Source organism: Prionailurus bengalensis, chromosome D4 (assembly GCF_016509475.1).
Source record: "Prionailurus bengalensis isolate Pbe53 chromosome D4, Fcat_Pben_1.1_paternal_pri, whole genome shotgun sequence".
NCBI lineage: Eukaryota > Metazoa > Chordata > Mammalia > Carnivora > Felidae > Prionailurus > Prionailurus bengalensis.
The window spans coordinates 38,390,312-38,678,669 of NC_057359.1; the positions used below are offsets into that span (position 1 = coordinate 38,390,312).

The 288,358-nt window shown below is 38.9% G+C and overlaps 1 protein-coding gene and 1 long non-coding RNA gene across 21 annotated transcripts; one reads left to right on the forward strand and one right to left on the reverse strand.

Moving 5' to 3' along the window:
- Nucleotides 1-47,762: 47,762 nt before the first annotated feature.
- On the reverse strand, nucleotides 47,763-210,367 carry MPDZ (multiple PDZ domain crumbs cell polarity complex component). Of its 20 annotated transcripts, none has more exons than XM_043566164.1 (48): nucleotides 210,026-210,239; nucleotides 181,795-181,871; nucleotides 178,796-178,962; nucleotides 157,760-157,969; nucleotides 156,992-157,131; nucleotides 156,150-156,363; nucleotides 155,299-155,427; nucleotides 152,733-152,939; nucleotides 150,220-150,334; nucleotides 149,796-149,884; nucleotides 140,522-140,705; nucleotides 139,681-139,752; nucleotides 137,640-137,749; nucleotides 135,056-135,202; nucleotides 134,040-134,204; nucleotides 132,639-132,824; nucleotides 131,283-131,492; nucleotides 129,511-129,627; nucleotides 126,834-127,001; nucleotides 118,662-118,943; nucleotides 118,266-118,389; nucleotides 108,883-109,081; nucleotides 102,956-103,060; nucleotides 99,144-99,236; nucleotides 91,566-91,743; nucleotides 87,871-87,981; nucleotides 83,251-83,349; nucleotides 82,437-82,508; nucleotides 80,046-80,208; nucleotides 78,041-78,237; nucleotides 76,817-76,908; nucleotides 76,506-76,596; nucleotides 74,050-74,130; nucleotides 65,825-65,917; nucleotides 65,666-65,740; nucleotides 64,762-64,933; nucleotides 62,188-62,333; nucleotides 61,169-61,252; nucleotides 60,803-60,996; nucleotides 58,375-58,522; nucleotides 57,429-57,515; nucleotides 56,506-56,596; nucleotides 55,564-55,607; nucleotides 54,342-54,464; nucleotides 52,997-53,101; nucleotides 52,325-52,437; nucleotides 50,959-51,082; nucleotides 47,763-49,171 (listed from the first exon to the last, which is right to left on the reverse strand). In XM_043566164.1, the coding sequence occupies exons 2-48, from the start codon at nucleotides 181,808-181,810 to the stop codon at nucleotides 49,025-49,027; spliced, it is 6,279 nt and encodes a 2,092-aa protein (XP_043422099.1). In that variant the 5' UTR covers nucleotides 181,811-181,871; nucleotides 210,026-210,239; the 3' UTR covers nucleotides 47,763-49,024. The 20 variants fall into 20 exon arrangements, with proteins under 20 accessions (XP_043422099.1, XP_043422097.1, XP_043422105.1 ...); XM_043566162.1 differs by having other exon boundaries at nucleotides 139,663-139,752; XM_043566170.1 differs by lacking the exon at nucleotides 129,511-129,627 and having other exon boundaries at nucleotides 210,026-210,341.
- Nucleotides 210,368-278,225: 67,858 nt separating this feature from the next.
- Nucleotides 278,226-284,266, forward strand: LOC122475003. Its single transcript, XR_006295068.1, has 2 exons — nucleotides 278,226-278,288; nucleotides 284,188-284,266. It is a non-coding gene; the product is annotated as an uncharacterized LOC122475003 (long non-coding RNA).
- Nucleotides 284,267-288,358: the final 4,092 nt, after the last annotated feature.

A 288,358-nucleotide genomic window follows, 5' to 3' on the forward strand; every position in this document is an offset into this window, starting at 1 on the left:
TGTGTCTGGACCGTCCCATTCCTTTGCGTGACACGCACAAATGAAGGCCTGTATGCTTTACTGGTGGAAAAGAAGCACCTTTCTTTAATTCGTGTCTCTAGGAGAAAGCCTACTCAATATTTAATTTTAATCTCACATGTCACATTTTTTCCCATGCCAAGAAATCGCCCTCCAGTTATGCATAATTCATTGGAGTGGACAAGACCTACATCAGTTTTAGACGAAATGCTTTTAGGAAGTGTGGTGTAGCGGCTAGTATAGTTGCCTTCCATCTGGATTAAGGCATTTTAATTGATCAACATAGATTGTTTATATACAGGCAGGAATTACTTGAAGGGAGAAAGAAAAACACCGAAATGGAGTAAAGACATGTTGGATTTTGAATATACACTATACAAGAAGCATAAATAAGGGCAGCACAGAGCTGCACATAGACATAGACAGCCCTTCTTTATTTTAGAGAGAGAGAGAGAGAGCAGGGGAGGGGCAGAGAGAGAGGGAGACAGAGGATCTGAAGCGGGCTCTGTGCTGACAACAGAGAGCCCGATGTGGGGCTCGAACTCACAAACTGTGAGATCATGCCCTGAGTCACTTAACCGACTGAGCCACCCAGGCCCCCCAGACAACCCTTCCATACTGCAGACTCTTCATCAGGGCCAATGGCCCTTCTTTCGTAACGTGTGAAATGGCTTTTAGAACAATCAAGGAGAAAGAAACAGGACTACATATATTTATTTCCAAGATCCTCAAGTATTGTTGCCTTAACTTTTGCAAATATTTTATCTTCAGTAGTCGTTCATTCAATCAATATTCTCCTCCCTTAAATCTAATCTCGTTCCTCTTTTGGGAAAGACTCATGCGCTACTTTGCTAATACAAATAGGAAACAAGGGGCGAGCGATGAATACCTATAGAAGTTTTAAGTCATGTACTTAGGCTAATAGCATCTTGCAGGTAAACAGAGATTATTTATAAAGGCCAGGTTAACATATAATATTATTAAAATACTGCCATTCCCTCAAGCTGTTCCGCCGCACCACCAATCTGACACATTAACATACTGCATAGTGAAAAGGCTGTACTTGCTACATTTTTCCCAGATTTTGTTTCATTTAAAATATTGTGTACAAAAAAAAAAAAAGTCATCTTTGAGATACTGCTTATCCACAACATCCCTGAAGTGCTTTGACAGCTAAGAGATTTTTTTTTTTAAGTAACTGAGCCATGTATACATGCATTTGTTCCCCTTAATGTTTTTTTGGGTTTTGTGGGGTTTGGGGGTTTGGTTTGGTTTTCTTTGCTTTTAGTATCACTTACCAGCATTTAATTTCACTTTTCTTTATGGTTAGTTCTTAAATCGTGAGTTGTTGTTGTTTTTTTGTTTTGTTTTGTTTGGATTTTTTTTTTTCTGCATGGATATTTCCAAGTGGATATTGCAGACTGGACATTACCACATCTTACCTGTATCTTATAATATCTGACTGGCCTTCTTGGCCCATGTTTCCCCCCACCCCCACTAACATAAAGAAGGAAAAAGAAGGCAGACAGGAAGGCAAGAAGGGAGGGAGAGGTGGGGAGGGGAGGAAAGAGGGAGAGAAAGAAAGAAACCCATGGATATTTTCCCTCCAATTTCTCATTTTCTTCAATTCCAAGATGTGCAATTCTCAAGAATATTATGTTCCCCGGGCTGATCAGTATTCTCTTTCAATAAAACCGCAGGACATAGCTGTTGGGCACAGAAACTAAATGTCATGAATTCAGTGCCCTGCTACTTGGCAGGAAACTCTGGCTGCATGCTTTTTATGTAATGTTTTTTTCACCTTCACTCCCTTATTGTGCTTTTTTTCAACAAAAGTTAGACAGTAATAACTAGTACATTTACACACTGCAGTTAATGATTGTAATAGTATAAGGTAAGAGGATAAATACTTATTAACACAAAAAAAGTACAGTATAACCCTACGATGAATAGAAAAAATTATTTCAGCAGTTAATGAAAACATGGATACATTCGACAGTATTACTTAGGGGAGGAAAATCACTTGCATGCCTCCCGGGGGCAAATTAACTGGGTGTGTATGTGTTTAATCCTTTCAAGACTGTAAAGTATAATTGTTATAAACTGCCACCCTCCTTGCCTCCTACCCAAGTCTGAGTAGGCACCCCCCCAGTCCTATCTTACCTTTTGGTAACTAATTTGAGTTTCTCTTCCCAAGATGCACCACAATGTCTGCAGGAAAACAGGCCAATAATGCCTTCCTAGGAAATTCTAGATTCTGTTCCCTGGGGTTAATTGTTGATCGAATAATGGCCAATCAGAGCAGTAGCCATTTGGATGAAGAGGGAGGAGGTGGGGCGCGGGGGGGCGGTATGGATAGAACAAGGAATAAAAGGAGACTTTTAGAATACATTCCATAGATTATCTTAATTCATTTTTCATTATTAATTAACACTTTTATGTCTTTTGATATGGCACTATATATTAACTTGCTGGTGTGGCCTAATTAAATAAAATATATATAAATGGGCTTTCCACGACTGTCTTGTTCCTTGCTAATCTAGCTATCAACAAAGAACCTTCCTTGGGATATATGAAATATGTACGGTCCAGGAGAAGGCACTCATCACATTTAGGGGACGAATCTATCAAATCCCAGAGGAGTAAAATAATCTTAGTTAAAGGCATTAGGAAGTAATTTAATAAGATTAGTAAATGAGCAGTGTAGAGAGAGCTAAGATCTGACACTTTCTGATTAGAAATGTCATGAAAGTGAAGACATTCTCTTGAGACAATTACCCTATGAAGCAAATAAATTTTATATTGTATATATACATTCTTGCAATTTGAGATGAATCACTTAACTATTCTGGCCCTCAGCTCTATCATAGCATTATTAAAAGAAAACAAATAAACAAAAACAAACAAACAAACAACAAAAAAACCCCACGGGGTTAGGTAAGGTGGCTACAAACTCTAGAATAATTTGATTAGGTCACATTTTAAATGTGTAATTATTGGGGCACCTGGGTGGCTCAGTCTGTTAAGCGTCTGACTTCGGCTCAGGTCATGACCTCCTGGTTCGGTTCATGGTCTCGAGCCTTCAGCCGGGCTCTGTGCTGACCGTTCAGAGCCTGGAGCTTGCTTCGAATTCTGTGTCTTCCTCTCTCTCTGCCCCTCCCCCACTCATACTCTGTCTCTCTCAAAAATAAATAAACATTTAAAAAAAATTTTTTTAAATTAAAAAATAAAAATAAAATTTGTAACCATTACCCAAAAAAGGACAAAAGACTTCAGAAAATGAGAACCTAGATATATCACGTAGATATATGAGAATCTTAGAGTTCTTGATAATATAGACTTTCGAAAAGCAGATTTCAGTAGAAATGTGGGTTTCTACTGCCGGAGAACCTAACAACCCCCCAAGCAAGGATGGGATACACTAAAATTTTCAAGCAATCACAGAGAGGAAGAAAAGGGAAATGATTTAAGAAACTGTGTCCCTGGGAAGCAAACATGAAAACAGAATTTGGAGAGCAAGAGAAGGGGTAGTGATGCCCAAGGAAGAGAAAAGGAGAAGGAAGCTGGTTGGATGAGAGAAGCCATTAAATCAGTCAGTGCATATGTAAGGAAGGCAGGGAGGGGCAGAACTGGGGAAGGGAGTTTGGACAAACTTGGCCAATCCAACAGGAAGGGCAATAGAAGACTGCTAGATTAGACATGTCCTACCAACATGGCCAAGTCCTAGAATCCCCTCCATACTCAGACATGGCTGGGGACTTTCCAGAAATTTTATGTCCCTGGCCCAAAGCTAAGGTGGTGATATCTCACTGTAGTTTTGACTGCATTTCCCTGATGATTAGTGATGCTGAGCACCATTTTATGTACCCGTTGTCCATTTATATTTCTTCTTTGGAGAGAGATAGCTATTATCAAAAAACCCAAAGACAACAAATATTGATGGATGTGGAAAAAGACAAAACTTATACAATGCTGAGAGGAATGTAACTTGGAAACTATTTTTTCCAAGGAGAAGGAGGTTCTCCCGGAAATCAAAAACAGAACTACCTTATCCAGCAATCCCACTTCTGGTAATGTACGCAAGGAAATTGAAATCAGGATCTTTTTTTTTTTTTTTAAGTTTAGTTATTTATTTTTGAGAGAGAAAGAGAGAGAGCAGGGGAGTAACAGAGAGAGACTGGGAGAGAGAGAATCCCAAGCAGGCGCTGCACTGTCAGCACAGAACCAGACACAGGGCTCAAGCTCGCAAACCATGAGGTCATGACCGGAGTCAAAACCAAGAGTCAGACGCTTAACCCGTGAGCCACCCAGGCACCCCAAGCCCCCTTTCAAAGAACTCTTTTTTAACTAAAACACTATCTAAAGTTTCCAACTTCAGATTATCATGGGGCAGTTTATTTTATGGATATTTCACTATTGAATACCTTGACCTAAGGAGAAAAAGTAAAGAAATATTTTTAATTATTTCTAGAAAGGACTGATTATGATTTGCACCAAAATGTTGTTTAAATTTATTGAGTTAAAGCATCCGTTTCAAATTGAAAAGAAAGCATTTTTGTGTGTGTGTTATAAAACACTGTATGCCGTTTAGCAATGGTTTGCTGAGGAGTCTTAGGTATGAGGGCTTTTCTAGTAGATAAGAAAGTCTTAGGCCTCTGTGATCCAGGAGATTCTAAAACAGGTCTCTGCCTTGGAAACAGGATCCTGAAGAGACATTTTCACTCCCAGGTTCATCAAAGCATTATTCACAAAAGTCATGAAAACAATCAAAATGTGCATCAGTTTTTTAATCTAATACAATTTTAGTCCTTCCACCTTTCTCTGTTGCATCTTGTAATATATCGTATTGCACTATGTGAGAAGCTTCTTTTCCAGTATCTTACAGAATAAACATATCACTGATCTAGGCCGTGCCAATGGATTAATTCAGTTCAACTGTGGCTTGTTTTCTACGCACCAATGCAACATGATAATGTGTTTACTTCAACATCTTAAGAAAAATACCATAGGTTATGATATCTAGGTAAGTTTAACTGGTAACTCAATGGAAATGAATGATTTTACAATGATATTATTAACTTATTTTTCTAGTTGAGCAAAGCATGGAAAGAATTTTATAATTTAAAATAAAGACATGTGAGGGGAGATAATGAAGTAAGTATTATGACCGGAGCAATAAAGGAAAAAAAAAAAAAAAGGAATACGGTTTGTCACAAATACATAAAATGGAAACTGAAATTTGTCAGGGAAAAACAAAATAAAATAGCAGTTTGTTGTATAATGTTTCTATTAAAAAAATTTTTTTAATGTTTATTTTTGAGAGGGGGGGTGCAGGGGAGGGGCAGAGAGAGAGGGAGGCACAGAATCCAAAGCAGGCTCCAGGCTCTGAGCTGTCAGCACAGAGCCCGACGCGGGGCTTGAACTCAGGAAACCGCAAGATCATGACCTGAGCCAAAGTTGGACGCTTAACTGACTGAGCCGCCCAGGTGCCCCTGTATAAAACTTTTAAAAATTAAATATGACTATGAACTGTGAATGTTCTTGTGAATGGGTCTCAGATAATAGTAACATTTTAATCAATGCACTTGAGTAAAGCATATCGCCTTCCAAAATGCCAGTGGTCCTCATTCCATCAGGTAAAGCCTGAATAAAACAAAAGACTGACCTCCTTAAGCAGGAAGAAATTTTCTAACGTTTGATCTTTGGACTTGAACCACAACACAGTCTCTTTCCTGGGCCTCCAGCTTGCCAACTCAGCCTGCAGATTTTGAACTTGCTTCCCTCCATTATCATGTGAGCTAATTCCATAAATAAATCTCTCTACATGTATACATTCTATTGGTTCTGTTTCTCTGGATAACCCTGATTAATGCACACTGCACCTCACATCACCACCAAATAGGTAAACCCCTTGTGCAGCTAGCTCCATCATTCTTAAGTTCCTAAAGATGGGCAGAGCGGGGAATCCGAGAACGTTCCAGAATTTCCTAATTTCTTTCCTTTGGATCTCACTTCTGAAGGCTCTGTTTCGGAGAAGGACCTATGCTAGAAACAGACCTCCTCAGATTATGGACCTGGGTCTTCACAGAAAGAAAAGCGTAAGGTCAACCCTTGGAAAGCAAAGTCTAATGGGCAGAACCTTCCTGTTAATGTCCTACCTTTGATCTTCTTCCTGGATCTGTGTGGATGCTGCGAGACAAGAAAGAATGAGAGTCTGGGACTTAATCCTCACTCTTCTCTCTAAACAAGCTGCAGGCATTCATTATTCATGAATAATATGCTTTTCTTCATTGAATTAATTAAGACTGTTTCTTTTCCCTATTTTTTTTTAAGTTTATTTATCTATTTTGAGAGAGAGACAGAGAGACAGAGAGAGAGAGAGAGAGAGAGATCCCAAGCAGTGTCTGTTCTGTCTGTGCCGAGCCCCTCTTGGGGCTCCATCTCACGAACCAGGAGATCGTGACCTGAGCTGAAATCAAGAGTCAAAAGCTTCACCTACTGAGTCCCCCAGGCGCCCATCCTGTTATTCGTTTTTAAAGTGGATAAAACAATGACCCACGGTTTCGTCTTTGAGAAACACAAGTAACCAATGTTTCCTGCCTGAGGTCCTCAGCTGATATTCCCACCGGCAGTTTCTTACGAAAGGACACAGTTCCTCATACCTTTAGAAACATCTAGTTCAATTCAGCAGGACTCTGTTCTCTGAGCACAGGTGGGCTAGCATCCGATCAGAGTCTTCTAGAGACCCATTGCTCTCCACGTCAGCCCAAACACAAGGGGAAGAATTGGTGCAAGGACACACGCCATGAAAGATAGCTCATAAACGATGTTAAGAAACTGTTCCTCTCAAGTGCCCTGAAATACCTTGAAAAGTCAAATAACCACCCATAAGCACTAGTAGTTGGAATTTATCCTAGGAATCTCTACCACACCCAGGCAGACGGTCTGCCAATTCTGCCTGAAGTCCCAGTCCCCGCTCTCACTTCTGTCCCATCCCACTGGTTCCCCTCAAAAGATGGGTTCTATTGCCTCCTGAGCGTTTTCATTTCAAGTGTCTCTCTGCTCCCACATGAGTTAGAAAAGTGAGCAGAATAGGAAAAATAAGACTCAACTTCTTCCAGGGGGCTAGGTCTAGAGTTCCCTTATCTGATTTCGATCTCTTTCCCCAATACTGATAAAAACAGAAAGAGGAGCCGCAGCCCCCAAGCAACATAGGCAATCAAATCAAAATTCCCCAGGGAGTAGAACTTGAGCTCACTCCTAGGACAGAAAATGTCCACAGAAGAAAAAGAGCTCATTCTGCATTATCTGATGTGCTCTGAATCCACAGGTAACTAGGTACTTGAGGAAGGTACACTCCAGAGTGGGGTTCTAGGCCTGCATCACGTGGCTCTGTACCTTTCACAGAGGCCTCCTAAGGGTGTGGGAGGAGCCGAGAGAGGAAATGCGCACCCACTCTCTGGGTCACTAGATTCCCCTATCCTTCTCTGGACCTTACCATTTTCCACTCCACCCTTTTATCATGTCATATATATATATATATACACATTAGCATAGTTTCCTATTTATTCCACATATCACAAAGACGCAGCTGGGTCCACCTTTTACCCCTGGAGATCTTGGCTTTGAACCTATAAATTCTCTGGCAGCCTTGAAAGTCAAGGGTTTACTCTAGAATTTCTGCAAATTCCCTGGAATTTACACTCTTGAAATCTCCGTTCTTTTTTTTTTTTTTTTTTTTTTTAGTGTTTACTTATTTATTTTTGAGGTGGGGGTGGGGGAAGAGAGAGGGAAAAAAAGAGAGAATCCCAGGCAGGACCCATGTGGTCAGCAACAGAGCCCAACATGGGGCCCGAACTCACAAACTGTGAGATCATGACCTGAGTCAAAATTGGACGCTTAACGGACTGAGCCCCTGAGCGCCCCTCTCTTCCATTCGTCACGCCAGTTTCTCCACATAATCTATTTTGGCCTTGAATCAACCCAGACACCTTCCTCAGCCTCCCCTTCAAGCATCCCCAAAGGAAGCCACTTTCACAAAAAAAGCCTAAGTGAGCAAAATAGTCTTTACTAAAGATTCTGTATGGGTAATAAAGGGTGGATAACCCATCCCACTGCAAATAATATACATTCTTCTCTTCAAAATGGTTTTCCATCCAAAGTGCTTTTTGGACTTTTATGCCCCTCAGGCCCTCAGCTCCCCCAACCCCCCACACACCTGAGCAGTGCCCTGCCCTTCTGGTTCTATCCTCGTTCCCAGATCCCCACACCAGAACCACAATATTTCAGTCTCCCTTTTTTGTACAGAGTAGGTATGTCTGTTTGCTTTGAATCACATCTATAGGTTGATTCTTTTATAAAAGTTTTCCTAATTTTCCCATCTACTTGCTAACTCTTCACCAAAATCCCTACTAGTCTCCACACATCCTAGTGTCTTACACTGATTCAAAACAAGCGATGGTGGTTACCAGGGGCTGGAGGGTAGGGGGAAATGGGGAGGTGTTCAACAGGTGAAATGGTTCAGTTACACAAGATGAGTAAGTTCTAGAGCTCTGAGGGACCACACGGTGCCTGCAGTTAACAATAACGTATTGTCCTCTGAGAGTTGCGTTAAGAGGGTAGATTTCCAGTTGCGTTCTTACCACAAACCACCACCACCACAACAAAAACCAAATGGGCAAGAGGCAACTTTGGGGGGTGATGGATTTGTTTACTACCTTGATCAGACTGATGACTTCGCAAATGCTGACATACATTCACACCTATCAGACTGTACACATGAAGTATGTGCAGTTAGGTGGATATCAATTACCCTTTCATAAAGTTGTTAAAAGTAGTTGATATCATGGTGTCTATATGGCTGTTTTATCTACTCACATTAGCCATACATTCAAGAGATTTACTCTACCTATGGCCTCACTCTTAAGATGTTACACTGGAGAATTTAAGCACTGTATCATTTCCTTACTTTGATTTCTTCAGTTCTGGTTGCTAATGCTCATGGGTCACTTTGTACAGAATTCCCAAACGTCTCCCATCCAGGGGATGTGGCTTCACCTCAGGTGGCAGCTCCTCGATTTCCATTTCCTTCTGCATCAGTAGTTTCTCCACAGTCACCTACCCACAAAAGGCTTACATTTCAAGCTCTTCCCTACCCTTACCTACTTCAGTAAAAAATTCATTTTTGCTCAGAAAAGTCCCTCCACACATCCTAGTGTCTCTGACATTGTCATTTGTGGCCTAACTCTATCCCTCATTGATCTCAAAGGTGAAAGGACTCCCATATTTATAGGCATCCTTTCAAGGCTGAGCAAAAGCAAGCTCTAAGAAAACTATTTCCAGGTCAAAGAATGGGCTGTAAAAATGGCCCACCGACTGCATTCTTAAAAAATGTCAAAGTCACAAAAGACAAATCTGGAGAGTTGTTCCAAATGAAAGGAGACTAAAGGATCACAATAAGTAAGTATGATGAGTGGTCCTTAACTGGATCCTGAACTGGAGGAAAAAACAAAACAAAACAAAACAAAAAAAAAACTGCAAAGGACATAAAAATCCAGTGTTCATGCTAAATTACTCGAGTTGATAAGTATACTGTGGATGTGTAAGGAAAGGCTCTTTTTCTTAGGAAATACACAGCAGAGCATTTAGAACTAAAGGGTCATGATGTATGCCATCGCATTTCAAAAGTCTGAGACAAAGAATAATGTTTATAGAGAGAAAAAGACAGCAAGTAGGACAAATTATAAACCAATAAGTAAATCTAAAGGGTATTGTGGCATTCTTACAACTTTTCCATAAGTGTCAAATTGTTTCCTAACAAATAATTTTAAGAAATGGCCCAGGGATGCCTGCTGACTCCAACTTTTATTTCGGCTCAGGTCATGATCTCAGGATCATGAGTTTGAGCCCCAAATCAGGCTCTGTGCTGGCAGCGTGGAGCCTGCTTGGGATTCTCTCTCTCTCTCTCTCTCTCTCTCTCTCTCTCTCCCTCTCCCTCTTTCTCTGCCCCTCCCCACTCACACACATGCTCTCTATCTCTTTCAAAATAAATAAACTTAAAAAAAAAAAAGAAAGAAAAGAAAAAGGCATGGCCCATTGGTCAGTCCCACTGGGTTTTAACTCCCCTTGAGATGAACAGACTGATGTCCACAGCCATCACCATTAAACCCAACTCCTGAAATTGAGGAATACTAAATTTTAAAAAGTTTTATTAGGTTCTATCTTGGGCACAAATATTGGGATCGTCTTATTACAACTATGGTTCCAACACTGTCAACATGCGTTTTAAAAAAATATTGGAGGGGCGCCTGGGTGGCTCAGTTGGTTAAGCGTCCAACTTCGGCTCAGGTCATGATCTCACAGTCCGTGAGTTCAAGCCTTGCATCGGGCTCTGTGCTGACAGCTCAGAGCCTGGAGCCTGCTTCAGATTCTGTGTCTCCCTCTCTCGGACCCTTCCCTGTTCATGCTCTCTCTCTGTCTCAAAAATAAATAAACATTAAAAAAATTTTTTTTAAGTATATATTGGAAAAAAGGCAAATGGAATAATAATACAACTACATATAAGGACAAAAATAATCCCATTAATATCATGGTTTCAAGCCCTTGCCCTGTAACCTACTAGCTCAATGACTTGGGAAAGGCCATTTTAAATCTTTCTTTTTCAATTTCTTTATCTGGAAAGTCCAGATACAAACCCTTGATCACATGATAAGTAGGAGCTATGAGTAAGAACACTAACTGAATCAGTAGGAGATAACCACACCTGAAATCTCTTTATTCAGAAGACCCCAATTTTTTGAGTGCATCTGGCACAACTCGCAGCTCAATAATCCATGGGCCAGGGTCCTACAAGCCCATAGATTGATTCTCCTTGCCAAGATGGAGTGCTCCCTTGTCTTATTTTTGCGTGTTGATATCACTGCCCTCAAATGGGAAATGCTGATCTACTGAGGACCCGTCCCAGGCCAGATTGGGCACATTTCAGCCTGCTCAAGGCAGACACTTCTTACCTCAGGGTTTTCTCTTCCTATAGGCCCCCTCCCAGTGATTGGTTAAGCAGATGTCACTTAAATTCTACTTCCCTTCAAAGCTTTTCTACACTGGGATAGATCTGCCCCATGTTTGCTTTACCATGTCTCATTTTTCAGTACTTCCCTCTTATTCTTCACTTGCTCTCTTAAAATCAACTTAGAGTTGTCATTTTCTACTAACAGATACGTTTGTTGCCAGTCTCCTACACAACAGAAACAAATATTCAGGGACAGGCTTCCACTACTCCTTTGCACATACATCAGCGTCCTTACCTAGAAAGAAATCCATAGCTGCACAGAGAGTATGACCTGAATTTGGAAATTACAAACCAACCACCATATCTGGGGATGAAGGTGTGCTTCACCAGGGTCTTGATTAAGACAATGAGGGGGCTCCTGGGTGGCTCGTTGAGCTTCTGACTTCGGCTCAGGTCATGATCTCCCGGTCTGTGGGTTCAAGCCCCGCGTCCGGCTCTGTGCTGAGAGCTCGGAGCCTGGAGCCTGCTTCGGATTCTGTGCCTCCCTCTCTCTCTGCACCGACCCACTCCCATTCTGTCTCTGTCTTTCTCAAAAATAAATAAACATTAAAAAAAAAAAAAAGACAATGAAAACTCCCAATCTGAAAGCTTGAGACAATAAAACATAAGGCTCTACCATGTAGCCCAGTGCTCAATAATACTGAATGATTTTTGTTAAAAAGGAAAGAATACAAAGGTTTTGGCACATGGCTTATGCAGTTGCAAATCCATACCAAAATACAGATATGGTTTAGAGATGAGTCTTTTAATTTTTTTTTTTTTTTTTGGTCTCAAATACATTTGTTTTCCAAGTGTTGGCTTTAGGAAAGCCTATGTAGACTTAGCATTTTAGGGTTTCATATAATAAAATCATACGAGAAATAAGGAAAACTTTTCAAATCATAAAGAACTGGAATACTGTATGATAAGCGGTATTTCCGTGCTCTGTTTTCCTTCCCCCAAAGAGAAAGTAATTAATCACCTTTTTTTTCCCAGGGAGTTAGAGAAGAGATTTCAACAGCGGAACACAGGATTGTGAAAATGCACACCAGACCCAGGTAAGGATCTAAGAGGTAAATCAGTTTAGCTCTCTATTCCGTATAATATGAAACTGAGGCTCCCGGGAGGTTTGCCCAGGACGGCTCAGCTACAGACAGCACATCCGGGTCTCCATTAGTCTCCTTGCTCCTGCCGCTGGCGTTGTCTTGCTTCGTGGGCCTGCACGTGGCAACCATTCCTCAGCCTCCTCTCCGATACCCCTCCCCTCCCTGTCAAGGCCTCTCCAGGGCTTTCTAGACAGGTTGCTTCAGAATAACATCTTGAAGTACTTATTTCCATCCTAGTTTTCCTTCTGTGATACTAAGATTGAACGGTAATGGAAAAATCCCGTTCTTGTTGACTTGAGGGTAATTTGATAGCATTTGTATCCAGGAATCCTTTCTCATCCCCTTCCTTTTACCTCCATTTATCCAACCTGATTGAACGACTGCGGAATGAGAGGAACTGTGATAAATGCTGAGGGTATAGAGAAGAGTAAGACAAAGCTCCTGCCGGAAAGAACCCAGAGAGTTCTTGGAGTTATTTCCACTGTCATTACGGTCACTATTTCTACACCATTATTGAAGGTGTAATCCGTCTGCCAGCTTGCAGTCCTCTTAGTTCTTCTTGCTTGTTTCTGTTGGACATGACATGGCCTAGCTAATGGTGGCTGTCATTTGTTTACATGAATGCTAATATTGTCTTCCCATCTATCCATTAGTCTATTCTTAATCTGTCTCTCCATCAACTTACTCCGTCAGCTGAAGATACCATTCTGTTGCCCAGGACACTGAATTGCCCAGTTTCTTAGTGGGCCTAGCACAGGCATGTTTCATTGCAATTACCTATTTCTCATAATGAATGGTCTTTTGTCCATGGGGTAAATAGTTTTGAGTTATGTAAAATGAAAATCTGGCATATGGTGATTTTTGCTCCTGTCCCCTTAGGGATGATCATTTTCAGGTGCTTCCTCCGCCATTTTTTTTTTTTAAAGCTATGAAATGACATTTAAAAATAGTACCATGTAATCAAATGTTCTCAAAATACCAGAAAAGATCAGTAAATGTATAGAAATTTGAGTCCTCATGTTCTTAATGGCTAGTCTCTTAATTAACAGCTTGGAGATCCCACCTGTTGCCAAGATAATTGTGCCACTTTTTCCTTAGTGTTCATATGATCCCCCAAAGACCCCCAGTTTGTTTGTTTGTTTGTTTTCCTTCTTGGAGATGTGCTTGATTTCCCCCTTCACGTTTCTCATAAAGTGTTTCAATACACATTCTAACTCAGGGAAAAATTGAAAAGAAGGACCTCTTTCTTTTCTAAAATACAAGAGCCTTCTTGACAGGGAGGGGCTCTGAAATAAAGGAAGAAGCCTTGTTAAAACTTTGAGCTGTGTTCGAACACATCCTAAAATGATTAAATTGTCTGTTCCGGTTATAAATTATAAGCTGGGTACTTTAAAGCCAACTCCCATTGACTAATAAAATGGAAAATATTGGGGTAGGCCAATACTAGTTTTCTGTGAACTGCTTCTTTGTGAATCGCGATGCAAAATGTTCAGCAGAAGTGACAGTAAACAAAAGTTGGATTGAAAAGAAAATGCCTGGAGGATATGTGAGTCACAAGAATTATGGAATCTGTTTCTGCTTCCAGATAAAGACTCCTAATAAATTATAAGCACATCCAGTGTAGCTGCTGAGACAGTAATAAATATTGATGTAAAACAAAACTCATATCACCTTCTTTTGCAGCCTGAATCTTGCAGTCCAGTCTGGCAGCTCTCTGCTACTTAGGCTTTAATGAAGGGAAAAGTCTTTATCTATTATTGTTTTTTGTTTTTTCAGAAGAAACTATAACAATGGAAAGCTCTATGTCTCTCTAGTAAGAAGGCATTACAGTCCACATGGGAGGAATGGATTCTTGGGGAGACAAGAGTTTATGTGATGCTAAGTCCCCCAAAAGGTCAAATAATTGGTTGCGTCTAAGGTAACTAGCACGTAACAGCAATAACTGCTGGGCTTAGAGGCTTGCCTTCGTGGTGTTTCATGTAAAACCATACGATTAAAGAGTCTACTCTGACTTCGCTCTACAAATTAAGAATCTCGAATATTTGATTTCTGAGTAATTATTTGCGTTTCCGCCCTTAGCTTTCCTCCCCAGAATGCTCCCATTTTGAAAACTTTGATGACAAATCTGACTTTCTGTGATTGGCCCTGATTTTTACTACATGCTGAAAATCTGGAACATGGTATAGAATAAAAAGATGCCTAGTTTGGAAACTGGAAATTCTGGACACTGGTTTAGTATCTGCCTTGAGTTTGCTGTGAGGCCATGGGGAATTCATTCGGTATCTCTGTACCTCTATGATTTTATTTATGACATGAGAATGTTGGCCTGGATGACCCCTCTTCACTGTAAATTATGACTTTGTCAGCTCTAGCTTTGTACCCCCAAGGCTCATTAAAATTACCTCAAGAATGTAAAAACAAGAGAGAGAGAGAGATCCAAATCCTATCCCCAGATTTTCTAATCTAATCGAGCTAGGGTGGCACCTGGCCATGACTATTTTTAAAAGGTTCCCTGAAGTTTCTAATGGGGGCAGCCAGAGTTGACCACGGCTTCATGAAACCTTCTCAAGGCTTCTCATGTCTCAGCGCTTGCTTGCTCAATATCGCTGAAACCCTGCACAATAGTCTGCATCCTCCAATGCAGCATTTCTTTTTTACTGCTAGCTTCAGTTTTCCTCACCAGATTGTAAATGTCTTTTTGCTATGTTGTCTACCACTGCTCATGGCAGGTTCTAGATAAATGTTTGATGGCTGAGCCATTTTCACTTACTGTACATATTCTTGAACTGCAAACAGTGATAGCTTTCGATTTTCCAAACCCTAAATGAGGTTCAGCTCGCGGTGTCTACCTGTCTTAAGACCATCACCCTTTATGGTAGCGAGTCTGTTAATGAGCGACTTCTGTGCTGGACTGTAAACTCCATGAGAGCAGGCGCCATGAGTATTGACCCCTGTATTTACCACCTCGTTTCCGGTTAACCACACAGAAGCATTGAATACATCACTGTTGGATGAATAGTTCAATGAAAAAATAAGCACCTGAAGGGATGCCTTGAAAGTCATGCCAGCGCATTATCTTGTCCGTGGAGAACGAACTCACGGTCAGCATTAACTGGAAGAGGTAGGTGTATGTGTGCACGTGTGTGCACGTGTGTCTGTGTGTGTGTCCCGGTTGTGGGTTATAGATGCACAATCACTGTGAGCATCCTTAGGAGGATCCAAAAGCTGCTGAGTATTCCAAAAGATCCCTCAGCACCTCTTGGTTCTGCACAGCTGGTGGCTCTGACCTCCATAGCTATAGTCCTGGGAAATACGGTTTTAACACCGAGTGAACAGATGGTGGAGGGTGTGTTACTTAAGACAGTTTTGCCAGGAGGTAAATGTATGCTTTATAAATGTACTTCAAAACTATGCTATTTGATTTAATCACTTAATGCAAAGACAGCTGCATACTATATTTGCCTTAACTGCAGTTATATGGGTTATCTGCCAATCTGTTAATTATAGTATTTTGAAAGGCTTCAGGAAAAAAACAGTAATTATACAGATGGGGGGGGGGGGGGGAGGGGGGGAGAAAGGGACATTTTTGAAGCCTAAATTCAGACATTCATTCCCAGCTAACACAAACTTATTGAAGATTGAGAAAGCCTGTTAGGAAAGTGGGAGTGGATGGGATGGTCTCCCTTTGAAAGGGACATGTGTGTGCGCGTGCGCATGTTCTCCGTCGTCGGCATTAGTTACCATGGGTAACCGCCAGGGAGCTAGGAATGCAGCACTGTGCAACCGGACAGAGCTCCAGCCCACTCCCTAAGGTCTTTGAGCAACTGTTCAATTCCATAGAATTTTGAAGACCATGGGGGAGGGGAAGGGGAGGAAACAAAAAAAAAGTTACAGAGAGGGAAGGAGGCAAACCATGAGAGGCTCTTAAAAACTGAGAATAAACTGAGGGTTGATGGGGGGTGAGAGGGAGGGGAGGGTGGGTGATGGGCATTGAGGAGGGCACCTGTTGGGAGGAGCACTGGGTGTTGTATGGAAACCAACTTGACAGTAAATTTCAGATTAAAAAAAATAATAAAAAAATAAAAAGGAGGAGGAAGATGAAGAGGCGGAGGCTATACTTTCATTATAAACATCATTCTGCCCTTGACTTTCTCATACTCTCCCAGAACCTTCTCGCTCCCGAAGCTCTCTGTACCTACGTTTTCTCTGCTAAGCAGTTGCAGTAGTGATTAAGCAGGTTAAATTAACACTGTATCAGGGAAGAGGAATATTTTAAGCTTAGTCCGACAGCTTCCTTTTCTTGCCAGGGACTAGATGCCACATACTTGTAGGAGAAGTCTGGCCCATTTTCCTGTCCCCTGGGAATTATGTTCAATGCATTTCATTGTCATTTTGAGAACATTTCCTCTCTGTGTGCAACTCTACCACAATAAAAGGTTTGCATGGGACCCAGGCTATAAATCAAAGAATTCTGGAAAGGGTGTTACAGATTATCTGGTCCAACTCTCTCTTTTCACAGGTGAGGAAACTGGGGACCCAAATCTTTAACTGACTGGCCTTCCCATATTAGTTAAGGAAAAATGGGAATTTTGACCTGTGTCAGGGAGGGGAAATTAAGGCAGTTCATGCATGGGAGGCCAGCATTCCAAAACAGGAGACATTTCTTTCTGGTGTATACGGAAAGGCTCATGGGACAAGGTTGAGTGTGAGATGGTGAGTGTGTGTGTGTGTGTGTGTGTGTGTGTGTAAAATAGCTTCCAGAAAAGCTCTGTCACTAGCCCAATTACTCACTTCTGTTGTTCCAAAGAAGCCATTGTTCCTAGGAGGTATGTCAACCTGGGAGAAATTCCAGTTGTTTCGAGATTCACAGCCCCACACAAAATCTAGGTGTCTCCTGGCATCCTTACTTAACCAGCAGTATATTGGCAATCCTTTTCTTAGACACTGTGATTTAGAATTAAAAAAACATCTCCTACTGTCATCAAAGTGAAAAGCTGTGTCTGTGTATGCCATTATTCTTGTTGCTTGGAGTCATTTCTGAAACAAGGGAACAAAACCAACTTTATTCAATCATCTACCAAATTCAAATGAAAACCCTCTCCTTATAGATCACTTAGGTTTTTCTTATTTATTTTTCTTTCTATCTAATAAGCTTTATTTTTAAAATAGAGAAAAAACGCCAGACCTGCTCAAATATAGCCAACTAATCTTTGTGGGAAAAAAAAAAAGGCAATTTAATTATAATAATAAAAAAAAAAAACATGGGTTTTTCAACAAATGAGCCTGGGACAACTGTACATTCATATGCAAAACTATAAATCTAGATACTCTAGACATAGGCCTTATATCTTTCACAGAAATAACTCAAGTGGATCATAATCCCAAATGTAAAGTGCATAACTGTAAAACTTCTATGAGATAACATATGAGGACTTCTAGCGGACTTTGAGTTTGGCAAGGAGGTTGTTTTGTTTTGTTTTGTTTTCTCATTAAAAAATGTTTATTTTTAGAGGGAGAGGACACTCACATGAGCAGGGAAGGGGCAAAGAGAGAGGGATACAGAGAATCCCAAGCAGGTTCTGTGCTGTTAGTGCAGAGCCCAATGAGGGGCTCTATCTCACAAACCAGGAGATCATGACCCGAGCCAAAATCAAGAGCCAGATGCTTAACTGACTGAGCTAGGTAGGTGCCCTGGCAATGAGTTTTTAGATATGACACCAAAGTTCTGAGAAAATACAAGAAAAAAAATTGATCATTGGACTGACTTAAAATAAAAAAATCTCTGCTGTGTGGAAGACATTGTTAAGAGAACGAAAGACAAGGTGCAGACTGGGAGAAAATATTTGCAAAACGTATCTAATAAGTGACTTGTATCCAAAATGGACAAAGAACCCTTAAAACTCGACAATAAGAAAACAACCCAATTTAAAAATGGGCAAAAGATCTGAACAGACATCTCAGCAAACAAGATATGTAGATGGAAAATAAATATGACATAGGTCATAAGGAAAATTGCAAATTAGAACGAGATCCCACCACACACCTAACTGAATGGCTAAAATGTAAAACACTGACAACACCAAACGCCGGTGGAGAAATAAAGCAACAGGAATTCTCATTCATTGGCGGTGGTACAAAATGGCACAGCCAGTCGGGAAGAAAGTTTGGCAGTTTCTTACAAAAATGAAACTAACTCTTTCTGCATGACCCAACGTTCACGCTCCTAGGTATTTACTCAATTGAGTTGGCAGCTTATGTCCACACAAAAGCCTGCACATGAGGGTTAGGCAGCTTTACTCATATTTGTCAAAATTTGGAAGAAACCAAGATGCCCCTCAGCAAGTGAATGGTTACCCAAACCGTGGTACATTCACATACTGGAATGTCATTCAGAGGTGAAAGAATGGAAAAGAACCAAAGTCATGGAGGAATTTTAAATGTCTATGGCTAAGTGGAAGGAGCCAGTCTAAAAAGGCCACATGCTATATAATTCCAAGTGCCTGACATTTTGGACAAGGAAAAACCATAGAGGCAGCAAAAAGATCAGTGGTTGCTAGGGGCAAGGGGGAGAGATTAATAGGTACTCCTCGAGATGATGACACTACTTTTTATGATGCCGTAATGGTGGATAAAGGCATCATGCATTTGTCAAAACCCATAGAACTGTCTACCCTAAAGAGTAAACTTTAATTTAAACTATGGACCTTGGTTATAACAATGTGTCAGCACTGGCTCATTAATTATAGCAAATGCACCAAGCACAACAATGCAATATAATAACAGGGACAACCATGTGAAGGCCAGCGGGGGCGCATAGATGGAAACTCCATACTATCTACTGAAATAAACAGTATTTTTAAAACATCACATTTATTTTGAGCATCCACAGCTTTGGGTAATGATGCTATCAAAATGAAGATCTTTGGGAAATTCTTCTTCAGGCTACCTTAAGAGGCTGTGATGCATCTTTTTGAACATCTTCGAGGCTCGCAAGCATTATTTTTTCTTTGAGTTTCTGAAATAACCTAACGTTGTTAACAGGTAACATAAGTGGAAACTTTTGTTGATAAGTCTGGGAAATAATTTTTTTGTTTCAAAAAATAGGAGTAAATATGTTTATGACAAAACGGGCCTGTGAAAGATGGATTCTTAAAAAGACTATGAACATGGGGCGCCTGGGTGGCTCAGTCAGTCGGGTGTCCAAATTCAGCTCAGGTCATGATCTCACGGCTCCTGAGTTCGGGCCCCGTGTTGGGCTCTGTGCTGACAGCTTGGACCTTGGAGCCTGCTTTGGATTCTGTGTCTCCTTCTTTCTCTGCCCTTCTCCCGCTCATGCTCTGTGTCTCTCTCTGTCAAAAATAAACAAACATTAAAAAAAATTAAAAATAAAAAAGACTATGAACAATGACACTGTTCTTACCATATTGCATAGTTTCCCGAGATAACTGTTGTGGAAGACTGCCTTCATTTGGATGCTCAACTACTGATTTTAATAAAATCCATCAGAAATATTAACCCAGTCCCTCCTGCACATGCATAAGGAGGAGGAAAGAATGGAAAACAGAGATGAGGGAGTCAAGACTCAGGAACTTGACGTTAGAGATAAGGTGGCAAGAGAAGAAATGCATGGGACAATAGAGGAAATAAGAAAAAGGGAAATAATACCTGTTTATTCATAAGGGATTTTACTCACTCATTTTACCGGTGAAATAAATAATGTTGGAAATAGGTTAAAATTAAATATGTAATAGATAGGCTAACATTATTTCCTTACAGAATACAGAAGATACCCAGTTAATTATAGGAATGTAAGTTACACATATAAAACAACTTTGGGGTGATCATCCCTATTGCTTAGTATAGCCTGAGGGACAAGCTTACATGTCCTTTGTTCACAAAACTCTTCTTTCTCATAGATTCTGCTCACATAGAGCCACACCTTCTGTACTTTAAGTTGCCCTAGAGTGCCTCTTAAGTCTTCATACAGAAAGACTTTAGATAAGTGATTTAGAAATGGATTAACCCAACAAAGGGTGTTACCCGGTGCATGCCTGTGGCTGTCGGAAGCACAAGCTAGGACAGAGAGTTCAGGATGCAGCTTCTGTCTGAGAAAGCAGTCTCTCTTTGCCCAGGAATAGTAGAAAGAATGTCACCATCCCTGAGAAGAACAACAATCTTTTGAAGAAGAACGGCAGTCAGCCGTGGTGGACTTGGGGCATCATGACTTGTATTGCTTAGGGTACCAAGAAACTGCCTTGACACAACTGAATTCCATTGGATTCTTGTGAATATGATGTATATTAATAATTTGGAGTTCCCTACAAACTACAGAGACCAAGATATACTACTGACATTACCATTCATTTGCCACTACCTGCTATTTTTTGGTTATATTTGGCTGGGTTTTTTTACTGACTTCCTCAACTAAAGACTCTATTTTTTAAAGTCAAGAAATATTATGTCTGCTTTTTGGCTCATCACGCCACACCGCCTTGAACATAGTATATGCTGAAAAAAATAAAAATTTGTTAAAAGTTTCACTTAGATTGTATTTAAATGTACGTAGACATTCAAAAGCATATGGGGCAGGTTGTAAATTCGTTGTGCTTCTCTTTTTCCTTCTTGAATGTGTTATTCTTTTCTTTTTTTAAAAAACGATATCTTAAACATATTTCCTTTCTCTTTTCACTTTCACCAAGATGACTACAAATACTATCACATTAATGTCATATGCTTCTTGTTGCATACTTTACCTACATGCTCAAGACATGTGTGGAGATGGCTATTATAACAAAACTGTGGAATTTTTAGAATTTCTATATACTCTGTTTGAACACTTAGGTTCAGACAGAGTGAGAGGGAGATGGGCAGAGAGAGAGAGGGAGACACAGAATCTGAAGCAGGCTCCAGGCTCTGAGCCGTCAGCCCAGAGCCCAACGCGGGGCTCGAACTCACGGACCACGAGATCATGACCTGAGCCAAAGTCGGACGCTAAACCGACTGAGCCACCCAGGTGGCTCTAGGTTCATTTTCAATTTCAGCACTGGTTTGTATTTTGACCTATGTGTAAATGTATTTAGAGATGAAATATGAAATTTGACAATGATATAAAAAAGACCTTTTATAAAACTGTTACATTTCCACAATATAACTTACACATAACCTTTAAAAATTAAATCCCTGTTGTAGACTTTCAGTTTCTGGCCACATTTAAGTAACTTCTGTGGCACCTACCATCCTGCTATTAAAGAAAAAAAATAGTATAAAATTTGACAAAATATGAGATAGTTATATTCAGATGGTGGGAACAGGCAGAGCAGGACTGTGATCCAGGAGGAAAAAGTCTAATTCAGATCATTCCTACACTCTCCCTGATGACTATAGCATTAAGATATTGTTCTGGACCATAGTGCAGGATAGCACTACTCAAGCAGAGCACAGACAACACAAATCAGAGTCTGGGGAGACTAGAACAACTGAAGTCTTCAGGAAGATTACAAGAGAGAGAGTAGCGTTGCAGAAAATACCTCCAAGAGTTTGAATAGGATTCCTGTTGAATCTGTTGCTAAATGTTACATTGCACATATATAGGATGAAACTTCACAGGGGAGCCACTGAAGCCCTGTAAAATATAGAGTTCCCAGAATTCACACAGAGCTGAGAAACAAATGAGTCTGCCAAAGAAAGTGTAGAATCCTTGTGGAAAAACCAGGGCATTCAGCGTTGACCCTAAAAAAAAAAAAAAGTTGCCTTAGTAATAGAGTTAAACTAGCTCTAGAGTAAAAGCTGTGCTAGGCCAGCCCTAAAAGTGCTTAAAAGCAAGACTTAAAAAATGAGGCTGATATGTAAATTACCATATCAGAAACATATCCACCACTGTTTTTTTTTTTAATGTTTTGATTTAATTGAGAGAGAGAGACAGCACGAGAGGGGGAGGGTGGAGGGGTGGGACAGAGAGAGAAGGAGACAGAGAACACAAAGCAGGTTTCAAGCTCCAAGCTGTCAGCACAGTGCCCGATGTGGGCTCGAACTCACGACTGCTAGATCATGATCTGAGCCGAAGTCAGATGCTTAACTGACTGAGCCACTCAGGTGTCCCCCATATCCACCACTGTTTAAAGAAAGACAACAGAATCAAACAATTATATGCATAAACAATCTACAGCAAACTTCTAGAAATAAAAACCAGAGATGTCTAGCATATAATGAAAATTTATTAAACATGTCAAGAAGCAAAACAATATAGCCATGAATAAGGAAAAAAACCCAAAATCAGTAAATAGAAGCATGCAGAAATCCAAATAGTGGTAGGATTAGCAGACTTTAAATGAATTATTACACATCTGCTCCAGATTTAAAAGAAAATCTGACATCAAAAAAAAAAAAAAGAAAAGAAACAAATAAATATTTCTAGAACTAAAAGATATCTGAAATTTTAAAAATTCGTTGGACATGGTTAATGACAGACACTACAGAAGAGCACTAAAATTAAAGATATAGGAATAGAGAATGACAGACTGAAGCACACAAAGAGAAGAAACTGGGCAAATGAATGCTGACTGAGAAAATATTAAGTGGGTTAATGTACATATAATTGGAGTCCCAGAAAAAAAGGATGATGACAAAAATATTTCAGTGATAATGACCATTTATTCCAAATTTGACAAAAATCTATAACTTAACACATGACAGAAGATAGAGTATTATAACTTAAAGATGAATACCATAAATCACTAAAATAGCAAAATAAAGAGCTATAGTGTATAACTAATGGCAGGTAACATGTAACTATAAAAATATTTGACTAGTGCAAAAGAATATATAAACAAGGAAAATGGAATAAAGACCAGATGAGGCAAAGAAAAGACAAACAGCAAGATGATGGGTTTAAAACTAACCATATGATTTTCATATTAAATATCAATGGTCTGACTATCCCAATTAAAAAAACAACAACAAGGGATTTTCAGATAGATAAGTAAGACCCAACTATATGCTGCCTATAAGAAATTTAGCTCACATGAAATAAACAATTCAGAAACAGGATAAGGAAAGATACAATAGTGCTAATGAATAGAAATATGAAGTAGCTATATTAATATCAGACATAGATTTCCAAGCAAAGCATATTATTAGAGCTTAATAATTTCATTTAGAAATGACAAAGGGATTAGTTCATCAAGAAGACATAGCAATTTTAAATGTTCTTGCAACTAATAATTTGATTTCAAAATACATGAATACAAAAGAAACAGAACTACAAAGAAAAAATAGACAAACCTACAATTTCAGTAAGAGATTGCAATATCCCTATCTGAACTACATTTTCAATCCATTTGATCCATTTATGGACCACTCCACCCAACAAAAGTGGATTGCACATTAATTTGTAGTTGAAAGTCTTTCCACAAAGGAAACACTAGACCCAGATGGCTTCACTAATAAATTCTACCATTTAAAGAAGAAATAATACCAATTCTATATAAACTCTTCCAAAAAATTAAAAAGAATATTCCTCAATTTAGTTGATGAAGACCATGTTATTCTGATAACAAAATACAAAGACATACAAGAAAACCATAGACTGATACTACCCATGAACATACTTGTAAAATTTCTAAACAAAATATAGCAAGTTTAATTGAACAATATATAAAAACATAATACATTATAATCAAAGTTAGATTTATCACAGGAATTCAAGGTTGGTTGAACATTTGAAAATAAATAAATTAAGGTACTTCAACATATGAATATGCTTAAAAAAATTTCAACTCAAAAGACACAGAAGAATCACTGAACAAAATCTAAGATACTGATTAAAACTCCCACCAAACTAGGAAAAGAGGGAACATCCTAAACCTGATAAAGGGAATAGACAAAAAAACCTACAGCTATATCATGCCAAATAGCAAAAAGAAAGAAAGAAAGAAAGAAAGAAAGAAAGAAAGAAAGAACAAAAGAAAGAAAGAAAGAAATTAAACAGGACAAGGAAATGAGTGAACTCTCACCACTTCTATTCAATATTACACTGGACCTTACAGCTAATGCAATAAGACATGAAAAATAAATTAAAATTATCCATACTAGAAAGGTAAAAATAAAACTGTTTTTATTCACAGATGATATGATTGCCTATATAGAAATGAAATGAAATCTGCAAAGAAGCTACTAGAAATAGTAAGAGATTTAGTAAGTTTGAATGCTACAAGATCAATATATAAAATTGCATGGCTACATAGTAGCCGAAAAGAACCAGAAATTGAAATTTAGAAAACAATACCCATTAAAATAGCATCAAAAATATAAAACACTGAGGAGAGATAAACCTCACAAAAGATGTGAAAGACTTGAACTCCAGAAACTATAAAAGGTGTCTTAGATATTTAAATAAAGAAGAAATAGGAGTGCCCGGGGGGCTCAGTCAGTTGAGTGTCCAACTTCGGCTCAGGTCATGATCTCACAGCTTGTGAGTTGGAGCCCTGCATCAGGCTTTGTGCTGACAAAAGGCTTTGTGTGTCTCCCTCTTTTTCTGCTTCTCCCCTTTTCACATTCTCCCCCCACTCCTCTCAAAAATAAATAAACTTAAAAAAAAGGAAGAAGAAGAAACAGACTTTGCTCATGAGTCAAAAGACTCGATGTTGTTAAAGTGTCACTTCACCTCAAGTTGATTTATATATTCATAATAATCCATTCAAAATCATCAAAGGGTTATTTGTAGAAATTGAAAATTTGATTCTAAAACTGCTATGGAAATGAAAAGTGCTCAGAATAGCCAAAAGCACTTTGAAAATTAAAAACGAAGGGGGAGGATTCATACTACTATATTTCAATGCTTCTTTTAAAGCTAGAATAGTGAATACTTTTGTATGTATGTAAAAATAGTGAAATAATCGGACAGAAATAGACTGGCACATAAATGAACAGCTGATCTTCCCCAGTGGTGCAAAGATAATTCAGAGGAGAAAGGACAGTCCTTTCCACCAATGGTGCTACAACAACTGAACATCCACACGTTAAAAATGAACTTGGATACATACCTCACACCACATATGAAAATTAAATCAAAATGGATCGCAGAACTAAATGCCAAACTTAAAACTATTATACATTTATGAAAAAAGATATGAGAAAATCATTGTGACTTTGAGTTAGACAAAGTTTTTGAGATGCATGATGTATACAAGAACAAATTAATAATTGGGCTTTATTGAAATCATACTTCTTGCTCTCTGAAAGATAGTGGTGAGAGAATGAAGAGAAAACTAGACAAAGATGAAAAAATATATGTATATATATATATATACATATACATATACATATATATGTATATATGTACATATATGTATATGTGTATATGTATATATGTATATATATGTATATATATGTGTATATATACATACGTATATATACACATATATATATAAAACAAAGGACTTGCATCAAATATATATATTTGCATCAAATATATATATGCGTACATATATATGTATATATGTATATATGTATGTATATATATACGTATATGTATACGTATATATATACGTATGTATGTATATATATGTATATGTATATACATGTGTATATGTATATGTATATATGTATATATACGTATGTATATATGTATGTATATATACGTATGTGTATATATATGTACGTATATATATATATATACACATATATATATATATATAAAACAAAGGACTTGCATCAAATATATATACAGAACTCTCAAAACTCAATATTAGAAAAACAAGGGCGCCTGGGTGGCTCAGTCAGTTAAGTGTCCGACTTTGGCTCAGGTCATGATCTCGCGGTTCGTGAGTTCAAGCCCTGTGTGGGGCTCTGTGCTGAGAGTTCAAAGCCTGGAGCCTGCTTCGGATTCTGTGTCTCTCCCTCTCTCTCTGCCCCTCTCCTGCTTGCACTGTGTCTTTCTCTCTCAAAAATAAATAAACATTAAAAATAAATTTTAAAGAAAAACAAGCCATAATTTTTGAATGTGCAAGACAGATATGAATACTTCACCCGAGAAGATCTATAGAGTTAATAAGCACATGGAAAGTTACCCAACATCATTATTCATGAGGGAAATGCAAATTAAGACTGCAGTGTAAAACTGCTACATGCCTATTGGAACAACCACAATTAAAATGCCTAACCATACCAAGTATTGGCAAGGATATCAAGAAACTAAACGTCTCATACTTGGCTGTGGGAACATAAAGTGGTACAGCTTAGAAGTTCCCTATAAAATTTTACACACACACACACACACACACACTTTTCTCTTGACCCAGCAATTCTACTTGTAGGTTTTATTGAAGAAATACAAATGTTATATCAACACAAAAGCTTTTTCATGAATCATCATAGAGTCTTCATTTATCATAGCTGAAAACTTAAATGTCAACCACAGTGGTACGAATAAATAGACTGTAGCTACCCCAGCAGTGAAATACCACTGAGAAACGTACTCCTGATACATACCATATAGACGATCTCAAAAACAAGCTGAGCAGTAGAAGCCAATACAAAGAGAATACATATGATTTCATCCATATGAAATTCTTTGATTTCTTCATTTTTTTTCATTTATTTTATTCATTTTGAGAGAGAAAAAGAGAGAGCATGAGCAAGGGAGGGGCAGAGGGAGAGGGAGAGAGAGAATCCCAAGCATGCTCTGTGCTGTCATGACCTGAGCCAAACTCAAGAATCGACGCTTAACTGATTGAGCCACCCAGATGCCCACATATGAAATTCTAATAAAGAAAAACTAGGGGCACCTGGGTGGCTCAGTCCTTTAAGCGTCTGACTTCAGCTCAGGTCATGATCTCACAGTTCATGGGTTCGAGCCCAGCGATGGGTTCTATGCTGACAGCTCAGAGCCTAGAGCCTGCTTCGGATTCTGTGTGTCTCCCTCTCTCTCTCTGCTTCTCTGTCTCAAAAACGAATAAACGTTAAAAAATTAAAGAAAAACTAATCTGTAGTGACAGAGAACAGGTCAGTGGTTGCCTGTGATGGGATGTACTCACTGCGGAGGAAGGATACTTGACTGAAAACGGACACAATCAAATTTGGGGGGATACTGGAAGTGATTGGCGTGCAGATTTATCAAAATTCATTCAGATCGACGGTTAAACCTGGTACATTTTACTGAATATAAATATGCCTTGTTAACAGTGATTTTAGCTCCAGTTTGTCTAACTCCACAAAACATCTTGACCAGGGCATCCGTTCAATGGTGAGATCTACATCATTCTCTATGCTCACTGTACCTCAATTTGTTCTTTACTTCAAAAAAAAAGAATTAATGGGCATTAAAGGGAGAAAAAAAAATCCTTCTAGAGATGTGCCAGCTTGCTTTCAAAACAATCATTTATATAACTGAGATTAAAATGTAACTGGGCTTTTCAGCCGAAGCCGATAAAGATCTGGGTTGCTGAAACTTGTTTTGCTGCTCTATAAAATAGCGGCAGAATCACTGGCACTTATTAGGCATGAATCGTGGCGCAACCTTCCTGTTTAAAGACTTGAGCGGAACAGTTGCATTCCGAGCTGTAATGAGGTGGTTGAGGGCAGGATAGGGTCTGTGGGTGCAAGAAGGCTTGTTGGGGGTTTATGCAACTGTTCCCATTTAGTAACGATGACCCTTGAACCTGGCTTGTGCTTTCAAATCCTGTTTTAGTCCGGTTCATACCATTTTTTGCCTCCAGGAATGTAGCTACGGCTACACTTCTGGCAAAAACCAGAGTGGAAATGAAGTCAAAAGATGTGGCTTTGATTCCTATTCTGCCTCTTTTTAACCTGTGTGACCTCAGACCAATTATTCAACTACCTGATCTTTATTTTCCTCATATGTAAAATGGAGATCATGGCCCTCATCACATGAGTGTTTTTAGCATTCCATTTTATAACATATCTGAGTGAACTGAGTCATCTTAAGCCCCGAGTAAATAATGGTTGAATAGGAAACCGGAGTTTTGGGCAAAAAGCTAACGCGTTGGAGGCCACCAAGAACTAATGCAGCAGATAACGGAGGATGGTTGACTATTACACTGTGCCCCACTAGAAGAGGATTAATCGACTGTTACTCTCTGGGGCAGGCTGGCCCCCAGAGTCAACCGACAGAAGCTCTGCAAAGTTGGACAAATTGGAATGCTCGTTGAACTGGATTCCACATTGGGCTGAGGTTATCCCTTCCAGCTGAATGTTTTCAAGCAACTCATTTGAGCAATCATCTTATCCATAGGGAGGAAAAGGATTCTTTCACAGACCTCTCTCCCCTATAAAAAAAAAAAAAAAAACCTCCTCGGGAAAAGTTGCCAAATGAAATATCTCATTCAAATTGGGCGATATTCATGAGATAAACAGTCCTGACAGGCTTCCAATTCCAGAAAAGTCATTGCACAAATGCAGGTCTTCATACCTGAAATACCAATGCTCTGCTCCAAGGTCTAATCTGTTCTGAGGAGATAAAGGTAATATATTGGAGGTTAACTTGTATTTTTTTAAAGACAGAAATGTCAGGATCCACTGTGGCTATCTCCCAGGGAGTCCCCTTTAAAATTATCAGTAGATTGCCTTGATACGAGCACACTGTCTCCTTGCGATCACATCCTTGTAGTTTCCTAAGAAGGACCAACGTAAAACAACAGTGCCTGGGTAATAACAGACTTATACACGAAGGAGATAGTTAGACTGAGCCAGGAGGATTTTCGTCTCAACAGCTCTCCTTGCAAAGCCTTTCCAGGAAGTTATTTGTCAAGCCCTAGGTCACATCCAGAATTAAATCCGTTGCAAATCTCCGAAGTGAATTTATGCAGAAGGGGCAGAACACAGCACTATGGAATTATAAAAGCAATGGTTTTTGGTTATAACATACAGGAATTTTGGAGCAGATTCATCACCAAAGCCAGTAACTGACAGCACTGTCTTTGAGACACTATAGTTTGTTTGCAATAATCTCACCGTCTGTTTAAAGCTTCTCCGCTAAAATAATTCACTTCTCTTTAGTTGGAGAAACATACGTGGCAGAGAGCACGTTTGTGTGCAGAGTGGAAACTTTAACATTAGCAAATACAGGTGTTAAAATTAATTTGGCGTAGAGTTATCAATGTCAAACATTTATTAATCTAGAGACTTTAGCTCCTATAAGGAAGAATAAGAGTGTCCAGCATAATGTTTAGAATTCAGATATACTTAATGTGCTAATTTCTGTTGGACACACGGACCATGTGCTCTATGCCCAGCCCTGCTCTTGGGAATAAATAGTTATTCAAAAGTATAGGTCAGGGAGCCTGGGTGGCTCAGTCAGTTGAGCGTCCGACTTCGGCTCAGGTCATGATCTCACAGTCTGTGACTTCGAGCCCCGCGTCTGGCTCTGTGGTGACAGCTCGGAGCCTGGAGCCTGGTTCGGATTCTGGGTCTCCTCCTCTCTCTGCCCCTCCCATGCTCATGCTCTGTCTCTCTCTGTCTCTCAATAATAAATAAATGTTAAAAAAATTTTTTTTTAAAGTATAAGTCTAACCACGTCTACAGTTTTCTAAGGAAATCCCGTATTTGTTCAAAATGTTTCTCCATGGCATTCCATTTCTCAAATGGTAAAATTACCATTTCTGTAAGTATGCTTGTAGAAAAATTTACTTCTCAGTGTTCCAAGGCCAAAGATACTAGCTGCGTATTTTTTTTATCCTTCAGAGAAAAGTTTATGTACAAAATGCTGAAGCCTACAGTGACAATCCCTTATAGAGCTGAAAGCAGAACCTAGAAAAATGATTGGATTTTTATCAGTGACATATTACAACATAATCTTTATTGGGTAAAATACAAAATAAACACTTATGAAATCTGTCGAAAACAAGTCAAAGAAAAATTGCAACCAAATCTTTCTTTTTAGCAGAAGTGAAAATCTTCCTTTTGTTAGGAGAGAAAGAGAAAGGCGATGGAAAACGATGATTTTAAAAAACCACTTTTCTCTTTTAAATTCTAGCCGTGGCATGCGATAATAGCATCAGTGAAAAGCCAGGCTTCTAAGTATCAGGTATTTCATGAGGCTATTGTTGTAATGCTCTTCATATAGAATTTCTTATTCAGATTACAAAGAGCTTGGCGTTATCACCTATATTTTCTGATCCTAAGGTAAATTTTCAGGAATGGAAGATTTTCTTAAGAACTGACTGAACAATTGGGGGCGCCTGGGTGACTCAGTCGGTTAAGTGTCCAACTCTTGATTTCAGCTCAGGTCATGATCTCAGGGTTCATGAGTTCAAGCCCCACATCGGGCTCTGCATTGATGAGTTGATGGTGCAGAGCCTGCTTAGGATTCTGTCTCTCCCTCTCTCTGCCCCTTCCCACTTGTGCACTTGCTCTCTCTCTCTCTCCCTCTCTCAAGATAAAGAAATAAACTTAAAAAAAAAAAAAAAAAGGACTGAACACTTAATTGATCTAGTGCTTAGTAATTTTTCGATAACACAGAAAAGCCTAAATGTACTCTTCTTTTTGCCCTAAGCATTTACTTCAAAAGGAGCTAATAGAAAGAATATAATCAAACTCTCAAATTTGGAAAGGGGTATCTATCACATTCTACTCTGCTTTGTGTCTTAGGTATGAATCTGAGGAAATACAATGTTCCTGTATTTAGAAATGAGAAAAACAAAACAAAACAAAACAAAAACCTTTCCTGAAGAATCCATTTAGCTACTCAGAAGAAGGCTTGGCTGGGGATGGAGAAGAGGTTGGGGGTGGGAATTCAGGGGTAGGGAGGGTAATGGAGACAACCCAAAGAGCATGGACTCTACTGCCCTCTAGTGGGCCTGGACTCCAGAAAATATTAAACCGTTTCATGGATTTCCTTTATTCTCTAGCAGCTTTTTTTTTCCATTGAGAATTTAAACTAAATGGAAAGGTCTTTAACCAATTAACGTTTCCTGAAGTCTCCGGACCGGCCATATTTTACTGCATCAGTCATAGTTATCATCTGGTCCCTTATTTTTTCAGGTCACTAAGGAAGCATACCAAGCACAGAATCAGCACCATAAAAGCATCACAGGAAAGTGCTTCCCTCCCCCCTCTCCCCCCTACCCCCACCCAACCCAATAGCGCAGTTTCAGAAATGTAGGCACATTTTCCTCAAGTGTCTCCACTTGTCCTAAACATCTAGCTTTCTTTTTACACTCTGGAGCTCAGGAATGAAGATAAATCTGGCCCGGTGGTGTCACTGTTGTACTGCATGCGCACACCTGAACCCGCATACTGAAACCTAAATGGTGATGCTCCTGGGGTAAGCCATAGATTTTAATGTGGGCGCAAGTTTATTTCATCTTTTACACTTATTTATTGTGTCTCTGAAAACCGTAGGCTAATCCTTAATTCCCTTATTCCTAAATTTTCCCTTCAAATAGGACTTGCACTTTTTAGAAACTTACACTAAAACATCTTAATAATGTTCCTTGCTAATCTATATTGATCAATTTCTAATGCGTTTCCATGTACTGAGTGTACTCTGTAATCACATATAATCCAACTGATACTATGTACAGATGCTTTTTCAACTGCACAACATATTAAATTACCAAAAAATGGCTCTATTTTATATTCTGATATTTTAATCCCTATTATACAAACCTAGACATTTAATCAAGGTTATGTAGGGAATCTGTGCCAATAATAACCACAATAGTAATCAAAGTATCATTTAGCTTAGTTTTGCTTTTGTGTAACTGTCCCAAGGCTTAGTTGTTGGCATGATAAGAAACTGATGGGGGCATTTGCCTTATATTACCTTGGGTAGGGCAGATAAAAGTTAAATGAACTCCAAATCACAGATACCGTTTAGGAAACCATGATCTTTATTTAATACTTTTTGAGCAAGTTAGTCATATGTAGCTTCCTCATCTGTCAAAGAAAGACTTGAATTGAAAAGATCTTTCAAGTAACTTCCTGCTGGAAATTTCTATATATTGATGGCAATGAATTCCAGTGGCTTAACGTCTGAACTTTGGGGAGGACGGTTCAATATGTTAATGATAACAATCAGCTATTACTTATTCATCTTCTTTAGCCCAACTGCAAATGAACAAGATAACCCAAGATGCATCTGGATCATTTTCCTTGAATTAAGCTAATATGGTACGATACTATTATTAGAAATTATTTAAATGAACTCTTTTAAAAACATCATTTTCATATACGTGCGGTAAATTAAGAGAGCCACTGACTGTCAGAAAAGTTGCAACTTTTAGTCCCAGTTTTACCACAGATTACTGGTAATTTTGAAGATTACTCGTGTAGAACATTATTGCGTTGAACTGCATTCTTTCCCAATTTAAAATCTTTAATCTTATTGAAAATCAGAAATTTCCAGGCATGTTGTTTAGTCATATTAATAACACCGTGCCAGGCCCATAGAATATGATCCATGTTTGGGCCAAATTCGACAAGCTAAAGAGATGGTAGCTAATTGGAGTATGAAAATATACCCAAGCACAGGAACTTACCAAGTAAGAACAGCCAACTTGCAAACATATTTTACCATTAAAGGACTGGCTTGTATTCTACACCTAATCCTCCAATATCAACTAAATTATTTTGCTGCAACTTAATGGTTATGCCAACAGCTAACCCAATGTTTCCCTCTCCAGTTCCATGTTTGCTGCAGGTTAGACCATGCACAGAGGGTTTCCTTTTCACCACTCACAACTCAGTTAATTCCTCAAAAATAAAAGCACAACCCCTATCCAGCTCCTTTAGGAAAAAAAAAAAAAAATCTTTCTCAGGAAGAAAAAAAGAATGTATTATGTCCTGTTTCACTCTGTGGGTTAAAAAAACTGAAGGAGACCCAATCCTTCTGCCCCAAAGCTCAAAATCTGTTGGGGAAGAGAATATACAGCTGAATTACTCTGTCAAATCAAAGGCTAGTGTGGGAGAGGTGTGAACCCGAAAAGGTATTCCTTAGAACTTGAGCCTCACTAGATATTTTTGGCCAAGTGGGTTTGGAAAATGGTATTCCACAGTCAGTGGCGATTTACAATATATTGCTATATTTGACATTCTGATAAATCAGACGCAAAACAGATCACTTTAACCGTGTTTTACCAATGTTTCAGCCATTTATCTTTGGACCGTGGATGGTTTGTGAATATATCACATTTGAAAAATACTGTGCCAGAGATACAATTTTATAGGCACAAGAAGAAAGACGAATTCTGATTAATAATAGTTCCTATTTTCTGAGCGTTCATTATATTCTAAGTACACCATCCATGAGAAGCACTGTAATGTATATTAACCCATTAAATAGAAAACTTTGTGAAAAATAAAAAAAAAAAAATTTTTTTTTGAGCTAGAACTTAAAGAATGAATAACCCCGGGGGCATGTTTGAGGATAAGGTCATTCCAGAACAAAGCCAAGTATAAATACGAATGTAAAGGCCAGCCTATGTCAATCTCGTTTGGAAAATTATAAAGAGAACAATAGGCCTAGGTCTCCATCAGAATGAAACTCGTGAGTTAGATGGGAAACTTGGGGCCAGGTTGTAGATGCCTCAAATACTGAGCAAAGCACGGACTTGTTTTTCTAACCAGTGGAAAGCCTGAGACGCATGTGGACAGCAAGTGGTAGTTTTGAACAACTGGTCCAAGCACTGTGATACATGTAGATCAAAGACAACAGAAGCCACGCATTTGAAAGTCGAAATCAGGACTCAGAAAGAGCCAGTACTTTCTTCACTTTAGAGCTCTTGCATGGCAAGAGGTTTTCTGCAAAATCTCTGCAAAAGTGTTTTACTCCTCAGTGAAGCCTACTTTTCTTCAAACATTAGCTTCTGACACATCCCCAACACTAGCTTTTCTAGGCAATTGATTTCAACTATTAACCGAATACAGCATTAGTAGTGTTTGTTTATTTATTTATTTGGTTAAAAACTGCAAACGTGCTGATCCACTTTGTGAGTTAAATATTTGGAGGTGAGGGAACCCATCTTATAAAGCAGCAGAGAGGAGTGGCCGGACACACGGCAGGAGGACCCATCCATTCAGAACGATGGGCCAACCCTGCAAGTGCAAAGGGCAGGTTTGGGTCAGCGGACAAACATGTGGCATTAGGGCAACCTGGGCTCCCAACCCAGATAAGGAGAGAGCAAGAAAGGACAGACACTAAGGTAAGCCGGAGGTGCATCTCTATCTCATTCAAAGCATGGGCAGATGACAACAATGACAAATGCATGCCATATTTGAAACTGGAGACAGACCTCTGCCAGGGCCCAGGGGAGGAGGGCACTACTGAATTATCTTTGCAGTTCTAGGAAGGAAGGTTTTTCCCTTAACAAGCCAGTCTGGGTACAGGGGGGTCTAACCATTGGCTAGAGCAGTGGTAAAATACGCCCTAAGGCCTATCTTCAACCAGTACCTTCTTCATCCCCAACTATCCCCAGCTAAAATGGTGAAACAGCAGCCAGTTGGAAGCTGGAGATGGCCTTTGTGCATCGGGACTCAGAAATTTGCATTGTGGGAAACAGAAGTTCCATAAGCCTTGTTGCCCTACCCCTTAGAGAATTTCCTACCTGGTAATGAAATACACCCATGTCCTTGGGGCGCCTGGGTGGCGCAGTCGGTTAAGCGTCCGACTTCAGCCAGGTCACAATCTCGCGGTCCGTGAGTTCGAGCCCCACGTCGGGCTCTGGGCTGATGGCTCAGAGCTGGGAGCCTGTTTCCAATTCTGTGTCTCCCTCTCTCTCTGCCCTCCCCCGTTCATGCTCTGTCTCTCTCTGTCCCAAAAATAAATAAACGTTGAAAAAAAAATTAAAAAAAAGAAATACGCCCATGTCCTTAATGAAAGGCAGGAAGAATTGTTGTTTTTTGTTTTTTTTTCCTTCCATGTCACCAAACTCACCCAAGCCATCCAGTGCCTCCTCTTTCAGTTGGGGGACTTACCAAGACTGTTTCTGTCACATGGTGCATTGTCCACAGGTGATGGGGTGGGGAGGAGGGATACAGTGGGTGCACTGTTGGCCACCCGCATGTGAGCTGGCGACCAGGGATCATCACTCAAGGACAATGGGTCACTTAGTCTCTACCCCCAGCCTCCTGGTCCTTATGCTGAGGACTCTTCCCCACCTCCTCACTTCAGGCCTCTCATGCCTTTATTCTTTCCCCCTCACAAGCCTCATTCTGATGGAGCTCTGTGGAGTGAAAAATTATGCGTTAGGCACCCAGACATTTTGCTTTAACATTTCTGCCATCAACCACTCTGAGACTCTGCTTATAGTTCAGTGTGGTCTGGGGCAGGGGAAAATGGCTTTTTGATTAGGAGAGAGAGAAAGAGAGAGAGGGGATGCGTGGAAAGGGGGGCAAGGGGAAAAAGATAAGAAATACATAGAAGACACACTTATTTACAATTTCCAAATATAATCCCCCCCACACGCCTGTGCACTGCTCTCTACATAACTCACATATCCTGGTTTGCCTTCCCTATACAATCCCCCAAGCTTTTTATTTTTGCTCGCTATCACTTATTTACGTGCTGAAACCAGGTAATGGGATGATTTTTACCGAGAAAAGTTGTCAGAGTTAGAGATTCAATGTATTTCCTAGGGGTTACTCTGTGCTACCCTCCGTGACAGTCAAGGAGTACATGGAACTTCTGGGTTGTCCAGCAGTCCCAGGTCAACTTGCCATGCCTGGCAGGCACAAGTGGTCATTCCGGCTTGAAGGTGGAAGAAAGAAATGGGGCAGCACATAGGGAGAGGAAAGTATCAGAGAATGCGTAGGGGAGGCGATGTCAGTTTTAATCATTTCTTTGCGAGTAGAGGATTAAGAGAAGATATAGGCCAACAAAGAATTTGAAGATTTAATGAGCATAGCATTTAAGATTTCATAAAGGAAATAAATATTTAGACTCCTTTTAGTTTTATTATTCGGTTGCCAGACTGTGGCGCTTCTTGGACTATGGCCCATTTATATTTGTACTACATATAAATGGGGGTTTACCTATTGATCATGCCTTTATGAAAATCCACCATAGAGTTCAAATCTACCATAAAATTTGTATTTGGAAATCTGGAGGGGGCCCACAAGAAAGCCAAAGAGGGTGGAAAGTTGATAAATAAGCTATGGGTAGAAAAGGCATAGTCTTCAGGGATGTCATGTTTCATGATGGAAAACTAGGGGAAAATAAGACTTCACGAAACTATTCAACTCACTTAACTCTCGTGGATTCTGTTTGCTTTATATTTGTCAAGAAGGGGTTGCAAGTACCTCTTCTGGATGAAATGTTAATAAAATCATGGGAGTGAGCTGTGGGCTTCAGTCTTTGTGGCCAAACAATAGATTGGAAGCGAAGGCTTCCCTTGACTGTTAGAATCAGATTGTCCTTTCCCTCTCAGCCTAGTGTTACGCAATGGTCTCTCAGTCCACTCGCCTTAACTAGGATACTTCATGCTGTGATCCTTCTTACGGAAAGGCTTGCCAGCATCGCCCTTTTCCACTTGTATGATCCAAACTAAAGACCACGCCCTTTCGTTTCCAGGAACTTGGCACCTACTTGTTTCTCTGAGAGAGGCAAAGAATCATTCTTCCTACAGTCCTAAACAAAAGCAATGATAATCATGTGGACGGGAAGCATGTCAGTGCTGCAAGGGACGCGCTACATTGGGGTGTGAAGAATGCACGAATATCCTTCACTAGAGGGAGAGTTGCTTGGTGTGGGGAGAAGGCAAGGCTGGGCAAGATCCCACAGAGGATGTCTTTGCAGTCACCGAGCCTCTCCCAATCATCTACTTCTAGTAAACATTCACTGTCTAGACACTTCATGCAGAATATAGGTAAGAAAATACCTATATCCTGGCCCAAAGACTATTCTGGTTATCAACGCTCAGCTTATTTATCAAATATCTAATCCATAGCCCTGTGTGTTCAGTTTTTTGTTAGTACTTTATTTTGATTATACCTCTAGCCAAATCTATCCTAAGAGAACTATCTGGGAGACTGGGACACTTACTGAGTGATTTAATCCAGAAAACTAATTTCATCTGAAATATCTAGATTTTTGGCTTTACTTCATTTCTTCTCTCAGCCCATCTGTCGTGATGCTTCTCAGAGGACTTTGGATGGTTCACAGGCTGAAGGGCAGAGGAAATAATATTTTCCTTGCATGGTACCAAGCACCATTGGAATGGACTATTCTGATTATCATTACTATTTCCTAAGATAAAAGTCAAGGAGATTGAGAAGGCCCAGGTGCTAAGTTTTATAAAGATTTATTGTTTGTCCAGAAGATAGGGCACTCATTTTGATATGCTGTATAAAGTGGGTTTGATTCAAGGAGGAGATACACGTATTTTCTTTTTTATGATAAAGACTATCTTGGTGAACAACTCCAATTAAGAAGAATTCAAATTCCAGAAAGGTTTAAACCATACTGCCAGAATCTACCTGGATACCATCCGTTCCCCCTGGAAAGCATCCGTTGGACTTAAGTTTTGGCAATGTCTGCAGAAATAAGCAACAATGACAATCTGCCCTTCGTGCCTTTGACTGTGAGCAATTTTTTCTATTTCCTCAGAGTGAAAAATAGCCATGACTTACCATCGTTCTCTTAGTCTCATTTTCCCAAAGTTAAACAAAATGTTTAAAAAGAAGGGAAAGAGAAGATACAAGCCAGCAATTCCCCCCATTGGCGTAATTCTTGGTTTGTTTTTTTCTTGATCTATCTTAGTCTGTCCCAAAATGATTTTACCATCCATTTATCTTTAGTCACTAAACACTTATGGAGCCCTTGGTAATTGTATGCAATATGTGAGGTTTTGTAAGTTCCTTTTGTCCTCAAATTCAAATTAGAATTGACCTCGCCCTTTTGTTTTCCATGGGCTCTGAGGAAGCCTCTATTTAACCTTCACATATAATGGTAGACATTTTATCAGAATAGGCTTGGAGCCAATGATCTTCCCCTTTCCTCTAAGCTAACTTTTTCCCTTTAAAAAATAAATAAAATAAAATAAAATACCTTTTTCCTTCTTCCTTCCATCCTTCTTCTTTTTCTCCCTCACCCCTCTTACCATTGCTAAGCAAAACTCCTGAGCTAATATTATGTTCAGTATAGTAATAAAGCCCATAATGTAGATAAAATAAAGCAACAAAGTACAATCATTTCCAATAAAACATGTATATCCAAGACACAGCAAAGATAAAAACAATGGAAATAGCATACTTGGGAATGGATGTGGGTTTGTTCTTCAATGGATCTATTGTGAATATATTTTTATAATTATATATATATATATATATATACACACACACACACACACACACACGTTACATATATATGTATATATGTATATATGTATTTTTAAAATTATATGTTACTATATAATATATATAACATATGTTTTATATATAAAAATATATTTTTTAAGTTACATATATATTTTACATATATGTATATATGTATATGCATATATATGTATATATGTATATGTATATATGTATATATGTATATGTATATATGTATATATGTATTTTTTAAAATTGTATATATGTTACTATATAATATATATAACATGTTTTTATATATATAAAATATATATTTTTAAAATTATATATATGTTACATATATATGTATATATATGTATATATGTGTTTATGTATATACATATATGTATATATGTATATGTATATGTGTGTATATGCATGTATATGTATATATGTGCATGTATATATATGCGTGTGTGTATGTATACATATACATATATATATACACAAACATATACATATTGCAAAATAAGAATTATATACCACCTCATACACTGAAAAAAATGGGATATATGTGATTCATTAATAAAGCACTGCATCAGTAAGGATGTTTCATTTCTAGGGCTATATAACAGGAAAATGACAGCATATATAGACAGTGTTGGTTAATGTGATAACTTTTAATCAAAATAGCTATAAATGTGTGGTTTAGCTAATATGCAACAATGAGCTAGGCTTTTAAACTTTAAAAAAGTGTTTTGACTTTAAAAAACCTGGGTAGAAGGTGTTATTCCCATGAATACATTTAGGGAAACTATCTGGCCCTAGTAAAGATTAATGAATCCAATCCCATTTTTTTACTCCTTTGAATTTTAGAACATTTTCCACAATCCCATTCAAATTCTTTAGTAACTAAATTTCTATTCTCTCCAGTATTCAGAGTCCCCATATGGAAAGCCAAGTTAATTTTAATTATCTTTTTCTTGTTTTTCACGTGGAAGGTGAAAAATAGATAAGCTCTCTTTCTAGTATTAACATCATGGTAAATAATGTCACAAAAAAACATGATGCACGGTCACAGAGGAAAGTTCACCAAAGACTTGCACACTTTAGGACTTGCTATCACAACTTAATTTTACTTACTTACTTTATTTATTTATAAGTTGATTTGCTTATTTTGAGAGAGCGAGAGAGAGAGAGCGCACATGAACCCATGCACACGTTGGGGAGGGGGCAAAGAGAGAGAATCCCAAGCGAGCTCCATGCTATTAGCACTAACTGGACTCTGGGCTTCTGGATGTGGCGTTAACTCCAGGTTCCATCTCACAAATGATGAGATAATGAACTGAGCCAAAATCAAGAGTTGGCTGTTTAACCAACTGAGCCACCTAGGCGCCCCTGCCATCACAACTTCTCACGGGCACATCTATCTACCAGGTGGTTAAACACACTGTATTCTCTGGGATCGCAATTCTTTAAATGTTTAAGGGTGATTCTTGACCCTTCGCTAGAGTCTAATATTTAGATAATCGAAAAACATCGTTTCTTTTATAAAGATCCATAAACTATTTTATTAGCATATGGAGATTGAGAATGTTTTAGAAGCTTACCCTATTCAATGTACAAACCTATAAATCGGTCTGCTCTCCAGTTCAGAAAAACACTACCCTTCATCACACCCAAAGAAAAGTGTGCAGTATCCCAAATAGAAGCTTCTATTTTCTGGAGCACCTGGGGGGCTCAGTCGGTTGAGCAGCTGACTCATGATTTCAGCTCAGGTCACGATCCCTGGGTCTTGGGATCCAGCCCTGCGTTGAGTCCCATGCTGAGTGTGGAGCCTGCTTGGGATTCTCCCTCTCTCCCTCTGTCCCTCCCCTGTTCATGCTCCCTGACTCTCTCTCTTTCTCTTGAAAAGAAAAGAAAAGAAAAGAAAAGGAAAGGAAAGGAAAGGAAAGGAAAGGAAAGAAAAGAAAAGAAAAGAAAAGAAAAGAAAAGAAAAGAAAAGAAAAGAAAAAGAGGAGAGGAGAGGAGAGGAGAGGAGAGGAGAGGAGAGAAGAGAAGAGAAGAGAAGAGAAGAGAAGAGAAGAGAAGAGAAGAGAAGAGAAGAGAAGAGAAGAGAAGAGAAGAGAAGAGAAAAAAAGAAAATAAAAGTTTCTACTTTCCCAACCCTCACCTAAATCTTAAATGGTATGAACTTACACAGACCTTGGAGCTTATTTATTGTGAAATGTGATCATCACTTGGGAGAAGTTCTGTTTAAATGTAAATCCCCAGGATGCCTGGGTGGCTCAGGGGGTTAAGCAGTGAAGCATCTGACTTCAGCTCAGGTCATGACCTCACAGTTCGTGAGCTCAAGCCCCACAGAGGGCTCTCTGCTGACAGCTTAGAGCGTGGAGCCTGCTTCAGATTCTGTGTCTCCCTCTCTCTCTGCCCCTCCTTGCTCATGTTCTGTCTGTTTCTCTCTCAAAAATGAATAAACACTAAAAAAAGAAAAGTAAATCCCCTTTCCTTGAATCCTTAGAAACTCAAAAATTAAAAATTAAAAAAAAAAAATTAACCATTAGTACTACATGTAACTTCCACCTTACATTTCCCCATCCAGTTTAGTATCAGTCGCTTAAGAAATATGATTTAATATGAAAGAAAGGAATACCTGGAACACATTCAGACTTACCAACTTCCTTCTAGAAGACTGTTTAGTCTACCAAACTAGTTTCTTCTTTGTTCTCTCCCTTCTGAGACGGGATTGTGCATGAAAAGGAGGATGAACATAAAATCTATCCCAATTTAACACAGAGGACTAAGGAAGATAGATTATGTGAGTGATGGATATTGTACAATTTCCCATTTATTTTTAAAACTAGATACTTATGGATTATGCTAGTGATGTGGCTAGATTGATGATAAAAACTCCCACCGGGTTTAAATAATTCCCATCCCAAATACATCTTATTTACAATATTAAGGAGTGGCACATGCATTTCACCAACCAACGAGACTCTGCAGCTCTCACTTCTCCTGGAATTGTTTTTGCTTTTGTTTCCTATTCTAGCAGAAATTATAAGGAAATTACTAGAGTGAGAAAGTAAGGGGCACTTTACAAGGTTATTTTTAAAGTCAAAATATAAACCAATACTAGTGACAGCATACTCCATATGGCCCCCACAATTCTACGTGCATCGTCATAGCCCTTGAGTTCATGGACTTTACCATTTTTCAAGTGCCATCATGTGGAGACACTTCATATCATTTGATAGGAACAGAACTTCGAAGAAGATGCTATTATTCCCATTTTACAGTCAAGAAGGCAGAGGCTCAGAGAGAGAGGTCAGCCACTTGCCCTGTGGCAGCCAAGCCAGGGTATGAATCCAGGGGTTAGGAGATGAAGGCTCATGCTCTTCACACTTTATTTCAGAGAAATCTAGAATTCCTTCAGCAGAAGACACTGATCACCTATGACTTACATTCATGCAAGACAGTCAAAGTGGGTGTTGAGAGTTTGACGACTTCATTACATAAATACCTGTAACATACAGAGAGGAAAAACTAAAAAAAAAGCATCAACTACTGAATAGAAGGAAAACTAGCCAGGTCCCTTGCAATAAATGTAGATGAATGGGGTGGAAATAATTCACGTCGTTTGTTATCCAAATGCCAATAAAAATTACAAATATAGATTTTAAATGTACAATTCCTTTATTTATTAATCCTGAGATTAAAAGATGAAGAAATTATATGCTCCTTGGCCTAAAAAACCCTCCACTCTTTTTCTGTTCTTTCCCCCGACTTTTTTTAAAGGTGGGCCAGGGTCCTTTATCATACAGTGAATGGCACCAGATCTCCTGTTTCGGTGGAAACAACGTCTGAAGAAGGGTAGATTGTCCTTTTATTTTTAGAATGTAAGTAACAAATACATATCTGATCGTAAGGGAAATAATAGGTATGTATACAAATTTCATAAAGGCGTTTAAAAAACCACTGTGAAGCTAAAACTAGAAGATGCTGGGTGTCCTTTTAACTGCATAGGTATCCACTGGCCACAAAAGAAAGCTCATGAAAATTCACATTCCTTAAATGCAGAGAACTCACAGTTAAGTTTTAAAAAGTTCAGGGGCGCCTGGGTGGCTCAGTCGGTTAAGCGTCCGACTTCAACTCAGGTCACGATCTCGCAGTCCGGGAGTTCGAGCCCTGACCCCGCGTCTGGCTCTGGGCTGATGGCTCGGAGCCTGGAGCCTGCTCCCGATTCTGTGTCTCCCTCTCTCTCTGCCCCTCCCCCGTTCGTGCTCTGTCTCTCTCTGTCTCAAAAATAAACGTTAAAAAAATAAAAAAAAAAAATTAAAAAGTTCAGTGACGTCTCTGAAATACCCATAGCAAAACATATTGTCTATATACTTCATCATACTGACATATTTTCAAGAGTAGCTAGCTACTTCTTAAAATGTTGAACGTTTATTAATATCTGAGCGATGACTGGCCGATCAAGTAAACCTATTAAATATTCAATTAGTAAATTTATCTTTTGAACGAACGTGTAGCCAGTAAAATGTAAACTTAAGTACCGCCTTGCTGGTTTGAGAGCAATCCTTTCTTATGGGACATATATTTTTATATTCACAGAAAGGAAAAAGATCATGACTGTGAGGAAGGACTTATTTTTTAAATTAGGTAAATATTTCACTATTTCATTTCACTTACAGAATCGCCTTTTTTCCTTAAAAAAGAAGGATGTCAGGTTGCGTTGCCTCACTCCAAACTTGTCTGGTGCCAGTGAAGGAACATATTTTATACTCAGTTGAGAGATTTTTTTATCAGTGCACTTAAAGGCAGCGGGGTGCGTCATTAGGTATGCCTGCCATCTGCATAGCCCTCCAGGTGCAAGAGGCATTAGCCTTATTTAATATTACCACAGCATTAATTTTACTTCATTAATTTATGTCATTTGCCCTTTATTTCAAACTCGGATTGCCAAAATAAAAGCACTGGAGGTGATGACCCAACCCCAGTGTTAGAGCCTTATAAAGAAAATTTTAACCTCGTTAACAAGAATACTCTTAAGAACAGGAATTGACTGGCTTGCTTTCACATTTTAAAAAAGGAGCCTATAGACAAAGACACCTATGGGGTAGGTGGCGCTGATGAGGCTCTAGAAAATACTGAATTACATAATGAAAAACATTTTCTTTCAGTTCCTTTAAGAAAAGAGTTTCCACTGAATTATTACTACCATTCCGACATTTGCCATTCTCCCTTTCTAGCAAAGCGAGCAGGCCTTCCGACCTTAGGTAGGCAAGAGTATCTTGACAGAATTTATTAATGTAGTTTTTGCTTGTAGTTACTTTATATTGATGGCAAATGATAACAGTTTTCTGTTTAAAGTACTGACACGTGGGGCGCTTGGGTGGTTCAGTCGACTGAGCGTCCAAACGTTGATTTTGGCTCAGGTCATGATCTCAGGGTTGTGGGATTCAGCCCTTCGTCAGGCTCAGCATGGGCTCTCTCTCTCCCTCTGCCCCTCTCCCCCGCTCAGGCTCTCTCTCTAAAAATAAATAAATAAACAAACAAAGTGCTGAGATGCATTTAAGTTAAAAATTGGTCTATATTTAAAAAAGAATATTTAGTAATTAACAGGAGAGTTATATGAGGATATGGAAATTATGGGTTGTATGACAACTGAAATTTCAGCGTAAGTTGATTTGCACCCAACTTTAGAAGAAAAAGACAAGATTACACAAAAATGAAAACTGAAGGCTATTTAGGAAAGTTTTTTAATTTTTTTTTTTTAACATTTATTTATTTTTGAGAGAGAGAGACAGAGCATGAACGGGGGAGGGGCAGAGAGAGAGGGAGACACAGAATCGGAAGCAGGCTCCAGGCTCTGAGCCATCAGCCCAGAGCCTGACGCGGGGCTCAAACTCACAGACCACGAGATCCTGACCTGAGCCGAAGTCAGACGCTCAACCGACTGAGCCACCCAGGCGCCCCAGAAAGTTTTTAAATTTATATTGCTCTGTGTCTACCAGGATATAACACACATGTACAACTATCACCATTTCTTGAGAGATTATCCCGTGGACAGTGTCGATGCTTTATATACAGTTATCTCTTTGAATTTTCCAAAGCAAGGTCAATCTTGTTCCTTTGGGGTAATGAAGTTTGGGGGAGTGGAACTCTGAATGTCAAATATTTCAGGGTAGACTCAGGTGAAAAAGAAATATTATGATTTCCAGTACATCAATAAGAAAAGAAATGAGAGAAAAAGTATGTTTTCCAAGGGTAAGTGTGCTTGTTCCTGAAACTATGTCCACAAGTAAAGAGGAGGAGGGTGGGGGAGGGAAGGAGAAGGGATCACAAAGTATTCCCAAAGGACACACCCTCTGAAAAAATGCCCAGTGTCAAAGGAACAAGTTGAAGCTCCCCCCAGAAGCTGCCTAAAGCAGTCTTTCCACGGTGGTACTTGTAGAAACTTCTAGAAACATTTTTAGTGAGAAAATCCTGAGATCATTCCCACAGATATGCCTCCTTTTGGACAGAATTCTTTTTTTTAAGGGCCTATGATTAAATTTTCAGTACTTCACCGCTAAGCGCAATTCTGAGACAAATAATGCAATTTTTTTTTCTAATTGACACCAAAATGAGCTATGTGGACTACCTACCTGTATTTTGAAAGGGAAAAGCAACAGCAATAACACAAAAGTCACTTTTAAAACATTTGCTCTGCCTAGTTTTCATGCACTTTCATTTAGAAAATTTCTTGCCGCTGATCATTTTTTTTTTTCCTCTTGAGGTAACAGAGGCCAATCCCGCCTTACAAATAACTCTCTTTAGAAAGGGGCAATGTTAAACGTTAGTTCCCCGTAGACAAAGCTGAGGACCGTCCTTGCACAAATCGAATGCATTCCAGAATACCTGTCACTGACATGAAACAACACACCGGGGCTGCTGAAAGCAGGTGATGATAGTTCTGACATTCCCACACCTAGGCCAAAAAAAAGGGCTATTTACTCCTGTCTCCCTGCAGGCGTCCTTTCAACTCCTCTATTCACTGGCCTGAGATAAGAACAAAGGCACTAAATCACACATGCCACGCCATTCTCAGACGACAGGCTCCCTGGCCAGATACAAGACAACCTCTACAGTTACACCTCCAGCAAGGAAGGGCTCCAGTTGCCTCGCCAAACCAATCAAAATCTGCTTTACCAAGATTCCCAGAAACATAACAAGAACGTGTCCTCTTACGTTTCGTGGCTTGTAAGGTTGGTTTTCATGCTTCCAACTTGATCACCGTTCTGATGTATGGAGCCCACGGACGTGCCACACCACATTGCTACTCCTGCCGCTACATACCGTTGGTGCCGAAATTAAACACATCGTTGTTATTACTCTTGTCACGGTTATAGTTATTGTTATCGCCGCCATCATCATCCTGTTGGGGGGGGGGTCACGAAGAACACCAGGAATGTGTGGTGTTCTCCCGTGTGACTTAATCACGCAAGCGATTATATTGCACCTACGATGGGCTATCTGCCATCTTGAGTGTAGGTAACATCAATACTGTAACGTTCAAGTCCTCAGACTCTTTGTTCACTTTGTTCCTTCACTACAGAGAACTCTTGCTCTTAGATCTACAGAAAATAATAGAGGAAGCATAAGCCTTTTCACTTTTCTCCAGTGCTGATGAATCTATATTCCCCTCGGTCTTTCTCTTCCTCCTCCCCTCTTCCTCCCTCCCTCCTCTTTCATGTGCTGACTCTGTTAATTAGTAGGTTTCAGGAGGGGTGTTTTTCCTCAGTGTTTATATATCCCTACAGTGGCATACCCCGTTTCTTCTTCTTCTTTTTTTTTTTAGTATTTTGTTTTTGAGAGAGAGAGAGAGAGAGAGAGAGAGAGTATGAGTGGGGTGGAGAGAAGAGAGAGAGGGGGACAGAAGATCCCAAGCACTGACACTGACAACAGGGAATCTGATGTGGGGCTCAAACTCAGGAATGGAACCCCGAGATCATGACCTGAGCCAAAGTAAAGAAGCTCAACCAACTGAGCCACGCAGCCTCCCTCCACTTTCTTTTTTTGCATCTAGCCTGTAAAACAGTATTAATACTGTGAAATGAGTCATCACCTATGATTTAATCATGCGTGTGCTCAACCAACAGGTGCAGTGCACCTCCTGTTCCCAGGTCCAGTGACAGCAGCCATGAATGTAAAAACATCGAAGACACTCATTATTAGTGCCCGAGGGCCTCCATGGCAAAGTACCACAAACTGGGTGGATTAGAACAACAGAAATTTATTCCTCCACAGACCTGGAGGCCAGAAGTCTGGATTCAAGGTGTCAATAGGGCACCGCTTCCCTCTGAAGACCTCAGGAATGCATCCTTCCTTGCCTCTTCCAGCTTCTGGTAGCCCCCAAGGTGGTCTCTGGCTTGTTTCTTGTTCCATCTTTACATGGCCTTCCTCCCCTATGTCTGTGTGTCTCTCTATGGCAGTAAGGATTTAGGGCCCGCTGTAATTCAGCACGGTCTCAACTAGCTGTATCTGCAAAGACCCTATTTCCAAATGAGATCATGTTCTGGGGCTCCTTGTAGCCACGAATTGTGGGGAGACACAACTCAGGCAAGTACAGACACATACCAGGGACTGTTCTCCTTGGGGTGCCCCACATATTTACTCAAATGTTCATGTGGTTGGTTAAGTTGCTCCCCTAGAGTCTAGCGTGAAGTGTGGGAGAAGAATACCTCCTGGATTGCTGGTGGTGTGTGTGGCTTCGTCCATCCTGTGTAAGAACCACGGAATTCTTACATGTTAGCACTAGATGCACGCTTTGAGATAAGATAACCCATCATTTTACAGATAAGGTGAGTCAGACAGAATGCACACGTTCATTAGCTAATTGGGGACAGAACTAGCAGAACAGGCGTTCCTCAATTCCTTCCTCAGTGTTCAACCAGACTTTTCATGTCTATTAATATAAATAACTTCCATTAGGACTTTTTCCATCTGAACTCACTTTAGCTCGTGACTACCCCAAGAACAATTTATAGTCTTACCACATTAATACAGCACCTCAGAAAAAATACAGAGGCAGGACACGTCTCTTTCCACCATGCTGTCTGTCTTCCACCACTCCGGGAGGAGTCTATGGATCTGCAGTATTAGTAAAAATTCTGGATGTAAAAAACATGGGGCTTTTCATAATGATGTTGTCCAAACTTCCTCTGATTGTAACTATGGACACCATATGTTCAGTTAGACAGGATAAAAACCCATTTTAAATTGTAAATCTTGAACAATATAATGAAGCTTTTTCCCAGTAAAAAGAACAGACAAAAACTACGCCTGTTTCTTTCTTCGTGCACCATGAAACTTCTTATTTATTCACTCCAATTCTGCATTTACACAAAAGTGCTGTAATAAAATATCTGTACACTACTTCTGTTACAAATATAGATAATATTTAAAGTGACTTCATATATTCTAATGTAGGAGTTTCACGCTCTAAAATGGGAATGAACACATGATAATTCCTCACCAGTTGTCTCAATAAACAGCTCCATCTGTTTCCCTTAGTCTTAAACTATTGTATTATAAGATGTTAATATAAGGCAATGAAATGAAGTTATGTTAATCCCCTTAATTTTTCTATCAATTTACTAATGGCACACAACCAAAATAATTACTAACACATTGCTTTTTTCTCTGTCATTAAGATTAATAGTAATTGAAAACCAATTGCACAGTGCGCTAACACATTTTTAGCGTTGCATCGGTTACAACCAGCATTAAAGATTCTGAGAGACGTCTATGTTCCTCCGTGGTCAGCTTGGCCGCGTTCTAGAGAAACTACAGTCAATAGTGGGTGGCATCACCACTGTACTTACAGAAACATGAAAATATTTTATCACAGGTCAAAAATAAAAATGAACATCAAGATTTGCATCAAACATTTTCTTTACAAACTTAGGGGCACTGCTTCATTTAACTGCTATTTACTCAATCTTAGAAACCCATTTTAGGATAAAATGTATATGTGTATTTTAAAGGTGAGGAGATGCAATTTTTCTATAATATTCAATATTGTAACTACTGAGAGTATTTTTAAAGATTTTCCAATGGAAAAACTGTTTAATTTCCTTTTTTATTTAGCAATGGGGAGAGGAGTTGGACTGACAAAATGAGGCATTTTTTATCACACTTGAGATTTCTTCTTTATTTTATATTTTCATTCTTACCCTAATTTATTAAAGCCATTTCTCTTAGGTTAGCTTTAGACTATTTTTTTCTCTACTAACCAGTTCAGCGTATCGCATTTTCTGCACATGTGATGACAAGTCGTCAGACATCTTTACAAAGAAAGGCTGGATTTACCTATGCACACAGTCCTTCTCTTTAAGTGTACGTTCACAAGATCCAAGGAGAAAGGCAAAATGACACTAGGTGGTAAGAGAATCATTTCCACACGAGAAAAACAAATTTAGATGGTTGGTACTTCCCCCAACCAGAGTTTTGAAGAGCCTGCTGAAGACCGCATGGGGAAAGGCGTCCACAAGACCCATTCTCTCCACGGTGTGGGAGGTGAGTGAGGGGTTGGTTGAGTTGGCTCAACTCTGCAGTACAGTCAGGAGAGAACCATCAAGGTGACAGTTCCTTTTGTCCGCTTAAGGATGGCAACAGCTTCTTCATGGGTCACCCCTTCCAGACTCTGCCCATTGACAGCAATGATCTGATCACCCCTTTTGAGACGCCCATCTTCCGACGCTGCTCCCTGCAATTATAAAGCAGACTTGTTTGCTTCTCAAAAAATGCTGCCTCGCAGCTACACAACAGAAAAAGATCTAAACAAGAATGTAAATTGCTCTGCATGTACACACACATTGCTCTCGAAGCTCCATGGGCGCTCCACAGCCATTAAGCAATGATGAACATACACAAAGGAGGTCTTGCTCCTGCATGGTTTTAACACTGAGATTCCAATTTTAGAGAGAATTTAGCAGTCAACAGATTAGTTGGATGGTTTTTGGCTGTTCAGCACAGCAGTTGGTGGGAAATCAAATTAATAAAGAATATTTGGGAATCTGCCTGGCAGCAATGATTTCATAGAATCCAGGATTTTTCATCCTGTCAAGAAGGCCTACAGAAGACGACAAAGGATTAGATACGAACAAAAGCAGCTTTACAGGACAAGGGCATCAGGCCACGGAGCCCAAAGGTCTACAGGAGCAGAAAGCCCGTATGCATGTTGACAAGGACTAGGCAGGATGCAAGTCCTACTAATTCTAAATGTAATTCTTTCTGGGGCTTTGAATAGGCCGCTCAAGCTGCTGGTTCTTTACTTCCTGAGGGTATGTGCAGTCTTCGCATTTCTTATGGGCCTTAAATGATTAAGATGAAACACAGACACTGCCGTTTGAAAAAGAATCCCATCTTAAGGCATGCTTACAGTAGGCAATTATGCAATTAAATATAAGATTAAAAATATGGAAAAGTTAATGAGGAATCCATAATGATGAAATTCTTAAAATATGTTCTAACTAGCATGCCTTAAATAAATTGTTCCCAGGCTGAGGAAAAGGACTGCATGAGTCTTCTATTCACTGACAAATGCTGTTTGTATTTTTGGACATACCAATGGCTTTTAAAAAAATCTCGTAAATTAAGCCTATAACTAGGTTGCTGTAGATACAGCGCTTTAAATTGGTTAAAAATAATAATTCTTTTTCAAAATAATGGAATAAAACCTCCACATGTAGGCACTTTAAAGGACTATAGCGCTAACCTAAAGCAGCATCAAACTGTTCGATAGGTTGCCCATAAGGATTGCTCCTTTGCACTGTAAAATCTTGAGATTCCAGATTTTCTCCGTAGGAAATTGTGTCCAATTTTGTAGCTCCTGAAGAAAATGTCTCAAGATCGAATTAATAATAATTATGTGGGTTTGGATTATTTTAAACAGCACCAACGTTGTGATAAACTTATTCTCAACATCCTTAAATCAGAACACTTACTGTATATACAACTATATACACTTTTTTAAGAAATCGAATCCCCGGGCTACAAATAGCTGATTTACTGTAGGTGTAGCTACAGTAACAGGTTAGATATTATTGAATCTGTGTAGCTATTTTATGTACTTTCCTGTGTCTATTTAGTATTTCACAACAACAAAAAAAGTGCAAAGAAAAATAAATGCCAGCCCTCTACAGCATACATATTTAAAATGTCCCATTTTCAAAAGACATTCAATCATAGGCGACCTGTTTTTCAAAGGACAAAAAAATCAGGTCTTACTGTCTAAAGTTCATTAATATTTTTATTGCATGTTGTCAAGAGTTCCCATGGAATTTCAATTTGAGCCTCTTTTCCTTTAAACATAACTAAGCCTCAAATTGGACAAAAATATTTAATGACCTGTTCCTGAAGGGAGTTCCAAAAGAAAATGATCAACTGTTAACCATTTGGCGTTACCTCAGGCCATAAACTAATAAGCCAGCTGCTGACCACTATTAATGAATGTTTAGGGGGGAAGGGGGAGGTTGACATTCGCAAGCTTACCTTCGCAAACACGGTTTTAACATAAATGGGTAAGTCTCCATGAGGGCTGCCATATCCTCCTACTATACTGAAGCCTAAGCCATCTGGTCCTCGGTCTAGTGTAATAGATTTACACTGAGGAGGCCTACAGCACATGGAAGGAAAAAAAAGGGTTTTCTGATTTTCAAAATCAAATCTGTAAGTTATGGATTATGTGACATCCACCTAGAACCAGGAAAATTCTCTGTGCTACTGACAACGAGTATATTGCGGGTATTTTGGGGATGCTTAAACTGTCAGTGCATGCCGGTCTCAGTATTTTAAATTTACATAATCTGCCAAAATCCTACTTAACACACCCTAATTCTATTACTCATCTAAAGTTCCCTTATACTAACATGTTCATGACATGATCCCCCTGCATGCATGCACATTCTTTTTCCCATTTATCTAAAGGGAGATGGCTTAAAGTACAGAGGACTATCGTGGAAAAGGCATAAACATCAGTATTCCCAAGCTCAGAGAAAAAAATCGATTTCTAACAATGTAGAGGCTGCATCAAATTATTTAAAAGACTTTAAGATGTTCCTCTCTCCCCCCTCTCTTGTTTTTTTTTTTTTTAATTTTTGACTTTAATGTTTATTTATTTATGAGACAGAGACAGAGCGCAAGCAGGGGAGGGACAGAAGGAGAGAAAGGCACAGAATCCGAAGCAGGCTCCAGGCTCCGAGCTGTCTGCACAGAGCCCAATGCGGGGCTCAAACTCACAAACTGTGAGATCATGAACTGAGCTGAGGTCAGACACTCAGCTGACTGAGCCACCCAGGCACCCCTCTTCCCCTCTCTTTATGTTCTAATTCTTTTGTACTACATGTTGGGGGAAGTGTGAGTTTTTTTTTAAGTTTATTTATTTTTGAGAGACAGAGATAGAGCATGAGCAGGCAAGGGGCAGAGAGAGAGGGAGACAAAGAATCCGAAGCAGGCTCCAGGCTCCAAGCTGTCAGCACAGAGCCCTACGTGGGGTTCAAACCCATGAACCATGAGATCATGAATCGAGCTGAAGTCGGACGCTCAACTGACTGAGCCACCCAGTTCTGGAGCCCCGGAACTGTGAATTTTTTAATCAAAATGATCATTTATTAAATGAGTTGGCAATACTGGAATTTAAAAGGGATAGCTTTGATCGGTTCCATATCACACAGGGTAGTGACATCAAGAATAAAATGCGCCCCCCCCAAAAAGAAAACTCAGGGCAGTGGCATGCTATGTACCTATGCTTGATAAACTGAATCCATGCCATAATTACCTGACAGTTTAAAAAACTCATCTCCTATTTTTTCACCTTGAGGTGAGTGGTAGGGACATAGAAACCATAACATGAGCTCACCCTAAATCATCCTGAAATATACCGCTTGACGTGAGCCCCGTGAAAGGGATACTGGAACCAGCAGGCTCCTGCTGGTGACTCGTGACCACACTCACGTCTCCTCCAGCAACTACCTGTACGCAGGAGAAAGAGACAGAAACACACCTTCAGGTGGCCAGGGCCACATCAGTGATTTTTCTTCAAAAATAACTTTTGGATTAAAACATGTACTTTAATGTCCACTTAATCATTTCTGTTAACTTCATATTCAACCGAAAAGAAAGAAATTCCACAAGGTCCAGAGGCCTCTTCAGCTGACAGTAAAAATACTTTAGTAATTCAATTCTACAAAGTTTTTTTTTTTTGATGTTTTTCAAAGGTGGTCTCATATGCAGTTATTTTTTAAAGATCTTCAGACTACAAAGCCACTCACACCACTTAAAATTCTAGCAATTAACTGTTTAGTAAGGCCTTGCATATATCCCTTTAGATATAAAATATGAAGCAATAAACGCATCAGGATAAAATGTTTCTTACATGCTTTCTTGGAACGCTCGATGTAATCATCTGTGTTCAAGGGAAATATTAAATACAATAGCATCAGGAGATATAGGCAGTTTTACCGCCTTACTGTGAAAGCTCATGTGTCAAGCTAACCACACTGTGAAGAGTGGTCAGGATGCCAACTCTTACCTGCATTTCAATGGAGCCAGAGGCATTTTTCAGTAAGTTAACTGCTTGGGTATGAGTCATCCCCTCAGTGGGTGTGCCACAGATAGTGACGATCCTGTCCCCAACCTGCAAGGGAGAAAAGCAAATAGACATCTGCGAAGGCAGCCATGGAGAGTGGGACCCTGAGACCTAAACAGTCATTTCCTTCTCTGCCTTGAACATCACACACACAGTGCTCCCAGCAACTGAAACACAATCAAGGAAACCCAATCATTTCAAGAAGCAGTGATGATAAAAAGAAGCTGTACATAATGACTGAGTTCTAGAAGTCTCTGGGGGAAGGGGGAAAATCACTCATCCCTTGTCTTCATTTCTCCTCAGGAGGCACTGCTTCCTATTATAGAATAAAATATCTGCTATCAATTAAAAAAATTTCTTTGGACATTATTATTTACACATTAGCTGTGTCTCTAAGTCGGGAGTTGGCAAACAATGGCCCGTGGGCCATGTGTGGCCCACTGCTCGTTGTGGTGGACAAAGTCTGGGTGGAAGACAGCCATGCTTACTCAGTTGTCTGCACAGGGTAGAGATGAGTGGCTGCAACAGAGACCATCTGTCCCACAAAGACAAAAGTATTCACTTCCGGCCCTGCACAGCAAAGTTTTCCACTGGGTGCAACCATCAATTTTAAAGTGTCAGTCACAAATGTAGTTATCAAAATAGACTCCATCATTTCTAGTTTAGAGACTATTTAAACTAAGACGTGGCTATGTCTTGAGACCCTTTTTGACACGAGGCCACACAGATTTTACTGGAATATCCACGTAATTTTGGGGCTGGACATTTAGTGTAAATTTCATCACAGTGTTCTATGCTAGCATAATCCCTCAACTTTGAAGCAAGTTTTGTACGGTTTTACAACGTAGGTCACATTTATAGTAAACTTCTGCAAAACTGAAGATCAACCACAACCTACGTGATAGTTTTCAATTTAATAAAGTTAAATTGGCATTTGAGCCAGTGACACGTGTAAGGAAAAACTTCACTTCATACTGGTATTCTGAAAACACTTTGTTTTCTTTTAACTTCTTTCACAGACCTTCAAACAAGTAAAAAAAAAAAATATTAAGAAACGATGGTAAATCTTCCCAGCTCATTTACTTATCAATTTGCATACAGCGGGAAATTCTCCTCTCTTACTTCTCTTCACCTTTTACTCCAAGCAAGCCCTCCTGTGCCTGGACTAGCGGATTTAAAAGCAGAATCAGACATTTAAAACTGCCTGCCACAGCTGGGAGGATTCAAAGGGTTTATAAAAACTTCTGCCAGCTCTGTGAGGGCCGCCAGGGTTATTAGTAGAACTTACTCTGAGTTTCTGGGTCTGAGCTGCAACTCCATTTGGGTGCATCATTGCAATAAATATAGGAACATCACCAAGAGGGCTGCCCACTCCTCCAGCAATGCTGATTCCCAGGGAGTCAGCAGGCCCCTGCCATGGAAGAGATTAAAATATTTTTTTGGTCAATGTGGTATTTTAAATTGATGTTTGGTTTCTTTGGCACAATATCATACAGTTCACTTAGGTCTTTGAGGTGTGAGGAAAATGAAGCTCAAGAAAGCTGCATTATTTCATGTGACACGGGCCCTTAGCAGGACTTAGGAAAATGAGCATCCTTCCAGGACATGAAAGAAATTAAAACACATTAAATGAAAATCATATCATTATGGGGTGACGGAAAGAAAGCAGGTAAACTGGTGAACTGAAGGACCCCAGTTTTGGAATCAGAAAGGTCTGCATTCAAAGCCAGGAATCCACACTTACAAATATTGGGCCCTGATGAAGTTCAGCCCTCTTAATGAGTAACTAGGCCATCACCGATGAAATGGAGATTAGAGCACCCCTCAGAAAGGGCTGCAGAAAATATGAAATGAGATGGTGACAGCATGATGTGTCTATGAGAATTTTCAGCATATAGAAAAGGCTCAGTAAATTGTAGCTGGTTTTATGTTCTCTCTGTGGATGGCGGTCAGGGAAATCTGTTTCATGAGAATAAGAAATAGCTGTTGAAAGCCAAGGCTCACTTATGAGAAGCGAGAGATAGAGTGATCATTTGTGTAGGACTCAGTGGATGCCAGTTTGGGTAATACAGGATATGCCAACAAAGATTGTCAAACAAGGTCCTGTGACCAGGAAATTTAGTGAAGACTGAATTGTGCTACTTTCCACTGTATTTTGGACATAATTTTTCAGATGGCATGGTAAAATAATAAGATTGCTAATAGGAAAGTATATATGCAGATGCCTCTAAAGTTTCAACAGAATTTATATTGTTTTCTCTTCCCAAAGTTACCCTTTTCATTTCTTTAAAAAAATTTTTTTTAATGTTTATGTATGTTTTGAGAGACAGAGACAGAGCGTGAGTGGGGGAGGGGCAGAGAGAGAGGGAGACACAGAATCCGAAGCAGGCTCCAGGCTCCAAGCTGTTGGCACAGAACCCGACGCGGGACTCAAACCCACGAACTGCAAGATCATGACCTGAGCAGAATTCAGACACTTAACAGACTGAGTCACCCAGGCACCCCATTACCTTTTTTATTTCAACTGTCCTTAATCCCTGTATTTCAGATGCCACTGTAAAGGTAAAAAAAGAATAGGGTTATTAAATTATTTTATGTTCAACTAAATTTTAGTCAATGCCTGAAGCTGGATGCGACTAAATGAGACACGCTATTTTTTTTTTTTTGAAAGGGGGGGTATTCAAAGTTGCCAGTACACATGACTTAATCCATCTCACATAGGGACTCTTTATTTTTCCAGTTGGAAAAATATGCACACCATCCCATTTCTTCCTTCTTATTTTAATCATTGATTATATAACTGCATAATCCACCTTGAATGAGTCAAGGACAGAATAAGCTTTGGACAGAAAGACACATGTGCACAGCTGAGAAAAATAAAGTCATGGATACATTAAAAGGAATTCATGGACCTAAGTGGCTAAATTTCTAGAATATTAGTCACATTGCAAACAGAGACTGCCATATGGTTAGTTCTTCAATTTGAACAACTTTCAACCAATGCTCCAAGCCAAAAAACCCTCTGCATCATGGTTTCATGTAATTAAAACACAGGAGGATCATACTAATTTTCTCAATCAAAATTTTGCGGTCTTCATGGAAAAGAAGGCTTCACTTAATGGTATCTTCTGAATTATTGGTGTTAAACAGAAAAAGGAAATGAAAATCAAGTGCACCAGTCTTCTTAGTAAGAAAAAAATTACAGAATCCTGATTTTAATGTTTAGCATAGCTCATAGAAAAAACAACAAATGGAAAAGCTGCCAAAGAACAAAGGCACAGCTTCACGTTCAGATTTTTTGTCGACGCACACCTTGGCACCTGTATTAATGTACAGAATGATTTAGGGAAAGAGAGCTCAAAGGTAAATTGAGACAGGGGAAAAAAAACAACAGTGTTGGTTACCAAAATTCAAACCAGTAAATCATGTTTAAAGTATCAAACCGATCTTACATGCATTCTTCTTCAAACTACTTTCCAGTGACTCCGATGTACTGGATCCAGAAAGTGGAAAAGTGAATGATGACAGGCTGCCTTCACTCATCTACAAATACACAATAATTATTCTAGAAAGTTTTGGAAGTAATTATACTGCATAAATACCACTTATTTAGGAATTCAATTCTTTTTTAATGCATCTAGAGAGAAATACCTCTTAAACAACAGTGGCATTTGATAATTAGAAGGGCACTTTAAATAGTTTCTATTAATTTTTTCCATATTACAGAAGAATTTTCCTAGTGGCATAAAAAACGAAAGCTAAAAGAATAGATGAGGCAGATTCCAACCCAACTAAAATTTTAGTGGATTTTCATAATCTCATTCAAGCGAACCCTCTCTAGGTGGAAACGGATGTTGTACATAGACTGGGGCTTGTGCAAACTGTAAAATCAGGGCCAGTCAATTGGAGATGAATGGTAGTCCTGAGGAGGTGAAGAAGGGGCCTTTCTGGACCGGTGATGGAAGTGGGCTTCTGTCGTCAGAAGACAGGAGAGTCATGAACAAACGTGGTTTGTTCAACTTAAATGGGAGTTTTTCCGCTGAATATTGATAAATGTTTGTTATATACTTTAAAAATGTGTCACCTTGGTAGGCTTTACATCCACTAATTGGTTAACGTATGTAATTATGGGAACAGAAAAGCAGAATTGTTGACATCAAGTTCCTTAGAATGACTTACAAACTACTCAACAGCCACACCTTGTTTACCTGTCCCTCTCAGCAGGTGCCCCTCCCTCAGACTCTCCACCTCACTCCTGGGGCCAGAGGGCCAGGCCTGGGTATGCCCCCCCTGGGCAGCCCCACGTTCGGGGCCATCGCCAAGTCCCTTTTGGCATGCAGACCACATCACCCTGATGAATCCCACAGCTACCCACCTGGCTGCTTTGAGAAGGCCTCCTCTCCGAATGGAATGGACCTGCTTTGATTCTTCCGACTTCCAAGGTTACCGTGCCCAGGGAACACTAGGGGAGTGATTGTTTTATGAAAAAGTTCAATTAAAAAGCTCCATTTATCGTCAGCAGTACATAATATTCTTTAAGGTTAGGTTTTTGAAAGGCACCCTCGTTGTGGGGTTTCCACAGTCAAGGATGCCTCCAATGCTTTGTGGAAAGAGACTTTCCTAAAACACAAAACTAGTAACAGCAAGCAGCAGCAACACCCAGTGTCTGCCTCACGACCTCATGATTTACATGGAGACTGTTTCTGCTGAGGAAGAGAGAAACGGAGAATCAAGCCATCAACGCAGGAAACCTACTGGTTCAGATAGGCCAAGTGTACTAACTAACCAGGGCTTAACAAACAAAACAGAAACAACAGAACAACCGTGTCCTTAATCGATAACTGGGCAAACTCTTTACTGCCACACTGGACCTGAACAGACCTATGACACAACACTGAAATAAGCCACACTGCTATAAACACAAAATAAGAATGAAGACAACTTCCCTGTGACCTTTGCCAAATAAATCATAGGCGTGCAAAAGACACCAGGTAGTCTAATGTGAAAGCACAATGAGGTGTCTGAGATCCTGGGCTTCTGGAGGTAGACGCACTGGTTTAAATCCTACTGTGATTCACTAGCTCTGTGACCTTAATGGATGTCAACCTTGACAAGGCTTTTCTGTGACATTTAATAACAGAAAAGACATTATATAATAAAGCACTATTACAGATTATTCAGAAATTGCCACTAAGAATGTGTCTCATTTGAGACAACATTTTAAATAAAGAGAATTCAGTGCTTATTTGACCGTGGTAGCCCAATTAGTTCGCCCTCCTTCCCCCATGCCCCGCATACTCACTGTTGGCCTCTAGGTTTACCTTCAGCAAAGCAGCCACAGCTTCCTGGGTGGCATCACGGACATCTTCTCCATTCACTGTTAAAATCTGGTCCCCCTGCACCAGTCTCCCGTCAGCGTCTGCAATCCCTCCTTTGACAATGTCGGATACAAATACTCCACTATCACTTCTGCAAACATAATTTTGAATTTGAACATGACTGTTTTTCTGCCACTGGAATGTACTGCTTACTTTTTGAAAAGAGAACATTTTTTAACTAAAAACTTGACTTTTAGTTTGATGACTTTAAAAGTTTGCTTTCAGCAACACAGGGGCAACATTATTAGAATTATTTTCTATGATAGTAATAGCTTATGTCTTATAGTATTTCATGGATTAAACGTATGTTTCATAAGCATATTTATTCTTCAACAATTATATAGTGTGAGGTGAAGTGGCTACTATTATTTTCTCATTTTATAGGTCACAGTTACTAAATAGCAAGAATGGGACTTTAGAGTTAGTTCTTGGGTGCTAAGTCTATTGCTCTTTCTACACCATAATGAAGTCCTGAATGAATATTGAGCTGTGACAGCATAAATATGTTGGTATTATCATCAACATCATTAACATTATTGAAAATAAATAGCGGGGCACCTGGATGGCTCAGTCGGTTAAGCGGCCGACTTTGGCTCAGGTCATGATCTCACAGTCTGTGAGTTCAAGCCCAGCGTCGGGCTCTGTGCTGACAGCTCAGAGCCTGGAGCCTGCTTCGGATTCTGTGTCTCCCTCTCTCTCTGCCCCTCCCCTGCTCACACGCTGTCTCTCTCAAAAATACATAAAGATTAAAAAAAAAATTAAAAAAGAATCACCTTTTGGCAAACATCATAGGAATAATTAATTCAGGCAAGAAAACATTCATGGACAATGAAACTCATGGGCAAAAGCAGGATGAAAAACTGGATAATCCTAAAGTCTCAAAACAGCTCCACAAAGAATATTTACTGATGACAAAGGGAAAGGAGAACTTACTAGTGGAGAGGAACATAGCACCTTAGCCAAGAGATCAAAATCAACATCCCCAGTGCAGAAAGACACCATGTGCCCCCTGGTGGGATGCCGTGAGAGGGGCAACGCTCTGCGCCTGTGATATTCCTGCCAAGGATGACTGACCTACCCTCACATGAGCAACCGCAGGCAAACCGGCAGATCCAAACAGCCGAGTGTTCTATAAAATAACTGGCTGCTGGGGCACCTGGCGGCTCAGTCGTTTAAGCAGCCGACTTCCACTGCTTAAGGTCCGCTTATGAGGTCACGATCTCATAGTTCATGAGTTCGACCCCCACGTCAGGCTCTGTGCTGACAGCTCAGAGCCTGGAGCCTGCTTCGGAGTCTGTGTCTCCCTCTCTCTCTGCCCCTCCCCTACTCGCACCCTGTCTCTCTCTCAAAAATAAAATGGAAACATAAAAAAAGAAAATAAATAGTGAATGTGTACCTTAAACTGAAACCATTTGTTTAAGTATCACTCCTGTGATGTCTTTTATTTTAAATGGATTATTCTTACAAGCTAACTTTCGTGCAAGATGGATTTATGCAAAATGAACTAATACTAATCTTATTCCAACCTTCCTTCCATTCATAAAACTACAACACTACCAGCATTTTCTTGCTGACATAAAACATAAGCGTAAGTAGAAATGTGCAGTGCAAGTGCAGTCACATAACTTCTTGTCAAGGTCAGAACCTCAAATGCACCATTTCCCCATCTGATCCTGTGGCTTTGCTATCTTTAGCATAAAGGTGTTGGAATTTACTGGATTATGAATTGGTTGATACTTATCTATAAATATTTAAATAAATGAGGTACTGAATTCACCAATTTACCACCTGGTCTCTTACTTTCTGTTCCCTTCTGATGGCAAGCTTCTGCTCAAGCCAGTCCTCCCTAGAATATCCTCCACTCGCTGCCCACAGACTATCACTCATCACTTTCAGCCTCAGCTCCGGCACCTCTTTTCTGAGCAGTTTCTCTAATCTGCTTCCTCAAATAGAGTCATTGTCCCTTTATGGCGCCACAGCTCCCCCACCATATGGTTTGGTCACTCATCAATGGAATCCTTCTTTGCAGGAACATATTTAACTCTCATTTACCAAACTGTGAGTTTTTTGAGACCAGGAACCATATCTTATTTAACCTTGTTCCCCAGAACCTAATGTCTTCCCTGGCACACAGCAGGTACTCAAGAAATACCAAACATCTTTTTGTCTAGTACCTTCAAAATCCCCCAAAGTACTAACTTAAAAAGTTCAAAAGGGAGGTTGTTTGGTGCTCCGTTACTGAATGGGCTGATAGCAGCTGCCTACGGAACACCAGCGCCTGGGAGACAGTCTACTACTGTTAATATTCTTTAAAAGAAGTGACATTCAATCATTTCCGAAAGGTCACTGGGTTTGCCCTCGTCGGTCATACCTTTTCCCAACAATACTTAATCCCAGGCCTTTCCCCGGCTTCTTGTGTAGCTCAATAGTGAGGGTATCACACACATGCTCCTCCTTGTAGGGGGCCTCATCTCTATACAGCGTCAGGCGTACTCTGTGTGGCGTCTGTCTCAGGACATTTATTGCTTCATCATGTGTGGCCTTTCTCAAGTCAATTCCATTCACCTGGACAGACACAGGACACTGTGAGGACCCGGGTGAGTCAAATAAAGAAAAAGCAAGAATGGGGGGGCTGATGAGGGGGAGACGAGAGGAGGAGGAAAGAGGAAGTGAAAGAAACAGAGACCACCCTCCCCAGAATAGCTCTTTCTTTGTTAATTATAAAGGTATTCTGTACCTCTAAAATCTGATCTCCAGCCCAGAGTCTCCCGTCTTTACATGCTGCTCCTTCTTCATAAACTTCATGGATAATAATGGCACCCTAAGGGCCCAAACAAAATATGCTTTATCCCATTCTCCCTAGGACTGATGAGCAAAAATAAAAGGAAAACACACTGTACTTTCAAAGATAATGCTAAGGGTTCTATACTCACTGGATCCAGAGTGAGTCATATCAAATTTCAAAGAAACGTGTAATGCGATTTTCAAGAAGTTTATATTTATATATTTTTTCCAATGATAGGGAGGTTTAAGGAAAAAAAATTATGGGGGCGCCTGGGTGACTCAGCTGGTTAAGTGTCCAACTTCGGCTCAGGTCATGATCTCATAGTTCGTGGGTTTGAGCCCCATGTCAGGCTCTGGGCTGACAGACCAGAGCCTGGAGCCTGCTTCAAATTCTGTGTCTCCCTCTCTCCCTGCCCCTCCCCTGCTCTTACTCTGTCTCTCAAAAGTAAATAAACATTTAAAAAAAATGATGACACATATAAATCATACATATGTATATATAATAGATAGATATCACCTTTCTTATCTGCAAATGAAAATGATAGATATACATCATCTTTCCTATCCACAAATGCAATTACTAGATTTTAGAAGATTTTTGACCTTTAGAAAATGTTGTTCATGACTTTTCAAACTCCTCAGTATGGGACTGACCCAACCATATCCCATCAGTAATAAAGGAAATTAAAATATGGCAAAGACTGGAAAACTGATGGACCTATTTTGACCTAAAAGTCACGATCGCGAGTGTAACTATCTTAGTGAGTCGGTATTCACTTCCTCAAATACAAATCCCAGTACTAAATTTCTGGTATTTGCTCTACAAATGAAAACAACAGTGAATGATGCATTTTTCTAAGCCTTTATATTTCATTTAATAGAACTGATAAAAACCTCCCGGACAGTGATCTCTCAGGGGCACTGAGGTTGCCTGAGTAACTGAAGAATCTCTGTGTATCTGAGTGTCCTCACCAGCAGAGTGTCGGACCCTCCAACAATGCTCAGGCCCAGCCCTGTTCGCCCTTTGGAAATCTCAATTGTTGTTTCACAGCCTGGGATAATGGGGCAGGTTGCAGGATCAGAAGCAAAGATTGCTGGTGTTGACGATCTGCTTGTACCTAAAAATAAATTAAACATGAAATGAAATAGGATACAAATTGATTAGGTGGTATAAACAGCAAACTCACCACACTGGTTGCCTTTGGGGGATGGAAAAGAAAAAGGGCCCAAGATTTGGGACAGCAAAACATCAAATTTATCTTAATCTTTTAGTTATATTTAAAAAAAAAATCGAACAAAATAATTACATCATCATTAATTAGGGTGGTGGGTGCCAAGTTACTTTCTGCACTATTGTGTATTTTCTAAATCGCCCGAGATAATATGTATAAAAGCCCAAGGACAAAGAGTTGAACTGAACCTCTAGTGTCATGTTGACAGTCGACATTTCACTAGAGCCAAAAAACCTTCTCATGAAATTATGATTTGTAAAACTCAGAACTGTGATATGTGGCAGTAAACTAAAAACACATTCTGAGAAGACCAGAAAACACAAAAAGCACATCAATAATTCTAATCATGGTGCCCGCATTTCAGGGCTTTTTATGCTTTTGTTTTGGTTTTCCTTTTCTTCGTCTCCTAGAGCATCTCTTCTTATGTAATCAGATCTGTGTCTACATGCCCCAGGATTTACTATCTGAGTTTATAAAACGGCAGGGGACCCCCACCCCCACAAGCAGTTTCGTTCTTTGTGTGTCTCGTGTGATATTTTACAAACTCAGATATTAAATCCTAGTGCATATATGCTCAGGACTAAAGACATAAGAACAGATCAGGAGAAAACAAGGAGAATATAATTTCACACCTTGTTTTATGATAGTCTCCATAGCATATGTTTTATGATATCCCAAAGAGCATACAGCAAATGTGATGTTTTGAAGAAGTCAAGAGGGGTGCCTGGGTGGCTCAGTCAGTTAAGCATCTGACTTTGGCTCAGGTCACAATCTCATGGTTCATGAGTTCGAGCCCCACGTCAGGCTCTGTGGTGACAACTCAGAGCCTGGAGCCTGCTTTGGAATCTGCGACTCCCTCTCTCTGCCTCTCCCCCACTCTTGCTCTGTCTCTGTACCTCAAAAAATAAATAAATGTTAAAAAAATTTTTTTAATAAAATTTAAAAAATGAAAAAGTTAAGATACTCAATGAGTAGTTTAAGACAAGAGGCTCTTTTTAGAAATCGGAAACACACTAATTCTTGCTCCTGAAATGGTAAGAGTAGGTGTAAGATGTTTTCTTTTATGTTACATTTTCATTTAGCATTTCATATTTTTATAGACAGTGCTACTTACAGATTGACATAAAATTGAAAAATGAGAAAATTTTTGTAAAACCTTTTAACATTACAGTGAATTACCCAGTCTTTCTAAATAAAGGATTACCTTCATCACATATGTATTACTTTAAGATTTTTTTTATCTAACTATATTACATATGTTTTAAAAATTGCTGTTTCCCTAATTACCTGTCAAAGGAAGTTAATGTTTCAGACTGGAGGCCAAAAGATTTTTTCTCCCATCACAGAAAACGCCTACGTGGGGGTGCCTGGGTGGCTCAGTCAGTTAAGCGTCCGACTTTGGCTCAGGTCATGATCTCGCAGTTTGTGGGTTCGAGCCCCGCATCGGGCTCTGTGCTGACAGCTCAGAGCCTGGAGCCTGCTTTGGATTCTGTGTCTCCCTCTCTCTCTGCCCCATGCCCCCTTGCATGCTCTCTCTCTCTCTCAAAAACAAATTAAAAAATAAATTAAAAAAAAAAGAAAATGCCTATGTGTTTAAGTACTTTTTTCAATGTTGCAAAGCTTGAAATTTACGGTCTTACTTAAAAGTTAGTGAACTGTTGTCAAAAAGCAACTTAAAGGAAGGATTTGCCTCAATATGCCACATTGGTATTTTAATGGCACACACCAGTCTCATTCCACAGTCCACATACAACCACTTCATTTATTTTGACAGGATCAATTACACCCAAATGACAGAACTCAAATCAATTATGCTTACCATAGCAATAACTAGCACTTTTAAGAGTTTCTGGAAATGCCAGGCATTGTTGATTCCACAGGTAAAGAGATACCACTGTATTCATTTTACAGATTAGATCACTGAGGCATTAGAGAAGTTAAATTATTTGCTCAATATAAAAAGGGGATATTCCAAATGTTGTTTACTTCATTAGTCAAACACCCAGAATCACAGGTACCTTCAGCAAAAGATCCTTGGAGAGCAAAGAGTGTCATTGCCTTGCTTTAGAGAGGAAGCAGCTGAGGCTCAGAGTGGCTGGATGGGTTTCCCAAGCCCATATGTCTGGTTAGCGTACAGCCCACAGACTCCCTGCCTGGAAGTCCAGCACTCTTTCTTCAGGAGCTCCTCTCTTTATACCACCTTGTCACCAAAGTGTTCCCTGTCTACAGCCTTTCAAACAGTGAGTTACACACAGGCAGGTGGCTCCCAAGTAGGAACCAGCTCTGAGGTTAAGTGCACCATACAAGCCCTTACTTCGGATGGACTCCGGTTCCGGGGAGCCAGAAGCTGGGGGCATCGGAGACAAGGAGCTGCTCTTTTCTCCACTGGCTGTACCAGCTGCTGAAGCAACAGCCTGGGAGTCTGGATTCTCAGCACGAATGGTAAGTTTCACTGTTGTCTTTGCTGTTTTCAAAAGGCTAATGAACTGGCGGGGTGTCGGTATGGCAGGGAAACAAAATTCAAAAGCAAATTAGTAGACATACCAGTAAGTCACTATTATAGTTGGAATCTCTTTCCTTGTCAGAACTTGACGAGTCAAGAAAGAATGGTTGTAGTTTCAGAGTAAGGAAAACGATGCAACCAAAGAATCAAGCCAAAGGGAAAGTGAGAATACAGACGCATGGGTTAAAGGGTCCAACCTTAGACAATTATTAAAACTGAATTTAAAAAATGATTTAAGCTTCTTGCTGGCCAATGTAGAAACAAAAACATTTGCACACCAAATCTCACAAGAAACACAGCTTTTTTTCTAGCACTTATATATGAAAGGCCTAAGTGAGTCTACTAGTAAGTACAGACATAGGGAATATTTATTGGAGCAAATATTCATAAAAATTCCTTTGATCTTAACACTAAGTTGATCTTTATTTAGAAATGCAAGTTTTTCTAAGGGAAAATGGAAATGATATTTATCAAAAACATCCACTGAACACTGGACTTACTAGGCAAGAGAAAATATCTTAACATCATTCCATCGGAAAATAGAAAACAGAAATTGGAGGATTTCCAAATAATCTCTTTTCTTCCTTAACGACATCGGTCTAACATAGCTACATGGTCCCAATTCCCTATGATCACATACACACAGACACACACAAACACTGGCCACGCCCATGGACGGGTTTACAGCATTATTTGCTTTCTTTTGGAAAAGTACCTTTTCAACAGGATAGCCAACAACAACTTCATCATCTACAGCCAATATCTGATCTCCAACTTTCAGCCGTCCATCCTGAATGGAAACATGTAAGATTTGGGGCGATCTTATAGAAGTAATTCCCTTCTCCACCACTTTATGACCGTGAGAAAGCCTCACCTTGGCTGCCGCCCCATGTTCTGTCAGACTCTTTATGATGACTCCGCTGAGCGTATCTTCTTCACTGATAGCAATGCCCAAACCCCCTTGATCCTAGAGAAATAGGAACAACTTAGAAGACTTGAAACAGATTAAATTTATCGAAAGGAAAGCTATGTGGCCATTACTTCTAAACATTATCTTCCACCCAAGGGCTAGAAAACTGATTAGAGCCATTCTAAAGTTCATTAATAAAAATCTCTTCTTAAGCAAACTTTCAAGTTTTTTAATGGGAAGGAATTCTCTTCCATCAACTATTCAAATGTATTCATTCCCCCATATGTACACTGTTTCTAGTATATTTAGCATATATATCCAGTTACACATCTCCAGTAACTTTAGAAAAATATCCAGGGAACAAAATGCATTCAATAACTCAATAAACATACAACATTTGCCAATGTAGTTCTGTGTAACTGGCTGACGGCATAAGTCATTTAAAACCAAATCAAAGTATCCTGCTTCCTCTTTGTGGCCTACAACTTAGAAATAACAACCCAAACTGGCCCCTTCATCCTGCCCTTCTTCCTGGAGCAGACAGACTGCAATTACTTCTGCGTGCTCTGTCCTTTCTGGGGCTGAATGCCCAGCGTTGTTTCCCCAGACACTTGTGTTTTGATTTGGTGCAGAGTGAAAACACTCTCAACCCTGAGCCCAAAGACGTGCACTGAAAACCTGCCAAGCCTAGAGAGCCATCCATGTTTTGTCTATATTTTCCACATTTTCTTCTATCAAGACCAAATGTTCAATAGTATTGGCTTTTACATTTCTTTAATGTTTACATTAATAAAATTAAAATAGGGTTTTGGATATTTTCATTCTGGTTAGAGCTAGCAACCTTTTTCATTGTAGTTTCTACCCAGAAATGTAAAATGTAAAGCAAATGTAAAGCAAAAGAGGGAAAGGGAAATCTTGCCGTGATTTCTACGAAATGTACACATGAGAGCCAACCAAGCCATTGGGCCTCTGGGACCATGACCATGACACCAGGTAAGGTCGCACCGCCATTTGAAAGACTATCAACACTGTGGCTTTTCTGAGGTAGACTATTCATCATAGACTTTCAGACTGTCACTGGGCATCTCTCTCTACCACTGCTCTCTTTCCAGACAATCAGTCACATGCATAAGGCAGAGAAAATTGCACTTTTGGGGTGAGAAGAGCTCAGTTCTAATTTACTTTCTGCCTACCTGCAGGAGTTTGGATAAGCCACATAACATGTCTGAACCTCAGTTTTCTTATCTGAATAAAGGAGTAATGATGCAGGTGACCCTTGAACAACATGGGGGCTGGGGTGCTGATCCCCCTCTGCACAGGTGCAAACCCATGCATAACTGCTGACTCCTCCAAAGCTGAACTACCAACAGCCTACCACAGAATGGAAGTCTTATTATTGATAACATAAATGGCTGAGTAACGCATTTTGCATGTTATATCATTGTATACTGTGTCTTCCGATGAAGTAAGCTAGAGAAAAGAAAATGTTAAGAAAATCATAAGGAAGAGAAAATAAACTGCAGTGCTATCCTTTATTATCAAAAATGCCCACATATAAATGGACCCACACAGTTCAAACCCATGCTGTTCTTGCCCAACCATGACATTGCTCTGAGGATCGGATGTGATAAGAAAGGGATCGGAAACTTGATGCGCTATATACAGTATACGTTCCTTCTGCTTGTTACTCTACAGAATGTAACTGGATTTACTCCAGATAAATTCTCTCAACTTGCCAGGATTTTGAGACCTGAATCCTGATTTAGTGGTAAAAGAATCAGGATTAATGAGTAGGAAGGTGAATGTGCTACCAAAAAGATAAAATCCCAATGCCAATGCCAAGTGCATCTAATATAGTTAAACATTCTATTTGGGATTTTCTACACCAATGGTCTTTCCTATTACCACAAAGAAATATTTGTTTGAGTATTACTCTGTATCTACAATGATTGTATGTACTCAACTCTGGGATTTGATTCTATTATTGCCTATTCACTTACCTGCAGTCAGGAAAGTATTTTACTAGTACAGTGAGCATTTGCTGGTTGTTTGCTTAATGCCCATTCTCATCTTACTCTTTTGTATAAGCTCATACATTTGTTTTCAAGAATATCCAGCCCCATTCCCCCTGCTGCCTCAAATAACATACAGGAGCTCGCTCTCTCTCTCTCTCTCTCTCTCTCTCTCTCTCTCGCTGGCTCTCTTCCTCTCTGCCTACGTGTTGGGTGGTGGTTTTAAAATATATATACAGGGGTGTCTGGGTGGCTCAGTAGGTTAAGCATCTGACTTCGGCTGAGGTCCTGATCTCATGGTTTGTGTGTTCAAGCCCTGCGTCAGGCTCTATGCTGACAGCTCAGAGCCTGGAGCCTGCCTCAGATTCCGTGTCTCCCTCTCTCTCTGCTCCTCCCCCACTCACATACACGCATGTGCAGGCTCTCTCTCACAAATAAACATTAAAAAAATTAAGAAATAAATAAAAAAGATAAATAAAATATGTATACAAACTCTTCACCATTCCTCCCTTCAAGAAGGAGATGCTGAAATGTGGGCTGGATTTGGTTGCCTGATTATAAAATACAGAACAGAAAGAATGGTGTGTAATTTCACAACTATGTCAAAAGGCCCTGGGGCTTCTCCTTACTCTCCCTCTTAGATGACCTGCTCTGAGGGAAGCCGGTTCCCTGTCATGAGGACATGAAAGCAGCACCTCAGAGAGGCAATGGGAACCTCCTGCCAACAGTCATTTAAGCAAACCAGCCCGGATGCGGATCCTGTAGCCTCCGTCAAGCCTTCAGATGCCTGCAGCCCTTAGCTGGCCGTTCGTTGGCAAAATGTACAACAGAGTCTCACCAGACCACCCAGTTGAACTGCTCCCCAATTCCTGATCCACAGAAACAGAGATAATAAATGTCTATTGTTTTAAGCTCCTAAATTTTGTGGTGAGTCATTATGTAACAGTGGATAAATGACCCCAAGGATGGAGCGTGAATGAGTGAAGTCCATAGTACAATTCCAGTCCCCTGGCCACAGTCCCTATAGCTCAAGAGCAGGCATATGATCTGAACTGGCTTAACAGCACGGGTCTCAGGACTTGTGCTCCGCATTTTGGGACAGCCACTCTGCCCCCACCCTGCATGTGGAAGAAGTGGCACATGACCCCAACTGTGGTTGGCAGCCGTTGTAAAACTGAGAGAAGACCAGCCCGGGGATACCGCTGACCCTTCACGGCTGTGCAGGGAGGAGAAGAACTGGTTCTTGACAACACGACAGAGCCACAGGATCAACTATCCCTGAGGATCGCTGCCCAGTAACCGGAGCCCATAAATCCCCTTCTTTGACTAAGCCTGTCGGAGGAAGTTGGTTTTTCTTGTTGTTGTTTTTGTTATTGGCAACAGGCAGAGTCCTAAAAGGAACAATAAGGCGCACACCTGCAAATGCGAAATGTTCCAATTCCACCTGGAGTCCTATAAAAATAAGCATGTGTATACATATATACAGACGTTACTGGTATCAGAAGAACAGGATAAAACACGGGTAAAGGATAACAGGGCATGAGAGCAATGTCTTAGCTAACTGCTTAGCTCTCCACCTCACTTCTGCCACAGTACATACAGTACTTAACAGAAAAAGAGCTGAGAAGCACTGTTCTGAGCCAGTTATTAAAACACCACCATACAGAGAAGGTGAAACAAATTAAGGGACCAAATTATTTATGGAGCAACAGTTGTATAATTAAACAGCTAGAAAAGAGTGAACAAGAATTAAAAGTGCAACAAAGCTAAACTCCTATTATTGTCAGGAGAGCTATTTTGAAGTTGGAACATTCCCCCCAAAATTCTCAATGCTATTTGAAGACTTTTAGCCTATAAAACTGTGTGGACACGAAACCTATCTCTGACAACCATGTAAGGTTGTCACCTGCTTTGATGTATAGGTACTTTCCTAGGACAATGTGTACTAAAAAATCAATCTTTCTTTAATCAAAAATATTTCGTCTGATAAACTGAACTGGCATTTCAGTCAACACTAAGGGTTCAGATTATATACATTATAAACTTTGTTTATACTTCTATTTTCTCACTTCAAAAGGGGGGGGGTTAAAAAGAAAAAAAAGATGATCAACCTGTCTCAAGTGTTTAAGAAGTCAAAACAGAACTAGAAATGACCTGTTACTACAATTTCTGTTTTGGAACAATAACAAAAACTATTCTCCCCTCCTTGTACTCTTCAAGTACACTTGACATCTTTCCTTTGTGCACACGTGGCATGTAAGCATCCGTGCATTCCTCCTTCTTGCATACTTGGCATGAACTATGGTACCCCATACTATATAACCCCCCACTTGTGATGGGATTAAAAGTATGGCAGTTTCTTCCTTTTTAACGTGTTTGCAATATAGACGTACAGAAAATTTACCCACATGAATGTTCACTGCAAGAGACATGCTCTTGAGCTATGATTCGTTAAATGACAAATAAATGAAGATATTACTAGTAAGCATTACATAGGCCAGAATGTTGAAGGGGTATGAAAAAATAAACAGGCATTAGATTAAACTAGGTCTTGAGTTATCCAGGGTGTAGATAAGCTAAAAGAAAGCAGAAGGGCATCCCAAGTGCAGAGGCAAGGAGGGATGAATTCTCAAAATAAATCTCCATGGGCTCTTGATACAAGTCAGTCTGAATGAAGTAGAAGACTCATAAGACACAGGTCTTTTGGAAAGGTGAATGGGCCCTGGTGCAAGTTGAAACAAGGAATGGCAAATGTAAGACTAGAGTTTAAGTTCTAGCGGTAGGTACCATTTTGAGTTATGGGAACTGTTACAAGTGGGAAAAGCCAAACCAATCGCACAGGGTTGCTGAGAAGTATAGAACACAGTGCACGTGTGACTTTACCTTTAATTTTTTTCAAATAAACGTAATTTTTCAAAATACTGGGAGTATAAAGGACACAGACCTGCAGATGACGTATGAATGCTAGAAGATTGGTTAATTCTCCCTTCTTTGCTTTCTTGCATTTTCTTTCCAGAGTCGACTAATAATGGGGTTCAGAGTGGACAGGCTTATACCATATGCAATCTCTTAACATGTCATTTTTAGCAAGGGCTTCCTCCAAGGCTACATTCTGTGGAGCATTCAGAACCTCATGGTTAAAATATTAACTTGCAAATAATAACTCAAACTGTGCCAAGTGTAAAGGCTGCTTTAGGCAAATAGGCTTGGGTGACGGAATGTAGAAAGAGCCCACAGCGACCCCCTGGCTGAATACAGGCAGGCTCATCAGGTGACCCCCCCCCCCTCAAAATATCCACAGGCCCTAACTAACCAATAGGCTACTTATAACCAGGCACAGTTACCCAAACAGGGAAAATTCCATTTGTTGCCTTACCTCCTCACCTTCTCACTTTAACTATAGCCCCCAGTCCCTCCCTGGTTGCAGACAGCCTCTCCTTTGCTGTCCTGCCTACTGCTCCCCTGCGGCATGTTCAGTAAATTTCTATCTTCCTTGTTCTACTACAAGTAAATGCTTTTACCACCTGTGCCATTGGCTTCCACCAGATCGTCACCCCACATGTGGGGGCCCCCATATGATCAGGAGACACATCACATTTACACACCACGCTAAGTGCTTTATACAAATTCTTTCGTTTAATCTTTACAAAAATACTTCCAATATAAAGGTATTATTATTTCCCTATACTGTAGGTAAGGAAACTGAGGCCCAGAAAAGCCAAGTGGCTCCAAAAGCCCACATTTTAAGTCATAGTTGATTGCTTCTTCTGTCAGCTGATCTTAAAAGATCCTTGAATATTCCCCTTTATTCACTTTGGCTTTCATCAATAAACACATTTCAGTTACCGAGCTTCAGATGTGTTTGAAATCGACATATAATCAGAAGCTTTCTGTGGGCAATAAAATCTGACATTCTTCCAAGTTCTTAGGTTTCCCCCACAGCAACTATTTCAGAAAGGGAAGTGTACATGTTAGACAACTGCTGAATAAATCAGCAGTAGGCTAAAGACAGAGAATAGCTCTTAAGCTGCTATAGAATGAGGGCAGCTTGTCCATTAGCTTGAAGAATCTCAGAAGTAACCCCTGAAACAAGCAGCCCCATCTACAGAAGAGGAGAGCGGGGACCAGTGATATCAAGCTTCCAAGTGATTTATGGGAGATCACTCAGAAGGGCTTCTGACAAAGCAGGCCTCTGTCCACCCCACTGCTGAATGCCAGGTCAAGAGACTTTATCTGTCTGGGAATGGAAGTCCTTGAAAGATTCTGAACAGGGGATCAGGACGATTAAACATCTAAAGAACACCTTCATCAGGCAGCCTGAGGCAGGAGGAGAAAGCATCACAAAAAAACAGTGTCAACAAGCAGTTAGACATCTCCCTCTCTGCCAGCTTATTCCTTCCTAATAATAAAAACAACAACAACAACAACAACAACAACAACAACAAAAACAGGCAGTGTTGATGTATGTGTGCAAGGTTCTAGACTCTTCACACAACATAATTTCATTCCCAGTACAACTCTATGAGGCGAGCACTACTATCATCTCCATTTGGTAGAGGGGAAGTTTTCCAGATTAAGAACCCTATCCAAGGTCCCAGCCTGTAAGAGGCAAAAGAGGGCTCCGACTCGGAAGGTTTGGCTCTAAATCTGCCTGTTCAGCTGCTACTGGGTTCTGTTCCTTATTCATCTGTTTAGCTGGGTCATTCCACCAACACTTCCTGGGTACTCATATTCTAAACCCTCGGTAAATAAATTAAATCAGTGCCATGAAAGGTACTTGTAAAAAATATGTATTATTTTGGGCTTTTCTAAAGATACGATAAACCTGTATTTTAAAAAAAGCACACAGTATAATGAATCCAGCCTACATTTAAATGCTTCATAATTAACAAATTGTAGGAAAAAAAAACTGCACTGTTAAATACTATAAATTCTGACACTTCAGGATTTAGGAGGAAAAGGAAACTCAATCTGAAACCAGCAGGAGAGAAAGAAAGGTATCCTCTCTCTTACATGGCAACAGAGCAAGGGGTTCCTGAAGTGTATGAACTTCTCAGTAGAAAAGGCAAAAACTTTAATGACTTGATGTACTTCTCCTTCTACCAGGAGACAAATTGTGCATAATAATGACTTCTCCTACGTGTACTGTAAATGACAGGACCAGGGCAATCCATTTTGCTCATGGTTATTTATTGAAAAAAAGAAACAAAATCAAGAGCCACAGCCTTCCTCCACCCCACCCCTCGCAAATACTTAACAGAGACTGGCTGTGTGCCAGGCATTATGCCAACTCCTTACACACAACTTATTTAACCTCTAAAACTAGGTCAAAGGTGATAGTATCATCTCCAATTTACTGGTGAGAAAACGGAGGCAAAGGAAGATCGCGTAATGTGTCAGGTGTGTACCTGACGAAGCAAGGATCGAAGGTGGACAGACAGACTCTGGAGCCTAGGCGGTAAGCATCACACTGCCCTGCCTCATCGCTGAAGACTGGCGTATGGACCACTTCTCTTCTTTCCGCCCATGGCGAATATCCCACCGCCCCGCCGCCTTCCCCTTCTCCCTGAGCACCCCAGGGCTCTGTGTTCTCCTTCACCTACTGCCTGCCTGTATTCCAGCATGAGCCCGCAGCACCTGAGAGCATTTCTAGGTTTCTGTTCAGGAAACCACTTCTTTGAAGTGGTCATTTGAACCGAAGGTTCAGATCTTTTCAAAAGTAAGTACTTCGCTGATGTTTATCAGTGAAACTTCTAGTAATGGGAGCTTTCGGTTTTATGAAGCACAAAGACTATAACTTGTTTCTTTATTCTTTTTATTTCCTCCACAGCAGGTCTTTGGTGAATGTATCAGAGCAAAGACTGCTAACCGTCATGCTGGGAGATAATCCTAAAGGCAGGAAAAGCTTAGTCCCTGCTAAAGTATCAATTAACACGGTAATTCTCAAACTTCCGTGTGCGCCAGAATCGCCAAGAAGGCTTATAAAAATCCAAACCGCGGTCCACCCCCAGGGTTTCTCATTCCATAGGTGTGGGCGGGCCCAAGCGGCCGTATTTCTAACAAGATCCCAGGTGATGCTGATGCTGCTGCTTGACAGCACACTTCTGAGGGCCAGTAAATTAGACCACTGGTGTGAAGGTGCTCACACCTTTTCATTCCAACGCAAAGCAGACTTACCTTGGGAAGCTCCAGATGCTGCACGTTTGTGAATGAACAGAGGTCCACAGGTGCCTCAGAAGTAGTCACACTTGGTTCGGCCTGACACAGGGAAAGAACGGCAAAATAGACAACCGAGTGTTGTGTATTTTTGCTTAATAAGGGCCACTTCATCAAAATTGTTTCACGTATTAGAGTTCGTTATTATTCTAACATTTCATGACGTTTATGAACATTAGACTCTCTTCAAAATACTAAGAAGGCGTGATTAGACAGCAATTGTTTTTTTTTTTTTTTTAATTTTTTTTTTTCAACGTTTATTTATTTTTGGGACAGAGAGAGACAGAGCATGAACGGGGGAGGGGCAGAGAGAGAGAGGGAGACACAGAATCGAAACGGGCTCCAGGCTCCGAGCCATCGGCCCAGAGCCCGACGCGGGGCTCGAACTCACGGACCGCGAGATCGTGACCTGGCTGAAGTCGGACGCTTAACCGACTGCGCCACCCAGGCGCCCCTTTTTTTTTTTTTTTAATTTTTTTTTTCAACGTTTATTTATTTTTGGGACAGAGAGAGACAGAGCATGAACGGGGGAGGGGCAGAGAGAGAGAGGGAGACACAGAATCGAAACGGGGCGACAGCAATTGTTTTAGACCACAAATTGTTTTAGGCACAAAGCGGCTCTCAAGACTGCCTGCGTTTCCTCTCAGTGAAATCTAACAGCAACCCAGCTACCAAGTGGCGAAACTCGCTTTTTAAACACAGAACACGAGCAGAGGTCCCATTCACTCTTTTCACTCTGTTAGTCATCAAGCGAATTTGGGAGCTATTAAACGTTTTACTTGAAAATTATTAAAACATTCCATTTTCCTAAGGGATATATGCAGCACCATTCACATGAAAATAAAATTTTCTCCTTTCTAATCTTGAGAAATCACTCGCTCGGTGCACCACTGTGAATGACTGCCCAGTTCACCAGAACGAGCGGCCTGCATCGTGTACCAACGTGCCCAGTGTTTGTATGCTCCTTTACGGGACAGTGTTTCCGTATCTGCACCTTCTTCCACCACGATCATCACGGCTTCTCTCATTTTATGCTCTTCATTCTCTATGCCTCCTTTCACTCATCCTAAACAAGTATTGGAAGCTTTACCACATCAGAACTCCCACCAAAAACTCCAAATTCTAGACTCACCATCTGGCCACTGCCTTCTCTGTCCTAATTTTTTAGCCACCATTTGCTCTCTCAAAAAACACCAGTAATCACCTGGCTACCAGGTCCAATGGACTCTCTTTAGTCATCTCCTCATTTGACCTCTTTGCCACACTCAAGACTGGAGAATGTACCCTTTGGCTGCTATGCAACATGCCCGCTGGTCCTTCCTCATTACCTCTGAGCACTCTTTGTTAGGCTTCCTCCTTATTGCTATTAAATAATTCTGACCTTGGCCTTCTTCTTCTTTCTAAGTGTTTTCTGTACATAAGAGCCTCAGCTCCTGTGGCCAACAAATGACAAATCTGCATCTAAGGGAATTCCTCTCTAAACTCTAGACCCAGTGTCCCCATGTACACTTCTCCCGGGCTCTTCAACAGGCACTTCGTTCTCAAGCAGCCTCAAATAGAATGTTTTCCACTTTTACAGCTATCTGCTTTTTAATATTCTTTTTGGTAAAAGTCAGCCATCCACCAAGTCACCAAGTGAGCCAACCCAAACCTTGCTACATCTTGTCTGTGTCCTTCACCAGCCCATTTCCAGCCCCCAAAGCAGCACCAGACACAAGGCAGATACTCAGCAAGTGCTTGTTGGACAAACAGATCGTCAAACACTCACTGTTCCTCACTGAGTACATTTAGTCAGGGATAAGGTGACACTAAGGTGGATCCTAAATTTCTGAAACTTCTGACATAACCATTTCTTTCTTCTTCTTCTTCTTCCTCCCCCTCCCTTCCCCCCTCCTCCTCCTCTTCAGTTTATCATCTCTTCCCTGCAACCTCTGATTTTTCTCTGTGCCATTTCCAAAGAAGTATTTCAAAATACAATTCTTACTGAGGTCCCCAAGGCCTCAAAGACAAAGTTTCCATCGTGAGTCCCATGGTCTGACCCTATCTCCTCTCTCTCAGCGACCCTTTCCTCACCAGGAACCCACTCCCCCGCTCCCACTATTCAGTGATGCCCTGTGATTTACATTCCTTGCATCAGCCAGAGTCCACACGCCATTCCTCAGTGCATGCCCTCAGTTTGGAGGGTTTCTGCCCCCCCCACATCTTCTACTTCCGACATACACTTCATGTGTCACTTCCCCTAGGGGGTCATTGTCTCTCTCCAGAAGGAGACTTGACAACTTTTTCTACTTTCGTTATTCCCCATGCAGACGCCCACTAGTGGCCTCCACATAAGCAGTGTGCCTATTTACAGGAGTGTTTCTTGTACTAGGCTATAAACTCCTTGGGGGCCAATACCCAATACAGAAAATACATACCTCCTTATTCTGAGAATTCTCTGAGGTAGAAGGCAAAGGTTCTACTGTATTTCCAGGACATACAGCCATCTGACTTACCGCATCTTTATTTCTAAAAGAAAGAGTATTGACCTATCATAGCATAATGATTCATATTATATTCATTCTTTTACTTGAGGACTCAGAAGGATTATTAGAGAAAATTCTGCAACCTCAAAGACTTTGGACTATAACACTCATACATTTATAAATGTCTTATTTTCATTCAAAAGAACTCTGAATTGAAAGCCTAATCAAAAATACTTAGTAAACCAGAAAAAGAAAGTGCTTACCTGATAAAAATTATTTTTACTTTAGAAGGGGCACATTTAATGATTGAAGAAGCATTCTGATGACTTCTTCCATATAAAATTTGACCATTGATCTATGAGAAACAAATAGCATTAATTGAGCCTGAAATTTTAATTTTGCTCATTTCTTATCACCTTATCTAGCTAATATACAGGTCATTTTTTTTCTTCCTATAAAATATTGTATGTATGTCTCTTCCAAGAACATGAACCTAACTCTGAAGGAGAGTAAAGAAAAGCTCATGTTTGAAGCTGACGTTACGATGACGTGTGTGTAGTGTGATCCCCATAGACAACAGAGGCAGCACTTGGACTGTAAAAAAAAAGCACAGCAAGCTTCCTGGAGGGCACTGGGGTTCCAGCATGTTCTGTCAAAGCAAGGGCTCTCCTGGAAGCACTAGTGACCTCCGCAGATCATCAAGGGAAGTCCCTGTGGTCGCAGATCTTAGTTAGTCTCAAGAATCAGGCCCTGGGATTGGCCGCTGGGAGAAGCACTCCAGCAGACCAGGGATTTGGGAAGCAGAACGTGCCCAAGCAGAACAGTACCTAATGGAAACTTCCCGTCATCTAGTCACTTAGCCCCTGCTGACTGAGCCTTCCTGGCCAAGGGAGAAGCACACAGGAGTGCAAGGAAGAGTATTAAGGCAATATAAAGACACGTGGATCCCAGCCTCCAGGAGGCAAGGACAAACAAAACAAGCACATGTGATTCTAAACACTATAAAGTCTGGTCCAGAAATTTATTTGGTTTGGAGGGCTGAGTTATTGTTTTTGTTATTTAGCCTTAACCTTGACCCCACCTCACCCGACCCCTATCGCTTCTACCACTAGGAATTCAACTTCCAGAACGTCCAGTGGGTCAATCTCATTACTAAGGAGTGATTGGTCGTTTGGCTTTTCAAAAGCTCCTAATAAAAATGCAGCACACAAAAAAATGTTTTTGAAGTGTGATCTTTATTACCGTCTTGGGGCAAAAATTGTTTCTGGTGCGACACAGTCACAACCTTTTAATGGAAGTTAATGGGAACATGGACTCTACTTAGCAGAGATTTGGTTTAGAGCCAAACTTGCTGCAGCACATCTATTTTATTAGGCAAGCAACAGTTTTCTCAGTCACCATATGAGGCCCGGGTGGATTTTCTGGAAACTGATGACTCCAGTGCACCAATTCAGCAATGAATTCAGCATTTTCCATTAAGAATTTACCTCTAGAAGCTCGTCTGCAATCTGCAGTCGACCATCTTTCCCAGCTGCTCCATTTGGATCGATCCCCACTATAAAGACACTCATCCTGGATCGGTCTTTGTTTCCAGCAAGACTTAGACCCAAACCACTACGACCTTTCTCCAGTTCAATCATATGGAGCTCTCCTGTTAGGGTTCCATAACGCTCTCTGATATTTTCTACGCACAACAAAACAACAACAACAACAAATTATAGGTTAATTCACAGCCAGATGTTTTACTATGGAGGGTCATCTGGCTTCAAAAGAGCATTACTTGGACCAAAATGTAAATCCTTGGCAGTTAAGGAAAGCTAAGAAAAATCTGGTCCCCTAGGCGTCAAGACTGGGTTCCTGGAGTACCCAAACTCTGAGGAATTTCTTTGCATCTAGTGTGCAGACAGTATCCTGTCTAATTAATCAGCTCATCTGGGTGATCAGGCCCAAGAGATTCATTATTAACCAACTCTCAAAAGACTCTGATTAAAACAAAGCACTAGTTTATCATTCACAGAGAAGAGAACATTCTTCTCAGTGAAGGATTTATCTTCACTGATCAGTGGAGACATCTCTCCCATAGAAAAACTGACCTATGTGTGTCACACCATGTTGGGCAGCTGCTTGGTACATACACCCAGAATAAAGAGGATGCATTGTCTTATTGCACAGAGCCATTAGGCCAGGACAAATCAATGTACCCGTCTCAGATTTAGGACCCATGTCTTCAGTAGATGAGACCATTCAACTCTCCCATCCCACATGTTCAAGAGGTACAATTTATTCTTGAATCTGAGAGGGCAAGGCTACATGGAGGTGCCCTAGGCCACAGGCCCAGATGAACAACCAGCCAGGAGCCAACACAGATTTCTAGCCATGCGAGTGAGCTACCCTTAAGGCCCAATCCAGCTGAGCCCAGTCGACCACAACACCACAACACAGTAATAACTGTTTCCTTAAGCCCCTAAGTATTGGGGTAGCTTGTGACATGATATTCCCTTTCATGTTTTCTTCAGAGTATATTCTGGCCACCTTAATGGATTAGCAATATACTCTTATTTTATTGAAAACAGACTTAGAAAACTGCAAACTTTACAAATCTTCTCTTAGAAAATGTTACTACACGGCTGATGTCTTGCATTCCATATTGATTCTTACCTGCGCCAACTTCATAAACTGCCATTTCCTGATTGCTTCTAGAATCCAGCGGCACAAAAGCATATACCTGTGCTTCCTAAAAGCATATACCACGGCTTTCTTAAAGGAATTATATTTTTTTAAAACAGAACTTCTTAAAGCACTGATACATGAGTAACTTTTCACTAAATGTTTAATATTTCCTTATAAAAAGGCTTCTTTCATTAGAAAAACAGACACCCCAATGATCCTAAGAATAGCTGCCTTTGAATGCTTCCTGTGCTTCAGACATTGTGGTTTGCACTCCTCAGACATTATCAAATTTGATGTTAGCAACCTGAGGTGAGGACTGAATTTTCAAAAGAGATCTAGCCACTGGGCAAAAACTTAGAGGCAGTTAAACAACTTGCCAAAGGCCCCAAGTTTTTATCTCAACACATACTATGCTACCACCCTAGGCAAGACAATACCAGAGTTCAAGGCAAAATATGAACAGCAACCAAACTTTACAATGAGGAATGTGAGGTCTGGAGAGGGGCAATGACTTGTTCAAGACCACAAGGTGGCGGATTCTGTACTAGGTTCTGAGAGAGTGCCCTGCCCTCTTTAATGTTCATGCAAATGGCAAAATGGGCTTAGCAGGAACGTTGAGTTAGAGGAAAGGAGAATATGATTTCATGCTTTGGGAATGTGGGCTGTATCCAGGCAAAACAAACAGTATTTTTTCCAAACAAAATTGCAGTATATATAACTAAAGCTGAAACATACTTATCCACCCAGGGCATAAGCCTTGAGAAACCCAGAGCTACTTTAATGTCGCTATTATAACTGAATGCATCACAAAAGACAACTTACTCCAGCTGTAACCAAACTCATCCTCTTTGTCCACATCTTCTGAGACTTTGCTTGTGGATGACTGTGTATGATCGCTGCTCATTTCTTTAGACGCTGAAGAAGGGGGTGGAGGCACATTGCACAATGGAGCCTTTTCCGGCTCTGATTCTGACTGACTGGGTGCCTGCGGGAACAAGAAGAATACAGTGGGTATGTGCAGTCTAAGGAAGACCAACGTAAGTAAAAGAAATAAAAGTATAATGTCAAAAACGGGCTTTAAAACACATATATAATCAAAAAATGTATATACAATGGTAGACAGGATTCAGGTAAAGTTTAAATATAGTAAAAAATAGCATAATATATAATAAAAAAGTATAATTCATTAAACTATTATTTGGTATTTTAGGCCAATGATTTTTTTTCAATTTGAAGGCTTAAATGACAAGATAGAAAAAAACTGTGCAAACTTCCCCCTTTGGAAAAAAATTCTCATTCAAAAGTTTTCATAAATATGCAGGGGTCTAGGCGAGATTTTGTGTGTCTAGAAAAGTCTTCCAAGAAATTGGAAAAAAAAATGAACAAATAAGTTAATCAAACAATGAAAGGCATTCAAAGGCTGGCAGTCAGACTATATATAAAGAATTCTTCATCGCTACCTGAATCCTCTCTCCAAATGACTCTCTTAACAAACCCATGAAAATGAGCATTACACGTGCAGGCTCATCTACCAGGGGAGCTGGTTTGTTAGCACAGAGCGCACAGACTCAGATCTGAGGAGCAGGTTTTAAGGGACGGCCCCATCATTCCCTTGCCAAGGGAGTTCACAAGGTAAGTGAGAAAACACAAGAGACCACTTCACACAAACCCAGAGTACGCCATACTTGCTGTCACTTGGGGCTATCGGTCCTACTTCAAAAAAAGGGCTTGGTATCAAGCTCTTATATTGCAGATTATCAAATAGAATATTAGAGTTGGAAAGGCCCATAAGTCACTGAGCTCATTTTATTCATTTTGCAGATGAAAGACCTGAGGCCATGAGATGATGTTGTTCAAAATCACACCGGTACTAGATTTCTTTTAGTTCTTAATCCAATGCGCTTTCCATTATGCCATGCTGTCTCCTCCAACTTCCATAGCTAGTACCTAATCCAACGCTCAGAGATACCCACTTAAAGTTCTAACCATGGTATGAAGCTGTCCCTGATGCCTTGAATCAACATTTTTCCTATTCTTCTTATTTTACCTTTTTTTCATACAAAAATCCCTCTGATATACCTCATTTTATATGTGTGGATCTGGAAAAAGATTTTGATGAAAAAAAAAAACTTCCTATAGAACACATCAGATGATAAGCATGCACAAATAGTTAGACATTGTTAACTCGTGTCAAGAACCAGAATACCACAAAATACACCTAATACTACAACTATATAGCACTGAAGGTGATCTTTCTTTGTTGATTCAGAAACCACGTTAGGATGCTAAGCTGCCCCAAAATGAACCTAATAAATATCAATTACTATTTTTCTGGCAAAGTAACAGAGAGCTCATTGGTAGAGACTTATAGGCAATAGATTTTCAAGTGACAGAATCTACTGTGTTCAAATGTTTGGTTTACACACAGCTGGCCACCCAGACAAAAACTACCACTGCAAACAAAACCCTTGTTATCTTCCCAAATACTGTGCCATAAAACCCTCAAATCAACAACGTACAAATAAAAATGTCCAGCAAACAATCAAGGTTCATTTAACATACTAAGGTAGGGGCGGCGGGGGAGGCAGGGAGTGGGGGAGGGGGGAGTATGGAATTTACTTTTTTTCTGGTTAAAATAAAAACAACTTCTCTATAACAAGAGAGAATATTAGCAAGTATAGGTTAAGCCCATTTGGTTTTTAAAAAGGGGGACAAAATCTGATTTAAACCTCCCATAATTTTAATAAATTTATGGATGCAAACGTTATAGATCTTGCTGCATATCTTTCCTGAGCTGTTAGTTTACTTAAAAATAACAAAATCTGCCTAAAAAACTGTTTAGGAACTGACTTAGGCACACCATTTTCATACCGTGAGTAAACTAAAACGGTGGGTCCTCACATTACTGACTCATCATAAAGGGAATACAAGCCTGTTATTTATATTTACTAAAGGGGCAAGCGATTAGGTGTTCTATTTTACTACTCCCGAAAACCCTCCTTCTGAATGAGATCATGTAATTAGCTTGTGGTTGACACTTAAGATTTATTAACGAAAATACAATTCCTTAACAGAGATTGTTTAGCCTCCATTGGCAAAAAATGCAAAGTGCACTTGAGATCACTCCATGCCATGTATGCACACAAGTGTAACACACACATAGCACACGGTAACACACCTACTTACTCATGGAAATTTCACACTGAGACAAACCTTAAATGGTGTGGGAGCAAAAGGGTTAGTTGGGGAACAACGGAAGATAACTCTACTTGAATTCTGTAATTCCTATAGTAACAGAAAACATATTCCTTCAGATACAACATCTTTGGTTATCCATATTACAATAACATGAAAACCCAATGAATATTCATAAAATGCTTCCTGAAACTGTTGAGAGCTTTCTTCCTTATCATGATCAAATTATCATATAGAGATTCTTGTAAGTAAGTTTTTGTTTCAATTCTGGGTTGATAATTTCATCGGAATATGAGGCTATCCAAGTATAGGTTTACAAGCATTGAAACAGGGGCATGTTTCCTCATTCAGGCATTTATATGGACACACTTTATGAATATTCAACATACTCCTGCATACACACAATTATTTGTGGAGTGATTAACTTACAGAAGGGCTTTTTTAGGACCACCTTGTAGAAGTCTGAGAAGGATTTAAATCAATACAAGGCTTTAAATAAATTATGTGTGAAAGTACTTCATACATTTGGCAACTAACAAAAATTCAAATATCAGGAAATTTAACTCACACCAAAATATAGGAAAGGCACTGGACTCACGATTCTCCCTTACTGTTCAGAAGGGCCATCTAATTTCAGCTATAAAAATGAATATGCTCTGGCAAAAAAAAATGTGCTTATGAAAGGATCTGCATGCCCACTCCAAACACACAGTTTTGCTTTTTTTTTTTTTCCCTGCCCCAATTTAGTAAACAGTGAACTAGGACAAAGGCACAACAAAGAACGAAACATTTGCAAAAGGCAACGAATGGCAAGACAATGGCATTATCCAACCTTGTCAGCGTTGAACTGAAGAGAATCAGCAAATGGGTTAGTGCTGCTGAAGTTGTACTTAGGGTAAAGGTTGTGCGGCAAGGAAGACAAAGGGGATTTCTAAAAGGAAACATAAGAGGCGCTGAGCGCAAAAGAAATATATTTAAAACAACTCAAGTTTTAAGAACAAAGTACTGATTTAAATAACAGTGTGAAATTACTAGATCCAGTCAGATCTAGTCATTAAGAGCAACATCCTATTAAACAGTCTAGAACTAAAGGTTAACCTCTAGCGATCTGGATCTAGACCTCGACCTAAATCTGGCCACGAACTACGTAGGATATGAGTTGGTGAAACTGATACCACATTTCTTTTATTTTCACTGTCACAGACAGAGGCATATACACGTTGCCCAATCTATATATTCATGTATGTCCCATGCATATCAGTAAACAGGTTTCAAGACGAAAACCATAAATGTTTTTTTGTTTACGTTTAAAAGCAAAGTATGCTTCTATTGTAAAACAAAAAAGAAACAGTCTATCTGCTGCAGAATGCAAATTAAACATTTGTCTGCTAGTTCACTGGTAACCTTCATGATTCTTTTATCTTGTTTCCCAGGAAGGAAAATTTTCAAACTTAGATTGGATATTAAGGTTACATCAGGTCAATAGGATTTTTCCCTTTAAAAAGGGAAATCAACAATTTTAAATAAATGAACCACCCTACAGTGGTGTTCTTTATTTCTGCCCTGTTCTTTTTTTTTTGTGGAGGTAGAAACATTGATTTTTAAAGTTTCCTATAAAAGTTCCCATATGAGAGGGAATTTATGAGGCTATGCATATACTGAAGTCCTGCTTTAGAGTGTTTCTCACAGATTTTGTGGCTTGCTTGAGATACTCCCTGAGCTAGGACTACTGGAGTTGAATATATGTATTAAAGGCAGGACGACTGCCAGATAGAATTTAGCATTTTCATAGTTTAAAAAAAAATGAAAGTAATTTCCTTAGCACAATAAATTCTTCTCCTTCTTTTCATACCCGCTATCTTCTTCTTTTATTGACTGTATCTTTCAGGGGAAATTGCAGACATTTAAAATTCATTTTGGCTCCAATTAAATGTTTGTGTTACTTCTGTCTATAAAAAAGCCCTACTGGCAAGCATCAAGAGTAGGGAGAGGTTGTCATGTGACGCCACCCTGTACGGGAGAATACTCTGGAAAGGCTCTATCCTCAGTACGCCTGTACTAAAGCTTATGCCACGTTACCCTTTCAATCTGCTCTTCCTGCAATGTTTTTCCTACAGAGGGAAGATGGGAAAAAGAAATGGGCACAATGACATTTCTGCTCATCTCAACTTTCTCTCTGCTTTTCAGTTTAAATGTCAACTCCTGCTTTACAAAAGAAAAGATCACGAATGCCAAGGAACGCGACCGTTTATTAAGGGTGGGAGAAATGACTAGGCAGAGATTAAAATCATATTCTAAGCAAAATAATTCCATGCTATGGAAGGTGGAAATTATTTCTGATCCTCATACATGAAATTTTTGGGTTTTAAAGTTCCTTTATAATTCTAGAGAATAATTAAAAAAAACATACTGGTAAGAAATGGAATATTTAATGAGAGCTCTCCTTTCCTGTTTTGCTTTTTTTTTTTTTTTTTTAATTTGCAGCTCCTACATAGGATTAGAATTTGGCCCTGATAGCAGAGTATAAAGTACAGCATGAGTACAGCAAATGGAGTGGTAGACCTATTACTATGAAGAGATTTATAGGAACAGGCCATATTCTTTATTAAAAAATCAATGATGAAACTTCTACTTATAGTTCGAAGGGCTGATAAAAACGAAAATGTCATTAACTAAGCCAAAGCATAGGAAAGACAAAACCATTCTCTAGTCCATATTAATAGGGTCTGTCCACCCTTTGGTATGGCCATGTGGTCCAACGGATGGAACTGTCAGTAATAATAAGTACAGAATATATTATTAATTAGCATGAGGATTATTATCATCATTCTCAGTTCTGGGAAATTCTGATTCTTGAATAGTCTAGGTGCCAAAGAGATTGACTATCTTTTCATCCTATGTACAGGATTTTTTTTTGAAGTTTTATTGTATCTACAAAGAAAACATTTTCCATTAAGAGAGTCTTCTGTATTGGTGATTTTTTTTCCCTTTAGATTACTGGAAACATGATTATTTCCACAAGGAAGTAAACCACTGAAAATAGACCTCATTTTAAATGCAAAAGTGATTCTGATTTCCCAAAGCTGAATGCGTATGAAGAGGAGGAAAAATATCTTTCCCCTATTCATCTGAAGTTCTCAGCTCGATCTCTGTAGTAAAAAATGGGATTAACAAGAGAAAAGTACTTATGTTGATTTAATGTTAACTTTCACATGACACAGAGCCTTCATCAGATAATGAAGAACTGAAGCAATAGTTAGACTTGAGGTTTTTTACAGGAGGTTTGCTTAAGAGTGGGAAGTCATGGAAAATATGATGGGACAAAAGAGTATGAACACAGTAGGGAAACTGAGGAAAACTTAGGAAGGTCTCTTCGTTCAGATTCTTCCCAGTGTCCCTCTGTCTTTGGAGGCAGGGATGTTCCTTTCCTCCAGGTATGGGGAGGGCGCCTCTCAGAGGAAGGTTTTACGACCTGCATCAGGGGAGAAGGGGGAGGTCTGAGTCCCTCCAGCACCTGCCTTTTCCTAAATTCCTTTGGCTTAAAATATTCAGTATTCTCTATTTTGGGGTAGCATACTCTGAATCCTGTCACACATAACTTGACTAAACATGTCACTCTAAGAAAGATTTATCCTGGAGTAATTGCTATAAAATCAAGAGTCATTATACCTCAGATAATAAAATAGCGGTATTTTCCAGGTGTATGAGAAAACATCTTCCCAGCTCATTAGAAACTGTGACCAGCATTGAAAGAAATGTCTGCAGTTTAAGTTTTTAAAACTAATATGAAGAATCCTATTCAGCAGTTTACAGTACTGTCCTGCATGATATGCAACTTGGAAATTAAAAATAAAACAAAGGAATAAAACCTACCCACGTACAAAAAAAAATGGTTTTAACTTAAACAGCCATTTGCCAACATCATCATTCTGTATCTACATTGGACACGACAAATGGAAACAAATGTGGAAAGATTTGTAGTTATTTAAACAAACTGAATACCATCTGAAGAGAATTGCAGCATGGTGCAGCCCTACCATTTGGCAGATTTTCTCATCTGAATGGGCAATTATTACCTAACAATAAACAACGGAATGATTAAAAACTGCAGATGTGAAGATAACTGCTCACATGAGGAATGACTAAATTCATTTCTTACAGTAAACCCAGACCAGAGCTACACCTGTCTTGACAACAGAAGGACCGACAGGATAAATCTGGTCACTTCGAATTCCACTGCACAGAATACTGGCGAGTCACTTTTGCTGACCTCATCTACGGAGCTGCCTGCTACTCTCTTTCCATCATTTGAGCACTGGTTGCTTGTATTCTTGTTTTTAAAGTTATAAAATAATTACCTATTTTAAGTTTTAGGAGGTTCTTTTAACTTCCCTCACATATGTTGACATTTTTCTTTTAAATAAAGCTAATTAATGAGCAGGTATTTGAAAGACAACCAGTATGGCAGGGTCTTTTTGTGTTTTGTTTTCTTTTTACTAAAATCCAGAAGTTAGAACCTCTGTGAACTTCAGAACATTTAGGAAGCTCCTGAAATGAGACGCAAACTTTTCAGTGAATGTGTATGGCTCTGAAGAACTTTCCAAGGGGTATGGTTAAGAACTGCTGCACGTGAAAATAAGCGTTTTCAGTGAGACCTAAAGAAGGAATAGCTAAAAAAAAAAACAGTTGTAAACTCTTGGCATCGTTTTCCTCTTCGGAATCGTTAGGGCATATCAAATCCACAAAGCCTTGCTTCGTCTCTTCTCCATCAACGACATTCATTAAATTCATTCATCCTACTTTCTCGAATATTTCTTCAAGCCATTTTACCTGTCAGGACTGATGGTAAAATGGGTCAGTAGGTTTTTGTCTGCCAGGGATGAAGACCTTTACAGTGACTGTGGCTGGGAAGCTTCAGTTATGAAATCACTAGTGTATAAACACACAGCTTAAATTTCCACTGTGTAGAATGTTCAGTGGGACAAATACACTCAAGATGATTCACAGGTGATCACGGGACTGCATCAGCTAGAAATTCTGTCTAGAAAGTAAGTGTAGAAAGAAAATGTAATCTCTCAGGCTTCTCAGGGACTCCACCAGAGGTCACACACTATTAAGTTAAACGATTGTATCACGTTCCTCTTAACAACTTATATATTTTGTGACTATGGTGAATACTAACAATTATCCATCTAGACACCGATGGCCATCAATGAATCCTACTTCTCTGTGTCTTCAATGGGCTTCCAGTGTTTATTAAACATGGCAGAAGGGATTTCCAAGATAACTCAATTAAAAAAAAAAACAAAAACAAAACAATATAAATTTTAACAAGTCTCCTGAGATTTCAACACTGGCTATCTGCTCTTAGAGACAACTTGGCCCTTGTTACATTAGCTTCCAAGTTGAACACTGTTTGGGTTTGCCTACCTTGCCCTTTTTGTTTGCTTACCCTTGGTCTGTTTATAATGCTCTGTACCATAAAGACTACGGGGTTGCCTGCTTTCCGAATGGCTTCCACAGCTTGTTCATGGCTTGCATCTCTGAGGTCCATTCCATCCACCTGCAATGGAAGGCCTCAGCTTAACATTTCAAGAAGCTATAGAACAACAGAACAATTTGTGGATCTGGAATTTTGAGGATCCTGGGTGAGGCTCCTGGAAACTCTGTTTCAGAATCAAAAATAACGGTGACTACTTTTGAGGCTCCAGAACTCTTAATTTGTCCAGGAGACTTGTGGTCCCTTTTTTTGGACACAGATTTCTGTCTCCAATAATCAACTAAAATCATAATCAGTTGAAATGAAGGCTCTGCTTCTGCTTTCCTTACACTATCAGCTGTTCCCTTAAATTAGGAAATCAACATCATTAAAGAAATCATATGAGGGATCTGTCCCGCAGCACTGTCTTCATCAGGAAAATCACCGTACACATTTGCTTCCGATTCATTATAGATTAGTTTGGGAAATGGGTGGGCGATGCTTTGTGTGTTTCTCACTGTATACAGACGGTTGAAGTTAAAAACAAAAGTCTGATGTTCGGAAAAATCAGGTTATGACAAGATTAGTTTTGCAAAAGAATCTTTGTAGTAGATGTGACAGGAGCTGGAAGCCAAGAAATTGTGCTTGTTAGTAATTCTTATATAAATAGCTTGAAAATGAAAGTTATTTTGTAACCCTTTTTTGACCATGGAATGCCTGGAGGATGATCAGGTCAGCTTAGGCACTGAATAGGAAGGAGAATAGTTCGAAAGGCCAAATGCTAATCCTGCCAGGTTAAAACTATAGGATACTGTTATCATTTTATCATTTCCAATTACCACAATATGGTATAAGCAACAAAATAGCAAAATTGGAGTAGGCACAATTCTGGAAAAGAAAATTAATTATTCGATCTCTGCATAGGACATTATCACCTTTAAAAGAAGTACATGCATTTAATTGAAAACCTCCCTCAGGTTGATACTTAGATAATGTATTACATCTTTCAGTGCGTATTAAAAACGGCTTTCATTTTTGTAGAATAAAAGTTAGTGTTCATATCCACTAAATATTCCATCTGTGGATGTTTACCAGGACGTTACAGATCTTTGCTCAAGTCCAAAGAACTCTATACTTAGAATGGAATAGTGTGCAGGTCTCTACTCGTCTAGCCTAAATACATTTTTAGACACTAGGCAGAGACATGTTTTAGAATCTCCAGGATCCCAGAGGCCTAAGGCTTTCTTACTTACTAGAAAAGCCCCTGTACATAAGAGCCTTCAACAAACTAGTGCTAAAACACATATAGTATTTTACCACACACAGAAACATACTTTCTTTTCAATTTGAAAGGGATGCTTTAACTCCCTCAATACATTTAAACAACATTTTGGGGGGCGCCTGGGTGGCGCAGTCGGTTAAGCGTCCGCCTTCAGCCAGGTCACGATCTCGCGGTCCGGGAGTTCAAGCCCCGCGTCAGGCTCTGGGCTGATGGCTCGGAGCCTGGAGCCTGTTTCCGATTCTGTGTCTCCCTCTCTCTCTGCCCCTCCCCCATTCATGCTCTGTCTCTCTCTGTCCCAAAAATAAATAAACGTTGAAAAAAAAATTAAAAAAAAAATAAACAACATTTTGGTACAAACCATAATCAGTCCTTTCTAGAAATAATTATAAATGTTTCCTTACTTTTTAGCCTTAGGTCAAAGGTATTTAATAGTGAATTATCCATAAAATAAACTGCCCTGTGATAATCTGAAATTGGGAACTTTAGATAGTGTTCTAGCTAAAAAAGAGTTCTTTAAAAAGGTGCTCTGGGCCTGCCTGGGTGGCTCAGTCTGTTAAATGTCCAACTCTTGATTTTGGCTAAGGTCATGATCTCACGGTTCATGAGTTTGAGCCTGCACTGGGCTCTGTGCTGACAGCACGGAGCCTGCTTGGGATTCTTTCTTTCCCTCTCTCTCTGCCCCTCCCCTCATTCATGCATGTGCACTCTCTCTCAAAACAAATAAGTAAACATTTCTTTTAAAAAGGGGCTAAGGGGGGGGCGCCTGGGTGGCGCAGTCGGTTAAGCGTCTGACTTCAGCCAGGTCACGATCTCGCGGTCTGGGAGTTCGAGCCCCGCATCGGGCTCTGGGCTGATGGCTCAGAGCCTGGAGCCTGTTTCCGATTCTGTGTCTCCCTCTCTCTCTCTGCCTCTCGCCCGTTCATGCTCTGTCTCTCTCTGTCCCAAAAATAAATAAACGTTGAAAAAAAAATTTTTTTTTAAATAATAAAAAAAAATAAATAAAAAGGGGCTAAGATATCACCTAATGAAAGGCAAGGATGCAGGAAGAAAGAAAAAGCCCATTATTGTTCCTTATAAATGGTTGGAAGAAAAAAACAAAACAAAACAAAAAAGACATGACCCTTGTCCTCCCATGTCTCAATCTTCCTCCCTCTTTAGCTCTCACAGACAATCAACCAGTAAAGGACTAAATAAATAAATCCTGAAACTGTTCATTTTAAAGTTGTGGTTAATATGTTATCATCTTTTTCTACACAATTAATGCATTTTAATGCATTATTAATTATTAATTAATTAGTTATATGGATTTAGAAAATGAGAGACAATCACTTGCATAAAGTAAATATAATGGTCCTTATAATAATAAAGTGATTGGTTTCTACTGGGAAGTTGTCTCTTATTCTACTCTATAAATCCTGACAATTTAGCAAATCTGGGTCAGGTACCCTCCCTCCACCCTCTTAACTAAAACTACACTTACCCTGATCAAGTAATTTATCACACTGTTCTGAAGTGACTTGATTACTTGTTAAGTCTGTCACACTTGACAGGCAGGCATGGTGCCTTGTTTACTGCAGAATGCCCAGAGCCTGTCGTAGCATCTGGAATGCAACAGCTGTTCCAGGAATATTTGCTGAGTAAATAAGTAGTGACCAAGGAAGAAAAGTCTATTTAACATATTATACTTTGTTTTGAATTAAGAGATTAGCAACAATTTGACCAAATACTTCTCTTGTTCATAACAAAGTTACACATACGTGAGTGTGTAAATACACACACACACACACACACACACACACACACACACACCCCTCAGTGATAAATGGGCACAGCACTGAGAAGTAGGAGGAAAATCTGAGCCTGGATTGTGGGGGTGGGGCATTTATATAAAAGGTTACCAGGGTGATTAGCATAAAAGATTTACCAAAAAGACTCACTTGGAAAACAATCTTATCCAACGAAGTTAATCTACAATGGAATGATCGTGACAAAGCATTTCTTGAAATAAAATCTCACTGGAGAGCTTAGTTATGATGTACACATTCTGTACATGTATACATAATTTCAAACAATTCAATTTTTCCCCAAGAAATTTGCTTTGTTCTTTCAAACAGAACTTCATTATTTTAATTCAGGGCCAATGTTTTTAAAAATAGTTGATGATACCTCCAAACACCAGTGTCTGAATCAAGATATATAATCTGTCACCATGCTCTAAAGAGAAAAATTATAGATGAAATGGGACATATGAGAGAGAGACGCCTCCACCACAAGCACATCTGACTTTCATGTTGGGTCGAGTGAGCAGTGTAAAGACAACGATTCCCTTAGTAAAAAGGATGGAAGAGGGAGGGAACTTTGGCACAGAAAGCTCACTAGAGGATACCTCTACTATTCTATCTCCGGGTTTCAAGGTTCCATTTGTGCCAGCTGGACTATCTTCAAGAACATGTTTGATGAAAATGCCCCTCATCACTTCACCGTTGCTTAGACGACTCCCCATGCCTCGTCCACCAACAATGCTGATGCCCAAGGATTTGCTTGGTTCTCTCCAAAGTTCAACCCTATAAAGATAAATAAAATTGTAAACCCTTATAAGAAAGCTTAGAGAGAGAAGTCTCACAACACTGGGCTTTGCAATGATTTTTGGATATGACTCCAAAGTCCCAAGCAACAAACGACAAGACAGACAAACTGGACTTCAAAAAAATAAAACAAAACAACTTGTGTTAATCAAAAAATACTACCAATAAAGTAAAAAGGAAACACACAGTTTGGGAGAAAATACTTGCAAATCACTCTTTAGATAGGGATTGATATCTAGAATTCTTAGAGAACACCAAAACATAACAACAAAAAATTAAGCCATCGGGTTAGTTAAGCATCAGGTCATGATCTCCAGCTGGTGAATTCAAGCCCTGTGTCCAGCTCTCTGTTGACAGCTCAGAGCCTGGAGCCTGCTTCTCATTCTGTTTCTTCCTCTCTCTCTCTGCCCTTCCCCCACTCACACTCTCGCTTTCTCTCTCTCTCTCTCTCTCTCAAAAATAAATAAGCATTAAAATAAAAAAATTAAAAAATTGAGCCGTCTGATTAAAAAATGGACAAAGGAATTAAACAGACTTTTCCCCAAAAATGATAAACAAATGGCCCAAAAGCTCATGAAAGATGCTCAACATCACTGATCATTAGGGAAATGCAAATCAAAACCACAGTGTGATACCACCTCACACCCACTGGGATGGCTATTATCAAGAAACAAACAAACAAACAAACAAACAAAGAGAGAAAGGAAGTGTTGGCAAGGAGAAATTGGATCCTTCTGTGCTGTTGGTAGAATGTAAAATGTTGCAGTCACTATGGAAAACAGTATGGAAGGATCAAAGGATGAAAGCTTTTCCTCTAAGATCAGGACAAGACAAAGGTGTCCACTTTCACTACACCTGTTCAACATATTGCTGGAAACCCCAGCTAGCGCAATCAGGCAAGAAAAATATTCAGAAGGTATCAGAATTGAAAAGGAAGAATTAAAATCGTCTCTATGGGGGCGCCTGGGTGGCGCAGTCGGCTAAGCGTCCGACTTCAGCCAGGTCACGATCTCGCGGTCCGTGAGTTCGAGCCCCGCGTCGGGCTCTGGGCTGATGGCTCGGACCCTGGAGCCTGTTTCCGATTCTGTGTCTCCCTCTCTCTCTGCCTCTCCCCCGTTCATGCTCTGTCTCTCTCTGTCCCCCCCCAAAAAATAAATAAAAAACGTTGAAAAAAAAATTAAAAAAAAAATCGTCTCTATGGAGATGACATAATTTTCTATACACAAATCAAAAATAATCAAAACACTGTTAAATCTAATCAGTGAATTCAGTAAAGTTGTGGGATACAAAATTAACATACAGAAATAAGTAACATCTCTATATACTGACAACAAAATTTCTGGAAAAAAAATAATTGATCTCATTTACAGTAGCACCAAAAATAATAAAATAGTAATACATTTAAGGACTTGACATTTCTCTACTCTGAAAACAACAAGACATTCACAAAATAAACCAAAGAAGACACAGATAAATGGAAAGGTATCCTGTGTTCATGGGTTGGAAGAATATTGCTAAAATGTGAATACTAACAAAAAACATCTATAGATTCAATGCAATTCCTATCAAGATTCCAATGGCATTTTTTACAGAAATAGAAAAAAAAAAACTCCTCTAGAATTTATATGGAATCACAAAAGACTCCATCTAAATAGTCAATGAAAGCCTGAGGAAAAAAGAACAAAGCAGGAGGCGTCACACTTCCTGATTTCAAGCTGTACTTATAAAGTTACAGTCATTCAAAACAGTATAGTTCTGGCATAAAAACAGTCACATAGACCAGTGAAACAGAATCAAGAGCCCAGAAATAAACACAAGAATATATAATAAGGTCAACTAATATTTGACAAGGGAGGCAAGAATACTCAATGGAGAAAAGAAAGTCTCTTCAATAAATGGTGCCAGGATAATGGAATATTTACATGTAAAAGAATTGAAAGGGATTCGTATTTTATACCACACACAAAAATTAACTTGAAATGGATCAAGGATTTAAACGTAAGGCTTGAAACCTATTGTGATAATCTTTCGAGGACACATATAAAATCAAGCCATCATGCTATTTGCCTTAAACTTATACAGTGATGTATGTTCAATTACTTCTCAGTAAGACTGGGGGAAAAGAAACAAGAATGGTGATTGCTAGCAAATGGGGGTAGGCAGAAATGGGGAGTTATTTAACAGGTACAAATTTTCAGTTTTGTAAGACGATTTCAGTTCTGGAGATAGATGGTAGTGATGGCTATGCAGCAATGGGAATGTTCTTAATGCCAGTGATTTGCACACTTAAAAAATGGTTCATATGGTCAAAAATTGTAACAAAATTTTTAAAAACTCAATGTAATGTAAGTTAATGTAATGTAATTTTAAAAACTCAATGTAATGTAATGTAAGTTAATTTTTGCCAATTTATGAAATTTTGCCAATTTAAGGTTTTACCGGTAGTGAAACAAAACCATTTTATTAAACACTTTCTCAATTATATGTTTTATAGGGTCTGATAAACACTAATGCCATTCATTCTGAAGCTGATTTGGTACAAGTAAATGCTGGACTCACACTCCTGGCTGGGACACAGACCAATGTAAAAGTACCATTTTCCAGGAGCTCTAATACTGCAGACATTAAGAAACCAAGGAATTCAGCTACCCCTGAACAGATGGTAGCTTCTACACTTGGCAATCAAATCAAGGAAAAGAACATTCCTGCACACTCTATGTCAGAAGCTTATCTCTGTAGAAATCCTCCTTGCCAGGGTAGACCTGGTACCTAACAGTCCGGGCACGAAAAGCAGTGGCTGACAATATCCTACGTGATTTGATGCCACACCGCCGCCCTAAATTCCTCTCCCACAATTGTGCTTTCCTCTCTATACTCCAGCTACCCCAGCATCTTCTTGTTGTTCCTTAAGTAGGTCAGGCATGCTCTCTGCTCTGGGGCCTTGGTGCTTGCCACCTCCCCTGCTTGAGTGCACTTCCCCTACCCCTATATATAGGGGTATAATAAACACAGGAACTCGTACTTAGTGACTGCATATAGCTCTAAGAGCTATGAATGCACTAAATTTATGTCTTAAGAAAAGGCTGGGGGATAAGAACAAGGTGATTTGCAGTGAGGTAGGTGTCTGGCTGGGAGGAGGAACAAGCAGCTCAGGGTGTTGGAAAAAAAGCAGAGAAACCTAGCAGAGAGCTCTGAGATAACGCAGTCTGCTCCGTGCTACAGGATGGGAGACAACGTTGGGCATTAAATAGGAAAACAAAGCATGGTCCAAACATGGCCTCAATTTGAGGAGCTTTGAGGAGTGTCCAGAGGAGAGGAAAGACTGGAGCGTGGACTCCCGTGTAGTGAGGGAGGTCCCAGTAAGAAAAGGCTGGGTATAAAGGAGTACCATGGGTGGAGGGAGAGGACGGCTCCTGGCCAGATGAAGGCAGATGAAGTCAGCATTTTTTTTTTATTATTAGAAATCTATAATCCTAGAGACCTAACTATTTAGTTCGAAAGGATGTTATCAGGTTCCTGAATCTTAATAATATTTGTATAAATAGTTTAAACTGGTTAAAATCCTAGTCCTCATATTCTTTCACTGTGGGAATTCTGTGAAAGACAAGAACCAAAACTCTTTCTTGTTTCTTAAAGCAATTCCTAAGATAAAACGGCAAAGTAAAGATGTCAGTAAATTTAGCCATTTGTAGGGAGACATTTAAGAATTCAGAATACGTATGTAGGACTCCTTAACCCTTCTCTTAAAAAGGAAAAAAATAAAGCAAAGAAAGAAAATGTCTCCTAGGGTTCTTTGTAGTTAGTGTGAATTGGGGAGACCGATTCTTATAATTTCTCAAACAATAAAAATAGCAGCAGGAAACACTTATTAAGAGCTTATCATGTGCTCAGCATTATTCTCTAGATGAGTTTGTTTACTTTCATTCATTTCACAAAGGGAAGAGGCTCAGAGAAGTTAAACAACCTTTGGAAAATAGCACTGTATGTCCACATAGGGTCTGGCAGATAGTAAAGTGTTTTCAAATACAACATATTTGCTAGGAGAAAGGCTGTAACTCCTTAAAACACTGGGGAAGATAACAAGGACCGAGCTGCCGAATGACCAGAGCAAGGAACCAGACTCGTTATTCACTGAACAGGACATGGTAAAATATTCCGTGGACAGAAAAAAGGAGATGTGTAAAAGAAAAATGTTACAGAACATGTTCAGACTCAGTTGAACAGAATAATGGCAGCCTTCCTTGAGACCAATACACAGGTTTGCAGAGAATGAAATTCAGAAAAGCAAAGGTAAAAGAGCTCCGAGGCCAGGCTGCCTGAGCTCTGAACCGACTCCCTCTTTTCAAGTCCCAATTTTTTGCTCCTTAACAGTTGTGTGACCCTCTGCAACTTATTTAGTCCCTCTTTTACCCTTCCTCAGCCGGGAAATGGATCCAGTGAGTCTATGTCAATTACTGTGAGGACCAGATTAATGAAGGTATGCAAAATGCAAAACAAAGCTTTGGCACAGAGCAAGCAATCAATAAATCTTTTATTACTCTTATTATGAAGATTGAGATTATGATCACTGCAGCAAGGTAAGAAAGATATAAAATTCAATCCAGATGACAGATGAGAAAATGTGTACCCCACCACCTTACTCCTGTTATACCTATACGTTGCTTATTAACACAAGATACCATTTTCTAACCATCAGATTGACCAAAAAAATGTGTTTTTTTAAATGATCCTATGATGTGGTCACAAGGACATGGGGAAAAGGAAACTCTCATATATTAGAACTGCCTGATTTAAAAGTTGGTACAGCCACCTTAAAAAGCAATTTGACAACTTCTAATAAAATAAATAATACATTTAAATCTATGAGCCAGCAATTCCTCTTTTGGAAACATACCTAGATAAATTCTCACACATACGTGTAAGGAAATAGATATATTTATTGCACACAATTATTGTAGTTGTGGATAAATGTTAACTACTCAAGTAGCAATCTGGGAATAAATGGTGGTGTATTCATGTGCTGAAATGCCCTGCAACAACTAAACTGAATGAATTTGAGTATCAACATGATAGATCTCCAAATCACTGGATTGAGAGAAAATAAGCAAGCTAGAAAATGGTACATAGAGTATGATACCAATTCTGTACATGAAAATCACATGCAAAATAAGAGTAACAGCTTATTTGCATTCTTAAAATTTATACTTTGCTAACAAATATCCTCTATTGCCACACAAAGTAAACTTCTTTAGATTGCATAAATGAATGTCCCATCATATTTCCCGTGTTGTAATGCATATTCATGACACTTGCTCCTCGTTTACTAAAAGCTCTGGTTAGTTCGATAAGCTCCCTCATGCTATTCTGTGAACTGTTCCCAAAAAATACCTTAGCACAGGGTACCTTGTTTAAGATTTCTGGAAGCTCCGAACATATTCTCTCTGTAAAGTAGCTATCACCTTTAGAGATGTGAAGACTAAAACTCAGGCTAGAAGTATAAAAATCTTCCACTTCTGAAGTTACACCCAATTCTTTCTCATAATAAAATATCAGATGATTCCTGTGTTCAACATTTTTTATTTGCTTAGTTATTAGTCATGGCAGTGATTACTGACCAGGCCAACCACTGACTGCTTATTCTGCACGAGGCACTGTGCTAAAAATTTTACGTGCATTATCACACTGAATTCTCCAAATCTAAAAGATGTGATTATTAACCTCATTTTACAGATGAAGAAACAAACCTAGCAGAGATTAAGAAATTTACCTTAAAAAGTGTCAAACTTAGAATTCTAACATGGCTCTTAGGGACTCCAAACTTTTTGCATATTGTCTCCTAAAATCTACTTTTTCTCCAACAATTTATTAAAAGCTGATAAATCTATCTTAAAAGTTAGACTTGTGATTTCTGTCCTCCAACAAAATTCAAGTTTATCACTAGGATCACCAGCTACAAAATAATTTCATCTAACTTACTTTTGCCTTTATCTTCATATAAACAAGAAACACCATAATCTATTTTCTGCCACAGATCTAGCATTTATATTTTGGTCTGAGTGTGAGAATGATTCAGAAAGACCTTGATTTCTTTAAGCAGCCTAAATAGCTTTACAAGAATTCCAATCAAAAAGTTATTTTATTTTTTTTAGTGTTTATTTTTGAGACAGAGAGGGAGAGAAAGAGACAGAGAGAGAGACAGAGACACAGCATGAAGGGGGAGGGGCAGAGAGAGGGGGAGACACAGAATCCAAAGCAGGCTCCAGGCCCCCAGCTGTCAGGACAGAGCCTGAGGCGGGGCTCAAACCCATGAACGATGAGATCATGACCTGAGCTGAAATTGGATGCTTAACCAACTGAGCCACCCAGGAGCCTCTCAAAAAGTCATTTTAAATGGCTAGAAATGCTTACTGATTTTTGTGAAAGCAATATAAAATGTTTCCTACATTTTGAATATGACTCAACCAGAAATGTTTAAATGTAAGCAAGGAAAATCATCAAACTGTATTACATCCCTGAATAGTAGAAATTTTTCTCTTCAGAGTATTTTATTTATTCAGTGTAGAATAAATATTAAGTGTTTACTAAATAAGTGCAAGAAACCATTATGATGGTCACTTGTAGATCTGTTTATAGGGACGATCCATGACTACTTCTATTTTATACTTAATGCAAAATACCTTACATTTTTTTCCTTAATTATTTTGTGTGTCTCTATATCTTGTCTATCCAAGTATATTATACTTCCTTGAAGGTAGGATTTCTGTCTTATACTTCCCTGTTATTTACAAAAACATGTGCATCCATAATCAGAGCTCAATAAATTCCTATGAAACTGAATTTGATTTTACTCAGCATGAATACAAAAATATGCCTTAGTGATGCATAGGGATATATAAGAACATACTTAGGAAAGTTATCTTTTCTATATATGAAATTGGCTCCAGACAGAGCATGGGTTAAAATAACTACAGCCTGTGATAACAAGATGCTTACACACACGCGCGCGCGCGCACACACACACACACACACACGTTTTGAATATATATGCTATAAATGCTAAAGAAAATTTAAATTAACATTTGGTGGTATACCTAAGATCAAACTCTATAGAAAATATTATGCATTCTATCTACCTGTGCATAATTTTCTCTAGTCAACCACATTTTACCCCTACTACGTGCCAAACCTTTGTATACATGTTAGTTTCAACCCCGTGGAGTAACGCATTATCTTCTCCACTGCACACATGAAGAAACGGAGGGTAAGGGATATTAAAACACCTTGCTTGATGTCACAGCAGCAAGTTGTAATCCAGTACTTGAAACCACACCTCCCTATCTTTAAACACTGAGTAGGCAGAAGACAGAAATAGTCCTTACCGTCTGGGCTGATTCCAATTACTGTATGCTGCATTTTGAAGCTCACTTTCTTCTCCCTCTCCTTCTTCTCGCTCTGGTAGTTCTGGAATGTCTCTGTTAAAAATTTACATAGTGAGTACTCCCAAATCCTAGTAAAACTATGCAAGTTTGTCTTATATATACCGTATTATTTATTTGGCTAAAAATGCAGAGCTACCTTGTATTTTTACATACTTGGCCAATTTTACATTAAGGGGAAAAGAAAAACCTAATGAAACAAAATGAAAACCTTATATTAGAATCAATCTACCACAACTTAGTCTGGAGATATAGCTGAACACTAAGATTCTTAGCTAGTCTGTCTCTTTCCCAAGGAAATATGGGAAAGGAACAAGAAAGGGATAAATGCAAGAACTTTAAAGAAAAACATTCAACAAGTATTTCTCTTTTTTAAATTTTTTTTCATGTTTATTTATTTGGGGGGGGGAGTGGGGGAGGGGCAAAGAGAGAGGGAAGCAAGCTCTAGGCTCCCGTCTGTCAGCACAGAGACTGATGCGGGGCTCAAAGCCACAGACTGTGAGATCATGACCTGAGCTGAAGTTGGAAGCTTAACTGACTGAGTCACCCAGGCGCCCCTCAACAAATATTTCTTAAACTAAAGATATAAGAGATAGAAGCACCATGTGGGTTATAAACTTGTATGGTCCTGATTGATTCCGTTCTTGAAAGAACTTATCCACAAGACAGAAAATTAGCATCTCCGCCTCCTAAGGACAGACCAAAGCTTTCCCTTCAAGGAAGACAGAAGAGGCTTTAGGTCCAGCTTCAGCCCACCCAGAGGGGTCATGCACAGAATACTCCTCACAGAAAGCAGTGTACAATGTACCTGTATTCAAGGCCACTTTTCAATTTCTTTAGGAATTCAGATTTTGCCAAATGCCAGGCACATAAAAAAATGTGTTCCAACTGTTAACTAATTTTAAATTAAACTGTAAATAAACCATATCGATACATACTTTGTTTTTCGAAAGGTATACTTTGCATCAATACATTGTAAGAGCAAGAGAGAATGATTAAATCGATTATAGTGTGTCCTTACACTGTTAGTAAAAATTGGATTTCTAAAGACATATGTGAACACATTCTTTTGAAAGCAGAGAAGGCTATAAAAATTCTAATTTAATAAATGTTTCCAGTTGACTTTTATAGAAGCTGAATAATCTAAAGAAAGTGCATGCACAAATTATGTCTATTCTCCAGTGATATGAATACTCAACTCTGTCAAAATGTATAACCTTTAGACTCTGAGATCAGAAGTCATATAACCCAAACCCAATAATCCATCTGTGTTTGAATCTGTTTCACAACATCTTTGGAAAGCAACTGTCCAAGCTCTCCTTGAATGTCTCATTCTTCCTTTGACCTAAATGTTAGATTTTTGTTTTCATGTGAAGAGGAAATCTGCCTATCTGTCCTACCCATTGTCGTATGTTTGAATTCCCTTCCTGTGCAAATTGAGGTAACAAGGTTCTGAATGAGGCTGGGACCCAGGAGCCTAAGCTTGACAGTGGGACAAGACTGATGGGAATGGGTCCAAAAAGGGGATTTAAGAAGGATGTTTGAGAAGCAGACTGAGGACTAGAGAGACTGAGGGAAACCGTACTCCTGAAGATACAGGGTAGACAGGTGAAAACTAGGCTAACCCTCAGGAAATACAGCTGGAGGGAAGATGGCAGAGAAGCCGGTATGGAACGCAGACAATAATAAGAACTTAAAATGAGTTACTGAAATATTCAGTGACAGCCATGGGGATGGGAGAAGTTCTTACCCATCAAGCCCAAGCTCAGGGAGCTACACAGACACCCTCTCAAATACACTAACCTCATGTTCCTACCTTTTTAGCTGTAAGACTAATATCCCGAATCCTCTGATACAAAAACTCCATTTTCTTCAAATGATTCTATAATCCTAGAATCCTTTCATCAACCCAGATAAGCTCCTATAAATGTGCTGTTCATTCATTCCTTATCCATCTTAGAATGTGGTTTACAGGAATCAAGTGCCGTGTGCTCCAGAGAACAGAATGGACCAGTTCTCTTCTCCTGAACTCACTTGGCTAAGAATGAATTAGACTTCTTTGCACCTGTGTTTGGCCACTACCAATGACATTTCTATCAAGTATAACAACTCTTTGTACATCTGCATTCAGATTTGGGAAATTGGCACAAGGTCACACAGTAAAGTAACAGAGGTAAGGTATGAACTGAGGCCATCTTATTATAAAACCTGAGCTCTAACCTCCATGCTATACTGCCCCATATTTTTATACTGGGCTTGTGCAATTCTCTCTTCGAGTCCAACAGTTAAGAACATAGGGCCTGACTGTTGATATTCTAATCTTGGCTCTGCCAATTAGTAGCTACGGAACTTGGACAAGTTACTTATCCTCTCTGGTGCAGATTCCTTTTCTACAAAATGCAGGCTGTTTTGTTTTGAGGGCCCTTGTACTAACAGCAAATATACTCTCTCTGCAATGAAGCAAGTAGTCACAGCACTGGACAATCCAGGTCAATGTGCTGGGAGGGAGCACACAGCGCTGAAAGTGGCTGTTTCTCTAATGACTTTTGAGAGCTTGTGAGGCCTCAGAACTTAATAGGAATATGATGTTACCTTGGCATAGTCTTTAAACTATTCGAAATAATATTTTAGGGGGATACTGGAATTATTGCTTTACCATTTTGACAGGAAGCTATAATCAATTAATGCCATTAACCATGAGACAAATTCTAGAGAGGGGTATGGCTGAACTGTGCACAGGGTGGAGTGAATACTCCTTTTCCCATAAAATTCATGAGGCCCCAAGGCCTATGACATTCCGCCTCCTCATTAGCTCATAAAATACCTTTCCCTTCCCTAATGCTTTCTGTAGTACTCCAGTCGTGAGCACGTCGCAGAGGAAACCGTGATGCCGTATCAAGATACCTGCACGGTCACTGGACACCCGGGTGTTCCGGGATGTTCTGACATCCTCTATGGAATGGCAGAACTCTTGTGAGAACACTCCAGGATGTTTGCAGAGCCATCACTTCTCTGCCATACTTAAAGGGAAATCTGGTACTCAGTTGTTAACGCAACTGAAAAAACAGGCCTGGGGTTGAGAGTGTAAAATGGTTCATTCTTCATGGAAAAGCAATTTGACAACATTTCTCTTCCTGTGTTGAACTCAGTCAGCAGCAGCAGCAAAATTTACTTTCTGACATTCTTAGGGGAGATAAAAAAACCTTTCTCTGTGTTAAAGGTTCTTAATAAATTACATGTCAAAAGCCTTCAAAAAGCCATACACTGTTGCCTAACATGCATATATACAAAGATGTTCAGTTCACAACACTCCAAAAGAGTAAGAAATAATCATTAAAAATGTTTCTGAATTGGTATGTATGTTAATAAAAAACTAAGTATAATTTCTGAATGTGTTTGAAAACATTTATGAAAGAGGAAAAACCATGATACAATACCATACGAACTGTAGGCTCCAGGGAATCAGTGAAATAATACTGAAATCTGGGGTAAATTCCCAAAACCCAGTCTGTTAAAAGCACCATACTGAGTGGTGCAACTAAAGACGATTTTAATTTCTCGATTTGAACTGTCATATATTTTCCACACTATATGATAATTTCTTAAGTAATGGGGGCTGAGTATTTTTAAAATCTTAGAAGAGAGAAAAGGAATCCATTCTTTTTCACTGCTAGTCCTCCCTGACTCTGGCTCCTAAAGTCTTTCTAGCTTTCTGTATCAGTCACTCATTGCAGCCAACTTACAGCTTCACTCACCTGCCAGTATATGAAGAAAATATATCCAGTGCCATTATTCCTCCAGATTGTTGCCCCAAATTTATTTTGAACTCTTCCAAATGTTCTGCAGGCACATAAGTAATTCTGAAACAGAACACAATCCAGGGGGAAAAAAAAGGAAGCAAAGTTTTTTGCCTAACAGGCAAAGTTTCCGAAATATAGAAATAAAATTATATTGTCCCTTCATCCCTATTTTTTCACGTTTTCATTTAACAGCTTATTCAGCAGAGAATCCAAACTTGGAAAAGATAAAGCATCCTATAAGCAAAAATAACAGGTTAAGGTTTACATTTTTGTTTTTTTAGAGAGAGAAAGAGAGAGAGAGAGACAGAGACAGAGAAAGAGAGAGAGCATCTCATGCAGGTTCCACACTCAGTGGGGCTCGATCTCAGGATATGAGACCATAACCTGAGCCTGAGCCGAAATCAAGAGTTGAACAATTAACTGACTCAGCTACCCAGCTGCACCTAAAGTTTCCTTTTTTTTTTTTTACTTTAAATGTCAAGCGACAATTAAACTTTAAACTGCTGATAAACTATATGCTTACTAATAATTATGTGAGGGAGGAAAGCAGCGCTATTTTCATTTCTGAATGAGAAGAGTAACAGCAATTTTTAGAAAGATCTACTAATCCTTAGAAACATAACTAACAGCAATAACACTGATTTCATCCAAAGATTTCTGGGTTCCTTAGCAGACAAAAATCAGGCATGCTCTACTAAAACACTACTTACCCCAAATTATTTTATATTCATCCATAATATATAATTAATTTTAGGCACTGATAAGCATTATAATAATTATATGTTAGCTCTATTAAGTTATGAACCCGAAAGTCTGAAGTTAAACTATCACAAATTTATGGGAAGATTCTCTTCCTAATTTGTAGCAACTCCCTAATAAGCTATTTTGGTTTTAGAGAAAAGCCTGATATTTGCCCTTGAATGGTCACTTACTAATTCAACAAATACTGGCTGACTGCCTACAATATGGAGGGCATGAAGCAAGATGCTGACTACAGCTATAATGTTTAGAAACTGATATTTAGAAGTTCAAGTTTACTGCTACCCTATAAGGCTACAGAACTGACTGATACAAAGGCTACAGAACTGATTGTTCAAGGAGGTAGTCCCGAGATCTTCAAATTAAGGAACAGTTAGGTAAGAGAAACACTCAATTTGAAGTTGGTTCAGCACCTTGTGCAACTAAAAGAAGAAGTATGTATCAAAATTGCACAATATAAAAATCATGAAGACTATTAAGCCAGCTATCCATAACTTACCCATGAAGACAATAAGTACATAAAACCTTAGCAATGGAGGGCAAGGATAAAAGGACTGTCTTTTATGCCATAATAAAATAAGAATTATACCACTGGCATAATTTACTGAGTGAGGAGGATATGTAATTCCAGACATATTGGTTATTCCATAAAAAGCATTCACTCTTGTGAGGTCACTTAAATTTGGAGTCAGAAGACACAGCTCTGTTGCTCATCAAGAGTGTAATGGGAGGGTAAATCACCACCACCAAATCCCTATATCCTCAATCACGAAAAGGACGTCACTTTTTATGAGGCTGTTGTAACCCGAGAAGCATAAAACAAATGTAACGCAGTGCTGTACCAGGGCATCAGCTAGCCTGGTCGCACCTGATCGCTCTGGCCGACTCCGTGGACCCTTGGGAGTCTCCTCATGACACTTTTACCGCAAGGATCAAAAAATGAAGCAGCACAGTTGAGAGGGTTCAGGAGTACACTGGGAGACAGAGTCACATTCTAATTCTGGCTCTAGCTAATTTATTCATCTATAAAAACACCTTCTCCATGGTGTTAAAAATATATGGAATAATAAACTTGAATTTATCCCTTCAAAAATAATGAGTAAAAAATGTGTAACACATTATGTCAGGAAGATTGATTCTATTTTACACGAAGACAAGTAAAGACAAACCTAAAACTAAAAAGCCCATTCAAGAAAACTGGCATTATTTCTGAAGACTCAGTAAAGGTAAAACATATAAATAAAAGTCAGGTAAAACATATAAATAAAAACATAAAAATAAAAGATAAAACACATAAAAAGACTTTTATAAATAAATAAAAGTCAGGAGTTGAGGGGGGAGCTGGAACACAATAGCAAAAATAATAATAATCAGTTCAAAATATTGATTTTTTTAAAATGTTTCGAGAAGGAAAAAAGGTTTCTACCCCTAACAACGCTGAAAATGAATTTTCCTCCGTGTTCGTCCCAAATGGTTTTTTTCTTTTACCAAGGCTAGGGGACAGGGAGTTTTACAAATATTTTTCTGATACGTTAGATGGCAGTGAGAAATGGAAAAGAAGTCAGTTTTCATAAGTAGTTAGCCCACAGACAGCAAGGACACCAGAACAAGAGGCCCACAATGCAACAGCACATGCAAAGCAATTCTAACACATGCCTGGTCATACAGCACACAAAACCTCCAAATCGCCAGAGCACCAAAAATAAACACACCGCAACAGCTTATTTGACAGTTGTATTAAAAATTCTTAAATGTAAACTAATCTTTGGTTACAAATGGGGTGGAAGAAAAAAGAATAGCATTAGGAACGCCGAAATGTGATACGGCTATTAATCCCGAGACCGCGTCTGCACATGCAGACATTCCCTGACAAAGAGCCTGGTAGCTTAGTAGTTGGAAAATGTGATTTTCAAATGAGTTCACAATCAGCAGTGCAATGTGAAAATGTAACAATCTCATAGTTCTTTTGGGATTTATGTTCTGAAATAAATGGGGGGGGTGCAAAATGTATACACTGAATCTATTATCTGGATGTATCCCTGCACTGGGAAGTTATAAAAGCATGAAATGGTTTTCACAGACAAGTTGTAACACACAGCCATAATGAGCTTTTGAATCACCGATACTCACACATAAAAGGGGGCTCGATCATCAGCAGGTGCTGTAGAAAATCTAGAATGTGAAGCATACGCCGCGGCATCTTTTTACAATGGTGTTAACAAATGTCAATGTCTTGTGCTGAATGTGAGATGCATACATATGTAGTTAAAAGTGGGTGCTCCTGGTTGTTTTTTTTTCCCCTTTCCACCTCCCTCCCCATCTACACCTCCCCCAGAAAAGCATCTGCTCTTCACTGGTGTCTATAGCAGTGATTATTAACAAGCATGGAAAAATATAACTGCAATCAATCTTTTATTCCTTGATCAGGAATTCATCCCACACTTTGGGTTAAGGCAGGTGAATTCTGATTCAGCTCGGTAATTATCTGGCAGATGTTAGAAGCAGCTGCTGCTAAGCACAAAACCCTGGCTATTATTATAGAAATATAAGAGCTCCTGGCAAGGTGGAGTGAGAAGTGAAACAGTGCATTCTGGTGAGGCTTCACATCTGGTTTTCCATAGAAAATAATGAAACCTGGAACTTAAACTGGCTGTTCTTGAACTCTTGAAACTCACATTATCTACCCAGGCACGCATGAACGCACACACACCAAGTTCCCAGCTATCTATCGTAAACAGCAAAAAAGAAATTCGGTACATTATCTTCAATAAGCAATGATTTTCCTAAAACCCGGCAGTTATGTAACTGAACCATTTAGAGCCTCTTATTTTCTAAGTCCCCCCAGTACACTCCCTCCACTCCTATCCCACATCAAGCTAGGCTCATAACCAGAAATAAAGAGGAAGAGACGTGGATGGAACCTACATCGAGCAATGACAGCAAAGCTTAACTGGCCAGGGGCAACGTTATGGTTCCATTCAGAGTAGTGGAAGGACTAGACTTTCTTTTTAGGAGGATTATTCACAGAGCTTTTAAGGTAATTCTAAACCGTTGCTTCATAAAAGCAAGTGATAAGAAGGGGACGGGGCCAAAACACTTCACGCAAAATGCACGGAACACGTTGCTCAGCCCTGGTCAATCTAAATGGCTATTTGTGTTGATCATTTAACACGCTTTTTCTGAAAAAGGATTATGTGATTCTAATTTCTTTCTACCATTTACCCAGTGAGTCAAATCAAACCCATCTGAATCACAGCCTTACCAGGACACTTGAGAAGAAATCAATGTGTTTCGCGTGTTTCTGCCTGTGTACATCCCCACACACCTGACCATGTGAGAAAGAAATGGATTGACTGGGCTTCAGAGGAGGGGAAGATGCAGGACTTTTCTTATTCTTTACGATATGTTCTGACTCCTGGGATCCTAAAGCAGTAATTCATGAGGCTCTCTCTTTAGATATCTTCAAGGCCCTCATGAAGCTGCTGTCAGCATGAATGGGTCCATTCTGGTGCTGAATCAGAAGGTGGGAGAACAAACAAAGCAAAGGACAGTAGCAACAGAAATGAGGAAAAGAGAAAAAATGACTTTGGGAGCTTGAAAAAGTACCCTGAGACTTTTCTAGAGTGGCCTAGATGCCTAAGTTAGGCCAAAACAGTGTCACAATCGTCTTATTTTTCGGCCACTTTGTAAGTTTTGCGGGACATCTGAACTGAGGGGGAAGACTAGACACAGGCACCGTTTCCGGGCCTCAGTGCCAAAAACCGGGCAGGGGACTTGCATTGGTGCCTAGAGCATAAGACGTGCGTATCACACAATAAATCAAATGATCAGTTACCAGGCCATGTGTGTTTTATACTCCATCTAAACCATGTAAGCTAAAAGCCTTGCAAAAAAGGGTCTCCATGTGGGTCTATGTCATTCATCTTTGAAGCTAGATGAATGGGCACTGGTCTATAAGTGGTGAAGAAAGCTCTTAAAGTTTCTCTTTTTTCTTAGAGGCACTGACATTTTTAATGTATTCTCTTGGACTCACATTATTCAGATAATTAAGGAACTGTCACATGATGAGATGATCCATTCCATTACAAAAGTCAAAAGGGCATGCAAATTTACAAAGTCCATCACTGAAATTCTGCCTAAAAGTAATACTTCTTTTGTGTAAGATAGTAGAATCCACTTCAGACAGTATACATTTTTCTGCTATTTGCTGATGGCAGAATGAAAAACAGATTGTAAATACAGTTTTCTTACCAAAGCTCTAGCAGTATATACTTTGCACAAGAATAATAGAGAATGCAGTCAGTAAAATAACATTAATACAGCAAAGTTTCCCATACTGGTAATCATTACTTCAATGTAAGCTAAACCATCTTTCCCTGTGCTCTTATTTTACTATTTTATCCCTTATACATTAAATACAAATATTCAGTAGTTGATGCGAGAGAAGAAAAGCCAAGCTATTACACTGATGAGGTGTGTCAGAGTCATAAACTGATTTTTATGTTCGCTCAAGAAATGTTTTGTCACTTAAAAACCAAGCGACATATATGATGTGCTTTTAGCACAATATGGGATTATGGGATAGTTTTAAGCACTTCCTGACAAAATGGCCTACATGACCTACAATCAGACTATACCAACAGATTGGTGAATTCTCTTGGATCACGAGGTAGTTGACCAAAGGGTGAATTATGGGTCAGACTGACACTGTTCTATATAGTCTCTTCCATGACCGACCACTGAAAAACTAGCTTAGTTCTAGGATTCGCATAGGTCAATTAGGTAGTACACACACAGTTCCTTATACTGATCCTAAGTGGACATCCTGTTCTATGAGAGATGGCTCATATCACGGAGACCTAAGGTTCTTGCAGAATTATTAGAGTAAAATTAAACACAGCAGGCAATTTTTTTCAAATATTTAAACACTGTATCATCTTAAAGAAACTATATCTACAATCAAGAACTATTCAGGAATAGTCAAATTTCTGAGTGATTTATTTTTAATAAATGTGTGATCATTTTAGCATATTAAACAGAAGTACATACTGAAAAAAAAAAATGATCCGTGAATTGAACTTCCTGAATTTCCCAAGCCAAACTGGAGTCCAAATGATACTTACTTAATGTCAGGCCCGATGAGAGAGTGTCTTCTCAACATTGCTCGCGCTTGGGCATTGGTTAAACTGATAGTAGATTCTTCATTAATAGACAAGATGCAGTCCCCAACGGCAATCCGGCCATCTCGACTAATGGAACCTCCGTGAATGATACTTCGAACGATCATCCCCAAGCCATCTTTATTAGCACTTACTGTCATCCCTATGGTAAAGGGGAAGCACAGATTTATATCACATACTTGACCTTCAAATTCATTTTAAGTTGAATTTAATATACCCTATGGATTCACAGATAAAAGGAGTAACTTTTTTATCCAATAAAACACAATCAAAAGGAAAGAAAAAAAATGTTAACACAAAATTTACTTTTTGAAATGGTTGTGAAATTATATCCAGAAAATGATACTTTATGTTAGACATATCAGAGATGAAATAGGTCTACGTTGTGGAGTGACTACAACTCAGGTTATTGATGTGTTGCCCCTGAAATAGAAAACGCTCCTGAGGAAAATATTTTGACAGAAACAAATCAATTTTATAGCAGTTCGTTTCTTAGACATATAAGAGAACAGATAACAAGACTACAAAGGGAAAATCAGTTGTGTAAATTAAGAAACTCTGTGCTATTATTTATTATTATTATTTCTAGTTCATTTATTCATTCAGTATATATTTACTACATGCCTACTATGTGCCAAGTGCTATGCTGATTTCTTGAGATTAAAAAAAAGGATAGCTAACACCAAGAAGCTTTTCTTCAAGTCTTATCCTCACTGACTGATGTACAGTGGTCTGTTTAACTGAAGTGATGTGGACTTAATCCTAATCTCTTCCCATTTTATCTCTAAGTCTGAAGTGCTATGAGCTCCAGATTTGGGTATTTAATTGCCGTCCGGACATGTTCCCTGGATGGCTAACAGCAGACACAACCTTGGGATATACAAAACTGAACTTCCAAGTTTCCACTTCCCGTATTTCTTCCCATTTTTGACAATGGCACCAGTACCCTACTCTCCATTTCTCAAAGCAGAAATGTTGGAGTTGTTCTCGATTCCTACCCCTCTCTCTCAGCTCTTGTATTTAATCCCTCACCACGTCCTGTCATCGCTGTCTCCAAAATGTATCGCAAATCCATTCACCCTTCTCCGCTTCCAGGCCAACCCCACGCCAAGCTGGCACTTCTTGCCCCACCTTTTGAAAGAGCTTCTCAACTGGTCATCCCATTGCACTCTTGTCACAGCAGACACAGCGACCGTTCAAACAAGACAAATCACATCACAATCCTTCACCAGCGTCCTGTCGTGCAGGACACACCTACAACACACTTAAGTGGCACAACCCATAGGGAACTGCTGGCCTGGCCCTCCCGACGTGCGCCCTTCTTCAGCACCATGCCCTGGGCTCCGTCTCCTCCCACTATGTTGACTGCCTTCAGAAATACGCCTAGTCTCTCCCCACTTCCGTGTTGGCCTGACACCTTCTTCCCGAAGCTCCCGTACGGCTAATTCCTTCTTGCTCGTCAACACCACTTCCTCCAAAAGGGTTTCTCAACAAACGCCCTCTGGATTTATGTTCCCTTCTCACCCTACCCTTTCTCCAAAAATATAAAACTTTTTGAAATTATGTTTAAAACTTTACATAAAATAATGTAAATTCACTTAAAACCAAGTGCTAGAAGTTCCTTCCAAACAAGATCATATAATTAAATAATATAAGGAGAGGTACAACTCTATAAGGGTAGTTTGCAAAAACCTGCTTTGAGAGAAGTCACAAATTCCTCTTTAGGTTTCGTTTTTAATATAAAAATAAAGAAATTCTTCTAAATACTAACTTTTTTTTAAATTTTTTTTTCAACGTTTAATTATTTGTGGGACAGAGAGAGACAGAGCATGAACGGGGGAGGGGCAGAGAGAGAGGGAGGCACAGAATCGGAAACAGGCTCCAGGCTCTGAGCCATCAGCCCAGAGCCTGACGCGGGGCTCGAACCCACGGACTGCGAGATCGTGACCTGGCTGAAGTCGGACGCTTAACCGACTGTGCCACCCAGGCGCCCCTAAATACTAACATTTTTAAAAAAAATTTTTGATGTTTATTTTTGAGAGAGACAGAGTGAGAGCAGGCGAAGGGCAGAGAGAGAGGGAGACACAGAATCCGAAGCAGTCTCCAGGCTCTGAGCTGTCAGCACAGAGCCTGATGCAGGGCTTGAACTCACGAACCGCGAGACCATGACCTGAGCCAAAGTTGGAAGCTTAACTAACTGAGCCATCCAGGCACCCCTAAATATTAACTTTAATAATACCAAACTAGATTTCTGAGAATACCTTTCTGAGAATAATCCTGACTATAATGTTTCCAACTTGATATTTCATACCTGGATATGGGACATCTGAGCTCTAGTTACAGTTTTCTGATAGAAATGAACTATTATCAAATGTATTTAAAATATTGTTAAGACTTACACTGATGATTTCTAAATGTATTGTTGTCAAGGAAACACCCCTGCTTCCCATAAAGCAACAAGTTTGGATGCTGTTTCACCCCTAGTGGGTTTCTTACAAGCAAACGGGGTGGGTCTGGAATGTTTCAATAGGTACTCTAGCTACTCATAACTACTATGGTAAAATTAAAATTAAAAGGCAAGAGTATGAAACAAAATTTAGCTCAGTGGTACAGACCAGGACTCTAACCCATCATCTTGTTCTCACTGCCACCATGTGCGGTATAAATAAAGCAAGTCACTGGGTCACCTGGGTGGCTCGGTCGGTTAAGCATCTGACTTTGGCTCAGGTCATGATCTCACGACTTGTGGGTTTGAGCCCGTGTTGGGCTCTGTGCTGACAGCTTGGAGCCTGGAGCCTGCTTCGGACTCTGTGTGTGTCTCTCTCTCTGCCCCTCCCCCACTCACACTCGGTCTCTCTCTCTCTCTCTCTCTCTCTCTCAAAAATAAACATTAAAGAAATTAAAAAAAAATAAAGCAAGTCACAGACATTGGACAAATCATGAGCTACAGTCAATATGACCTCTGAATTCACTTTTAATGGTACATTTAACACACGATTCCACCAGCTACTAGCTATTAAGGTTTCCCAGTCACATCAACTACATAAACCAAGAAGTTGGCACCGATTTGCTCAGCTTATACTTTCCTTTCACTAGATGATAATTTTGGGGGTTCAAGAAATTCTGTATAATATAATATCCACTAATGAGATTTTGCTTGTAACTTCTAAGATCTCTCAATGTTTTTCCTGCAAGAAATATAATAGAACAGCCCAAATCACGCACTGTAGAACCAGAGAACTGATTCCAAATCTGAGTTTCACCACTTCTAATCAGTATGGCCTTGCGCTGACTTAACATCACACTTGGCCTCATTTTACTCATCTGTAAAATGGGAATAATATCTCCTTTTAGAGTTGTTTAAAGAATTATATGAGAAGAACATGGGGAGTACCTTTCAAAGTGCCTGGCACAAAGTTCTCAAAAAAGTACAAAAGAAAAGCAAAAGAAAACTCACAAAAATGTATTGTAAATGCATCTCTAGCCCAATCTAAAGCTATATTGCTCTCTAAAGGCTAAATGCAAATCTCAGCTTTATGTATTAATTTTTTTAACATTTATTTATTTTTTGAGAGACAGAGAAAGACAGAGCTTGAGTGGGGGAAGGGCAGAGAGAGAGAGACAGAGAGAGAGAGACAGAATCGGAAGCAGGCTCCAGGCTCTGAGCTGACAGCATAGAACCTGACGTGGGGCTCAAACTCACAAACCTGGAGATCATGAGATCATGACCTGAGCTGAAGTCAGACACTTAACTTGACTGAGCCACCCAGGTGCCCCTTAATTCAGCTTTAAAGTAAAGCATATTCTAGTCATCTTGATGTAGCCTTGGGCAACGCAAGCACTAAAGTGTGATGTATGGTACGTGAAAACCAGAGACAGACTAAGGTTTGAGTACTGGCTCCACCTTCCAACTGCTGAATACTTTTCAGAGAAATTTCTGAGTCTGCCTATGTTTCTGTTCCTAATCAGTGAAAAGAAGGTAATACCTTTCTTTCCATCTGACCCTTTGACCTTTTCTTTTTACCTTCAAGTCCTAATACAATGTAATTAGCCAATGGACCACAACCTTATCAAAAATCATCAAGATTAGATTTTTCAAAGATATTATGTGCATGTGTATGTATCTGAATATAACATTTCTCCCTTAAATTTAACAAAGTTAAAAAAGAAGTGATTCATGACATCAAAGCAAACAGAATGTGGCAGCTTTTATGGAAGTCTGTCATTTATTAACAATTTCTTTTGGTTATCACTAGAGAAAGAAACAAATTATCCAGAAGGCTGAAAGTGCAAACAACCTTACACAGTTAATTAAGGGGAGACTATGAATCTAAGAAAATGTGTTCAGTGATAGACCCTTTCAGAGCATACTCTCCTATCAGCACAAAGCCAGCCTCTCTATTTAGGTTTTTTAAAACATAAACACACTTTTTTGTTAATTTACATTGTAAAGGCAACACTTTTTAAAAGCTTAAATGAATGATTTAATTATTTTAGTGTTTTACACAGATTTTAAATAGTCCTTTTTTTGTGATCCCTTTGCATTTCTTTACTATAAATGCTATAAAAATCTGAATGTCCAACATCTGTCAAATGAGGTAATGGATAAATGTTCTTTCTTTGGCATACTGAAGTTGAACCCCAAAATGCTAGAGGAACCTCAATGGGTTCCAGGAAGTGTAACATCCAGGAACAAAGCCCTGAAAACATTTTGCATACATAAATTATTTGAAATGATGTCAATGAACTGGAGAAATAAAACTACAAGTTACTTATACTTTTATATTACAAATTAGTTGGCAAACTAATGGTGCTATAATTTCCCACTTACAAGTAAGTGGTTTAGTCTCAAAAGCAAATGAAATGGCTCCCTTATGCTTTTATTTAACCTTATTTTCTTTTACTTTAAGAAAAAGCCCCAAATCAATGCAGCTTTTATTGCCTCTTTAAAATATCACAAGGAAGGCTGAAAAATCAGAAAAATCATGTGGCATCTTGCTGTTTCTGTAGCTGAACGACTTAGATCTTATTCATCAGCGTGCTGGACTGTTCCTTTTTCAGAAACATAGATGCCATCCCAAAATTTTCCAATACCCTTGTTTTTAGCTGTTGCGGCTTGCTGAGTCAAAGCAGCTGAGTTTGATACAAATTCAACATCATTTCCTTCAAGAATTAACTCATCTTTCTGGGTTTGAGATACTGAACAAGCAACACCCGGCCTCACCCAACCCTGTGGATGTATTTTTCACCCAAGAAATTTCAGATTTCAACAGGAGAAGGCTTCTCCTGAATAACAACATTGAAGGGGAAATGAGCATACACAGACCTCATCTTATAATAAGCCCAGCGTAACGCCCTTGACCACGTTCTGCACATGACTACAGATAGTACAAATGGTAGCCAGTTCATTTCTATTTCCCCACCATTTGTCAACTCAGAGCCTCTTCTTTTTCCTTCCAAGAGACTGACTTCCATATTGATGTGACTGAAGTCCTTCCACACAGTTCCTCCGGGGACCTCCACTGTACCGGTGCATCTCTTCAGAATGATGTCAACATTCTCTGCGCTGTCGACGGTCTAATTACTGACAAGGGTCTTCATTCTCACAGTAGATGCAGCAAAGAGCTCTTACGATTTAATTTTAAAGTCAACTGAGGTTTAATGGGATTTCCTGGGACGCCTGGGTGGCTCAGTCGGTGAAGCGTCCGACTTCGGCTCAGGTCATGCATGATCCTGTGGTCCATGAGTTCGAGCCCCGCGTGGGGCTCTGTGCTGACAGCTCAGAGTCTGGAGCCTGCTTTGCATTCTGTGTCCCAGCCTCTCTCTGCCTATCCCCCACTCGTGTTCTGTCTAGCTCCCTCAAAAATAAATAACTGTAGGGGCGCCTGGGTGGCGCAGTCAGTTAAGCGTCCGACTTCAGCCAGGTCACGATCTCGCGGTCCGGGAGTTCGAGCCCCGCGTCAGGCTCTGGGCTGATGGCTCAGAGCCTGGAGCCTGTTTCCATATCTGTGTCTCCCTCTCTCTCTCTGCCCCTCCCCTGTTCATGCTGTGTCTCTCTCTGTCCCAAAAATAAATAAATGTTGAAAAAAAAAATTTTAAAAAATAAATAAATAAATAAATAACTGTGAAAAAAAATGTTTTTAAAGGGATTTCCCGATATGGTAGAACGCAAGGATAGTTCACCTTTCACTGCTTTTTTCCCCAAGAGCTTCATCATCTTAGTGTATTTCTTACATCTAAACTTAAAAGTCAAGGTGGAAGCAACCCAAGTGTCCAACAATAAATGAAGGTGGTGCTTATATATAAAATGGCATTATTACTTAGTCTTAAGAAGGGAGGAAATCCTAAAAAACCTAATAAAAGAAATTCTGACATGTGATTTGAATGAATGAATCTTGAAGACCTTATGCTAAGAGAAGTAAGCCAGTCACAAAGGGACAAATACTGTATGATTCCATCTACATGAGGTTCTTAGGACAGTCAATATATATATAGACACAGACAGCGGAATGGGTGCCAGGGGACAGGGAGAATGGGTATTTATTATTTAATGAGTACACAGTTTCAGTTTGAGAAGATGAAAAACTACTGGAGATGGCTGGTAGTGACAAGCTGTGCAACTATGTGAATGGACTTATTGTTACAGAAATACGCACTTAAAAATATTTAAAACGGTCAATTCTGTATATCCTGTATGACGCTAAAAAATGATATGGCCTGACATACTAAAATAGAGCAAGCAAAAAATCCACATGATTGTCTCAACAGATGAAGAAAAATATTTGACAAAAGTCAACATCCTCTCAGCAAACTAAAAATAGGCAAGCAATCCAAGGGGTCAGTTTGTAAAATCAGGTATACTCACACCATGGTTCTTACAAGAGTCTCCCAACTACTTCCAATATAATCTACCAGCCTGTGCCAGAATGATCTTGAAACGCAATCAGATCATGTCCCTCATGCCCTTAGCAACCACCTCTGGTAGGAACCTAAAGCAGGAGGGTGTTAGGACAGACGTCCTGTGTCCCGCACAGGAACCCCTCCAGCAACCATATCCCACCTATCATTTCTTCAGCTCAATTCTCACTCTGCCCACTGTCACACCCCACCTCATCCACCCCACAGAAACCAGTCATGTTTCACATCACTCTGCCTCAGCTCTAGCAGCTTCCGATTTTTCCCCATCCCTCAGTTATGTGATAAAAATCTCCCCTTTGAAATCTTTCTAAACTCCTCGACACTCAGAGTAGGCATCAGTTATTCCTGTTAAGCTTTCAAATGTTCTTTATATGAGTATCTATCATAGCGTGTAGAGTATTTTAATGCATTTAGGATTCTATATGTTGATTTTCTTACTCTCTAAAACTCATGTTCCTTGAAGAAAGTGATTAAATCATGCTATCTATGCATGGTGGTGAGAATACAGAAGACAATAAGTGTTTGATAGTTGAATAAATAAATACACTAGAATAGGGGTTTTCACATGGGCTTTGTAAAACCTCTGCCTTACAAGCTAGTCAAAAAAACGGGTTCTGTGGCCAATGAAATGTGAGAAATGCTGCATTCTATAACCTCTTCTTAGAGATCCACAGTGCACATCTGAGTGCCGAAGATTCCAAGAAGTATTTTTTGCAAACAAAAATCTGTCTCCTTACGTGTATCACATTCCAGACCTCTAAACTTGTAGCCCATTTACACTCCTATGAACATCCCACAGAACTAGTATTCAAAGTAACATGCTTTCCTTCCAGGGGCGTCTGGGCGGCTCACTCATTTAAGCATTGTACTTCGGCTCAGGTCATGATTCCAGGGTTCACGAGTTTGAGCCCCACATTGTGGGTTCTCTGCTGTCCATGTGGAGCCTGCTTCAGATCCTCTGTCTCCCTCTCTCTGTGCCCCTCCCTGCTAGCTCTCTCTCTCTCTCAAAAAAAAAAAAAAAATTAATGGGGGGCGGTGCGCCTGGGTGGCTCAGTCAGTTAAGTGTCCAACCCTTGATTTCAGCTCAGGTCATGATTTCACAGTTTGTTAATTTGAGCCCCGTGTGGGGCTCCATGCTGATAGTTCGGAGCCTCCTTGGGATTCTCTCTCTCTGCCTCTCTCTCTCAACTCAAAATAAATAAGTAATAAAAATTAAAATAAAATAAAATTAAAAAACATAAAAAAAAACCCAAAGTAACATGCTTTCAGAAACCCTGTATTACCAGATGTAATATTTCTGACACGTTTAAATACCCGTAATATCTGTCTCATAATTAACACATTAATAAGAAGCTCTGTAGCTTAAGTTCTATGTTACTCTACCAAATACAATATATAAGAAATATTGTAACTACGGAGAAATTCTCTGCTATAACTCTCCATTTAGCTGCTGTTAGCAGTACCTGGCTGCCACCGAATGGAACAACATCCTGGAGACAGAGACTGGAATCCCGCTCAGCAAGTAAGCACTGTTTGGCTTCTCCACCAAGTCTCAGATTTAACAAGGAAACAATACTCCTCCGTAAGATACCAATGCAGAGGAGACTGTCTGGTCCCATGACAGAAGAACATCACCTCTGATGTGGAGCTAAACAGAGTGTCTCGGCCACGACTGGGCATCCAGAGCAACTAATTTATGATCCTATTTATCAGCACCAAGCGCTAGGGACAGAGCTGAGTCATCAACTCAAAAGCCTGTGCTCTGCCTGCATACGGTTTTAGCTACTGTAATTGGGACCGCATGTCTACAGGAAATCTTCTTTGTCCGATTCAGAAAGTTTTATGACTGTTCACCAAATGCAACCCTTTATGGGTAAAAGAGGACGCGAAAACCCTGCCACCTGGGAAGAAATACTGAATAACTTGCATTTATAGTTTGGTGCTGGCACACCTGGCTGTCTTTTTAGTCTTTATTTCAGTGAATGAGAGAAATTAAACACAAACTGACTTATGCATAACTGGTAACATTCAAAGAAACTAATAATTTACTTTTTCAAAGAATTTGAAATTCCAAATTGCTGACTTTTCATTTTCTAAGAATTCCTTTTCTGATTTGCTGTTTCATACACAAACAGTTCGTATATCTGTTCTTGAAAGTAAATGATGCTCGTGAATACTCTTAAATAATTAAGAGAGTGAGGGATTTACGCTAGTCTGAAGTAAACAAACCTATTAACCATTTCAGGAAAAATAAAGAGTACATAAAAAGAGAAACCATAAAAACTATAGGAAAATTTGTAACACTTTTTTTATCACCTGCAGCCAACAATGCTGAAACCATGTTTGATATTTCATCTTTGGCAAGAGGGTTGAAGAGGCAAGATATATGTGGAAAGGAAGGGACTTACCTAGGCTAGAATTGCCTTTTGCTATAGTAATAGTCCTCTCAAAAGATTCGCTGGTTATATTTTGGAGCATGACGCACTCAGCAGTTGAGGTCAGGGAGTTCTGCTGAATTAAGAACTCGGAGCCCTGACAGGAAAAAAAATAAATAAATAAATAAATAAGTCACATGGAAAGGAAAACAAGACTTTGGAGTATGATTTCAACATCACCCATATTCTCTAACTGGCTGTGATTTCTTCAGCAGGAAGCTATAACCAAAACAAGTTCATAGGTTGGATTCTGAAAATCTCAGCGTCAAGAGAGCACTTGCTCCAAATGCAGAGACCAGCCCGAATCCTCGACCACTTCACTGCTTCCAACCTCATCATAATATACGATACATATCTTTACAACGTTACCTTTCCAGCTGAATCAGGAAGCACAGAAGTAAGCTCTGCACTGGATGTAATTTCAGTTGGCAGGTGAGATTCAGTCCATGCTCTTGAGTTCTCACATTCGTATTGCTGTTCAATAGCATTTGCAGGTGTATAATCATTTACGGTAAAGCCAGAGGCAGGTCCCATGGTCAAGTCCACTGAAGGTGGACTCTCGTCCTGTCTTTGCAGGAGATTCTGGGTGTACAGTTCCTCCAAGGACATGTGCAGATCAAGTACTGGATCTGAAGAATTTTCAGTAACATCCTGATGATGAAAGAACAAAAGATAAAAAATCATGGCCAGAGACATCAATGTATTTTTGTAAGACCATTTCTTAATGAATAACTATCTGGTAGAAAACAAAACACAATTATTCATTACCCAAAAAGTATTAGCAAACATACAAATTCTTCACTTAGCTAACATTCTGTAGATGTTTATTTTTATAATGCTTTTGAATACATTTCCTACAAATCATAGATGTTATGTTCAACTGAGTTATTCTTGTATACTGTACATGAGATCACTGAAATACAATATTATATTCTATTCACAAATAAAATTATTTTTAGTTCAATCCACAAAGGAAGGCAAGTAATTTGTATTTTCTTTTTTTCTTTTTTTTTTTTTTTTTTTTTTTAAGTATTTTTTTCAACGTTTATTTATTTTTGGGACAGAGAGAGACAGAGCATGAACAGGGGAGGGGCAGAGAGAGAGGGAGACACAGAATCGGAAACAGGCTCCAGGCTCTGAGCCATCAGCCCAGAGCCCGACGCGGGGCTCGAACTCCCGGACCGCGAGATCGTGACCTGGCTGAAGTCGGACGCTTAACCGACTGCGCCACCCAGGCGCCCCTGTATTTTCAAATCCTATTTAACAGCAGTTCATTTTCAATCAGTACGAAGTTCCTATTTAATATCAAGAGAATATTGATTCTGATTTACAAGAATCTCCATGAAAAAATTATTTTGATAGTCACTTGTAGGTATTTATGGAGAACAGAAAGCTATGTTATTCAAATTATTATAGGGAAAATTTTCATAAATATTCTGCAAGATATACACAGGAAATATTAAGAAGGTATATAATAAGGTATAGGTTCTAAAGTAGGCTCTCTTATTAACAATCTATATACATCATCGCAGAACCTCTCTTGGCTTTATACTTTACTTAATTTCTAAAATTCCCTGAAACTTTAAAATTCGGTACTTCGACATAAATGCAGGCATGTACTTACAACAGACATACTGTATCACTTGTGTGCTTTGGGCAAGCCATTGCTACACGAACTACTAGTGAACAAACATCAATTTTCCCTACAATCCTCATATTAATATTTTTAAAGTATAAGAGTAGCATATGAATACATTATCATCAGCAAAGATTCAAGCCGTGCAGATATATACATGTGTGCTTACAGAGTACAATCTGAAAGCTTTTCCTTATGGCTCCTACTCCCATTATTTTCCCTGGTAGAAATGGCTGGAGTCAGTTGGATGTCTGTCAGAAGTTTGTATTTATTTGCATAATAAACAGATACACACACATGTGCATACTCACACTTACTACATGCACTTGTACATTTTTAAAACCTCACTGAAACCATTAGTTAAGTGGAATGTTTTCACTTTCTTTATTGAAGTACCTAATATCTGGGCAGGAGAGATTTCCATGTCCGTAAATAAAAATCGACTTCGATCTTGTGACCACAAAACTATTTCTAAGTATGAAAGGCACTGGAGCACAGACTCTGGAGCACAGGCTCAGATGCTCACTGCATCACTAGTTATACTCTGTGTCGTGGTCCCCTCATCTATTAATTGGGGAAAATAAAAGGACATATTTCAGGACTGTTGGGAGGACAGAGAGAGTTAATACCACAAAGTACTGGGACACCTGGGTGGCTCAGTTGGTTGGGTTAAGCGTCTGTCTCCCAGTCAGGTCACGATCTCGCGGTTTGTGAGTTCAAGCCCTGCGTTGGCTCTGTGCTGACAGGTCGGAGCCTGGAGTCTGCTTCAGATTGTGTGTCTCCCTCTCGCTCTCTGCCCCTCCCCCACTTGTGCTCTCTCTCTCTTACTCTCTCTCTCTCTCTCTCAAAAATAAACATTAAAAAAATTTAAAATAATACTATAAAGTACTAATAAGATATCTGACTTAAGAGAAAATGCCCAATGATTATTAGCCATTGCTGTTATCTTTATTACACATCTTTGTGCATATGAGAAAATTTATTTAGTATAAACTAGAATTATGGGCCGAATAACATGCACACTTAGATGCTGGTATATATTGCCAAAGAGTCTTCCAATTTTTGCTCACAAAAATATGGGAATACCTATTAACTGACCTTGCCAACCCTAAATTAGTTTGCTAATTTGAGCTGAAAGAAATATATTCTAAATAAATATAAAATTTAGAGTTTACTATACATGTCCCTGACAATTAGTGAGAATGTGACAATTGTATATCTCCTGTCAATACTCCCTTCGCATATTTAATCCAACTTTTCATAAGTTTCATCAGGGTTTCCACTTGTTCCTGTCATTGATACACTGTATATGAAAAGTCTGTGATATATACCACAAATATTTCTGAGTCTTTACTTATCTTCTCAGCCTGTACATGTTATATTATATAGATATACATGCAGAAATTAAATTCTTTATGTAATCAAGAATTCTTTATGGAAAGAAATTCTTTTTTATTTTTTTTTTATTAAAAAAAATTTTTTTAACATTTATTTATTCTTGAGACAGACAGAGACAGAGCATGAACGGGGGAGGGGCAGAGAGAGAGAGGGAGACACAGAATCGGAAGCAGGCTCCAGGCTCTGAGCCATCAGCCCAGAGCCCGACGCGGGGCTCGAACTCACGGACTGTGAGATCGTGACCTGAGTGAGCTGAAGTCGGAGGCTTAACCGACTGAGCCACCCAGGCGCCCCTTTATGGAAAGAAATTCTTGATGCAATCAAAGTGTCAAATTATTTTTGTGCTTCTGGGTTTTGTAAGTTGCGTAATAAATCCTTCCACACAAAGTAAATGAAATGCTTTCTAGTATTTTTCTTATTTATAAATGCTTTCTTTTCAGATTCAGTTTTAATCCTTCTAGAATTGATTTCAGGGTGTGGCAAGAGATATGGGTCCCTTTCTGTTTTTCATAAAAGGGTAATCAATTTTTCCAATACAGTCCATTACATTCCTCTTCTTCAGTGTAAGTTATCATCTCTCTGGAATTATCAAATATTCTTGGTACAAAGAACTGAGGCAAGTGGGAGCATCACACAAGCAAGTAACACCTTTAGACTCTTCGGGAACAATGACAGGAAACCATCATCCTCCACACAGTTGGAGTCTAACCAATAATCTGTTGGCCCATTCACCCAACTTTGGTGATTTTGTTCTAATGAAAAACAACAATGCACTTACTACAGAATTAGCTTCTGTATTACTATATTAATTATAATATTTAGCAGTAAATCATCTTCCTCAGGCCTCAAATAAAGGTTACAATTAAAAACCACTTTTCATCACAAAAAGAGGTCAAGCCACCCTTGTTAGCTGGGGTTTACTATAAATCGTGTAACAGAAATTTCCATGCATTATTCATAAAGGAGTTAACACAGACACACAGAAAAGAAAGAGCTAATCAACACAGCAGACAACATACGCCTACTTCAGAAACGTTTCTGGTTGCTGAACAACCAACTGAGTTTTATTTTTAAAAAGTCTTATGGATCTAAAAGAAAAGCAGCTCTTCCCCTGTAAGATGTTCAAAAATAATTCTATAATTTCCCAGTGCAACTTGGTATTTAAACCGAAATCTTGCAAAAAATCCACATTAATATGTGCCTCTACTTGATACGGCCTTGTTCTCACGGAAACAAAATGAGAGGTTAAATAAAAATGTCAAGGACACTTGTAAACCGCCGTTTAAAGGTGATGAATAAGTGAGGGTAATACCTGGGCACATTATTTACTCAGATGATTTATTTATATAGACTAAGTAAATACTGAAACATTTACTGGACACAACCTAATATTCTCAATGAGCACTCTACCACAAAAGCCTTTTCATAGTCTTTTCATGTGGGAAAATATACTACAAGCACAGCTGCCCCAACTTCCCATCATTCTCCCACCCTTTCTGAGATAAGGTATAGTGCTTCCTTTATTGTTCGTACACTGACCCGACTGAGCAAAAGAAGCGACTGTCGGAAGTGAGAGCCTGTCGGTTTGTCACTAAGACTTCCACAATCACTCTCAGCATTCTGACTGGAGTGCTTTAATTAGTTTTTCATACTAACCCCTGCTCCAAAGAAAGAAACAAACATTTTAAACATGGGTGTGAAGGCAGCAACATTTAATACTACAGAATGACTCTAAATGGAGATCTATAGGAATAGGCAGATTTTTATTTTTTGCTAATTGTTTTTTTTTTTTTTGAGAGAGAGAGAGAGCACAAGCAGGGAAGAGGGGCAAAGGGACACACGTAGAGAGAGAAAGAGAGACAGAGAGAGAAAGAGAGAGAAAGAGAGAAACAGATGAGAGAGAGAGAGAGAGAGAGAGAGAGAGAGAGAGAGAGAGAAGCCCAAGCAGGCTCCACACTCAGCACGGAGCCCAACACGGGCTTGATCTCGGGACCTACTGTGGGATCGTGATCTGAGCCAAAATCAAGAGTCAGATGCTCAACTGACTGAGCCACCCAGTTGCCTCAGATTTTGCTTTATGTTTTTAAATCATGGAATCCATTAGCTGTGTTTTATGTGCATGGTGCAAGAAGGGGCTTCTCTCTGGACAAACACCAAGTTTCCCTTGCACTAGAATCAACAGCATTTCCCAGTGGGACCAATATGAAGAATGAAGGGCATGCACAAAACTGGTAATCATTTCATCCCCGGGGTGAGAGCCAGCGTGGATGTAAAACAAAGGGCGGGGCATGGGAATGTGGATAAGGAGTAGAAAGGAAGACTCCTCTCTATATAAGTATTCTGTAAGTATATGTAAGTACGTATGTATTCTTATATAAGTATTTGATCTTTATTGGGTGTATTTAAAAATCCAAAACAGGAAAAAATAAATGAAAGCATCCTCTTCCCAAAACCATGTTGAGCTTTTAAACAAAAGTCTAGAAGCACTTAAGTTTGTAAAACAATTATTTCTGCATTTTGTTATGTCTGTGAAGGTGACAAGGAAAAGGGGATAAAAAGAAAAAAAAAATTCAAACCTATAACAATGAGAAAATCCACTGGGTTCTGGCCACTCAAATTCACACTTCAATGACCTTCCTCTGTTAGTCCAGATGCCATAGAAGTAGCTGGACAGTATTTTTCAGATTCCTGAGTAATGGTTATTTTCCTTGAACTGTTACATGATAATCAAATTAAGCAAACACCACTCCTTCAAAAATAAAAATCAGAATGGGCTCCCAGATGGGAGAATTTGGGGCAAAGGAGCTCCAAGGTGTGCCTCCAGGCCTTGGTATCCAAACTGCTGGCCAGGCCCACACAATGCTTGTAGGAGTCAGGCCTTCCCCTAAGAGGACTCCCCGCTCTGGATGATTAGTTCTTACAGCTCCTGGCAGTATACATGACCACGGTCAAAGACTTCTCTCTCATCAAGGTAAGAGGAAAGGTGAAACTATTTGTGCATTTCCAACGACCAAGATTATTACATAGCTAATAAAGTAAAGTCAAAACTGTGAGCAATCACTGAGATCCTCACACTCTATTTTATACTTCTTTCAAATCGGTATGGAGGCTCTGCTGTCTTAAATATCATATACTGTATGATTTTATCTTATCAATTAAAGGATTCCAAAGTGAACTCGCTTTTAAGAAAAATGGCCAGTTCTAAATTCCATGTCCAATCGCCATGCTGTCTTTTTTTTTTTTTAATGTTTATTTATTTTTGAGACAGAGAGAGACAGAGCATGAACGGGGGAGGGGCAGAGAGAGAGAGGGAGACACAGAATCTGAAACAGGCTCCAGGCTCTGAGCTGTCAGCACAGAGCCCGACGTGGGGCTCGAACTCACGAACCGCGAGATCATGACCTGAGCCGAAGTCGGATGCTTAACCGACTGAGCCACCCAGGCACCCCAACCATGCTGTCTTTTTAAAATAAATTTAGTGCAAAGAAACAGGAAGATGGATGCATCATCTGGTTTTTTATTTATGTACAATTTTCTAGTAAATACCTTGGTACTATGAAGATGCCATAAAACAAAAACAAAAATAAAAAACAATGCTGCAGTGATTTACCACGATGCAGAAACAGTCCTACTTGCTAAGAAAAACTGAAAGCACACAGGAGTTTCTCAATGTGTTTTAAAACACCCTCATTAATGTCTTCTTTGTTGTTTTGTAGTTTAAATATTTCAGTTGATAGGCCAGCTTGCCAAAATTTGCTTCAACAAAAGAGTAAACTGCTTAGGGAGGAAAAAAAAAAAAAGGAGGCAAATAGACTTCAGTAAGCCAATATGGTGTGCTGCATACAGCCAGCATTTGCCCTGTAAAATATATGCTTCTCAGTATGCAGATTGTGTAATCCCTTTAAGTAACAATTACTAAGTTAAACAATGCAATCTGTCCCGCTGGCAAGAAGAAGTGTGCTATGCTGTGGATTAGGAGAGTCCATTAGGAGATGAACTCAGCTTCCAGCCCCGAGGCCAGTAAAGACTGAACGCGTTCCAGACGGGACGTGGTCACACAGACCGTCTCAGGTGTGGTGAGAGAGGAGCAGCTGCTCCATTCAAGATTATACCTTGCAAACCAATTCAAGGAGATTTCCCAGCATCATTTGCAAGGGTAACAGGTGCACCTTGAACGTGAAAGAAAATGCTTTGAAAATGTTCTGGCCAAAAAATTACTTGTTAATCAGGAAAGGAGGAAAAGTGTGCTAGACTCGCAGAAATTCTGCTCTCCATCTTGTTCAAAAATACAGATCTCCTTCCCACTGAATTTATGTGGAAAACAGATGTTTCCTATATTTAAGTAAGTTATTGTCCAGTCTTTTTATCTTCGTTTTTAATGTTTATTTATGGTACATTTCCAACATAGAAGAATAAAGAAAATATATCCATATATGAACTCTTGGCCCGGATTTAACCGAGGTTAACATTTTGCCATATTTTCTTCAATCTCTCTTTCCTTTTAAAAGGATATAATTCATTACAGATACAGCTGAACTCCTACGCTTCCTTCTTTCTCAAAGAATAAATTGTTTCCTGAAGTTAAAAAATGTCATTTCCCACACACACTCACACACAATCCTCATAAAATACACTGTATTGTTTTGTCTCTCGGTTTCTAGAAAATATTTTTAAAAACCCAACGAATCAATAGAAAGATAGGCAACACAATATAAAATTGTCAAAAGATATTAAGAGGCCATGGATAGGAGTGAAAACCAAATGGCCAATATATGAAATGGTGTTCAACCCCACTAGAAATCAGAACTCCAAATCCAAAGAGTAAGATACCATTTCACATCCAGAAGATTGGACAGGTTTTAAAATATTACTTATTAAACCTTATAAAGTACCTCACCAAGAAAATGAATGGAGTTGGGGCACTCGTGCCAATACTCTATTTCTAAAATATACTTGGCACAGATATGTCAAATAATAACTAAATTCTTCATCCAGTGACGTTTAAACATACTTTGCCATTCACTGTGATTTCTACATAAAGTATTTTTGGCATCATTTTACATAAAAACATATAACAGCATTAAATTTAACTTGCTGGTAAATATTGATGCAAGAAACATTTACCATCCAACTCTGCATGAAAATCAATTTTAAAACCATTAAGAAAATAAAGTTATACTTGTGATTTTTCTAAAGTAGACACAGCTAAAAACACAATTTGAGAAATACATTGACTTTTTTCTTTCTAACATGCAAATCCTAATCAAAGCTTTGAATCCTTGGGTCTATCATTCTGTAAAACCGAACATTTAGGTAGTACTTAGTAGTCTAGTAAAAGATGCTCAATCAGCACTACCTGAATGAAACTGCGCTTTAGTCTGAATGAATCCATGACTGGAGAAACACAGTGCCTCTAACACGCTACTCCCACAATTCCCCATAAACACTGACCTCTGGAAAATTACACGGAAGGCTCTCCCATAAATAAAATGACAAACTCTTTGTACCTTGGGAGGAGAAGATGGAAGGGAGGGACCATAGTTCAGGCCATCGCTACAAGCACTGCCATGAAGTGATAAAATAGAGGCTTGAGTGGAGTAGATACTGTCATTATCAGGAGAGTACTGAGACTCAAATGTAGATTCATCTGCTAAGTCAGCCTCATTTGTGTCCACCTAGGAACAAAAATGATAGCATCGGTTGGAAATTCTGTTCTGTTACATAGATGACAAGTCTCTACTTGAGACTAAAAAGCATCCCGGCATTCATTCTATCTCCTACATGACCCCTTCACACTCTACGACACATCAGAGACCGACTAACGCAAGAGAGTAAGGACAAATCAGGGCTGGCATCAGTTATTTATTCCAACAATAAAAGGGCAAAGGTAACAATTAACAAATGGCCTGGATCAATTCTAAGTTTAAAAAGTTCCATAAATTAAGGAAAATATTTACTTTTTCCAGTCACACTATTTTAAAAAATACCTGCCCGACTCCTAGAACTGTCTAATAAAATGAATGAGGTCAACACCTTCCCTATTCAACTAACATAAACTCAACAAGTTTATTAGACTTTATTAAATTTATTAAAGTTTATTAGATTTTATTTATGTAAGTTGAATTAAATTTCAGCAAGGCATCCAGGCAAATACCTATTTAGAAAACTCACTAAAACAATACATTTTAAATTATTTTTAACTAGATTTTAAAACCATTCAAATTGCAAACTCAGAACCTGATGGTGATCATCAGAAACCAGAAAGAGTATCTGTGGTTTCATGCCGAAATTATACTAACAAGGGGCCTGATTATGGCTGTGGGGAAGCTATAAAGTTATAAACTCCTATTGTTGGAAAACTCATAGAAAGTAGAGAATTTGACTGTATATTAACTCCTGTTACTATTGGGGCACCTGGGTGGCTCAGTTGTTTAAGCATCCGACTCTTGAATTTTGGGTCAGGTCATGATTTCAGGGTTCGTGGCACTGAGCCCCACATCAGACTCTGTGCTGACAGTGCTGTGCTGACTCTCTCTCTCTCTCTCTCTCTCTCTCTCTCTCTCTCTCTGTCCCTTCCTTGCTTGTGCTCTTTCTCAAAATAAACTTAAAAAACAAAACAAAACAAAAAACCCCAACTCCTATTACTATCTTCTGTAGCAGAACGAAGTGAAACAATCAACTCATGATGAGTCTGAAGCTCCATTTACAATTCACTTACAGTTACACCTTAGAATACATAGAACGAACATAAATACTACTCTTCTCCAATATTACCAGTATTTTCTGTCTTGATGGCAAAATCCCTGGTGTTCTACTTCTTTGTGCTTTCAACTTACATGTGTTTTGCCAAGAGAAGAATTATAACATTATACCAGGTCACATTCTTACAAAAACATGGTAAGAACACAGGCCATTTCCAAGTGACCCTCTTTCTAATAATACATTTTAAATATATGTTCAAAATTCATTAGTTAACTGCTTTGTTGAGTTTTACTCTTCACAAATACACATCATATAGAACAATCTAGATAATAAATAACACTGCTATCTAGATAGATGGTATTAACTAAGCTTTGTGCAATGGATTATTAATATTGTAATGTGATACTGTTGCATTTAATATACACCAAAACTTTCCAAAAGGCAATTTTAGGAGCTGGTTAATATAAAAATATTAACAAGGAGAACTGTCTCCCCAGAATTAGAATTATCAAAATCAAATAATTCATACTTTGTTTTAAAGCAAGATATGCACAATTGGTTATAAGTACATAATGGAGAATGTCATGGGTTTTAAACCTCGCTCTAGTCTGATGCCCTGAAACAAGAATTTAAAAAGTTGGGCATATTCCTTTGTAGTCACACAGGGCAATGTCTGCCCAAAAGAAAAGTTAGGTCAGGAACCTGGCTTTAATAGAAGTAATGCAATAGGATATACAATCTGTTATATTTATGTTGTATAAATGCCACAAGTTTATTTATATCTAGTATTTACCTTTATATTTTAATTATTGCTATAGTATTGCCTCCTCTACCAGACTGTAAAGTTCTTAGGAGCAAGGTTCATGTGTTTACTCGTCAATGTGACCCCCAGTGGTCCACAAATACATTTATTCCAACAAATAATTTTTACATAGATCAAGTAAAAATAAAATTTTAATTAAAAAATTTCTAGCAAATCAGTGATGTTTACATTCTGTAATTTGAGAAAACATGGATTTTGACTATTTTGGAAACTTTTGTGTTCTTAATAACTGCACCAATTGATATATTTTCACATTATTTAAATATCAAGTGGAAAAAATACACTTGTTAACCTTGTTAACAGGTAGCCAAAACACCTGATTAATGACTGAATACTAAAAACAGTTACATAAATGCCTAGAAATGGCCCAAGTATGAAATTAAAACAATCGGGTGTTTCAACAACTTTTGGTATGATGTGAAGATTAATTCTACCAGTTGTCAGAATGCATTGCCAACTGAATTTCCTCCCCAAATCCAACAAATGGTTTTCACACATGATTTCTGAACTATGAGAACCACTGCAGTTGAAATTAAACTGTTTACTTTTCCAAAACATAATGAATAATGAGTAGAGTAAGATTTTAGACTATTTTGAAAGGCAAAATATAAGACTCATAAGATTTCTGAAAGAAAGCTTGATAAGTTGTGGCCACTAACCAGAGCCAAGTCAGCCCTGAAGAGGGCTTTGTCAGCCAACCCTTCCTCCTTGCAGGAGTGTGGCGAGTAGAGAAAGGAATCTTCCTTAGCAGAAACATAACCTTCTTCTGGTGAAAGCTGCAGGGAGAATGAGGCTCAGTGTTTGAGGATGAGGATGAGAGAGAACAGCAAGGAGGAAGAAGGAAAGCAGGGGAGGGGGATAGGAGAAGAACAGTCAGAAGAGAAGAGGAAAAAAAATGGGAAAGTTTTCAAATGATAAATATTCATATTTAAAGTTTTGATTTGTTAAATACAACAAGGATATTCTAATACCAACACATCAACTGTTAAATGAGAATCCCTTCTAACTTTTTCATTCTTCTTATAAAAGATCATCCAAATCAATAATTTTTTATATTATAGTAATCTTCTGGCCATTTTTATCTGCCAAATATTCTGGCTACACAATGACTTCTTAATATAAAAATAAGTAAGGCACTTTTTAGGTGTTAAGATATAAAGGAAGCTGCATGAAAAAAAAAAAAAGAACATTAAAAAGAAGGATCAACTTCTAGCTGTCATCCTTTACTAGAACATGATTATAAAGCATGTGATTTACTTGACAAGGAATGTGAGTGACCTCTACAGTGAAGCCTCTCAATTGAGCATGGTTTAAAAAAACACACAAAAATTCTCTCTGTAGACAATCTGCTTATATTATAGACCCAATATAAGGATATTGTAACTGATCACACTGACAGAAAACCTAACATTTTTATTTCAATCTCAAATAAAATAGGCTAAAATCTTCAGATTGCCTTGCCCACATCACCCTGTATTAATAACATATGCAGAACTTGCCTCCTTTTCTCTGTTTTCATAAATATATTTTCATAGGCTACCAAAGTTCACTTTGTAATACAAAGTGAGGCATGAAAAATTTAATTAACATTGCAAATATATTAATAAAGCTTACTATTTGAACAAATGCTTTCATAAAGTCAGCAAATTGTTATTTGATGTTTAGGCAAATACACCTCTGTGTTTGTGTTTTAAGAAAGGTGTATTTGCCCTTTCACTTAAAATAGATTTATACACTGAAAAAGCCCTCCAAATATTGAGAATGTCTCTAATATTTATTTGCAATTCAGTGATAAGTGCTATGTTGTAATCATTATACCTAATAAACATACTGACATTATGTAGTATGAACTGATTAGTTGTTTTTAATACTGTACTAATTAATAACAGGAGGGCTATTTCCTCCCAGGAGGAGAGCCAGAAGCTGATGAACCTACTGTGAAAAGTTCAATTTCTTGCTCTGCAGTAATTAGACAAGAAATGTGTTGAAATCAACAGAATGCAGGACCTTAAACCACACTGACAGAGATTCTACTTTATTCCACTATAATTAAAGATTCCACTGTCAGTTGTTAATGCTATTAATTTCTCTAATACCCCACTACATTGGTATAGATGTTTTAAGGCATATTTCTTTGAAAATACTCATTTGATACTCATCGTGACCTTACTACCCAATAAAAAAAAGATCAAAAGTGAACTACAAAACTATAATTTTAAAGTTACAAATTTATTTCTGAATTGTCAGTTTTCTTCACTTTTTAAAAAAATATTACTCAAAATTAAATCTATACTCATAGAGCCAATAACCATCTTGGTCAAAATTACCAAATGTCATGATTCATTCACGAGAACACCTTCCGAAGCTAACAGTAGGCCTGAAAGCCATTTTGTTTACAAATTTAAAAAATCAGTAAAACATGAATTCTTACGGGTAAAGGCTTGGCTACTCCAATTCTCACAGTTCCTGAGGGCGCACCCTTCAGCGCCTGCACAGCTTCCTCAAGACTGCTGTTTTCCAAGTTAACATCATTGACAAACATGAGTCGATCTCCAGGAAGAAGTCGACCATCCTTTTCGGCAATGCCCCCAGGCACCAAAGAACGAATTACAATCACAGTGCTTGCTGGATCAATGGGATCCTGACAAAACGAGGGGAAAAAAAAAATAAGGTAGCTCCTTTTTACATGGGGGGAGGGTGGTGGTGGTGGTGGTGTGGGAGTTTTTATAGATTGGTCACTCTGAATTGTAATGGATGGGTACTCATTTCAAATGTCTCAAAAAAGAATTTCAAGCACCACTTCTGAGGAATGAGTGGGGCAAAGGCTGTCTCCGTTTTGCAGAGTGCAGAAGGAGTTCCCCCTGAAGGACGGCATCCTCAAGTACCAAGCTGTTCCCGAGGAGACCTCATCACTGTACAGATCCCTTTAAACTTGTAATTTGAATTTTCGATAAGCTGCCCAATTTTATAACAGGCTTTTGAGGCCAGACATCAGATACAGGATTATTAACAGCGTTTGTTAAGTAGGATGCTACTGCTGTGGAGTGTACTGAATGACGGTCAGGCCTGCCTTCTTGAAATGAAGACATCTAGAAAGAGTCCGTACAGTAGTATGTGACGATGCAGCGTTCAGATACACAGCAACAAGGCTCTGCAATCAAGCCCCATGAAGAACACAACTCCCATGAGTCCTCAGAGATGGCTCTCCGGGTTCAGTATTAATTAATGAGAAGCAACAGCTGTGCTCTTGCACCCGGCATAAGCATTTCCTCAGTTACTCAGCACAGAACACAATGCAGGGTAAGGGTGGAGGCCACACTTGACCAATGTAAGCTTATTCGTAAATTTAGTCATTTAGTCAAATGACAGGAATCCATATCCAGTTAGAACTCAGTCATTCACTACAGACAAAAGAAATAAGTATTTAACACTTTCAGTCTTACCACTAAAGTATGAACTATCAATTATGAGCAAGGGAATAAGAATAATTTAGACATACTCCCCAAATAACAAAAAAAAAAAACCTCTATTTCTAGGATATTCCTAAAATGTATTTGTAAGCTCTTCAAATTCTCAAGGCTGAAATCTAGAAGAGCTCCATGAATTCAATGTTAAAAGAACCCTTCATGATAAATGAATCCTATATATCATCATTTGGAAAGATTTGCTAGAAACAAGGAAATGTCTTTGAAAACTAAAATATTAACTGATTTTTCTATTATCCACAATATACCTTTAGTATTGTATCATTTTTTTTAAAAAATTGTTAAAAACAGGATATATTTACCTGATAATCTAAGATGCTAAACCCAAGTCCTTTGTTTCCTTTCTCCAGCTCGATATGCTGAACATCAGCCTCCCACATGGCCAAAGGTCCTTGAACCTCCGCCGCATTCTGACCCACGTCGGTCATCACCAGCGCAGGATCCTCTGTCTCCGAGGACCCGGTGAACTCGCCCAGATCTACGTGCGGCTGCGTAACAGACCGGGCAGCTCTTATTTCAGAGGCACTAGTTTAGCAGACACATACCAACACTACAAGGGAAAGGGAGAGGCCCTGCATCTGTCCAGAATAAAACACCCACAAATAACGGTAGCAACAGCTTACCATGAAACCTTTGCAAATTAAGGCAGTCATTATTGAAAGTTGTTACAGAGGAAGAAATACCTAACTTGGAACAGGCATTAAAAATGTATGGTTCAAAGATCACCTATAAAAATACACAATGGTTACATCTCAGCAGCAGGACTGTGGGCGGTTTTCACTTTTTTTTCATCAAGTGTCTGAATCACCTCTACAGTCAGAAACAAAATGTAGATCTATTTTGATATTAAAGAAAAGGAATTCTTATGATAAATAACAACAATTGGAAAGGAAACGGCTATACGTAAAAGTTTTGTACTCTCGGCAAACAAAGGTTCTAAAATGTTGTGACTTGTGCATGTGATTATTTCATGAATAAATTAGCACGCACAATAAGACAAGATGTGAAGTCAGACTGGCCTGGGCTTAAAGATGGGGTCTATGATTTCTTACTGTGTTGCCTTGAGCAATATTCTTAAGCTGGACTTCAGAGTTACCCATTTGATAAAAGTTTTGTGGATTAGAGGAGGTAACATTTATAAAGCATTTGGCACAGAAATAGGAATACAGAATGTTAGCTTCTTTCAGTAAAAATATATTAAAGTGAACCTAAATTAATTCAATTTTGTTTATCTGTATGAACATAACAAATTCAGGAAAGGCATGTTTTTGATGATGAAATTCTAGTTGATATGCTACCTTTGCTGTTAATTACTGCATATGCTAGGACCATGGATGCAAATCTGCCTACCTGCTTTATTGTAATAATCCCCTTTATACCACATTAAAATGTATACGGATATGCATGGTGCCAGACTGGTGTCTCTACAATTCAGAATTATGTTCCTTATTTACCCTGTTCTACTCATATGAATATTACATTCTTCAAAGTTTTCAGATTTACTCCACTGTACCGATTCCTGCAGTGTGATGTAAATCAAATCCTAACATCATGTCTCATTATACCTTAAATGAGATTTGACTAGACTACAGATTATGCAAAATTCAAATTCAAATACCAAATGAAAGAAGAAAGGCTTAAACACATTTTAGACGCCATTTAGGCTTCCCATTATTGATTCCGAGTGGTCTCAGATCTAATACCTTTTCTGCCAGTTCAATATCACATAAGTCCAGGCTATCCAATTCTGACTGGGGGGTGGGCGGTACAGTCCGTCGACAGCACACCATTGTCACTTCTATGGGCAATTCTTTCAAAATATTCACCACATCTTGGTGATTCTCCCCAAGCAAAGTTATGCCATTCACCTGTGCAAAAAGAGAAGTTGCTCAAGAGGGAACATTTCATAACATGAATATTCCTTTGAAATCAATCTTTTATTAAATAAATAGGGATTTTACTCCAGTGATTACCATCGTTCTGCTGTGCTCGGAACTACAGTCACCTACATAGTTGACTTAAAACAACTCACATGCAATTTATAGTTGTGTCGGAAGATAATCACTATCTTCCACCCACATTTCATGTGCCAGTGTAGTAGCTGGGAAAGGGAGAAGTAATGATAAAAATACCCAGGGATGAAGGGATAAGGAGGGGATTATTTTACAAAGTGACATTTCATATCATTAAGCGATAAATTACAAGGGAAAACAGTACATACAGCGTGCCAGTATGCTTTTCAAAGCCGGGGGAAAGAATATATTCAAATTTTCTTAGTTATTCCTTAAACATATCTGGAAGACGGCACAGTACCAGATATAACAGTAGTTACTTAATAAAGGGTAATGAGAAGTGACTGGATTGTTCACTGCCCATCTTTACGTTTTTTTGTGACTCTGAAACATGTACATGTATTATCTAGTCTAAAAAATGAAAAGATGTTTAACATTTTTAAAAAAGAAAGTGTTTATGGTTCTCTGGACTAAAACAAACCAAAAAATACCCAGCATGGAATTATGTGTGAAGATCGATGTACGTACAGATTTGAAATTTCTACTTTTGGTGGGTTTTTACTCGCATTATTTTTCTCAAGTACCCTTTGGAGAGGAAATTTACAATAAGAACTTACTTATTATGCATACTATTATTACACATTGAGACCCCTGCAGCCTTTTCAGAAGTTTACTTAAGGGGATAAAGGAATGGAATAGCTCTTTACTTCCAATAGCTCATCTCCACTGAAAAGCTTCCCACTGTGTCCAACAGGACCTTCTGGTAGAACAGATCGGATAAAGTGATGTCCCACTGTTGCTTCCAGACTTATCCCCAACCCACTGCTCTCACTGAACTTGATCACGTGGGCCACCTGAAAGGAGAAAATCATCATGAATCTAGCACTTTTTTCATTTGTTTTTTTTCCCTCATGTATATATTTTATGTTCACCCCAAAACAGTCAACTTTCTCACAAAAGCTTCAAAAATCTTATTGTAGAGCTGCAAAGCTTTGGAGCTTTGCCTCTGAAGGATTATTGATTATCTGTCAGCTCTAGGAACCAACACAAACCCCGAAGGAGGAGCCAGGTGCAAGCATCCAAGATACTCTGCAGTGCCTAGAGATGCTGGTAACAGATGGAGGGTCGTCTAAACTACCATGGATAAAATCAAATGCCTGAGCTCCAACAACAGTATAGAAAAGACACATACCTAGCATTTAAGCTATGTCCTAGGGACCACGCTGACCCATTGCACAGATTATCTCATATGCCTCTCATAAATAATTCCAATGTCTATCCTTGTTTCCCAAATTAGGAAAATGAGGTTCAGAGAGGGTCCTTTTCCCAGAGTCACACAGACAGCTCTAAAAGAATTTTGAACCTGAAGCAGTCTGAACCTGGAGCCCACACTCCTGACCTTATGCTGTGTCAACAACCGACAACGGTCTTTAAAAGTGAATCAAAGCTTGGGGTGCCTGAGCGGCTCAGTTAGTTAAGCATCCGACTCCTGATTTCAGCTCAGGTCATATCTCGCAGTTCATGAGTTCGAGCCCCACGTGTGGCTCTGCACTGACAGCGCAGAACCTGCTTGGGATTCTCTCTCTCCCTTTCTCTCTGCTCCTCCCCCACTCTCTCTCTCCCTCAAAATAAATAAATAAACTTAAAAAAAAAGTGAACCAAAGCTTAAAATAGGAGAATGAACTTCCTATTTCCCACTATTACACTAAATAATGAAGAATGTTAGGAAATCACCCACTTTCACAAAGAATCCAATCATTATAATATTAAAATCAGAAGGTATACCAATGATTATCTACTTTGGTCCCTTTATTTTACAGTTCAAGAAACTAAGGGATAGAGGGGCTGAGATTAATTTTTTTTTAATTAAAGATATTTTTTTAATTAAAAAAAGATCTCTTTCAAATCTTGCTAATGTGTGCAGGGCTATTATCAGAAACTGCATCATCCAATTTTGAAATCTGCTGGATGAAATCCTTCTAACTCCTTAAAACCCAATTTAAATGTCACTTCCTCTGAGCAGCTCTCCAGGTCCCTCTCGGCTAATGTCCATCAATCCTTCTTTCTACTATACCACTCCTCTTATGACTACATTTATTCTGTATAATCACATAGCAAACAACTTAAAGTCAGATCTATGTCTTTGTTCAATGAAGGCCAATAAATAGCTTAGCTCTTGCTTACAGCATGCTTTGCCCTTGACACATAACTGGGAGTGCTACCAGATTACTGGACAATGAGCATGAAAGGCAGCCAAAAGTTCAAGGTCCTGTGAGCAAGTGGTTCCTTAAAAGGTTCCCTTCACTGTTCAATTACCCACGAAGAAGTGCAGTCTGGTTATTTGTCCCAGCCATGTTAATCCCAGACCAAAGAAGGAATCTCCCAACTTTCTTTTCATGCCAAATTAACCACAGTTAAGCTGGACCTTATTGTATTCTTCCCTGACTTGATTAGAACAGAAGCTGGACTTCTTATTTGTTAACCATCTTGAGTTTAAAAAAAAAAAATCATTGTCATGAAGATTCAATGAAACACTAAGAACACCGCTTAGCACAAAGTGCTCAATAAATGCTAGTTACTATTATATGACATCTGTTCTTTGATCTCTTCTAATCTAGAGTTGTTTGAATATTATAAACAATAGGAAAAATTCTACTTAACCTAGTATTTTATTTTTCCTTTTGAAAACTGTGAAATTTGCTGGTGTACATCTCAAGACTGATAATTTGGGTCACAATTGTTAAGTCTCATTTCAGGACAGCAAATCATGATTGCTGTATGAGATATGCAAACTGTTAATAAACATAAAACATTCACTGTGGCATAAGTGGTATGAAAAGAGAATGCAGAATTAAGCCTCTTAAGGAAAATATATATGTAAAGGAAAAATGTGGGAAAAATCCTCTTACAATATTATATATGGATCATGATGATTTTTTTTTACCTTTAAGTAAATTCTGTCATTCTATTCTGATCCTTTCTCTAAATCCCAGACTTAAGAATAAAAACAAAAAAACAAACAAACAAAAAAACATTCCTCTTGTCGAAATATTGGTGAATTACAAGTCCTAAATTTTTCAACCCATTTATCTCAGTTCCTTTGTTGCTATCCAACTTTCTCCTACCTAAATTTTTTAATACAGGAATCAATGCATTTAGGTCTTCAAAAAAAGTCCTGGGCATTTGCTACTTCTCTAGGTCTCTTTATGAAGATCATCTTTATTTTTGTCATGAATTTCCTGCTCAAATACAGTTACAAGTTAGGAAGTTAGGGAGGCTAAGCTAACCTACCACTATTTCATAATTAATTCCCATAATCCTTTGCCACTTCGTCAGCAGGGCAGCTTCCTGTTGTTGTGGGTCTTCTGTTTCTTCCATCTCTGCTGCCAATAATGGATACCCTGAAATAGTCAACACAATGACGTTAGTGACAAACTACAAAAATCTCCATATTTTAACATTCTATATGAGAGACACTGTGATTAGAACCTGTCTGTTGTAAGCAAGTCTGACTCTTCACCCAGTATATGTTACCCTTATTTTTTATTAAAAGATAACTGACAAACAATACCCTATTAGTTTCAGGTGTGTATCATAGTGATTTGATATTTTCATACATTATAAAATGACCCCCACAGTAAGCCTAGTTATCATCTGTCACCATATAAAGCTATTACAATATTACGGACTGTATCCCCTATGCTGTACAATGCATCCCCATGACTTAACCAAAGGTGTACCTTTTAATCCCTGTCTCCTATTTCGTTTGCTCCTGAACCCCTCCTCATCTTGTATCAAACAGTTGTTTCCTATATCTATGGGTCTATTTAATTTCTTTTGTTTGTTTGTTGTCTAAGGATAAGCACTAGGGTAGATGCATTTGGATCATTTAGAAGCTTTTCCCTAGTTTGTGTAAAAAAGAATTTGGGACTTCTAATTCTAAGTCTAGAGCCTCTCCCACCCATCCTCCCACACACATATGCACATTCACAAGCAAAGACGTGGTCTGGGCCTTCGAGATGATCCCCCACACCCATCCCTATGTACTGTCTCAAGTTTCATGCTCTAAAAGCTTTTTATTCTTTCCTGCTACTCTTGATACTCACTTTAGCCTAAATAATTTCTTCACCTACTTGTTTAAAAATGGCAGAGTGCAATTAACACATATGAATCCTACACATCACACTCTCAGGATATTACTGCAAACACAAATATTCTTTTAAAATAATAAAAGTAAAGCAAAATTTTCAGCAGAAAACAAAACCTGTTAATAATGGAGTAGATACTTTAAAGAACCACAAAGCTCCAAAGGAACTATTAACAGGAAGACCACTCTTGGACTCTGTTCAGTAGATGTAAGTTACCAAAGCGCCTAAAGCAATCTGACAGCTAAGGAAAGCACATAGCTCCCAGCCTAAAAAGATGGCAATAATATTCTGGCATAATTATATATTAAAACAATGATGCTCTAAAAAATGTTTAAATGGCTCGATGAAGTCTACATTTATACTGAAAGAAATCTCAGAAAAGTTTAATAATTTCTCCATACAATTCCTTTCCAAACCAATTCCCCAATATTAAGATTTAGAATTTATGAAAAATTGACAAGGAAAAGCCTCCCAAAATAGAACGGTTTCATTCCTAAGAGCTTATGCTTTAAAAGAAGATTTTCATGTTTCTTTTAAAAATACTTCATAATTTTATTATTGCTTGCTCAATAAGATATGAACATGATGGCTATACTGAAGTAAGGGGACTGATACAAAACCTTGTACATAACTGACTGATTCCTAAAGCCCTCTGGTTTCAAAAATATGTAAGACAGACTGGGGTTCCTGGGTGGCTCAGTCAGTCAGGCATCTGACTTCAGCTCAGGTCATGATCTCACAGTTCATGGGTTCAAGCCCCGTGTCACGCTCTGTGCTGTCAGCTCAGAGTCTGGAGCCTGCTTCGGATTCTGTGTCTCCCTCTCTCTCTGCCCCTTCCCCGGCTCATGCTATCTTTGTCTGTCTGTCTGTCTGTCTGTCTCTCTCTCTCTCTCTCTCTCTCTCTCTCTCAAAAATGAAAAAACATTAAAAATTTTTTAATTAAAAAAATATGTAAGAAAGAACATACGACCATAAAATATGCCAGCTATAAATGAACTATTTTAATCTGTTAGAGAAATTAATCCTATCTACAAATAAAGACTTAAAAACATCTCTTTTTCTTTCATGATAGATTTTTTTTAGTAATTTACAATATATCCATAGAGGCTTAATCACATTTGCAAAAATCATTTCTGTAAAAAACAAACAATAAAGAACGTAATAACCTGGCTCCAGGTGTTTACCTTCTTCTTCAATTGGTAATATGCTGGTGTTTCTACTCAAAGATGAAGAGTCTTCATCTTTTTCATAATTTTCTTAAAGATAAGAATATTTTAGTAGTTACATCTATGATATAATCAAGCACATGACGTTTTTCAAATCCCACTCTATTTATCTGAAACCCTCAATGAGTGTTTTTTTGTAAGTAAACCTTTCAAAACAACCACCTGTACTTAAAGGGAAGTTCTCCTGTGACCTCCCAATTTCCTAGTTCTGCAATGAACAGTATATGGCATAAATACCAGAATGGTCAACAGTTTGAGAAATGAAATAGCATTTTCAAACCAAAAGCCTGGCTTCTACTAACAAACTCTAACACCAGTCAGCTACCTGGGGATTTCACTAATTTTCAGAGATTACTGAAAATGTACTAACAGCTTATAAAAGACATTTCTAAATGTGTTATTAAAGTAGATTCCTTCAGGGGAAGGCTGGATGTTTAGAAACATGAGGCTTGCATACATACACAGCCCAGGCCGAAAAGGTTCCCCCTAAAGGGAAAGAAAACATGGCAATGAACCCAAAAGTAAGGCAGGGACAGAAGGATAGATGCACGTTTCCGACTCTGAAATGGGGACTGAATAAACAGGAAAGAAAGAAATTTGCTTTAATCGAGAGCCCATTTTATAGTCAACGGACACATCCCTGGTTCTCGTTAGTCCCAACTTCATCAAATTTCCTTTTTACTTGGTTCATAGTGAACAGTTTAGAAGACTAAAGACCATTCTTTAAATAATTTCAGAATTAGAAAAACATCTAAGGGATATAAGGGTCTAACTGAAAACCAGCTGAACCTGGCACTACCTTTGCTTCCGCTGGCATTCCCAGGAGACAAGACTGCGTCCTTCATGACATCCTCCCTTGACACCAGCTCAGTCTCTTGCTTCGTTCCTCTCCTCATTAGTGTCAGGTGCACAGTTGGTCCTGTGTGTCGCAACACCTCTACTGCTTGTTGATTGGTAAAACCCTGAAGGTTTGTGCCATCTACCTGTGATAAGAGCAACGTATGTTAAAAAATAAATGAATATTTGTATTACTGATTCACGTAATGCATGTTTACTGCTTGTTAGTGGGAAAAGAATGGGGCTGAGTGCTCCCCTAATTGCAGAATGGATGAACACCTGTTTGGGGACTAGTAATAACTTAGAGCGCTAGAATTACCCAGAAGAGTTTTGCTTTGCGTATTAGAAATTATGGTGTCTCGCTTCTAGATATTAGGAACCAACAGTTCCAGGGTGGGAATACTCTTTTATATTCCTCAGGTGATCCTGATACACAGTCAAGCTTGGAAATCAGTACTCTGCAGGATATAAAGTGTAGAAGACAGTGACAAAAGTAGTCCCTGACAGCACTGATGTATTCCAAAATCACACTTAACCTGGCTTTAAAAAAAGATGACAAAACTACCTTCCTTTTTATTTCTTTGCCTCTTCAAAAAATACATGGGGTTTTCCCTTTTTCTAGTTCACAAAGGATGAAACATTTGAAGATGCCACTGTGATCTTTCCAAACTGAAGATATGATCACATCGTCCCAACCCTGCCTTTGGTAGAATATTCCTTAGGTCAATTTTCCATACTGTGAACACAACTTAGAAAGACCTGTGTCAAGTGTCCCCAGCTGCACCACCAATCTCATCTGGCACGGGGCTGCCCACCCCTGTGCCCTCCAGCCCCCATACACGCATTTCCACTCCCACCCTGCAATGCTCCCCTTAGCCAGAAGACCTCTGCAGGTTCTGCTCCCCGAGTCTAGACTCTCTGGGCTCCCTCCAGCCCATGTTCTTTCTCATCTGTCCACCCAGAAAACACCTGTACTTGCTTCAGATGTCCGTGCAATAGTTACATGCAGAACTGAGCTATCATAAGGTCTCTGACTAACTCAAAGCCCCCTTTACCATTTCTCCCTCCCAGCATTAACCAGAATATTTTTAAAAAATTTTTAATGTTTACTGATTTATAAGAGAGAGAGAGGGAGAGAAAGAGACAGAGTGTGAGCAGGGGAGGGGCAGAGAGAGAGAGGGAGACACAGAATCTGAAGCAGGTTCCAGGTTCTGAGCTGTCAGCACAGAGCCTAAGGCGGGGCTCAAACTCAGGAACGGCAAGGTCATGACCTGAGCTGAAGTCGGACGCCTAACCAAATGAGCCACCCAGGCGCCCCTACCAGAACTTTAATTTTACAGTTTCTGTCATTATTAGGTTTGTGACTGCATACTCCAAAAGGACGGGCTCTGAAGTCACCAAAACATACCGCTGTCTATACAGCAGATATTCATCCCAAATGGGAATATAGAGTCATTGGTCCATTTGTCAAGGATTTATGTGTAAAGCAAATTACCTTTTGAATAAATAAGTGGTTTATAGCACCTTATTTTTTAAAATTTCATTGAAAATTATAAAATTTCAAAACTACATTGAAAGCAGTTTGGAAAAGTGTAACATATTTAATATTGAAACTCAAAGTCATTGATATTTCTTTTGCATTGTAAAATGGGTATAAAATGGCTGTGTAAGTGTCATGCTTTTCTAAGCACAGTGCTGGCCACATTAGGCACTGAAATGAATGAGAATTACAAGAGCTAGATCATGATCTCTAAGATATAATACCTTACTTCAGAGGTTTCTGAAAGGATATAAAAGGACTTTTAATTAAACATATTTTAAAATTCCATTTGTTTTATGTACACATATAACATATATACTAATTATATATGAAACAATATATATAATACCATATATATATACATATATGTGTATATATATATATAGACAGAGAGAAAGAGAAAATATATATCACATATGAATACATAAAGGGGGGAAGAAGAGGGAGAATGCAGTGTTTAATTGGGAGATACTCAAAAATCTAGAGACTTCTGATATAGATTTTTCTACATTTATCTAGATAACAATCTTACCCTTTGCAAGTTACTTAAAGTTGGCATAATACTTTTGAGTTTAGGTGTCTACCTCTCTTCTCTTTCCTCCTACCTTCACCCTGTTGATTCCCTTTTGGAATAACTAATAAAAATGTAACAACAGAGAAAACACTGCAACACAACTGGAAACCATGGAAAAATAAAAGTCCTTATGACAGTAACTTGGAGGAAACTTCTACTAGGAGTGGCCTGGACATGACTAGATCCAAAGCAGGCCAGTTGAATCTATGTGAAAGAATAGTTTGTTTGGTCTTTGAGAAGAAACTCCAGTAAAATCCAACAACAGTCTCTTATTAAAATGAGGTAGTCAGATGGTACCTGTGGATCTTAAGCAGTGATTCCACAAAATTACACCAAGTGCTAAAGGTTGCATACCATGCTGGGAGCATGCAGCAGCATGGAATTACACATATGCAATGACACCACACCCTACACACATGCACCCACACAACCCCAACCAACTCCTGGCTCCACAACAGACACAGAAAACAATCTCTCAGTACACAGGGGCAAAATTCCCCACTGTGATACCCCAGCACTGGTTTCATCTTTATTAATCTACAAGTGAAACTTAAATAAATTTAAATGTTCCCCTTCCTTCTTGCTCTGTCAATTCCTGAATCATCTGGACAAAACCAACACAATCTTTGGCAGAATCCATCTCAAATCCCATTTGTACAAGCACAATTCCTACTAAGAATGATGAAAGGTCACAGGATATGGAGGAAGATACCATGTCCAAAAGAAGGCGCTTGCACTGAGGCATCACTACAAACATCTTCCAATGAAATTGTTACTGTAGTGAACAGGAAAAAAGATATTTTCTGAAACTTCCCTCCAAAGGATTAATATTTCACTGCATTCACGGAAACATGGATTTAGTTATAAGGAAAAAACAAGTATCTACCAGAAAAGAAAAGGAAAGCTGTTACAACGAGGGCAGTCAACAGGATTTTAAATACTACAAAAACAGCCAGGTAATGGAAGGCAGGAGCATACAATGTTCCCCTATTTCAGAAGAAAAGAATAAGCAAAAAAATTATCAGAAAAGACTAAAGACATATATAGGCTGATCTAAAAATCAATATGAATGAAAAGAATTACAAGGAAAAGAGAATAAATGAGGAAAAAATAAGCAAAGAAATGATTAGGAGGTTAGGAAAATTTACCTTAGTCTACAAATAAAAGAGGTACATGAAAAACCAGAAAACAAATTTAAAAAACAAAACCAAAGAAAATGCTAACACTTAGACATATCCTGGTAAAATTCTTGGATTTCAAAGGTCAAAAGAAAAAAGAATCTGCCAGCATTTAGACAACAGAGTGAGCAGGTTACCCAGAGAATTTGTGGTAAAGAAATTACAAATCAAGAGTTTTACATTTAGTGTGATATATGTAAAACTGGAAATCATGGTTGAGATGCTAAGATGATTTATATCCTGTACCACAACGAGCTATGAGCAGGCCCATCAGGCAGAAATTTAAACCAAGTAGTAAGGATGAAAACGTACACACAGTTACGGCATAGAAGAGGTGGGTTGTGACAGGTCAGGAAAAATTAAAGAGGTTTGTTTTTTTTGTTTTGTTTGTTTGTTTGTTTAAGACAGAAGATGACTGTAAGTCCCCAAGCCACCCACTTAGATGTTTCACCCTTGGCCTCAAGTCAGAAGAGATCAGTCACCGGTAGTAGGGAAGGATGCAGTGGATTATGTCTAACTTCATCGGGAGGACAAGGGAGAGGCTGTTTAGTCGCTTTGACAGGGGAGCAAGAGAAAAATGGCTATTATGTTGATAAATGTCTGACTTTGGGCATAGACCTGAGGGAGGCCACACACGTGAGAAAGTCAGGCTCAAGCCATTTTGAAACCTACCCAAGAGTGCCCCTAGGGAATGATGGTACCCCAAAGACAATCTATGGAGTAGACTGCTGAGAAACCAGAGGCCAAAGGTAAGAAAAGTCAGATGAAAACTCCATCATCCGTCTTGGGAAGTTAAATCAAACATCTTCAGGAACCCATCTAGGACCTCCTAAGAATCCAAGAAGGAACTCTTAAGAAGCAGTTTTAAGCATATGCCAGGCTCACTCGGCACAAAACCATCTTACAGCAGAAGAGTCAAGGACAGTGTATCTGATTATCCTCCCTACACTTCCTTCTCTCACCTTTTATGGTGGTAGGGGCAGAACCTGCCATAAGAAGGTGAGGGAAAAAAAGAATAGCTAGGTAGGGAAAGATAAACTGGAGCATACACTCTCTATCCCTAGGTAAGCCATCACTTCAGGGCAAGCTTCCGCTACACCAGGGCTGTAGTTTAAAATTCAATTACTACTTAGGAGGAGAAATTTTCTATCTTTTCTTTTCTCTTTCTTTTTTTTTGGGGGGGGTGGGTTTTTGTTGTTGTTTGGTTTGTTTCTGTTTTTTGTTTAGAGAGAGAGAACAAGTAGGGGAGAGGGGCAGAGGGAGAGAGAGAGAGAGAGAGAGAGAGAGAGAGAGAGAGAGAGAGAGAGAAACCTTAAGCAGGCTCCACACTCAGTGCCGAGCCTAATGTGGGGCTCAGTCCCATGACCCTGGGATCATGACTTGAGCCAAAATCAAGAGTTGGACACTCAACCGAATGAGTCACCCAGGAGCCCGAAGAAATTTTCAGTCACTAAACTGGGACTGTGTTTAGTGATTCTCATTGGCCATAGGGCATTTTATTCTCTGAGAATGAGGTAAGCCATGATACTTGTATAAGATTTCTTCCAGAAGGAAAGGGAAAATCCTTCCCTATTAAAAATTAAACAGGAGGGGCGCCTGGGTGGCGCAGTTGGTTAAGCGTCTGACTTCAGCCAGGTCACGATCTCGCGGTCGGGGAGTTCGAGCCCCGCGTCAGGATCTGGGCTGATGGCTCAGAGCCTGGAGCCTGTTTCCGATTCTGTGTCTCCCTCTCTCTCTGCCCCTCCCCCATTCATGCTCTGTCTCTCTCTGTCCCAAAAATAAACGTTGAAAAAAAATTAATAAAAAAAATAAAAATAAAAATAAAAATTTAAAAAAACATAAAAAAAAAAGAAGATAAAAATTAAACAGGAATGTTGCAAAATCTTAAAAGTTGTTTAAGATTACCTCCCCTAAGTTTCTCTTATGGAATGTTTTTGTTATTCCCAGCCAAACTGTCCAAGGCAGCAGAAGAGATTCTCAGACAGAAAAGGTTTGGCAAGCCTACCAATACATTCTCTTTCCATAAAATTTACTCAAAACACTCTAGCTGATTGAGAGATTAATCAGATTTAAAATTTAAAGAAAGAAAACAGTGGCATACAAGATCCAGTGCTGAGGAACAAGTAAAATCCAAATCTAACAGTATTAGAGAAAAATCAGATGCTTCAAGTCAGCCTGTAAGAGACATAAAAAGTGGTATGTAATGCCAGGTGTTTATAACAGCAGAAAACTGTAAAAAACATTAGCCATCCGTGAATATGTACCGCTTAAATATATTACAATAGAACTACATGTGATGAGATGACTATACCTTCCAAGTATGTTTTTAAGTAAAATAAAAAATAAAAAGGTAAAACAGGGGCCTCTGGGTGGCTAACTCGGTTAAGTGTCCAACTTCAGCTCAGGTCATGATCTTGTGGTCCGGGAGTTTGAGCCCCACTTCCGGCTCTGTGCTGACAGCTCAGAGCCTGGAGCCTGCCTCAGATTCTGTGTCTCCCTCTCTCTTTGCCCCTCTTTCTCTCAAAAACAAATAAACATTAATTTAAAAAAAAGTAAAGCAAATATAATATGATCCTATTTAAATATACGTGGAATTTTTCTGAAATACTAATAGTGGTTTCTGTGAGGTTTTTCAACCATGTTCCAATGTTATGATCTTTAAACCTCAAAGACAAATATTAATCTAAAAACAAATGAACATGTTACCACCAGGATAGTAAAGAGAATAAGAAAAAAATCATAAAAATCTCAACTTTGAGGCTCACTTAGGTTGCAACTTTTCATCTATAATAGATTTTTATTGCTCAACTCTTTCAAAGCTCAATTTCATTTTTAAAAATCAAATGCACATTATTTTGTCAATAGCAATAAAGTCCAAGTATGGTAAAAACAAAAACAAACCAAAACCTGCATTCTTCCTTTACTTTCAAAATTTGATGACCTCAATTTAAAACCATTTCCCCTTTTACCCAAATGTTAGATAGAGATGGTACCAGTACAAAAGAAATTGCTGTAATGGAATAATCATGGAACGAGATTTCAGTTCCAATTTCTCAGTATCTTCATCTGTTATATGGGAATAAGGGTGCGATTTCCCCCAAATTACAGTGCCCGAGCACTTTACACTGGGAAGGAACCCAGAAGCTGGTATTATTAACAGACGGAAGAAGTGATTCACCAACATGAAAATCTCAGGCCTTCCCGAGAGCACTTTCTGTTCAATATCATTACACTCATCACACACATGAGATGAGGTCACCAGAGCCCAAAATAGGGCCCCGGGTGGCCGTGGTCTGTCATTATCACAGGCAGAGTGAAGACGTGGCTTCAGACCCAATGGTACCACAGGGCACCGGAACTACACGCAACAGCAACAGAACCGCCTATGTGCTCCCTCGAGGAGAGCTCCAGTAACCTCACAATGCACAGGGCAGACACGACAATCAGCAGGAACAGTTACAGGAGAGAATCACTAGTTGAAACAACTTGAAAACCCCAATCAATCATAATTCCACATTGCTTTTAGCAAAGACCTCTATATATCAATCTAAAAAGAATGAGATGCCTGGGTGACAGAGCCTGCTTAAGATCCATTCATTCATTCATTCATTCTCTCTCTCTCTCTCTCTCTCTCCTGCCCCACCCCTACTTGCACTCCCTCTCTCTCTAAAAATAATTTAAAATTTAATTAATTAATTAATTAAATGGAATGAGTATATGATCTCATCAGATGACAAGTTTGGTCAACTTTTTAAAATACAATAGAATCCCTTGATCAAATAATTCTTATACGGAATACCAATATACCAGAATAAAATGGAGTCAACTGCTCTATTCCCTACCCTGTAATAGTCACAGTGAAACCCTAGGGGTCAACAGATCACAATGTGTGAAACAGGAATCTTATAGCAAAATTGGTTTAATGTTATAAAATACTTCCTCACAATAGTAAGAAACAATTTCTCAATTTTCTCACCACCTCAACAACTACAAAACAAAAACAGAGTATAGCACAGCTTCAAACAGCTGTTGCCAAAACAGAAACTGAAAAGCAAAGACTGCAGTTGTGAAAACGCAACCAGGGTGAAGAATGCCACCACCAACATCGCAACAGTCCACAAGATGGCGACATTCACAAAAATTCATGCATGAGCAAAAGCACTGCAGGAAGTTTCTTTAGAGACTGAGATGCTTGCAACTTTGAAGAGCAGATTGCTAAAAATTAAAACTCAGAACACTGATGACAGTGAAGACAAGTGATTTTATTGAAAGCAAGAAAACAGAGGAAGGGTGCTTCTACTTTCTCCTCAACAATGCCCTTTATTACTGACCTTATGTGAGCAAAACCGTATATGAATTTCCACTTTTATAAGAATGAAAATGACAACAAGTTTGGAGGGAAGCTATTGTGAGACTCTTTAAAATGTGCAATCATTTCAGGTTTTCAGGAAGTATCTGCCTAATTAATAAAACGGTACTTCTATGTCTAGTGTATATTAATTATGTTAATTAAATTACAGGTATATTAATTACTCATCTGGTCTTCCTAAAAACTACACACGGGAAGTTTCCTTATCCCTATTTTGTAGGTGAAAGAAGCTTACTAAACAGTTATCATGGGATCCAGCAACTCCACTCCTAATTATATACCCAAGATAAATGAAAACATACATCCATACAAAAACTTGTACATGAATGTTCGTGGCAGCATTATCCGTAACCGCCAAAAAGCAGAAATGACCCAAATGTCCATCAACTGATAAATAGGTAAATAAAAGGTGGTATATCCCTACAATGAAATATTATTCAGCTATAAAAACAAATGAAGAATTGATACATGCTATAACATGGATGAACCATGAAAACATGCTAGGCGGAATAAACCAATCACAAAGGATCACATGTTGGGGTGCCTAAGTGGCTCAGTTGGTTAAGCGTCTGGCTTCGGCTCAGGTCACAACCTCGCAGTTTGTGAGTTTGAGCCCCGTGTCGGGCTCTGTGCTGACAGCTCAGAGCCTGGAGCCTGCTTCGGATTCTGTGTCTCCCTCTCTCTCTGTGGCCCCCTTGCTTGCGCTCTCTTTCTCTCTCTCAAAAATAAAGAAACATTTAAAAAAAAAGAAACACAAAGGACCACATATTGTATAATTCCAACTCTCACAGGCTCTCTCTCTCAAAAGTAACTGAACATTTTAAAAACAGCTTTCTAATGGATTAAAATACGTATCTTAGGGAGGAAAAAAGAGTACATTAGCTATGTTTTCAAGTTTTAATTCAGTATTGGATATGGTTTTTGGGGTCTATGTCTATGCACTCTCTCTTTTCCTCCAAAATAAAAAAAAAAGTAGTTTTCATTTTGTGTTAAAAAGAAAATACAGTGGTTAAAACTCATGCATAGGATACAGCCAACCAACCTAAGTGGCAAGCACAACTGCATCTTCAGAATAGGTTTCAAGAAGTGAACAGGTATACTTAGTTTGAAGCCCAAGAAGAAGTTGTAATGTAGAAGCAAAGGCAGAGAGATAAGGGCACCTCTTTTTTTTTTAATTGTGGTAGAAAACACAAAACAAAACAATTTAGCATCTTAATCATTTTCACATGCACAGTTCAGTAGTGTTAAGTTTATTCACAGTGTCATACAATAGATCTCCAGAATGTTTTCACTTTGCAAAACTGAAACTCTGTACCCATTAAACAACAGCTCCCCAATTGGCCCTCTATTCAAAATCTTGCAATGACGATTATATTTCTGAGTGTGACTATTTTAGGTACCTCATATAAGTGGAAACACACAGTACTTGTCTTTTGGTGACTGATGATAGCCTCAAATTACCAAAAAGCTTAAATTAGTATGGAGCTAACAGTAGTTCCCAAAACTGAGTAAACTATGAGAATGCACTTCTCAACCATGAAAATTAACAAAGCTCTTATTAAATGTGTTACTTACTGCTATAATTTGGTCTCCAATTTGGATTCTTCCATCATGTTCAACAGCACTGCTCTTTGTAATGCTCTTTACAAAGATTCCTGAAGGCTCTAAGATTAGAAATAGGGTTTTTAGATTTTATTTTTTACTATTTACAAAGCACACTCAAAAACTATACATCTTTCATTCTCCAAATATGAAGTCCTAATTATGAATAATTATAAATCAACAAGCCACACAAGCAAAACCAACAGAGACTTAGGCTAGAAAATATGACAATGATTTTGTCTGTCAAATACAGTATCTGAGTTTCCTACACTGAAGTTTTCAATCAGTTTATCCAACAATCTGAAAATACATAATAATGTTGATTCAATGTTTCATAAGACAAAGAAAAGATATGAGAGGCAATTCTCAGGTAGAAAAAAAAAGTGTTTAAAACTACCTAATTTCTTATCTCCAATGTAACCAGCAATGGTAATTCCTAGTCCTTGGACATTTTTAGTGAGTTCTACATCAAATGTCTCACTTTCTTCACTTTTCTGAGTAGAAGCATCAACCTAAAATAAAATTGGTACACAAATAGAGCAATTAGACATGTAAACAAACAAGATAAACTCAAAAAGCAACAACCTTTATCTAAGAATAATACAATGTAATTAGATGGCAAATAACTCTGCTAGAGAATTATAGCAGGCACTACTCCTTCAATGTTGACAACATGAGCTGTCCATTACATTTTTACTCAAAAGGAATGTCAGCAGTAAGGGTGAACACCCCCTTATCAGAGAAATACATAATTATTTGTGTGTACAATTTTTTTAAATCAAATAGTCTGTTATTAACAAATTCTATTTTTAGAGATGGTTTATATTCATTTCCACAATTGAAAGAACTCATATTTTGAATTCAGATCAACAAGTTCAAATCCAGTTTTGCCACTGAACTTTTCTAAGCATCGCTTGGCTCAACTGTCTATCAGGAATAAGAATAACAAGCCCAGCTAACATTTACTGAGTGGTTTCTATGTAACAGACACTTGACTTGTCTTAGTTAATTTACTCCTTAGAACAAGCCTATGAGGTTAGGTACAATTGATAAATTCTTCTCTGGGGAAACTGAGGAACATAAACCTTACCAAAGACAAGCAGCAAGCAGTCTAGTAGAGGCAGAATTCAAATGCAGATAAGCTGGCTGCAAAACCAAGGCTCTTAAAATGCCTTTCAGCATGTAAAATCCTTAGGAGAATGTAGGAGCCACAGTGTCCACTAAGTTGTTGCTGCTATGATCGTAAGTTAATAGTTGATTCTAGTACCATGAATATGAGTTAATCTATCTTCCAGGTATTTTATTAATAGACTGAAGATTATTTTGAAAGCCAGGGAAATGCAACAAAGCTATTTAAAATTGTTACTGTATTTGTTTTATAAATTCAGACTTTAACATAAAAAGCTCTTTGTAAGAAAAGTATGCCTTTCTGCATTGATCTTCGTTCCTGAAATGACAGCTGAAAGCAAGTTTCTCTAACATGTAGAGTTGTTATTAATTATATATGGGACTGAAGGGCATGGTTTTCTGAATTAAGCACTGGTGGACTAGAGTGGTAAGTCACCAACAAGCTACTGGCATTACATACTTGTGTGGTTCCAGCAGAGTCCCCAGAGAATACTACAAAGATCGTAACGGAACGAAGGTTATGGGTTCGAATGCCCATACACGTTGCAGTGAGCTGGTAATGGTTTTGATTTTCTTTAAGCAAACTCTGTATCTCACTGATAGTCCATCTAAATGAGATATAATTTTATAGTAAAGTTTGATTTATTTTTTTCATTGCACATAATTATCTGTGCAAACTTAGCAAAAGTTTAAAGTTTAGATAATTACAAGAAAATGACAGGATGAAATCTGCTTCAATTGAAACAAATGTGTTTTCTATTTTTAATAAGACTTATGCGAGTGCTATTTTAGAGGGTGGCAATTTGACTATCGAATGGTTTTAAAAGGGGCACAAGCTTCAGAAATGATGATATGCACAGAATAGATATTTTTCTAAGCTTTCAATTACATCAAGTGGTTTTCGGTATTGCATTCATTTATATATTGCTGAATAAAATGTTTTGTTTACCACAAAAGAATGTGATTTAAATACTTTCATACACAAGCTTTCTTTCTTTACTTCTTTCTCTCTGCAAAAAATAGCAACTAACTCAATCCTAAAAACAACAGAATCATGGAAATTTCAAGTGTTCTAATAAAGTTTTAAAGGGCTTGTGGAGGAGGTTAGGATATTAAAAAAAGAATCTGTAGCAACTAATTAGAAAAAACTTTAACAGGAAAAAAAAATCATTGATGTTTTTAGATCTACCAGAAAGGAATGTAGCACTTGCATTTGCTATAACGCTTATCTAGAAATTGAGTGTAATTATTTTCTCAAATATTTAAGAGATTTGGGGATAAAATTATTTTGTTGATACTCCCACCCCTATTCCTCCCCCCATCCAAAGTCACTAAAAGGAAAGCTGTTGAAGGAGAATGACTGGAACTCCCAGCTCACCTAACTAGAGCCTTCTAGTTAAGAGATAGATAGAATTAAACATTTTAGTTATCAGTATCAAGTAATTATTTAAAATTTAGTCCATTATTTCAAAAGAGTATCCTCATAAATGTGCTGCTTAGAGAAAGCACACGAAACATTTCTGTAAACATTTCATGTAACATTACATTTCATGTAAACATTTACTATGTAAAACAGTAATCTAGAATTTTTTAAAGAAACCTATTTTTCATCTGTTACACATTATTCCTAATTAATAAGATATTAGTGCTGAAACACAGTTACACTTGAATTTATATTCTTTAGCACTAACATGTGAATATCATTAAGACTAGTTTCTAAACATCACCATCATCTAAATGCTAGTGACTGCGGCTTTCCTCCTAATGTTTCCACCTACTTACCCGCATTTCTGGCGTAGATGGGGATGAGGAAAGGGTGATGCCCACAGAGGCAGGTGCTGCTGCTTCTTCTATGGCACCTCTTGCAATCACCAGTTTGACCCTATTTCCACACTGCCTGAGCACTTGTGCTACTTGCTCACTGCTCATTCCTGCCAGATCAGTGTCACCAATCTTTAGAATGTGGTCTCCACTGCATAATCGCCCATGCTGAATAAAGAGATTGGTTAATCAGGATATTGATTTTTTTTTAATTTTCTTAAGTTTATTTATTTATATTGAGAGAGGGAGAGAGAGAGAGGAAGAGAGAGAGAGGGAGAGAGAGAGAGGGAGAGAGAGAGAGAGAGAGAGAGAGAGAGAAAGAGAGAGAACACAAGCTGGGGAGGGGCAGAGAGAAAGAGAAACAGAATCCCAAGCAGGCTCAGTGCCGTCAGCGCAGAGCCCAATGAGGGGCTTCAACTCACAAACCATGAGATCATGACCTGAGCAGAGATCAAGAGTCAGAGGCTTAACTGACTGTGCCAACCAGGCCCCCAGGATATTAATATTTTAATTTCATCAGAGAGATCCCAAACGAGGGAAAGAGAATAATGTAACAATAGCAGTCATGTGAATTACCAATCATGGAATATTAAACATGTGGTTGTTATTTTAACTGCCTTTTGAAGCATCTTAATGTTATTCAATGTGATATAAGTAACTGAAATTCACAAATATTCCCTAAACCAATAGTTGATAAGAGCTTATCACTTCGATGTCTACCCACCAGATGCAAGAAAATATGAAGCCTTTTGAAAATTTTTTGAGGAACAGAAAAAGAAGAAAATGCCACTAAGCAAAGATGAAGCCCAAGTCACTATGCAAATACATATTACTCAAAAAATATAGTACAGAACACAAGAAAGCACTGAATTAATACTACAATTTTTTGTCTTGTGTTTTCAATTAAAAATATCCCTAAAAAACTCATTTGCAGATGAAATCCTTATGAGATGAAAATTTAGATGGATAAGGGGAGTAAAAAAAGCAGACTTATTATCTCCATACTAGAACTTTCTTCAATGACAGCATCATCCAGTATGGCAGTAACTAGTGACACGTGGTTACAGAGTACTTGAAATGTGGCTAGTCCAACTGAAAAGCTGAATTTGTCATTTTATTTAATTTTAATTAATTTAAATTTGAGTTTTACAAGTAGCAAGTAGCTACATGTGGCTATATTATTGGACGGGGCAATTCTACACTGAAGATAAAGCTTAATTTACTGCAAGCCAGTCACCTAGGGAAATTTCATTCAATACTGTACATGCTGGCTAAGAGCTAAAAGGAAGAAAATATGCACATTATTGTGTTACTGCTAATACTTCTACTGATAAAGCTGCCATTAAACAAGCCTTGTATATATGAATATGAAAAATATCTGATGAATTGCCTTCCTAGTTTAAGTTCAAATACACATGGAAAAACAAATTTATAAACAAAATGTTATGACAACAGCAAAAGTTTCTGACACTAGAAATTCTCAAATTAAAATATAAATCAGGGGTGCCTGGGTGGCTCAGTTAGTTGAGCATCCGACTTCAGCTCAGGTCATGATCTCACGGTTCGTGAGTTTGAGCCCCGCATCAGGCTCTGTGCTGATGGCTCGGAGTCTGGAGCCTGCTTCAGATTCTATGTCATCCTCTCTCTCTGCCCCTCCGCCACTCACACTCTGACTCTCTCTCTCAAAAATAAACATTAAAAAAATGTTTTTAAATATATAAATCATAATAACTTTCCATTTTTTTCTCTCATATATTCCAGCAATGTCACATAGCATAAACGGCAATGCTTTAACCAACTACTCCGAGAGATAAAAATAGGCTGTGCTTTTACAAAGAAGACACAAGTGACCCATCACTAAAGGGCCAAGTTGAATCTTGTTTTTTTTTCTCTGAGTAATAAAGTATTCTTCTTTCCATAATACCTTGTGGCTATACAGCAGCTAACTAGGTTTATAAATAGGATACATGATTGTAAAATAAAAGGTAGCTACCTCTACAAGGATCAAAACCATAACCTGGACTTTAATCTGTGGTTCTACAAGAGTCTTAAGATCACTGCCTAAAACTGTAGCTTAAGATCAATGTCCCTTTTCAAAAGTATTTCTCCCAAATCTACGAAAACACTTTAGAAAATGCCCAGCAAAACAGAAGATTCTCATTCAGCTTCTTTGACATTATGTAAAGCCAAAGTTTCTTCTTTTTTTAAAATTTTTTTTTTAAGCCAAAGTTTCTTCTAACACAAAATATAAATGATGAAGGCACAGGGGTGCCTGGGTGGCTCCATTACTTACGTGCCTGGCTCTCGGTTTCAGCTAAGGTGATGATCTCACACTGTGAGTCCACACTGGGCTCCACTGCTGGAAGTGTGGAAACTGCTTGGGATTCTTTCCCCCCCCAATCTCTCTCTGCCCCTCCCCCACTCTATGTCTGTATCTTAGAATGAATGAGTGAATGAATGAATGAATAAATAAATAAAGGCATACAATTTGATAAAACGACATAAGAGACCTGTTGGAATAGCTTACCTGGTCAGCTACTCCTCCAGGTAGAATGGTTTTTACTATCACACCAGTTGCTTTTCCTCCGACAATGCCAAACCCTAGTCCAGACCCATCATTCACCAATTCAATAGTTTCTACATGCTGCCAGTGAACCTGAAAACAAAACTCCTGTATGAATTTGAAAAAAAAATCTGCGGAAACTAAAAGTTCTATTACAGTTGAGACTTCTGTGAATATTATTTTGTGATTAATATTAAATAACGGAGTTCAGACATAATAATAAGCCTTAACAATGTCCCTTTTATTTAGTATACTTCCCTTTCAACACATTGTTACTGCTACTGATATAATCATTCTTGAAATTATCAATACAACTTTATAGTGACCGCATTTAATCAGTTGAAGATAGGCACTGATTTGCAAGATCCTTTCTAGAACTTCTAAAAAAAGAAAAAGATCAAGGAGAAATCATCACCTGCTAAGATTATCTTCTGTAAAATCTTGACTCAGAGAATTTCAAATTACAAGATTCCTTTGAAGTCACTGACAGCTACCACTAACAGTATAATTCTGTAATTTACAAAGCAAAATCAAGACTGTATCTGCCTACAGATAGAGTCTGATTTGTTGAAGAAATAATTTTTTTTTTTTTTGAGGAATGCAGTCAGTCAACTGAAAGAATCACACAAAGAAAGGTTAAAGTTGATTTAGAAGACATACACTTAAACAACAAACTTTCCAAGCTAGGGAGAGATAAAAGCATAAAATGGGAAAAACTCAAGAACTACATAGGACCTACACAAAGGTAGGTCTATAGACAACCAACAAGAATGGAAAAATATGTTCTGTCCCTTTTAAAAATCTTACGGACTCACCGGGTTAGAGTGAGCGGAAACTGTGCTGGCCGCAGATGGAGAACGGGAAACTATGGGGCTGATGAGCTGAGGCAATGAGCCTCTGGCAATAACTAGCTGGACATTATCTTTGGCTTTCTGCAGGATGCTGATAGCCTGCTGATGTGTAATTGTCTGATCAAGTGCCTGTCCATTGATGGCAAGGATCTGATCAGTTTCCTTCAATCTTCCATCTCTAGCAAGAAGGAAAAAAGGGGTAAAAGATACCTGACAGCTCGCAAGAAAAGGAAAGCTTCTTTGGCATATATTCTCAGGTTATTTTTAATCCAGTTTTCTAATGTCCACACTTTTTAAGCTTTTCCTTACAATTTTACTTTCAAAAATATAAGTTTTGGCTCCAGCCGGTCCATCCTTAATCAACCCTTCCCATTTAAAAGTCACCTTTACAGCTACTCACTCAACTTATACGTTTTATCTTAGATATTCCTATTTACTAACAAATAAAAGCAAAGGTGTATACATTTAGTTGTTGCTTTGAGTATATTACTAAAAATGTAATTCAAGCAATCATGGGTCATTTGTATATTTTTCTATATAGTAACCTTTAAACTAATCAAAAAGAGCTGTTTTAATAACAATGAGAATAATGTTCTGCTTAAATTTTCCTTTTCTTCCTAAAAAGTGATTATGACTGTATTTAAAAGATATTCTCCCTTAAAATAACTTGCTTACCATAGCAGTGTTAAAGAATTCTAACAACTGGTTAATAACAGATTGTTTCTGTTTTAATTCATTTTTGTTTCTCTATATTCTACCTTCTGAATGTGGTATCAAACACAGAGAAGATACCATGAGAGTCTCACCTGTGAGCCACGCTGCCCTCTTGAATCTCCTGCACGAATATTCCCAGTTCTCCCCGGTTTTCACTCCTAAGTCCCACAACACTAAAACCAAGGCCCCCACATGGAGGTTTGAGGAGCTCAAAAACTTCTACGTGGCGACCCTGTTCAGGAAACAAAGCAAGAAATCAAATTAAAAGTCAATCACTCTATTCAGTTATTTTTATTAATGGTATTACTTTGTTTAAAAAAAATAACAGAAGGGCGCCTGGGTGGTTCAGTCGGTTAAGCGTCCGACTTCGGCTCAGGTCATGATCTCACGGTCTGTGAGTTCGAGCCCCGCATCGGGCTCTGTGCTGACAGCTCAGAGCCTGGAGCCTGTTTCAGATTCTGTGTCTCCCTCTCTCTGACCCTCCCCTGTTCATGCTCTGTCTCTCTCTGTCTCAAAAATAAATAAACATTAAAACAAAAATTAAAAAAAAATAATAGAAATTTCAAAGAATTTTCTCAGATAACTTTTATCACTCATCACCTACAATGAGACATTTTATTTTGACCCTGAAGAATAAAAAAATAAAGAAAAATGAAATAGAAAAATCTCTGAACCATCCAAACTGACGCAAAATCCACTTTTTTTCCATTTCAATTTTTTCAAATGTTATGTCTTCATAAATATGTTTAATAATATATGTTTATATCTATATAATGTTAATATAAACAAGCATATTCTTGCAATTATCCAGGACCTGACTGCACTGTTCTATCATAACTAACAGGAAGAAATGTTCTTACCTGGGCCATATTTTTGATTAGTTGATCAAAGTCATCACAAGCAGGTTTTCCATTGATGTGTGGAGTACCAGATCCTGTAAATGCTTCCAGATTCCCATTATTTGAGGATGATAAAAATAAATCATTTTGCAGAGTAGGAATTACAGCTGGGCTGAGATGTGGAATGTGGGCATATTCAACATTTGAAATTGCCGAAGTTGCAATGTTTACCTAGGAGCAATAAGGAGATTATTAACAATTTTGACATTCCATAAACTATTTCATAGGAAACATCCCAAGAGGGTAATAATGAAGTTACATATATAATTTCAGTATTGTACCCTTTCAATCAGCAACTCTATTTCAAGAAATTAATTTCAAGCACAAAATGAGAATAATACACAAAGATGTGTGTAAAAGGAAGCTCAATGCAGTATTGTTTATTAGATGGGACAATTTTTAAAAACTACCTCCAGTGTTGAAAGTATCATTAAAACACACACACACACACACACACACACACACACACACACAATCATACGTTCATATACAAACTTGTGAAAAAGGCTAGTTATCAAACAATGTGCATAGTACAATACAATGTACATTCAAAAATATATTTACATTTGTATTAAACATCTGGAAGATTATACACCAACCAATATAACAGTTGTCCCTGAGAGGGGATTCCAGAGCACCATTTACCTTCTACATTCTTGAATTCTATTTAGAACAATGTATGTAGTAATGAATTTGGCCTTTCCCAAAGACAGGTCTGACTTTCATCCTCAGCTCCTAGGAAGTAACCGCTAAACCCATGGACTTTTCCAGAATGATAGGAGGGTCTTCTTGCTCTTCATGGGGGGCTCCAAAGCTACAAGATATCACTCCACACTGACACAAAGTTCAACACATAGGCGATCAATTATGCCTATGAAATGATACCGTAATTAAATGTCTGAACACCGAAATCAGGCAAGGTTCCTGGGTTGGCAATACTCCATGCATTCTGGTCACCTACCAATTTGGGAAAAGAAACGTTTATGGAAGCTTCGGATTTTGAAATCCTCTCAGCCTGTACTATGTCTTCCTTTGGCTAATGTTTTTTTACCCGTACCCTGTCTTTATAATGGACCATAAGCTTGCGTATAACAGTTTCCAGAAAGTTCTGTAGGCCCTTCTACTGAATTATTAACCTTGAAGATGGTCTGAGGAAGATCCAGGACTTTCAGCTCATCTCAGAAATGAGGATGGTCTTTTGTGGATTCTTCCTTCTAACTCCATAGTTAGATCTTAACTCTTTGCTGTTGGTGTCAAGTCTTGAACAGAGGTGGAAGTCTAGAGGACTACGCCCTCAAACCTCACAGTTTGGCTAACTCCAGGTACAATCACATAAGTAACAACAGTGACAAAAAAAGATAATTCCATTTTGGAAAAGCATTCTATAATTACTTGTATACACCTATTATAAAGAGCACCAGTTAAGGCTAAATAATTTCCTATTTCTGTAGGGTGTCTCTAATGTAAATTTTTACCCACAATTATTTATCAGAAAGAGTACATCAATGATGCTTTATGGATATGTCTCTGAACTCATCTCTTGCACTGTGTCTCTCACCTGCCAGGCTCCAGCTATACTGACCCCTTCATGGTTCCTCAGACTGCCAACCTGCTCCTTCTATCAGCCACATACATCCTTCCGCAAGTATCGACATGCTTATTTCTTTATTTCATTGAGATGTGCTCAACTTCACCCCAGAGAAGCTCTCCCTGACAATGCTATCCAAGAAAGCACCCCATCATTAGGCTCCATGAGCCTACCCTGCCCTGTTTTTCTCCATGGCACTTCTTACCACCTGGATGCACCCTGTTGTCATAGACCTTCCATCCCAGCTGGTGGGGACAGACTAGAATGTAGAATTCGCCAGTGGAGGAATTTGAGTATTTTATTCTCTATTATATCCTCATTCTCTAGAAGAGTGCCTTACAGAGTTGGCATTCAATACACATTTGCAGAATGTTCATCTTTTTAGGGACCTACTCTGATCTCATCTCCCCAACAACCCAACTATCATTATTTCCATTTTACAGATGACATAGTTTCACAAAGTCACACGTCTAATAAGTTGACTATGACCTAGATTTTTTTTCATCACACTGTTCCTATGTTTCTATTATACATATCACAAATAGGAGCGCCTGGGTGGCTCAGTTGGTTAAGCGTCCGACTTCGGCTCAGGTCATGATCTCACAGTTCATGGGTTCGGACCCTGCATCGGGCTCTGTGCTGACAGCTCAGAGCCTGGAGCCTGCTTCGGATTCTGTGTTTCCCTCTCTCTCTGCCCCTTCCCCACTCACACGCTGTCTCTCTGTCTCTTAAAAATAAATAAACACTAAAAAAAATTATACATATAGCAAACAGTCATTTGAGGTATCATTTCCAGAAACAGGACATTCGGTAAAGAGTTTACATTGACAGAGCAATCAAAATATTTTACAACACATCACCAATGCATGCCTAAGAGTTTGTTACCTATCATTAAAATTGAACAGAAGATTCAGTAAGTGAACAAAGTTACCAATAATCCAAACATTATATTGGCTATCTACAATCATGGATTAAAAACCAAAAAAAACATCAATGTGTTTAGAAGAGGCCTTTAGGAATCTTTCAAATGGTCATTTTACAATATACAGCAGGCATTATCAATTAATATTTTTTTCAAAAGCAAGATCCTTCTGCCAAACTTGATTTTTTTTAATCCTCAACCATGGCAACTTCAATAAAGTCTGCCAGCACAAGATATACCGCTCAGGTTGAAGCAGATGGCATAATGATTTCTGTGACAGGCTGAGGATCCCACACACCAAGACCTAATGCCTATGGTATGTTTGCACAGGAGAAAAATATTTGGACTTCTGCTACGGTAAGCCAGAATGAACAAATCACATTCCAAGAACAGAGAGTTTATCTATATGAAGTTGACTGGTGAAACAGAAGCTCTGATATCATAGAAGACCACATATGAAGGCACTCTAAGAGTGAAATTACAGGACCAGAAAAGTACAACACTATGAGAATCATTTAAAAGTATTGAATATCAATTGTTTTCTCCAAATTTGGTAAAGGTTTAACTAATGTCAATAACTGTTCCAAACTCCTCTTGGCCCTTGAGGTCTATGTAAATATAAGAGCAAGGGTTAAAGAGATCACATATTTAAAAACTATAACCTAATTATATCATTATACAAAAGAGTTGTTTTTAAATGTGCAGATTTGCATTCATAGGAGAAAGCACAAACACACCTTTCAACTCTGCTATAACTGTTTAATAAAATGGCTTTCTGAACTATATATAATCTTGAAAAACAGGAATGGATCTTACTTGCCTTGACAGACCTGTTCATAGCAGACACAGCATAAATGTTTAATAAAAAAGCTTGACTCCCATCTTGGTTTATAAATATAAAATAAACAGAAGAAAACACAACTATCTGGTGATTTTTATATACAGATAAACAATCTGTATAATTTATGTAAGTTGCTAGTAAACGAGCAAGAGTCACCAAGTAATTAACTGTTCTCTGTTTAAGTTCTGGCTGAGTATTTCAATCTAAAAGGTCCTTTTGTGTTCTTAGTAAATAGACGGATTAACCTAATTTATGGATTTTAATTAGTGCTAATACCTAAAACATAACTTAAAATGAAGGTTATGTAAATCAGTCAATTGAAAAAGTTGTCAAAGTCTTTGTAAAAAGGCAGGATGAAACACCTCTCAGTTTTTAGAAGTACAGGTGAAGTCCTCTTATAAGATGCAGTCAGAACAGGAATTGGTTGAGCTATCTCAAAACGTCAGACTGAGCAGAAATCATAACAAAGGACAAATACAAACTTGGAAAGCATTTTGATCCAAAGCATGTATGTATTCATTCACAAGTATCTTGATGCATGGGAGGTCCCCACCTTCTTTCCTGCATGAACTGCACTCAAGTAATAGGGCATTATTTTTAATTTCAGTCTCTTTAAGATGGAGCAAGAGTTTGGACACCTGAGAAACCATTTCATTAAAAAAACCTCGATGTTTAGAAGATCTTTCTTCAGAATGTTACAGTTTGATCACACCCAATAAATTTACCAACAACTGTTTTCTCAATTCATTTACATAGTCTTTCAAGAGAATTTAAGTAAATGTTCACGGAAAAAGTTTTTGCCATAACTTTTATGTTATGTAATGGAGTCACATAGTTACAAAAAAAAATTATGACTGGCAAAAGAGCTCTAAAAAGGACTCTGACAAATGTACATTTGCCCCCCAGGTGACACTGCACCCTCAGGTGGCACACAGGACATGTCTGAAGAAATGAGTTGTGCTCTGAGCATCAGTCACTATGCCCTCCAGGACTACTGAAAAGCAAGCCACTCATCTGGAGGTGTTGCTAGGAGAGCTGCTCTTCTACAATAGCATGCCAGGAAAATAAACAATTCTCTTTCGTTCTATATATAATTAAGCCCACCCTGTGGGAATAGCTGTATCAGAGTAACCCTTCCACTGAGATCAATTAGAAAATTTATATAAAGAGCTGTGTGTAAGAACAACTCTGAAGGTGTCAAAAAGAAGCAACCACTTCTGCCATATTCTATTCATCAGAAGTAAATCAATAAACCCACCCCACACTCAAAGAGAAGAGATCACACAAAAGCATGAATACCAGATGGCAGGGATTATTGGTGTCCATCCCAGAGGTAGACTACCACAGAGTGTCATAGTAAAACTGCTGAAAGCCAAGACCTAGGGGAGATCTTAAAAGTCACCAGAACAAAAAAGAACCTTATCTTCAGAGAAGAGTAAAACAGACAGCTGACTTTTCAAGTTAATCAATGAAAAACAGAAGACAATAGAATAAAAAAGTACAAAATGACAACAACGAAAAAAGGTCACCTGAGCATTTTCAGAACACCTTCCCTACACACATACTCACACACAGTGTTGCTTCAGAACTGTACAAAAGAAATTCACAAGTAAATTCTTAGAATTAATAAAGATCCCTCATGGAATTTCCTTACATTAGCACAAAAGACTGAAGAACACACACACACACAAAAACAAGTTTTAAAAATGTGAGTAGGGGTGTCTGGGTGGCTCAGTCCAGTTGAAAGACCGACTCCTGACTTTGGCTCAGGTTATGATCCCAGGTTCTTGGGATCAAGCCCCATATTGGGCTCATGCTGAGTGTGGAGTATGCTTGGGATTCTTTCTCTCTCTCCCTCTGCCCTTCTCCCCTGCTCACACAATGTCTGTCTGTCTGTCTGTCTGTCTCTCTCTCTCTCTCTAAAATAAAATAAAATAAAATAAAATAAAATAAAATAAAATAAATAAAAAAATAAAATAAAATAAAATAAATAAAATAAAATAAAATAAAATAAAATAAATAAAATAAAATAAAATAAATAAAATAAAATAAAATAAAATAAAATAAAAAAATAAAATAAAATAAAAATAAATAAAATAAAATAAAATAAAATAAATAAAATAAATAAATAAAATAAAATAAAATAAATAAAAAAATAAAATAAAATAAAATAAAATAAAATAAAATAAAATAAAATAAAATAAAATAAAAACAGGGGCTCCTGGGTGGCTCAGTCAGTTAGGCATCCAATTCTGGATTTCAGCTCAGATCATGATCTCATGGTTCATGCTTAGGATTCTCTCTCTCTCCTCTCTCTCTCTGCCCCTCCCCAGCTTGTGCACACATACACTCACTCTCTCAAAATAAATAAATATACTTAAAATAAAATAAATAAATGAAAATAAAAATATGAGTAAATCAATGGTAATATCTTAAAACAATAAATAAAATTTGTGGAGTTTTAAATATAAGTAGAATGAAAGTACATGTCAATTACATAAAAGACACGAGTAGGGTACATGAGGTTGAACTGTACTAAGCTCCTTTCATTTTCCAAGAAGTAGTAAAAGTTCCAATTAAAATAAAATCAAAATAACTTCAGGGTAATATATCTGACAAAGGACTCAGGTCTGGCTTAAAAAAGGAAAACTCAATATTAAAAAAGATCCAAGTAGAAAACGAACAAAGAAAGACATTTCACCAGAAAGTTGTGTGGATGGCAAATGGGAACATAAAATATGTTCAGCATTATTATCCATCCTGGAAATGCAAATTAAAAGCACAAATACTATCACTATATATCTATCAGAATGACTGAATAAATAATAGTGGTAAAACCAAGTGCTGGTAAGAATGTGGAGAAAATGGATTTCTCCCACATTGCTGGCAGGAATGTGAAATGGTACAGCCCCACTGGCAAAGAGTTAGGCAGTTTTTGAAAAAAAACTAAACATGCATTTACCATACAACATGGCAATTACACCCTTAGGCATTTATTATATAGAAATTAATACTTAACATTCACACAAAAACATATATGCAATGCTCACAGAAGCTTTATCTACAAGAGTAAAAACCTAGAAACAAACAAAATGTCTCTCAAGAGGTGTACCCCTACCAGCAAATAATACTAAACAACAAAAAAGAATAAAATATTAATATACACAACTTGGATAGATCACAAGAGTGTCATGAGTAATGAAAAACATGAAACAATCTCAAAAGGTCACATACATTATGATGATATTTTCATAAAATTCTTGAAATGGTTAAATTATAAAGATGGAAAAAGTTGCCAGAGGACAGGGGTGGTGGCAGGAAGGGAACAGGGTATAACTATTAAGGAGTAGCACAGAGAGATCATTGTGGTGATGAAATAGTACCTAGATTGCGATGGTGGCTCCACAAATGTATGCCAGAGAATGACATGGACTGAAGAAATGGACACACATTGTACCATTATCAGTTTCTTGGTTTTGATATTTTACTGTAATTACCAAGACATCACCCCTGGAGATAACTGGGTGAAGTACATATAGGACCTCTCTATTATATTGAAAACCTCCTGTGAATCTATAATTATTGTAAGATTTTTTTAAAGTTGACTCTAATAGGCCAAGGATGCTCACTCTAATCTTTAGGGTAACCACTAAAAGAATAATAAAATTAAGTATAAATAGCATGCTAATAGAGGAAGAAGATGAAATAAAAAGTGAACTAGGGGCGCCTGGGTGGCTCAGTTGCTTAATTGTCCTGATCTCATGGCTCAGGTCATGATTTCATGGCTCATGAGTTCAAGCCCCATGTCAGGCTCTGTGCCGACAGCTCAGCCTGAAGCCTGCTTCGGGTTCTGTGTCTCCCTCTCTCACTCTGTCTCGCACTCTGTCTCTCAAAAAAGAAAACAAAAGACACCAAATATTAAATTTTTAAAAGTGAACTAATACCAAAAGGAAAAAAAAAAAGAATAAACAAGACAAAGAGAAAAAAATAATGAATCAAAATAAAAATTTATCAATAATTGCATTAAATGACTACAATTGCCCCACTGTATAACACAACAAAACAAAATGCCTGCTGTTTACCAAAGATATGACTAATAATAAAAAAGATAAAGATGAAAATAGAAAGATCCACCATACATACATCAACCAGAAGAAGCCTGGTACACCTAAACTGGTACCAGGCAAGTGGACTTTAAGGCAAGAAGCATTACTGGAGACAAAGGCAGATGATTCAGAGATAAAGGGTCAATTCAGTAGAAATAAGACAATCTCAGTCACCTAAAAATATAACCTCAAAACACATAGGACACAAGGGCTCAGAATCCAGATGAGAAACAGACAAATCCAAGTCCTAATTAGAGATTATAACACATCTCTCCCAGTAACTAATAGAATCGGGGGGGGGGGGGGATCAGTAAGGATATAAAAGATCTGAACAAAATTCTAAATAAAGTTGATAGAATCAATATAAAAAAGAAACTATATTCCTAGAAAAGAAAAAACAATTAGAAAATCAAAAGCTTTAAAAAAGATTGCATGTAAAATATAATAAAATTATTTGAAAACACTGGAATACAACATAGAGTTCAGAAACACTCACATATACATGGCCACATGATTTACTGTGCCAATGTAAGGGAGAAAAGAATGGTCTTTTCAATAAAAGGTTCTGGTTCAAATGGATATTCAAATGGAAAATTAATTCACAAACATACTTTACCTCACAAAACAGCCAAAATTTAGAAGCTAAAGCAAGCTTCTGAGAGAAAAATCTCTAATCAATGATTTAAGTAGGACAAAAAAGGCAGTGTATACACATAGAGGAAAAGTTTTAAAAACTGGACTTTATTAAAATTAAAAAAAAACCTTCTTGTCATCAAAACATATAACTAAGAAAGTCAAAAGGCAAGACACAAGCAGAAAAAAACAGTTGCAATACAAATATCCAACAAAGAAGTTGTACTCAGGAAACCAAAAAACAAAACAAAACAAAAAAAAAACCAAAACAACAACAAACTATTGTAAATCAATAAGACTCACAAACCAATAGAAAAACTGGCAAAAGACTTAAACAGAACTCCACCAAGGAGGATATCAAAATGATCAATAAGCATATACAAAGGTGCTCAATATCATTAATCATCACATGATACTACAACATACCCCCTACAGTGGCTAGAAATGGAAAAAGAGAAATTTAAAGCTGACAGTACCAGCAATGAGGCGGAACGAGAATTTTCTTACATTACAGTGAGAACGTAGACCTACTCTTTGGAAAACAATTTGGCAGAATCTACAAATGCTGAAAAAAATACCTTAAGGCCCAGAAATTTCACTCATAAGTAAACATCCAAGAGAAATGTACACTTATGAAGATCAAAGGACATGTGTTAGAATGTTTATGGCAGTTTTGTTTGTAATAGCAAAAAACTGGAAAAAAATTACAATCAACAGAAGAAAGTACAGATATATTCTAGTACATTCATGCAATGAAAAATGGAAAAGAATTACAGCTACATATAACAACATGAAGGAATATAACAGACACAAAGTGAAGAAAGAGCCAGGAACAAAGCATGTATACTCATATTGTATTTACGTAAAATTCAAATACTTATTCATGGGATAAAAGTCAAAATAGTATATGATCTGACTTCCATGAGAAATCTAAATGAGCCAAACTCACATAATCAGAGAGAAGACTGGTAGTTGCCAGGGGCAGGGAAAATGGGGAGATGCTGATCAAAGGGTACAAACTTCCAGTTATAAGTAAGTAAGTTCTGGGGATCTAATGTACACTGTGGTCACTACAGTTAACAGTACTCTATGGTATATTTGAAAGTGGTGAAGTGAGTAGATCTTAAATGTTTTCATCATACACAAAAAAAGGTTATTACTGAGGTTACAGATGTGTTAACTAGCCTCATTTTTGGTAATCACTTCACAACACACATATGTATCAAATATCCCTTTGCATATCTTAGACTTATGCAGTTACATGTCAATTTTATCTCACGCAGCCTGGAAAAAAAATAGTGATTCTTTTGGGGTAGAGGATGGGGACTGACTGAGGGGACACAGAGTATGATGGAGTTTTAGTAACTTTCTATACTTTGACTTAGGTGAAGAGTTTTATGTGTACATTCCATTTATAAAATACCCATGAGCTATATAGTTTTGCCCTTGACTTTATGTTAATTCGAATTTTTTTTTAAGTTTGCAAGGTAGGTAAGTGCTAAGAACTTGGGGCACTCCAATGACTAGTAAAACAACAACAACAACAACAACAACAACAACAACAACAACAAAAAACCTACTTCTCTGAAAGAAAGAAGGTGGTTTGAACAACCTCCGTGTTATTAAGCTAAAACTCCTGACAGAAACTCGGAATTTAAAGTTCAATTACCAGGCACTCACCTTAAATGAAAGAGAACACAGAAACTAGGTATCTGAAGACGAAGCCAAGACCATTACTGTGATGGATGGCCCTCTGCAGGCTTGATGCGGATTCCACTGGCTAATTCCCATCTACAGAAGAAATCCTTCAACAAGTGCTCAAGTCAAGATGAATCCTCAGCACGTGTGTTTTAACCTCTGTAGCATATGTAGATATTTCTTCCTCAAAGATCATGAATTTTTGCAACTTGTAATCATTTAATTGCACAGCAAATTACAAGAAGAAAAAATAATCATTATGCTATCTAATGTTTTTATACTGAAGTATTCTGATCTACCCTGATACAAGGTTGACACAACATGAGGTTTCAAAATTATAATTGTTTTCAACAATACCTATCCTGTAAAACTAATGTCAATCCAAAAATACTTGAAAATATCAATGTCTTAAATATTTTGATCATAAAAATATGATCTATGCTCTCAAGTTTAACAAAATAGAATATTCTCAAATATGTAGATTCACTTAACTAATCTGCTACGAAATATTGAAATATTGACTTCTTATGCTCCATCTATTCTGGGTTGTTAACTGAAGATGAAGTTAATATTATTAACTCTGTTTTAATGGCTAGCATCAATCTTTCCAGAAGTACTCGTATAATTGTCTAGAAAAGGGATTGCTTAGGACCAAACCAAATTTCCTAAAGCATTTTTATACAGATTATCAAAACCTGTTTATGGTCCTGTTATTTTGACTTATTCTGAATGCTAGAATAGCAAAGAGAATAGAGTGACCCAAATGCTTATATAATTTGATGGATATTTCTATCACTTAAAAGCTAAAATATATACATTATCTTGAATTAAGTAAGAAAATGACCACTGCTTTTGCAGTCCTAGTTTTGGTAAACTTTAAACAAATTTATAAACAAATATTGCTAGTCCAATTTCCTAATTTCTGTTTGTTTGTTACTCCTTAATGTAATGAGAAATAAGAAATAAGGCACTCTGGGGAATCTGCCATAACAGGTGCACCTCATAGAAATGCAGACTGTTGTTTTTAATCTGCGCCTTGTCTTTTCTTCTTGCAGAGGAAGAAAAGTGCTTATTTTCTTGTGAACTTACAAAACTGCTGTAAAACACTCTCTGGAACTGATCCCAAACATGAAATGCAAAGACAGACAGGATACCAAGAGTATTCAATGAAATACAGCACCTAAAATGGTAGCAATCAGAGGAAAAAAAAATTTTTACACATAATAGAACTGCATTTCAAGTTTGGAACCAGGGGAGGCCTCCTTTTCCATAAATCTTTCAGTGAAATACTGATTAGAGCACAACTCTGATGCATTATTGAACAGGCAAACCCTTGCACAGTAATTGATGGTGGCACTCTGATTTAATGATCCTTATTTTTAAAGCTAATTAAAGAAATTGAGTTGCATGTTCAACGGGGATTAGCTTAATGTGACGAGACTATTTTGGACATAAAGTACCTCATAGCTTCTGAACTAAAGAAGATACAAAATGGAGCAGCAAATTATAAGATGGTATGGGGGGGGTGGTATTTTCTGATGGAATCAGCATAATTTCATGTTTTCTATGAAAATTTCTCTTCAGTCATTCAAATACTTACTGAATACCTCAAATGTCCAAGACATTGGGCTCTAGGTAACAGGACAGAAATTAAACATACAAAATGCTTTGCATAATCACTAATATGTTAGATATCCTATAAAATTACTCTGCCAGGCATAGTTAACCCACCTACTGAGATAGACAACTTTCTTTTCATAGCTATGAGTTCTTGAATAGCAAGGCAGATAGTGGATGAGAATTTACAGATATTCTTAATGTAGCCATTGATGATCATTGGCTGACAAATTTAAAATATAAGGTTATTGAATTTAGAAAATAATCCCTTAACCCAAGAACATTCAGGCAGTCATTCTGAGTAATCAAAATGTAAATTTTCTGCATCTGCCTCTATGTGGATACAAGTACAAAGTTTCAGGGGCACATTTGTCTTAAAATTCCCATGTGCTATATAAAAAGGATAAATGATCAACCAGGAAACCCAAGATGAAACACAAAGAAAAAAATGAATTAAAGAGTACCTACGACTCTTCTTGTCTTCTCCCTTTTGATATTTAGAAAGATATATATAAATCATCAAAAATCTACCTAAAGTAATGTGTATTGTTATAGGCCATTAAATGACAAGATCAAGTAACAAAATGGTAAACTTTGTACCTTTATACAACTTAGGTGATGTTGTTAAGTTAAATGAATGGCCACACGGCAAGTTATGCTATTTTATAACGTTTCAGTCTTCATTCAGAGCTGCATCTATGAAAATTTGATTTATTTTTAAAACTACACCACGAAAGATACTAAGTAGAATCAATATACAAGGCATACGGCACTAAAATGTCAGGCTGAGGCATCATAAAGCAGGGGGCTCCATGTGTATTTATAAACTAATTTTTTAAAAGTCTAAATTTCACTCAAATCTTTAGAAATACTCATAGATGAAAAGATTCAAGTTCTTCCCCTCGACCCATTTTCCTAAAATATATATGAATACTTGAGTAAAGATTGCAATAGAAACTGAGCTTAAAATAGTCAGTTTAGAACAGTTTTAAACTTTTTTTCATTATTGTTGTAAATTTTATACAAATAAATTGCATTTATTTATTTATTTATTTATTTAATTTATTTATTTAATTGTATTTATGTAAATAAAATTTTTACAGAAATTTTAAGCTTACCATTTAAAGAAAAGTTAGGTTCAGGCACCTGGATGGCTCAGCAGTTAAATGTCCAACTCTTGGTTTCGGCTCAGGTCATGATCTCATGGTTCATAAGTTCCATGAACCATGGAACCATGTTCTGTGCTGACAGCACAGAGTCTCCTTGGAATTCTCTGTCTCCCTCTTTCTCTCTCTCTCTCTCTCTCTCTCTCTCTCTCTCAAAAGTAAATATTTAAAAAACAAAACAAAATACTAGCTTCACCACTCAACCTCCCTGTGCCTCCATTTCCCTATCCCTTAAAGAAGAAAGGTAACATTATCTACTCCATCTATCTCCTAGTATCTACCACTTTACAGCATTGTTGTAATTACAAAACGGGTACTTGGAACAGTTGTGGCACACAGTAAGAATTTCATAGCTGTTAATTGCTATGATGTTGACGGTGAAAAGTGGTGCATCTTTCCAATATGGCTAGTAAGAAAAATACAAGGTCTTCAAAGTAACTTCAGTTACTTGGCTAGTTTATTTATATTAAAGATTAGTTCTCTCTGGCAAGGAAAGATAATCACTGATGTATAACAATTCTGAATTTTCATGAATATTTACATATTCCTTAATCAAGCAATCATTTATTGACCTTGGGTGAAATGTATTAGGCACAAAGCAGTCAAAGATGAACATGACATGGTTTTATCCCAAAAAGCAATAAATGGTCTCCAAACAAATCTGAAATGCACTTAATTCTACAACTCCTTTTTATGCTTGGTGAGAACAAATGGCAAGTGGAATGCAGCATACACACCACGGTCTAGGCATGTGTGTTGATGTGTATTTGCAGAATGTCTTTTCTTTATTTAAATCTCAACACTTCTGTGCTTTCTTAGCAAAAGTTCCAAGGGAAAAAAATTTAAGGAATGTAGCTTGACCAAAAGTAATATTCTTATCAAAGTATGCTATAACTTTCTACATTAAAGGGGTGAAGGTATCAAAAATCAGTAAATTAATATATTTTAAATGCCAGGACAAATAGAAATTTAGAAATTGAAAACTCAGACGAACAACATGTTAGAATGTTTGTAGTGTTTTTTCTATCAGTCCCACTTTTCCAGAAGACAAATAAAACTGATTCACAGTTCACAGTCTGCTTAGAGAAAAATAAAACCTTACAGACAAGTATAAATATATGGAAATGGGCACAGGAAGCTGATGTCACTTTGTCACATGGCCTCTCCATCCCACTATTATCCCACCTAGTTCATCTACTTTAAAATCTAGAATATTTTAGAAAGCAGAATGAAAATTCTGTTTTGTATGTAAAAGGTCCTCTGATTAAAATCTGGGGGAGAATTTAAGGGAAATGGCCAATCTTCATGAACGTGAATTTACTAAACATTAAGTGCATTTCTCTTTAGTAATGCTAATAACTGTTTTTCTAACCTATTTGTTCCTTTATGGAAGAGAACTAAGAGTTTAGGAACAGTGTAAATTAAAATAAAAAAGCACTCTGGCTTCAGGGTCAGAGGGACTTACATTCTTCCTCTAAATCTACCAAAGACTAATCGTGTGGTCCAGACTAAGCTACATCACCTGTCTCAGCCCCAATTTCCTCCTGGACACGATGGGGATAATACATACCTCACAGAGCTGAAGGACTAGTTAAATGAGACAAAGTCCACAGCAGTGGAGGGCTTCCTAAAGGCAGTGGTGGTTGTTTTGGTTATAGCTTCAGATGTAGATCAACCTCTCTTGTTCGTAAATTCCTGGGTTAAAAAACTCATTTAGGTTACACCCAGTAAATTTCACATTTTTTCCCTCTTCTCCAAAGACCATTTAACTTTGTCACAAAAACACCATACAATTAGCACCATTTGCTGTTTTAGATACACATGCATACCCAATAGCAAGATGGTGTTGCATTTTAATCCAGCACTGTATAAAAAGCTTGAACAGTGCCTTCTTGCCCAGGATAAAACAAGAATTTTAGTCCCTCAAAGGCTCTATATTTACAAACTTTTGGTTAAAGGAACAAACATTTAAAAGCTGTTATTGTACCAAAAATAAAGTATTTGAAATTCCCACAGTAAATAAACTCTATGGTAAATGTAAAAACATAAGACTCACTCCTTCTCTTTTAACTTCCCCTAGATAATGTATGGTGAAGTCTCAAGAAACAGATACTTTCCTGTTAGGCAGCTGCAATGCTGCAACGCTCTATCATGAAAGTAAAACCATTTCAGGGGTAAGAAAAATATTTTTTCATTTTCACAAGCAACACCAACTTGGAAGAATTCCATTCCACTTTTAGATAATTCCTGTTAATGGGGTCAAGGCATATTTTCTTTCTCTCTGTATTTCCTCCCCCGCCACCACCAAGTCATAACTTAACCCAGACATTCTTGGGAGACAGCAGTTATTCCCTTTACTGATACCAAGACTGCAGACGAATCGTCTCCATTTCAGTCTCAAATTAGAAACCGTAGAGAGAGGGGTGATGCTTTTACCATTTATGTAAGCAATAAAAAGCTGAAGAAACACAGGCATTTCTGCTCTTTTCCATGAATCCTACAAAACTGTATCTTTCTGATTACAAAATGCCCAGTTATCAAAATTCTCGTCTTTCCACCAATCTAAAAAATATAATTGTAAGAAATTACCAGTGCTGCTGATGCCACTGCTTAAAAGCAACATACCTTAACAGGCTGGCCATGAACCTGAGTTAGCAGTCTTACAAATGAGTACCCACAGAATAGTAACTCCTCAGGCATGCCCCTGAATACTTGTGTTTTAGCCAACACCCCCTTACATCGGATATTTGAAAGGGATACTGTGAAATATATACTGACTACTTATTTCTCCAGATTCTCTAAAACATACCCTCTTTTAAGACAGAGCATCAGAAAAAAAATTCATAGAATGCAGTACATTTTAGCAGAAGAGCCATCACCAAATTAGGATGGGACACTATATTCGTAGTGTGTGCTCTTAACGTACTGCATTCTTAGAAAGATGAAAGAAGCATTTCTTTGAACAGTTTATGCATTTTACGATTGTAACTGAAGGTCTTATTTATCAAAATGTCAGTAAAAACTTTACTTTAAATTTACCTTAATTCTGTTACATGTTTTTGCTATAATTTTTAAAATGTGGAGAAACAAAATATATGATGGCTGAATATCGTATTTAAAGAAGTGTTAGAAATTGATACAATTTTTCAACTTGATCCAATGACGTTTGATACAGAATGCTGAGTGCAAAAGAGAAAAGATGATAAACACACATACGACCCTCCCCAAAAAAGCGAAAAAAGCCCACTTAGTAAATCCTTCACAATCTGGCTCCAGAGTTTCCTCCCTTGCCAAGAGCCCACACATAGGCTACTGCCCTGAGAACATACATCTCTAGCTGATTCTGTATCAAGGTCTCAACCTCAGCATTACACATATTACAAACCCAGCAATTCTTTGTTTTAGGAAGCTGTGCTATGCGTTTGAGCAATGTTTAACAATATCCCTGATGTCTGTCCACTTACATGCCAGTAGCATGCCCCAACCACCCCCAAGTTACAATAGTCAAAAATGTCTCCACATATTGCTATACAACCCCTAGAGAGAGAGAGAATGTGAAATCACCTTCACTTGAGAACAACTCCTCTATTCCCTTGTAAACACTGTTTCCTCTACCTGAAATAATTTCCCCTATCACTGCAGAAAACTCCTACTCACTTTTCAGATCTGTCTTACATGTTCCCTCCAATGCAAAGTTTTCTTTCAAAGTCAAAGTTAATAATTCCTTCTTCTTATACCTCTCACTTTCTCATTTAGTTACATAAAATGCATGTATGTTCTTCCCCCCTCTATATAATGAGAACCTTCATCTTATTTATTCATTGTATTTTTATCGGCTTTATTACTAAATGATTATAAGTCTTCTATAAAAGCATCCATGAGATAACCCTCCAATTGCCAAGGAAAATCTGGCTCACAGATTGATGTCTCACACTGAGCAATATATAACCCTCCAGCTCTCTCTTTATATGTATACAATTGTTATTGCTGCCTTTGCTCCTGGGAAATGGAAATTAAATAATACTCAACTTGAGTAAACCAAGGTCGTTGGAATATCTAGTTCTCTGATGTTTATATTTGGTCTTTATTTAGATTTACCTTTGAATCAATCACCCATTAGTCAATACATTTTGCCATGAGAGTTGTTCCAAATTATTTTCTGTGAATGTGAATAGGTAAAATTTAAGAACACGGAAATACAAGACAAAATTTTTATACCATGAAGACTATATTTCAAATAAAAAAGGATCCAATTATTCTAATCAACATTGAACAATAATCTTCAACATGATTCTACCTGTCCAATTATTTCAAGACATGTCATAAAGTTTCCAAAGAAAAACTTAGAAAAATCCTGGCTTCATTTTGTGTGTGTATATATACACTTTATGCATTTAGATGATATGTATATAAGCCAATACTTTTCTGGAAAAAAGGTGAAGAACAAGGAGCCTTGAAATATCAAACAACAAAAACAACAGCAAAATAACAGAATATCATACTCCAAAAAAAGCTGGAAATCATAGACATGGAGAAACCTCCAGAATATGCTGTGCCCTGAGGCTTGTTTCCCTGTATCAACGGCATTTGTAACCTGAATTATCCACATCATTTTTTGGTCTTCGCTGCCATAGCTTAAAAAAAACAAAATCGCAGCAATGCCGATTTCAAGCTACTAGTCCTAAATTTCCACTGAAAGTAATAATTTTAATTCACAGTTTTTATACAATAACTCTGGGCAAAAAGACATTTAATTTCATGTCTATGGTCAGCTCATCAGGCAAGGCAATTAATTAATCAGGAAAGCAGTATCCACCTCTACTGGACTGGAGAAACATCACAGAATAAATATGCAAATCCAACACCCTCATGGCTGACAAGTTTCTATTATTAAACTGCGAACGTGTTTATTTCCCCCACAATAGCTGGATTTCTGTCGTGAATACGCGGTGAGCCCTGCAGTGATTAGCTGTGATGACTAGGTGACAGTGAGGACACTACTTGAGAATTTGCATCTGACAGATCACTGACACACAGTCACAGCTCTTTTTCTTCCTTCTCTTCACTTAAACAGGAATCATGCAATAGGAAAAGAACTGGAGCTATTAGAGATTATTCAGGTTTAATAGCACACATCCTTTTAGCTGGCGGTTAGAACAATACACAATGTGGCAGAGTTAAACAGAGGCATCAATTATGCTCTCAGACCTGTTAATATTTTTGACAATATTTAAATAGCACATCCCTTCAGGGCATGGCTTTTTTGCCCTCTCAGTTACACACCTGTCAAGTGTTTAATTTGCCAAAGGGAAACAGTTTGATTTCTAAGGGCAGTCTTAATACTGAAGAAGCAAATTGGAAAAATTACACATTATTGAATAGAAGTAATGAGAAGGATCTGAGGGGAACAAATAGTTGGCTTAATTCAACATGGCATGTCAGCATCTGTCATTAACGCAACAATATGATCATGTTCTCCAATATGCTGCACATACCTCGGGCTTTTCAATTATTCACTCCTTTCGCTTTCTAAAAGGTAGGAGAAATGATGGTGGAGTAAAGTTGAAGGAGTCAAATTTTTTGGTAATACTAAAAAAGATGGAGACAATAACTTGTACCTGTTGTGCACATAAAACTATACATCTAAAACATAATGCAGGTGGAAGATGATAAGTAAAAGCTAGCCAGCAGTCAGACTGGTGTAGCTACTGGTTTAAAAGCACAAATTTAACTCCTAGGTTCATTAATATTAAATAACAATTATTTATAAATTAGCAGTGGGTAAACTACATAGAAAATTTAATTCTAGCATGATGAAGCCTATAATATTTATGTTTAAACTTTAAAATGGAAAACAATACAAGGTTTTAAAATTTACTCTACTCATGTAAGAAAAACACTGGTTCCACAAACACATGAAATTGAGTTAGTCAGAATGAAGAATGAAGTGAGGAGTCACAAAAACTGTGAGAGAAATCAATGGTATTTGCCAAAATTAAACTCTTAACTTACAGGGGCCAAGTTTCTACCCTACCCTTGCGGGGAAAAAAAGATGTGAGACAGGCCGCAGAATAAAAACAAAGGGAGAAGACTGTACCTCAGGAGCCAAGAAAACCGAGTTCTAGTTCTGGCTCTGCCCTTACAAGCAAGTAACTACACCTCACTAAGTAGTTGAAATAAGCAGGGTATGGGCCAGTTCGTTTCCTGGGTCCCTTTCAGTATTTGAAGAGACCACCTAGCCAAAAGTCCAAAGGCACGTGAGACATGCCCATAGAATTTCCAAACCTCACAACGTACTGAGTCTTGAAATATATCCACATCTATCACTAATGAACAAGATCACACTCTCTTTAGTCGCAGACTGTCTGGCTTGATAATATTTTGCTCAAGGGTTTCCAGGGAGATTTCAGCTGAATCACGCGGGACCCAAAGTTTCGGAGCCCGTATCCAACTTCTATTTGGAGATGGTAGAACAGGGTCAAGAAGCAGAGCCATTTCTGCCCTCCTTTTGGAGCTAGCAGGGATATTTCCAGTTATCTCACTGGATTAGTGGTATTTCCTAACACACTAGTACTTTTTGTTTCAACATTTCCTCTCATTCTATTCATATTTTCATATAATATAATAGGGGGAGAAGATACCTGTTCAACTTCTTCACTGTCTCTGAAAAACCAGATAATCGTCCTCATCATAATTACACTTCTATTCAGGACACTGATCTCTCTAAACTCTTGCCCATTCATTCTGAAATGGAGTATCTAAAACCAATCTTTACAATAACTTGCAAAAAAAAAAAAAAGAACTACATATAATAAAACACACCTTTTTCTTAAATCATGATCATGACTTTTAAAATCACTAAGCAGACATTCACTAGAGAAGACTATTTTTTAAAATTCTTTCTTTCTTTCTTTTCTTTCCTTCTGCTACCAAAATATCTAGATTAAGAAGTGATGTGACATTAAATAAATTCCTTCCCTATTGCTACTATTTGTTCTTTTTGCATCTGGCACATTTGTTTTTAGCTAGAGCTATTCTTTCACTGAACTATGAAACTAGTCTCCAAATTTCATTTTTAACCTTTGAATAAAAGGTAAAATATCTGTTAGCAATCCATCCATAGTAATTCAATTAATGCTAAAACCATCAGAATGAAAATTAACTTAGGTTGAAAGCATGAGGAGATTGACTTGAAACGATGTAAGGATAAAAACCATTTAAAAATTTTTTTTTCAACGTTTATTTATTTTTGGGACAGAGAGAGACAGAGCATGAACGGGGGAGGGGCAGAGAGAGAGGGAGACACAGAATCGGAAACAGGCTCCAGGCTCTGAGCCATCAGCCCAGAGCCCGACGCGGGGCTCGAACTCCCGGACCGCGAGATCGTGACCTGGCTGAAGTCGGACGCTGAACCGACTGCGCCACCCAGGCGCCCCTGGATAAAAACCATTTTAAAAACATTTTGTTAAAAAACCTGAGAAGTTGGGGCGCCTGGGTGGCGCAGTCGGTTCAGCGTCCGACTTCAGCCAGGTCACGATCTCGCGGTCCGGGAGTTCGAGCCCCGCGTCGGGCTCTGGGCTGATGGCTCAGAGCCTGGAGCCTGTTTCCGATTCTGTGTCTCCCTCTCTCTCTGCCCCTCCCCCGTTCATGCTCTGTCTCTCTCTGTCCCAAAAATAAATAAACGTTGAAAAAAAATAAATTAATTAAAAAAAAAAAACCCTGAGAAGTAATTATTAAATTAAGTTTAAAGAACATCTAACTTGAGTGCCCATTCTGTCATTGCAATGTTTCGATTTTAATATAAATGCTAGGAAATTTTAAAGCTCTTAATTTTTACAGAAAAAAAACAGTGTTACATTTAGAAGTTCTAATGTTTATCACCATCTGATGCTGTCATTGAAGCAATTGCTACTTACACTCTTATAAGAAGTGAGAATTGCAATTCCTCTAACTGATGACAATGTAATTATTTCTTTTACTGTCAAAATAGAGGTGATTTCCCTTCCTCACACACATGATTACACATGCAAATCCAGGCTTATCTGAAATCTCATAAGCGTGCTGAATGTCTGAATCTGAAGACACAGGATCAGGTGAACAAAAAGTCTTAATGGGAAGGGAAACCAAGTCTATGGCCATCTACCCTACACTTATTTTTATCATCCCCTTCTCCTGTAAGGACTCACACTTCAGCATCCACACAGCTTTCAACACAATGTCATATCATCTACAATATACAGCAACAACCATTACAAAAATAACTAGGGGGGGTGAAAAGTCACAGTGAATCTGAATGTCTCATTTGGAGGTTTAAATGACTTCATTAACTATTCATTAACACATTCAAAAATCAGCTTTTTAGAAAAACACAAGACTTTCACGAGATCCTTGCCATGAATGCCTGTTTCAGGAGCATCGTGTCTTACCTGGTCTTTCAGCTGCTGTACTGAAGTCTGAAGGTTCAGAATCTGACTGAAGAGCGGGCTCTGCAAGACTGACTTTAAAAGGCTTAGTTTGTCTTCATTCGCTACATCCCCGCGTTCTCGCAGCTTGGCTTGTAAACGCTCTGCGGCCTGCAGGGCCCGATTTTTGTCTAAATCAAAGGGCAGCAGGTCATTAACAAGATTCGAAAGACACACATCAAACCATGCTTACAGAAATCCTAACACTACTCCTTTCAAGAGCATAAAATTGACTCAGCACAAAAGGGACTATAATATGTCCCTATAAATGTATCCTTCAAACCTGCAAGTCTCTGGTAAGACAGTCTGTGTGAAAGCAGAGAACTGGGTATAGTGTATGCTCCCTGCAACTACTTGTAAACTATGGAAACCAATTCAGATGAAGTACAGTTGAATTCCAGTGCCAACCGTCAGCTCTTATACAAACTACTGGAAACTAACCACTTTGTGATCTGGCAAATGCTGGTGTTATTACTTTTTAAAAGACATTATTTACATTCAAGAAAAATTAGAAATATAACCAATAAGTGGATGCAGACAATGTCACTGATGAGCAAAACATCCAAAATATGACAGTCTCATATATTAAGGAACAAATATTCTATACTTGAGAATTTACTTGAAAATATATCACAACAATGTATAACCCTTCAAAAACACTACTTTTTTAAATGTTTTTATTTATTTTTGAGAGAGAGAAAGACACAGAATGTGAGCAGGAGATGGTCACAGAGAGAGAGAGGGAGACACAGAATCCGAAGTGGGCTCCAGGTTCTAAGCTACCAGCACAGAGCCCAATGCGGGACTCGAACTCACCAACAGCAAGATCAGATCTGAGCCAAAGTCAGACACTTAACCGACTGAGCCACCCAGGCGCCCCTAAAAACACTACTTTTTAATCCTTTAAATGTCTTTCCCTAAAATTAAATAGCATATTCATATAGGCATCAAGGCAAAATAATTCAAATATTTATCGATCACCCTATGTATCAGACATAAAGTTGCAAAATAAGTATTTTGAATCAGTGTATCCCTAGTAACCCTACCTACCGGCCCTAATCCCTACCATTTTACATGCATGCTACTACCAGATGGTGAGTTTCTATGACAAATAACAGTTAAAAACATCTCCCTTAGGATGCCTGGGAGGCTCAGTTGGTTAAGCGTCCAGCTCTTGGTTTCAGATCAGGTCACTATCTCACTGTTCATGAGATTGAGCCCTGCATCAAGCCCTGACAGTGCAGAGCCTGCTTAGGATTCTCTTTCTCCTTCTTTCTGCCCCTCCCCCACGCAAGCACACTTGCTCTGTCTCTCAAAATAAATAAATAAACATTTAAAAAACAAAAAATCAAAACATCTCCCTAAAACTATCTCTCACTCTCTCACAAATGAACCCAAATTTGTTTTAAAGGAATAGAGACTACTCAAATATATGTTCTAATGGATTCATCATGGTAATAAGTGTACCTATTAACATTCATTTGCTGTATTATAGTAATCAAAGAGTGTGATCACCACAGACACTTTCTATAGCACCAAATGTGGGATTACACAGAAATGGGGAAATTAAGGCATGAATTATTATTGACCATGAGGTCACACACATACTCAAATTTAAACAAACAGGATTTACTCTTACACATAATTTTACAAGGCATAATAAAGACAGGATAATTTTATTCTAGGCTTATTTCCCATGGGATCTCAGAATACAAATCTAGTATTAATTTCCATGTCAATTCTCAGAAAGTGTACAGATCAGTAATAACTTACAAAATAAAGATTGGAAGGGGACAGCTTAAATAATTCTGTATTTCCCCTTCGCTATCCACTTTTTTATGAGAGACTCTGCTTTGTGGACTAGTAGTCTTTATGGTGTGTGACTTTACCACAAAATGAGATGAGGGAAATACACGCCCATGCATTTTCATCACTGGCACAGCACATTACGAACAAAAGTCATAGTCATGATCCCATCTATCACAAAGACAGCTCCTTCTCCTTTCCCTGCTACCTACTCTCATCCTACTCCCCAAACCATGCAGGTATCAAGGCACCAGCCACAGTCATAAAGGCACCAGGGTGAAATTCAGATACCTTCCGATAATCATACCCGAAGACTTCCCTGGAAAATATGAGGCACTGGGCCATCAGACAAGGGATGGGTATACCTGATATACCTCAAACAATTTCTACAAACTAGCTTCTGTAAAACTAAAGAGCAGTGAAAAATAGACTAACACATGAATTTGGATATTTCAACCTAAATTATCTCATGCAGAAATTAAACTGCCTTAAACTGTCACTAAATGTTTGTTACCGTTATTGTTCATCATCAACTTAAAAGCAAAGCTCAGTAGTATTTCAACTGCCACAAAGCAGGCATTGAGCTTCTTTCAATATTAAAAATACTGTTAAACTTTCTGGTGCTACCCATACACAACCATTAACCAGAAGTGGGTCTACAAATCAACTAGGTTTACATTAAACTACGGTTTCATTAAATTTCTCATAATTGGTAGAACGTTTCATATGGCTTTATCTTTTGCCTGAAAATGAGGTATTTTTATAACACTTCAGATTAAATCATCCAAATACAGAAACACATTACCCTGGTATAATTCTAGTGGATACAAACTTGTAAAAACTTTAAGTCAAAATTCTGCTATGTAGAAAAACCATTTCAAAGATCCCAATGGAAAAAGGTTTGATTTTTATAAAAATAAGAAAGAATAGGGGCACCTGGGTGGCTCAATCAGTCAAGTGTCCCACTTGAACTCAGGTCATGATCTCACGGTTTGTGAGTTTGAGCCCCACGTCAGGCTCTGTGCTGATAGCTCAGAGCCTGGAGCCTGCTTTGAATTCTGTGTCTCCCTCTCTCCCTGCCCCTCCCCCATTCACGCTCTGTCTCTCTCTAGAGAATAAACATTAAAAAAATAAGAAGAAGAAAGAATAGGTCTTACCTATAGTTTCTAACATGTTTTTCCAAATTTCAGCGTTCTTCTCTACAATGATTTTAAACAGCAACTAAAACAGAACTCTGGGGAGAAAAAATAAAATGGAATGGTTATGTTTTATCACAACTTAACTATATACTTTAAAAAGTACTTGATGCTACTATAATTCCTTTGATCGTTAAAATCTTGTTGATTTAACTTAAGATAGTTTTCTATGTAGGAAAAAGTAATCATTTTTGGACTTACTCAAAATTACAGTTGCAGGTAACACTAGCATAGTAAAGTAAAAGGCATGCAATCTGTTTTAAATAGGGTGATAGATGTACCCAAAATATTTTAATTTAATGTTTATTTATTTTATTTTGTTTAATGTTTATTTATTTTTGAGAGAGAGAGAGAGACAGAATGAGAGTGGGTTGGGGCAGAGAGAGAGGGAGGCACAGAATCCAAAGCAGGCTCCAGGCTCCAAGCTGTCAGCACAGAGCCTGACGCGGAGCTCGAACTCACGAGCTGTGAGATCATGACCTGAGCCGAAGTCGGTTGCTCAACAGACTGAGCCACCCAGATGCCCCTATTTATTTTGGAGGGGGGCAGAGAGAGAGATAGAGAGAGACACATAGAATCCAAGAGCAGGCTCCAGACCCCAAGCTGCCAGCACAGAGCTACGGGCACAGAGCCTGACACAGGGCCCTAACCCACAGTCTGTGAGATCATGACCTCAGCCAAAGTCGGACACCTAACCAACTGACCCACACAGGCGCCCCCAAAATATTTCTTTAAGAACGTCTCAACACAGCCCACTATAATCTTGGATTCACTTACAGATTCTCACCCACAGAGTAAGGACATACTTGGCTTGGCACGGGAAATTCTGTGGGGAAGAACATTAAAACTTAAAAAGCATAAGATGTGATATTGCCCTTGACTACTCATAGTCTTAACTGGGGAGACAATATACACATACCAATTAGAAATGAACTATGACACTCAAAGAGTATGTGAACCACGGGGAGCTAATACAGTAAATCATGAATGAAATGCTGAATAAAAGAGATCACAGTGTTAAATGGAAGAAGGGTTTTCAAAGGTTTTCAAAATACCCTCCTGATAATAATATTCTCTTCTCCCTCAATCAAAATAAACCTTCTCGACTCCTTCAACTCACACAGACTCATCTTTCTCTGAAAATACTTACCTAGACTCTTTAAAGTACCAGCTACAGATTTCCAATGACAATGTCTACAGTTTGCTAACCACATCTCCTCCAACAATTTATAAATCTTCTCCTTAGTCACACCTATCCTCTGCCTTGCAGAAAACCCTCAGCCACTCCTTCAAGGGAGAAAAAAAAAGTCTACAACCCGACTTCCTCACTTTTGGAAGATGAAACAGGATTTGTCTGAGAAGGAACAAGCCATCCCTGTTGTCTCTTTAACAGAAAATGCATCCGGAAAAAACGAAGTATGTGACGTACGTGAGCAGACATACAGACCACCAACGCTTGTAATTAGCTCTGTGTGATAACAGGGAACAGTTCTTATCGACTCTCCTTGCCCCAATTTAGAATACACTACTTAAACCACCAATTCCACTTCCAATAGTCAAATAGCTCAACTACTAGCACTTGTTTTATAAAATGCCCTGGTGTCAAATGAGAACACCAGCTCTAACGTGGAATTGAACCCTAAATCACAGTACAGGCCTGTGCCAGGGGCCCATCATCCAAACCTCCGTTTCCTAGAAAACTTAATCAGTGGGTATGGTGTGATAAATGAGATAAATAAGGTATACAAATTTCCAAGAGTATAACTCATAACTATAAAATATATATTCAGGAACAAGGCTGAGCCCACACAGGTGAGCATTTATGCACTGCATGGTTTCATGGGGAAAAATACAGGGAGATCTCTAAAATAAGCTCATCGTATTTTTATTCTAACTTACAAGGACACTTCATACAATAGCATACTATTAGGTCCACCCTCAAAAGCTTACCAACTTCTGACAATTAACAAATGAAAGTAAAGATACCCCAATATAAAGAAGGTCTATAATTGATATATGTCCAGGAGGAAGCATGATGGTAATGAAACTGCATGAACTGGGGAGTCTGATAACCTGAATTAATATTTCAGCTTGACCATTTACCAGCTATAGGTCCTTGTTAAGTCATTATCTATCTTTACTGAACTAGAAAACTCTAACCGCAAATGAGTGATACTCAAAGTTTTGAAAGGAAAAAACTATATAAACGAGTCTTTGGTATGCACAATAAAGTTAGCTCTATCTTCTTCCCCCTTTGAAAAATTAACTCTGAAAGACAGGCAGTATTGATGACGTGGAACGGGTGGTAGCCTGTGGATTTACAGACCCAGTGATCTATGAGGAGTCTACAGAGAAAGTACAGAGTAAGCAGTTCCGTACTGAGAAAAACACTGCCATTCCAAAGTTGAACCTCAAGTCAGTTATGTGGAAAGAGAATTACTTTCTTTTCCCCAGAGCAACTCTTATCATAAAGGATTAAAAAGAAGAAGAAGAAGAAGAAGAAGAAGAAGAAGAAGAAGAAGAAGAAGAAGAGAAAGAAAGAAAGAGGACAAAAAAAGCTCAATTCAGCTGCAAGTCACTGACATTGGCTCCCAGAGGAGAGCTCCATTCCTCTGGATTTCAGAGATAAAAAATGAGTTCCACGGTTTTTCTTCTCTGATGTCCCTAAAATAAATATGTGGCTTTTTTGAGGTTTTCTAGTTTTTACAATTAGTAGCCATGACAAAGAGACAAGAGGTTAAAAAAAAATTGCTCCTTTCTATGACCTATACTTCATCCCCAGGATTCAGCTCTAAGTATAAAAAAACTCATCTGTAACCACAACTTTCCATCAAACTGCATGGATTTTCCTTCTCACCTCACCATCAATCCTCCCCCTTCACCTATCTCACCACCATGTGGAAACAAAGGGGTACCTGGGTGATAACAGTGGGTCATGGCCCATGGGTAAGACGTAAAGTAGATCCAATACATGTCAGAAGATACCAAATTCTTGGGGTTTTTCTGGACAATTCAGGCTAGGAGTGAGGATGATGGGTCAGAGGGGCAGTAAAGAGAGGAAATGAGATGTGGATACGGTAACAAGTAGGTGACTCCAATGCTGGGGCGGAAGCAGTGCTGAAAACAGCAAACATACATAACAACTACCACATCCTGGGCACCGTTCGGAACATGTCATCCAACTAACCCGTTTAATCTTCACACTATCCATTCGCTTTACAAATGAGGAAACTGAGGAAGTGGAAGAGTAAGTAACTTGCGCGGGGTCATACCATGGGTACATCACAGAGCCAGAGGTGAACCCAGGCAGCTTGGCTCCAGAGCCAATTAACAATTTAACTTCTATAATATGGTCCTCTTGTTAAGAGGAAGATCACTTTACCATCCTCTTCCTCTTTCCAAGTTCAAAACTATGTTGACTTTGCCCTACACAATGAGAAACCAAAGGAAAAAACAGAGGCCCAAACTGCATGGAGTCTGAAATGGACTGGGGTAGATAATGCAACCAACAATCCAAGCAAAGGTTTGAGTAACTCAGAATGAAGCACTTTGGAAACTACGGGTGGGTACATGAAAGAAAGATCAGTAACATTCACCATTTATATTATGTCCATGTATGTTTAAAAAAATCACTTTTAAAACCCAAGGTTTCAAGAAAAATCTCCAAGAAAAAATAAGCCTCCTTACATCAATATTCGACATACATTAAAAAACATGGCTGTTATATTTCAAGGTGCTAAATCCCTCAGCACAATGAAAATATGCATTTTTTAACAGTGTCAAAAACATACCTACCGTACACTAGTCCCTCTAGTTACTGCCCATATAATTGAACCACTATTTGGTTACAACCGATCCTGTTTCAGTAGCCATGACACTTAGAACTACAAGACACACCCATAAAAGGCTCAATGAATTCAGCACCTATGAAGCTCTACAGTGCTGGGCAAGGGTGGTCTGCACACATTACATCACGGGAGCAGGGACACTGACCCTCATGCTCTCCACAATATCTTCCACTGCCTTGCATATATCCGCTCCATCTTCCAGATAAGACAACAGAGGGAGGGAGAGACTCAGGTCTGACTCAAGGTCACGAAGCCACTAAGCAAAGAATCCAGATTTGAATCCAACTCTGCCTGATTTCAAAGCCCACATTCACTCTTTCACACAGCCCCATATTTTCCATATTGTACTGCAAAGATCACATGGAGGAAATGCACAGTTAGATAAAAAGACTGTGCAAAAATCGAGACCATACTGTGCATATTTTCAGACCACAGTGCTATGAACCTCGAAATCAACCACAAGAAAAAATTTGGAAAGATAACAAATACTTGGAGATTGAAGAACATCCTACTAAAGAAATAATGGGCTAACCAAGAAGTTAAAGAGGAAATTAAAAAGTATATGGAAGCCAATGAAAATGATAACACCACAACCCAAAACCTCTGGGATGCAGCAAAGGCGGTCATAAGCGGAAAGAATAGCAATCCAGGCCTTCCTAAAGAAGGAACAGAGCTCTCATACACAACCTAACTTTATGCCTTAAAGAGCTGGATAAAGAACAGCAAATAAAACCCCAAACCACCAGAAGACAGGAAACAATAAAGATCAGAGCAGAAACTAATGCTCTCGAAACCAAAAAAACAGTAGAACAGATCAATGAAACCAGAAGCTGGTTCTTCAAAAGAATTAACAAAATTGATAAACCACTAGCCAGTTTGGTCAAAAAGAAAAAGGAAAGGACCTAAATAAATAAAATCAAGAATGAAAGAGGAGAGATCACAACCAACACAGCAGAAATAAAAACAATAATAAGAGACTATTATAAGCAATTCTATGCCAGTAAAACGGGAAATCTGGAAGTAATGGACAAATTCCTAGAAACATATACACTACCAAAACTGAAACAGGAAGAAATAGAAAATTTGAACAGACCCATAACCAGTAAGGAAATGGAATTAGTAATCAAAAATCTCCCAAAAAACAAGAGTCCAGGGACAGATGGCTTTCCAGGGGAATTCTACCAAACATTTAAGGAAGAGTTAACACATATTCTCTTGAAGCTGTTCCAAAAAATAGAAAGGGAAGGAAAACTTTCAAACTTCTTCTATGAAGCCAGCATTACCTTGATTCCAAAACCAGACAGAGACCCACTAAGAAGGAGAACTATAGAACAATTTCCTTGATGAACATGGATGCAAAAATCCTCAACAAGATATTAGCCAACCAGCTCCAACAATACATTAAAAAAATATTATTCACCATGACCAAGTGGAATTTATACCTGGGATGCAGAGCTGGGTCAATATCCACAAAACAATTAATCAGACAACAAAAAGAAATAAAAGGTATCAAAATCAGCCAGGAGGAGGTTAAACTTTCACTCTTCGCAGATGACATGATACTCTACGTGGAAAACCCAAAAGATTCCAACAAAAAAACTGCTAGAATTGATTCATGAATTCAGCAAAGTTGTAGGACAGAAAACCAACGCACAAAAATCGGTTGCATTCCTATACACCAACAATGCAGCAACAGAAAGAGAAATTAAGGAATCGATCCCATTTACAGTTACACAAAAAACCATAAAATACTTAGGAATAAATCTAACCAAAGAGGTGAACAATCTATAAACTGAAAACTATAGAAAGCTTATGAAAGAAGTTGAAGAACACACCAAAAAACAGAAAAAGATTCCATGCTCCTGGATAGGAAGAACAAATATTGTTAAAATGTCGATACTACCCAAAGCAATCTACATATTCAATGCAATCCCTATCAAAATAACACCAGCATTCCTCACAGAGCTAGAAGAAATAATCCTAAAATTTGTATGGAACCAGAAAAGACCCCGAAGAACAAAAGCGATCTTGAAAAAGAAAACCAAAGCAGGAGGCATCACAATCCCAGACTTCAAGCTATACTACAAAGTTGTAATCATCAAGATAGTATGGTACTGGCACAAAAACAGACACTCAGATCAATGGAACACAATAGAGAACCCAGAAATGGACCCACAAATGTATAGGCAACTAATCTTTGACAAAGCAGGAAAAGAATATCCAATGGAATAAAGATGGTCTCTTCAGCAAGTGGTGCTGGAAAAACTGGACAGCAACATGCAGAAAAATGAACCTGGACCACTTTCTTACACCATACACAAAAATAAACTAAAGTGGATGAAAGACCTAAATGTAAGACAGGAAGCCATCAAAATCCTCGAGGAGAAAGTAGGCAAGAACCTCTCTGATCTTGGCCGCAGCACCTTCTTACTCAACATGTCTCCAGAGGCAAGGGAAACAAAAGCAAAAATGAACTACTGGGACCTCATCAAAATAAAAAGCTTCTGCACAGCGAAGGAAACAATCAGCAAAACTAAAAGGCAACTGACAGAATGGGAGAAGATATTTGCAAACGACGTATCAGATATAGGGTTAGTATACAAAATCTACAAAGAACTTATCAAACTCAACACCCAAGAAAACAAATAATCCAGTGAAGAAATGGGCAAAGGACATGAATAAACACTTCTCCAAAGAAGACATCCAGATGGCCAACGGACACATGAAAAAATGCTCAACATCACTCATCATCAAGGAAACACAAATCAAAACCACAATGAGATACCACCTCACACCTGTCAGAATGGCTAACATCAACAACTCAGGCAACAACAGATGTTGGCGAGGATGTGGAGAAAGAGGATCTCTTTTGCACGGCTGGTGGGAATGCAAACTGGTGCAGGCACTCTGGAAAACAGTATGAAGGTAACTCAAAAAACTAAAAATAGAACTACCCTACCACCCAGCAGTTGTACTACTAGGCATTTATCCAAGGAACACAGGTGTGCTGTTTTGAAGGGACACATGCATCCCATTGTTTATAGCAGCACTATCAACAATAGCCAAAGTATGGAAAGAGCCCAAATGTCCATCGATGGATGAATGGATAAAGAGGTGTCATATATATATATCACACACACACACGCACGCACACGCATGCCCACACACAATGGAGTATTACTCGGCAATCAAAAAGAATGAAATCTTGCCATTTGCAACTACGTGGATGGAACCAGAGGGTATTATGCTAAGTGAAATTAGTCACAGAAAGACAAATATCATATGATTTCACTCATATGAGGACTTTAAGAGACAAAACAGATGAACATAAGGGAAGGGAAACAAAAATAATATAAAAACAGGGAGGGGGACAAAGCATTAGAGACTTATAAATAGGGAGAACAAACAGAGGGTTACTGGAGAGGGATGGGCTAAATGGGTAAGGGGCATTAAGGAATCTACTCCTGAAATCGTTGTCGCACTATATGCTAACTAATTTGGATGTAAATTTAAAAAAAATAAAATTAAAAAAAAGACTGTGCAAGACAATGTATTAAGTTGTTAGTATTTGTATAAAAGGGGAGGGAAATGTTTATGTAAATAAAATTAATATATACATGTTTACAAAAGCACAGAATATTTCTGCAAGCTTTCCAAAGACACTAATAGTGGGATGAGGGACTAAGGGACACCGAGAAACTTATTTTGCACTGCATTTCTTTGGGGCTTTTAAAATTTTATATCAATATTAAGGTTGCCAGATTTAGCAAGTAAAAATACAGAATGCAAAAAAATTCAAATAAATTTCAAATTCAAATAAATTTGAATTTCAGATAAATAAAATAAATAATTTTTCAGTATAAGCATATCCTGCGCTATACTTGGCACATACAACTAAACAATTTTTTGATTATCTAAAATTCATATTTCTAGTTAGACATCCATTTTATCTGGCAATCCCACTTATACATATATTTCCTTAGGGGAAAATCAAGTTTTGAAAATCATTTTTACTTTAAGGCCTTTATGCTTCTTGCATAAATCTCTTTACAAATCTCTAAAGATTTGAGCTGGACCCAATGACTGTGCAACAACTAGTTGATAATACTAGTTTCAGCAGGGGATAAAAATCAGATCAAATTTGGTTTTACTTAGAAATAGGACCTGATTAATTGACTAATCATTTTATTTTTCAAGAAGTTGCACTGGTAATGTGTGGGCACAGATTGTATGCAGTAAAGAATCAGTGCTTCAGGCATAAAATAGATCTTTCTGTCCAATGCAGATTATATGGCAACTCACAAGTGAAAATAAGCTTCTGGCTAAAAATAACCCAGAAAGAGAAACTGTGCTAAACGCATAAAATTTTCTAGTTATCTTAAACAATTCAACCGTGAATGGGGTAAAACTTTATTTTTTATGTTTTGCTTTTAATCCCAGTTAGTTAACATACAGTATTATATTAATTTCAAGTGTACAATATAGAGATTAAATAATTCTATACATCACCCTGTGCTCATCATGACAAGTGCACTCTTCATTCCTCATCACCCGTTTAACCCATCCCCCCCCCCCCCCCCCGCCGACTCCCCTCTGGTTAATCATCAGTTTGTTCTCTAGAAGAGTATGTTTCTTGATTTGTCTTTTTTTCCCTTTGCTCATTTGTTCTGTTTCTTAAATTCCACATATGAGTGAAACTATACGGTATTTCTCTTTCTCTTATTTCCCTTAGCATTATACTCTCTAGCTCCATCCAGGTCATTGCAAATAGCAAGATTTCATTGTCTTATGGCTGAATAATATCCCAGTGTGTGTGTGTGTGTGTGCGCGCGCGCGCGCGTGTGTGTGTCTCACACCTTCTTTATCCATTCATCAATCCATGGACAGTTGGACAGCTTCCATAATTAGGCTATTTCATTATAGTACTGCTATAATCAGCCAGGTGCATGCATCCTTTCAGGATTAGTGTTTTTGTATTTTCTGGGTAAATACCCAGTAGTACGATTGCTGGATCATAAAGTAATTCTATTTTTCACTATTTGAGGAACCTCCATACTGTTTTCCACAGTGGATGCACCAGTTTGCATTCCCACCAACAGTGCAAGAGGGTTCTTTTTTCTCTACATCCTCACCAAAACCTGTTGTTTCTTGTGTTGCTGATTTTAGCCATCCTGACAGGTGTGAAGTGATACCTCATTGTAGTACTGATTTGCATTTCCCTGATGGTAAGTGATGATGAATATCTTTTCATGTGTCTGTTGGCCATTTGGATATCTTCTTTGGAGAAATGTCTGTTCATGTCTTCTGCCCATTTTTAATTGGATTATTTGTTTTTAGGTTGAGCTTTGTAAGTTGAGTGGGGTGTTTAGGTTGAGTTTTGTAAGCTCTTTATTTTGGGATACTGATCCTTTATCAGAAACATCATTTGCAAATATTTTCTTCCATTCTGTAAATTGCCTTTTGTTTTGTTGATGGTTTCCTTTGTTGTACAGAAGATTTTTATTCTGATGATGCCCTGATAGTTTAATATTGCTTCTGTCTCCCTTGCCTCAGGAGACATCTAGGAAAAAAGATGCTCTGGCCAAAGGGGTAAACTTTAAATGAGCTTGCTGCAATGCTATGTGGCTGGTCACAGTCACTCAGCATCTATTTACTGCACACAAATTTAGCATCTGTCTCATTTACAGTGGCCTGGGCATTCCTGAAGGGAGCAGACAAATGCAAGGCTGTAGTCATTAGCAGGGAGTCTGTCACAATGTCAACTGGCCATGAGAGCAAACCTTACACATTCACATTCTAGGGTAAGGTTACTGAACGAGGACTCCAAAAGCACAGAAACATCACCCTACCCACCAATGTTAGTGCACCCATCCGACAGAAAACACTCCACCTCTTCTTAGTATCTGCTCGTTTCAAATTCCCCTTCATTTCCATAGGCTTGATCAAAAGGCATTTGTGAACAAAATTTTTATTTTCAAGTTCACATTTATGAATCTTTCTGAATTCCTTCGATAATAATAGAATTTATTAATTCCATTCTGTTCCCCAGAATCAAAGGAAATCAAGTATTAAATAACCTTGCCTTCCCAATATACTTGAAATGCTAATTGACAGTCCTGTCATTCCTTTATAAAACAGAAAGATAAATTACCTGTCCAAAGTGAAACATGCTAAGGGGATCACAGGGCAAGAAAAGAACTCAAATTCTGTTTTTTACCAATTCAACAACACATGGGGCACCTATGTGACTGCCATGTTGTTGGGTGGCAGAATTGAAAAATGAAGACATGATCTGGGAACTCATGGGCCAAGCGAATAGAAGAAAAAAATAATAAGCAGACGATTAAAATACAAATGACAAAAGCAGGGCACCAATCCCAAATTAAAGAGAAAGAGAAGGCTTCCTGGAGGCAAAGAGCCCCACACAGAGTCCTGAAGAACAAGTGGGAGTCAGGGTGAGAGTCATGACTCTCAGGCCACACAGAGGCAAGAGCACACAGCTCCTTCTGCGCACTGCAAGTAGTTTCTTTTAATGTTTGTTTGTTTATTGAGACAGAGAGAGAGAGAGAGAGAGAGAGAGCGAGCATGAAGGGAGGAAAAGACAGACGGAGAGAGGAGAGAGAGAGGATCCCAAGCAGGCTCCACACCGTCAGCATGGAGCCTGACATGGGGATTGACCAAAAAAACCGTGAAACCATGACCTGAGCTGAAATCAAGAGTTGAACGCTTAACTGACTAAACCACCCAGGTCCCCCCATTAGTTCCTTATACGTGGACTGGGCCTGGAGAAAAGGAAAAACAGGTAATAAGGCTAGAGATGTGGGTACAGGCTAAATTGCTACAGGCTCTGCATACCATTCTTAAAGAGTTCAGAACTTTAATTTTGGTTTTTAGGGTTTTTCATTTTTTGTTCTTGTTTTTGAGAGAGAGAGAGAGAGAGAGAGAGAGAGAGAGGAGAGAGAGAGAGAGAGAGGGGTTGTGAGAGAGAGAGAATCTTAAGCAGTTTCCAGCCCACCATAGAGCCCAATGCAGGGCTCAATCTCATGACCATGAGATCATGACCTGAGCCAAAATCAAGAGACAGGGCACTTAACTGACTGAGCCACCCAGGCGCCCCCAGACATTTAATTTTGAAGTTTATTTGGTATAGTGGATGACATGGTCAAACTTAGTTTTAGAAACATCACTGTGATAATGGTGTGGAAGACGTGTAAAAAGAGAAACTGGAAACAAGAAAGCCAGGTTAAGAGGAATTTTCAAAAACAGACATGAAAGTGAATAAATGAAAACGAGAGACAGATTCAAGAATTAATGAAAAGCTATAAGCAACAGGACCTGGTAATGTGGAAGCAAGGACGATGAGCCTAGGATGAACCCCACATTCCTGCTTGAGCTTATGACTGGATAGGAATATCAATCACCAAGATACAGAATATGAGAAGAGGGTGTGGTATGACTGTTCCAGAAATTAAGATGGGTCCTGACCAAGAGTTTAAAAGGCTGAGTTCTAGTACTTTATAATGCTGCTATCAACTGAACTTATCCCCCAAAATTCATATGCTAAAGTTGTAAACTTCAATGTGATTGTATTTAGACGTAGGGCTTTTCGGACATACTTAAGGCTAAATGAGGTCATAAGGGAATGGTCCTCATCCAATAGAATTAATGGTCTTAATAGAGGAAGAGCTATTTATCTATCCCTTTTTCCCTCCCTCTTTCCACATGCAAGTACCAAAGAAAAGGCATGTGAGGACACAGTGAGGACGTGACTATCCACAAGCTAGGGAGAGTTTTCACCAGACACAAAACCCTACTAGACCTTGATGTTGGACTTCCTAGCCTCCAGAACCATGAGGAAGTAATTTCTGTTGTTTAAGCTACCTAGTCTGTGGTACTTGTTATGGCAGCCCAACCTAACTAATACAGATTTCAACCTTTCCACTGCCTCTGCTCCAAGGAATATGCTACTGCACACTATTCTACATTCTTCTCTTCCACCCATAACCAGGAGAACAAGGGTTGGGCTCCTCACTTGAGGGAAGACAATCTAAGTGCTGACCTGAAAGGCAGAACTGGGCTACAGTCTCTCTCTTGGGAACTGAAGAGAAACACTGAGAGAATAAACGAATAGTGAAGTTAGAGTTGAAAAGATAAGAGGATGAATAATTTAAAAAAAGGCTAAGATAAAGCACAAGCCTTAGTGATAAGAGAACAAAACAAATGAGCTGACAGAGACATAACACAACTGACATGAGAGTGACAGGTATTCCTTGTGAGATCCAACACAGTCAATGAGAGGTAAACAGAATAGCTGGTCCATAAGATGCACAGTCACTGACATTCATTCTTACTGTGAACCTCATTTTGACAGAAATAATTTGTATGAGATTCTGTTTGTCCCATTCAAATACCTACCAATCACAGCCTGTTTGGGTACAGCATCACACTATCACACCCCAAAAAAGCAATCCTTCCAAGCATCCTGCTTAAGAAGTACCCTTGCTCCTTGAACTACTTCATTTGGACACACTAGTTCCAATAAGAATTCGAGGGAGCTTTCAGGCAAAGGTAAATTTAGTAAGACCACTGAAATAATTAAGAATCTTACAGGGGGGATAGTTACATCAGAAAAACAAAGTATAGGGAAGCAGCTGCTATGGCAGGTGAATAAAATACTATGAAGTATTCAGTTTTGTTTTGTTTTTAATTTTTTTAATGTTTTTATTCATTTTTGAAAGAGAGACACCAAATGTGAGTGGGGGGAGGGGCAGAGATAGAGGGAGACACAGAATCTGAAGCAGTCTCCAGGCTCTGAGCTGTCAGCACAGAGCCTGATGCGAGGCTCAAACTTGTGAACCACAAGATCATGACCTGAGCCAAATTTGGACACTTAACTGACTGAGTCACACAGGCGCCCCTGAAGTATTCAGTTTTGACCAGAGCCTGAGCAAAGCCACCAGGTTCCAACCAAACAAAACAAATCCACTGTTGAAAAGGCATATAAGATCTAATTGACAAGGCTTCATTTTATGAATACCTTACTAAATGGGAAAAAAACACAAATAATTAAAATATTTCTGGCTTCAAAATTCTAGTCATAGAAGAATAGAAATATTCACTTCGAACTCCACTAGAAAAATAAGCCAAGTATGCATGTTAAAAGATTTAAATTAACAAAAAAAAAAAAGAAAAGAAAGAAAGAAAGAAAAGAAAGAAACCAGAAATGGATATAATTTATAAACCAGGAGAAAAAAGATGCAACAAAGAATACTCAAGCAATCTGAAAGAACTTGGGAACAGAGGGGAAAAAAAAAATGAAAAAAGGGAAAATCATAATAGTCAATAAAAAACACAAAACAAAGGGACTAAAATAAATTCAAATATTTGTATTCACAATAAATATAAACAGGTTAGATTCACTTATTAACAATAAATTCACAATCTGGGGCACCTAGGTGGCTAAGTCAGTTAAGTCTCCCATTCTTGATTTCGGCTCAGGTCATGATCTCACAGTTTGTGAGATCCAGTCCAGCATCGGGTTCCACACTGACAGCATGAAACCTGCTTGGGATTCTCTCTCTCCCTCTCTGTCCCTCCCCAGCTTGCACTCTCTCTCTCTTTCAAAATAAACAAACAAACAAACAAAAAGGAATCCAGATTTCAAACATGAAATTTAGAGTTGCAGAAGAATTTGGCATTGTTTACCTATATTAAAAAAAAAATATATATATGTATATATATACACACACACACATATACACACACACACATATATACATAAATGAAATAACAATATATGCTTACATATAAATATGTATACATACAGACTTTCATTATATTCAACAATGAATTAAAAGGGCACATTTTAAAATCAATTACAGTATAAGTTACTTTTAGGTGTAGACAGATAAAAATGGTAGTCTCAGATCACAGAGAGATCCAAAGGGTGCCTTAGCTTTCTCTATCTTTTAAAAGAAACTATACTTTTAAAATATTTTTAAAGTATATATGTAAAAAGTACCCAGGTTGAAGTATTTATGAATAAAATTGTGAAATGTCTGATTTACTTCTAAAAAATGAAAGAGGACAAAAGCAACAGGACTGGCCATGAACCAAAGGCTGTTGAAACTGAATGATGGACACGTGAGGATTCTCTATAATAATACTTCACTGTAAAATGTACATTTGAAAGTTTTCATAATAAAAATTAGAAAAACCTGGGCAGTAACCATGTTAAAATGTTAGTAACTAATTTTGGAAAATAGAACTACAGAAGAGTATTTCCTTTTTTATAATTCACAATGTTTTTCAAACCCTTCATTCTTGCTCAGGAAAAATAAAAAAAGATTTCACCTCAAACTACTAAGTTACTTAGAAAAAAAATGTCATTGATAAATGCTGCCAGAAAATAATTGTCGCAGGGTGTATTATTACTTAACTCCCATGAAAGGAAATGAAATATTCTGAAAAGATTTCTTCAAAAATTAGTATCTTGTAAAGAATTTTCATTTTTATCGTTAAAAATAAGGCTTTTGAGGCACCTGGGTAGCTCAATCGGTTGAGCTTCCAACTTCGTCTCAGGTCACGATCTCGCAGTCCGTGGGTTCAAGCCCCACATCGGGCTCTGTGCTGACAGCGCAGAGCCTGCCTGGAATTCTCCCTCTCCCTCTCCCTGACCCTCCCCCACTTCACTCTCCCAAAAATAAATAAATCTTTAAAAAAACAAGTGTCTTTATTCTGATTTCCTGATGGCTACTCAGATGCTAGTTTTACCAGTCTGTTTTAGTAAGAGCCTTACTAAAGGCAAGTGAGAGCCTAGTAAAAGCAGAAGCTAATGGCTGTGGATTAGCCCACTTTGTGAGAGAGAGAGCAGCAGGGCAGGAAGTGATGAATGACCTTTGCTGCTCTACTTCGGAAGGCATATACAGTGCAGATGCAAAGCCCCACCTTTGGAAATGATGGGTGAATCCAAGAGAGTACACATAAATATAAGTCCGTTTCAAGTAAGAGAAAACTTATCTTTCATGTATATTCAAATGACAATTCAATGTAATAAACAGTCACGTATCTAAGCTAATACTATAAGAGAGAGAAACAGCAAATTAATCCACAATCACGCAGACATACATAAATCAAAATCATTACTTTGACCATGAATCCACATACTTTAAACAAGTTTTGGTGAAAATAATATCGCCTCATTCCTTTTCACAGTAATTTCCTAACAGGGCAAAAAAACCTACTGAAAAGGAAAATACACATAATACAGAAATTGGAATATTTTGTTACAGGTAGATTTTCACAGTATAGTTACACTAACAAACATGCTGATTAAACTTCTTTTGGTTTTGAAAGTTATTTCCTTTTATCTTTAAGACCGTTGGCTGGCAGTAAAGGGTTCATTATCCCTTCAAAAAGTACGCACATTCTATCCTTAACTGCAGATTCCCTAAAGCACATACTTACTTTATAAAGACATTTACCAGATTCATAACCACTTCCAGAATTACACACTTAAATCATATTTTGTGATGCTTTTGAGTTAATTTCCCCTATTTGCTACACGCACCAAAGCAGGAGTCCAATGCTGGTGTTGAAAGGAATGTCAGAAAACATCCGGCTCAGAGACAAGACAAGCAGAAGCTCACCTCACGAGGAGGGGCTCCACAACAAATCAGCAGTGTGTCTGGGATTAGAGCCTCAGGCTGCCTGCTACTATTATTCAGCTGGTTATCTGAAAGGCCGAACTTTCTCTTTAAATGTATCAGACACATCAATTCTGTCTGTAATCTACTGTATTATATTTATTTCCTTTCTCCTCACCCTCACTCATAACTTCACACACACACACACACACACACACACACACACACACACACGAGAAATACGGACTTCACAATACCTGCTCTCTGGGGACCCATTTTCACATAGTTTCCATGCATACTGTCCTATCTTAGTACATCCCCAGAAGGACAGCAGCCCTCCCCCCAAACTGTGAACTCACCCCAAACATGGTGACTCAGGGAAAAGATTTAGATGCTTCTGAGAATGCACATTCAGCCCCTTCTGTTTCTCACTCCCTAGTTAAACTCAGAGGAATTCGGATTGTTGGGCAGTCTGCCACGATTTGCTACCACATTTTCAGTGTTAAGGACCAACATGCAACAGGCCAGCATATTTCTTGGACAGAACCAGACCGGAGGACCCCTCCAAGGGCTGCCCTTGCAGGAGAACAACAACGGGTCGGCATCAGACTCCAGAGGCAGGTACTGCTCATAGAGCACTCACTCCAGACACAGAATTTTCTTGAGGGAAACCAAAAATGCACAGAAGGATTAACTTCAGGCCACAGAATTCTCAGGTGCAATTCCTGAACTGGCAACATTAATCCTCCAGGGAAATTACTCCGGGTTCCTGCCTCCTGCCCTTTTGCCTGCCTGGAGTGAGGCAATTCTCCAGTGGACCCGAAGCAAACTGTATCCTTGGTGCTTAGAAAAAGCATGGATACTCCAAGTGTCCCCATGGGACCCTGAAACACAGCCCACAGCTGCTGTTAGGACTTGTCAACTGCAGGAGGAGGTACAGAAGTATCTGTCATTTCTCAGCTGCCCTGTCAGAGACAGGACTTTCATTGAGTTTGTGAGATCTCAATGACGATACCCAGGCAGAACAATATACAGCTTTGTCAGCTGTGACTGAACAATTCCTCAGGGTAAAGCCTTAAAGGACAGCATAGAGATGTTTTCAATGCAGACTAAACTGCAGAAAGGCAGGGGCAGGGGAGGAAAGAATATTATAACCCTACTGTTTCAACTTCGCTCCCCACCCAACTACCTCAAGTTCATGCTCTTCAGCCAAGATCCATTTTCTAGGGCTTTTTCCCATCACTTTTCAAATAACTCTACTTCTGCCATTTCCCCATTGTTGTCCCTTATGGTTTCTTCTGTTTGGGAATCTTTTCTACAAAAATTAGGAGGACTGCAATCTATCATCATATCGCCTACTTGGCTATCACGAAGCTATAGATATTTTTATCCTTCCCCATCAATCAGTGCCTCCTAAATTCAGTTTGTGGCCCTTATGATCTCCCCCTGTTGAATCTGGATATGAACAGAGATAAAGATTATAAACTTTACTCAGAAAAGGGCAGGCTCAAATTTCTGATAGGAAGTCCTCTGGGAAGAGAATGGCATATTGGAGGGATATTTAATGTGGCTTCTCTTCTCTCCTGTACTTTGCTTGGGGTGACTAGTAGTCTGCATCCCCCGGTGGCCTGGTTTCCTGGTCTGCACACAGAAGTACCATGTGTGTACTGAGAAGGGCTGCTGAAAGATATGCTTTCTCTGAGCCCATTTTTGCAATTCTTTTCATGAACCAATTCAGAACCCTTAAATTCAGCTGAAAGAAGAAATCAATGTATGTTTTTGCAATTATTAATGCAGCATTTCAAATATCTTATCTGAAAACATAAGAAAATTTCCTGAGTTTTTACTCTTTCCATAATATAACCTGCTAATACCACATTTTACAGATGTGGAAGTAGAAAGTCAAAAAGATTACTTTCTCAAGGTCACATAACTCAGACTTTTACTAAGCAATCATATTTCGATAGCCACTATTATGTAGGGGTACCAAAAAGTCTATGTAATAAAACATCAACAATTATCTGAAACTATCAATCAAAAGTAATCTAATTCAGCTACAAGAGGATTTGGGGACAGAGAAGAAGAAAGAAATAATAGGCTTAAAAGCCTTATTCAATCTGATTGGATGTCTGTTAGTAGCTTCCCTAAGTAACAAAGTGTTTAATTTTCCATGTCATTTTGCTGATTAAAAAAAAAAAAACTTTATTCCTCAGGTATAAATTGACTACCAAATACTCCCTTCAGGAGGCAAAGTTTCCAAACATATATTCACCACTGATGTCTAAAATGTAAACTTGGTTGTAATCCATAAATTAAAGCAATAACTTGTTATTTGGGGCCTTTAAAAATATGCTATTCAGTAAAAAATAATAATAAAACTGCATATAAGAATTGATTGCTATTGCATCTACTATAACAGTAATTCTCCCAGGGAATTAAATAGTCTCCATGAGTGACTATTTTTGGCAATAAACTAACATTATGTCTACTGTAGGAAATGAAACTATTTATGAAATAGCTTTCCTGTATCCCTGTCTTCTTAAACAGAGCATATGTGCTTCACACACATACATTTCCTTTAACCCTACCAACAGTTTCATATTAGATACACACATTTTTAAATAAGAAAATTGAGGCTCAGAAAGATAAAGTGTTTCCCCGAACCTGATGAAGCTCGTAAGCAAGAGAGCTGTCATTTAAAATGAACCCAAGTCTGATCTGATTGATATCTGACTGATATCAAAACTAAGACCTTTCTACCTCATAGCTCTGTGCTCTAATAAGACTACTGCAGATAAGAAAATAGTTATTTACCTTCAGATTATGTAGCCCCAGGCGCCTTTACTTTCAGAGTTCCCAGAATACTTTACAAAGCTCACTTACAAAACCACTATACCTTTTTATTAATTGTAAGATCCTGAGCTGCTATTGTAAAGTGGACATTTACAATAACGCTCAAAGGGACTGGAAATAATAAGCAAACCAAAAGCTACTATTATTATTTTGTTTTCTATTAGTGTGTGGACGCTAATCTCTCCATTTTGCTACTTCCAATTTTCTATCAGATTAATCAGGTTTATTAAATCAGTAACTCTTTAACAAATGAAAATCCAGCATTTCTGAACTGGGATTTGCAAAGCACAATAAAGAAAGCACACAGCTTTCAGGACATTTCTTTCCCCATTGCTGAAAACTATACACACTTTTGTACTGCTGAATATCCCCCAAGTCACCCCCAACAATACTTCAAAGAAGTCGAAATGAATCCAACCATTGCAAACTCAAATTCAGCTTACACAAAGAACTGTCACTTAAGAGTATTATGTTGTCTTCCAGAGAAGACAGATGGAGAGAGAACAGGTCTGATGTGTGGCAAGACAGAGATAAACAAATAGGGCACGAACGGAATAAAAAATAATGAGGTGAGGAAGCTAAAATGGAGAAGAGATAGAAAACACGGAGGGGCAGCAAGATAATTTACAAAACTCTGAGAAAATTCCTTAGCATTCACTAGCCTAATAGGAGGTGGAACAGGGTGTTAACGGAGATTCCAGACGCACAAGAACTGAATCACTTCCCCCACCAAAGTGAAATCTGATCTCAAAGGAAAAACTTCAACTCTATTTTCTGCCACCAACCAAGTAATCATACACAGTAACAATCATTAAGTCTGAGTCACTTTCCGTGTAACTAGCTTGTCAATATCCCGTAAGATAAAGTGTGTGAAAGTATAGAGAAAATGAAAAGTGCCGTACGAGCATTACGCATTATTATTAGCATCAGTATGGTTAACTGATATTGTCCTAATTTTAAGAAAATTAGCAAAAGGGCGCCTGGGTGGCTCAGTCGGTTAAATGTCTAACTTCTGATTTGGGCTCCGGTTATTTTCTCACAGTTCGTAGGTTCAAGCTCCACATCAGCTCTGTGCTGATAGCATGGAGACTGCTTGGGATTCTCTCTCTCTCTCCCTCTGTCCTCCCCTGCTTGTGTGCATGTGCACTCTCTCTCTCAAAATAAATAAGTAAACATTTAAAAAAAAACAAGAAAATCAAAGCAAAAAAATCTATCTGTGTGTGTGTGTGTGTGTGTGTATCCACACATACACACAGCATTATTTCACCAAGTTTTAGCCACACACTTATGTTCCCCTAAACAGACTTAGCATGAAATATTTGCACAGGATCCTTCCATTCTCAAATAAATAGGCACTCTCACATCTTATTTTGTATTCATAATTTTGTTACGTTTTTATTCAAGAGGACCTCCCAAAGTCTACAAATTGTAAGCCCCCACAATCTGTATCTGCCTCTATCAGATGGACAGATAACTAACTTCTGAGCTCTCGATTTAGTGGAAAATAGTTAAATAACTACACTGCAATGGGATACGCTAAATTCTGTGAGAGTATACTGGAATCCAATGCTCTCAGCATGCATTAGAAAGAATTTGGAGATGTGACATGTGAACTGTCCCAAAGAAGGCACAACCTAGGAGTTCTGCCTAGAAGAGGCAAGGGCATGAAGAGGGAAGGGCATGTCTTGCTAAGAAAGAAACCACAAAGAAACCAGAGAATTTAAATGACAGGAGTTCTATAGTACAGGGCTCCCAAACTAGACAGGAGCCAGGAAAGCGATGTTTCAAGCCTCCTTGGGCTCTTGCCCTGCAGGTGAGGCAGTGCATATACATAGATACCCAGGACTGGGGGTGGGGCGGGGCAACTAACATTCATTTCCTGGAAAAACAATTTGGGTAATAGGGTAAGTAACTTATGAAAAAGACAAAGAAATAATGATAGCATAATCACGTTAGGCTGTTAAAACAGACCAATAGAAATATAATACAGGCCAAGATTAAGGCAAAGACCAGAAAAACAAGGAAATATAGACACATTCATTAGAGGGAAACGAAAAAATTCAATGACCACTAGATGTGTTCTGGGGGCAGGCAGACTGAATAAGTAACAGCAATGGAAGGTGACTCGCAATGTTTCTAATTTGGGAAACCAAGAAATATTGGGACATTGTTAGCTTAAACAGCAGAAAGAGAATCGTCTTCTACTTTTTAGAGGAAGGGGCGGAAATACACTCCTGTGAACATAACCAGTTTGAAATGTTTCTAGAAAATAGGAAACATTAGAATTTAAGCTCTATGAGGACAGGAATTTTTGTTGTTGCTGCTGTTGTTTTCGTGGTAGTGGTGGTCCCTTCTTTTCTCAGGGCTATATCCCCAGAACCACAAACAGTGGTGGGCTCGGATTAGGCACTAACTAAATATTTGTTGAAAGAATGAATCAACTACACATGTGCATCTATGGAGAAAAGAACTTGGAAGACCTAAGAGTAGGTGATCACTAGCCTCTGGGTGTCGCTGAAGATAAAAGACATTAGTCAAGAAGTAGGTAGGGATTAACAAGGAGAGAGAACTAAAGTTGGAACCCTGGGGAACATGAACATTTTAAAATATAACTCAATATATAAGAATTCTTTTAGTGGTAAAAATCAACTAGAAATAAAGACCCTTCAACAAGAAAGTGAACGAGGATGTTCAAAGAGGAAGGGAGGAAGGAAGGAAGGAAGGAAGGAAGGAAGGAAGGAAGGAAGGAAGGAAGGAAGAGAGGGAGGAAGGAAGGCAGGCAGGCAGGCAGGCCGGCCCTTCATGCTCTATCACTCTAAGTACCATATGCATAAAGCACCTATTATGGCCAACACACTAGGCAAGGTTATATGTGATACTGATATAAAATAAAGCTTATTTTGACCTCACTTTGATTACTTACAGAAGATAACCTTAGTAAGATCAAATTAAAAACAGGGTGAGATCAAAGTATTTTTTTAAGCAAACTCCACACCCAACGTGGGACTCAAACTCACAACCCTAAGATCAAGAGTTGCATGCTCTACCATTGAGCCAGCCAGGTGCCCCAAATCAAAATATCTTAGACATCAATAATCATCTGTGAGGTAAATTAAATATCCTAGCAGAACTGGGGCACCCAGGTAGCTCAGTCGGTTAAGTATTCCACTTCGGCTCAGGTAATGATCTCATGGTTGGTGAGGTTGATCCCCACTTTGGGTGAGCTTGAGACCCACTTCAGGCTCCGTGCTGACTGTGGGGCCTGCGTGAGATTCTCTCTCTCTCTCTCTCTCTCTCTCTCTCTCTCTCTCCCCCTCCCTCTCTCCCTCTCTCTCTCTGCCCCTCGCTCACTCACGCCCATTCTCTCTCAAATAAATAAAAATCCTAGTAAAATCTTTATTTCTTCAAAAATGAAATAAAGTCTACATATACAGAAAAGAATATATTTAAAAAATATAAAATCAGCTATAATCCTCTCTTATTCACCTCCAAACCAAAACAAATTCACCTTCAGATAATTTGTTAATTGAATATGTATACAGTCAAGAGGAAAACAAAATTTGTTCATAATAATAAAAGCAATGTATTACATAATTGGAACTAAAGAATGGCTGGAGAGAACCTTGTATTGCTCTGACAGCAAAGAGATGTCATGGTCTAAATCAGCAGATAAGCCTGTCAGTGGTAGTTTACACTGCTGAGAATACACTGAGGAAAGTCAGCAAAAGAGATGACAATTTACATCTTGCTGGCAAGATTACAGGTATTTCAGATTAGGGAAAATTATACAAAGAAATCCAAATTCATATGAACCTATCCAAACATGAAACTTAGCCATGTAAGATACATAAGCATGGACCAATTCAATCCCCTAATTACTAATTGACAGAAAACTGTTAATAGGCTACACTATTTAGTTACTACATATAATTCCACAGGACTCACTAGGGCCATCCTGACAACTGGTATTTTCTCTCTGAAAACATTTTAAGAGGTCTTATTTTCTCTCAATAAACATGACTATTTGCTTCTTAATTAACTCAACCACAATTTAACTACATTCATTAACAGTCTTTTACTATGGTACTCAAAAGACTGTTAACATTAAGATTATAAACCAACTTTTACTTTTGTAATAACCCAGAGAACACATCTGCCTTAAATGTTTGAGTTTTGCTTTGCTTTTGCCACTTAATTTCAATTAAGTGACTAAAATTAAGAGACAAACATATAAATGTTAAAAGCGGCCCCCAAAATCCGAGTGATGCCAACAAGAACAACATGTTTTCACAATATAATGATCATCCTCTCTCCAATTCTTGGTACCTTTGACGATGTTAGTTGTAACATGTACTGAATGGCAATTACTTAGATAATTTAGGCACCAAATTACAACTTAGCAAATTTACTATATGATTGTCACATAAATCTATCCCAAGAAATCACATATAAATTCATCAAAAACTATAAAAACTACAAAAGATATGCAAATAAGTCAGGAGAATTAGGCAAGCAGTATTAAAGTTTTGAGCTCAATACTGAAACTGACTTCACAAAGTAGGATACATAGGCTTGTGGAAAGCCTCAACACTCACGTGACCTTTTTTTTTTTTACTTGATATCTTTAAAGACTAGAAAAATTTTTAATCTCTATTTTACAATTGTTAGTTTTTTTTACAAAATATGTAATTTACATATTTTGAAATCTCAAGTAATCTTATATAAGGGCATTTAAATTTTAAGTTTATCCAAAAGAGGCATGAATTTAAGAGTCAGTAATACTGTCAAATACAAAAGTCTAACAAAACAAAGTCAAAACCAACAACAAATACAACACAATGAATAAAGCGCAGGAGAATTCTAAACTATTTTTTTAAGTTTATTTATTTGGAGAGCAAAAGCTTAAGCACCTGAGCAGGGCAGGGGCAGAGAACAAGAGAGAGAATGGATCCTAAGCAGGCCCCCCACTGTCAGCGTGAAGCCCAAAGAAACCCTGAAATCTTGACCTGAGCATAAATCAAGAGTCAGACCCTTAACTGACAGAGCCACCCAGGCAACCCAAAACTATTTCTTTAAAAAAACCTCTGAATGGTATATCCATTCAGTAGGATGAACTAGTACTCAGCAATAAACAGTATTAAACTATGAAGAGAGGCAACATGGATGAATCCCAAAACACAAAGCAAAAGAAGTCACATAAAATGAGAGAATATCTTGTATGACTGCATTTATGTAAAACTCTAGAGAATGCAAACTACTCTGTACTGACAGAAAGATCACTGGTTATAGGAGATGGGTAGGTAGGGGGGACAGGGAAGTTTTATAAAGGGCCATGAGGAAACTTTTGAGGGTGACGAATATGTTCACTATCTTGATTACGGGGATAGTTACACGGGGGCCAAAATTCAACAAACTGCACTTTCAATACATGCAGTTTGTCACATCAATTACAAATTACACATCAATAAGAAGGAACTAATGTAATGAATGCTCTGTCCAAGAAAAACAAAGGCCAGTTTCTCAGTGAACACCAGAAAAAGAAAACAAGTGGCTTCTGGCTTCCTCAAATAGCAGTTTCTCTTTCTTCCCAAACATCAAATTACCACAATAACACTTAGACTCACACAACAGCCTCCTACATGTCCTCCCTCCTTACCCTAAACCAGTCCATTCTTCAAGGTCACCACCAGCTTATAGCCTAAGGTCTCTCTTAGAAGTTTGTTATGTGCTGAACTGTGTGTCCTTCTTCCCACTGCCCCAAAAGTCACGTGTTGAAGTCCTAACCTCCCAGACCTCAGAATGTCCTTGTATTTGGAGACAGGGTCTTTAAAGAGGTAAAATTAAATGACATCATTGGGGCTCCCCTAATCCAGTATGACTGAGAGACACAGGGAGAAGATGGCCATCTACAAACTGCCAGGAAGCAATCCTATGTTGATCTCCAATTTCTTTGAAATCCTGTAACTTTAACATGTGTAAAACTTTCTTATTCTTTCCTTTCTTTGTGTGACTACTTTTTCGACCAAGACAGTAAGCTTCTAGAGCAGTATCTTGTTTGACGTTCTCCTCAGTGCTTAACCCAATGCAACATGCATCCTAGTCCATCTATTATTATCTACTGAACAAATAACTACCTCAGATCTTCCCAGAAAATATTTCACAGGAAGGCAATGGATTATTTAAGTAGAAGTAGTTCTTCATCTCCTTATTCGCCCACACAGAACCCCACTATAATTATTTAACCATAGTATATCAACTTTACCATACTAACCCTAATTTACAAGAGCAAATAACACCTTTCTTGTTATAAATAAGGGGTTGATAATGTACATAACAATGTAACAGTACCAAATGAATTCCTACTTTACGCCAAATGTACTTTAAAAGCACATACAGCTGTTTGGGAAACACAACGATGACAAAATATATCATCAGTCATATGTCCCACTAAGAATTCTATGGGAAGTTTTCTGCCTCTTCATTTTGAAGTACAGGATCTCTCTCTGGCAGATGTGTTGTTTGCTCAAGCATGTATGGGGACATTTCCAGTCCAACACATCAACTTTGCTTCAAGATATTTTATGAAATTCACCAAGTACTTTGTACATATTATAAATGTACAAAGTGGAACCAACCTGCAACTCAACCTAAGAGAGTCAGGTTAAGATCTCAGACTTGGAATGTAATCTGAACAAAATAATCTGCCTTTAACTCAGGGCAGTTAGTTATCTTCTGTACAATTCACTGCTGAATGCCAGTTTCTAAATCCCTTAATCTTAACTCTAGACAATGGGTCCACTTCTTCATTTGTAAGGCAGAGCCTCCACACGCCAGCAGCTAATGGGTAAAAGCCTGAATCAATGCAAACTTACATTTCAAGGATTTCCACAAATCTCTCTGAGTACTCCCACCTTGCAGTGAGACAGTAAACTCTAGGGACAGCCTCCACTCCTTCATGATATATGTGCATTTCAAAGGTATCTGAAATGCAAAGAAGTCTTTAACGGTCAAACAGGGCAATGTCTATGTAACAGGAATTTGGAGCACACTAAAAGCTGCAACTGACATCTTTCCCTGCCTAAGTCAAAAGCAACAGGCTCAGGCAATAAAAGGAAGAAGTATGGTAAAGCGAGAAAGAAAACCAGAAACGAGACATGGGAAATGGAAAGAAGAAAGACCAATGGGGAGCCAAAAACAAAAAAAAAAAAGAAAAAAAAAGAAGAAGAAGAAGAAAAGGAACACGTGTTAGAGGCATGTACACATATGATCAATCTCTTAGTAATACTGAGAATAAACTTCATCATTTTTTGTTTCAGCAAATGTTTGGGAAGGAGGAGTGAAGAGTCAAGCCTCCCCAACAAACTGGCGTTGTCTCAAGTGGTAACTTCCCTACAAAAAGGAATCTATGATGCGCCCCAGCCTCTGCTGGTCTCTACCTAAAAACACAAAACTATAATTTCAACCTGCTCAGGTAGCAGGGCAGTAAGATGTCACTTGTACTAACTGCAGAACACCCTGATAATTTGGCTATCTATATTAAAGTAACTACGCACACAATTTTTGCCAATCAGAAAACCCACTGTATTCTAGATTCTGACCCAGAGCAATACTGAAAGGTTAAGAAATCTTTTTGAGAGTGAAACTTGGAAATGAAAAAAAATCCAACACATTAACTTAATCTGACTACTGAGGAAAAGTCAGACAGTTCAAGGGATACCAGAAACAGAGCATGAAAGGCAATGAGATTAGACAATGTACCCATCACAAGAGGGAGCATTTAAGCAACACTTTTAAAGGCTGCTCTGCGTTGACACTTTTTTCTGTAAAGAGTAAATATTTCATACTTTGAAGTTTATACATCTATGTCTCAACTATGCAACTACTCAACTCTCCCACTGCTGCTTTGAAAACAGCCACAGACAGTAAAAAATCACCATACACGATTGGAATGAGTGAGGCTGCGTGCCAATAAAACTTTACCTATGCACATTAAGATTTGGTTTTCACATAATTTTCACATGACATATTATTCTTTTGATTTTAATTTTCAACCATTTAAAAACGTACAAATGATTTCTAACTCCTACACTTTATGGGTAAAAGCAGGCTGCTGCTGGCCATTGTGGCCTATGGCCCTTAAGTTTAGAGACCTCAGCTTTAAAAGACCCTATTATGAACTCAGGGCAGAGATAGAGCCCAATCCAGATAGACCTGCCCATTTGCAAACTAGCTTATTAGCTAGCTGGAAATCTGAGGATCCTTGACAAGACTATCCTCACCACTCTCTAACCCTCTCATGCCCTCTTTCAGGCAAGGGCACAGGTGCACCCATCCAGAGTTTTGCATTGAATTAGAAGTTCAAACCTAAGAACTTGGAAGTTTTGTCGGTTTTTTACATGTACCAGGCGCTAAAGCATGTATTATACAAATTTAGCTGACTCCACCCTCTAAAAAGGTTCATTGTAGTCACCTATACCCGCATTCAACATATAAAAACTCCCAAGCCCCAAACCATAATCTCATAAGTTTTTAAGATAATGCCCCCGCCCCCACTCCATAAAAGGTAACCTAAATGAGCGATGTCTAGGGAAACACAAAAGGTATATTTACACCACGGCTGTGCACCAAAGCTGGATGACAGCATCTAGACACTTTTCAGATTCTTCCTCTCTGGACATCTAAGGAATATGGAGAGTATTCTTTCTAGGCTGAAGTCATGGTCCTCTTATCTGATGCTACCAAAGAAACCCTAGCCGCCACCGGCACCCTCCCCACACAAGGCATGTAGCGCCCACGCCCGGGTTCTTCGCCAGCTGAGCAAGCTCTGCAAGCCCCGCCCGCTTGGATGGAGACGTCCAGCCGCCCCCGACTCGCCCCCAGCCACTGCGCAGCGGCGCCCACCCCCCAGTCCCCCGCTGTCGCCTGGCCCCTCCTACGTTAGGCAGTCCCAGCCTGAATTCCCATGTGATCGGCAGGAAAGAATAGCCTGGCCTTTGGGCCTCCGCAAGGAACGCAAGCAAAAATGTACACCATCACCACCCCCGACACACACTCTCTCTCTCACACACACACACACACACACACACACACACACACACACAACTTCCAAGACACAAAGCATCTCCCAAACCGCGCTTCCCGAGAAACATCCGGCTAGGAATCGCAGACAAAGGGGCCCAAAAGACGCGGGGTAGAGAAAGAGGGTGACGAGAGCAAACTGATCCCACCATGGGGGGGGGGGGCGGCGGCGGATGAAAGGGCACACGATCCGCGGGGGGTTGGGGCGGGTACCAATTAACGGAGCTCTGGGGTCCCGACGACTAGGCTGGAGACGCCACTCCGGGGGGCCTTTCTCCCCACCCGCTACCCGCCTGGCACAGCATAACGCTAGAGGGGACGTCCGGCCTGGACCGCGGCCACACCAGCGGCGAGCAACAGGCTACCGCGCCCCCCCCCCCCCCCCCCGAGCACTGGCTCGCGCGCCAGGCCCGCGGTTCCCCTTCCTGGCACCATCCTCGGGCCCCTCCAGGCGAAGAAAACGAAAAAAAACTTTTAAACCGTTTAGAGTAAGCGAGGGAAAAGAGGGGGGTGGGAGGGCTGAAAGGACTGGGACTAGCGCTCGGGGGCCATGCAAACAGCGAAGGAAACTTCCAGACCCCATCCTTTTAAAGAGCCGGAGAAGCCGCGGCTTCCCGGTACGGCCCGGCCGCGCGGGGTGGGGCGAGTGCACCCCGCCCGCCGCCCGCCCCGCGCGCGGAGCCCCCGGCGCCCGCGCACCTTCCCGGCCGGCGCGCGCGCGCAGAGCGCGGGGGCGCGCTCCGGCCTCCGGGCCCGGGCCCCGCTTACCCGGCTAGCGGCGGCCGCCGCGGGCGGGGACGCAGAGCGGGAGGAGGGCTGGGGAGCCGGGGTCGCCGGGGACTCGGGTGCCTCGCCTCGCTCGCGCTCGCCCTCTTCTCTGCTGAAGTAACGGCCCGGCGGGGAGCTCCGGGATAAACGCGCACAGAAACTCACGCGCGACCGAGAAACTTAATCCCGCCCGGCCGGCGGCGGCCCGACGCCAGTCTCGCGCTCCGCCGCGCCCCCCCCCCCTCCCGCGCGCGCCGCACTTGCGCCGACCGGGACTGCCGAGGAGGAGGCGGCGGTGGCGGCGGCGGCGAGGCCGGAGCTGCCGGGGCTGCGTGACGCCTGCGGCCGGCGGGGCGGCGGGCGCGCCTCGGCCAATCAGGGGGCGCGGCCCAGCCCGCCGGTCCTGGGGTGCGGGGAGTGGGTTCCGTGCGGTTGCCTGGGGAAATACTGAGCGCCCCGTTAGATGGGAATATCCAATAACAAGGAATAATTATTTTGGTCAAGTGTGGCCCGTGCAATGTTTGGGACATACGAAACATTTATACTAAAAAATTATTCATTGTTTATCTGAAATTCGAATTTAGCTGGGCGGCCTGTATTGTCGTTTCTAAGTCTGGCAACCTGTGGGAACTGGTAGCCTGTATTTATAGTTTTGAGGTCTTAATTTTTTTTTTATTTTTATATTTTATTATGTGGACTGCCTTGTGGATGCCTTCTATATGGGTAGCTTAGGTAAGTGGTATGGGATGGTGACGAGAAGCGCTTTAATGAGGCATGGGGCGCGGAGACGAATAATCTCACATTCTAACTTTCAGAACTTGGTGTGCTTCTTAGACATCCAATTAACAGACAAAAGCAGTAAACATCAAAGAAGGGTTCAGAATCGCACGGTGCCAGGAAAAAACCTACTCATTTCTATTTTGTGCCATTAAAGGATGTTTCTGATACCCTCAATTCCTGAGTCCCAGGACCTTGGGACCTTTCTTGGAAGAAAATTGCTCCTTGTCTCCAAACATAAATCTAATATTAGGGCATACATCAAAGATACTCAGAAGTCCAATTTAAAATATTTACAAGAATTTCTTTTAATATCCTGAATTAAAAATTCCGATTTCTTTGACAAACTTGTAATTTTTTTTTCTTTTTGGTCTACTAAAAATAGTCCATGGTATTTCTCCAGTATTCACCAAATATTTAAGGGTAAATACAATTTTTAAAACATACAGAGCTGCAGAGGGAGACTGATTTGAGCTATGTTTAATGAATAAGTTTCGAATTAGATCATTTGCCCGCAAATGACTGGGAGTAAAATGAACTCAAGTGCCCTGGGTGGAGGAAGTGTCCTTGGCCCAAGACCCATTGTGCCGTCTCAAAAGTCGGCATCAGCGTAGATTTGCCCACTAGCGAATTAAAAACACTGACTAAATTTCTTCAGCATCTGTGGATATCCATCTCCTCTGGGTCGTTTGAAAATGAAAGTGAAGTTAGGATTGAAGGGAAAACTCATCCCTTATATCTTCAACCCTTATATCTGCAACATCTCTGTGTTGCATAATCTTTCAATCAGCACGCTCAAATCTCATCTTGAGAGAAAGACAGGCAGGCAAAAACATTACTCTCCAGCCCATCTCTCTTCAGTTACATTTTCTCTTTCCTTCGCTATTAGATTTCTTGACATCAGCTAACTGCATCCTGCCTTCTTGCCCCATCAACTGCACTGAAAGGGCTTTTGCTGGACACCAATAACCTTCCATTACCTAAGCCCAATGGGTATGTTTCTCTCGTCATATTTCTTGTCCTCTCAGGTGCATTTATAACTGTTGAACCCTCTCTTGAAGCATTACCCCCCACCTCATGATTCCATAAAACCAACTCTTTCGCTCCTTCTTATTCAGGGGCAGGTGTGTGGGACCTGAAGCTTATATAATTTGCAGCTCTGCTTTAAGAAATGAAAACCAAATATATCTTTCTTTTGAAAACTTTACAGACATATGTGACCATGCAAACACATTGCAAACGTTCTCCTAGGCAAGAGAAAGACCCAGAATCCTTTTTATAAAGTTTTATTTAAGTTTTATTTATCTCTACCCCTCGTGTGGAGCTCAAACTCATGACCCTGAGCTTAAGAGCCGCATGCACTTCTGACTGAGCCAGTCCAGCACCTCTGAGAAAGACCCAGAATCTTAGGCTTCATTAGCTTCAGAGTAGATCTGCTTCTGACCTCGGGCCGCTGTTCAATCTCCGTTGCCAACTAACCTCCTCTCCCTAACCTTATATGCTGGAGTTCCTCAAGATTCAGTTACTGGTCCTACGTAAGTAAGTTGATTTTCCCCTTCAGCTTATCATCTATTGGTCAAAGATTCCTAAATTTTTACTTCAATCTAGCTTTCTCTATGTATCTGAGTGTTTACTTGACTTCCCTGTTTGCCTGTCTCAAACCTACATTATCCAAAATGGAACCGTGACATTTCTGCTCAACCTTGGTCATCTTTCACAGTTCAGTGTCTCAGTGAATGGACCTACCATGGATGTTATTCAGATTCCCACAAATTAGTATAAACCCACTGTGCTACATTCCCCTTGTATTCTATTGCTTCATAGTATTTGTCCTACTTTGTAATTATATAGTTAGTTTTACAATTGCCTATGCAGTGGCTTTATGCCCCCTTAGGCCACAAACCCCAGGACAGCAGGGACCAGGTCACTGTTTCATCCTCAGAGACCAGCAAAAGGTTTCACAACTGGTTAATGTTCAAATGACATAGACAAATATATGACTGCAAGAATGAATGATTCATCTACCGTACTTCTGTGTTCTCGCCATAGGCTCATCTCAAGGCATCCCTTTTGGAAAGGATTCTCTTATTGCTTACAAATTCTGAAGGATTCCTCTTCTTTGAATAGTAAAGCATTGCCATTTGTCATTTTCCAAAATCTGGTCATTCTCAAAGGCAAAGGAAATAAGTGCATGAAATGCTAACCGCTAGGAAAGTACAGGAAGGGAACAAATCTGAATACTGCAGGTATTCTGAGGGTCTTAAAAGGTAAAATGACATCTGTTCTATTGAACTCTAGGGGAAAAGCCCTTATTAGAGGGTAAGATTAAGGAATTTCCTTTTCTGATTTAATGCAAGTATATAAATGAGATTAAAACAAAGGATTCTACCTCGTTTAAAAAGACACTGTTGCTCTGGTCTCATTTCGCAAAGCGAATCCTACAGGCCCACTTTAAGAAGTGGTATATCAGAGGACAACAGGCATCTTGTTTAGGTCAGTTCTTCCATAAAATTATCTAGCACTTGGGGATGATTTCATCTGGGAGCTTCCCCTTTTGAAGTTAACCCATACAGTTATAGCTCTTTTGTCCTCTGCTTGTTCTAAGCCAGAGGGACCAAGATTTTCTACAAGAAGCAAGGCACTGTGGTGTATTGCTCTGATTTAAAAAAAATTCAAGAGGTTCAAGCAAAACCTTACAGAGAAACCCAAATTATAGAGTAGATGAAATAGAGCCGCACTTCTCTATGAGGTGGGTTGAAACTCATCGCAAGCATATAGATCAATAATTCTATTTTGTGTAGATCACAGCCTCTGGGATCTGAAGATGAGGGAATTAGGAATGCTGTGTGCATCTCAAGTATATCCTCAGTGAGGCATTCTCCACACCAATTTGTTTTTCTCAAATCTGAGTAATCTTCAGACCATTTTTATACGGAAAACGATTTGGGGGACTTCCAGGATTGATTTAAATTATTTTTTATGATAATTTAATAATCACAAGCATAAATGAAGTACATAATATTATTTTACATTTGTTGCTCCTCTGTAACTCTAAAACTGGTGAAAGGCACACGTTGTCTGCTCAAAATCTTTAATGTCTGCTAGGAGGATAGATCATGGACATTCAATTATTTTTTTTGTTTTAATTTGTTTTTAATGTCTATTTATTTTTGAGAGAAAGAGAAAGAGAGAGAGAGACCGAGTGTGAGTGGGGATGGAGCAGAGAGAGAGGGAGACACAGAATTCGAAGCAGGCTCCAGGCTCTGAGCTGTCAGCACAGAGCTCGACACGGGGCTCCATCCCACAAAACCCTGAGATCATGACCTGAGCCAAAGCTGGACGCGCAACTGACTGAGCCACCCAGGTGCCCCATGGACATTCAATTCTTGGTTCATGAAGATACAGAGGAAGGACCCTTTTAGTTGCCTTTCAACCACACAGTCTCTGTTCCACCTTCCTACAGGCGGATAGCCTTGGTGCGCAAGACGGGCATCTCTCACTGGGAGGTGTTTCTGCAGGACTCCAGGTCAATGCTTTACATGAACCAAATCCTTTCCCCAGGACTAAATGACTCTGGAGAAATTCTAAGTGTGGGACAGTGGACTATTTCCATACCTTAAGCAGCTCTAACTCTGATTAATGTTTCATTTAAGAGCAAAGAAGGTAGCATGTGTGCATGATCCTCTGCCTAAAGCTTATCCACTACATAACAGATACGCATTTCTGATTTGTTACAGTTTGCAGAAAGATTTTTTTTCTGTCCACTGGCTGACTGATTTAATGGGTTCAGTTGGCCTCTAGTTTCTCAAATAAGAGATTTTTTTTTTCAGTCTGTTTAATGTTAGAAAAACATAGACCATTTTAAACAATCTTTGGCTTGTTTTCACCATTGGAAACAGACAAGATTGAAAGAGAAGTATATGAAAAAGACAGGAAAGAATGTTAGCATAATAAATATATATGTGTCTAGGAGAAAGCCATTAGGAGGAGGGAATGGCTAAGAAAGAATTCCAGGCATGAGAAAAATGCAAAATTATATCTCTTTTGAGAACATGTAGAATAATCTGTCTCTCTTCATGTAACAACTGTTTATAGGAGATTAGAGGCAGTGAAATCTACAATGTGTCGGATTGGGTCTCATATCTCTAAGGAAGAAAGAAAGGGCACTAGGAGGTCATGACCATCTGACCTTGGGTTAATTTGCTTTTATACCCACAGAATTCCGGCGCAATGAGGAAATCCTGGGCAAAAACATTGGAACTAGGTTATTTTGGGGGTAGATACATCCAAACACTGTTCCAGAATCTGACTCAACTTCATGCAAACTTGAATGACATTTTAGAATCTCTCTCCTACAAAATATGACTGTAAGTCAAATATCCAAACAGAGGTCAAGAAAAATAAGCAATGAATAAGCAGTTAACAGTAATGAAAACAATTTGTTCAAGTTGCACAGTGTCTTTTAGGTAATAACCCTCTATGTTCTATAAGAATAGAGAAAAAAAAAAAAACAACTGAGCTTTTGAGATGACCATTGTGTGACTGGATCACATATTACCTGAAGCCCCATTTCTTGAATTTGCACTTAGATGAGCCAATAAATCTCCTCTAGTTCTTAAAGTAGCTTGTATTGGGTTTTGTGTTATTTGCAACTAAAATCATTTAAGCTTATGAAATATCCATATTAAGCCATTCACAGTGAGCTAGACAGGTACTTTCAAGTGTCAAAGAACACACTGAGATTACCTCAACTGAAAGGAGTTTGTTAAAGAATAGCTAGGATTGTAAAGAAGACAAGAGTCTCCATAGGTGAAATGTGACATCTTTCTGGTCGTGCCACAAGCACACAGAGAGAAAGGGGAGGTCAGTTCAGAGGATCCAGCTCTTAAGTTCTAGTTTTCTTGGAGTTTTTGCCCTTCTACCATAATTATGATTTAGCACAGCCTTGTTTCTATTTACCTTGTTTTCCTTCTGCCTCTAACAATGTTTGCTGAAATTGGTTCCTTGAAAATCTGGTGATTCTTCATATTCTGTTTTATTACAATGAGGCAATGAACAGCTCTTGTGTTCTGTACCCACAGTAAGGCTTGTTGACATATATGTTTCCATTTTTTTAATTAATTTTTTTCATGTTTATTTTTGAGAGAGAGAGACACACACACAGAGTGTGAGCAGGGGAGGGGTAGAGAGAGGGAGACAGAATCTGAGGCAGGCTCTAGGCTCTGAGCCATCAGCACAGAGCCTGACGCGAGGCTCGAACTCATGAACCCCTGAAATCATGACCTGAGACAAAGTCGGGTGCTTAACAGACTGAGCCACCCAGGAGCCCCATATATGTTTCACTTTTCAACGTTTATTTATTTTTGGGACAGAGAGAGACAGAGCATTAACGGGGGAAGGGCAGAGAGAGAGGGAGACACAGAATCGGAAACAGGCTCCAGGCTCTGAGCCATCAGCCCAGAGCCCGACGCGGGGCTCGAACTCACCGACCGCGAGATCGTGACCTGGCTGAAACCGCGAGATCGTGACCTGGCTGAAGTCGGACGCTTAACCGACTGCGCCACCCAGGCGCCCCTATGTTTCACTTTTAAGGGAGCAGCATACATTCAGGAGCCCTGAAATTTCAGAAAAAGAAGTCTTTGCTCAGATCCATTTGATGATTTAAAGAGGATGTTTTTAGGTGTTTGAGAAATAGACCCCTGGCTGCCAGGAGTTCTGTATGGTAGCTGCCTATGTGTATATATGCATGTGTGTGCACATATTTATTTGTGTGTGTGTGTGTGTGTGTGTGTGTGTGTGTGTGTGCGCCTGTCTATATGCATGTTTATGGTAGTGTGAATGTCAGGGTTTTTAAAAATATTTTTTAGTTAATTAATTTATTTAGAGAGAGACAAAGAGAGAGAACACACAGCAAGAGCAGAGAGAGAAGGAGAGAGAATCCCGAGCAGGCTCCGCACTGTCCGTGTGGAGGCCAACGTGGGCTCGCACTCATGAGCCGTGAGATCTCGACCTGAACAAAATCAAGAGTCAGACACTCAACCGAGTGAGCCACCCAGGCACCCCAGTGATGTCATTTGTTTTAATCCCCATGTTTTGTACCTGACATTTTATTTCAACTCTCCATCATATGTGACATTTCAATATCCACAGCTTTTCTGCAGTTTAGTACATGGATTGCTTCCCTCCATAGCTGTAGTATTTTAGGCCTTAGGGCAGTGCTTCTCAAACTATTTGTGAAGATTTCTGTTTCTTATTTATTTATTTATTTATTTATTTATTTATTTATTTATTTATGCTTTCTGCTTCTAATTTCCAAAGTATCACTGACCAAGGCACCTTAAATGAATTACGGATGATTAGATGCGTAGATGTTGGGTCAATGTCCAATTGTTCTAAAGAGCTTTAAAGAAATGTTTAATTTCTTTGTGGACCGGGCTACCCACAAAGCAATTCTCCAGGGCCCTGTTACTCCAACTATGGTCAATAAACCAGAAACATCTGCATCTCTTTGGAACTGGTTAGAAATGCAGAATCCCAGTCATCACCCGAGACACCTAAATTAGAATCTTCATTTTAACTCGATGTCCAGGTGATTTGTACACATGTTAAAGATCATAGAGAATTTCTACTCTTTCATCTGTTTTTTGTCTTCCAGGAATGTACCACTTATATCTTTATGCAGAAAGCTTCATTTTTTTTTTTCTGAGTTTCAGATTGCTGGCATCTTTTCGTCTTTTCCTCATTCATGCCACTGATCAAATATCACCTCTGCGGAGAAGGCTTCTTTGGCTCTCCAATAAAATTAGCAGCCCCTTCCACATCACATTACCTTGTACTATATTCTTTACATTATTTATAGCTATCTAAAATTATTGCTGACTCTGCCTGCCCCACCCCCTCCCCTGCACTCAGCCCAGCTAGAATGTAAGCTCAATGAGAGCAGAGATCTGTCTCATTTCCTGTCCTTTACCCAGTGCCAGCTCCCTGCCTGCTTGGGGGTAGGATTCAGCACTGCTTACACTGTGCTCCAGTTAATTTCATGACTCTGCTCGCCCCTGGCTCCTACTGCCTCACCTTTTCTGTCTATAGCTTCCTCTGTGTGTCCCTCTGAATTTGTAGCAGAAAGCCCAACCCAAACTGGCTTATAAAAAAACAAGGATGCTGGCGTAAGTAACTGGAAAGGTCCGCAGTAAATGCAGTGGTCAGACCCAGTTCCCTCAGGGCTCCGGCCCTCTTACCCTCCAACTTTTTCAGCCCTGTGCTTTCTCCATGTGCCAGGTTCCTGTTCATGTTGGCGGCTGGAGGACCAGCGTCCTGGCTCTCACGTTCTCGTGGAGTGCGACCCAGAGACCACGTTGCTCTCTCTCTCTCGAGGTAAGGAGACTTCTGTCCCCCAAACCTCCCACAAGCTTCCTCCAACGTTCCTTCGACTGATTTGGATCACAGGCCCATTCTAATACGTATACACATATAGAGTGGTATAATTACAGACGTTAAAATGTATAGATTTAAAGGTAATTTCTTTAAGTTTTGACAATTATATGCATCCACATAGACACCATCAAACCAAAATGTAGAATATTTCCAACGCCTGGAAAGTTGCTTGTGTCCTGACCTTTCCAGTCAGTCCCGTTAGTAACAGCACCCTGCTGAGCCATACTGGAGTTGGAAACAAAGAACAATCGGGAATATCGAACCTGTCTTTATGTAATATATTGATGTTTTATTCATCATTTACATTAATTTTTAAGAAATGTATTGCGTTTAAATATGGTTTATCTTCGGGCGCCTGGGTGGCTCAGTCGGTTAGGCAGCCGACTTCAGCTCATGATCTCGTGGTCTGTGAGTTCGAGCCCCGCGTCGGGCTCTGTGCTGACAGCTCAGAGCCTGGAGCCTGCTTCAGCTTCTGTATCTCCCTCTCTCTGACCCTCCCTCGTTCATGCTCTGTCTCTCTCTGTCTCAAAAATAAACATAAAAAAAGATTTAAATATGGTTTATCTTAATTACTCGTTGTTGTTGTTGTTGTTTAATGTCCTCTGTCTTAAATCTTGGCCCAAGGGCAGCGCACACACCTTACATGAGTCTCCCTAGTGGCTGCCCTGCAGTCAGAGAACCTCTGTTTCTGTCTCTTGTTTCTTTCTTTTTTTTAATGTTCATTTATTTTGGAGAAAGAGAGAGAGCATGTGCTTACACGCATAAGCGGGGGAGGGGCAGAGAGGGAGGGAGATGCAGAATCCGAAGCAGGCTCCAGGCTCTGAGCTGTCAGCACAGAGCTAGACTTGGGGCTTGAACTCATGCACCATGAGATCATGACCTGAGCAGAAGTCGGATGCCAGTCAACTGAGCCACCCAGGAGCCCTTTGTCTCTTTTTTTAAAATGATAACTACATGTGATTTCTCCACATGATATCTTCTATATAGCTGAGCTGATTACATGGTCGCTAAAGGCTTCCAGAGTAAGTGCCCAAGAGAGCCACAGGCCAGCTGTATTCCTTACCTGATTTAGCCTTGGAAGTCACCCAAGGCAACCAACTTCTGCCATATTTCATTCATCACAACAGTCGCAAAGTCTCACCAAGTACAAGGAGAGGGAACATAGACTCTGTCTCTTGACAGAAGGAGCATCAAAGAATTTTCAGATGTATTTTTAAACCCTGGATCCCATTGCTTTTGTAGCCAATTTTGGATTATAGTGAATAACCCTTATTTTTGAGTATTAAAAATTCCTATCCAAACGACTTTTTTTTTTTAAATTCATCTTCCTTTCAATTCAAAGTGTCTCCTCTTTATACCCAAGTTTAATTGGATGTTGTTGGTTTCATTCACTCCTTCCTCTCCATTCACTCACTCACTGCTATTTCTGTCCCCTCCAAATTAAGAGTAAGAAGCTGAGACTAAGATGAAAAGGAAGGAAAACATCTTTTTACTTGACCGAATGTTGAAACCAATCTCCAAGGGCAGATAACCAAAGGCCATCTCCTTCTCTTAGGGGGCGATTTGGTTATGGGGAGACCCTCTCCACTCTGGCTCCTCAGACCTCCGATGTACATTCCTGCTGACCTTGTAAGATTCTCCTTCAACTCCTGCTTTCTTGATATACCCCACACAGCCTCTTACTGTAGCGTCCACTCATCCAGGCAGGCAGTTGTTTTGGGAATTTTTTTTCAAAATGGCACTAGTCTAGACCTAATACATCCAAGTTGTCTTTATGGCACTGCAGAAAAGCTCAGCAGCTTAGCCACATCCAAATCTGTGGATTGGTCTTAGCCCTTCCATAAAGGCAATTTTAGACAGACTTTCATATCCAGACTTTCCTAGGGAAGAGTCAGTGTTCTTTATGTTCCCCAAACTCCAGAGGACCCAGAATGAGTTTCTTTAAAGACGTACTTACCATGTTCTTTTTTTAAAAAGTTTATTTATTTTTGAGAGAGAGAGAGCATTCATGAGTGAGGGAGGGGCAGAGAGAGAGGGAGAGAGAGGGAATGAGAATCCCACACAGGCTCCATGCTGCTAGCACCGAGCCAAACGTGGGGTTTGAACACACAAACCTCCACATCGTGACCTGGGCGGAAATCAAGAGTCTGATGCTCAGCTACCTGAGCCACCCAGATGCTCGACCAGGTTCCGTTTCAGTAACCACACCAGGCAGGATCTAAGTTTTACAGCTTGGCAAGCATCCAGGCTGGGTAATGAAATGCGTCCTCTCTCTCAGTCAAACTAGACTTGGTGAGAGATTCTCTTGAAGCCCCCTCATTTTTATAGGGAGATGGTGCAGAAGTGAGATTCTGTGACTATGAGAAGTGGTAAAGAAACATAGTGCTCTCTCCCAAGTGTGCATTTTTCGCCACAGAAAGCCTCACCTGGAAGACACTGGTTGAAATCCTAGTCTCTCTTAATGTGGCCTGAAAGGGCATCAGGATCCATGTTGTCTTTTTTAGTTAAGTGCGGTGACGATGTGTCTAAACAATTTCTCTGTTTAGAATATGTGGAGCAAACAGCCTTTGGGGCCTGAAATTTGGGACTTCATCAAAGCTTCAAGACCACGGAAATGACCCAATTGACATCACTAACACTTCTGTTGTTTTCTAACATTTTTTTAAAAGTAGCCTCTGTGTCCAATGTGGGGCTTGAACTTGCTACTCTGAGTTTAAGAGTCGTATGCTTGGGACACCTGGGTGGCTCAGTTGGTTAAGCGACTGACTTTTTTCTGCTCAGGTTATGATCTCGCTGTGAGATCTCATGAGATGGAGCCCCTGCTTGGTGCTCCACACTGATAGCTGGGGGCCTGCTTGGGATTCCCTCTCTCAATCCTTCACTGCTGGTCCCCCGCTCCCGTAACCCCCACCCCCACCCCCCGTCGTACTTTTGTGTGCTCACTCACATTCTCTCTCAAAACTATAAGTAAACATTAAAAAAAAAAAGTCAGTCTACTAACTGACTGAGCCAGTCAGTGCCCCAACACTTGTGCTGTTGTATTTTAGAGTCACATATGACAGTGCCTGTTCCTGGATCATGCCCCATTTGTCCCATTTGTTGCATCAATATCACATCCTTTTAATTATTATACTTTGTAATAGGTTGCAATAAACTGGTGCTCTCTCGCCACTACCTTTTTTTCTTTTCTCTCAAAATTCTCCTAGCTTTTCCTAGCTGATAAGAAAGATTATTTAATTATATACGTCAATTTGTGGAAATCAAGAATACTAGAAAACCCAAAGTCAATCCAAATGGAATTTGTAGTTTCTTTTTCTCTTTCAGTAGAATCTAAGGTTATTTGCATTTTGTTACAGGTTGCAACATTTGCAGATTTTATGGAATCTATATTTTCTAAGCAAATAGATGATAGCAATAACAGCAATGTGTTTGAGATGTGTTTCTTTCTGTGACATTCCCTTTATTTATTTTTTATTTTTTTAAATGTTTTTATTGATTTTTGAGAGAGAGAGAGAGAGAGAGAGAGAGAGAGCAAGCAGGAGAGGGACAGAGAGGGAGACACAGAATCTGAAGCAGGCTCCAGGCTCGGAGCTGTCAGCATAGAGCCCAACACGGGACTTGAACCCATGAACCATGAGATCATGACCTGAGCCGAAGTCAGACGCCCAACTGACTGAGCCACCCAGGCGCCCTGTGACATTCCCTTTAAAAACACAGTTATTTCGGCCAGCAGCCACCTATCAAATTAATACATGATAAGGGGTTAAGTGAGGCATTAGGTACACAAAAGTGAGGGATTCAAATTATCCATAGACTAAATAATTCACCTTTGAAAGCTCTTATCTTTTTTTGCAAGAGAATTACACATTTAATGAGCATAGTGATTATATTTTCTAAAAAAAAATGCATGAGATGAACAAACTCGGTGCGTTCTTCGTAATCTTAGTTCAGTAATGTTATTGCAAAATTGAAAAGGGGAAGGTGAAAAATTTGACGAAAACACACTAACATAAAACACACTGTCTGCACACTAACATATCAGTAATATCATTTCAGGTAAATATTTGAGTTTCTACTTTGGAGGGTTTTGCCTCATCATAATAGTGTCTGAGTTTTGGCTCTTTATCGCTGCTATATATGCCATGGTCTTTATGTTCAATTATTGAGAAACTTGCTCCAGTTTACTCAGAAAGTATGGGCTTGTTTATAATTGACAGCAATTCAATTTTGAGGCTTTTCTCTTTTCTCTTGCGATTATGAGTTATGTTACATATAACATGGATGATAACCTGTGAAACTGAACTTACATGAATAATACTTACTATAATATTTAGCGTGAGGTGAAATTCATCCAGACTTAGAGTCTGAGGCAAAGAGGGGAAGCAGCGGGCCCACCACAATGGATTGACTTCAACCATGGGGGTGATATGTACATCAGAACTGTTCAGGGACCCCATTGACATAGCTCCTAATACCTACACACGCTATTTACAAGGACCCTACTGTCGACACTTTCCTGCTACCACCAGTGCTGCGATCGACTCTCTCCCAGTCACATCCCTACCCCGCATGGCCATGATCAGCCCCAACAACACTGCATGCTGCAGACGACTGTGTGGGTGGTGATTGTATGTGTGGACATTAGGTGAATACCCAATTGTGATCCCTAGTTGGATCACTCTGTGCACATACACAGTGTGACCTCGGCATATGCACCTCCAAAATCAAATTCTGGGACATTTCCTTTCCCCTCAGTGAAAACAGAGAAACTAGGGGAATTGGCTACAGTTTCTTATTGCTGAGCTTCCCCCAGTTTGATTTATTTTTGGCTTTCTTTTCTGGATATCTTCTTGCCTTTTTTTTCACCACATTTTGATATGGTGTTTATCTCCCAGGTCCAACATGTCTGCAGAGTCATATGTGATCATAGAAAACACCCAACTCTGACCCGCCCACTCAAATTACACTTTTTTATTTTTTTATAGCCATTATTTTTTTTTTTCATTTTAGAGAGCAAGAGAGAGAGAGCAAGAGGGAGAGGCATAGATAGAGAAATAGAGAAAGAGAGAGAGAGAGAGAGAGAGAGAGAGAGAGAGAGAGAGATTGAGAGAGAAAATCTTAAGAAGGCTCCATTTCAGCATGGATCCCAGTGCAGGACTTGATCCCATGACTCTGGGATCAAGACCTGAGCCCAAATCAAGAGTCAGACACTCAACTAACTAAGCCATCCAGGTGTCCCAACAGCCATTTTTATCCAAGCAACTCCTGCACTAGATGGCCTGACTTGACCTAGTTCAGATCCAACAAATATTTGCAGAGAATGTCTTCTTCCTGAAGTTTTCTCTTCTCTTGGATTTTAGGCAATTCTCCTTTGCTGATCATGTCAATCTTCCTGTAAAAAATCTTGAAAATGTTTACCACTGATTTTCTGTCTAGAGATAGGTGTCTCCAAAACCTTTAGACAAAACCAAGCTCTTGCCATATCAAAATGATTGTACTTTGTGAGATTTTGACTTTTCGGTTTTAGTTAATTATTGAAGTAAAATTTAACTTTGTACATTTTGTCATCATTGGATTTCCTGGGAAGTGTAAAGTGTACTGGGGGGATGCCATGGGGATCAACACTTAGGTGAGGGGATCATGAAAGTAATAGGAGTGGACAAAGGGAGGTGTTGAATGTTAAAGCTTTGCAACAAAGCAGATCCTACAGGTGATCTGAACTAAGGTGGCCCTTTAGACTCGTCCCACCTTGAAGAAAGTGGTCTGGCCTTTTATAAGTCCATGAAACTTGCCTAACTTATTAAACATGGTTCCCAAAGATTGTGTCAACAACATGGTCCTTCTATTTTTTGTGGACTTTGCTTCAACGATTTGCTCCAGATATTTTTCTAATTCTATAGTTGTTTTTCAAATAGAATCTAATTACATTGAATGAGTTTTGCCCACCTCTCCTTCTCTCCATACACGAGGGTGCAGTGCAAAAATTGCAGTGATGATTACAGCAAGAGTAGGGTACAGTCAGCACATCAAAGCACTCTCAAGTGGAAGGAGACAAAGGCGTGACTGGCTCAAGCCTGGGAAAGCAAGTACAAAGGTCAACTCCAAAGGCAGAAACAGGGTAATGAACAAACAGGAAAAGTATTTGGGTATCAGGATAAAGACAGAAACTGGAGTGGGGAAGAAACTGGAGCAGTGCAAGAGTAGGTCAAAAACAAAGCAATTGCTACAAATAGCACCCCGTGACCACAGTGTGCCTTTGTGGGTCATTTAGTCCTAAATATGTAGGAAATGAAGTGGTTAGTGTGGCTTAAAAGGACACAAAGAGAGGAGACATCTTACTGTTTGGGTTTTTTTCAAGAGAAATGAATCATGAAGAAATAGAAAATCTGAACAGACTGATTACTAGCAACAAGACTACATCAGTAATTAAAAGACCTCCCCAAAAAACAAAAGTCCAGGACCAGATGGCTTCACTGGTGAGTTCTACCAAACATTTAAAGAATGAATACCAGGGGCGCCTGGGTGGCGCAGTCGGTTAAGTGTCCGACTTCAGCCAGGTCACGATCTCGTGGTCCGGGAGTTCGAGCCCCGCGTCAGGCTCTGGGCTGATGGCTCAGGGCCTGGAGCCTCTTTCCAATTCTGTGTCTCCCTCTCTCTCTGTCCCTCCCCCGTTCATGCTCTGTCTCTCTCTGTCCCAGAAATAAATAAACGTTGAAAAAAAAATTAAAAAAAAAAAAAAAGAATGAATACCAATCTTTCTCAAACACTCCCCCAAAAATTAAAGAGGGAACACTTCCAAATATTTTAGGAGGCCAGCATTACTCTGATACCAAAACCAGAAAAGGACACCTCAAGAAAAGAAAATTACAGGCCAATATCCCTGATGAACACAAATGCAAGATTCTTCATAAAATCCAAACCAAAATTATGAAACCAAATTCAACAATACACTAAAAGGATCACACACCTTGAAGAAGTGGAATTTATTCTTTTTTTTTAATGTTTTTTTTTTAATGTTTATTTATTCTTGAGACAGAAACAGAACGTGAACAAGGGAGGGGCAGAGAGAGAGCGAGACACAGAATCTGAAACAGGCTCCAGGGTCTGAGCTGTCAGCACAGAGCCCGACATGGGGCTCGAACTCAAGAACTGTGAGATCATGACCTGAGCCGGAGTCAGACGCTCAACCGACTGAGCCAACCAGGCGCTCCACGTGGAATTTATTCTAAGGACGCAAGGATTGCTCCACATATGCAAATCAGTCAGTGTGCTACCCCACTTTAACAAAATACAGGATAAAAATCATATACTCAACTCAATATAGGCAGGAAAAGCATCAACACTTGTTTACGATGAAAACTTTCAAGACAATAGGTGTAGAAGGAACCTACCTCAACATCAAAAGGCTGTAACAAGCTTAAAGCTTACATCATACTCAATGGTGAAAAGTTGAACTGAAATCAGAAATAAGACAAGGATGCCCACTCCTACCATTTTTATTCAGTGCAGTCTAGCCAGACCAATTAGACAAGAAAAATATATAAAAGCCATCCAAATCAAGAAGGAAGAAGTAAAACTGTCACTATTTGCAGGTGACATATATCTAGAAAACCCTAAAGACTTCAGCAAAACAAAACAAAACAAAAACAAAAACAACAGTTAAAATTAATAAGTGAATTGTGGAAAGTTGCAAGATACAAACTCCGTGTATAAAGCTCAGTTGTATTGCTATACATTCATAAAGTATTGGAAAGAGAAATTAAGAAAACAATCCTATTTGTAATTGCAGAAACAGAATAAAACACTTAGGAATAAATTTAACCAAGGAGATGAAAAACCTGCACGCTGAAAACTGTAAGACATTGATGAAAGAAATTGGAGAAGACATAAATAAATGGAAAGATATTAACAGAAAAACAAGATAAATAAAAATAATTATTAAAAACAAATAAGAACACACAATCCTAAAATTAGTATGGAACCACAAAAGATGCATTTCTTACCTAGCTCAGAAAACAACATTTTTCAAGCTCTTTGACCAACTGACTTCCAGCTCAATTCCACAAAAGGACAGGAAAAAAAGGGAGAAACCATTTCTGACCTCTTTCTCTTTGCTTTGGGCAGCCTCTAGCAATGCCTTGTTCCTTGGAGATGTCTGTTTCCTCTGGATTTATCCATGGGCCCCCATTCACCCTGCTTTTGAGCTCTGGTGTATCTGCATCATCCCTTTGTCTCTTAATCCCTCACTAAGGACACTATGGGCTTTCTGCTGTAGCTAACATCTGGGAGGGCTCATCAGCCCTTCTTTGTTTTTTCTGTCTTTCCAATACATTTGTAGGTCATTGCTCATGCTAACTTCCTTTTATGAAACTAGCTGGCATAGACTGTTTTTCTGTCGGAAACTTGATATAGCCACTAATTTTTTGTGTCCCTTTACACAACATAAGGATTACACTGACTTCTAAGGTCCTTTCTAATCTCCCTTTTATTGGGGATTGTGTCCCACTACACTTTCCATGTGATCTTGCACACCTTTACATTCATTCATTCATTCATTCATTCAGCTAATATTTATTATGTTACTATTGAGTGCTAGGCACTGTTCTAAGTGCTGAGGATACACAACAGTGAAAAAATTAAAGTTTTGCTCTCATAGAGCTTGTATACTACTGTAGGGTAGTAGAAGCAACTGTCTCTTTTGGCTGAGGACTGAGGGGATTCTCTAGATGTAGGACCTTCAGCACTGAACCTGGAAAAATCTCAGACACAGGCATTTTGAGACATGGTCATCCTCATGTGGGGAGATAGATTTTTTTTTTTTTAATCTCAGGTGGCAATAAATGCAGTGAAGAAAAATAAAGCAGGATGAGAAGAAAGGAATGGCAGAGGTGCATGAGTTTTCTGTTTTGATAGTGTGGTCTGGAAGACATTTGGGCTGAAATAACATTGAGCAGAGACCTGAATAATTTAAGGAAACAAATACTGCAGATATCCAGGCTGAGAGACCAGCCAAAGAAAAGACCCTGAAACTGAAATATGCTTGACAGATACATCAGTCATGGTTCCAGTAGGAAACAGATGGCATAAATAAATAAACAATAGGTAGTCAGTAGGGATACCTTGAAGGATATGGAAACCAAACCAATTAGTGGGCCTGGGTGCATGAAAAGATGCCATTTTCTCCATGATGCTCATCTCTCCTCTGCTCACCTCAAAGACATCATCGCAACACTCCCTTCCCACAAACAAATGAAAAACAAATTCACCAAAAGTTTCTTGCTCTTATTCCAAATCAAAGACCTCATGAGTCGAAGAAGGATTTTTAGGGAAGTATATTCTACATATTTACCCTAAATGTACAAGTTCCAGTTGCAATCTAGCCAGAATGCTAGATTATAATAAAATCTTTTTAAATACCTTACAACATATTGGATTATTTAAAGTTTTATTAAAATAAAATCATTATTGGGGCGCCTGGGTGGCTCAGTTGGTTAAGCGTCCAACTTCAGCTCAGGTCACAATCTCACGGTCCGTGAGTTAATTTGGGGCCCGCGTCGGGCTCTGGGCTGATGGCTCAGAGCCTGGAGCCTGCTTCCGATTCTGTGTCTCCCCCTCTCTCTGCCCCTCCCCCCTTCATGCTCTGTCTCTCTCTGTCTCAAAAATAAAATAAAGGTTAAAAAAAAATTAAAAAAAAAATCATTATATAAAGTAGGAATCTCACAAGAATACAGTAACATGTGACAGAGACTACTCATTTTATGTAAAATTTTATTCTTCCCTTCTTCCTTAGTGAAGGAATCTTGTATTTTTTCAGGGTGGTAATGTATGTTGGGAGAGGCATGGACCCTGAGCATTCCTGCATTTTCTCATTGGGTATGTCAAGGATGCAAGGTCCTGACTACTCTTGACCCAGACCATTTTTCAAGGTTGACCCAGACCATTTTTGTAGCAGGCAGAACCAAGAGTAGGCTTGCTTTCTACTTGCTGTAAGATGTCGTGTTTCCCAAATTTCAGTGTTCTTCTCCTGTAATGCAACCAATCGCATGTGCAGGCTGTTGTCAAGGCCATGACATCATTCCCAGAGGACCTAGGGGGACAAGATATGCTGCATAACAATTAATAAAGACCCAATCGTCTGTTGTCTTCTGTCAGCATCCATGAAATAGGATAACATAATAGCTTGTAAGTTAGGTAAAATCAAATTCCAGGGTTTACTTGTGGAAAAGTAATTGTAGGTATGGATAACCAGGCATGTAAATTCTGACAAAGGATCTATAAGTAGAAATTACTGGGAGGAATTTGTGCAAAGCTTCTTAAAAGGACGATAGCTAGCTAGAGTGTACTTTTTTTTTTGTCCTTTATCTCCTCTTCCTTTCTATTGTTGGAATAAAGTAAGATGGTTGACTATCTAGCAGCCATCTTGGACCATGCAGTGTCGTTGAGGATAAAAGCCCAACCCGAGGACAGCAGAGCAGTAAGATAGAAGACCTGGGTCCCTGTTGCCTCTGTGAGGTTTTCATACCTATTTTTGTCTACTTGTTTAGATGGTTATATTTGGTGAGAGAATAAGCTGTCATGTCTTTGTTACAGTACTTGGGGGTCCCCTACTTTCAAAATTGTCAAATAATTTTTATATATTTTAAAAATTTAATATATGAGATATCAGTGGTTTTAAGTGTCTCAAAAGCATAAGTAATTTCTAAGAAGTGCCTCATAGACCTGTCCGAAAAAAACAATCAATAAATTTGGGAGTAGGAGAGTCTGTTGGGCAGACCTCTGAGTCCTGTAACTAGAGAAGACTTTTTTTTTTAATTTTAATTTATTATTTTGAGAGAGAAAGAGACAGAAGAAAGAAAGTGAGGGAGGGGCAGAGGGAGAGGGAGAATCCCAAGCAGGCTCCGTGCTGTCAGCACAGAGCCCAATATAGGGCTGAATCCCACCAACTGTGAGATCATGACCTGAGCCAAACTCAACAGTCCGATGCTTAACTGAATAGCCACCTAGGTGCCCCGAGAAGACTTATTTTTAATCTGTTTCGTATCACTTGGTCTTCTGGGTAAGTTATTATTTGAGGAAAAACTCCACCTCTGTTGGAAAGTTTGCAAACTACTGTATTAGAGAAAGTTTATAAAACACCATCCATATTATTATGTGAACTTGAAATTAGAAAACTTTATCTTAAGTTTACTATTTGGAATTCATTGTATATTTTTATAATTGTATTTGCAAGAATAGAAAATTAGCTTTAGTTGTGATGAAATGTGTTTTGGCACTCCTAGTGCATGGATTTCCATTTGTAAGTAATTTTAAAAGGTTATATTCTTCCCCGAGTACACATTTTCAAGTACCTATTATTACTATTCTACTGTATGCATTAGTATCTTGGGATGAATATGGCCCTTAATGTAGAACCAGGGATTACAATGTTATCATTTTTGAATTTTTTTAACCACTACTAAGAGGACTCTGCAATTACAACACATTAAAATACTTTTCCTATTGCACAAAAATAATCTTACAACAACTGCTTCAGCTTTTACCATATAAACACAGTGAAACTGATAAAATCAAATGCAAAAGATTTTTCAGTTGCTAACGAAACAGAATATGATTTGGTTCTATTTTGTTTATAAATGGTCATATACCTATTTACTTTGAATTCAGATCTACTATGAGTAATGAGAGGTGGGAAGCCAGTCACACAATATACTAGCTAGTCTTGAGTTGAAAGCACCAAGATGTCTTTGGGGTAATAAACGTTTTTCAAAATTACAATGATGTTTTTAAAAGTTGATCTACAAAAATCCTTCAGTAACAATAATGCTATTTCTTACCTGGGTAGCTACCAGAAAGGATGCTTTCATGAACCATTCACAATGGCTCCATTTCCTTTCAGTAGAGGAAGATTATGTAACACAATGATCCAGAATCAGCAACTGATTGAGGTTGAATAGGAGCCTAACCAGGGATGTCTTCAAAATTTTTAACCACCAGTATGGCCTAGGCATCAGGAGACAAGAGGAAGAGACTCAACCTCTTTATTGGAGAAGAATGAGAGTCACATGACATCGGGTCATTTGGGAGGGATGTTTGTGACCATCTTCAGAAACAATCTACTACAATTTTCTTCTTATCACTGGTTGCCCCAGTTGGCTTATGTCTGAGAGTTACAAGGCATTCACAGGTAGGCTAGGAGGAGGAAGCATTTTTTTTTAATTTTGTGGAAATATTAGGTACTCCTAAGATTCCACCTGAGCTATAGTAAGATGCCCTGGAAAGATCTAACCCCAGCCATAGTCTCTAGAGTCAATAAAAATCAAGGAACCACAGTGCAATCCTGTGATGGAGTTCTAGTATCTTAGGTTAGGTGTTAGAAATGGAGGCATGTAGTGAAGCTTCTAATGTGACCTCTATAACTGCCTGTCATCTCTTAGATGTCACCTATATTGTCCCTGAGATGGGAAGTTCTGCCATCTCTCTAACGAAAACATTCCAATTACTCAACAAATCATCATCAATAATTAATTACAAAATCAACATTATCAAAATTAATATATCAAAAAATGAATTATAAAATTAATATTATTAATTCAACCTTTTAATTAATAAGCAAATACAGTTAGTAAATATTATGGAAGAAAATATTCCATTTATAAAATCAATAGAATAAAAAAAACTAAGAAGAAACTTCTTAAAACATGGGACATACACTAAAAAGACTATATTACTTGATGCACACAAAAAAAGACACAAATAAATGGAGAAGTATGTTTTGTTGTTAAAGAAGACTGAGAAGCATGTCAGTTCTCTTACATTAATCTAGAATTTAAATGTAATTCTTATAAAGATCTGCTTAGAAACTGTTAGGGGGAAAATGGTCCAATAACTCAAATGCATATATAGAAGAATCAATACATGAACCTTCTAATTAAAGTTGGTTGATAGGAAAATATACACATTTCCCTCTGCTACTGAGCCCTGCTCACATGAGAAAAAGTGGATATGACCATATAAAAAGTAGTCATAAATACACAAGGGTAAAAATATTGCGAGAAGAGTCCACAGTAACAAATTCGTAATGTTGGAAAGAAATGGAAAGCCACAAAACCACTTGATGTGCATTGCAGAGTTGGGAATTGATGGTGCCAGGTACTTCTGGAAATGAGAGTAAAGGTAGTGCAAAAATAGTAGACTGGCTGAAAGTATCTTTAAGCTGAAGTAGCTCCCAGATTCCCTATCCCATTCCACACCTGGGCCTTTGTGTCTTTTCCATCATGACAACAGACAGGGGAGGGGGGAGCGTTATTCTTTGTGACGAGTAAAACCAAAGGCCTCTGCCCTGGAGAAAATGGGGCAGTTGAGAGCTAGTGTAAACTGTACTGAAAAATAGGGATGTTGAAGTGAGGGTGAGAAGGTAGTTGTTAATGCCCAACAGTCCCCTCTTCAATTCAATTCCCAGAGCAATAACAACCTGACCTATACCCTTAAGCATGGAATTGGAATATTCTTTATTGAGGAATCCAATCAAGCTAAGATTAAATTCCTAAAGATATTGATATTAGATGCTCCCTAAATTTATTTTTTTAATAATAAAAATAAAAACAATTATAGGTTGGGTTCCCCAGGAAATAGACTCCGAAATAGAAATTAGCTTACAGGAGGTTAACTAGGGAGTACTCATGGAAACCACACCTATGAAAGGGAGAGAAGGGAAGAAGCAGGATTGGAGGGAGGTAGTTGGGCTATGACCACATCTCAAACTGATGCCATGGGAGATCCGGAGCAGATATGGTCCTTCAGAGTTGCCCTGCATTACCACACAGGGAATGGGCTTTTATGCCTTCATACTGGCCAGTCATTGGATGCAGGTTGCCCCCAAGAAGGACGCATCACTTTGGTGAGGAAAATTTTTTCACCTGGGGGCAATTTCCAAAGAGGGCAATTTCCAGCTGAAGACGGTCAACTGGAGGCACTTTGAGCAGCTAAGAAAATTAGACCTTCTGTTCTGAAGGAGCTGGGAACACCTGCTAGACTGTCTGTAGTGAGCCCCACATTCGTCACACACACAAGTTCCCCATTAGCTATTTAGAGTCTGTATCATGCGAGAAATGCTAAGTTGTGCTGGAGTAACAGATGATCTCCAAATTGCAATGGTTTATAACAATGCAGTGCTCTGCTCAAATTCAGCTTTCATTTGAGACATAGGCTACTGGGGAATAACCTCTAACTGAAATATTGCTGATTTTTTGCAGATTACAAAGAGCATAGCAAACTGTGTAATGACCCATAAAGCTCAGGAGTAACAGACATCACTCCTGCTAACATTTCATTGGTTAAAGTATATCACATGGCTAAGCCTAATGTCATAGAGATACGTAATACCGTTTATATCAATTATCTATTACCCCAGAGCTTAGTGACCTGACACAATATGTATTGATGTATTATTTTTCACGATTCTAAAGGTTGGCTGGGCTCATTAGGGTGATTCTTTTCTACAGTGTAGACCAGATTCACTGAGGTAGCTGCATTTGACCAAGAACTTAGCAGAGGCTAAAACAGCCACGATATGGCCTTTTTCCCATGTTGGACAGTTGGTATCGGCTGTTGGTTGGAATCATCTTGGTTTTGCTTCATGAGGTCTTTCATTATTCAATAGGCTAGGCTGGACTTATTTATATGGTGGTCAGAGCATTTCACGAGAGTCAAAATGGAAGTTGTTGGCCACCTAAGGCCTATGCCTAGAACTGGCATCACTTCTGAGGCACTCCATTGGTCAACCCATACTCAAGGGAAGAGAAGTATACAAGGATGGGATAAATTGTTTGCAGCTGCCATTGGGAGCTATTTACATTGAAAGGGAGGGAAAATAGGAGTTTGGTTATTGGTAATACCATCTAGCACTGGAAAGTCTGCTAATATAAACATCTGAAAGCCTTGAACATGAAAGAGAGACCCCTAAACATAGAATAAGAAGGAACCTGGAAGACATATGCAAAGAGAGGAAAATGTAAAAAAAAAAAAAAGACCAAAAAAAACCATTAAAGGTACTTAAAGGTAGAGGAAAAAAGAAAAGATTTCATTCATAAAAAAATAACATGATTTAAAAAAGAGAAAATAAAAAAGTTTTGGAAATATAAAAACCAACGGTAGAAATAAAAAAAACTGCATTAGCAATTTTAAATTATTAAATTGAAATCTGCCCAGAGATAAAGCACAAGACATAAAGTGAAAAATAATAGAGAAAAGATAAAAAAATAAGAGGCTGGGAAGCCCAGATTTTCAGTAATCAGAAATGCAAACAGAGAACAAAAGAAACAGATGGAAGAAAATCACTAAATAAATAATTCAAGAAAATTTCCCAGAACTAAAGGTCATGAGTTTTCAGATTATAACATCCTCTGACAACAAATGGATCAAAATACGACACATAATTATGAAATTTCAGACATTTGGGAGAAAAGATAAGAGCCTACAAGCTCCTAAAGAGCTTTCATATAAAAGTTCAAGGAGCAGAATGGCACTGAACTTCAGCAATGATGATATTGGGAGACAGAAGCCAAAGGGGATTTGCCTTAGAATTCCAAGAGAATGAGATTTGTAATTTACAATTCTAAACTTTCCAGTAGATCACAACTAAGGGTACCCGACAATATTTTTTCGAGCGTGCAGCATCTCAAGATATTATCTTCCATTTACCAGAATAAAGAAATAAATCATGGGAGAGCAAGACGTGTGAGCCAGAGAGCTGGAGATTGGCTGAAAGAGGCAACGGGACACCCCAGGAGACGCCTGTCTCCTTCTTAGGAGAAGACAGTCCACATGGGGGAAAAAAAAGGAAACTTTACTGAAGACTTCATATATTTGAACAAACTGAGAGAAAACGAACACTTCTACAAGAGAGTTTGTGTGTAAATAAAAAATGAATGTCCACACAGCTTGTGTATGCGTAGCTATAGAAAAATAACCCTGAATATTGAACTGCATTGGAAAGTAGGAGAGGGAGAGAACCTGGGTGGGTGGTGGCATACAGAAGACAGAGATTGGTAAGTCAACTAAATTCTCATCATTCAAAGGAGGAAGTCAATAGAAAAGTCCTACAACCAAAATATAAGAACGGGAACTACTCGTGTTATTTACGAGTAGAAAGTATACCCCAATAGAAACATGTAAAAGAGTAGACTAATGTTTAAATTCCTCTTTCTTACTTAAGTCAGTTTGAGTTCCTTTTGCCTCTTTTTTTAAATTTTGTTTTCATGTTTGTTTTGTTTACTTACTGACAGTTTCGTTTCCTCACTGACCAAGTCTTGTCCAAACATACATCCATATTCTCCAATGCCACATCAGAATTTTGGGGGGAAAAAGTATTTGGAAAAACTCCCTAGGTGATTCTGATGCATGGTCTGGTTTGGGAATCACTACTCTGAAAAACAGTGATCTTAGCAATGAGCTGAATTCTTCCATAAGGATTCTAATGAGCTCATCTTTCAAATTCGGATAGAGATAATAGCTTGTGTTCCAGTAAACTCTGCACTTCTTATCTTCAGCATAGGAGGCAAGATCTTATCTCACAGAAGAAGTATGAAATAGTGATGATGGCAGGAGGAAGAAACACGTCGCTTACTTGGGAAAAAATCACACAAAACAAAGGGCTTGAAGAAATCAGAAATTTTCATTATCTGATACATACATAAATTGCTTAATGTACTTTGAACTTTTCTGCCTCTGTAATGCTCCTTCATCTCTCCTGCTCTAGGCCTGGATAAAAGTTTCAGTGTTTTATTTTCTATACATAAAGCTGAGCAATGGTAGCACCTTCATCCTTCACTCTATGAAGAATCTCTTTCTTCTGCCGGGAGATGTTTTCTAGTTGAACTGAAACTGTAAATTCACACAATACAATGGCTAACCGGACAATTTTGCACCTGCTGAACACATGTTTCTGCACCCCAATTCATTCTGTAGAAAGCCTAATTTTCGTAATCTCTACCATATTAATGTTGTTGACCCAAAAATGGGTGTGAAATGCTTAAGGAATAAAACCGTCAAACTTCTACAAGCAGGGATGAAAGTTCTAGTTACCAAGTGCTGCATAACAAACTACCCCCAAACTTACTTATTTTCTAACCATTTTCTAATATTTCATGATTTTGCAGGTAGGATTTCAGGCAGGTCTAGGTGATCATTCTATTCTGGTCCACATAGCATGAATAGAAGTCACGTGGTGATATTCAGCCAATGAGGAGACTGAGTAGGGGATCTCAGGTAGCTGCATTTGCTATCTGTCCCCTTGGCAGAGGTGACTGGAAGGCTGAGCTCAACGGGCCAGTTGACCAGACCATCTATAAGTGTCATCTCCAGGATGATAGCCTCAGGGTAGTTAGGCTTCTTACCTGACTGGCCAGTGCTTACAGAGAAAATGTTCTAAGAGATCTGCTGAAGGTACAAATGGTAGCCACCTTTATTCTACCACAGAAAGTATCATGACACTCATATATCTGAGCATTGGGAAATCCCTTATGACACAGAATCAATCTAGAAGTTACTCTTCCAAGTGAAAAAAAAAAAAAAAAGGAATATACTACTTAGATCCTTAGAAAAAGGAATGACCCAAAAGACAAGCAAGATACATGAACACCCATAATAGAAACAATTACATCAATTAAAAACAATTTTATGGGTAATAAGAATCTAATACAGTCGTTTAGCAGAGTGTATCAGAGAAAGTAGAACCTCTGTATTAATACAATTTTAAAATAGAGTTAAAATAAGTAATTGCAGATACAGTGAGTAGGGCTTTTCTGCAAATTGTAGTAAGATATTTACATATGAAAACTTCTAGCTCAGGTCATGAAAGACAATACCCATGGAGGCAGACACAAAAGCAGAATGTAGGCAATGAAAAAGAGAAATATGGATGAGGCAAAAGATAAGCCCGTTTTTAAGTCACAGATAAGTAAGCTATTTAAATAGATTTTTGGCATAGAGATACTAGTATAAATACCCTATTATATTGTCTTTATGTTTGTTTTCTGTAAATTATGTGTATATTAACCATCTAATATGTATTCAGTAGCTGAATACTCTTCCCCAGGTACTATTTGCAACCCAATATATATTTGTTGATTGAATAATTGAGTGTATAATGAAAGAACAAACAAAAGATTAGTAGTAAAGAATGAATAATCAAGATCCTCTTTGATTGTATTAGATTCTCAAAAGCTTCATAATCTATGCGATGGTATTCTAAATTATAGTAGAAAAAGCTAAAATCCATTTTTTTGCATAGCTAATAAACAAGCTTAATGATTCCCAATAATGAAGATAATGAACTTTGATCTGAAGTTCTCTTAAGTTATTACAAATTTCTTTACAATGTCCTCTTATGTTTTGCTTTTAACTTAGAAGTAATTATTCCAACTCTGTTGCCAGGATGTATGTAGAACTATATAGGAAAAAATGTAGATGACCTTTTTTTTCTTATAAAAAAAAAGAATAATTGTTGTGCTCTTGACACTGAAACTTCTGGGGGTAATAATATCAGGCAGGTTAGGACACTGATTCTCTTAGACGGGCAAACATCTCATGAAGGAATTGTATTTGAGGAATAAAATGGGAAAATGTCACATAGTGCAATATAGTCAATGGAAAGTAGACAGCAAGTTATCGAATGTGATATAAAGAATTCAGGATAGGTAGATTTTTAAAAGTCTTCCCTAAGAAATGAGAAATAACTTTACATAATATAAAATTGGGAAATAATGTTTATAGTTTAGCTTCCTGAAACTTATTATAGATTTGTTCTGTACTGTTAATAATATTAGCTGTATAGTCTGGGGAATGATACACACTGGAGCCAGGCCAGGCATTACCATAATGAATGTTTTTTATTTGAATGGTATTGTAATTATGCAAATTAAACTTTAGCTATAGTTACTCTTGCCTCCATGCTGAATGGGTTGTAAGCACAGATCTTCTGCAAATTTGGAATTCTGTTTTTAGTGACGCACATTTACCTGTGCATCAGGAAAGGGGTTGAAGTAAAGGCTGCAGAAGTGAAGGGTGGCTTTGGTTACCAGAACAGTCTCAGAGTCTGCACTTTCTCGTATTGGTAGCATGGCTTCATGTAAAGACTGAAATATTTTTGGTCCAGACAGAATTCCTCACGATTTCTTTCTTAACTCAAATATGTATATGTTTCTGATTATAAAATTAATATTTGCATATTGAAGGAAATCAGAAATTGTACAAGAGCAAAATAAGACATCTGTAATTTTCACCTCAAGAGAGGCACCATATTCACGGACCAGCTTTTCCTTCCAGTGTCTTTTTTATGTATCTGTGTGTATATACTCAATATTTTAGAAGTTGCTGTAGCATAATGGTTGCAAGTACATGCATTGAAGCCAAAGTGCTTGTATTAAATTCTGATTTCATCCGTTCATGTCTGTGTAATCTTATACAATGCCTCAGTCTCCTCATTTGTAACATAGGGATAATAATCTATTACTGAGAGCTTTTATGGGCATTAGATAACCTAATTAGAACACCCACGGAAGAAGGTCTTCCCCTCCCCTCATCCAAACCTTATTAGAAAGGGCTGAATGTGGCACATAGAATGGAAGAGAACTTGGCTGTGGGAGCGCATTGGCAGAACTTACCAGAAATCTACTCTCTAGAATACCAGGAAAGCTGTTCATGGAGAACTGTCTAACAGGAGGCTCTGCTACAAATTGCCTATGGGGGAGGGACAGGTGCCAAGAGAAGCTGCTGGTAACCATGAGTTGCAGGAGCCAGCTGCTGGAGAAGCCACAGAGAGAGGCAGTAAAGCCCTTTTCTCCTGCAGTGTCTCTCCAGCACCCTCTACTGACAAAGCTTAACATTGTGCCCAAAGGCAAAGGAAAAATATTTAAAGGGCCTGGTTTAATTTTCACAAAGCAGGCAAAAAGGGTAAATTTGAAGCTGCGAGGCAATAGATTCATGGGATCATATCTGAACGTAATAAAGACCACCTATGAAAACCCACAGCTAACATCATCCTTAATGGGGAAAAACTGAGAGCTTTCCAGCTAAGGTCGGGGAAAAGACAAGGAGGTATACTCTCACCACTTGTATTCAACATAGTAGTGCAAGTTCCTCGCCACAGCAATCAGACAACAACAACAGAAAATGAAAGGAATCTAAAGTGGTAAGGTAAGGAAAGCTTTCACTGTTTGCTGATGACATGATATGACATATAGAAAACCTAAGACTCCATCAAAAACCTGGTAGAACTGGTAAATAAGTTCAGGAAAGTCACAGGATACAAAATCAATGGACAGGAATCTGTTGCATTTCTATGCACCACAAATGAAGCAGCAGAAAGATAAATTAAGAAAACAATCTCGTTGGGGCAACTGGGTGACTTAGTTGGTTAAGCGTCTGACTCTTGATATCAGCTCAGATTGGATCTCAGCGTTGTGAGTTTCTGGGAAAAAAAAAAAATCCCATTTACAATTGCACCGAGAATGATAAGATACCTATGAATAAACCTAACCAAAGAAGTAAAAGGCGTGCACGCTGAAAGCTATAAAACACTGATGAAAGAAATTGAAGAAGACACACAAAAATGGAAAGACATTCCTTGCTCATGGTTTGGAGGGACAAATGCTGTTAAAAGGTCTGTATTACCCAAAGCAATCTACACATTTAAAACAATCCTTACTTGATCCAATCCTTATTAAAATATAGAGGGCAACTTTTACAGAACTAGAATAAAGAGCCCTAAAATGTGTATGGAACCACAAAAGATCCCAAACAGCCCAAGCAATTTTGAAAAAGAAAAGTAAAGCTGGAGGCATCACAATTCCAGACTTCAAGTTATATCTCCAAGCTGTAGAAACCACAATGGTATGGCACTCACGCAAAAACAGGCATATAGGTCAATAGAACGGAATATCAGCACACGTTTTAAAATGTATGCTTTGTGAAAATATGTTTTTATTATTTCTACCAGTGATCACATGTAAGAAGAATAGTACTACTCATTACAACAATTTCTTAATCAGTTAAGAATCCTTTGTTAATTATTGTAAAAAGAATTACAGGGAAGCATAGTCCTGCATTTCTAGAAGTTTGTTTGGTAAAACTAACTCTGCTCTGCCATTATCCAGGTGATAGTCAAAAGAAAGAACTGACCTAATTTAGAAAACCACTGAAACTTTATCACCTGCATAATTTTCTTCCGGCATGAATTTTTTCTTCGCTTTAGGAAGGAGAAAATTTTTTCTTTAATTTCTGCTTCTTATAAAAATATATTGTATTAGACATCAGCAGTGGCTGGTCACACTATGCTTTAGCCCTGGATAGGTTTTAATTTTAGCAATTTACTTTAACCTTTAAAAATTAACTATTTTCTAAAACACACACACATACGTGCACACACACCTCCTTCTGATTATGTAATTCCTGAACACAGAAAATCTGTAAAATGCAGGAAGACATAAAAAAGAAAATTTAACATCGTTCAAAACTAACCACTAGGGAAAACCATATGTTAATATTTTGGTGAATCTCCCCCTGCCTTCTGTGGTTTCCCTGTGCGATCTTAGAAAAGAGACAATTTTTGGAAGCAAATCATATAGAGTTTTGCATATATATATATTCCTTATAAATAATTAAATATCATTAGTACATTATAATATAACATAATTATGTTAATAAATAATAGTATATTAATATATTACTAAAAACTCATATATACAAATATATAAACATGCTTCTTATATCTTTTATTGTTTTAGTATTCTCGTATTTTTACTCTATTCAAGTTTTGTTCTTTACCGCTATTCTATTCAATATTTTTTTTAAATCCCCTTGGAGCCCAGGTGCCATTTTAGTACATGCTTTTCTATAATTTAACACATTTCATATAGTTGAGCATTTATGTTGCTTACTTTAAAGCACTACTATGATGCTATGGATACTTGTCTAAGCTAGACCATTGTGCAGTCTAATCACCTTGTAAGAATAGATTACTAAAAATTGAATTACTGGACCAAAGAGTATGAACATATTTGAGGTTCCTATCCATATTACCTCATGAAGTTTGAAACAACTTATACTCCCAACAGTGTGAGAATGATCTTTTCACCACATCCTACCCTGTACTGGATATTTCAAACAAAACAGGGTGAGGAGGGGAATCCTGCTAATTTGATGGGTTAAAAAAAAAAGGTATATTTTATAGTTGAAATGTTATTGTATGTTATTAAGTTTCCCATTCGAGTGGGAAGTATCCTGTTCAATAATCTTTAGAAAAAAACTTAACTTTTTTTGCAAGTTTTTTTTTTTTTCAAAGCAGCTTTAAAGGTCATTCCAATTTTAAAAATACTGTGAAGAACTTAATTGGGATAGGGTTAAATCTAAAATTGCTTTGGGAAGAAATGACATCTTTATGATATTCCAATTTAGGAGCATTTATCCCTTCCGTTTATTCAAGTAGCATTTTACATTTCTTAAGTAACTTTTTTTAAGGTTTATTTATTTATTTATTTATTTTGAGAGAGACAAAGCAAAAGCAGTAAGGCGCACAGTGAGGGGCAGAGAGAGAAGGAGAGGGAGAATCCCAAGCAGGTTCCACACCGTCAGTACAGAGCCCGACGTGGGGCTCGATCTCACAAAACCGTGAGATCATGACCGGAGCCTAAATCAAGAGTCTGAAGCTTAAATGACTGAGCCACCCAGACGCCCCATAAGTAAATGTTTCCTATACCTCTTTAAGGTTTATTCCTATATATGTTATGGTTTTGGTATTTTATGTATGTAAGCATTTTATGATTTTTGCTGCCACAGGGATTGGAATCCTTTTTCCCTTTTGATCTTCTAAAATGTGATTTTGAGATTAGGAGAAGCAGAAAATGTGGTAATTAAAAGCTCAGGTCCTATATCTAGATTTCTCGTCTGTATCTGGATTCATGTCTTATTGTGTGACTTGTGCCGTATCACATATCTCTTTCACTTCTCCCTTCTTTGTACCCTGCTCTGTGCCCATAGACACAGGCCTGTAAACTCCCTCACTAGGGCTTCCTTGCCTCTTTTTTTTTTTTTTTCTTTTTGAAATGTTTATTTCTTTACACAGAGGAAGAATAACTGTGTCTGTGCAGGGAAAGGGCAGAGAGAGAGAGAGAGAGAGAGAGAGAGAGAGAGAGATTGAAAGAGAGAGAGAGAATCTCAATCAGGTTTCACACTGTCTGTGCTGAGCCTGACGTGGGGCTCGACCCCACAAACTGTGAGATTATGACCTTAGCTCTGAAATCACGAATCAGAGGCTTAACCTACGGAGCCACCCAGGCACCCTGGTTGCCTTTTGACTTCCAGTTAGATTCAGCAAAGGAGGACGTTGGCAGGAACTCAGAGTGGGAAGAAAGTAAGAGGAAAGTATTCCTTTTCATTTATTTCTCTCCCCGCTTTGCAGTGGCTGCGGCTGTATCTGGCCAAGGACAGCAGCCCTGTTGGGAGTCTTGTCCACATAGCCAACCTATCCCAGTTATGTTTATGGGTCCCTCCATTTGCCCCTTCGGCTCTGTAAGAGGTCTTAGTTCCCTGTCTTTGCTACTTTAGGATGCTATGGAATCCTTTGGTGTTTTTCTAACCCTGCTACCCAAGCTTGAGTGTGTCATCTGTTTCCCGCCAGGATCTTGATTGAAAGCAAATAGCACACAGGGACAACATTCATCCTTGTCATTTCCTTCATGTTACTGAGACTGCTTCTTGGCTTTCACGACGATTATGATTTTGGCAATTGATGTACGATAGGTGTTCTACATTATGTTCATAAAGTACCCTTCTCTTTGCGACTTTCTGAGTTTTATCAGGAAGGGTTGATGGATTTTATTCTCTATATTTTGATATTATACTGAGATTGTTTTTACATTGGACTCACTGATGTATTCTTTCATATTCTGAAGTTTTCTATCAATCAAACATCCTTTCATTCCTGGAATAATCCAAATGAAATTTACTTTCATAATATTTTATTTTAGGCTTTTTTTTTAACATCTATTTATTTATTTATTTATTTATTTATTTATTTATTTATTTATATTTTAGAGAGGGAGAGAGAAAGAGACTATGAGCAGGGGAGAGGGAGAGGGAGAGAAAAAATTCCAAACAAGCCCCACGCTCGCTGCAGGATGTGACATGGGCTCAATCCCATGACCCTGGGATCATGACCTGAGCCTGAAACCAAGAGTCAGACACTCAACTGACTGAGCCTCCCGGGTGCCCTTATTTTAGGTGTTTAAAAATCTCTCTCACCTGGTCATCTCGAGCTATCTAAAACAATAGACTTAGATGGGAAAAGTAGCACGCTTAAACTCATATTTTGCTTAAGCCTGAATCATCTTGAATAACTGGAAATTTTAGTAGCCCTTTATCATCCAAAGTCCTTATTTTATTTTATTTTACTTTATTTTATTTTATTTTATTTTATTTTATTTTATTTTATTTTATTTTATTTTAATTTAATTTTAGAGAGAGTTGGGAGAGGGGCAGGAAGAGAAAGGGAGAGAGAGTCTTAAGCCAAATCCATGCTCAGCAAGGAGCCTGCCACGGGACTTCCCAAAGACCTTTCTGTTGTTGTTTTTCCCACAGTTTGGAGTTCAGAAGCAAGTGGCTTATTCAACCTTTCGAGGTGCCATATTTTGGTGGGGCAAGGTTGCGGGGTGGGGGGAAAAGAACAAAGAGCAAGGGACAATGAAGACTACAATGTAATGTCTGAGCCAGAGTGAAGAGAGTATAAAATGACTGGAGTGCCTTTTTGCCCTTTTTATTTCTTGAAAAAAATGCACTTTGTTCCTTCAATTGTGGTTTTTATGCTAACACTATCCATCTATGAGTTTCAATCTGGCAATGGCTTAAAATAGAGATCTTACCTAGGTGATGACACTGTATATTAGGTCGAAACCCAGAACTATCAATGTATAGCAATTGGTAATTCCAATATTTTACACCTGTTCTACCATGCTATATCATGTTATATCAAGCATGGATTTTCAGTTTGGTTCCCAGGAGTCAGTTTCATCAGAGTACAATCCTTAGCACAACATCCCCTTGGGAAAAGTCTGAATATATTTACTACTTTTATGAATGATTATATATTTGGTGCCAAGTGCTTGAAACATGAGAATTATAACTGATATAATTGCTGAGTCCTTTCATTCTGGAAAGGAATGAAGACTCTGGCGTAGAAAACAGAAGTAAGACTACAAAAGGTTGTATCTGAACTTTTAAATGAGATTCTATCTGGTTTGGTCTGATTTAAACTAAGAATAGAATCTGCAAATATTAAACTTTACATTTTTATTTAAAATTTTCTCAGGCAGATTCCTAGTAAAGACAAATGTCATGATTTATAATCAAAGGTAGCTACACATATCAAAGAAGATGTACAATTTGAGAAGAGGTGAGTTGCTAAAGTCTGGAGTGAAGAGTTTATTTTATTTTATTTTAATATATGAAATTTAGGGGCGCCTGGGTGGCGCAGTCGGTTAAGCGTCCGACTTCAGCCAGGTCACGATCTCGCGGTCGGTGAGTTCGAGCCCCGCGTGGGGCTCTGGGCTGATGGCTCAGAGCCTGGAGCCTGTTTCCGATTCTGTGTCTCCCTCTCTCTCTGCCCCTCCCCCATTCATGCTCTGTCTCTCTCTGTCCCAAAAATAAATAAACGTTGAAAAAAAAATTTAAAAAAAATATATGAAATTTATTGTCAAATTGGTTTCCATAAAACACCCAGTGCTCATCCCAAAAGATGCCCTCTTCAATACCCATCACCCACCCTCCCCTCCCTCCCACCCCCCATCAACCCTCAGTTTGTTCTCAGTTTTTAAGTGTCTGAAGAGTTTATTTTTTGAAGTGTTTTCTCATTTATCATCCCTCCTCACTTCCCACTCCCTAACTAAGGATGTTCCCTCCTCTGAACCGCGCCCCCCCCCCCCGTACGTGAAAATTCCATTCCCACAGTAAACTTGCTTCATTTTTGTGGTTTAAAGCTAAAAATCAAGCGTGAGAACCTATAGTATCTAGTAAAAGCCAGCATTACTGAATGAACTCATTAAAGCCAAGTGGGAATTGCAACTCCGAAAATTAAAACATCTGAACATCTGTTAAAACTCAATCTGTGTTTCTTTGAGAAAAATAATAAATCTGATCGCTTTTTGGTGTAGCATCTCAAAAGAATAAACAAAGGAGCTTGATAAGTAAAATTAATTTGGCAGATGGTTCAATAAGTTAGAATCGGGGACAATTCTTGGAAAGTTCTCCTAATTTCCTTTGAAAAGTAAATATAAATCAAGAAAATTCCCAAGCAACAATAGAGTGGAACTGGAGAACTGCATTTACCAATAGTGGAAGAGGTGAAAAATGACAAAGAACAACTCTGTAACTTGGAAAGAAACATCAACGGACGTGTACTTTATCAACAAATACTTCAAGTTTTCAGGAAGGTTAACATTTTGTGTTTTTTTTTTTTAAACTTTAAAGTTGTTTATTTGCTTGAGCTTTATTTTTTACAAAGAGTTTTGATCCCACTCTCAGAACAGTCCTTGTGAAGTTTTTGTTGTTGTTGTTGTTGTTCTTTCTTCTCTGTCTCTTTGTTTTGCAATCAGCTTCTTCTCACGAGGGACAAATGAAATGTTTGTAGGATTTGTCAAAAAGTCAGGTTTGTGCAGAGTATACATGCAAAAAGCACTGCGCATTCCAGTGTTGCTGGAAACACGTTTAACTCTTATTGTCCAGGAACAGCTAACACTACCTCTCCAATGTATTATTTATCATTTTTTCCTCTATAGTTTCCAAATTAAGGTACAATTTCTTTGTCTTCTACTCAGGAAATTCCTTTTTTTTTAACGTGGTGGCAAATTTAAAAACAGTAGGAGAAATTCGTAATCGGTTTTGCGTGCCTTACAGGGGATATGACTCCATCGCTGAAACCACGTTTCCACGAGCCACGTCAGCACAGGTGTGTCGGGTGACATCAAATGCACCTGTATGATTGGCCCCTCACAACCTGGGGTCCTAAAACATCAGCTCCACTCCCACCCCAGCCCATCGCCATACCTTCTCTTCAATCAGAACACTCAGAGAAGAAAGAGATGCTCAGAGAATTCTCTGTGACCTTGTTGTTGCTTTTTTTTTTTTTTTCCTCCATGACATCAGATGCTGCAAATAAGGCTGTCTGGTGTCCAGTTTCAAGCCATCTGGTTTTTGAGCTCCCAGCTATACTATAGATTTATCAAGTGTGTCTGATATTATTGTTGAAACCATATGGAAACATAAACATGAAGACCTGCTTCAAGCTAGGAGAGTTAGCTCTCTAGAACACCAGGACTCCACTCACTTTCCCCCAGATGCTGCTTCTGTGCCTGCTGTTTCCCCAGTTGCAAGTTCCAGTGTTATCGTCTGTCTTGCCATGTTTGAGGCATCTAGATTCTGGCCTGGGGTTGACATTGGATTCTTAGAGATTTCCTTACTCCCCTCTCTCCCCGTTCATAGCTTCTGCACAGACAGAGCCATGTTCCCTTTTATTCTTCACTTCCCCTATCATTCCACCTCCTTCCCTCAACCCTCTTGTAGACAAACTCAATTCCTGGAGTGGTTTTCCTAGTTCATATCTTACCTCGGGAAAGGACGCAGTAGACTAGTGCTGACTTTGGATACAAAATATTTCCATGGAGCAGTTTAAACAGGGGATACAGGGCGCCTGGGTGGCTCAGTCAGTTAAGCGTCCAACTTTGGCTCAGGTCATGATCTCAGTTTGTGAGTTGGAGCCCCGCATCAGGCTATGTGCTGACAGCTCAGAGCCTGGAGCCTGCTTTGAATTCTGTGTCTCCCTCTCTCTCTCTGCTCTTCCCCCGCTCATGCTCTGTCTCTCTCTCCTTCAAAAATAAATAAAAACATTAAAATAAAAAATTTAAACAGGGGATACTATGTACAACTGCTTTTGTATTTTTTGTGTGTGTGGGTTTGTTTTGAGTTTTTAGCCATTTTTACAAAGTTAATTCAGGCACATGGTACAAATTGAAAAACATAAAAAGGGTAGCGTTAACAATGCATTTCCCTCCCACTCTTGATGCCTATTCATGTGGTTCTTCAACTCAGAGGAAACTCAGTTCTTAGTTTCCTATGTATATTTCTAGAAACAGCTAAAAGATACACATATGTAAGCTGATATATTTATGATTGTTTTCACAGAAATGCTAGCATGCTATATGTCTTTTTTTTTCATCTTTCCTTTTTAAGTTAGTGAAATATAGATAATTCTCTATCAGTGTTACAGGGTTGTCCTATGTTGTCATTTGTGTTGCCATTTGCAATGGGCACAGAGTGTTTCATTGTATCAATGTATCATATCTTAAAAGTATATCCTTCCCTGGTGACTATTGATGTCGGTTCCAGTTTTTTTGTTTTGTTTTGTTTTGTTTTACCAGTACAGAGGTGCAGTAAGAATCTATGTGCATATGTCTGCAACAAAGTCAGAAAATTAGAAGGAAAGTCATTGGGTCAAAAGCTATGTAAATTTTAATTTTTGATAGGGATTGTTAAATTTCCCTCTCAAGAAATTATACCAATATATACTCCTTAGTAGTGCCTAGCTTCTCTCTTGACCTCACCAACACTGTGTGTGTGCATGTGTGCATATATATATATATATACAGTGCATATATATTTATGTGTGTATAAATATGTGTATATATTATATTTATATGTATGTGTATATACATACACGTGTAAATATGTATATACACATACACATATGTATATGCACATACATATATGTGAATATATATGTGTGTGTATATATACATATATTTAGTTTACTTTTTTGTTGTTGTTGTTTGTTTTTTTTGTTTTTGTTTTTTTTGATACCAAAAGAGCACTAGCAGGGGAGGGGCAGAGAGAGAGGGAGAGAGAGAATCCCCAGCAGGCTGTGCACTGCCAGTGTGGAGCGGGATATGGGGACCCAACTCACAAACCGCAAGATCATCACTTGAGCAGAAACAAGAGTCAGTCGCTTAACTGACCGAGCCACCCAGGTGCCTCATCACTGTATATTTTTTAATGAAATATTTATATCTTTGTGAATCTAATAAATGAAAATATTATTTCACTGTCATGTACTAAGAGAGAAAACTGATAAACTGTGATCTTCCTAGCAGTGGCGAAGCATAGTTATTGAGTCTTCCTTATTCCTCCTTATTCCAAACCTCACTAGCACCTATGCCTTCAGGCTAGTTATTCTACCTTTCTAAACCTCACTTTGCAAATCAATAATATTATCTTACTACGTGAAATTACCATTATATACATCAACTCAACCTTCATAACAAATCGACCGCCTAGCTATAAGTAGGTTTTTATCATTGATGTGAAAAAAGTTTCCTCATCATCTAGACGGACATGAATGTGCCTCTTTATAGGATATTAAGAGAATTAAATGATAAACGGCATGTAAAGCAATTAGCACAATGTTTGGCCAGGACTCAGTACACATTGTTTTATTTTCAAGGGTGTAGGAAAGAGCTTTTATCACCATAGGTGTAAGTTAATGGATCTCAAAATATGTGCAAAGTAGTTCACTTCTTATGGTACCAAACCTTTAAAAGCTAGAGTAAAATGTTTAATATTAATTTCTAAGCTGATGAATTTCAGTGTCTATTTTCCCTGTTATCTTTAGGGTTAACCACTAATTCTCAACGAAATTAATTTAAATGTACTGACTTTAAAAACAAAATGCTGAAATCACTCTTCAGGAGTAGCAGTGACTATTGGAAAATAATACTAAAATTAAAATTATTAGAGGCATCTGGGTGACTCACTCAGTTGAGTGTCCAACTCTTGATTTTGGCTCAGGTCATGATCTCATGGTCATGGATCAAGCTCCATGTCGGGCTCTGTGCTGAGTGTAGAGCCTGCTTGGGATACTCTCTCTCCCTCTGTCTCTCTGCCCTCCCTTGCTCTCTCCCTCTCTCAAAATAAATAAATAAATATTAAAAAATCTTTTCAAAATTAAAAATATGAAACTTAGAAGAAGATATCAATTTTTCTCCTTTTTAAAGGATATAGTCTAATACTTTTGTACCTATACTTAGAATTAACAAATGATGATAGTCTTGTCATTTACGATATAGTTACTCTTTGTATGCCTAAGTGATTCAAAATTACAAAGATGAAATCCTTCCATCTATGGAGAAACATTCCTATACCACCCCAAAGGTAAACCCTGTCATTAATTCAGAGTATATCCAGGCTCTGTTTTCATATATTCGCATATATTTTATTCTGTAATTTGTTACGTTATTAAACATATATTTTTTGACATCTATGTAGATTTTTTTATTCCTTTTACTTGAGATACAATTTTTTTTTCCTGACTTGTAATAGTGGAGATTTGAAGAGTTTCCAAAGTTTACTATCAAAAATGGTGCTACAATAAACATTATCGGACAAATTTCTTTGTTTGTAGAGCGTATTTACCTAGAAGCCAAACTGCTAGGTCATAAGGAATTTCTCACCTTTACTAGACATGGATAGCTTCAAAATGATTGAATCATTTATGCATCTACTGAAGTATATGGCAGTTCTCATTTCTTACATCTTGCCAACACTGTTGTTGGCTGAATTTCTTCTCAGTTGGATGAATATGAAATGTATCTTATTTAAATTTGTATTTCTCTGATTACTAGAGAAGATGAACATTTCTTTATATATTTACAGGAGTTTGTGTTTTCTCTGAATTGACTATTCCTATTTTTTTTTTGTCTTTTCATATTAGCCTTTATGTGTTCGAGACACCAATCCTTTGAATGTTGACTATGTTGCAATATATTTCATCTGTCACTTTTTTGGGGGTTCTTACTGTGTGTTGGGTGGTTTCTGTACAGATACTAAATTTTTTTTTATGTATAACAATTTTTCTTTTATAGTTTTATCTTTTTCCATCTTGTTTAATAAATAATTCCTCAATCCAAAATCCCAAGGTATTTTCCTCCTACAGTATGTTTACATGGAGTTATATTTCCATTTGAAATTTTTTGTATGTGTGTGGTAAAGAGCTACCCTTAATTTTTAATCTATCTGGCAAGTCAATAGTCTTAGTACCATATATTGATATGTGTATTTCCGCTACTGATTTGTAATATTTCTAGCATATATTAAGTCTCCTTTACCATCCTGAGATCTTGAGTCTGTTTCATTACCTATTATCTATCACTGTACAGATATTACTATATCTTAATTATTACAGATTTATACATCTCAGTGTCACTGTTCTATTTTGTCAGAAGGGTATTTGGCTGCTCTTGAACTTTGCTTCCATAAGAATTTTAATAAAAGTATGTCGGGGCGCCTGGGTGGTGCAGTCGGTTAAGCGTCCGACTTCAGCCAGGTCACGATCTCGCGGTCCGTGAGTTCGAGCCCCGAGTCAGGCTCTGGGCTGATGGCTCGGAGCCTGGAGCCTGTTTCCGATTCTGTGTCTCCCTCTCTCTCTGCCCCTCCCCCGTTCATGCTCTGTCTCTCTCTGTCCCAAAAATAAATAAACGTTGAAAAAAAAAAAAGTATGTCAAGGACCAAGATAAATTCTGTGACAACTTTTATTAAAATGTATTTATCCTGTTGATATACCAAGTATTTCTGTCCATCATTTCTTGCCATTCATTTCAATTTTTTTATGTTCTTCAAAAATATTTTGTAATTTCTACCCTAAAACTCATGTATATCTTTTGTTATATTCATCCCTAACATATTATGGGTTTTGTTGCTATTATAAATGACATATTTTCTTAAATTAAATTTTCAATTGTTAGTGATGGTGATTAGAAGCATTATTGATTTTGTATGATGATCTTGTTTGTGTCCAACAATTTTGCTGAACTTGCAAGTTCTAGTAATTTCTAAAGAGTTTCTAGTTAGATATTTATTTTATTTGCAAATAATGAATTTTCTCATTATCTTTATATTTCTTATTTCTTCTTTTTTTTTTTTCTTATTTTCTGCATTGGTTAAAAATTCCAGTATAATATTGAATAGCAGTGGGGTCATCATTGATTTACAGTGGCTGTTTCATCATTAAATGTGATGCTTACCATCGATTTTTGGTAAGATCCTCTATTAGATGGAAGAAATCTATCCTTCATTTTCTAATAATTTTTATCGTCAATGGGTGTAATATTTTATGAAGTGATTTTTTTGCATCAATAGAGATAATTATATGAAAATTTTCTCCTTTTCTCCATGAATATAGTTATATAGTAAATCACATTTATTGATTTTCTAATATTAAGCCATCTCTGCATTGCTAAAATAAATCTCACTTGATCCTGGTATGTTATCATTTTTAATACACTGTTGGATCCTATTTACTACTGTATTAGCATTTTTATATCTATATTCATAAGTGAGGTTAGCTTATAGTTTTTTCTTCTTTCATAATTTTTTCCTGATTTTAAACTAGTTTCATAAAATGAATTTGATAGATTTGCCTCTCTCTCCTTTTTTGCACTTTTCCTCCTTTCTTTTGATCTTTTAAAAAATTCTGAAACAGTTTTCATAAAATAGTGACTCTCTTGCCTGGATACATGGTGGATGTGGGAGGATTTGACTATTAATTTTTTGGTTATTGATTATTCAGTTTTGCTGGATTTCTTCTTTAAGTCAACATTAGTGATTGTTTTAAAGAAGTTTTTCATTTATTTTAAGTTTGCAGGTATAATGATCTGAAATTTCCCATTGTGCTGTATTTGTGTGATTTTTTGTTTGTTTGTTTGTTTGTTTTAACTAGTAAAATTTTTTATTAGTGCAAACTTTTTTCATTGATTGATGTACTGGAATTTTTTTTTTTATTTCATTAGCTTTTCCAAGTAAATTGCCCTAACATTTGCTTGTTTATATTTGACTCTTTGTTAGTTTATTGCTCTCTGTTTCTGATAGTGTCTTACTTATATCTCCTATAGGTTTCCTTTCAAGTTTTTAAAAATTCTACTTTTACTATTCATTCTACGTATTTTATAATTTCTGCTTTTGTGTATCAGTTATTTGTGGATGTGAATTATAGTTTCCAAACAATATGTTTTAAATTAAAGAAATGTTTACTTCTAATTGAATTGCAGTAATGGCCAAATGCTTTAATTATGGTCCTTTCTCTACCCAGCTTCCCTATTAATATTGCCTACTTTGTATTTTACTGCCTCCCTCCATAATATTCTTATTTTGTAGTCAATCATTATTTTTCCATGCTTTTCCCCTATTATCTTAAAACTTTAATTTTGTGATTTCAAAAATCTGTTTCAAAATTCAAAATATACAAAAGGGTCTCTGGTGAATTTCTCTGTAATCTTCATTCCTTCGCTTCTGAGGGTCCCAATCTTTTCAATTTCTCAAGTAGATGAAAGTTGTTAAACAGGGAAACATGTTCCAATAAAATCCCCAAATACATGTTATTATTGGCAGAGAAAAAGGCCTATGTGCAATTAATAATGCCCACTTTGAGGGGCTATAATTAACAGACGTTGTGTACATATACAAAAGCACTTAACATGATAATTGGGACACAATCAATGCTCAACCAATGGGAAAGATACACATTGTGTTAATTATTATTAATAAAAATGTATTATTACCATGTGTCCTTGGCTTGGATAGTAGCTGAGAATATAGGCTTATTGTCAGCCACTCCCAGGTCAGATTTCCTGTTTTGACACTTTCTACTTGTGTGATCTTGAACAAATCACTTTAATCTCTTGAATTGTCAGACTTGCCACCTGTGTAATGGGCATCATCATAATACCTACCTATTAAAATGTTGACAATCAAGTGAAATCATGGATGTTAAGAGTGTGTACACCTAGGGGCGCCTGGGTGGTTCAGTGGGTTAAACATCCGACTTTAGCTCAGGTCATGATCTCACAGTTCATGAGTTTGAGCCCCGCATCAGGCTCTGTGCTGACAGCTCGGAACCTGGACCTTGCTTCGGATTCTGTGTCTTCCTCTCCCTCTCTCTCTCTCTCTCTCTCTCTGCCCCTCCCCTGCTCATGCTCTGTCTCTGACTCTCTCTCTTTCAAAAATAAATAAACATGAAAACAAAAGAGTGTGTCCACCTAAATCGTGGCATTGCCTGAAAGATAGTACTCAATATTATTATTATTATTATTATTACTATTATTATTATTATTTTAGTGGTGGTAATCAATGATAATTATACTTTTAAAATCATAGTGTTTATCTGGAGGACTAGCACTTGATCCAGTTTAATCTGGAAAGATAGATTGGACGTGGGTCAGGAAATTTAAAGATCGCAGGAGTGTGGCTCTCCCAGCCTTATGCCAAAGGAATTATTGTGTTCAATCAGTTTCTTGGGCATTGTTAAAATTTGAAATATAAAATATAAATATAAAATATATTTTTTCCACTTTACAGAAAATGAAAATAGAGCTACCCAATTGATAGATGGGCCATCTGTGGATTGAGATCATGGGAATCACAGCCATGTTAACACATACTCCTTTATTCGACTTTCTGTTTCTCTTCAACATCAGCTCCAGGCAAGACTACAGATTTAAGTTATGCATGTAGTGGGCGGGAGAAGACTGATCTGGGTAGGAGGTAGGCGGACTGCCATATTCCCCCGGGTGATAGAGAAATCTTTTTATTATAATTTAATAGAAAGTGTTATGCCAAAAATATTTCCGTAAATAAATGCAAATGTTGGTTCTTGTTGAAAAATGCAAATCAGATGGTTTCAATGTTTTAAAGCTTACTTGAAATACCTTAAATAACAAGCACAAACATTTATGTGTGTACATATATACATTCAAATGTATACCAAATTAAGCACATAGAAAATGTTCTACGAAATGGCATAATAGGACCCCACCAGCATCCCGCCATCAGGCTGAAATTCAAACCAAATACTGCCACCCTGAAAGCACTGCGGGAACTTTCATCCCCATAGCAAGTATTCATTAGACCTTTTTGTAGGTTGTGTTTAAACAATCACAGCCCCAAACAGACAGAAATAAACATCTGGTCTGTCTGGCTGCATCAGTCCTATTCCAAAATATTAATCTTCTACTTAGAGGGCATCAAAACAAATTGCGCAGATTAAAAATGCCAGTGTCTGATCCAAAGTCTGACTCTTCTATATCAAGTAGAGCTGACTTGATCTTTTCTTTCCACTGCGGGGGCAGGAATTACAAAACTCTCTGAGAATTAGGATGTTGGCGTAAATTATGGAGACCCGATGGTTAAGCTAAACTTAAAGATTGTCTGTTCCTTATAAGAACCATCTGTAGAACATAATGGTGCTCTTTGGATATTAGGTGATTGGCATAGATGATAAATATATACAATTTGCTTTATTAAAGCTTTCCTGACGTAATCAAAATATTTGCTGAGCTATGCAGGCCAATTCACTTCTAAATAATGTATTCCTGGGAATGAAAGACTGTATTTTAAGACGACTGGCTGATCTAGCAAATTGAAAACTTTCCCAAATAAAATGTAGATTGATGACAGATTTCATATTTGAATTGTAGGCTAAATCATCATTTGAAAATTTTTATGGAGAAGTAAAGATAATGTCGGTAATAATAATAATAAACGTGATTGTCATTATTGTTATGTGGCCTGTAACTGGCACATAAATCTTATTACAACGGATACATAACAATAAACTCTACAAAGTAGTTGACATTAAGTAACTTTTCTTATTGGGGAATAATTTATCATTTGTTCCCAAATTAAATGAAGTGTTTAATAAAATGGCATATTATGGCCCTCACGTGCACCTTTTGATTACCTAGAATGACATGCTAATGACACCAAACAGTGTATGTAACTAGTTTATGTAACTATCTCACCATTTGACCTTGGTCAGAAGAGTGTCCAAGTGCAGCCTTTGAATAACTTAGTAGAAACCTTCCTTGCCACAATTTGGAAAAAATCAACTGAGTCCATATTTTAATGATGACAGGTAGGTCGTGTTAATTCTCTAAACGTATTTCAGAAATTTAGGAAGGAAAGTAGAAGACTAATTTATTCATTTACAACATTTAGATATCTAGTTAGGTTTACCAGGCACTGTGCTACATAGTAGAGGTTAAACAAGGTATGTCTTCTGGCCTCAAAGAGTTTGCAATCCAGCAAAAGTGAAGTAGGACTGAATAAGCCCACCTTCGCTTAGGAGCCGGGAATATATGTATGGAAGATGCACTTAGAGGTCATGTAAGAGGACCTTTAACACTGAGGTCCGTGAACGTTTTCACGAGAGCTAAAGAAGGAATGAACATCGACCAGGTTAACAGTATAGAAGCAGCATACCCTGGGCTCCCAGGGGCAGGGAAGAAACACTGGAGGAAGTTCTTGATCTCTTGAGAACATGTGGATGCAGTTTTGATGAGAGATCTTGGTAAGATGGGAGACAAGAGCTGTGGGCACTCAGGCCTGACTCTGGGGCCGGAAATTAATCCTGCAGTAGAGCAGTTGGGCAACTCTAATCTAATTCTTAGTTGGCACACGTACACAGAAGTCAGAGGTTTGGGGCTCTGGGGCAAAGACGCAGAAGCCAGATGGGTGGCTCTATGGTATGTTAGCTGCATATCTGGTTACTTGCCAGGACATGGAGTTTTTATTACATATAACAATGATATATTATAAATATAACAATATAGCACACATTATCATTACCATTATAATACCAGAGAGACCAAAGCTGAGTTCACCATGGAGATGACTCCAGAGTATCTGTGTGTAAGGCAAACTCAGCGACCGGAGGGCCAGAGGTACTCCAGATACACAGGAGACAGCACAGCAGTTTTCAACCTTGGCTGCACATTTGAGTCGCCTGGAGAACTTATTTTTCATTTTTATTTATTCATTTATTTTTGAGAGAGGGAGAGAGAATCTCTTAAGCAGGCTACATGCTCAGTGTGGCGTCCAACACGGGGCTCGATCCCATGACCCTGGGGTCGTGGGATCATGACCTGAACCGAAATCAAGAGTCAAGTGCTCAACCTATTGAGCCACCCAGGAGCCCCGAGGGAACTTGAAATAGATGCTAATGGAAAGTCCTGGCCCCCAGAGATTCTGTGTTAATTGCCTGGGGTGCAGCCAGGCATTGGCAATTTTGTTTTTTTTTCTAATTAATAAAATGTATTTTTTAGAGAAGTTTTAGGTTCTCAACAATATTGAGCAGAAAGTACAGATTTCTCATATACCCTCACCCTACCCTCCATAGGCACAAAACTCCTGCTCCATCATCCCATACTGCACAGGTACATTTGCTACAACCCATGAACCTGCGCTGACGCATCATTATCACTCAAAGTCCACAGATTACATTAGGGCTTACTCTTGGTGTGGTACATTCTATGGGTTTTGACAAACATATGACAAACATGACGATATCTGTCATTGTAGCATCATGCCGTTGGGCAGTTTTTTTAAAGTCTCTCTTAGTGAGCCAGTGCTCTAGCAGGTAAGGAGTCACAGAGACAGACTGGATATCCAGAAACTGCCAGATGTTACCGTCAACAAAATTACGATGGGTCCCTCACCCTCCGGGACCATTAACTTTTAGGCAAAAGCAGAAGAGTATTTCCGAGACTCTATTGACTGGAGGAGAGATCACTTGGTGAACAGTCTTCATTGTTTGTGGGAGATTCCGGAGGTCGGAACGTTGCCAGCAGTGCATGGAAAGAACTTTCAGGCAACAAACTTATGTATCACAAGGAAAGAAGGTGTTTGGAACTCAAGACAGATTTGATTTGGAAACCTAACTATGTCAAGATTTGTTACGTTGAACAAACTGTCTCAATTCTCTGAGTGTTGGTTTCTGTATCTGAGAAACGAAGATGATAGGACCCAACTCGAAGGGTCATTGTAAGGACTGCCGTGGGGATGATCTACAAATGGATTCTATTACAAGTATTGCTGGCAGTGATTAAAGACAAGCATATAAACAATTTCTTAGCGGTATAATGTAGACCAGAGAATCATGAGAATTCAAGAGCAGGGAATGGACTGGTGGTAGAGTGGTCAGGCAACCTTTTTTTGGATTTTATAATTTCCATAGCTTTGTCTAGAGGAGTGGGGGAGAGAAGGGTATGACCGACCCATGTGATGGGAGACGTGGCCTGATGTCGCTTGTTTGGGGGAAATGCAGGTCAGGGGGAAGCATTGCTGTGCTATATGGGAGGCCTCACAGAGTTGAGGCTGAACAAGAGGAGTTTACAGCTGTCAGGTGAGCAAGGCCTCTGAGTAAAGACCACACTGTCAACACGAAATACACAGGTCGTATCCAGGGGCCTTTCGAGATGGTGGTAGTGAGACCATCCTACGAATCTGCAATTCACGCAAAAACCTTCTTTCTCCTTCATTTTCTCCTCCGTTTGTCACAAACTCTGTCTTTCCTGGGCATTCTCACTAAGAAGAGACATCTGGTTTTGCATAAGCAGAAATGAAATGATTTGTGACAATCTGTCACCAACAAAAAGGGCATTTTATCGCCATACTCAACAAAGATAACAAACCACCACATGCCAAATCTGTACTCTGCAAAAGAAAATGTTATGTCTATATATTTTATGTTACCAAAAAGCTACTGCAATGAGTTAGCTGATGAAACGAAAGAATCTGCTGTGGATGGCGAATTTGGGGCCCGAGAATGAAAATATGGATGTACGACATTATTATTTTCAGTATCTTTAAGAATTAGGTGTACCTCATCACCAGTAGGTGTCACTGCAACCATTAAACACAGTCTTTGTTTCTAGAAAACTTTGTCCCATAAATGTTGGTGTAATTTAATTGCTAGAACATAGTTATGATAGGCATAAAGGATATTTATTCTGAAAAGCAATATATTTTATCATGGTCATGAACTTGTAAAAACATTGGCTTAAGGAAGCTAAAGTGTATACTTTAAATGGGCTTACTTAATACAATATACTGCAAAAGTAATAGAATCTTACGAGGTTTTAAATATATACAGTGGATTTTCCTGGATAAGATAAGGTTTGCTTTTCAGTTATTCTATAGAGTCTGATTTATAGAACTAATTTAATGAGAATTCATAGACCCAAATGTTACCTTCTAAATCTTTGTGCAATTGACATTTTTTTCTTTATAACGTTTCTTGTAGGTTTTGTTAGAGAAGGAAAGGAAATTAAGAATTTTAGCTTGAATTACATTAGTTACCCTCTTTTGGGTTTCTTTGGCCCTTTAAATATACGGTACCTGATATTAGGAGGCTAAATTCACTAAGCTCTTTTAGAGAAGCACACGTTAGTAGCTTCCAAGCATCTTACAGAGAAATATTGGCCATAACGAAACACTGATCTCTTTCCTTTTCTACTGTGGTTTTAGAGTTGATTCATTAGCGCAATCCTGCTGGCATTGCTGGGTTGAACTTTTGAACAGAGTATTCTCAATAGAAATCCTTGCACTTTGAAATTAATTTGCCTGCTGAAGGTGTTGGTGGTTCTTATTTATGCATAATTTAAGGGCTAGGTGTGTGAATGTGCCCCTAGCGACAATTTCATTGGCTCCATTTTACAAATTGAAACTGATGGTGGTGGTTGTGGTGCTTTTCAAGTGTGACTTGGGGGCAATCTAATTTACCTAAGCTGTTCAAAGGTGAACTCAATCTTTTCAATCATAAATTAAAAATCTATTCCAGTTTTGAAATCAGAAACTGCGCAAATTACATATCTGCAGGCCATAAAGATTCTCTTGCCCTGGCCTACCTCTGTTGATTTCATCAGGATAGACAAGACATTCCCAGACATCCCGTGTTTTAACACGTCCCTGTAACATCTAAAGTATTTTTGGAAGATCACATTGCCTTTTTTGCTGTATATACGAATGGGAACTTTGTGATCATCTTGCTTTTGCCTATCTAAGTAAACCCATCTATGATAATACTTTTGACCTGTTAGGTTACTGAACTGCCATAATATTAGCAGGATTTCTCCAAAAGATATTATATTACATGCTAAATACCAAACCTTTAGAAAATACTTAGCAAAGCCAACTATGTGTGTATTTTTCACACGTAACAACATATCCATGTTAACTACAAGATGTAGACTCTGCTCTCTGCAAAGACTACATCCTAAACCTACACCGTAGATCATGGAGACACAACAAAAATAAAAATGTATGTCAATCGACTGCATGATAACACAAATCACTGTATTTGTAGCATTTGTAGTCAGTAGGATTCCTATGTGAAGTCTGATGCATAGCAGTTGTCAAAGACCAATCTCCCAGATACTCTAAAACTTACATGACATTGGACTTCAGGGATGAATAAACTTCAATCGCATCACTGTGACACCTCGTGCCGTTCTTTCTACTTTAATTCACTCTGTTGGGATGCCTTTGACTTTCATTAAGGGCCAAACACAGGAAGTAATTTTTGGGGAACTTGTGTTAAGAATGAGGATGTGTTAAGCATGCTGGTTGTTGTTTGACGGAGTTCCAACTTTCAATCTTTGGGTCAGTAATGGCTTGCTTCTTCTGAGCTCTTTGTAATTGTTTTTATTTAATTTTACTCCACAGTAGACCGTTTCGTAACCAGATTCCTCTCTCTCCCTCCACATCAGCTTGTAAGAAAGCATAGAGCCAAAGTATGGTCCTACAGCAAGTGTGATGGTCTTTAGAGTTTACATTTTTACAATAACTTCATTCCTAAGCACAGTTGATTTTTTTTAATCTTCCATACTCCCTTATACTCTCTCTCATACTGCTGTATGTTATCTATCCTTGTAGACTCTGAAATTTTGGGGACAAAGCGAGGAGGGGTATAAATAAAACACAACAAAAATAAATGGGGCACGTTTCCAGAATAGATCACATTAGACTTAAAATTCATGTAGGTAACCATAGCTTAATCTCTGGAGTTTACAATAAAAGTACAAGAAGATAGTACCCACAGTTCAAAGGAAAAATAAACAACACTAAGACCCTTCTATAATACTTAAACTTTTCTGCTGTACTAAGGATTGAGTCTGTAGGTCTGGAAGAAGGGTGACACTCATGCAGTAATTATTTTTCCAGGTAGTTTGAAAGATGTATTGTTAGGACTTCCTCCATTCAGGGCAAGAGCATCTGTTAAACTAGAAAGGGAGCTCTTGAGATTAGAAAGAGTAATCCATTGTTGGAGTTAAAGATATAGGCATAGATATTTTAAATTACTACACGACTATGAACAGAAATAATGCATGTAAGACTGAAATTTGTGGCATCTTTGAACTATAAAAACAAATAACTTAATTGAGCCAGAGAGGAGTTACCTTTCTGGGCTCAGTGTAGGGCTTGCTGGAGGACCGGGGGACAACCATCTGAATAGGGGAAATGAAGACTGATCTGGGTGGAGGAGAATGAGTAGACATTGGGCTAGGGCAAGGAAAAGTGACTCATTGAGGTCCCTTTCGGCATTATGGTTTTGTTATTTGAATTTGGACTCTGGGTATTCTGGCAAAATTTGCTAAATCTGAGACAGGAAATTGTCTTCACTTAAAAAACATTTGAATGATCTTGAAAATAGGAAAGATATTGTCAAAATAGAAGTAAAAGATTTCTTTTGTTTTAGTAATAGAATGAATAGTAAGAATAATGGGTAGATCAGTGCTGCTAATGGTGGAATTCCTATTAAATTTTTAGTGTTCCATTGACACATCAGACAATTGATTGATAGAAGCCTTGATCCCAGGAAAAGATTTCTGTACTTAAAGATCTTTTCCTCCAAATATTAATAATTTTATATGATCACTTTTTCTTCTTCTTGTCTTTATGTTACAAATTTCCTAAAGTTTTTCAACCCAGCCTACAGAAATGTGTTTAGAATTGAAAGGGTAAAAACCGTTTTAAGAAAAAGCTCTTTAAAAGTATGTAAATTAAATTCTAAAACAGTAAAAAACAAAAAAAAGAGTATCATATAGGAAAATTTAAGAATTTCTTCTGAAATAATATGTCCCTGCTTCTCTAACTCTGTAGAGGTAATACAGTAAAAAATGGGGGAAAAGCACATATTTGTTATTTAGGCTTACATATCATCAAATGGATACGGGAGAAATATACTACTTTGAATTTTGGTTTTGGCTTGAAACATGTTTCTCCCTTTGGCATAAGGATAGGGTTAGTCATTACAATTTGTCATCTCAGAAGAGAGGAAAGCAATCATTTGATTTGGAAGCTATGCATTTTCCAAATGACCAACCTAAATTTTCTGTTTAGCTGCTTTTATAAATGAAAAAGAGGAGGCCACTCTATTAAAGTGACTGAGACACAATTATTCACTGAATCAATGGCAAAGTTAGGCTTGTATTCATCTCATCCCTTTTCATCCCACAATCTCATTTCAACTATGGGAAATTCTATTTTTAAGTACTCATGTATCTACAACACGATACATGAAAATTTACTATGAGTTAGCTAGCTGTAATGGAATACTGGGTCTGGAATTAGACAGATCTGGATTTGAATTTTTACCCTCCATTTACTAGGCATGCAATTTTGGGAAAATTACTTTATTTTTCTGGATCTCAGTAATCTTTTCAAAAGGCTATTATGAGAACCAAATGAGAAGATTTATGGGAAATGCCTGGCAATTTTAAATGCTAAACAAATGGTAATCCCTTTCCTGTTCCTTTCCCAACTATAATTGCCACAGTGAAACTTACCATTTTTAATTGAGACTCATCATTTAGGTAAGATTACCCTGATTCAAGTTGAACTGTCAGGAGTCTACCCTAGGCAGCTATTTTGTCCATTCCCTGTACTGTGAGTGGGTCATGAACACTCAGCACTGTATGTTGAGAGAGACACACATAAACTTGGAATCTAGAAATTTGCCAAAATGATTTTAATTTACTTCAAACTCTAAAGTTGTGTTGGAGTTCAAGATGTACAATTTAGAACTTAGGCTTTTCATTACTGTCTATCACTTCTCTCTTAATCCAGTTTATCTAGATGCAAAGTCAGAGGAAAAGAAAAGAACATGCTTCAAAAACAAGTCTGCATTCTTAGACTTCGAGCTTTATATTCAATAAATACCTGATGACTGGTTGCCAGAAATACTTCATTTAGGCTCTTCATATTGAAAGAATAACACTGAACCTGATGGTATTTTTAGCAAAATAGATACTATGTCCCTAGATCATCTGATTAAATTTTGGGATTTTATGGAACACCAGTATATACAACTTCTGTATACTGTGTACTAGTCTCTAAGAGTACTCACATAAACAGGATTAGGTATCATTTGATCTGGGTGGCACAGAGAAAAAGAATCGTTCCTTAGCTTTTGTTGTTTTCATGGTCTTAAGAAATCACAAAAATCAGTTGAGGGATGAGACACAGTAGATTCATAGTAATATATTGAACCTAAAAAATATGAAGAGGCCGTAAAGATCATGCCAAGGGAAAGCAGTGATATTTCTAGTCCCATTAATCTTAAAGCTCTCCTATTAATTTCAGGTCCAAGGGACTTAGCTAATACATTTTCCATTGATAGGCACTCTAAATCGTTTTCATATGTATACTACGGGAATGAACGTTTATCCTTGGAAAGGAGGAGAGCTTTAGCGGTACATGAAAAAGGTCTTTATTTCTTTCCTTTTGAGACAAACTGAGGAATCTGGGAACTTGGGTCCACGTCTTTTTATTTTTTGCTGCACCCTCCAAAACCTAGCTGATCAATTACTAGAAATCAAGAACATCTTTATCTACCTAATAACAAACATGACTAAAAGTAACAAAATTTAATAAAAATTGCTTTATCTCTTGGGGCCCCTAATCACTCCCTCTCCCCCAACTTGCTATCTCCACTCTGCCGTCAGCTCTAAAATGTAGCAACTAGATGCTCTCTAGCCTTCCTGCTCTCAGTGAGTTAGTTCACGGACACCTAATTTTCCAAACATCTCACTGAAGGCTGGTTGAATCGATGGAAAATGAATATGCAGATGTTTGACGCCATATGGTCAAACATCTGGATATCCGACTCAACTCTTCAGGTTTTAAAGGTGTTTAATCTTTGGAAGACACTTGTCTGCAGCTGAACGTTCGATTTAATTCCAGAAAGGCGGAATGGTAGCGTTAACTGCTCTGGCAGGAAAACCATTTACCTGAGCCACGCAGAATTAGCAAGTCAGAAAAGATCTCAGCCACTTTTTTACGGCCCCTTTAGTAGCCCACATCTACAACCGGTACCGGAGGCTGAGTGTCCTCGCTGGGTGTCGCAGTTCTGCTCATCTGCTCCCTCGCTCCTTATTCATCATTGCCGCGGCCCTAACTACAGCAATGGGAGTCTGGCTTTTATTAACAAAACGAGAGAGGACCGTGCGGTAATAAGAAGGTAGCCCCCCTCACACTTCACAGTAGTTGAAAGACTCAAATACCTTCAAGGCTTTTTCCTTTAGGTTGAAGTTCTCTCTCTGGTGCACACAAACAGGCCTGCATACCAAAAACATAGAGTCATCGACTACATTCACTAGATGAGAATTGGGCCTACAGCCATACCACCAACAGACTACGACCTTTGCCAAGGCTCACAAAGAAGAGTCAGGCCAGCTTCTCTCGGGAGAAGTTAACTCTGAAGTATCGGGTCGGGACCGTAACAGCGTGTCAGAATAAATAGATTCCGGAGAGGTGAAGTCTCTCAGATAGAATCATAGTCTAAGGTCCCAGTCTGAAGGGATGCCACAGGGGCCTTCCTCGCGGCTAAACGAATTTTTTGGCAGACCACCTCGAATTCGAGGGGCAACCTGAATCCAAGTTTTGTTATTCTACACGCAGATTGCTTTTCTAAAAAATTTATTTATTTAAATTCGAGTTCGCTAACATACAGTATAGGATTGGTTTCAAGAGTAGAACCCAGGGAGTCACATCTCACATGACACCCAGTGCTCATCACTAGAAGTGCCCTCCTTAATGCCCATCCCCCATTTGGCCCATCCCTCAACCCACCTCCCCGCTCCTCCCCTCCCAGTTTGTTCTCTGTATTTAAGAGTCCCTTATGCTTTGCCTCCCTCTCTGTTTTTATCTTATTTTTCCTCCCCTTCCCCGATGTTCATCTGCTTTGTTTCTTAAATTCCACATATGAGTGAAATCATATGATATTTGTCTTTCTCTGACGGACTTTTTTCGCTTAGCATAATACATTCTAGTTTCATCCACATTGTTGCATATGGCAAGATTTCAGCAGATTGCTTTTCAGAAAAATCTCAAAACGTCGTCATTTTTTTCTTAAATTTTAGAAATTGCTCATTGTGTTTAGCTAGTCTCCTGGCATTTCATCTTCTCTTCCTGCCATATTTATTTTACCCCCTACCCTCTACCACACCTCTTGCTCCCCAAAGCTCTCCTAATACTTCTTCCAGGAAAATCTTGACATCGATATATCTCCCAGCTATAAAGCTCTATCTGAAGCTCTGTTTCTTACCCGTACTTAGTTGGAACTCATTTCTCCAGTTATTTGGCAGAGGACCCCCAAATTACAGTTACCCAGGAGCTAATGAACGTGATTCTTAGAAAAAAAAAATTCTAGACTGTTTCCTAAACAAATACACTAAAACATTGCCTTTGTATGGTATTTGTCAATACCAACCCTCCAGAGAGGGTCATGACCATGATGCTGAGTGTTCAGCAGCATCAGACTGAAGCATAAGAACCGCTCAGCTCTATGAATGTGTCAGCCATCCCATTCTTGTTGTTTTCACTGCCATTATCCCTGGTCCAAACTTCTTCTTCCCCCGAAGGAGGCAATAATCTTTAGATTGTCTGTCTACCTGCACTGTCTCCCTTCCAGTTCTCTCGGCGTCTTGCTTCCAGATGACCCATTAGAAGGTGCAAATGCAGTTATCCTCACTAACTTTCAGTGACTTTCCACTGCTTTAAGGATGGTGGCCCCGTCCTTAACCTGACATTCAGTCCCTCTTCCTGTTTCTCCCAAAGACTCTTCTACTGCTGTACTGTGCTTGGGCTGAATAATTTAATGTTCCCTAAATACACTCTGTGCTTTCACACCTCTTAGATCTCCCAGTTTCCTCTGCCTGCAATGCCCTCTTTGAAGTATTTACCTGAAATTTGAACCCAAGTCCTTGAATTCCTACCGGGTATCCTTTCAATAATTCTATGGTCTTTAGGTAAAGACTGTGTATCATGCACATAAATTAATAAGTTGCTAGGAATCCTGGTGTGGTAGACAGAATAATGCCTCCCCTGTGCCTCCCAAGGTGCCATGGTGTCCATGTCCTAATTTCTGGGATCTGTGAATAAGTTACCTTAGATGGCAAAAGAGACGTTGAGGATGTGATTAAGGCCTATGAGATGGAAAGATTCTGCTGGATTTTCTGGGTGGGCCTAATCTAATTACATGGATTCTTAAAAGTGAAAAATCTCTCCCGGCTGTAGTCAGAGATGACGGCAGACGAAGGGTCAGAGATGAGACATCTCTGGCTTTGAAGACACAGGAGGGCTGCCACAAGGAATGTGACCTAAAAAAGCTGGAATAGCAGGGAAATGGATTCTCACCAGAGCCTCTAGAAATGAACAAAGAAAGACCTTCTGGAACCTTGATTATAGCCTAGTGACATCTCTGTCAGACTTCTGGTCTCCACAACGGTAAGAAAATAAATTTGTGTCGCCACGAAGTTTTTGGAAAATTGTTGCAGCAACAGAAAACTAATTCTAGAGTTTGCTAAAATAACTGTAAATTGAGGAAATTGGAACACAAGGTTTCTTACGCTCCCTCCCAGTGGCAGAATACCGATCCTAATCTAAGCTTTCCTGATCCTTCGGAGACCAAGATGCCACCTAATTAATATAACAAACAAATGTGTACACATGGGCTAATGGATTTTATCCCACAAACTCAGAACATTTTCAAGTAATGAGAAAAATAAAACTCTTGAAGGACACTAAACTCCACCATTTAAATAAATCCAATTAAATTGATATGGGGAGATGCTTCGTGTCAGGGCTTAGGTACCTCGTACATCCGAGTTGCCAAATGAAGACTTGGTTAAACCCCCATTTAACATGTTAAGGAAATAAGGCTCAAGGGTATTAACCCCCTCAGCAACAATCACTGATGTAAGTGACTTGTTCATGTGTTAATTTATTCAATAGCTCTTCAGAACCTTTTACCAGCCAGCCTATTCATGGAAAATCCAGAACTCTAAACAACGTCTGGTGCTAAAGACAGGTAATCTTATATAAGGAAACACAGAATTATCGTCGCTGGGCAGCACGAAGTTTGGCGAAAGTCAAGCAGACCTGCAGTAAAGGTAGGATTTGGGAAACAGAACATTTTGATAAAAGGGAAGCCACAGAACTAACGTGAAGGAACCACTGAAGGTAGTCCTACCTAGTTAATGGTTTTTACTTGGGGTTGGATTTTAGGGATTCAAATAGTCTCATTGAAGTATTTATTCAACAAAACTGAAATATTATATGCCAGGCCTGGTGTGATGCATTCAGTATAGATTTTGTTCGTTATAGTCCCTGCTTTTCTTTATTTTTTTTTTAATGTTTATTTATTTTTGAGAGAGAGAGTACGAGTGGTGGAGGGGCAGAGAGAGAGGGAGACAGGGATCCAAAGCAGGCTCCATGCTGTCAGGAGCGAACCCAATGTGGCGCTCAAACTCACCAACCATGTGATCATGACCTGAGCCAAAGTTGAACGCTCAACCTACTAAACCACCCAAACACCCCCGTCCCCGCTTTTCTGAGGCTCACAATTGCACTGCCTGTCAAAAAGAGAGACATTTAAGAAATCACTGTAGGGGCGCCTGGGTGGCGCAGTCGGTTAAGCGTCCGACTTCAGCCAGGTCACGATCTCGCGGTCCGTGAGTTCGAGCCCCGCGGGCTCATCGGGCCCTCATCGGGCTGATGGCTCCGAGCCTGGAGCCTGGAGCCTGTTTCCGATTCTGTGTCTCCCTCTGTCTCTCTGCCCCTTCCCGTTTTCATGCTCTGTCTCTCTCTGTCCCAAAAATAAATAAAAAACGTTGAAAAAAATTTTTTTAAAGAAATCACTGTAAATTATATGAGTGTTAAAAGGACAAGTATGCAAATAGGGCCCTAATTAAATACCACGGGTTTTTGGAAGTAGTGCTGTTTCTGCTGAGACCCAAAGGATGAGGCAAAGAAGGTAAGGTTCTCTTTAGAGAACATTCTTCCTGGAGAATATTTCCCTTAAAATATTGTTTTCCCTCTCTGAGGGCTTGTTTCCTCAATGAATTAACATGCCCATTGCATCACTTAAAGAGGTTTTCTGCAGGTCACAGAATAGCCCTTATTCTCTTAAGAAGTTTAGAGGTAGGAAACCCAGGGCTGATGATTTTAAACTTTATCAAAGTTGTCAAGAGTCTAGAATGTTTTAACCTTCTCTTCAACCAGCCTTAGCAGGTTGCTTGACCTCCAGGATTCACGTTCTGCCCCAAAGACAGGATGGTAAGGAGGAGTAGAGCTTGTATAACATGCATCTCTCTCTTTTTGTTCAGAAAAAAAAATCATTCCCAGAAACAAGTCATTCTCTACTTGCCTCTGAGAATATTGTCCCTTCTGTAGAAGCCTATGGCCAGGTCTATTACAGGCTACACGATGCAGTGAAAAATAGAACCGAGAGGGGGCGCCTGAGTGGCTCAGTTGGTTGAGCCACAGACTCTTGGTTTCAGCTCAGGTCATGATCTCATGGTTCCTGGGATCAAGCCCCTTGTTGAGCTCTGCAGTGACAGCGCTGAGCCTGCCTGGAATTCTGTCTCCCTCTCTCTCTGCCCCTCCCCTGCTCACGCTCCCTATCTCTATCTCTCTCTCTCTCAAAAAAAAAAAAAAAAAAAAAGAAAGAAAGAAAAGAAAAGAAAATTGAACTGCAAAGTATGAAACTGTGATGCAGCAGGAAATCACCATATAAAGTAGCAAATAGACCCTCTACAACCCACATAGCCTCTCTCCTAGTCTAGTCATATAAAGGACTCGAGGCTGCAGTTTCTTGGTTCCTGAGAACTGTGGTGGGTTTCACTGGGCACCACTCCTCAGGCTCCGGGAAACCACATGCACCCTTTCTTGTAGACTTATCTGGTGTGTGTGATTTGTACCACTTGTTTGCTAGTTCAGTTGTAAACCAAAGTGATAGATTGCAACCTTGAACGATGTCAAAATCGTCCTCTTCTCATATATATATATATATATATATATATATATATATATATATATTTTAACCTGGGCCAATCCTTTGTTGTCTGACCTGGTCTATTACCCAGGAAAGCATTTGGCTTCCCCTAGCTGCAAGGAGATTGGGAAAGGAAGTATCTGGCATTTTCAGACTCTACTACTGCATGTTTGTATAGGACAAAATGGAAGAAACTAACTGTTGGTTAGGCAACCTACAGTGTCTGGGATCCCATCTACATTTTTATTTTATTTTATTTTTTTAAATTTTTTTTTCAACGTTTTTATTTATTTTTGGGACAGAGAGAGACAGAGCATGAACGGGGGAGGGGCAGAGAGAGAGGGAGACACAGAATCGGAATCAGGCTCCAGGCTCTGAGCCATCAGCCCAGAGCCCGACGCGGGGCTTGAACTCACGGACCGCAAGATCGTGACCTGGCTGAAGTCGGACGCTTAACCGACTGTGCCACCCAGGCGCCCCCCCATCTACATTTTTAGAAACCAGTTAAGAAACATTTCTTTAAAAGGAAAACCCACCATAATGATATGATGGGGGAAGAAAAAAGAAAAACCACAACTTAAAGTTCCTTAAGAAAGTGATTGAAGAGGAGAGTTCCTTCTGGAAGTGTAAATTCTATATACTTTTTCATGTTTCTCAGGTAAATTCTAGATAGCCCAATTCTTCCTGCTATTTTCCAAGGCTGCCGCAGATAACCTAGGTTTGGTGAAAGTTTTGTTCTTTTATCAAAGATAAAATCTGAATAATATCAAAGACAATGATTCTCAGTTTAAGATAAGGGAAGTGAAGCTGATTTTCAGATACCAGCTGAAGAATTAGACAGCTGTGATAGACACGAAGAAAAATAGTTCGCATTCTGTGTGGTAAGTGTTGCGATTGCCCACAGAGCATCTGTGTACGTTTCTGAGATTACTGTGTGCTCAAAATTAATGAAGCTAAAGGCATGGTTGCATTTCCAATTATGGATCGATTCCAGTGTCCCAGAGTACACAGTCCTGTATGTAGTCATATATGACTTCTGCAGAGTTATCAGTAAGCACCTCTTAGCTCCTTTTCTAGATGGTTCCTCAAGGACAGGAATGCTGTCAGTTTTATCGCTGTGTCTCTCACAAGGCCAGGATTCAAATCCTCGCTCCATTATTCAAGACTAGTGTGACCTTGGGCAAGTTATTTGATCCCAATTTCCTCATTCGTCCAGGAAGCCATGTACTAATAACGGCCTTGTGGGTTGTGCGTGCGTGTGTGCGTGTGTCTGTGTTTGCAAATAAAGCTTGGAAATTTGTGTAAAGGATTTAGTGCAGTATCACTCAGAGAAAGTGTCCAATAAATGTTAGTTATTAGGAGCCAAATTTATTTCTTAATTGGAAATGAAGGCCTGCTTTTTCCACTAGCTAGCTGTGCGCTTTTGGCTGAGACACTCAACTTTCTGAGCCTCATTTAACACATCTGCTGAAGGAAAGAGGTAAAGCTTACTTGCAGCTTTAAAGATCAGTGACTTCTGGCATTGCTTATCACTCATCCCTGGGCATGCTGCAGTGGTCTGAGGGAAGAAGAAAAACCCCAATGCCCACCAGAAAAGACACATAGTGTAGTTAGGAGTCATGGAAACTTCAGTATGTAGTTTGACAGTGAAATTCGTCCACTAGTCGTTACTAATCCGTTACCACGAAACAAAGTATTGATAGTAGAGGGTAGAATGTCCAATAAGTGGAAGGACCCATTTAAGAAAGGAACCTTTTCTCCTTCGTGTCACATGGAGAAAAGGATCCTTCCATGGTGTTTTGTAAATGAGCTCTTGGCTATTGCTGGGTAGTAAGTTCTCAAGTTTAAGTTTTACCATTTATTGGCATCCAACAGAGAAACAGAGTACTTTTATTTGGAAATACATTTGGAAAGGATTCCAGAGAGCCCAGGCAGCATTAATTGTACTCTAGTTCGGGAGATTTTCACCTTTTCTGAGCTCTGTAACTAGCTGGCACTGTTCCAACTGTAATTTAGACTTACCGTGAACCGTAGGGCTTTTTAATGTGTGCAGTGATTTCTAAAAACCAATAACTTCTTTTGCTCGTTCTAAATTTTGATTTTGCATCTGCCTTTCTTCTTTTCAAGCACTCTCTAGCCCCTGAATGTTTGTTCTCAAAAAAAAAGTATCAGTGGGTTCTAGTAACATTTAAAAACTTTGGATATTTGGTGAATTTGGGTTCACTCATGAAACCTTTACTAATCCCTTTCTAAACTCTCATCAGTAAAGTCTACTGCCCCAAGACTGCTTTATTTAAATTACAATAGGAAATGCCTCTGAACCTTCAGGCATCCCAATTTATGCTCTTTTAATCAAATAACTACAGGCCACGGTGACTCTCATAGTGAACTCATTAAGGGAATCAGGTTTCATCTGACAGGATGTTTTATTTTCTAGAAGATTATAAAGATAGAAAAATTCTATGTGCAACCTCATCTTATAGCTGTCTATATGTTATGAGCAAATAATCCATGTTGTAATCAACCACATATTAGCATGAACATTCTTTGCATGAACACGTGAATAGTCCGATACACTTCGGGGGTCTTTGGATTCAATTTATTAAGATGAACAATTACTTTGTTGTTGTTGTGAGCAGCTCATTCTCCTCTGGGAACAGAGAAGAATAAGATTGATATTGACCTGGGGAATCAGATCAGTATTCAAATTCTTATTTTGTTATGCACTAGTGACAGCAATGGCAAATGTCAGGTTACATAATTTTCCTAAAATCTACGCAAAGACTCTACCTTGAAGGAGTGGAAGAAAAAGCGTAAAGGGTTATCAAACACAACAAGGCTAAAAGAAAAGCTATGTTTTAGTGGGCATGGGGACATCAGATCAGCCCCCAAGTGCAGACAGAACAAAAGACTGAGTCAAGAGCAGGCATTTTTAATATGTTTTCTGTCTTAGTCAAGATTGGCTCAGGAACAGGGTACCTTGGTGGCCGAGTTGGTTAAGCGTCAGATCTTTGGTTTCGGCTCAGGTTGTGATCTCACAGCTCATGATATCAAGCCCTGCGTTGACGGTGTAGAGTCTGCTTGGGATTCTCTCTCTCTCTCTCTCTCTCTCTCTCTCTCTCTCTGTCTCTCTCCGCCCCTTTCCTGCTTGCTCCCTCTCTCAAAACAAATAAATAAACATTAAAATCAAAGATTGGCTCAGGAACTGGGAAGGGTGTAAGAGCAGTGGAAGACTTCAGAGACTGTAATACCTGGGGTAAAAGTCCTCTGGCTCTTTGGTGTTGTGGGTGGTGAGGCTAACAGAGAAGAGGAGTGCCACCTCCCTTGTCACAGGTCTTCAAGAGGCTGCTAGGCTAGATTGCTATCCTCCTCTTCTTAGTGACTCCTCCCTTGCCTTTTCCTTAAATTTTGGGGTATGTATTTTCACAGTTAAATCTATGACTTATTAGAAATTTATACGTGGTGTGAGGTACCCTACATGGGTCCAACTTACGTTTTTCAGGTGATCGATGAACCAGTTGCCTCCATGCCATATTTTGAATAATAAATATTTTCTCAACTGGATTAAGATGCCCCCTCCACTTTTATATCCTAAGTTCCTTTAAGTATTTGAATTTGTTTCTGGATTCTCTATTGCATGTCATTGCCCTGTCTATTGAGTGATGCACCAGCACTGTATTGTGTTAATCATTGAGAATTTAAATTAAAAAAATAAATAAATAAAAACACTTGGTATTGAGAGTCCCTGGCCCATCTCCACACCCCATACTCTTAAAACACAAATTCTATATTATTTTTCATATTTTCCCCTAGGGCCAATCAGATGATTCATCCTCATCAACTCTTCACCCACATAGGCATTTACCTAGAACTTACTTACTCTAAAAATTGAGATTCTCACAGTGTGCTTTACCAAGTGACAGATATGGTGAGAGACAGGTCTACTGTGGCAGAAAAAATGAAACTGTTCTAGCACGTGAGAGAAGTATTTCCAGACATCTAAGCTCTGGATTGCAGAAAGTTCATTCCGTGCTATCGTTCTATCATATTATCGTATTGTATGTATATGTATCATATCATGCTGGACTATCATATCATATCATATCATATCATATCATATCATACTATCATCATTCTCTACTATTAACACCAGGAAGAGAAACAACTATCATGCTTCGGAAGGTATTATTAATTAAGTTTAAATATGAAATATTTTTTTTTTTATTTTAATTTTTTTTTAATTTTTTTTCAACGTTTATTTATTTTTGGGACAGAGAGAGACAGAGCATGAACGGGGGAGGGGCAGAGAGAGAGGGAGACACAGAATTGGAAACAGGCTCCAGGCTCTGAGCCATCAGCCCAGAGCCCGATGCGGGGCTCGAAGTCACGGACCGCGAGATGGTGACCTGGCTGAAATCGGATGCTTAACCGACTGCGCCACCCAGGCGCCCCTAAATATGAAATATTTGAAGCTACTTCCTAAAGCAAGCTATTTTGCCACTACAGAATATAAAATAGTTTTCATTCGTTCATCTTTCCTATCGAACTCATCTGGTAGGATAGGTTTATCTGCAAACCAGTGCATGTAAAGCAGTCTTTTGTATTGCGTCCAATTTTTAACCCAATAGTTACATTTTTTAAAAAGAGTGGTTTTGATTTTCAAAAAATCCTTAGTCAAAAATTTAAAAACATCAGGGGGAGCTTACTATTTAAAAAAAAAAAAAGACTTTGGTAAAGCTCTTTGTGAAGTGAACTACCGCTATTTTATATTTGATGAATCTAGATTTTGATTTTGCTAAAGGTAAGGTACAGTTATAGAGCCATACCCTGTAGCAAATGCTATTTTCTATCCATTGCAGACTTTTTTTTTTTTTTTTTTGGCACTTCTGGAAAGAAACGAAACAAATGGATCAAGCAATAATGCAAGAGAGATCAAAGCAATTCCTTCTGTCAACAGTAGCAATTCATGCAAATCTCTAAACACTGAAGGCTTTCCTGAGCTACAGAGAAGTCCGTGAGAGAGGATCATTGTGGAACACACATCATAGAAAGTGGTATCAGCTTCTTAATTTTAAGGTATAAGTAGATTCTGCTTAAGGACAACCGAGCTTGCTGTAGGAGAAGAGAAGGAAGGGGAGAGAAACTGGGTTTATTGAGCACTAAGTGTGGTATTTCCCGTGCATGCGAGCAAGACCTCTCCTCTATGGGGTGGTTTTAATGAGAGGGGCTCTTGAGCTAAGCTGCCTAGACCCATACTCGGTCTTGGCCGCATGCTAGCCATGGGTCTTTGGTGCGGGTAATTTAAGCCTCTTTTGTTAACACTTTCATCATCACAAATACTAAACTCAGATTATCGCGAATGTAGAATAAGTTACTTTACGTAATGTATTTACAACAGCTGCCGGACATCTAGTACCAATTGAATATTATCCCTTCCATGTTACCGATGAGGAAACAGGGGACACTGCCTTAACTAAATTGCTTATGACTTGGTGGAGCTTGGTTTTTGTAGCGGACTGACCCCCTGCTTAAGGATTGTTCTACACGCCTGCTACTAAAGGTCCCTGAATCAGCAGCAGCAGCAGCATCACCTGGGAACTAGTGGGGCCTGCTCAGACTCACAGAGGTGGGGTCTACAGCTGGACAAGATCACACCGAAGCTGAGACGGGTGGCACAGCAACCCACATGACTGCCCCGTCAGACCTCTGCAAAGTGGAAGGACAGCTGAGATGTATTTGCATGCAATCTACTGCTTTAGAGACTTTAAGTGTCCCAGGGCAGGGCTGGTCTTCAGTACTTAAGGTTCTGCCTTTTTTCTTTGTCAGGCCGACTGCCTAGAGGCTCTCAGGCTGGTTTTTAGTTTGTCTCTAGCATGAACTAATCTCCACTGTTCTTGATCTCTCTCTCTCTCTCCCTCCCTCCCTTCCCTCTCTCTCTCCCTGTGTCTCTCTCTCCCCCTCTCTCCCTTGCCCCCTCCACCCCTCACTCTTCCCCCCCACCCCTCCCTCTTTCTCTGTCCCCTCCCCCTCCTCCCCCTCCCCTATTTTTTATGTCTACATTGACATCTTGAAAGATTTACCTGGGGCTGCCCAACCATTTACCCGCTTGTGCCTGTGGTTCTGAACAAAACCCTATGGAAACAGCCTTGACAAAGGCAGTAGTTTATGGATACAGGACAGATTATGGAACTGGACAAAACTGGGTCCAAATGTTCATTCTTTCACTTACAGTTTTCTCCAAATAATTTATTTAATCTCTCTGAAACTTTATTTCCTTGTCTTTAAACATGATGGTATTAGTAGCTATATCTCAAGGTTGACAGGATCAAATAAACTCAAGGTATGAGAAAGCACCTGGCACGTACTAGGTGCTCAGGATTGTAAAACAAGTAACTAAACCCTGATCTATGATAGGAGGTTTCCTGTCAAAATTTAGGAGACCCAATACAGGGGTGCTTGGGTGGCTGAGTTGGTTAAGCCTCTGATTTTGGCTCAGGTCATGATCTCACAACTCATGAGTTCCAGCCCCACGTGGGGCTCTGTACGGACAGCTCAGAGCCTGGAGCCTCTCTCTCTCTGCCCCTCCCCAACTCATGATCTGCCTCTCTGTCTCTCTCTGTCTCAAAAATAAGTAAACATTAAAATAAATTAAAATTTAAAAAGGAGACCCAACACATTTAAAGGAGCGGGAGACAGGGGTGCCTGGGTGGCTCAGTCAGTTAAGCATCCAGCTCTTGGTTTCGGCTCAGGTCATGATTACGTGGTTCGTGAGTTTGATCCCCGAGTCGGGGCTCTGTGCTGACAGCATGGAGCCTGCTTGGGATTCTCTCTCCCTCTCTCTCTGCCCCTCCCCACTCTCAAAAATAAATACATATAAAAGAAAATACAGGGGTGGGAGACAGGGACTGCCCCTAATGGAATGCATGAATTCCAACTGTGTTTAAAGGAATATCTTCTATATTTAAAGACTAAGGCAATTGCTTTTATGTGGAATAAGGCCCAGGAGGGCTCTGTTTCTTAGAGAGAATCATCAGTTTCATTTTAGTCTGTACAGATGTTTTTTTTAGGAGGATTACCATTCGTGAATTGCAAGAAATCTTGTCCCTTTCATCATGTGATTTAAAAAAAAAAAAGTTGCTCCAATAAATAAATAATAAATAAGCAAATCAATAAAATAAAGGTTGCCCCAAACTTAAGAGGAATTTTTATTTTTTATCAGAGCTAAAATTCCTGATCTAGCACTAATTTTATTAATAACAAATTGAAGGCAATGAGCAGAAATTGGCTTTCTGTCCTTACTTAGAGCCTATGTTCCTTCCATAAAGGAGGGTGCACCCGCATAGCAACAAGGCAGGGAGCAGGCTGGTAAGCTCCCTCAGTTCCGGTTCTCAGGACCACAGAGAGCAGCAGCACACAATGGAAATGCCTTTCAAATTGTTGCAGCTGCTCTCCCTGGTGCACCCACTGCGTTAAAGGACAGACACGCCACGTACATGTGAAATCCTCAAGCTCTAAAGCCTAATTAATGACCTGAAATCTATCGAAAATGGCACAGGCACGCATCTAAAGTACATATCCATGCTGGAATAGTAAACAGTTTAAAAGTAAATTGGAAAAAAAAAAAGAAAAGTAAATTGCACACAACTTTATTCTGTCCTTTTTTTGTGTGTTCATATACTCTTTAAAGATTAAACTTAAAAACAGCCTAAACCTTTCACCTCACAGTTTGGCTTCAATTGTTTCACAGTTTTGTGCAGTTTGGCACACTTGAAATTGGGTTTCTTTGTAATTTGTGGTTATGTGCACATCATGTAGGCACACCATTCCTGCACATTCTCTCTTGATTCCTTTTTCTCCTTTCAAACAAGAGAACAATGCTCAATGAGAATAAAAATAAATAGCAAAGAATCCTGCACAGTTTGGGGGCAACTTTTTGATTTCCCACTAAAATAGTTTTAAGAAGATTTGGCAGACTACATAAATATGAGATTAGATTACACTTTTTTTAGTCTTAATTGAAGTGTCCAGGTATGAAAATGTCTGGGCATGAACAGAACCTCTCAAATGTCTATCACATTTAGAATAATTTTTTTCTGGTACACCCTGGGGAGATAATGCCCTTAGAATTTCCTTCCCTTGGGAAACCACGTTTATCACTGCGAGTTAAGAAGAAGGGTCTAGTCAAGGATGATGGGGCTGATTGCTTCCTGTCTCACTCTGTGGAAAAAACAGGGCTAATCCAGCCCCAAATATGCAAGAAGTATGTAAGAAGGCTGTCAGATATTTGCATTGTATCTCTAAAATGCATTCCGATAAACTCAGTTTGCTTCCTCTGTCACTGCTTGTTCACTTTCCTGTTTCCATGAGTGATTTTGTTTTGTTTTGTTTTGTTTTGTTTTGCTTTTTCCTGTTTTCAATCTGGTCCTTGAATATTGCAACTAACTATCCTGGTTTAACCCCAGAACCCTTTGGAACATGGTATTTGCCCTCCACCTCCCTGTTCCAATGGTTTACTCTGTTTGTCATAATGTGGCTTAATGAATTAAAACAGGCTGGTGGAGAGAGGGCAGATGTGAAGCATTCACTTGCCTTGGAAGAATAAACCTCTCATACTGTCTCACAATAAGAGAGCCTATAGGTCATGGATCATTCTGAGACTTTAGCGGTTCTCTGCCCCCAGGTCCCCCATTGCAATACCTCTATCAGCAATTGCTTTAAATGAGCATTAGAAGTCTCTCTTGAAGTTTCTTTTTGCAAAACTGTCAAGGAACGTTCAAATTGCTATCTTGCCAGCTGTGAATTATTTCCTTTGCTCTGGAGTTTGCACTGGCATGTGGGGAGAGGGTAGGTAGCAAAGATCCCTTGAATTTCCGGAGTACAAAATTAGGGAATACAGAATTCTACTGCATCATTCCAAAGGATCCAGATTGATGTAGGAGCTCTATTTTGCCTCTTAAAATGATCAAATACCCAGATTTTCTCTGCAGCATAATATGTGGTCTTCTTTGAATGCACTGAAATGATGTGGCTACATTTTATCATGGAGACTGCCATATTTTATCAATTCTAAATCATCCATATTTTCACATTTTAACTTCTCTGAAATTGGAATGTGTCTTAAAATTGATGGTGCATTGTAGCTTGATTGCCTGTATTTTTTTTCAAGTTGGTGGTGCATAAAATTCATGGTCCATTTTATAGTTAAAGTCCTCTTACATTTAGAGTTACAATGAACCTTTTTTAAGCACGCCTTCAAAGAGGTCCTAATTTTCTTTTTTTTTAATTTTTTTAAACATTTATTTATTTTTGAGACAGAGAGAGAGAGAGAGCATGAACAGGGGAGGGTCAGAGGAAGAGAGAGACATAGAATCTGAAACAGGCTCCAGGCTCTGAGCTGTCAGTACAGAGCCCGACGCGGGGCTCGAACCCACAGACCGCGAGATCATGACCTGAGCCGAAGTCAGACGCTTACCGACTGAGCCACCCAGGCGCCCCAAGAGGTCCTAATTTTCAACTCTGGAACTGTGATAGGAATAGTGAGCCTAGCCATCTCTGCATTCTATTCTCCATAGCAAGAATATTCGGAAGTGAAACTTAAAATAAAAGAAATTAATGAAAAGCAAAACCAGAATGTTTGAAAACATTTAACATTTGAATGTGTTGTCGTTTACTATGACTGAGAGCTCTTTTCCTTTTACATCCATTTCAAGTGTCCATAATAAATGAGGTCTCCATTTGCAAATGGTAAGCTATGGAAGTCAAATAACTGCTGATGTATCATTAATCTTCACTTCCAACAAAAAAAACACATCCTGAATTGGATCAATGTGTTCGATCTGATCAATTACCGCAATAGTGAGCGTCTGAAATTCTGAATTAACTGTGTCATGACTGATTTACTTATACTAGAGTCATGATATTATTAAACCTTAAAGTCATTGTTCCAAGGATAGCTTATACATTAGATTTTCTTCAAATATGCATGGAGATCTTAGTATAGCTCTCTAGTGACTTGCTAGGTTCTCTAGGAATTTAATCTTTGTTAAGATTTGTGCTTGGTTTTGAAAAAAGTTAGGAGGGAAGGATATGGGACTTGAGACATTTATTGAGCAAAACCACCCTGAATCCTTCATGGCCATTGACCAAGTAGTAATGGAAAACGGGAACCAAGAAATAAAAATCTCATCAACACAGTGAAATCTGTTCTTCTCTCTGTGTATATAAACCTCATGTGTTGGCTTTGGCAGTAGTTTGAACTTTGTCATTCCAATAAAGTTCCTGAAATTCACTAGATAACACTTCTTTTTACAGGAAAACATCTGCAAGTTTATTTATCTGGTTATAAACAAAACTACATTTCACTTCTTCAAATGACATATCAGAAATGTTTATTTGTATTTGCAATATACATTATTAGCCCATCACAGAAATCTGTGAACACACACACACATTATTAAAACATCATTCGTAAGTTTAAAAATATACTAACTAGAGAAGCATACATAGTTCTCTACTTCAAAACGTTTTCATTGCACTGGTGAAAGAATTTTACTTGGTTGAACAGAGAATGGTTTTAAACTTTCTTGAGGGAAATTTTGTTAAAACGTTCCACTCTCAAAGTTGATTCAGACAGCAGTTTCAATCTTTGAACACACACACATACACACACATTCTGCATTTTATAGATCCGAGATGAAACCTTTTTCACATTTCTAATGTTACTCAAATTTGAGGCATCTTATAGTCGATGTCAAGACATGGTTGAAATGACAGGTTTTTTTCTTTCTTTATAGTAAAAAATAATGTGCTACCTACGATAAAACACAGAATGTGGATGATGGTGCTGATGGGGTAAGAGCCGCTATATGTAGTTTACATTGTCTCGGGTGCCACTTCAGGTACCTTACGGACTTTATACAGTAGTCACAGCCACCCTGAAAAGCAGATATTGTTAGTTAATTTTTACAGACGAGGCAACAAAGTCCCGGAGAATTTGAGTATAACTTGCCCGGGGCCACTGACTGTAAATGTTGAAGTTAGGGCTGGGATTCGGGTATGTCTGATACCAAAGCTTGATTTTTTGAAAAATATCTATTTATTTTTGGGAGAGTGCAAGCAGAGGAGGGGCAGAGAGAGGAGGGCAGAGGATCCAAAGGGGGCTCTGGGCTGACAGGCTGACGGCAGCAAGCCCGATGTGGGGCTCGAACTCACAAACTGTGAGATCAGGACCTGAGTCAAAGTCAGACGATTAACCTACTTGAACCACCCATATGCCCCAAAAGCTTGATCCTTTAAGAGAGGCACAATGAACCAACTTCAAAAACAGCAACTCATGTCCATTTTTGTCCAAAAGGAGAATTTGGAGAGGACTACATTTGGAGAGGACTACAATTTCTTCATGGCATTCCCACAACCATAATAAAGTGATGGCATTCTTAGGTGGGAAAACACAACTACTTTTTTGTAAGGCCCCGGCCTATTCAGGCAGAATAGTTTGTTTTCCTTCAGTTTATATTTCCTATACACCTTCTTGAGGTCAGGCATGGAGCTGAGTAAATATTGGAGGCATGTGGTGAGGAAAAGGAGTCAGCTGAAAGGAGACTGAGGAGCAAGCCCTGGGTCCGTGTTCAAGATCAGCAGATCCAGGTTTGGCTGCAGAATCCTGCTGGTACTGTCTTGCTGTGAGATATGAAATATAAGCCCTTCCCTGTGACTAGGTTTCTGCACAAGGATCTCTGTACCACATCTCATGATGGTGAGGATAACATGAGATGAAATAAGAGAAAGTGCTCTGCAATGCACAGAGGACAAAGTATGTGGCATTATTCATTCCCAGCGGGCTTGTTATGTGGATAATCATTGACCAAAGATCCTTTCAGGCAGCCCTTGCGCCTCACAATTGGAGGTGTGTGTGTGTGTGTGTGTGTGTGTGTGTGTGAAAGCAGAATTATTCTCTGAGAATCACGAATGAAGCACTTCTTGGCTCTAAATTGTCATTTCATTGGGATCACATAAATTCACGTTGCTTCTATATACAGGCACAAATCTTCAATTCTCTGTCTCTGTCTCCCTTGGTCTCTCTCTAGCATGTTGGGTCATACTTTTCTGTCTGTTCTGGAATCAAGCAGATTGAGTTTGAGCACTGGTCTCACCACTTACTGTGCCACCGTGAGCCTGTTACATAACCACACTGCAGTCAGGGGTCTTGATTTCCTTATTTAAAAATGGGAATAGCACATTCCATTCAAGAATTTTTTGATGACTGAATGTGATAAAGCACTTAGCATAGGACCTAACACATAGTAAGATTTAATAAATATTGACTACCTGTTATTGTCCTAGTAGGTTGCAACCATGCATCACTATTTTAATCCCACTGTAAATTCCGTACGGACACAGCAATTCTGGTATAGAAAATGCAGAAATGCTGCTCTAGTCACCATAGATGACATAGAAATAATGAAATATTGTCCATGTTCTTGAAGAAATTAAGTGCAATTTAATTTATGCCAAATCAATTACTTTGCCCACTTTATTAATCTAATTTGATATTTTATAGAAAGCAAGGAACTAGCGTTTTTATTTAAAAAAATATATAGGCTGTCATTACATAATCTATAAAAACCAGCTTCTTCTAAGTGATTGTTCTTGACTAACCCCAAATATTATTATCCCTTTTTCCTGTTGAGTCTCACGTTCATATCAGCAATTTGTCCTCACAGCACTGGTTGAATGCTCAATTTCATTTATTCTATTCATGAAGGCAACTACTTCTGAGCCCTGTGGAATCTTCTCCTCCTCATCCACCTGTCACATCCTTGCAGATGGCTTTGCCACACTAAAATCCCATGTCTGCTGTATTGTTGCCCATCCTAGAAGTCTCTTGAAATTTTTCCCAAAAATTTATCCCAGCCTTATCTTGACTTATAAACTGATCCCAATTTTATCCTAAATTGACTTCATCCTTTTGCGCCTGTGTTCTCCACCTGTATTGTCTCCATGGTTCGGAGGCATTTAAGATCAAAGGCTCCAGAGCCTGACCCACTAAATTCAAATCCTAACCAGTTCTGTGATCTGAGGAGAGATAGTTCTTTTTGCTTCAGTTTCCTCACCTATAAAGCAGTATTATTAATGACAGTACCTACTTGTAGAGGGTTGCTGAGACAATTACATGAGTTAATATGTGTAAAATCATGCTTAGAATCATGCTTAACACATAGTGAATGTTATATAAATGTTCACCATCATATCACTGCTTATTTGAGATAACTCACCCTGGGTTGTTGAGGCTGTCAGATGTGTTCATGATTTTACCAATAAGCTAGATGATGTGAATTAAGAACCAAACCACAGGGGGTACAGAGAACACATATCCAGAGAAAAGTGAAAAAGCTACAATGAGATGGGAAAGTTATGGGTGGTTAGACAGAACAATATTTCCTGTAGACGGAAATCAAAAGTCTCAGAAATCTGAGAACAGGTAGCTAGAAAGCATAGACTGGAAAAGAGACCCGGAAAAGTATCTGTGCTCAGCATGGTGTTGGCAATGTTAGTGTAAGGCACCAGGAGGGAGATTTCAAAGTACCAGGGACTAGATAAAAATGTAGGATGAAAGGCAGGTAGTAGTAGGAATTTGGAACAAAAAGAACAGGGGGGCGCCTGGGTGGCTCAGTTGGTTAAGCATAATATGACTTCAGCTCAGGTCCCAATCCCACAGTTCATGGGTTCCAGCCCCACGTGACTGACTGTGCTGACAGAGCCTGCTTCAGATTCTCTCTTCCTCTGTCTCTGCCCCTCCCCTGCTTGTGCATGTATGTGCACGTGTTCTCTCTCTCCTTCTCTCTCTCTCTCTCTCTCTCTCTCTCTCTCTCTCAAATATAAATGAATAAACTTAAAAAAAAGAACAGGGAATGGCAGCTTTCTAAGGATATTGGAGAGGAGTACAAATTTGAAAGTGGAGATGAAAAAACCCATACAGGGCTCAGACCAACGGTGGAGAAGTGAGAGAGAATTTAAGCCCCATTCCTCAGGGACTACTAGGGAGGACAGCTTTCCTGCTGCTTCTCAAAAAACAAGTGGTGGCAATGAAGGAGAGAAGAGGAACAGAGACAGGAGCGTGAGGTAATGGAGAGGCTACTGGACAGGGAGACAAGACTTCTCCATTCCTATCTCTCCTGAGAACCAGGGGCACGACCTTTGTCCAGTCTCTTAGCATCACTGGGGTAGAGAAATTTAAAGTCCTGACACCCTTTTCATGCCTGAATCCTAATGGGGATACAAGCTGAGATGAGGGGTGGTAGGGAAAAGGTATATGGCAGGTAAATTTTGGTCTTCGGACAATAGAAGTCAGAGTCATTTTCGTGAACCAATTATCACAGATCGGCACGTGGATGAGTTTCGCATGCTCCCTGAGAGAAGCCAGTCACAAAAACTTAATACTATATGATTAGGATTAGACACGGTTCAAAAATAGACAAAATTGATCTTCTGTATTAAAGGTCACAAGAATGGTTGCCTTCTGGGGATGGTATGCCCTTGGAGGGAACATTTGGGGATGCTGAATTGTTTTCTCTGTTAACCTAGGTGGGAATTACACAAGTATGTCCATAGGTAAATAATGGAGCATCATACCCTTAAGGTTTGTGCACCTTAGTTTTGTGAGTTGCACCTCAACTGCAAAGAAGGACAAGTCAAGAATCTAATCAAGTAAAGAGAGAGAGAGAGAGAGAGAGAGAGAGAGAGAGAGAGAGAGAGACATGTCTACTCAATGAACAGGTGAAAACTGAGGGCCTTGGGCAAAGCAGTTTCTCTGGAGATGGTGGTGCCTGGGTCAAAGAGAGACAGACACACAGACACATGGATTGTCTCAAGGATATGGATATGTCAACTGCCTTACACGGTGAATAGTTACTATTATTGAACCACCCATCATTTGTACTTATTTTACAAATATATCCCGCTCATGATATGTAGCATATATACATTATTTTACAGATATATACACGCTCATGATATGTAACATAGATACATTAGAACAATGATTTTCAAAGAAAGGGTGCTGCCTCATGGACGGTGCTCAGGGTCACTGTGTGGGGTGAAGGGAGGGTGACCTGCCTTTCTCTGGCCCTGTATCGGCCAGTGTGATTCTAGTTTAATCTGTTTTATAAATTGTGGCTTGGCCTTAATAGTTAATGCATTAGCAGATTCCACTGCTAGAAGTGTTTGAAGATATTGCAGGAAGTCATACTTGAAATATACGTAGATTATGTGTGATCTAAAACTTCACTAAAAACAAACCAAAACAAAACAAAACACAGGTCCGTTGGTAATTTTTATTGCAGCCCTACCAGTAACTCTGAGAATCAACAGAGAATTCAAAGGATGTTTCCTTTTCTCTTCAAACTAACAGTCCTATGCTTGCCATGGGGTGTTGGAAACACGGAGCGCAAAGTCCCCAACCTTAAGGAGTTTAAGAGCCATGACAAACAAACCCTCGGATCAAGCCAAAGTGTTTCAGATCTTCAAGTATTAACGATTCAGGATGAGAGAAGTGCTGTACCTTTTCTGTGTTGTCCGTCAGTCCTGACTTCCCACTCCTGATAAAGGAAAAGTCTTGCTTTAACTCTTCTCTCTGCCAGGGAGAATTACTTTCTGTTCGTTAAGTTTTAGAGCAGGGGTGCCCCTAAGGAGAGATGCAGGGACAGTACAATTCTGTAGTGTATTACAGAATGTTCAACATACTCTAGTTGCTTATTTAGACAATCGCAGGGCGAGCGGAGGAGGAAGGAGGAAGGATAGTAACAGTGATGATCACTGTTATTATGATTCTAACCACCCTTGCCACCAGTGAGGGTTTCCTGTTTTCATCACCTTTGGTGGCCACCTCTGCCTCCCCACCCTGCGGGTTCATTTTTTTCTCCATCTGTTCAATTGACATTTCTGACACTCATCAGGCTTTTGTTTTCATACTCTTCAGATTCATATATTGTTCATTGTTTTCATGCTTACTCAGAACTCATGTCCGTCAGCAGCACAGTCCCTGTGTGTAACACACAGCTAACTTTACCCTTAGTAGGGCTTCCGTTTCCAGGGACCTAGTGGATATTCGAAAGGTCTTAATCATGAATGTTGACAAAGTCTTTCATTGTGTGTGTGTGTGTGTGTGTGTGTGTGTGTGTGCGTGTATAAGTGTGTGTTTGTGCGTGAGTGTTGTGTGTTAGAGAGAGAGACAGAGAGTGTCAAACTGCCTTCTAAAATATCTATCTACTGTGATTCATGAAGTTACCCACCTTTAAGATATTTCTACCTTCTTTATGGACCAAAACTGCCTCTATTAAAATAAATGTATTTTTTAATTATTTTTTTAAGGTCATTTATTTATTTATTTTGAGAGAGAGACAGCGCATGTGGGGGAGGGTCAGAGAGAGAGGAGACAAAATCCCAAGCAGGCTTCACATTGCCAGTGCAGAGCCCAACACGCCCCACGCAGGGCTCGAACTCATGAAACCCCAAGATCCCTGACCTGAGCCAAAACCAAGAGCCAGACATTTAACGGACTGAACCACCCAGGCGCGCCCTCAGATAAATGTATTTAGAAGAGATATTCTACAATTCTCGAACAGTTTCAATCACAGCATCTCACTGGCCATTAAAAAATCCAGTGTGGGTTGTGCATGCTGATGTAGCCCCTCTTTGTCCATCGTATTATTATAAGCATCTCCGTATTTTCTATTTCATATTTTGTTCCTAGATTTGATGCTGGCCAACCCAAATCAGGAAAAAAGAAATGTCTACTTCAAACTTGCATGCCACGAATTATTTTTCACAAGGTGAACATGTTTTTAATCTGCGATAGTATAATTTATGTTCCGACGAGCAAGGAGTTTTAGAGGATCAGATTAGTGGCTCATCGAGCGGTTGGAACAGCACACCGCATTCCTGAACTTCCCACACAAATGTTTCCATGCACTTTAGTCCGTTCCGAAGCCTCAGATTTCCTATAACCTTAGGAGGAGCCTCCCACTGCTATCCTTTCCTGATAAGCTCCAGATATATTTTACTGTCTCACCTTCTCCATAAAATGGAATTAGGAGGAAATAAGGGGCTCTTGGCTTTTATAATTTATTACCCTTCAGAGGATTAATGTTTGTACTTTTTGGTCGCAGAAACCTTTGTTCAAACAAAACATTGCACTAAAGCCAAGTGTGGAAAACAGATAAATGTTCAGTTGCTCCAGGTGAATTGGGGGGCGAGGGGGGGCGGTGCGGCCCTGGCAGCTGGGCCCCTTCCCACCTGCCGGCGGCCCCAGAAGAACTCTGTAGAAGAGGGTGGAATCTGTAGCCTTGGAGCAGTGGTTCTTGTTCTGGTTGCCCGTTAGAATTATTGGGGGGACTTCTGAAAAGTAACCCTGCTCACCACCCACCCAGGGTACTGATGGAGGTTAGGACCCTGACAATTGTTTTGTTCAGAGCCCCAGAGGTGCTCGTGTGCAGGCATGGTTAAGAACCACGGCTTCAGAGCGGTGCTTCTCAAATTCGAGCGTGCATCAGAATCTCCTGGGAGCTTGTTAAAACTCAGCTGGCTGGACCCCACCTGAGTTCCTGATGCCATAGGTCTGGAGTGGGGGGCCCAGCATTTGCATTTCTAATAAGACCCCAGGTGATGCCGATGCTCTTGATCCAGGGACTATAGGTTGGAACCACTGCTTTGTAGAAATGGTGAAATTGGCCAAGATTTTCTCACTCCTGCTAGGAGCTGAGAAAAAAATTAGCTTCCACTGGGTGTGCTTCTCTCTACCCATTCTTGAGTTAAAAAAATAGAATTTCTATGCCCAGAAGGGCCCCTCATGGAAGGTATTGGTTATTTTGGGCAGGCACATGGGATCTGAGGTTGCCACTCTCTCTGTCAGTTAAGCCTCTGCCTACAACCTGCCACAGTGTCTTACTGGAAATCAATTATACTGGAACCAGTTTTCTAAACTATGAGAACATGGGGGCAATGTATCGAAGAGAAGATGTATTTTAAAGTGAAGAAATGAAAACCATGGTAGGGTCTACAAAGAGTGCCTCCTATAAGTCGTCGTGTCATATTAGGAAACCAGAACAGAGGCAAGCCTGCATGTGCCTTTGAGTAAAGTAACCAAAGCATCAGTAAGCTGCCCGGTTGCCTTTATTTCTTTCCGTGTACTTCTACTTGCCACAGACGAGATCTAGGGAGAGGAGCAGCAAAATGTTTGCTTCATGCCAATCATTTGGGGGCAACCCGATTTGGAAAAAGGAGTTAAATAAATATGAAAAGTTAAACAAAGTTTTGGGACTTAAGTAGGCTTCCTGTCAGAATATCTGCTGGGAGGCATGATAGGCTCAGTCACCTATAATCACAAAGCAGGCGAGCTCACGCTGGGTGTCTAAGATGCCTCCTCAAATCAGGAGGACTGGGAGTGACAGGGCCTAGGCACTGATTTCTTGCCATAAATATAGGTGTAACAACATGGGGCTCATCCCGTGCACTTCCTCAGAAGCAAAAGTTTGGAGAGGGGCTGGTTGGCGTGAGAATGGTTCACTATTAAGGGTTGAATTGTCTTCCCAAAATTGAAATGTTGAAGTCCTAACCCCCAGGATTTTATTAGGGATGCAACTTTATTTGGAAATAGGGTTGTTGTAAGTGTAATCAGTTAAGATGTGGTCGTTAGGATAGATCCTAATCCAATATGACTAGTGTTCTTATAAACGGGGAAATGTGGACACTGAATCACACACACATACACACACACAGGAAGAATCTCAAGTGAACAAGGAAGGCAAAGACCGAGGTGACGCAGCCATAAGCCAAGGAATCAACGCTGCTAACACTTTGGTCTCAGATTTCTGGCTTCCAGAACTGAGAGACGGAAAGATCTCTGCTGTTTAAGCCACCCACCCTGCAACACTTTGTTGTGGCGGCCCTAGAAAACCGATACATTGACCCAGAACACCATGTCAGATAACCGTGCTGTGGGAGAAGCCTCATGTGACTCCGTCTGGAGGACTCAAGCCAGCATCTCATAGGGAGCCAACATTGCATGAGGTATAGGATGTCAGTCATGACCACCCAGAGAAGCAACACCCAGTAGGGATAGGTCCATGGAAGCAGTCGGTAAAGAAATGAGACAGTAATAAGCACTTACCTCTTTCCTTCTCCCTGCTTATCTCAGTCAGGGTTGTTGTGTCTTGAAGGGCAAGCAAGTGCAAGTCTTTGGGGCCACACCACCTGCCCTCACTCTGTGAAGTCAGATCCCCAGTTCAAGGCATCTGGGGGAGAGGAGAGTTGGGAAAGTAGGTAAGATGATGAGAAAAGATGGTCAGGAATTGAGATGGAAGTATTAAACAGCGTTGGATTTTAACAATCTGAAGGGCCAGAACAGTTAAGGCATTAAGTCAAGACATTGCTGAGGATGGGAAAAAGGAGATCAAGAATAGCAGTGAAAAGTTTTGACCAGAGAAAAATTGAAGTGTTTCCCGATTATATTTCACTGAGACTTATGCTTTTTGGAACTGGTCGAAAACTGGCGGGAATAATAATAACAGTAAGAAAGCATGGCTAATATTTATTTTTCACTTAAAATTATAGTCTGGGCCAAGTGGCAGGCATAATATCAATTAGCTTCTGCAGAGTCCCAGGGAGATAGGAGATAAAATACTATATATTAAGAAACAAAGTCCTATAGAGGATAACTTGTGTAAGTCCACTCAGCCAGCAAGGGTTAAGAGCCTGGGTTCGAACCTACGCTCCCCATGGCGCCATATTGCTCCTGGTTGCTTTGGTTCCTGAGCCTCATTGTGTCTACCTCCCACCCCCAAACGGGCTCTTCTTGAGGCCTGCTATGAGGTGCTTGCCAGGCATATTGTAGCAACTGCCTTGACATGCGACTAAAAGGTATGGCTTCTACAAATGAAAACAACCTTCAGATATGGAGACGGCTTTCAGTCTCCCTCAGAGTTTCGGAAAGCAAGTGCTCAGCGTTGCTACTTCACCTGAAAATAAAGTCATAATTCGAATTCCGTGGCCATTAATGCACCCTGATTCTGGTTAATATGACCTTAGTCATGACTCGAAACTTCATAAAACAATGCTAGGTTGATGTGAAAGATGCAATTGCCACCCACACTAAGAAAAATAAGGCAGAGTAAAATGGTGTGCGTATACCGTGGTTCTAATCAAGTCCAATAGATAGAAATCAAAACATTAACCATGATTATTCCTAGCTAGTAAATAGAATGTGTAATTTACATTTGCTTTTGTATCCTTTCGAATATTCCAACTGCCTTGCAATGAGCATGTATTTCTTTTTTGAACAGAAAAACATATTGCTGTGGGAGCTGCAGAAAACTGCCAAAGGCTCAGCATAACAAAGCAGTTATCTCCCTGCATCTGAGTGGCAAGATAGGAAAACATTTCCTGGTCTCATCAATATTATTGTAACATATTTGTCCTTAGCAATTACATTTCTGCCCTTTTACCATCATTTTCAAAACATTGTATCTCCTTTGGCCCTGTGTGTATTAGTGCGGTCATATAGCACACCCTGATTGGAAGCGCTAAAGGAGAGTTTGTGGCTTTCCTTTCATTTTTGGTGAACCAGCGAAAACAAAACTGATGGTTTTTCCTTATGCGTAAAGTGTCTTTCACGTATGATTGGTTATGAAATATTCTCCAGTTCCACTCCCAACTCCACCCTGTGTGCCGAAATTTATGAGAAAGGAAATGATCTGAAAGCCCTGAAGAGAATAAAATGACTGAGCGAAAAGGGATCGGCTGCCCATCTAGTCCAACCTTTCTTATTTTGACAATTGAGAGGATACATGCCGGAGCGATTTGTCCGCGGTCTTTTACCCAGCGAGCCTCAGGGCCCAGGCCACAGACCCACTCCCCAGTTGATAAAT

Coding starts and splice junctions, on each gene's coding strand:
- MPDZ (XM_043566162.1), bottom strand. Junction 150,335..152,732: donor CATCTACGCCAGAAATGCGG/GTAAGTAGGTGG, acceptor ATTTTATTTTAG/GTTGATGCTTCTACTCAGAA. Junction 49,172..50,958: donor TTAAAACCGTGTTTGCGAAG/GTAAGCTTGCGA, acceptor TTATAATTGCAG/GGAGCAGCGTCGGAAGATGG.